General features: G+C 47.5%; 2 protein-coding genes across 2 annotated transcripts; one reads left to right on the top strand and one right to left on the bottom strand.

The window, feature by feature from the left end:
• Positions 1 to 112,848: 112,848 nt before the first annotated feature.
• Positions 112,849 to 243,859, bottom strand: LOC144138435 (uncharacterized). Its single transcript, XM_077670711.1, has 2 exons — positions 239,332 to 243,859; positions 112,849 to 113,419 (listed from the first exon to the last, which is right to left on the bottom strand). Exon 1 carries the CDS (start codon positions 243,587 to 243,589, stop codon positions 243,014 to 243,016), a length of 576 nt encoding a protein of 191 aa, XP_077526837.1. The 5' UTR covers positions 243,590 to 243,859; the 3' UTR covers positions 112,849 to 113,419; positions 239,332 to 243,013.
• LOC144138434 (glycogen synthase kinase-3 beta-like) lies at positions 114,925 to 122,076 on the top strand. The gene is made up of 3 exons (XM_077670710.1): positions 114,925 to 115,035; positions 117,517 to 117,903; positions 120,820 to 122,076. The coding sequence occupies exons 1-3, from the start codon at positions 114,925 to 114,927 to the stop codon at positions 121,519 to 121,521; spliced, it is 1,200 nt and encodes a 399-aa protein (XP_077526836.1). The 3' UTR covers positions 121,522 to 122,076.
• Positions 243,860 to 266,037: the final 22,178 nt, after the last annotated feature.

The following is a 266,037-nucleotide window of genomic DNA, read 5'->3' as shown; positions in this document are numbered from 1 at the left end:
GTTTTGCTGAAGCTCCACTCCCAGCCTTCTCACAAATCTGCTCGAGGCATAGCTGAACTTCAGCTGACCATTGCAGGGCAGCCAGTCCCAATGTCCCGCACCTGCGGGTCTCCCTGGACTGCACATAATTTTCCCGCTACATGAAACCCTGTCGCAAGTGATGCAACTTCTGCAACGCATCTCCCACCAAAGTCCAGGCCTGAAAGAACAAGATACCCCACGCATAATGCAAACTGTGCTTATTAGCCGCATTACGTACGGAACCCCATACCTAGCTCTCAAAACAACAGAAAAGGCTCGGCTCAACACCATGATTCGCCAAGCGCACAAAACTGCGCTTGGCCTCCCCCCTGCCACTGCAGCCCAAAAACTGCTTGCTTTGGGAGTTCACAAAACGTGGCAACAACTGCAAGGAGCCCATCATTCAGCTCAACTACGGACCCTGCAATTGACTCCTACAGGTCGACAAATCCTTACAGCATTAGAACACCACCCAAAACCCCCGAGGGAACAACAAAAACGCATCCCTCTAGCCCTGCGAGATTGCATCCGGGTGGCCATAATCCCTCGAAATATGCACGCCAACTACTACATTGACCGCCGGGCTTCTCGTGCTCGAGCCCTTACTGCGCGATACGGGAACGACCCCACCGCCCTATACACAGATGCTACCCCCTACTGTGGGTGCGCCGGTCATGTAGTTTGCACATACTAGCCAATGCATCAATGCCATCACTACTACCACAACCTCAATCGATGTCGCTGGAGCAATAGCCATTGACCCGGCCGCCACTTCCCGCCCTGAACCAGTTACTATCCTCACCGATTCGCAGACAGTCTGCCGAAACTACCAGATTGGCCGCATTTCATTATCAGCCTTACTCATCCTCAAAAAGTGCTCGACGACCCCTGATATCCGCATCGTCTGGGCTCCTCGCCACACCGCCATCCCCGGCAATGAAGCGGCTCATCCCGCGGCTCGCGATTTTATACGCCGAGCCATTTCCGACGGTGGCCAATGTCTACCCCTTCAAGATCAACCCCACCCACTGAGTGACTACACACAGATTCTCTCTTATTACAAGCAAACTCGCCGCAGCCTCTTACCGCCATTCTGGCGCCTCTCCCGAGGGGAAACTGCAACTTGGCGGCGGCCTCAGACGAATACCTGCAACATCCCACCCGCCTCCCCCTCATCTTCCCCACCCAACAACCTTCCCTCTGCTCTTACTGTCCCCAGCCTGGCACCCTCTACCACATCATATGGGAGTGCCAACGTAATGCAGACTTTCCCCCGCTTCCCAAACCTACCATCGATAAGTGGAGGGCTTCCCTGGCCAGCCCAGACCCGAATACCCAGCTCAAACCGGCCGCGGTGGCTCAGTGGCTAAGGCGTTGTGGTGCTGAGCACAAGGTCGCGGGTTCGATTTTCTGAGGGAGGCGAAGAGCAAAAACGCCCGTGTGTACGAGATTTAGGCGCACGTTGAAGATCCCCAGGTGGTCAAAATTAATCCGGAGCCCTCCATGGGCTCCGTGGGCACGCCTCATCGCCTGCGTTGCGTCGCCGCGTTCAACCCTACAATCAATCGATACCCAGCTCAAACTGCGGACCCGAGCATGGACGGCCAGCCGAAGTCAAGGCATCCCGGACCAGGGATGCCTTCCACGGGGCGAGGCCCACACATCAGCCTCTGCTCGATAAATAAAAATATTTATTCTCTCTCTCTCTCTGTGCGAGGTCATTATTCTGTAGACGAACATTGGAGTGACATGGACGACGCTAAACACTGACGCTCAATCTCTTTTTAGTGACTTTAAGCTGGGCAAGATGATTCATTCTAGGCTACTCTTTTATAACACTGCAGCTCTATTTTTCTATGGTGACTTTAAAACGAGCAAGATGATTTTATTATTTGGCTGATCAAGCATGTAGGTGTCATTTGCCGTTACTGTTCACTTTTCTCGTCATCTCGGGGTATTGATGTCGTTCTATTTCTTCTCTCATCTGAAGCCACTGCCGCCTGAAGTATAGAAGGCTATGCAGTTGAGAGAGGTGACCTTTTACGTAACCGTTGCACGGTACAGCTTCTCTCTCCTCCTTCTCGCTTGAAGAGATGAAATCTTTTGTTTTACTCCACACGATTGTGTGCTGGTTTCTTCCCCCTTCCAGTCTCCATACTCCGTGGTTTTGTACAGAGCGAAGTACCGAGGCATCCCAAATGACTACTCCGGTCAAAGAAGCTCGTTTACTCAGATGCACATCTGAACGAACCAGAACGTCTGGTTCGGCGTTCTCATCGGCGAAAGGAAACTGAAACACCACAAAATCATCTTTCGGTAACAATCAGCCAGCTTATGTACCGCACAAAATCTCTCCTTATCTCTGTGTTGCTCTCTCTCTCTCTCTCTCTCTCTCTCTCTCTCTCTCTCTCTCTCTCTCTCTATAATGCCCTTGCCTTCTAAGCAAGGTTTCTCTTTTTACCGAGACCCCCGACCTTTCCCTAGCCGGGCCGTGTTCTCCAGGGACAGATCACGATCCGCAAGCCGGGGCGGGCGGCCGGAAATGCGTCTGGGAAGCGGAAACGCTTGATGGTCGAGCGCCCCGAACTTCCGCTTGTGCGGCGAGTCCCTCCTTCTTCCCCCTCGGGACGCCTTGGGGGAAAGAAATCAGGATAAAGACACAAAACGCGAAGAGGGTCGGATCCTCCGGCTAGGCCCAGACGGCTTCTTGACCTTCTTTCTGCCTCACAATCTTTGCCCAAAGCCATATCTATGTCTCTGCGGACGCGGCCTGCACTAAGTCGTGCTCGGATGCGTTTGCATTCGCCGCTGCTGAAAACGACACTGCAAACCGTAGCGCCCTTCCACGTATCGCTGTGAAAACGGAAGAAAGGAAGAAGTAAGAAGAAACAAAGACCAGTAAGCTAAATGACTCCTGGCGTATTCTCAACTTGCGGTTGTAAAAACTTCAGGGTCCATAGTTAAAAAACACCCAGAAACATACTATTTTTACAACAGGGAAAAAAAGGTTCCATATCATAAAAGAGCTTGCATGGGGCTTTTTTGTTATTGAGAATGGGTTTCTTTTCGGCGCCAGATTCTAGGCCAACCGAGCGAACTGACGCTTTTGCATTGCAACATCGGGGTTTAACTGCATACTGTGCGAGACATCATCAGAGACCTGTTTTGTTTATTTTAGGACATTGCAAGGCTGCGGAACCTTGATAGAGAGTAAAAAAATAAAGGAAGCTTACACTAACACGTAAGACTTGAATGTAGCGATGCTGTACGCAACCTACACCACCATCACGACCGTTTAAGCCTACGATTGCAGCCAATTTGCTTCTTCTTCGCTGCCGGAACGACCTTTACTCCATCATTGTTGCTACTGGTATTAGCTTCCTTCACTTTTTTGGAAGTGATAATCCCTAGACATAACGTTGGAGGTGCGCATGCTATGACGTGTCTTTCTCGTTCCAAGCAAGTGTTACCACGATTACGGCGAACACGGCAGTTTTTTTTTTTTTTGCTAATCTTGGCCAATCTCGCTTGACAAACGTGCGCCTGGGATGCTGGGTGGTCACCGCGAGGCAGGCACACAGGACCACTCGGCATTTTCTTGTTTTTTTTTCAACTGCCGGGTGGTCGCCGCAATCTTGGCCAATCTCCCTAAGTTGGTATGCTTGGCTTGACAAAGGTGCACCGGGGATGCTGGTCGGTGGTCCGAAGCACGCACGCACGAACGCTAGGCATTTTCTTGGTTTTGTTAACGGCCAGGTGGTCGCCGCGAGGCCCGAGCTCGCGTGCGGGAGCTCAGAAACTTTTTGGTATTTTTTAACTGCGGACACGAAAAATTACGGTTTGCTAAAGAGCTTCGCTCTTGAAAGAAGTATACTGCCGGAAAAAAACTAGCACTCGCATAACGTTGTAACGGTTAAGCGACTCTTGCAGGGATCGGACACGCGTAAATTGCTGCCTGGCACTGGCAGTGCTCGACAGTGCGCACTCCAACAGACTCTATCGAGTCTTTGTCATGATTCCTGAAAACCGCATATGCCAGGAATTGGAAAATTGATTCCACGCCTCCCAGAGAACGAAAAGGCATGTGGACGCGCCACGTACAAAACGTAACTAAGGTAAAACCCAACTGTTTTACGAAAAAGAGAAACAAGGGGTAAAGCGAATACACTTGGCTTGTCCAAAAGGCATTGATAGAGTGCGCGCTTTAAGTAACATGCAAGAAAAGAGCTGTTCGCGTATTATGGACTTGAAGTGTTCTTCACTTTCATAACGCAGCTTCACGGCGCAACGCAGGCATTGCTGAGGGTGCGCTGATGCGGTGCAAAAAAGTGGCACAGGAAAAAAAAAAAAAAAAAAACTAGCCCAGCGTCACTGACTTAACGTCGCGAACGCTGATGTGAAAGGGATCCTGCAACACTATTTTTCGACTTTTTTTTTAAATCTTAAATGCTTGCAGAACGTAGTCACCCAAAACACCCAGCACTTAGATATAGGGGGTCGCAAAGTAGCTCAGTCAAAAATTGCTCCTCTATGCCCATCAGATAAACTGTAAACTCGCTCAAAAGATTTTTCTCTCTTTCCCGGCCTTGACGTTCTTCGACGACCGGAATTACGTCACTAAGGCCATGTAGCGGCTGTTGGCCGGTATTCGTTCAGTTGGAGCAATGAACGCTTTTCGTTAGCAACTTAAAAAAAAGCCACAAAAACAAAGCAGAAATGGAAGGCGTATCTGGTGCGACGAGCAAATCACGCAGTGCCGCTCCGTGCTAGCGATAACTATAGCTTTCGCAGTGGTTCCAGACGCGAAGGAAAGAGTAAAAGCGATTATCGAAAGTGTTGCAGGGTCCCTTTAACAGCCACGCTGCCTGGCGTTCGCTGATGGTGAGGCTAAGCTTCATATAACTTCTCAAAGCAAGCAGATTGATTCTCGTTCGCGCCAATTTATTTTTGCCGTGTTACACTGCTCTCGCAATCTACAGGAACCTTTTGTTGCATTTGAACACTGCCACGAGGGGGCATCCCTGGGGGTTTTCGTTTTTTCACTGTGTATTTTTATGTTTGCTATGGCTAAAATTAGGCAGCCATGCATTTTTAACTAAAAGAACAATGTAAGCATCACTTATGTATGGACGTCTTGCCTTAAATATGCTTAGTGTTTTATTTTTTTTGATGAACAATGTTGTAAAGTATAAATATTGCCACCAGACTTATTAGTTTAGAAAAACTGTGCCTAGATAAGCGTCTCGTTTAAGCATTCTTTCAACTTTCTGCATGCGTGCTTGACGTTTGCTGTCCTCTTCGCCAGACTATGCCCTGTTATCGCTGCGACCGCGTTACCACATTTCGTCCCATGAAAGCCTCTACAAAAACAGTTTCACAGTTAAAAAAAATTCCGCCATCTCCACGAGAGGCGAAGCAAAAAATTCCCCGCATTTCCCCGAGGGGAAGAATGTGAAAGTGCGAATGCACGAGTTGAATTTGCGCGGTTCGGTAATGTTCGCGAAAGAGAGATCACACACCACACACACAACTACAAAGAAAGAAAGATGCATTTATTCACAGACACCTATTTGTGTTGTCGTTGTACTTGATTGCTAGAGCGGATCTCAGCTTTGAAATTTCGTGTCAGTACTCCTTTAAGCGGGTGCATTAGCCCTTCTCACGCCCGATTCCTGGCCAATCCCCCACGTGGGTATGTGCCATGTCAGCGGCCAGGCAGCGCGCGCCCATCTCCCCCCGTTGCCAAGGAAGACGAGGAGATTCCTGGCCAATCCCCCACGTGGGTATGCTATGCGGACATCGCCGGTGGACGCAGGTTCAGGGTCGCTTAAGAAGTGCATTCGCACTTAAAATGCTTATCGGTAACCCCGAGAAACATTCGCCCGCACACCATATGAAGACTCGACACGTCAAACTTTCCACCGCTTCGTTGACTAGTCCGTCGACGACGTCGATGTTTGTGGTGGTTATGTAGGGGTTGTTTTGAACGATGAGAATCTCCATAGGTAAGTTGGCGAATTCGGCGTGTGATATTTTAGCCACCTTGGCCGTCGCCTTCTGCAGAGCGTCTTGTGTCGCGTACCGCCGGCACGTGTCGTGAGCTCGCAGGCGACGAACGACAACCTCTTCTTCTTCCTCTTCTCCTTGTTGGGTAGCAACGAACGCGTTGCACGTGGCCGTGCAACGCGTTGCACGCGTTGCACGGCCAATCTTTGGTTGGCCAATCCCTAGAGGGATCCTGCCACAATCATCATTAATGTGCCGTGCCGTATACAGCAGCAACGAGGGACGGGACAGGGCCCGAGCAAGAGGAGCTTCGCCCCTAAAATGAATACAACTGTTTGAGTTGCAAGTTTGAGGGCAGCGGATGAGGCTGTGGTCAGCCTTGAAGCTTGGCTCTGCGATGGACCCACAACGCCCGGAGCGTGTTCGAAAAATCTCCTGTCATAGCAGGAATCTGAGATGTCTTTGAATGGTAAACAGTCTCTCCACGAGCAAACGTAGTGCTAACGACTAGTGTGAGCTGTTGCTGAGCTTCGCGTTCTTCACTCCAAGCTTCTCAGGGTGCATTTTTTGCCAGTTACGCGCAAGTAGGATCTTCACAAGCCCCGTTTTCCACAACTTGAGTCCATAATCTAATTAGCGCAACCACGCAGCATTCAGTGCTACGTTGTCGTGAACGCGTCGACCTGTTTAGATCAACGTCTAACAATAGTCCGTTTGTGAAAATATTGTGGTTGATTCCTCTTTCACGGGAATCGGTAAAACACGAAAGTGAAAGGTGCTTTCACAGGAGCTGTTGAATGTTAAAGGAACCGCCATCATGTGCGAAGGGTTCGCAAGCCTGACCCCACCAGACGAAGTGACGCCGACACGCAACAAACAAAAAAATAACCTGTTATTCCGGGACAACAAAACCAAAAATGACGTGCACAGAAACAGCAGCTTGAAACGCATAATAGTCATGGGAACAACGCGACAACGGAGGGTGCCCCAATTCACGCCCGTCCCCCGCACACGAAGGCGCTGGCATCGAGGCGCCAACGGTCGGCGCTCATTAGCGTCATGATGCGCTACTTCGCTTCGCCTCTCCTAGACGGCATCACCATCTAAATGAGTCATAGGGAAGGACATAAGTCGCGTTCGTAGATCTGCTCCCGTCTCTGTTCATAGCGCAGTAGGCAGGGCGCCACGTACCTCCCGTTGTGGCGAGAAGCTCGTGGGCTCGAATCCTGGCGCCGCCGCGTCAATGACACTTTTTCTGGCGGCGTCACTTCCGTGAGGGATATTACGTCAGTGCGATCTTTGTATACCCGGGCATAAAACAGTTTAGTGTTAAAATTAATGAAGTAATGCCTGGCAGCATATGCCTTGATCAGTCATCCCCATATGCTTAAAGGAGCCCTGGAGGCAGAATACGGCTTTGTTCAGTGTAAAAGAACTGTTCTTCGGTAACGCACTCAGCGTTATTCCAGCCGAGAAACAGGTTTTTTAACCGAAAAAACGCCAGAAATAGTAAAAAGCTTCCAAATTTCCCGCCACAGTGACGTAATAGGGGCATGAGTGACGTATTATGGTCAAGTACTCATGCATTTTTTCAGTGCGTCAACTACGTATTAGCATTCAAGTGATACGATCACAGTGAACTAGAGCCCTTACTACAATCCCCCAGTCATTATTTTTGGAGGTGGCTTAGATCGACGGCTTCTGAGCACACAAACAAGCTTCTGTGACGTCATAGAGCCGGGAAGTGACTGTGAGGCTGTGACGCCGGGAAGTGACTGTGACGCCGGGAAGTGACTGTAAAGCAGCCACTCCTTCATGCGTTTTCTACAATGCCTCGATTATTTGTTTCCAGTCTGCAAAATAATTGGTATAATTCTAATCAGTTCACCAAACGTGTATTTTTTTCTTCACGACCCCTTTTAACTGTTCAGGGCCTGCCCAGCACACGAATTCGGTGAGTTTGATCAATCAATCAATCAATCAATCAATCAATCAATCAATCAATCAATCAATCAATCAATCAATCAATCAATCAATCAATCAATCAATCAATCAATCAAGCGATGCCTGTAAACAAGAAAACATTACGCTCGCGTTCGCACTGTACGCACAGGACATCGCTCCTTTGCGAGCGAGAACAGAAATCAATTCAGCCGTTTTGTGTTGCTGAATCGCGTCCCCCAAGGCGGAAGTGACTGGTTGCTATGGCGACAGGAATAACGGTGCACGCCACGCGCACAGTCTTGTTTCAGATATGCGGTGTAAACCTGCTACGAGCAGGGGCGGTATTCTCGTAACTGTCCCTTTCGAAAACGTCCGTTTTGAGTCTCTTTCAACGTGACGCACTTCTGGTTAAGCAGTGCGCGTTGGCAGTAGGTTTGTTGCGCTTGCGTTACGCCACTTCCGGTTATTTGTTTTTAGCCAATCAGGGCTCGCCAAAAGGGACACTTTTGAAAGGGACGCAAAAGGGACAAAACTCGAGAATACCGCCCCAGGTTCGAGCGCCATCCCGGTGTCGCACTCTTTACCCTGTGAACACCGTGTACCCAGAGCGGAGAAGCACGTTGGTTCTAAGATACTTATAGGCATGTTGTGGTCTGCAGAGGCCGCTGAAGTTTGAGCAGGGTAGCACAGTTATCAGGCGTCTTAGCTGGAGCAACGTTTTACCCAATTATGGTCTCCACCTGCATTGACGTAAAGTAATTTAGTAACGACTGCTGCATTTCTGTGAAGTTTTAGGGGGAACTTAAGTCCTCCAAATGCGCATTTTTTTAACATAATGTTCAATATATTCCACGCCTAAGTCGAATTTGATGTTGCAGCTAAGCGTGTGGACGACTGTACTACCCAACGCTATACGCTAACATCTAAACCGGCTAACGCCGAGAGTCTGGCAGACTGCCCCATGATCAGCGCTCTGAATGGCAGGGTTACTTAGCGAGTCCACGTAAAAAAAAAGCTCACACTAACGCGTAAGACTTGAAGGTAGCCAAGCTGTACGCAACCTACACGGCTATCATGAAGGTTTATATCCCCGATTGCAGCCGATTTGCTTCTTCTTCGCTACCGCAACGACCTTCACTCCATCATTGTTGCTATAAGTGTGAGCTTTCATTTTTTTAAGTGATAATCATTGGACATCACCTTGGAGGGGCGTACGCTATTACGTGTCTTACTCGTTCTGAGCAAGTGTTCCCACGACTACTGCGGACGCTGGAGTCTTTCTTGTTCCCAGCAAGTGTTGTCACGATTACGGCCAACTCTGGAGTTTCTTTTTTTTTTTGCCAGTCTTGGCCAATCTCCCTAAGTGGGTATGCTTGGCTCGACCAACGTGCGCCGGGGACGCTGGGCGGTCGTCGCGAGGCACACACACATGAGCGCTAGGCATTTTCTTGGTTTTGTTAACTGCCGGGCGGTCGCAGCGAGTCCCGCGCTCATGTGGGCGCGCTCGGCGCTTTCTTGGTATTTCTAACTGCGGACACGAAAAGTTACGACTTACTAAACAGCTTCTCTGTTGAAATTACGCTGTGATGGATGCATACCTTTCTCCTTTCCCTTTCTTGTGCGGCATGATTGGCCTCCTTCAAGAGCTGTATTCAAGTGTTTATTGTCTTTGTGTTTTGAAATAAAAAAGGGAGGAAATGTTGTCGCCTATTTTGATATGATGACGTCATCAAGGTCGCCTTGCGTGGATGTTGATGACTGTCTCTTATTATCTAGGGCAGTGTGCTGATGTCCACGTTCTTTCATATCGACGGAAGACGGCAGTGACGAACGTTTGATGTATACCACCCAGCTAAGGACGCCTCAATCCACCGGGATGTCTGAATTGGCGCTGCTGTTCCCGAGGCAAACTTGAGTGGAGGAGGTTTTCGCGGGCTGAGATAGGTGAGAGCGGTAAATTTGCGGCGCAAGTACGTAGCTTGCGCATGAAGTCACCATATCACTATTCGGTGCAGGACTCCCAGTTTTCTCAGCGCTGCCCGTGGTTAGTAATGTAAATTTTCATGAAATATTGAGGGACGTGAAAGATTTAGTCATGTTTTTTTTTTCAGAAAAATATGGCAAATTGAAAAAAGACAATTCTGCGCCGATCTATAAAAAAATTGACATACTTCTAACGGTGAAAACCTTAGATGTCCCGCGAAAAGTGACCAGAGTTGCTGGCGACACCACGAATGAAAGCAAATTGCGGCCGCTGTAAAAAGCAAGCAAGTAAGGAAAATATGCACAGAAACTCACTTAGGTTCAAATGGTATTTGAACCCGGGTCGCCAAGAGCCGCAGTTAAGCGGGGTAATTACATCCCTAGCCCTGTACCATGCCAGGATGGAACAAGAATTATCCGGATGCCTGCCGCATGACAGGTGAACGCAACAGCACCGCAAACACGATGCAGCAGTGAAGAAGACTTCGATAATCGCTGGCTTTTGCCTTCAAATAACTAAAGAGACTTAAGTTCCCGATAAATATTTCTGTAAACACTAAAAAAGAATCACAGAAGTCCAACCAGAGCTTCCGCTCTCAACTTCTGCGGACGGTTTCACGTCAAGGCATCGATTTCAGACAGCGTTTCCCTCAATGAAGATTGGTGGCATCACAACGAATTTCTCGGAGAAACTCGTTTTTTTTTAAATATTATCCTGGTTGAAAAAAAAACAAGAAAAGCTTTTCCATTAGGCTTTTTTGTTTGTTTTTTTTCAACCGCTCACATCTGTACGCGAGATCAGAGCACCATATAACGTCACACATAGCGAAGGCAGTTTTGCAACATGACAGCTACGGTGACGTCACTGCTAGTTTTGCCACTTATGGCCGATAGAGGAATGAGAAGCCGGTGAAAGAAAAGTGACGCCCCTCCGTCTAACCACAATGATGGTTGAAACGCTCGGCTTTCTCCTAAGCGGTTCGTCCGCTGTCATTGGGGTCGCAGGGGTTCACGGAGTTTTCGTGACGCGACGGTCGCCATCAGTAAGACTAAGAAAGCTTCGCTTTAAATTCAAACTGCTTTTACCCTGTCGAAATGGCGCAATAGGATAGACATTGGCTTCGTAACATGAGGGACCCAGCTTGAATTCCGACCATGGGAAGCGTTTTTTTCTTGAGGCGCTTGATGTGACTTCGCTTATCATCATCATCGTTTTGTGAAACCTATTGTGTAAAGTTGACTTTCCTGCAGCGCGTTTTTGTGACGGACGGTCGCCGTCAGTGAGGCATAGAAAGGTTTGCTTTAAAAAGTTTCCCGTAAGGCTGAACCATTATAAAATGTAATGCTGGTAGAGAAAATTGTGAAGTTGGTGTTGTGACCGCGTGCGTCTGATGCTTCGTTGGGTGAAGTGTGCATAACATCGTCGTGAGCTTCAACCGTCCGCCTCTCATTTGTAGTGCTACGTGAAATACAACTCAAAGAAATAACATCATACCTCCAACTTAAGAAATAGAGTTCTTCCCGCCGCGGAGTGGCGTTTTTTTTTCATATTGTATTACATGCTTACACACTTCTCTTGCGGAACCCGATAATCGCGCGTTTTAGGTTAAAACACTCTTCGCTCCTAAATAAAGCAATTATTCGAATTCCCAAGCTCTTCCGTGTACCCTATTATAGAACGCACCGAAGCACTGACTACGCGGTCCTGAAGCTCCATTAATGAAAGTTTATAGTAGAATTTCCCACACTTAATTGTTAAAGTGCTTGCTTGAGTGCGCTCTAACGAGGTTAAGGGCGATGTTAAAGCCCTCTAATAGGACACCTTAGCGCTTTTAAGGATTTGAGGGCGGGGCGAGCCACCGCGCGGAAATCCCAACTTAAGTTTCAGCCTTTCCGCCGTTGTACACTTCTTGGCGGTACTCGAGTGCTTGTGTACAGATTTTTAAAAGCAGCTTCTATGCCTGCGCTGCGCTCAAAGCGAACCTGACTCGTTTTATGTCGGGAATTATAAAACGCGCGTGATCACGCGGTTGCTTGCCAGAGCCCTGCGCCGTACGGTCACGTCACTGTCACCTAGGCGGTTTTTATCGCGTAACATTAGTCGCCCCGATACGCAGAAAAGTCGGCGGCGTTGGTAGAGTGAACCGTAAGCAAAAGATGCAATAGCGCCACCCTTTGGCGCCCGCTCAAACGCTCCGCGATTGTGAGGCGCTCCCCCAAGAGATGACGCGCCAGATGTAGCGGAAAGTTTTCACCGCTCGCGCGTGCCGCTAGGGGGTTCGACGGCGTCAGCGCTACGGTGTAAGGTGCCGTAGCGCGCGCTCACTTTTAAATGCAGAGCATTTCAGTAACTCACGATGTCACCCGCGTTGACGTCCGTAGACGTAGTCCGCACCCCTCCCCCTACACTATATAAAAAAATACTATCCGGCGCCTGGTTTCGATCCCTCGACCCTACGGGCGGAACGCAATATACATGGTGCTCTACCCACTGCGCCACAAAGCCGACACAGAATGGGAGGCTACGAATGCGCGTTATATCCTTGACTCATCCAAACTACGTCAAGAAGCTGCTGATACAACGCATTCACTACCACCAACTCCCCAAACACTAAACGTTAACGCAATACATCCACCCCCTATGCGACGCATTTACTCGAGTCCCCCTCGCGGGGAGATGGGCCCAATTTTTGATTAGCGCGTGATGGATGCACTTCAATCTATGCCGAGAGCACTACAGTGTGTTCTCCTTCTCCGGGTATGATAACGCTATCGGATTCAAAGGCGTCCTCCAACCCTCTGCAAGCTAGAGACGAAAGAGTGATACAACGCCACAAAGCCGTTTCTTGTTTTCGCTTTCATTGCATGCGGAGTCGAAAGTCTGAAGCAAGTCCCAACCGTTTCTCGTCTTCAGTGAGACTGCAAATGATGCGCAATCTTTCGCTCTTCCGACAGCGTACAGCAGATGACCGTGCAGCAAGTACTTTAGTTTTATCCCTATGGCTTTCACGAACAAACCACGGCTGCGTCGACCAACACAAAAAACCTCGCGGGAGTAAACTGCTGGGAAAGCCCGACGTCGTTTTTATTTATTTTTCACGTTTATGTACGGCCCCGTTTCGTTGTAGGACACTCGTACCAATAGAGTTATTTTTTTTTTTTTTGCGCACGAGAGGTGCTTGACAGGTGAAGTTTGCGGAGCTTTCGGCAGAGTGCGTGTCGCCGCGTAGAGTAAATATTTGTACAGGTCCCATCATGTTTGTTTGCTGCCCGACAGCAAATTCATGTCTGACGCCAGCGAGACTACATTTGCTACGCGTGTGGGTGTCAGCCATGCGCGGGGAAGGAAGTTGCGCAGCTATTAGCGGTCGATTTACCCGCTCGCTCTTGTCGAGTGTTTGTGCAGCAGGCGAATAACGTGGCCACCTCAGGTTTCAGTGTCATGTAAGACGCCAAAGGGCACCTCATAAACCTCTGGGAATAAAATAGTGTACCCAATGCAAGAGCGGCCTTTTTGTACTGCGAAGCAGTCTACCCCCTCCCCAACCCCCTTTCCGGTGAAGCCGCTTTAATGGGAGCCGCTCTGGGGCTCCTCGTCGCCGCCACCGACGCCCGTTTGACGAGTTGTGCAATCGTCTGACAACAGCGGTAGCACCGTTATCAGATTATTGCGGAGAATACACAGAAGCGCGAAATGGCGTACAAACGATCGAAAGCTGCCTTTGCCGCCTCGATATCCGCCTCGCCGGTTTAGATGCCAATCTCTCCCGCTTGCAGAGAAATTGAAACGCCGGCGTGAGCCCATAATTCCTCAGATTGAACGGCTTTAAGATTAACATTTTCGCAGATGTGTTTCACGCCTAAGCATGCGCCCATTTCTGGTTGCTGGTTTATGCGTGCACGGGTTGGTGGTGGAAGGAGGGGGGCGTGCACGCAGAGCCGGCCTTCATTCTGCTACCGATGACATTCTCGTTCTGCTGGCGGGAAATTTAAACGGGCAAGTCTCATGGCTCAATGCGCCCTGTCAGCTGTCCTCCGTAGTCGAGCGGTTTGGGTCTGGGTTAGTGTGTGACACAGACAGTAAGGTGTCTACGAAGGTGGAGTGAAACAGACAGCTCCATATTTGTCCGCAAGACTAAAGCTCGGGTCCTTCCAAGTTTCATTCAACTAATTTGCTAGGAAGTATCCTCAATCGCAAATTACAGCCAAACGTGTTTTATTTCGTGCACTCCGTTCAGCTTGGCAGGCCATCCTACTTCACAGATCGGAAAGGCACTATATTTTTATCATATGCCGTATTTTTGAATTGGTGATTTTTCTGTGAATTTGCCATCTGGCAAGAAAGTGCTTCTTGAGTGGCAATGAGTTGTGTCGCGTGCTTCCTACCATCTACTGGAACCTCTTGTTTCTCTTGAATTTGGACCACTGAAACGAGGGGGCGCTGCGAACGCTTTTTTTTTTTTTTTTGAGGTCAAAACCTGTTTTAACGCATGTTTCTTTATTTGCTACCGCAACAAATGAAGTAGCCGTGTATTTTTTTATTAAAAGAACACTGCTAATATCACTTATGTATTGATGTCTTGCCTTAAATATGCGTAATCTTTTCTTTTTGTTCAACAATGTTGGCAGGCGAAAATGTTGCCACCAGATTTAGTAGTTCAGAAATGTTTTGCCTATATAAACGTCTCTTTCAAGAATTCATTTAACTTGCTGCACGTCTCTTTGGCGCTTGCTCTCCTCTCGCTATGCTCTTCCTTCTCCACGTTACTACACCCGCGTTTTTACGCCTGGCCCTATGAAAGAAAGCGTCGACCAAGGACAGCTTCGCTGTTAAAAACTATAGTCTCTAGTGCCTAATTTTCATGACCTCCTGATTTTTTCGTTCATTTGTTCCTCGAGGAAATCGGAACATTCTTCATTGTCACATCGAGAGCAGACATCGAAGCCTGATTTATCTACCCAGTCGTACGTCACAACAGGAACACCGCAAAAACCTAACAAGACTTCCTGTCTTACGACAAAAAAAAACTTTGTTGTGATAACGGAAGTCCTGTTGTTACGACAAAGCCATCTGTTGTTACGACACGCATTTCCGTCGTAACGACAAAGTCAATTTTCTCAACGACAAACATTTCTGTAATCACAACATAACTGCCATTTACGCTACTCTTCACAATGCGCAGTAACATTGAAGCCATGCGAAACTACTGATGGAACATCAGGATCCCGACAAGACAGGAATTCGGCACGACGGAACACCAAATCAAGACAGGAATACGACACACGACAGAACATCAGAATCACGACACGACTAGAATACGACAAGACGACAGTACGACACGCGAAAATACTACAAAACTACAGAAAGTTTTTTGTCGTCATTTTCTACTGGGTATTACCAGAGAAGGACTCTGGTATTACGTAGCTTGCGGAATCAAACAGTTGTCGGCAGCCACTATGTGTCATAAGCCACAGTTAAGCGTCCTTGTACACTCATTCCCTCTCCCCTGGGCTCAATAACTGGGGGGGGGGGGGGGGAGCAGAGGTACACTCTCTCTCCTCACCTCTCTTTTGCGTACACAACTAGAAACGTGCATTTGACCTTTCGCGACGTCTAATAGCATCGGTTCTAAAGGCAACGTGCTTTGTAGGAAGGGGGGGGGGGGTTCGTTTATTAGAAAAAGTGTTTAAGATCTATCGGTACCATTGTGAAAATTAAATCTTGATTACTGCCGCACTAGAAGAAAAAGTTCGAAAGCGGTTGGAATTAGATGTTTGTTACCTTACGTCTGTCGGAAACTGCCGGGAACAAATCCGTGCTCCGTGTTCTGCTGTGGTTCATTTGTATGCAGTTTTTCCTGCATTTAGCTTTTTGACGCTGGCCTTTTAAAAACTTGCACTGGTGGGCTGTTTTAGATGGTACCAGTTTGCTTTTTTGCCTCGTCGTACTACCAACGCTGAATAGTCACTCGTTAAAAATTAAGTCACTCGTTAAGAACTAACGAGAACTGTCACAAAAAATGCCAACAAAAAGGAATTTAAAAAAACAAGGCCAATATTTTTCTTCCCATATCAAGCTTGAATTGCACCTTCTTTATTGTAAATTGAACGATTGGTATAGCGTACGTGTAGCTAGTGGTAGGGTTTAAGGAATTCGCGTATGAAATAAATGACGTAGTCGCACTAAATTCGAGCTAAGGTACACCAGCAAGAAAACGCGTCTTGGAACCAGAGCGCCTCGGAAACGCCGACAGGCTCCGAGTCCACCTGCGGGAACGACAAATGGACGAACAAGGATTTCGCGATGCAGTAAGAACACCGGCAACGCGAAGCAAACTGTTCAAAGACTTCCGAGCGCCTACGACTGCCACCTCGTCACGGTGCTCGGTTAGAATTCCAAACGTTCTGATTTCTTTCGCTTTTCGACGCAAGCGAAGCAAGAAGCACATTTTCGACGCGGGAAAGAACAAATACAGGACGGACGAAGAACCGGGTTCGAGAGTAAAGCCAGAAGGAGCGGGGAAGCGCCGCGCTTGAAATTGGAAACAAGCAAACGACATTTCCGTAGCAGACGACGCGCGCATCGCCGGTCGTCTGCTACGGTGACCCGTTCTCCAGCGCAAATTTTGTGCAGTTGAGTTGCAGCAAACCAGGTGCGCCGCTGGCTTCATTTTTTTTTTCGTCTGATTCATAAGCTAGACGCGCCTCTATCCGGTTCACTTCCTCTGGTTTTCCGGAGAACAAACTCTCGCATATGACTAGCTTCGCGCCCGCGCTAGAAGATTAAAGACTGCGATACGGAGGCCGCGCAGACGACAAAAGAGCGAAGCAGCCGTAGATGTAAGAAAAAGCAAGTGGGTGACATCAAAGAGACACTGATACCAATGTTGATATTGATGCGACTTCAAAAGAGCACTCCTAGCACACCTACAAAAAAAAAAAAAAAAGGAAAGCTGTGAAGCGCGACCGGTGGAACCGCGCTGAAGATCAGAGACGGAACAGCCCGGAATGGAGGAGCGCCAGGTAAGGAGAGGGGAAAAAAAAACACTAACCTAGATGGTGGGGAGGAGGAAGTTGTGCGGGGAAAGGGCGATGTAGGGCACGCTTCTTGATTCTTTCGCGGCGCTCTATCGATTGTTTGCACAGGGCTCGCCCAGCGCGGCGCTCTCCGTGTTCTGTCTTGTTGCTTTCATATTTCGGCTGCGGAGTGTTTGCGAAAAAAGGGTTAGGGTACAGAAAAACTGGGAGCAGAAAATGACGCTCTTGTTGTAGTCGCATACCGCCATTTTTTTTTATTCCTCCTCCCCTCCCTGTTTCGGAACAGACCACTGGCTTTCCTCTTGCTGCATCCATCTATTCTTTACTCTGAAGGGGAAGCTTTACCTGAGTGGCTTTGCGAGGGAGACACGTATGGAGAGATGCTCGGGTGGTTGGACCTCCCTCTAGCGGAAATCACGGGAACCAAACAAGCGATCGAAAAAGCCCCGACGCCAATAAAAAGCCTGGGCGGAGGAACAAATTCCCCCATCAGGATGAAATGAAAACGAAAAGCTTTCGACCTGATGTCCCACTTTTTGTGTTAGTAATAGCATTCCTTCGAACCCCGTCTGCCCGTGACTGCGATTCTTTTTTTTGTGTGTGTGTGCAGTGCAATCATTTTGATTAGTCTGTTTTATTTCTTGGTCCGCTAGGACAACTTGTCGTTCTTTTTTATCTTATCGTCAATGGCCGTTTAAATGACGTTCACAAAGAAAAAAGCCCAACACGTATGAACAGAACTATTTGCACGCACTTGACAAGAAGGTGTCGTTGCAGATGTGCGGTGTAGGTGCAGAGGTGTAGGCGTCGAGATGTAGCTGCAGGTTTTTTTTTTACATTCCGTTAAACTTCCCAGCAATTCAAGCTCTATTTTTTTATGTTGACTTTTCTACAGTTTATGCATGGCGAAATGTATTTTCGATCTCTTGTCAATCTATGTACGCTGCATAAACTACGCAGACTCATAGCGCTCTGCATTACAGCGCGAAAAGTCAATTCATTACAGTTGTGGCAGCATCATTATCTCAGCTATTGAAAGTGCAACGTAGAATCAGCGAACGAACAAATGAATGAATGAATGAATGAATGAATGAATGAATGAATGAATGAACGAATGAATGAATGAATGTGTTTTTTTTTTTCAGATAGGACAGCTCGAACGCCTGATGTGGAGGTCCAAACTTCCTACCACTCACACTAAGGAGTGCCACAGTAATTCACACCAAGGGCCATCACTGTCACGCCTTCTGAGGAAAGTACTACGCGAGCAAGAGCTCGCCTAGTGCTATCAGCCCACCGTTGAGTCACATTCCCTAGAACGAGACGAAGGTTTCCCCAGTAACCTTTTTACGTGTTTTCAGTATTAAAGGAGCCATGAAGACAAAATACAAGTTAGGTGCATTGAGAAAGCTTTTTTTTGTCCCGATAACAATCAGGCAAATTGTATTGCGAACTTTAAATAAATCTTCGAGATACTAAAGAAGGCGTGTGAAGCAGTCGCAATTCCCCAGCCACTATCCGGCGATTTTTCTCTGACGTCACCGAATCTTGTTTGTGCGATTGGACGTCGCCGACCTACGTCACCGCCAAGAAATATGAGTGGGCGATTCCACTGATTCCACTAGGCCTCTAGTTTCATTCGGTCGTACCACCTGAATGCTTACATAGATTTAACGCTCTGATGCTTTTCATTTTTTAAAGTGCTGGTCCGTACCACGTAACTCCTGCCCACATTACGTCACTGCTGCGCAAAATTTGAGAACTCTCCGATAATTCTCACGTTTTAGGGGCGAAGCCCCTTAGGGGCTGGGGCTTTCGGCGTCTCATGTCGTCGTCGTAAGCGTCGTCTCATGTAGTCACGGTACCTAGAACACCGGGACACTCGTTTACGCCTCGCGCTGGATAGCTTCGTGCTTCCAAGACACGAGACTTTTACAGCAAAGCTATATACCTGTGCCCGCAACGGTTTTATCTCCGTTGGCAAAAACGCCAAGGCGCCAAGAATACACTTATATACACGGCATGCTTCGCCCCTCCCCAGGTTTCACGTTAGTGGAGATGGGCCGGGACCTTTTTCGGTTACAAAAAAAGTGTGTTGTGGCTGAAATGAAGCTCAGCGAGTTGCAAAAGGCCGGTTATTTTCAAAGCGAACGAATCTGCATTTTGTCTTCATGGTTCCTTCAAAGGCCAGAATGGCTCGAATCCCCGGTCCTCGGCTTCCCTAACGCGGCCTCGCCGCACGGCGGGCCTCGCGCGCTAAGCGCTGAATCGCGTGCGTAGGGCCCACCGGGTTAAGGCCGCAGCGGCACCTGGCCCATCCTTCCAAGTTCCATTCATCTCCGGCCAAACCCCGCTAATCACGCGTAGCACTGAGTAGAGAGAGGGGCGAAGTCCGATTTCGCTGAACCATCGCCGGAGCGCACCGGGGGCGGCCATGATAAATGGGGGCCGGTCGCCTGGGATATCGTAGCACTGGGAACCACGTGGTTCTGTCCTTCCAGACCGACGGGAAAGCAATATGCGGAGGAGCGAATGGGGCGAAACCATCGGAATGACCTTCATTCGCTCATTATCCTCCCCGAAATTCCCACCTGGCAATGAGTGTCTTTCGACGAGTGAGAAGTGTTAGATGAATTGGTTGGTTCCTTTTGGGATCCGCAGCACTGCCTGTTGCGGCGCCTATCCTTCGGGCCGATATTCTTTTTTTCTCCCTTCTAAGCCTTCGGGAGTACTTAATGTTTTCTTCGGGGGACGGACGTTTCTAAAACTTTGGTCCAATCCATCATTTATTGCCTGACAAGGGAGGAATTTTGTAGTTATTATACGAGAATTTTCGTATCAAAATGTAAAGATTCCCTCGTGTAGGTATGCCGGAAAAAATCATAAGCACTGGAGTCGTTTGAGCTCGTTGGGTCACGCCTCGTGAGAGGCCCATTTCTACACCTTTTAGCCCTGTGGGCATTTTTCTGGTTTTATCCCAAATTTCGAATTAACGAAACAGTTTTCCTGAACGCGTTCACTGGCTTCCACAACGAATGAAATCTTTCTTTTTTAGCTTAGTGAGTAGCTACCAATTTCTCAAAGGGACAGACAACTGAAATTACTCGACGTATTTTCTCTAGCTTACGTGAAAGTCGGCAAAAATACTTAAAGAATACCTAATTTCTACACAGGAAACATTTTACTCTAGCACTAAATGTCGCAAAAACAAAAAGCGGCAACATCCGGTGCCTGTACTAATTGCCATTACACATAGGCGCATCACATGGCATGAAAACGTCGTAGCCGGCTCAGATTTTAGCAAATCACATTAAAGCTTATAAATGCAATTATTTGTACTAGTTGCTATCGTTACCTTGGTGATAACATACATTCCTGGTCGAATAAATCTTTTACCGCTGTCTCGGTGTTCAAACGCAAGCGCGTACGTCTAACAAACGTCTATTGTACGTCTAAAGTACGTTTACTCTACGTCTAAAGTATCTCGAACGTGTTATCCGAACAGAATGCTCGTTTGAGCTCAAATTTCGCACGAAGACATTGCAAATGCAGTCGTAATAGATGCGCCGTGTTGAAGTAATAAATATTTCCATACTTGTGCACTGGTAAATCAAGTTTCTCGAGCGATAGCACGATTTTCGCTCTGAGAGCGCGCAGTGAACGCGCGCACAATTGCACCGCAAGCCAAAACGCAGACGCTGGTCGGCGCAGTCGGCGCAGCAGGCGCGAACGGGACAGTGAACTTGGTTGCAGCCAGCGCATCCTTGTATTATTTTCCGATGGCGCGCACCCTCACATTTAAAGCGAAAGCTTTCTTCGTGCGACCGATGCCCTCCTGTGAAAGAACAAGTGCATTTCCCCATAGACCGGTTGGTCTACCTAAAAGTTCTGATAAGAGCTCTGGACTCACGGCGCATGCGTGAAGCCGGGCTCCCATTATGTCAACACGGTTACTTGAAAATCGCGAAAAAGGGATGGTTCTAGATAATACAGTATACATACATCGATGACGAAGGAGTACAACAGTATACAGCTTTATCCCATAAACCGCTAATCGGTATACATTTAGATCGTGCGCCGCAGAGTTTACTTAGTGAGCGAAAAATCTTCGCATATGGGGTCGTTCTTCTTCGATTTGGGTTGATCGATTGGACGCACTGTTAGCGGAGGTTGTGACGCAGTTCGGATGGGAGAAAGGTTTAGCGCTCCTCTCAACTTTGTTTGAGAAGAGGTGGTAATGTTTTTTTCCTCATCCCCCTTTTCGCACCCGTCCCCTTGCAACGAACGAGCGATTAGGCGCCTTAACTGCGCAACCACACGAGGCGTTGATTTGACGTTGGATGAGCTTGGAGGTCAGGTTGACGCCAGGAGGAACGAGCCGTTTTCAGTTTTGTATGTGCAGTAGCAGACCGTTCGCTCTAAGTGAAACGCTTGCAGAAGATTCTGGTTTTGATTGATTGATTGATTGATTGATTGATTGATTGATTGATTGATTGATTGATTGATTGATTGATTGATTGATTGATTGATTGATTGATTGATTGATTGATTGATTGATTGATTGTAGGCTTTAACGCGACGACGCCACGCCGGCGATGACGCACGCCGTAGTGGAGGGCTCCGGATTAATTTTGACCACCTGGGGATCTTTAACGTGTGTCGAAATACCGAACACACGGCCGTTTTTGCTTTTCGCCTTCATCAAAAAAGCGGGCTCCGCGAAGGTTGCGATTTTGGAGCAAAAACTTTGATTGGGTATTCTTATCTGGAGCAACCTATCATCACTTTTTGTGGGAAGAAAAATATTCGTAATGGCGTAGGGCTCCGCTGGCGCTTTCTGCACTCATGTCTGCGAGAGCTCGTGGCATCCCGCCGGGCTCGCTTTTTGCAGCCACTCAACTGAGAGAGACCGGGACATGACAGGAGAGAGGAGAATTTTCCTCCGTGGCAGGCCTCGGTTGAATCGCTTCTGACAGTGACGGATGCTTGGACTGAACTCGAGCATCGAACTGTTGTCGCTAAGCACGTATTTACCAAGTTTAGAATCGGTGGCGTGCAAAGTTTAGACGCAGTGGTAACCCGAATTTCGGGTATGTATTTTTTTAGAGCCCCCTACTACCATCACAAATTTTACGACGTCTTGACAAAATAGCTGCAATAGAGAGACGGGGAGAAATTTCCCCGAGGGGGAGAATGTGAAAGTGCGAATGCACGGTTGTCGGCCCGCTTGCGGCGCTTGCGCTCGGCCCCCGCAGCCCACCGCCTCGCCGCCTTCTCTTCCATCTCTTCCATCGGGTTTGTAGTATCACGTGTACACCACGCAGTTATCAAGCCGCTATAACGCCGCTGAGTCGCCAACGCACGCCGCTGACGACGTAGTTTGAATGCGTTAAAGATATAAGGCGCGTCAACACTGATATCACCGTCGCGTCCGTGGCTTGATCGGTAGAGCGTCGCGCTGCGGCCGCAAAGTCCTCGGATCGAAACCTGGCGCCGGATGCTGTTTCTTTATAGAGGAGCACTGCGGACGCCGACGCCGCCGCCGGCGGTGGATGGTTTGGGGTCGCTTATAAAGTGTATTCACACTTAAAACTGTAGAAAACAGCGTTGTAGTTATATGTGGGCGCCCACTTAAAGCGTTGCAAAAGTCAACACGTCTACTTTTAATGTTGTCTTCCGTCCTAGCTTTTAATTATGTCTGTACCCGTTTACTGTAGTACTCTCTCTGGCTTTCTTATCTCTCACTGGTGCATTTCATCTCTGTCAATGTCTGTTAGGTTCGAAAGACACACAGCTGCCTGGATTGCCCCCTCATTGTACTCCCTTCGACCACGCGGAGGAGACCGGGGGACGGAAGAGTGAGTCGTCAGAGAGTTATAGCCATACCTCGGCAAAGTTGACGCGGCTCACTCAAACTCACTCACATTTTTTTTTCGAATGACCACTCACTCAAACTCAGACTCAATGCTGAACAGCAGACCTGCGCTCACTCAAACTCAAACTCACAGTGAGCGCAAAGCTCAGAACTCACTCGGACTCAAAACTCAAAATGTACTCAGAACTCAAGACGTGCTCAAACTCAAAATGTACTATAACTCAAAATGGGCTCAGTACTCAAATTGTACTCAAACTCAAAATGTATTCAAAACTCAAAATGTACTCAGTACTCAAAATGTACTCAGAACTCAAAATGTACTCAAACTCAAAATGTACTCAGTACTCAAAATGTACTCAAAACTCAAAATGTACTGAGAACTCAAAATGTACTCAAACTCAAAATGTACTCAGTACTCAAAATGTACTCAAAACTCAAAATGTACTGAGAACTCAAAATGTACTCAAACTCAAAATGTACTCAAAATTTAAAATGGACTCAGAACTCACTCGGTCTCAGGCGTACTCAAACTCACTCAAGCTCAAGCTCACCATGCTACACTAGCCTCGCGCTCACTGAGACTCAAACTCACGCGTGAGTTTGAGTCCAAATGAGTCTGAGTAAGTGGACTCATGAATGACTCCGCCGACCTCTGGTTATAGCAGAGCGGAGAACCGGTTCCGGTACGGTACCCAGTAGGTGACCGGCGCTACTGCGCATGCGCAGAGGTGAAAAAACTGGCTGTGTGCATGCGCAGGCGTACCTGGTACCGTACCGGTACTGGTTTTCAGTTCTGCTATAACTCTCTCTCCGACGGAACATACGATGGCAATTGCACCACACTGGCGGATTGCTCCCGGTTTGGGAGGTACCCGCGCAGCCGCTCCGTGGACATTTGATTCTCTCAGGGAATAAACAACCCGGCGTAGCCAAACTTCCAGTGTATGGGCGTGTGTTACGGCGCATCTGCCGGTGGCGTGATCACCGCACCACCTTGGCAAAGAGCTGTTGTGTTTGTTGTAGGGGTGTCGTGGAAGCCGATGTGGGCCTCCAGATTACGAAGAGAAGAGCCACGGACCGCAGGCGACGAATGATCGCCTTGAGAGAGGCGGTTTTGCGTCGGATAATTGGCCGAAGGAAATACGGCGCAGACATTTTGACTGCAGCCAATCGGGAGTTCGAGGGAGGGAAATTGCTGTTCTTTCATTATGCTGCAAAGACTCCTTTGTGTTAAGAAGGTCTATAAAACCTCGTTTAAATAGGTTGTAACAAGAGGAAGAGAGGCAATAGACGTTCTCTAATCTCAGATGTCGCAGTTGTCGTATCCTCAAAGTGCCAGCAGATCATAGAGTCCATGGTCGATCCCCACGTTAGCAGCATCCAACTGCTCCACCAGCAAGGAGAACAAGAAAGAAGAGGGGAGAATACGACTGTGTGTATCTTTTTCTTTCTTTCTATTCGCGCGCGTTTTTATTTTTTGCCTTCAGCAGAGAAACGGACGCCGTGGCCGGGATCAAACCTGCGTCCTTGAGCACGGCTGCAAATAACCTTCGCCACCAGGGAGAAAAGAAAAGGTTCTCTCCTCCATGTTCGCCACTGAGCCACCGCCTCAAGTCCCAATTAGGCTGTGTTGCTACATTTAGTACTCCTGTCAAAGACCTTGCCGCCGTCAACGTATGCCGTCTATTGGGTATGTTGCTGCTCCGAAAATAGCAACATGTATTCTGCGTTTGTTTCCTTATGTTTTTAACGCCTATCCGCCTGTCTGTCTGTCTGTCTGTCTGTCTGTCTGTCTGTCTGTCTGTCTGTCTGTCTGTCTGTCTGTCTGTCTGTATCTCCATCAGTCCATCCATCCGTCCGTCCGTCTGTCTGTCTGTCTGTCTGTCTGTCTGTCTGTCTGTCTGATTCTCCTGTCGTACACAGTGTTAAAGTATCCATCTCCTTGATCAGAGATTTACACTCCCGCGAGGGCGCCGTTCTCACTCGACGAATCTGTCCCCATCTCTCCCGCTGTCGTGTAGATAAACCTCCCGTAGTCCCTACTGCCTCCAGATGACCAATTCTTCTCCGCCGTCATTCTTGGAAGAAGCTGACATGGGCGCCGCTTGGGAAAGGCGCTGGCGCGACAGTTATTAATGCGTTCCCCTGCTTCGTCGGCACAACACGAGAAGGACGGGAGTGATGAAGTTATCTTTCTGTCGGTGTATCTCTTGTCTGGACTCGGCTGTCATCACGGAGAGAGGACGCGGCGTTCACCGGCCGCCCTGCGCGTTATAGAGCTACACGAGGGAGCGCCAGCGTGTACTTGCCGCTTAAGTGCGTCGCGCCGCCTACTTATGTCAGCCGTGTGCAAGCCGGAGCCCCTTAGCAAGTGCGCGAACACGCCAGACCGCAATTTCGGTGGATTTATAGACTCGGGAGAGAAATGTCTGTCGCCGCTTTGTTGGCGAGGCTGCGTGGTTTATTCGCACGCAAGGGAATTTTCAGCAGAGACAAAGTGAAGCTGAATTTGAATTTCTAAACAGCGGGTCAAGGAGAGGCGCTTTCGTCGAGCAGTGGGCTCAAATGTGATTATGATGTTAATGATGATGACGATGATGTCGATGATGGTGAAGAAGAAGAAGAAGAAGAAGAAGGAGAAGATAGAGACTGAAATTATTGCGGTTTTTGTTTGGCATCAAATGAATGCATGACGATCTCCAATTCTGTGAATACAATGAATAGAATGGTTGGAACTCTCTGCATTCTCAGGGTATAACTGAACGACAAGCACTGTAGTGTAGTCTAGCAAGCACGCATCATAAAAATGAAATTATTCCACGAACTGAACAGAGTCAATAGCGTAAGATGACACTCTTATACAGGGACCGAATGAAGCTAAAATGAAACTTTTAGAAATATGAATATTAAATATGCCTCAAGCAATTTCAAATATGGTTCTTCCCGAGAGAAATAAAACAACCAAATCTATAATCAGACGCCAGTGTGAAGACGTCAAAAAAAATGACTTCCTTGAAATTATCAAAAGCACACGTGTAGGCATTCGATGCTTTGGAGTGGGAGAGTTGAAGACGACGGTGAACTTCGCAGCCTGACTGCTCGCCCGTTCGGCTGTGTTCTTCTGCTTCCTTCGCCTACGGTGTGCTGGTGTTGACGGTCACCTCTCGCTACTGCCGATTTTAGCCTCGCGCTTTGGAACGACTCGCGCTAGTGAACGCTTCTCAAGGAGCTGTATCACGGCTTTCGGTGAAGATCCCGACTTTTTCGTACAAAGGCCGTTCTCACATTAAAGGGACACTGCAACACTTTTTTCAACTTCTCGTAAAATCTTAAATGCTTGCAGAACGTGGTCAGCCAACACACCCAGTACTCAGATTAGGGGGTCGCAATGTACCTGAGCCAAAAATTACTGCTCTATGCCCATCAGATAACTTGGAAACTCACTCAAAAGATTTTTCTCTTTTTCCCGGTATTGACGTTCTTCAACGGACCGAATTGTGTCACTGAGGCCATGTAGCGGCTGTTGGTCGGTTTTCCTACAGTTGCAGCAATGAACGCTTTTCGATAGCAACTTTAAAAATAAAGCCACAAAAACAAAGCAGAAACGAAGGCGTATCTGGTGCGACGAGCAAATCGCGCAGTGCCACTCCGTGTTGGCGATAACTGTAGCTTTCGCAGTGATTCCAGACGTGAAGGAAAGAGTGAAAGCGTTTAGCGAACGTGTTGCAGGGTCCCTTTAAAACTGCGTGGCAGAGCTTGTAATGCGAGCTGTTGAAATACGTAGGTGTATCGCGCAGGGAGCGCGAACGTAGTGCTTCATGAGAGCTAGTCGTTAAGCCCGTACAAATGTTGAGCTTACACTGCGGTTGCCAAATCTGAACCTGAAAACAAAGGCAGGAAAAAAGAGCACTGAAATCGTTCGCCCAACCAAACTGTGTAGTTGTTACCTTCTCGACCTTATTTCGTACTCGTTTTGTCACCCGTCGCTCCCCGATATTAAGCACGACACAAATGATTTCGGCAGAGGAGGCGAAAAAGGGGGAGAGGGAGGATGAAGCCTTGGGATATCGGAACAGAAGCAATCGACCTTCTCCAGTCCGCAGCGTCCCCACGTGTTCTCGCCGTTGCCGCTTTTCTGCTCGATCAATCTCCACCCCGCGGGCAGAAAAGCGCGACCTCGTGCCAAGTGCCGATAGCAACGCTCTCCGGCCAACGCTAGTCAATGCGCTAATCAATGGCCTCGCGCTCGAGAACTCACTTGTGGTGCGCTTGGACTGCCCGCGGATTCGTGTCGTACACCGGTTGGTTTGTTGACGCCGAAATACGCCGCGCGTGTGCAACAGACACCACTATGATAGCAGCATTCCCTGAACCCGCACGAAGCAAAAATAAGGAAACCGCGCTCGGACAATTACAAAAGAGAAAATTAGTACAGTAAACCCGAATGCGTTTATTTTAACAGCCGAGCTTCTTAAGCTTGAGCTGTGTCCGTGGGGATCGTTAACAGATAACCACCATCGGCGAAGCGGAGAGGGGAAATATGCTAGGCCAGGAATTGTGAGGGGAAGTGGCGAGAAGGTGTTGGGAGTGAGTGCCTAAAGAAAAAATTTAGGGACGCTTGCACTCACGTGCAAGGCTTGGATGGAGAAGCTGTTTTATGTGAGCATTGCCCGACACAAAGCTACGTTTTAGTATCATTGTTTACTTGCATAGTTGCGGTGCTAGTAATCGTCGTCACGTGCATCGAAGAGTTCGTAGTCTTCTTCGCGGCGAGTGGTGGATGCAGAGTCATCCTAAGCGTTGTGGACTTCCACCAACTTAACTGACGAAGCTTGCGCTACGTCGCGCAAGGCTTGAACGATAGGGAAGGTGCAGGATTCCTTTCTACGTGACCACTGAAGGACACCTCAGCACACATTTGTACAAGTTTGAAATTGTTCATTTATAGGTTCTGTCATTGCTTTTCACCGTTCTAGTAGTAGTAATCGTCATTTGCATCGACATCGTCGATGTCATTTGCATCGACATCGACATCCCAAGCTTTACATGCGCGGTAGTGCTTGAGGGCAGCGCTGGAGTACGCACCCACCAGCGCTCGGCATTTTCTCGCTCCTTGTGGTTTTTGCCAGTTTTTTGATACTGAAGCCACTGTGCATGCCGGGAACGATCGGTGGTCACCGCAAGGCACGCGCTCACGATGATGATGATTGATTGTAGGGTTTAACGCGCCGACGCAACGCAGGCCATGAGGCGCGCCGTAGTGGAGGGCTCCGGATTAATTTTGACCACCTGGGGATCTTTAACGTGCGCCGAAATCTCGTACACACGGGCGTTTTTGCTTTTCGCCTCCATCAGAAAAGCGGCCGCCGCGGCCGAGAATCAAACCCGCGACCTCGTGCTCAGCAGCGCAACGCCTTAGCCACTGAGCCACCGCGGCGGGTACGCGCTCACGAGCACTCCGCATTTTCTTTGTGTTTTTTCCTGCAACACCGAACTTACGGCTTGTACAACGGCTCCGTTTTTAAGGTGGCGGGGAACAACAACAGGTGAAGCCGATTGGAAAGAAAAAAAAACGCTTCGACATCGACATCTCTATCATCTGGACACCAGGCCACACCGGCCTTGCAGGGAATGAGGCGGCCCACGCCGTAGCCCGCGACCTCCTCAACCGGGCACTCCCAACAGCAAGGCCAGGAAGAACCGGACAAGCCCCACCTGTCCCACAGGCACTGACCCCACTCGACCTCACATACAGTTCCATTCTCTCTCATTACTCAAACACAAGACGGATATACCCACCTCCTCATCACACTCTTTCCAACCATCAAGCGTATATCTACCGGCGACTGCAAACCGAGACATACTACAACCACACCATCCTGTCCCACATCTCCCCATCTCTGTTCCCCAAAATTGCCCACGGTGTGACATCCCCCTCTCAACTTACCACCTAGTATACTCCTGTCCCCACCACCCTCACCCCATCTCATCCCCATCCCCTGAGCAGTGGGAGTCTGCGCTGACCAGCTCGGCGCCGGAGCGTCAACTCGCGCTGGTGCAACGAGCCACGGATGCAGCGCAGGCCCGCGGCCTCCTGGACGAAGGAGGCTGACCACACCCCTTTCCCTACCCCTTGAGCTCAGTAAAGAACGTTTTTCACCACCACCACCACCCATTGTAGGCATCGAACCTGGGTCCCTCACGTTATGAAACCAGCGTGTAGCCGATTGCGCAATCATATCATTCGGCGAGCTCAGCATTTCATTTAGGGTCGTAGCGTGGGCGTCGGCTTTGGACTTTAAGTAAGTTGAAGTAGACTTTCGCTTCGGAGCTTGGCAGTTTGGATTTTGGACTTTAGGAGGGTATATTTCGGACTTGGATTTAACTCAGTTTGAATGGAGAAGCTGCGTAGAAAACCGGGCTAGTTGGTACAGATTCATATTTCCAGCGCACAAATAACGGGACAAAGGGGAGGATAACACTGCACAAGTGCTGAGAGCTAGTCCAGTCAGCGCTTGTCCAGTGCTATCCTCCCCTTTGTCCCGTTATATGTGCGCTGTGAAGACGAACGGAGAAAGCCTCGCTTTTTAACCATCTTCCTTTTAAGAAAGACGCAGACCTAAGAAAACCCAAGTTACAGCTGGTTAAGACCACGAACTCCGCTGTTTTCTTAGTCTTGGGATCTCAGCTGCGAAGGTGGCCAATTTTTTCCCCACACAGCACACTCCTCAATGCAAAGTTCGCGTGCAACTGCGTACACTTCCAACATATAATTCTGGAATGCGCAAGCAACCCAACCCTACCACCCCTCTCCATCCGTTCTTTTCATGATCTGTCGATCATCTGTCGAGCGGAGAACCAGATCATTCTGGTCACCCGGGCGATAGACGGCTAGGGTAGCACATCGAGTCCCGGACTAGGGTTCGACTCCCACCACCACCCCCATTAAAATCTTCCGCTCTGTCTCTTCGCTCTTTCTTCTTTCATTTTCCAGGAGTGAAAGGCCACGGGTGCAATTAAACCCAGTAGGAACGAAAGTAGGCACTGTCGGTAAAACGCTTGCCTATAACACAGCTTTCGTAATTCCGGCCTTATCTTGCCTCGCCCGAGCGGGATTTGAAGAAAACTACTGCGTCGTTCTTAAGTTTAACCCCACCCCTTTTGTAAAAGGGGTGGGCTTGGAAAATGTTTGTAAAAAATATGTTTGTAAAATATATGTTTCGGCAGTTTCCAGACGTAACTAGTTGAAGTTGAAATCGCTGTTATAGACGAACGTTTTACCACCGACTGTTCTTGGAAGCTCTCGACAGCTATCGCTAAACTGCCTGCGCTACTTCCGCCCTAGTCGTCACCTCTGTAGTTTCTATTGTAGTTTTCCGGCAAGGCAAGCGGAAATTGCTAATGAAGAGTCTTGACGCTGAAGCGTCGGAAACCACTGACTCAGCAACACCTCGCGGCAGCTCATTCTCTGGAAGTAACGCCAAACGATAAAACATCTGTTTAAACAACGCTAGGTGACCTTTAGGGATCCCACATGGTGGTTCATTTATTCGCGAGCCGAACACCATGGAGCGAATCATAGACGGAACGTAGCCGTTGTGCGTCGTGTATAAAATTCTTCGGACTACAACTTCCTTGGACACTGATTCCACATAATGGAGTTCTTCTTAACGCTTAACATAATATGCGTTCGTTGCCCTGAAGAAGCGGCTGTCCTATTACCACGTCAAACAACAGGGATCGAAGCATTGCGAAAAAAAAAACATTATAAAAGTGCCCCCACCCCCTTCACTTCCTAGTCGAACTGGCGACACAAAATTACATCCCCAACAGCCTAGCCCTGCGGAAGTGAGAGAGGAAGTGCGACCCGCTAGCGCCTTTCTCACGCTACCTAAAATGCATTCACTTTAGGAAGAACCCTGGCAGTCACAAAATTGCCCGAAAGTTCCAGTGGGCGGTAAAAATTTATTGTTATAGCCCCACCCTTCCCCACCACCTCCTGTCCACCAGATTCTGGTGCCTTATGTGCGCAAGCTCATCAATGTGGGTGGAATGGCGGATACGGAGGCGTAAATCTCTTCCTCCTCCTAACACTCTCTCCTCCTCTATTTCTTTTCTTACGTCAGCTGCACTTGCTCAATACTTGGTATCCTGAGAGATTGCGGGGGTAGGCACCATGTAAACTCTTTGTTCGTAGTTTCTCTTAAAGCATTACAAAATCACGCATCTCCACGAAGTGAATCATGACGAGTGTTCGAAGCACTGGGGATCGTTCTTACCGTAAACACCCGTGGGAGTGCTTACTGCTGCTAAAATGATTTCCAATCCAATCCAATCCAATACAATACAATTCAATTTGATCCAATCCAATCCAATCCAATCCAATCCGAATCCAAATCCCATCCAATCTAATCCAATTCTCCTCGCGCATGTGCTGCACGGTTCTCCAGAAGCTCTCTCTCTCTCTCTCTCTCTCTCTCTCTCTCTCTCTCTCTCTCTCTCTCTCTCTCTCTCTCTCTCTCTCTCTCTCTCTCTCTAACCTTTTGTGAACCTTTTCTCACATTTGTTTCGATTTACACGGTGCTGGGCCGTGAGCACGGACGCCGGACGCCGGACAAGCCTCTGCCTTAAGCTGCTTTGCCCCTAAAATCAGCCGCTTTCATCCAGATCGTTATATCATCCGCGTACAAGGCATCCCTTTTTCACCGCCACTTTTCCGCTCGCCAAACTTATGCGCGTCCCTTGCGTGGACACGCCGCATATGTCTTCGGAACTGCCGCCAGCCGATGCCAGGGAAAACACGAGGCTGTCGGCCATGAAATATGCTTTCCCGTGGCTTTTTCGCTCTGGGTCCTTGTTTTCCGTGTAGTTTGTCATTGCGTTTTACCGTGCGCTTATTGCGCTTTGTAAACACTCGAGAGACTTTTGGGAACAATGTCACGTGCGACGAAAAAATTGTATGATTGTTATATTTTGTCACGGAGTGTGCTGGATGGGTAATGTGCAACATACACCGGATCGGGGTTGTTGGCCTTGCGTTTTTTGCGAGTGCCAGCGAACGGCATGTTTATTTGAATGTGACGGCAGCTTTCCCGGCTTACTAGCGTAGCTAGCTCATAAAGAATTGATCCACCAATCCATTCATGCGTTCATCCATCCATCCATCCATCCATCCATCCATCCATCCATCCATCCATCCATCCGTCCATCCATCCATCCGTCCGTCCGTCCGTCCGTCCGTCCGTCCGTCCCTCCGTCCCTCCGTCCATCCATCCATCCATCCATCCATCCATCCATCCATCCATCCATCCATCCGTCCGTCCGTCCGTCCCTCCGTCCATCCATCCATCCATCCATCCATCCATCCATCCATCCATCCATCCATCCATCCATCTATGCGGCCATCCGTCCATGAATGCGTCAGTCCGTACATCCGAACGTGAATATGTCTGTCTGTCTGTCTGTCTGATATAAGAAACCTATATATCTAGTTTGACAATGTAATCCTATTTTCATGGCCTAAAACAAAGGAACTCTTGCCTGTTTCTTCATATTTCAATTGTCTGCAAATTCGATATCCGGCAGCAGAGCCTTATGTTCTGAGGACCCATCGTCTTTCGCAATTACGCCTTCCTGAGGTGGTAACGGCGGGAGCAGAGGAGCCGTTATTTCTCTCTCTCTCTCTCTCTCTCTCTCTCTCTCTCTCTCTCTCTCTCTCTCTCTCTCTCTCTCTCTCTCCCTCTCTCTCCCTCTCTCTCTCTCTCTCTCTCTCTCTCTCTCTCTCTCTCCCTGTAGTGCTCACCCTAACCATTAATCGCTTCGCTGAAAAGAATGGTAAAGGAATCGATCAGCACGCAGCTTTCGTTACAAGTACGCGCTGCTTCTTTTACACATTGCCTGATTTCCTCGGTATGATTGATTTCCTCAGTACGAAAAGCAAAGATCGGGCACCAGAGCGGCTATAAATTGCCGGGATGTGACCTTTGCGGCCTCGGAGCAGCAGAAGATTGCATCTCGTCGTTGGAAAGGAGGCAAAGATGCCTTGTTTTAATGCAAGCTGGAAAAAGATAGCATGTGCTCTAAGCTCTTTTCCCCTATCATTCGTTACTTTCACAGACACAGTGCTTATCTTATTTATCTCATTATTTTTACCCTATGCTTGTCTTACTTATCCTATTTATCTTATTAAAAGACAAGTGTCTTATAAGACATTTATCTTCTTTTCCAGGTATGAAAGCATTGATTCGGTGGGCCCCGTATGTGTCTCCGCTGTTCGATGAAATCTTCGAACACCGCTACTGTGTCATGACCGCGGTACGCATTGTTTAGCTTTGGGGAACATATTCGGGAGCGGCTTTTGTTTATTTTACTTAAACATACTCTCGCTTGCTGCCGGAAATTATTGTGTAAAGACCTAATTATGTTGTGGCTGTTGTAAATTATGATGTAGGCTGATGACGACTGTGATGCTAGTTTTCCTGAGAGGCTTCTCTTTTTACGGCGTCAACAACAGACACCCCACTCGTTGAAGGTCATGGTGGTACGCAGAAAAATCCGGGCCATCTCCACTAACATGAAACCTGGGGAGGGGCGAAGCATCCAGTGTATAAGTGTATTCAAAGATTGTAAGTTTGTCTCTTGCCACACGACGCGCGCTTATTGGACGCCGGAGAAGCGCCAGTGGGAGGAACAATCGCGCGCTTGCTGAGGCGGTGGCGCCCTCGCTTACACTGAATTGGATTTAAACAATTAAATGAGGCAGACTGCCTGTAAGTTGTTTTCGTGTCACACGCCCCAGTACGCTAAGGAGTATGCTTTAGGGAAGAAAACCCGGCGTTTGAAACCAATGTTGAGAGGGAATTTAACAAATTAATGTTTTTAATGCCGATAAATCCTGATTATACCTCTATTTTAAATATTCTTAACGTGAAATGTTAAGCCTAAGCATCCGCGCCCACTCGATGGTTGCTGCAGTTCCTTGGGGTAGGTGGGGCCTGCACAAGTCAGTCTGCTTCAATGCCAAGTGCACGTGTCTACAAGCAAGACGTATGCGAAGTTAATGAAATTGCCGCATCAGCATAGCGGCCGCTTATAGCATTCAAACGGGAACCGACCTTAGTACACAGGCAGGTCTTGAACACACCATACTGTAATCCCTGAACACCTGAAATTTCTGTGTGACGCATTGTAAATTTCAAAGCCTGCATGAAAATTTTGTTTGTTTGATTCTGATTATTATATGGAGCTTGATTCCGTTATGAGGCTTCTCTCTGGGAGAAGTTTCTATTCCGCTAATAACTTATCTAATGCTAATTCGGGTATTTAAATTGTGCATGTCTGCTTGCAAATTTTTGTTGAGTCGCTATGTATACATCTTTAAGAGGAAATCTAACTTATACGATGACACCAGGGCAGTGCGTGAAAAGCTTATAATTGTACGAAGCTGCCAGGAAACGGTATCGACCTCCTAAATGTCAGGCCATATATTGCTTATGCCTGGCGCCACGGATACCGAAAAACTTCGATGCAACGCTGCACCGAATTTCTTTATTTTGAAAAAAAAAAATCTTCTGAGCTAAAACATTATCAATATCATCGGTTGCGTGCGCATAGGCGTCGGAGAGATTGCATGCCGGACCGCCCATGAAGCTCGAAATCTTCATAGGCAAAAAATCCCACGACACCACCGCTCTCACGTGGAATCAGTCGCTGTCTCGACGCTGCTCGGCCACCACCAGTTCACCGGTGAAGGAAAAACAGAAAGAAAAACCGCGCCGTACGGTTTTTGTGTGCGCGGGGCGCGGCTCCGAAGCCAGGTAAACTGAGACGGCACACTCCTCGGCATCAGCAGGTATACAACAGCCAAGAAAACGCGAGCAAAATACTCCAAGAAGTACGCCACTGAGAGGAGGGTGAAGGAGCGGGAGAGAGTTGGGAGTAGAAGCGTTTATGCAGCAGCACGCCGAGCGTTATCGACCAGTGCGGGAAATCAATCCAAATCGATCCGAAGTCGGCTGCAGTGGTGGCGCGAAATTCGCGAAACGCGCCGCCACCGCCGTCGCCTGCGAAACGCCAGCGCCGCTGAACACCCCGCCGCAGGGAGAAGACGTCTTTACAGGTACGCCGTGAGGTTTAGGGAAGGGACGTCGGTGTACGGCTCGTATGATTGGGCAGAAATATGTGACGTCACAGTGCTCAGTCGGAATCAGCCTATCACGTGGTTAGAAGAGCCCGGCCACCTTGCTTCTCAGTGCCTGCGCACTGTTGCGCTGCCTGTCTCCTCCCTCTCCTCTACCAACTGCCTCCTCTCTCCTCGCAAGTTCTTTTTCCTCCTCCTCTCCACATCGTCGGCGCATGGCAGGAGCGGAATCGCAGGCTCATCGGGGCAGCCTCATCAGACCGCAGAAACCCAAAACTCGACCCTGAACGCGTGCGCAGGTATCCGGGTTGTGTTGCGAGAGCGCGGGCGGGACCCCGGGGCCGGTTAGGTAAGGTTGGATTGGGTTTCGAAAGCTCTTTTGCACCGCTTAATTGCTTCCTAGCTTCTGCTTTGCAACGGAAGATACAAATTCCGCGGCTTACGAAAGGGCCGACGACGTTGAGGGACGAACATGGCGCTGAAGTTTGCCCTTCGGTACATTTTATTGTCCTGACTTTCTTCAACGTATCTGTCTTCGAGTTAAGTAGGGTTAAGGTGGGGCAAGGTAGACGAGGTCCCGTTAAGCTATGCTGTAAACTGAGTTCGCTTGTGGCATATGTATTTTCAGCATTTGGTAGCGACCTGGTTAAGTAAGTTAGGTAGTTGTAATACTTGGTATGGGTTCATGGTACGACTACAGCGCGAAAGACAGGACAGCAAAAGATACACAGGAAGAGCGCTGAAGAAGCGCTTGTCCTGCTATCTTACTTTTGTGTCCTATCTTTTGCGCTGTAAATTTACCGTGGTCCTGGTTACGGCTAGATACTAGATGCCCACAAGCGGTGGTGCAATTTTAGTATGGCAGAAACTGAAAACGTTCTCTTATGAATTAATATTTAGTTGAGCCCGGAACTTTTCGAGGCGTTGAAATTATTTTACAATAAAACACAATTTCACCGTCCAATTTTTTCTGGCCGGAGATTTGTAACCGAAAAGCGGTAGGCCAACAATCATGTTTTGACTGATAAATTCAGGGCTGCGAAAAAAAAATTCTGTGCGAGCTGACCAGCTGCTTGGTAGAGACGCAGGTACACCTCGTGTCTCGGGCTAGCGCGGCTGCCACGACTGGCGGCTATCCGGACAAGGAAAGCCACCCACAACAGCATCTTCCGTTCCAATAAACGTCTCTCTCCTCCTCTTACCCATGTTACACTTCACATCATGTTTTTGCATATTTCTGTACGCTAACATGTCTGGGCATGTCCTTGGTACCAAATGAATGTGCGTCAACACTGTTGGCCATACACTTTATTTTTTTCGCGAGCGCTATACGTTTTATGGCTGTTTCCAAAATACTGCTGCCCACAGGCCGTGTCACCCAAAACAACCAGAACAACCTCAGGAGTACGCTGTTTCTGGTTTTATTTAGCGTGTTAATGCAGCGGATTAAAAAAAGCCCGATCTGCCTTCCTAAATAAGGTTAGCTTCCCCATAAAGACCCTTCTTGAGGTGGGACACGCTTTACAGAAGAATTTGAAAGTTGCTGAAATTTGGGCTTGCTGTGAAGTTTTTCCAACACTTTATTCTACTTCTGATGTGGAATCGTGTCGCTTGGTTCTCTTCCCGAATAACCTGAACAATTTGCCGAGATGAGGCACGGCCGCTCGACGGAAAGTTCCTTTTCATTGGGCGTCTGTGGAAGTGGTATCACGTTCGTACTTCTCAATCAGTTTCCACTTGTCTGCAACCTCGTCCCCCACAAAAGCCAGGATGGTGACGAGAAATGTGACAAAGCTTCCCCCTGCGACGAACCTGACTGCGTCAGTGTGTAGCTTTGAAAGCAGAGAGGCCAGGGACATTGTTCTCGCATTGTGCGCCTCACTGACGGAAACAGCGCTACGCCAAGCTGGGTCAGTGTTGTCTAAGCTTCAGAGACGCCGCCTTTCGATGTCGAAAGGCATCCTGGGTAGTACACAAATGCCTTTCCGTAGATTCAAGCTATGAAAAGTCTTGTAAATTTGCTCCTAGAGTTTTGGGGAAAAAATGACAGGCGGTTTCACTCCACCAACCACGGAATATTGCTCGAAGGCAGCATACATCCCTGCGTCTAAGGCGTCGCACAAAACACCCCGGCGGGCATGTACAAAGTTTCAGAACATGAGGAGGATTCAGAACAGGAGCACAGATTTGCTAACGTCACCTTCCTGTTGCTTCTGCTCTAATAAATTGATGAACTCGGTCGTTGATTATTTAATTAGGTTGCTAATGATTTCTTGATTGATTGATTGATTGATTGATTGATTGATTGATTGATTGATTGATTGATTGATTGATTGATTGATTGATTGATTGATTGATTGATTGATTGATTGATTGATTGATTGATTGATTGATTGATTGATTTATCAATCGATCACTGAGATTGTTTTACTGACTGAAATTATTGAGTTGAGCAGCCCTTGTGTAAAGCGTTGTGGGCATGTGTCACCGTATGCGAGCTTGATACCAGTTTCAGAAGTAATCTGCCCTTGTGTGCCCTAGACCTGAAAGACGTATGGGAGATGAAGGCGCCGTCATCCCCTTTCATTTGCGTCTTTTCCTTTTTCTCTGCGTTACTACGACTAAGGGCCTTGGCATGATTGATGTAAAATGGACGTGGGAAGAAGTTGTTCCGAATGGGCCTGCATTTAATTTCGGAAGGTTGCTTTTATGCGATCTACTTTTTTTAAGAAGCACCCTTCGGATGTTGAACGTTCTCCTATGTTTAAGTGTGGGGCATTTTAGGGGTCCGGCTTGCCATCGTGACTCGTCCGGTGTCACGGTATCTAGCCACTGCAGTGACGGCGTGACGCACCCAAGCAGAGGCTTCGAAAAGTTCACCGCTTCCCCTGGTCAGGATCGAGCCTGTGCTTTTCGCGTTACGAAGATGATGACTATTCCATTTCGCCGCCGAGCCACACGTTACGCAAATGCAAAGTTTTGGGGGGGTGATCCTTGCGCTGCTCCGTTGCCACGGAGGCTGCCGTTGCCGGGTCGCAAATAAGTACGCTATACTGTAAAATAGGGAAATGTCCCGAATTAACGCATCAATTACCCCAAATAATTGAAAACTCACTCCAGTATCTCTTTAAAGGCCTTTTCAGGGGCTGCGGCTGCCTCTCTTGACTATTTTCGGCACCAACTGATACTGAATACGTAAACTAGTTACTGAAACTGATACTGCAACTAGTCAAGAGAGGGCGTCACAGCCTTTTTGGCGAATCACTGCTTCGCACTGCGACAGCTTTCATGACGAGTGGAACTGCGTTAGTTTTTTTTAGGGGCGAAGCACCTTAAGGCCGAGGCTCTTCCGGCGTCTGGCACGTGCTGCGCATGCGCGAGGAGCATTGGATTGAATTGGATTGAAATGGATTAAATTTAAGTAAATTGGACTGGATTGGATTGGATTGGATTGGAAATTGTTGTAGCAGCAGTAAGCACTCTCACGGGTGATTTACGGTCATGATTCATGATCCACTCGTCATGATTCACTTCGTGGAGATGCGTGAATTTTTTTTTTCCTCAGCCGTCACCACATGGCTGCGAAGAAATTCTGTGAGTCACAACAAAGTTTATTAGAATTGTAGACCTCCCACCGACAACGACATTACAGCCCCCGCCGTGATCATCTTCGGATACAGAGGCGCATTCCCGGCGTTATGCTTTACCTGTGAGGGGCGAAAACTGCTCGGTCACCTGCGTTCGGGAGCGGCATTCACCAACACCTATTCGCACCTAATCAACTGATTGACGGCTGCTTCTTACGTCTGGCATGCCTCAGAACCTATGTACCAAATCTTGGGTGATTGCATCGGTTTTTCTATGGCGACGGGCCGGCATCTGCTGCTGTCGGCAAATTGGTCGCCCGTCTATTTACGGAACAGGCCATCTTACGTGACTGGCCACGTTCTTTGAGCCCCGGAAAGTTGACGAAACCACTTCTTCGCTCGTTCAGGACATTCGGCAGGTGCAGGCAGCGGTAGTAGCATGTTTCGTGTGGATAACTTCATGTGTGCACCTGTAACTGATTTTTATTATTTTGATGATTCATATATTTTTACTTCCACTAGACGTAGCTATCTTTTTCCGCTGTTACTTCCTTTTGACGGCAAAGCAAATACGATTGGGGAGGGGGGCTTATGGTTCAGCATCACACCCATTTTGTAGTTTCTTTGTCCTTTGCTGTCTCGCTTCCTCAGTACCTATTCGATTTGCCTAACTCCCCCTTCATTCCAAATGGTCCTCTATGTTCTTTCCTTTATTACTTTATTATTCACCTATTTTCTCCTGTTACCAACATTCATTCTTTCTCTTTTCTTTCCTTCATTCATTCGCTCTTTCGTTCCTGCCTTTACTCCCTGCTTTCTTTATTTTTGTTTCTTTTCGCTTCTTCACTTTTTTTTTCACTTTTTTGCCTCTAGATTTTGTTTCATTGGTCTTTCATTCTTCCTTGCTTTATTATGTCCTCCTTTTTATTTTCTTTCTCTCTTCGCGTTTCTTACTGTAAGTAGAATTTTATCAGCATGAACCTAGCATAACAACATGATTGAATTGATGCCATTATGTCAATTGAAGCGTCGGTGCCTCCGTAGAACCACAATAAGCAGCCTTTATTTGCCGCGTCATGACATTCCGGAGATAGGGTGTTCCTAATCGTACAAGAATTGTAGGTACTTTACGCCACTATCCAAAAATATCGTCGAGCCGCATTTCATTAACAAAATAGGCGACCATTTTCATTTCGAACCTACGGAAGGACCATCCAGTAGAACGGCCCTGCCTTGTCAAGCACTGCGAGATCGAGTTTAAACGCAGTGTAAACGTCTCGTAAGCGAATGACCCAGAAACTTCAAATTTCGAAGTTTGCCGCGTCCGAGCAAAATGAGTGCCATATCCGAGGACAAAACTGGCTCGCCAGCGTCAAACGACAAACTGCTCTATTTTCTCCACCACGAGAAAATATATCGCCCGAGACAATATTTTCAGTGCCAGCAGCCCGCGTCGCTGGCAGCGGGCGAAACTGACCAAGAACCGACCGCGTCAAAACCGTGGATGTCCTTCAAGAGCGGAATGAGAGACAATGATCAAAATCGAACAAATAGTAAAAAACAGAGGAGGACTGAGTCGAAATCCGGGGGCATTGTTATTGCAATTTTCTCGGTCGGCCGCTCTCCCTGATAAGATCAACGGGGGTCTCAACAGAGAGGGGAGTTGGCGGCGGGAGGCCCTTCATTCAAGCACTCACTCCGTCCGTCGTCTCGGTAGGAAATTCTCCAGCCGTCCAGCGTCGGCCACCCACCATCCCAATCTGGCTAAAACGTAATTTTGAATTCTGAAGCGGTCTCCCCGCCGCGTTTCTGAAACCGCTCGGCAGACTTGAGCCGGAAGCTGCGGCACGGATTGGCTGCGGTCTTTGGATTGGCTGCCGTCGGTTTCCTATGGTCGGGGAAAACTTTCTCCTCCGTGATTATTTCCAACGCTTCCAGTGCTATGGTTCTGGCTTGCCCGAAGAGAGGCCCTTCTTTGCCAAGGCCGAAAAAACAGTAGAATCGGCGCTTCCGGCAGCCATTTGTTCTGGGTAATGAACAACTTGTGCGAACTTCGGAAGACATGAAAGAAATAAATTAGGCGCCACAATAAAAAAAGTATGTCCTTGACGTGCTGTGCGTGTGGAGTTGAGGTAAAGGTATAAGAACAAATGTCAGCTGCGCCTGTTGAGACTAGGGATAAGATTCGAGCGCCACCGAGACGACAGACCAATGTTTTTGGTCTGTGGAAGTCATTGTTTCTATGTTCCTGGCTTTACCCAATTACATTAAAAGAATTGGAGCGAACATAACGCCATGACAACAAAATTCAACTGTTGCTTGCTTTTGTTTGCCTGAGGAGGACTGGCCCAAGCATTGGTATCATTTTTTTTCTTCATTCTAGGCAAGACACCTTTACTTACAATACACATTTTAAACCATTTTGACTAGTATTACAGTGGCAAAGGCGCCCCAGAACCAACCTCCGTCAATTACGTAGTACCGTGGTGGACGACCGGCTTGCAGGAGAGTTGCCTCCGTTTCGAACGACGAAGAGCCGAGAGAAAAACTTGACTGGTTTAATACATGCGAAAAAATAACAGCGGTGATACAGGAAGGAGCCCGCTGGCGTGCGTACAGAATGACTACGGCAGAGCGACGACCCCAACAAAAGCCCGACGGTGATGTTTATGAACTTATAACCAGAGTGCCAAGAGTTAAAACAAGTTTGCGCACGGCAATAAAAGTATAAACACGCAAAAATACCCTCCACAGGTCACGTGATACGTTCGCAGAAGCTGGTGTACGCTGTGCTGTAGAGAGGAGGGAAAGAGGAGATCAACGGTCGGCCGACGGTTGGACAGACAGGCCTAAACACGCCGTTGCTAGAAGTGGATTCTGTCGGTTCCTGCAGCTGTCGCGACGATGTCCGTGACCATAGGCGGCCGAGGCGCGTGCCAGCCAGTCTTTGGCTTGTCGAGACTTGTTCCCAGCGCGGAATGAGCTGGCTTCACCGCAATAGAGAGCTGCACCGCAGTGCACCAAACTTTTCTCACGCGCGCACAGGGTAGTGGTTCGCTGAATCGTAACACTATCCTCGGTTACAACTTAAAGGAGCCATGAAGAGAAAATGCAAGTTGGTTTTATTCGAAAGATTTCGTGTTTTATACTGCCCCCAGCGCTTGTCCGGATACAAACGGTGCTTTATTCACTGAGAAATTAAACAATTTAGATTAAAATTTTGATTTTTCCGCTCAATCGTGCGTTTTCGTGGTCCCAAATGACATCACAGGAACCGACCGCTCTGCAGCCTAGAGTACCTTCATTCACGCATCCGCCGTACAGGGTAGAGACACGTATACGCTGGCGCCGCCATTTTCGGTTGCTCGCTCGCCGCCGAAGCAAGTCATTGTGTCAAAACCGCGCTAAAATTATCGCCACAACGCGGTTTACTGAAGAAGTTTGAATCATATTGTCTGTTTCGCGTTGCTAGGTCTCGTGGGAAACGAAAAGAATAACGCGTTGAGCCCGTTGGCCCAATTGCGGCGGCACGGGACCGTTCTAAGGTTGTCTCCACCCTGTACAGCGGTGTTGGTTTGTTCCCGCGTTTCTTTACGTTCCGTAACCTAGATGGCGCCACCATACCGTGGCAAGCGTTTGGTTTGTTTTTGCCCGCATTTAAACCTGGCTTGTTTTTGTTCTGGGAGAAAATATTCGTTCCCTGAAACAGCGCTCGCGCGACAAATGTGGTCACGTAAGACACCGTTGCTTGCGTCAATCGGCCAGTGTCGTCTGAGACAACCCCAAGCCGCGTAGTGCTGTGCAGCTAAACCAAGCATGCTGTGCACAGTACGAACAGCAGAACGCATCAGTACTTCTATGTTTACATGTGCTTTCGTAACTTCCACTGTTTGTCCCATCATTCTTATTGCTTTGTAAAGAATGTGCCCTAAATGTAAGCGCAAATCGCTCGTTCGTCTAGTTTGTAAGCTCTACCTAATTTGCGTCTGCTTCTGCCAGCCTCCGCCAATCGCAGAGCTTAGCTCATGGGACATCATAGGTTCTGAAAAGGGAAATGAGCTGGTGGGTCGCATGACCATTCCCGTTTTTCCAAATTATGTAGCTTATTTGAGCGAAGTTTACGTTAAAAGTGGTGTCAGTATGATTCTAACGAGACAATCTTTTGAATGAACCAAACTTGTGTTTTCTCTTCATGGCTCCTTTAAGAACGGCAACAAAAGTTGCCGCTGTGCCTCATCACCGCGGCCGGATGTTACTCCGCGCGGCGCAAGTAGTGCGTTACTGGAAGTATTTTGAACATTGCACGAGCCGTTTCAGTGATTTTTGGACTTAATATGCTTATAAACTACTGCAGCGACAACAAACGAATTACGTGAGAAAAGGCAGACGACATCATGTATTCATAGCAATCTCCTTTCAAAACGCGCGCGCCCGTTGACATCCGGGTCCGTCGCTTGGGCGGAGTGATACCGTACACGAGCTATTGCCGTTTTTAACTTGTTCCCGGGTATAGGTAAAACATAGTAGGCGAACTAAGAATGCGATATTGTGGCGCGGGTCCGCGAGCTTTCAAAGATTGTTCAGTCTCCTTTCAATCCCCAAGAACAACTAGTCTCGCAACTGCTGAGGCTTCACTGCACTTCTGGGCATTGACGACATAGTTCATAACATCATCGAATAGATGTGTTGTTGCAACCCGAAGTGACGCCCGTATCAGCCAAAATACCAATAATGGCAACGCTACTGGTGGCGTGCTTCATTCATTACAAAACTTGCACCTGCTCCTTCCCCTTCTCTCATCACGGGCATTTTTGGAGCCGGCTAACATGCGTGTAGGTTGTGCAGATAGCGTGGTCTATTCATGTGCACTACCCGTAAGGTCACGTGGCTGGCAGGACCACGTATATTACGGGGATACAAACGGGCTCTTTATGGTTTCGTAACTATATGCGTTGTTTGCTTGTAGTTATCTTTTATTACAAAAAGTTCAGTTTTTTTAATCTTCCAGGATGAAATCTCGCAAGTCACCGAGACGCATATGGCACGCTGCAAGTGGGTGCATGTTTTTCATGGTTTTTAAAGCGAGCAGTTCTTAAACAAATACGCCCATACCCTCCGTGCAGTTGATTAACCAGCGGAACGGTGACGTCCGGCGGGTGTTTCACGTATGACGCGTGGCCTACCCATCTCGAAGTAACCTGCAGCCAGTGTTTGCAGCAGGTTACTTCGGCAAACAGTGGCCGAACTCTGGCAAAACAGGCAAACACTGGCAATCACTGGTTACTTCGGCAAACACTGGCACGCTGCAGCTGGCTCGGGGCGTCGTGTGGGGCGACCTGGAGGACCACACCCTGGTATACACGGATGGTTCCGTGTGGAAGCAGCAGGGTTCGGCCATGGCGCCGGCAGTGCTGGGGGAGGCCACCAGGGAGGCCCGGCTGCACTACGCCGCATTATCCGCCACGGCCGAAATGGTGGGCGTAAGCCTTGGCCTGGACCTTCTACTGGAGCTGGAGCCGCCCCCGAGCGCTGCGCTCTTCTGCTGTGTGATTCTCGAGTGGCCCTACTCCGCATCCAGGAGGGCGACCCGCGCTCCCTCCTGGTGCTGGCCGTGCGACACAAGGTGGCACGGCTGGCCCAGCGGGGGACTCGCCTTCGGCAGCAGTGGGTGCCAGGCCGCATTGGGCTGGAGGGCAACGAGAGGGCATACGAACTGGCCACCGACGCCCACGAGCTGCCCCCTTCGCCCACGGCAGCCCACGCAGCTGTGGATGACACCCGCCTGCTGATACAGCGACATGTACGGGCCCAGCATCCGGACCCGAGGTTGGCCGCTGGAGAGGCCCCACCACCCGTCCGGGCCACACGGATGCCGAGACATCAACGCTCGGCTGTCCTGCGCCTACGCGTGGGGTGCGTGTGGACAGCCGAGCGAAAACACCGCCTAGCACTCATCAATGACCCGTCGTGCCAGCACTGCCGGGCGGCTGTCCAGACCCTGCCACATCTGGTCCTGGAGTGCCCCCAGTTTGTGGCAGGGAGGACCGAACTGTTGGCCGCCTTCGGGGGAGGGGCTCGGCCCCTCGAAGAATGTCTGTGTCCGCCAGGCAGTGCCAGAGAGCGGGACGGAGTCCATGAGGCCCGGGGGTCCTACCTGGATGCCTCAGGACTCATCCCGGCTCTCCGCTTTCTCCCAACATAAACTAAGCGGTGTGTGTGTGGGTGCTTCGTTTTTTTTTATTGCGTTTTTTTTGTCTTCGTGTTTTAGTGTTTACCTTGCATATATTGTACATATATGCCCTGTTAGACCTGTATATTTGTATATATGTAACCTCTCTTTCTCTCTATCCTCCCTTCCCTGTACAACTGTTTTCCCCATTCCCCACACCCCCCACACCAGCAGGCGTTCCGGTGTCCACCCTTAGGTTAGACAAACTACGCCTGCTGGTGGCCTTTCCTTTCGTTGTTTACAATAAATTCAATCATTCATTCATTCTGCGCTCTGCTGCGGTAAACCGAGCACAATTTTGCCCCCTTACTTTTAACTCCTCTCTAACCCAGTTTTTTCGCCCATGCGCTTGGGGTTGCGCAGGATGAGCGTTCTGCATTCACGGGGTCGCTGGATTTTTTCTCCTAGCCATATAAAGCTTTACTTTAATGGTTCGTGGTAAGGGACCTACAAACATCGCTGGTTAAAAGCGTAAACGCGGGCTTGTTACAAAATGCGGAGAGCATGCGCGCTCAGCAGCTGGCTAGGATGAGCGGCGTGGCGTCAAGCTCACGGAAACACTGCCGCTCACGTTGGATCGTGGAGATGAGGGTTGTGCTAGGTTCAGGTGGCGAGCTGACAGGGGGTGGTTCGGCGTTAGAAACCGCGTACACAGATGTCGTTGGTTTGCAGCAGCGTGTACTCCTCAAATTACGCCGCGCCTTTAATTGGGTTTTCGACCAGCTTGGACATGTGTAGCTTTAGTGTTGCTGACCACTCGCGATCCGCATTTACGTGGTGAGTAACCTATTTTGGGGGTTTTAAACTGGATTTTTTTATGGGAGAATGCTACACGGAGACATTTTTTCGCTGTACTGAAATTCGTGCTGACGGTCGCATTATTTCTCCGGACTCTTTACGCCGATAAGAACGATATTGAGATGGGCTTCAAACACAGCTTTCCCTTTAAATCCAAGACTGAGCACTGTCTGCATGTATTAAATTGGTGTAGCTTTCTCAATGCATACGTGGGAAATATAGGTTGTAAAGAACGACCTATTTTTAAGATACGTCAAGAAGCTGTACCCTAACAACCCTTGGCGCGATAAGGAAGTTATTTTATCGCTGTTGTCAGGAAGTTGCTGATATCAAGAAGTTGCTTATTTTCCCACTTACGTGACGGCACTTAATCTGCCCGCCTGACATATTCAAGGTTGTGTTTCTTAGCCATTTTATTCGATTAGCCTTAATTCCAAGGGTTTTTCATCGAAGGACAAGCCAAGGGATACGGCATGAGACATAACAAAATAATTCGTCTCGCCAAACAAAAAATACAAGTAACAAATTTTATGCACTTCAAAAAGTACCTGTGCCTGGCATCTTTTTCTTGCGTAAGAACAACTCTGTTGCCATGGCGTCTTTCTGGTTACTACAAAGAGGATCAGACATCATGGAACGCGGCGTGCTCCGGCAATTATTCGTTACGCAAGACGTCGGAGGAAAAATAAGTCCTCCCTGACATAAACGTAAAACTTCATGACAAAAAAAAAAAAAAAGAGGAGTGCTTCAGAGTACTTAGGTCGCGAGCGATGCAGGGGACTCTTGCGAAGTTACGTTCGTGCTCCTCTTGAGCACATCGAGCAATGGCGTCCAAGCCGCCCAATGAGCTGTGCCTCGCGGAAAAGCGCGGGAAGCAGCATTTTTCCCGCGGTAATCTTTTGGGCGGGAAATGTGCTTCTCTGACCGAGCTTGAATAATCCTCATATTTTTGCGCAGCGAAACGCTGCTCTTCGAAGAGCCGTACTTTCTGATACAGTAATTTGTTACAAAAGCACGGACAAGAAAAAGAAAGCGAACGCGAATTCATCTTCAATACCAGCGCGGAAGCGCCAAAGCTGATTTACATCGGATACGCGGATGCGGCAGATCAAAAGAGAAGCGTGGCTGAGATGTGGCTGCGCGAGAGGTTGGCATTCAGTAGATGAACTGAATTTGCCGAGAGGCGATGACCCGGTGACCCCGATATTTTTTATTCGTGTAGGCAAACTGCGCCAGTTCGGATCGCAAGAATATTAAATCAACATGGAATAGAAATAAGGATGGCATGGTCGAGTCAGCATCGTCGGTTTGAAATACTGACTGGCTCTTGACAACAAGTAGAGAGAACGTTCATAAGGCCGTTAAGCGTACTTTCTCATAGCGAGGCCTCGGGTGCGCTGTAACGAGTACAGTCGAACATCGTTATAACGAAGCAGTGTCGGGGAAGTAAATTAGCTCGTTATATACGATATTCGTTGTAACAGTAGGGGCAAAAATTGGCTTTAAGAAATCGGCAGTTTGGCTAGTAAAAAAAAATAGCAGTGGCTTAGCTTGGCTATGCCAGGATATACGTAGCGTGAGCTAAGGTTCAGCTGGTTATTCTTAGGTTTCCTGGTTGTCTAGGATTAACTGATTATCATGCTTACTGCTGCTAAAACGATTTACAATTCAATACAATCTAATCCAATTTAATCCGATCCGATCCAATCCAGTCGCGGTGGCGGCGGCTCCGGCGCGCCAGCTGTGCGCCGTGAGGCGTCACTGCTCCTCGCGCATGCGCAGCACGGCTCTCCAGGAGCCGCGCGAAACTGCTCAACCTCGGCCAGTGTAGCCACGCTACAAAAATCTTAGATACAAAAGCACCATATGCTATGCTTCGAACCCCCATAAACAAGATAATCCTTACCTGTCTCCTTGTGGCATTTCAAACTAGATGGACCAGATCACGGGAATATGAAATTACCCCAGAACATAGTCTGTTTGAAAAGCAGGCGTGCGTTCATATTTATTTTGATTAGGATGTGATCTTCGTCAGTTAACTTTTCACAGCACCGATCAGGATGAAGTTTTCCACACTGACTACACACGAAATGGCCTTTTTTTCTGCCGCAGTTTTGAACGTCGGGAATTTTTCCAAGTAGCTTATCAGCCTTTCTCAAATAATTCATTGTTATAGCCGATATCACACGCAGCTCTGGCGATTTCGGTTTCGTGATAAAAAGAATAAGTGTCACTGAAATAAAGCGTGGACAACCAAAGTGCGTATTAAGTTCACTACAGCCGATAATTTGCTATATCAGTGTTTGTTATCACGAGATTCAACTGTATTCAAAACTGTCGTTGGCTAATATATTTGCGAACTTAAAAACAATGTACTTCATTTGCTGTGATGCTGGAAGTGGCTGCTTTCAATTTTTCTTGCCAAAAGGCACTAAACTTGTTTTCGTGGGCACTTGACGAGTTTCCTTTTTTTTTTTTTTTGCTTTTAAACAAAATGAACTGACCGCGTATACCTTATAAACGCAGCACTCGGAGTATAAAACAATAATTATTGAGCATCTTAATTGATTGATTGTGGGGTTTAACGCGCCGACGCAACGCAGGCGATGAGGCGCGCCGTAGTGGAGGGCTCCGGATTAATTTTGACCACCTGGGGATCTTTAACGTGCGCCGAAATCTCGTACACACGGGCGTTTTTGCTTTTCGCCTCCATCAGAAAAGCGGCCGCCGCGGCCGGGAAACGAACCCGCGACCTCGTGCTCAGCAGCGCAACGCCTTAGCCACTGAGCCACCGCGGCGGGTTATTGAGCATCTTAATCTGGTCGGTTTTTGTACATTATCTTGTATTGAAAACATAAAAATCTTGGAAAGCACTTCAACTCACCCACTCATAGCGGGGCTTGCCAACTTGCGGCTGCCGGCCAAATGACCTGTAAGTGAAGAAAACAGCACTTTAGATAGGTTTACTGCTAATTTGTTTGAATTTGTTGATATCCTAGGATATCCTAGCAAAAAAAGTAAACACACATGACGCAACCATTTCATAAAAGGCGAAAGGGCAGGAATATGCTGAAGCCTAGCACATCACAAAAGCAGGTGAAAGAGACAATAGCCAAACATCAATCAACCTCACGCCGTCAGAGATAGCGTTCCTTGGTAATTCATTAGAAAAAAATGAACGAAGCTCACACTACGCGTAAGACTTGAAGGTAGCGAAGCTGTACACAACCTTGACGCTTCGCTGTCGAAACGACCTTTACTCCGCCGTTGTTGCTATAAGCGTACGCTTCCTTCATTTTTTAAAGACGATAGTCTTTCTTGGGCTACTTAAACCCAAAAATTTTGGTCTGTCTGTCTGTCTGCCTGTCTGTCCGTCTGTAACTCGATAACAGCGACCCGGTCAAAGTAAAATGCTTACTGCGCAATAGTCTTATATGCTCACAGCCAAATATAAACGTCTAAGCCCGCTTTATATGTTCGTACTTGTCCACTTTTTTGAAAAAGAACAAGGCATTACGCAAATATAAGACAGGAAATTAGTACGCAAGGAATATTTACAGTGTTCCTTTATTAAAAAAATCGTGGATGCTTGGTTTTTCCATAGCAAATGATATTCTACATCTACTGCAGAAAACCGCTGCCTCCTGGCGGCATATGAAAAATCACGCGGCAACAGCAACGAAAGGTTCCACTAGCAAGGTTCCACGTTCTGATTGGAACGCACGTGGAGCACGGCCACGCGGTTCTATAAACTTTGAAGTCGGCCGCCTCGATTCACGCGCGTCTCCGCCGTACTGCAGCGCTGGCATTGGAACGCGGTAGCAGTGGAACGCGGTAAATTCAAATCGCCTTGAGCAAACCTTTAGTGTGGTTACTTTGGAATGAGCGCGACGGAACAGGAACAGCATGAGAGGTGAGCGGGAAAGCAAAGGGGGCATTTCCTTGGTAAATGTCTACAAAGACTGTCGTCTTTTGACGAATTTGCAACGAAAGGAGCAGATACGCGGCCAATTTTTTTTTTTTTTGAAGTGGTAATCATTGCACATCACGTTGGAGGGGCGTACGCAATGACATGTATTTCTAGTCTCGAGAAAATGTTGCCACGATTACAGCGAACGCAGGAGTCTTTGTCGTTCCGACCAAGTGCTGCCACGATTACGGCAAACGCTGAAGTTTTTCTTTTTCTTTTTTTACCATCTCGGCCAATCTCTTTAAATGGGTGTGCTCGGCTTATCCCTGGTATTTTTTTTTATCTGCGTCCGCAGGGCTGCCAACTCGAGGGAGAATTTCCTTATCTAGGGGAATTGGGTCGTCTTTAGGGAAAAAAGAAAATGTATCAGCATCTAGGAAATTTTTTGCGTTTACGTTGTTTTATGCATTCAGTCGTGTAATAGTGCTCTTTGTTAATTATAACATTAATTACTTTTATATACCTACGAAGCGCAATGAAGCGCAGATATCTATTTCACCTAAATGTGCATCCATCAAAGCTATCGCTCCTACGGCATTGTTTGTAAGTTGAAAAGAACATAACTGATGAATTTTATTAACTTGCTCGCTCAAATACCTCATGCACTGCACATCGTCTGTACTCGATCCTATTATTCATCTTATTTATGTGCTTCTGTTGTATTACAAGTGCACTCTTTCGTAGTGCGGGATTTTTGTGTCAAATGTTGTGTATTGCGATATTTCCCCTTTATTGTGACAAATACCCACATAAAAGAACCTTGCGGTCCAGTGTACTTCGATAATCGTAATGGGCGCTGTACGTGCGGCAGTATTAGGATCCCGTTTGCAGGCGCTCGCGCTATCACTCTCATGAGGCTGCCTCAACAAGCGATTGGGACGAGTGGTTGCGGATCCCCGTACGGACCGTTCTTCGCGTCGCTCGCAAAAGACGCTCCATGTGGTTACCGCTAAACGCTTTATCTGAGAGACAACGTCTAATAACCGCATTCAGCAAAAATCTAGGGAAATCTAGGGAATTTCTTCATCCGAGATAGGGCAAAAGTGGCTTCACGGGTTGGCAGCACTGTGCGTCCGATTCTCGCCCGCGGTGGCCGCTTTTATGATGGAGGCGAAAAGCAAGAACGCCCGTGTGTACGAGATTTCGGCGCACGTTAAAGATCCCCAGGTTGTCAAAATTAATCCGGAGGCCTCCACTACGGCGCGCTTCATCGCCTGCGTTGCGTCGGCGCGTTAAACCCAAAATCAATCAATCAAATCAAATCAATTTTTAACTGCAGACACACAAAAATTACGATTTGCTAAATATCTTCGCTGTTTTTAGCAGTTTTAGCAGCTCTACGTCCCGTCCTTCATGTGTTCATTTTCCTTGGCACTTCGCGGGCTTTTTTCAAGCATGAACATTCACCAAATCGCCCAGCTGCCTCTTCTTACGAGGTGGTCAATATTATTTGACAGCGCTACGCTCCACAGGCGCCCTATTTAGGTAGGCTAAGCGGCAGGAGTAATACGCCGTTGCTCCAGCTAGATCTTTACCTAATCTCGCATATAAATAACCGAAAAATATCCTAGCAAAGCCACCGAACGATGAAACGCACGTGGTTAAGAAGATTCGCAAACGTTGCTGAAATGCACGACGCTGCTACCGACTCAGGCCGCGTTGCACGTAAGTTCTTCCCGTTACAAGTTTCGCGGTGGCCGCCAGGCATTGCTGCAACCGCTCGGTTGGCTGACCGCTTTCAGCGCGCGCAACTACCATGACCGACGTTTAATTAGCGCTCGCCAAGACGCCGCTAACCAAAACCAGTGCCTCGCCTCCCCGTGCCCAGTGTCGAGCGAAGGACAAAAAAAAAAAAAAAAAAAAAAAACAGCCGGCATAGATGGAGAACCCTGCTGTGATGGATAGTTAGCGTAGCGCGCGTGCGCGAAGAAAAGCAAAACTCGCGAGTCGTCTCAGCCAAAATGAAGCGTGTCCTTCTGCGGCCACCACGTGAAAAACGTTGCCCCCCCCCCCCCCCCCCCGTTTTTTTTGAAGAAAGAACGAAACCCCCTCGCCGGTTGTGTTATCTCGCCGGAACACGCGTTCTGTTTCCGGAGAAGGGCGTAACCAGCATTTGAGCGGCGGTCGCGCGGGGCGCCTATTTTGTGTAAACAGGGGCGCAGAGGGAGAGTGCTGCGCCACTGGAAAGTCCTTCCGGCGGCGTTGGAAGAGTGCGCCGTCGTGTCTGCCTTCATCTATTTTGCATGACATCGACGAGTTGTTACTTTTGGATTCTTGTTTTATTTTAAAATGTCGCTGTGGTTGAAACGAATGGCCGTCGCGGTTTGCGTAGCCTCGACTCAAGCGTTTTCTTCCGGGTTTGAGAGTAACAGACGCTGTTGCTGCTGCGCTCAAAGCTTCCCATCTACACGACACGGCTATTCACGAACGATATGCCAGCGTCGCTTTTTGAGAATAGAAAGAAGGTACATAGGCGGAAATTTATTGGACGTTTTGTAAAAGTAAAAAAAAAAATGCTCAAAATGACCCGGCGGCAATACAACATACTGTTGAACGACTTCAAGCTTGCGGGGAGATAGATACAATCATTTGAGAAACAGCCGCATAACGTAGTTACGCAAATCACTGTCTGCGAATAACGAAACGCGGGCATGAAATGCTGCCTAACGTTATGTTGGATTACTTTCACCCGTGAAGGTACTTTCGAATTCAGGTGGTTGGTAAGTGTCCGGCATACATCCAAGAAAGAAATCACCTCGCAGAAAAGGTTCAGTGCCTCAACAACGCATCTATATCGTTTAAAGGTCTCCTTGGACCCTGGCTCTCTCCATCGTCCCAGAGAAAAGTGTCGGTTGCTTTATTTGACTATTTACACGGAATCGGCGTCGCAGAGACAATTTAGGAGTTTGCCTGTGAGATCGTGTGGACTTTTACGTCACCACGCAAAGCTTCGTGTTCACGTTTTCTTTTAATCTCTTCTTTTTCCCCATTTATTCTGCCTTACTTCTTTTAGGGCCTTTACTCCCTTCTCCCCATCCCCGAAGAGTAGCATGTAGGCGGGAACATGCCGGCAAACCTATCTGCTTCCATCTAATAAAGAGCTCTCTCTCTCTCTCTCTCACCGATTATTCGACCGGGCAACAGATGTTAGTGTTTAGCAAATTGCATGGCGTATCGTCTGTTTAGATTGGCTCTTTATCTGCGACTCCATCAGCGCTTATATATTCGCAATTACGTAGTCCCTGCCCTTCGCGTGGAACAATCGACCCACCCGCTACTTCAGGTGATCACCGGGCGTTAGCGAAAAGTTCTTCTCTTTCCCTTCAACTTCTATTTGCTTTATTTCTTCCCTTATTCCAGTTGTCATTTCTAGAACTTTCGGTCTCGTCTCATGAGTCTATTCTAACGTTAAGTGTTTTTGTTCTCCAAGCATTGACAATGGCAAACAAAAAATTACAAACATACGTCATAATTGGAGCAATCGATTATGTCGGCATACCTTTCGTGGAAGCGTAGTGGTGACGGCGTTTTGTAGCCCTGTAAGATGTCGCCAGTGCCATTCATAAATGCTTACTGTTACTTGATAGGAATGACAGCAAGTGAGGAGTGTGAAACGTGCGGCACACCGGAGACGATACGCCACGTTTGATGCGAGTGCCCCCGCTACTCGCATGAAAGAAAGAAGCTTTCGTCAGGGCTGAGGAACCTGGACTCTCGGCGGCCATTTTTGGAGGGAAAGATTCTATGTCACTGGCCTTCTCTGTCATCTGCTGAGAAGGCGACTAAGGAGCTATTACGCTTCCTTCGGGCGGCGAACCTAACCAGCAGAATATAGACTGAAAGACTCCAGTGACAATCACTGAATGTGGACGTTCAGTGCTTCAGCGCTGGGCATACATGTCTACTCCAACTTTTATATATTCTTTGCTTTCTCTTTTTTTGCTTATTTTTCCTTTCCCACGTGCAGGATAGGAAACTAGGTTCCAGCCAGATTAACTGTCCTGCCTTACTTCTACCTGCTTCCATCCTTCCTTCGCTGGTAGGCTCGAAAGCAGCACTTACGATGGAGGCAAAATACACGACCACACTTGTTTGCGATACTTGGAAGTACGTTAGTTCGACGCACGCTAGTCTTAGCTAAAGCGATCCGGACAGGTTACTTGTGACGCCGCGCACACTGTTCGTGCAGCTGTACCACAGGCAACACCTGAAATTTTGCATGACTAAACTTTTTCCCACAATTTTTATTTATATGTTTTTCTTCCTGGGTATATTTTTCTTCCTCTTCACCAAGCAAAGAAAGCGACGGTGTTTTTATTCTGGCGGAAACGTTTCTCGTGGTGTCAACATACAATCACTCGACGGTGTACTCTGTAAAGCGTGCATGTACGCAATGCGCGCAAGCATGAGGTGAAGCCGAACTACTTCCATAGCGCGAGACGCTGCGGTGTGAGGCAAACTTTTTTATGCGGGCCGGCGGCAACTGACATTGTACGTGCCACTATTACGACTATTGAAAATTCAAAGTGTGACAATGGCGTTCGGGAGTTGTATGAGTTGCCAGAGTGCTAGTACCGATGAGGCTTTCTGTGCTAAACGTAATGGTAGGGAGAGCCTTCGTTGAAATCATTGTAAGGTTTGTAGTAGTGGAGAAAAAATGAGTGTCTTCACTAACTATTCTCGAACCAGTAGTATTTCGTAAATTGTAACTGCTCTTAAACTCACTGACCTTGTTATAAAAAAATATTGCGGTTGTGCTTTTTAACAAATTTGACTTTACTGACAGCTCGTACCTACAACTCTGCAACAATCAACCGCAGGTTCAATGTAGGGGTTCCTAAAGGTCTCGCAAAAAGCTCCTTCAAACCATTCGTGCCCAAGACCTTCTGAAACCCCCTGCCCGCCAACATAGGCAGCACCCCGAACCTAACATAAATTAAAACAGCCTCAACATTTTTTTTTTTATAAATCGTCACCCACGCCTCTCTGTACAGTCAGCGGGCTGTTAGGGTATTTTAATAAAAAAAGCATACTTCTTTTCAAAATTAAAACAAAACTGAATCATCGTCTCTTTCCTGCGTACGCTGTTTCAGACAATTGTTTTTAAGCAAACCTTTCGTGGCGTTACCCAACTGTAATCATGGTTTTTTAGTTCATGTTGATGACCTAATTGGTTGACATTCACCCAAATAATTCAATTTTACTCGCTAGGGAAACAAATAAAATTTTTAGAAATAAAGTTTACTCAGCTTTGCGCCTGCTTCTGTGTTATTATGCACGGTAACTCCACGAAAGTGGGCGAGCCCTTATTTGAAAGCTCGTGGCCATGCTCACTTGCCAATGCTCTTTGCTACGTGACCAAAAAGGTCCCTTTCCAACAGGTCATAAAAGTGGTTCAAGTCACTCCAAAGTATTCCAACCGAAAACAAATAGCTCCTTCATGCACATGCATACGGGTGCATCAAAAATGGATTAAGTTTTTGAGGAGGACACGACGATCTCACGGAATCGATGGAACCGTGTTTCCGCTTGTGGACAGTTTATAGTAGCATAAAAACGTGCAAACTGTTGTTGGGGTGGATTACAACCGCAGATCGGTATTAGCGAAACCCAGGCATTGTAAGATTTATGCGTAGGCAAAATCGAAAGTTCTTAATAATAAAATAAACAGCACAGTTAAAGTTGCAGCAGCCTTGTCTGTTGACACAGCGGATCAGTTATAATACTTAACACTGAAAAAAATCATCCTCTAAATCTGTATCTAGACCGAAAGCATGTTAATGTAGCGGATATTGTTCAGGTTGTATCATCCAGCATACAAGGCCGGTTGGAAAATTTAACGCAGAAGAAATCTTAACGCAGCTGATCTTGCTATGTAGTGCATTCTTTATACGCCAATCAATATATATGTACGGCAGCGGGTGTTATCAGCGGCGGCTTCATATTTGTTCCACCCACATTGTCGCGAGGCTGTAAAATGTAATCGCACTACGGGAAGCTGTGCGATGTACGGCAAGTCATCGGTGCCAGGGCGCCCTAATGGCCCCAAGATTAACGACCATTTCAACACAAACGCCTTGTTAAGGGACCCATTCAATGGCGTGAAGGGCAGAACAGAGATAAATTGCCCTTCACCTTATCAACCGGAGGGCCATTATCTTGTTTTTTGAAAGGCTACACAAAATGTCTCTTAAGAGTGTGCCCTTCCCGGGGAAAGTAAATAACGGGTGGCCCAAAGAAAGGAAAAAAGGCCCAAACTAAGCAGGCTATATGTTAGAAAATACCACGAGCTTAGGGTCGCTGGTCTCTCCTTTTAAAGAAAATATCAAAAGTATCCCTTGAAGAGTAGCGATTTTGGCGGTCATCATGGCCTCGAGTGGCTTCCCCCTCACCCGTATTTTTTTTTCAGGCTGTTATTTGAGTATCTGAGATGTTTTTGCCACTGGGTGCGTGTGGGAAGTACGAGGAGAAAAATAGAAAGATAAGATTGTCTCGAAAAAGAGTAAGAAGAGCTGAGCGCGTTACTCGTTTGAGATTCCCGGCAGCAGCTGGAGGGATAGGGATGTGAGAGGCCTTGGAGTGCTCTCGTCTGCAACAACAAAGTGAGATCCTGCACTTGCTGCCTTTGCTCATTTGCATTTTGCGCCAACTTCGTTTGTGTGTCGCTCGTGTTCTTCTTTATTCCCTCAGGCTCCTCCTTCTCACACGCGTTATGCGATCGCTTCCCAGAAAACAGCGGCTGTCGGGCTGTATTACTTTCGGCTCATAAAGCGCTCTACGATGCTTGCCGTGAAGTGATCTCGAGGGTGGCAGCATCTGAGTATCGAGCGCGATAACAATGACGCCACGCTATTTTATAAACGACTCGCTCGGCGCTTCTTCTTTTAGCTGGACGAAATGAATGACTGCGAAGCTGCTTATTTGTTTGCTATCGACAAAAGGATTTCGTTAATAACCTACACACGGGTATTTCTACGGAGATTATGAATAGAAATTGCCTGCTTGCGGCAATAATTGGCGACCAAACCAAATGAGCGATATATTTCCCCTTATAGCCTGTCTTTTCGTTTGTTTAAGAAGAACAGGAGGTTCTCTCTCAGTCTCTAACTCTGGGACCTCCTGAAATCTTGTACTGGAAACATTCTCGTCTAACGCAAAATGAAAATATACATATTAAGAATTAAAAATTCAAACTCAAAAGTACTTCGAGAGGAAGGGTCAGCGGTGATTTTTCTCTGGAAGGACTTGATACGAAGATACAGTATGATTACAGGTGTTCGGCATATCAACAGATAAGCACCGACAAGTTACACATCGTTATCGCTACTGACGAAAGAGTGCGTGACCCGGCTAGTGATTCCTCAGGATGACACAGTACTCCGGTCATGAAGGTGGTCACGATTCGTCTTAAGAGGGCTTCTGTCGTGTAACTGCACCTCCCTCCCATGTGTGCTCGCCGGGATTCCTCACGCAACGTTATGAGCGGCATGATTATGACTAATTCAAAGTGTAGCGTCATTCCAATTGGGCAAGATCTTAAAGGAACAAACGAGCAGAAATCTAACTCTGCAAAATGACAGGTTACATCCTCATTATATTTATTTAGACTGGCTGAAACGACAAGTACTGGTGGCAGGGTCATAATCCCAGTCATTATCACGCAGGGCTGCTCTGTGGTCATCCACCAATTACTGGCGATTGTGGCATGATGTCGGGGATGCGTTGTGACATACGAATAACAATATTGAGAAGTTTCTGGACGATGCGAAAAATGTAAAGGCCCCATGAAACTCAGCACAGAGGCTTATCTCTCAGTCGAGAATAAAATATTCCGCCCCAGAAAGCTAGGTAAACCACTTCGTTTTCATACTGTCACAAAAAGTTGTGGCTGCACTTGAATGTCGCGCTTGTCTTTCAACTTCGTGGAGCGAAAATTTCCGGCGTTGTCCACAAACTTTTTTATCTACAAACCAACCAATTTTTATCTACAGCCAGGCGTGTATCAAGGTCGTACGGCAAGAAAAAAAAGTAACGCAGTCTCTTCTCCAACGCAGTCTACCTCAGCCGCGTATTTCGCGAGGTCTCGCCATTCCACAGTACTCACCGAGTCTAATCTCCCCCTCTCCCGCGCGTTCAGCGTAAATCTGGTTCGCGAACCGAAGCTCCACCCGTAGGCGTAATCACCTCCTCTCGGTCAGTCCGCCAAAGCCGCAGCCTACCACCGGTCGGTAATAATCCATTAGCGAACAAAAAAAAAACGAGAGAAGGAACGAAACCACCGGAAAGCTGCTACAGATAAAAGCAACCTACCCCCGGCGGCGAGGGCTCAAAGGAAAGACCACCGCTAAGCCCTGCAGGGCTTGCGGTCCCTTCCGGCTGCTATCAACTCTGACTCCTACCGCAACCTTCCATTTACATCGAGCCGACGAAGCGGGAGCCCGCGCTGGGGGCAGGAATAAAGATAAAGGCGTCGCCGAATAACCTCGTACGTCCACGCTGTTTTACTTCGGCCGCCGGACAGGGAAGAGAAAGGGAAACGGGGAGAGGGAACCCAGGGAAGGGAGTAGGCAAATGGGGAATGAGAAAACGAAGGAAGAGGTTAGGGAAACGGGGAAGGTAGGAAACGAGGGGAGAGGTTAGGGAAACGGGGAAGGAGGAACAAAGAGAGTAGAAAAAAGGGAAGGAGGGAACCCAGTGAAGAGAGTAGGGAAACGAGGCAGGAAGGAACCCAGGGAAGAGAGTACGGAGACGGGAAAGGAGGGAACCAAATGATGAGAGTACGGGGACGGGGAAGGAGGGAACCCAGGGAAGAGAGTAGGGAGGCGGGGAAGGAGGGAACCCAGAGAAGAGAGTAGTGAGATGGGGAAGGAGGGAACCCGGGGAAGAGATTAGGGAAACGGTGAAGGGGGAAACGAAGAAAGAGAGTGCGAAGACGGGGAAGGAGGGAAGCCAGGGAAGAGAGAAGGGAAACGGGAGGGAGGGAACCCAGGGAAGAGAGTAGGGAGACGGAGAACTAAACTGGGAAGGAGGGAACCGAGGCGACGGGACGTGGAACGAAAGAAAAGAACTGCCGTGGGCGGCCGAAAAACGACTGTCGCGCACCCTAATGGAACAGCCCGGAGCAAAGCGACCAACACAAACACGTGCGTGGACGCGTGGAACTCGGCGACTAAGTCACAAAGACAGAGCAAAAAAAGCAAGAAATAGCACCCGAAGGACCAGAGCGTCCGCGAAGCCGACAGCGGACGACAGCCAGAGAATGGAGAGCGAGACAGTGGAGAGGAGTAACACGACCAGTGAAGAGATAGAGAGCGTGCGACGAGCGAGAGGCTATAGTTGTAAGTCCTCCATTGCGGCGCCATCCAGCCTTGCGGGGTGGTAGCAGCAACAACGGCTGTACTGTGCATGGCCACCGCGGTAACACGACTAGACGTAGATGCGCAAAGCAGAACAAGCGCCACGACGCCTTCTCTGAATCCCCAATGACGGCATCGGATGTGGAGTATGTAAATGTTTTATGCAAGGTCCAGAGTACAGTTAAGCATTGCTATAACGATATCTGTTTATTCGTAAACTGGATTTAAAACATGTGTTTCATCGCGCCCTCTTTTAACAAAGATCGCTTATAGCAAACTCCCGAGGCGTTCGTTATAAAGAGTGCTTACTCTATGTGAGCTATTCCGGGAACAAAGTTCTGGCTTCAAGCGAAGTGTTCATAAACCCCGCTTCTAAGAAAGGTCGCTTATAGCGAAGGAAGTCCCAATTACATTGTCATACCCAGCGTTTGCTGATTGTAGAGTTTTTCGTTAACAGTGTTCTGTCTTTAGGTGAAGTGTTTCGTGCTTCCCGCTTTTAACAAATATCGCTTTTAGTGAATTTAGTTTGCTATCCTAAGGCTTTCATAATAACAAATTTTCCCTAAAAAACACGTTTTGCAAAACTTTTACGTGCTGTAACCAGACACACAACTGGCTTCGTTATAAGCGATGCTCCGTAAAACTCAGCGCATTGCAGTACGGAAAATGAAAGATTTCGAATAAAGCGATTACGTCATATAACGGGTGTTTACTGTACATACATTTAAGGATCTTTATTTTGAAATGAATCAAATCCACGGAACAGAATTTTAGAAGCAAGCAAAAATTTGTGACCGGACCTAAATGCAACGCTGTCAAAGCAACAAATATATGTTTTACATGTCAGATAGGGGAAGTTACCTTTGACAGCGTTGCATTTAGGCCCGTTACCAAATTTTTTGTTGCTTCTCAAATTCTGTTGCAGTCGATTTGACTCGCTTCGAAAACAACCTTCTCATGTGCTCGAACGGGGATCCAACGACACCAACCGCCATTTTTTTTTTCGTTAGGCCTAATTGTTCGCTTTGTCCAGAGCTTTCTTTTCCCGTGCTCGTCTCTTTCCCTGTGTTTGCACCCGACAGGCAGCCGATAGTGTGCACGCGCTCACTTATCCCGGAACTCAGATGCGTTTTCACCAAAATGGAGCCAGCGGACCATCACGATTCCTGCGCGGTGCTCCGCAGCGTCCCCTCGCTCATGTCGGCACGATCGTTGGCCGGTCCACCATTTCCTGAGCGGAAGAGGCCGAACAACAGCCCGAAATAGGTGAAACAGAACACGTAAAAATTGAGCTCCTCCGCGGCGCGTGCCGGGTGGGAGGAAGCGCCTTAAAAAAGCAGAGTGCACTGTAAACAATGAGCTCCCATGCAAGCAGGGGAGGAAGTTGCCTCGGACAGAGTGCTCGCCGCGTTGGGACCCCGGAAAGTTTACGACATCGTTCCTTGCCGAGGTTCTACGTTCGCCTCGAAGCGAAGAAAAAAAAGATGCAAAGGATGCTCGTAACCATATGGCACACGACCTGAATGACTTGATAGCGCGATTTTACGGCTCTGGGGAGGGTACCGGCAGATCTTTGACGCGCGTCGTGCAACTACCCGACCCGCGTTGTCGTCACCCTCGCTTCGAGCGCCGCCTGGTCAGCGCGCGTCGTATTACCCTAAACAGCGGAGGAGACACGTCTCTATTTTTCACGAATCTCTTCTGACACTTACGACTAAACGAATTGACTGAGAATCGTTATGCGGGGGAAAAACACTTGCGCCTTTTTTTTTCTCTCTCTTTGCGACTCCTGGACAAAGTGGGATAATAAACCCAACGATGTCACCAAGAGCAGAGCAAGCTTAAAGGTGAAGCATCATTCTCTACGATATAACAAGACGTGGTTGGGTTCTTTTTTTTAAGTGCGAAGCACTTCAGGGGAACGGGATGTCGTCCGTCCAATGTCGTTGGGCGTCACGCACCCAGGCTGACACCGACATTCTTCGAAAGAGTGCTCCAGATTCACTCGGAATAGCTGTCAATGCTAGAATTTGGGCTAGTTGGTTGGAGCAATAAAACAGTAAAAACAGCGCAGCTAGAGACCGGTCGCTAAAGAAGAAAGACGCAGGACAAGCCCTGGTCCTGTGTCTTTCTTCATTTCCGTCCTGTCTCTAGCTGCGCTGTTTTTACCATGTTTCATTAGGCGCTGCGAACAACGAGCTCTATTTCCCACCATGGACGCCGAGAAGTTGGCACGGCTCGAGCGACAGCGCTTGCTTGCTCGCGAGAGACAGCGACGATGGAGGCCCGATTTGCCTTTGCGAAAACGTGAAGCAGAAGGAAAGAGTCAACGAAGAGAGGAAAATGTCCACCGTTGCCAGGCAGCAGTCAAGGCTGAACAACAGCGAAGGAAACCGAATTCTGCGGTTAACGTTCGGGAAGCTCAAGGGAAATGATAGGGAAAGGCAAGGCAGGCACAGGAAAAGGAAAACACCACGTGTAAAAAGAAAAGCCAAACACAGGGAAAGAAAACCACAGAAAAGTAGAAGCAAAACACAAATAAACCGAAGATAAACTCAAGGCATTCACAACAGTAACTCAAGAGAAACACTGGCAAGTCACTGTTTCGCACTTCCGACAGCTTTCCCGTTGAGTGCAACTACATTCATTTGTTTTTTTTTTTTTTTTGCGTTTTACCTTGCTTTTATTGGCTCTGCGAAGGGGCGTCACACTAATAAAAGCGACGCTGGATCACTATATTTTCTCCTTTCCCGCGGAAGAGAAGAGGCTGTCATCCTCTGGTTATTGGGAAAAGGATAATAAGAATGATGAAGATGACTACTGAACGGGCGACAGAGGGACACTCTTTTGCCAAGATCCAAACATACATAGCAATCTGTTCATACCCCGTTCCTAAAGGGGGTTTGATTCCAGTTGTCGTGAGTTCTAGAAGGGTGGGCTACCATTTTCGCCGCGCTCGGCAGTTCGGAGGAAAAGTTGGTATCTGCTGCGAAAGTTCAAGAAAGAAGAAAGAACAAACGAGGCGGTGGATACGTGCCAATGGGGCTCCAGAGGAACTCCATGGCATCTAGGGTAACAACGAGCGTGTCGAGCCATACTGGTCGGGGAGAGCGTAACGTACGTGATCTCTCTTGTAGATAAAGTTTGCATGAAGGGAACAAAGACCCGGATATACTTTTCCGTCTTTTGTTACTTATGGAATCGTCGAGCCAAACCTTCACGCTCCAAAACTCTATGAGCGCGGCAATGGAGCTGAAGAACTTCCACGTTGTGACGCCTAACGACGTAATAACAAGTCGCCATCCCACGCTGCGAATGTGGCTGTCGAGCGAAGCTTAAACCACTACAATAGCTGATTGGGGAGGGTATGAAATGTTTCTCGCCGTCTAGGCGGGCTTGTCGCTCGCGCTCGGCTTCCCTGGCGACAAATGCTGGGTCCTGGTTATCCTGACGCATGCGTTGGGGGTCTTAGGCAAGAACTGCTCCATTTAGCGACACTAGACCTGCCTAGCTTTTAAACCGAATCGGCAAACTTAAGCTTTACGAGGATACCCGCCGCGGTGGCTCAGTGGCTAAGGCGTTGCGCTGCTGAGCACGAGGTCGCGGGCTCGATTCCCGCCCGTGGCGGCCGCTTTTCTGATGGAGGCGGAAAGCAAAAACGCCCGTGTGTACGAGATTTCGGCACACGTTAAAGATCCCCAGGTGGTCAAAATTAATCCGGAGCCCTCCACTACGGCGCGCCTCATCGCCTGCGTTGCGTCGGCGCGTTAAACCCCACAATCAATCAAATCACTCACTCACTCGCTCGCTCACTCACTCACTCACTCACTCACTCACTCACTCACTCACTCACTCACTCACTCACTCACTCACTCACTCACTCACTCACTCACTCACTCACTCACTCACTCACTCACTCACTCACTCACTCACTCACTCACTCACTCACTCACTCACTCACTCACTCACTCACTCTCACTCGCTCGCTCACTCACATACTCCCTCACTCACTAGCTCGCTTACTCACTCACTCACTCACTTGCTTGTCTTGCTAATATTTAGATAAGCCTGGAAGCAAATGTGTATAAGATAGCAACATCAAGCCCGAAGAAGCGTGTTCTGCCCCTAAATTTGCCCATGTGCAAGAAACAAGCTCTGTCTCTTGTATATTTTCTGCTTAATATTTAGGCACAATGTTGAAACGTAAAGCTCATTATTTCTCACGAATATTTTGCATAACCTATATGCACCCTTGTCTCATAAATTATGCAGGTAGTTCCTACTCTGCGATGATGCAGGAAACAAAGCCAAGCCAAGCCGTATGCGCGAGGCTGCTTACAAGAATCAGGGCAACCGTTTTTGCATAATCAACAAGGCTGGTTCCGCAGGACAAACACACACTACTGGCTCGCATTTAGACTATCAAAGGAGATCAACGCTAGATCAACACTGGCCGCGCGAACGAGAAACGGGATTTTCGCGTCTCCCACGCCCTGCGCACAATAGGTCGGATTTCCGCCCCTAGTTAAGCCAATAAAACCCATGCTGAGCCGGCTTGGGTCATCTGTCTTCATGGCCAACAATGTGCTGGCATGGACGGCGCGCGGGGCACGCTCTCTAGATGAAAAGACCATAAGCAGTAGAATCAGGCCTCCGCGTCAATGACAGAAGTACTCAAGAAATTATTTTCCCTTTTCTGACAGATATTTCTTGGGTGAACCGGCTCACCAACCTGAGTTGAAAAAAATTGGATTTTGAAGAAGAATGCTGACACCTCTTCTGCTGGAGCCGTGTTAATCTCTGTGTTAATGTAGCCTACCTGTCTTTGTCGTTTTCCGTTCCCGTCTGCAGCAGAGGCATCAAAGGCTGCCGTTACAACGGCAGCGCGCAAATTTCGTATCCGGCCTCTTTCACTCCTCTCATTCCTTCTAGTTTTTTTCCTTATCTTCTATCTGAGCCTTCCGTGCGGAGTACAGTTGCAACATGATCATCAATAATTCTAGCGCTTGCGCGCCTGCCCCGTACACTAAATAATTCAGGCCACTTTCATTTCATCCTTCTGTTCTTTACCTCACCAACACCAATGCGTTCAGCTCCCTGCACGCCGAGAACTTTTAGATCGAAGCGAAGAGCTTACAGCGAGCGAGTTTCTGCAATTGCAACTATTTTGATTATTCCTTTACCCTTCCTAACCAGCAGCCGCTGTCAAGATCCGTAGTCGTAAAGCCGACTCGCTTTAAAAAAACGCGATAAATCCGCCATTTGTACTAAACCTTTCCCGGCGTTTTCCAACGAAGGCCTACCCAGCTATTAAGCGCCCTGTCGCCGCTTTATCGCCTTTAAAACTTGTTGTGTAACGCCTCGAGCCAGTGAACGTGTGCGAACAGTGTTGCGTAAGCCTCTTTGTCCGGTTCGCGTCCAGGTATGATCAAACTTAGCAGACGAGCTGGTATAAAATCGAATGCAGAATGGATGAGCTAATAAGTTTTAACAAATTAAATGTATGGTTAGCTACATTAATGCGTGCTTGCGCCCTTGGAAGCGACGACTAAGGAGTCGCTTCCAACGGCGTAAGTAAGTACTTAGTAACTCATGTTATCCCAAGTATTCCAAAAAAAATTATATGGCTATTAAGCGCTAACATTTCATTTACTTTTCATCATCTACTTTACTTTTCATCATTTACTTTAAGCGCTAAGTTTCATTTACTTTTCACTATTAGTTTCATCACCGCGAAGTTGCAAACGTTACAGAATTAGTTTGCTGCGAATACATGGGCCGTCTGATGGATATTCTCTCGTTTTTTTTTCTTTTTTTATTTCTGTTATTCATTTCAGCATTTAACCCTCCCTGCATGTTCACCAATCATCTGAAGTAGTAAGCCCAGCATTATGCAGGGCTGACTAATTGTCTCTCTCTCTAAACATACTCTCTCCCAACCGACGGAGTACGTTTAAAGAAAACGGCTGCAAGTGGTGCATCCTTCTTACATTATAAAGACACTGAATTTTTTTGTTTTGTTTTTTGCGCGCAAGGGTTTCGAGGGGGCCATTTTGTTCAGTTCAAGAGGCATAGTCGATGAAAACGTGTTTTGTAAGCCTCCAATACCACCACTCGAGACCCGATTTCAACGCAAATCTGCCGTTCAGTTGCGTAAGTGTTGTTTACTGGATGCCTGCCGAGTGTACAGGAAGGGCGTTTAAAAACTGTGACAAGCACAATAACAAAACAAAATGCGCGCAGCAAAAAAAAAAGAAAGAGGTGTGAATGCATTGCCATTTGTTGCGCCTTTTACGTAAGAAAGTTGACTTTTAGTCAAACTTACCACCTTAGCCTCACCGCTAAATCCTTTAGAGTAAGGGATAGATTAGACATTTTGCTGCACCCCTCTAGACCCAATGCAGAATTTCACGCACTTGTTCATTACAACGTAAGAAAAAAGTACCTTAGTAGGGCTAGGTAGGTAGAAAAAAGTAGCGCTACCTACTACCTACTTTTTTCTACGTAGGTAGAAAAAAGTAGGGCTACCTACGCACCTAGTCAAACCAAAAATATTGCGTTCTAAATAAAGATGCAGCCGATCAGACGATAATCGAAAAACTGTTTATGCGATACGTTCTTGTTATAAAGCCTCTGATCACGGAAATAAAACGAACTTAAAACCCTAGCTTTGCAGCACCTGGCTTGATGATCCACAGTGGAATTCATTGGACGAACTCTTTCTAATGCACCATTGAAGAAAGCAGTGCTGACACTGTGTATTGTTTCGTTCCTGGCAATTATTGCGGGCTCGCGTACGATCGTTAAACACAAAATTTAAAGTTTGAGTATCCACTCCGAAGCTACACGGGCTGTAAAGCGCGTTGTAGTTGGCCGTTGCGAATTTCCTTAGGTTACGTGGAGACCTTTTCTGCCACGCCAAACTTGGTACGCTTTTATTGCTTACTACCCTTAGTTGTATGTTGTCTGTCTATACGCCTTAAATTCCTCATGAACACAGTGCATCACCTGAGAAGGCCCAGCGCTGTTGATGAACACTTAGAAATAAATAAATAAATAAATAAATAAATAAATAAAAAATAAATAACTAAATAAATAAATAAACTAATAAATAAATAAATAAATACTAAAACACAAACAAAAGTAGCAGGGCCGCTGGCTGCGACACGTTCCGTAGTGCGTGCTTCAAAAATAAGACCCAAAATAAAGAGGGTGGGCGGGGTATGCGCAGAAACATGTGCAATAGCGGAGAGTACCTTTGGTTAAACCGGTTAAACGTCAGCTTCCTGGTACCCGGTAAACTGACTTACACCCTTGAGGAGAGTTTTCCCTGTCTATCGCAAATACACTTTAATTTATAGAACACAAAAACACCGTTTTCGGGGAAGTTTCTCCGTTTATAACGCTCTCTAGAAGGGTGTTTTCTTGTGTTTTTGATACGGTGTATGGAGGGTGTTTGTTATAGGCAGTGAAAATTCCACTTAAACAGACCCTGCAATACTTCTGATAAACGCTTTCATTCTTTCCTTCGCGTCTGGAAGTACTACGAAAGATATAGTTATTTCCAGCACGGAGCTGCACAGCGTGATTTGGTGGTCGCAGCAGATACGCCTTCCGTTTCTGCTTTGCTTTTGTGGCGATATTTTTAAAGTGGCCACCGAATGTGTTCATTGCTGCAACTGAAATAAAAGCTGCCAGTAGCCGCTGCACCGCTCTAATGACGTCATTCGAGCGCTCGCAGAACGCCAAGGCATGGAAAAAGAGATAATTACCTTGAGCAAGTTATCTGATGACAATACAGCCACGATTTTCGGCTGCGGTACTTAATGACCCCCTATTCTAAGTACTGGATGTGTTAGTCGACTACGTTATGAAAGCATTCAGGATTTAAAGAAAAGTTTAAAAATGTTGCAGGGTCCCTTTAAACACGTAAATTATCTTACAGGGTTCGCTACCCTCGCCTTGCGGCGCAACAGTCTTCGGCGAACCAGTGAACTCTGCGGGGTGCAAAGCTCCCTGCGTAGTTCAATTGGGCACTCAGCGGCATTCAATAGGACAATAATTATCTCGCGTTTACAACTCATGAAGAGTGGTTAGGCGTCCTCAGACTTTTATACTTCGCCACGATCACAAGATCGTCTGGAACCTTGCCAACTCTTACCAAACGTTATCACTCACTATACGTCATCCCTCCACCAAATGTAAGGGATGAAATTTCTGCTGGCGTTCGGCGATTTGCTTCACAAGAACAGCAAATTGTTGGTGATTTTTTTAGTATAGCGCTGTAAAAACGTTCTCAATCCACGCTTTTCGTGAATGTTCTGTTTTGGTCACAGACCGTGTAGGGAACATACAACACTTCTTACTGCGAAAGATACGGTGTTTCACTCGTAATCACATCATTGGTCGAGAGAAAAACGATTGATGCTGCTATCACTAAGCGGGTTGAATCCAAATTACCTACTCCTATTACCATCATTCGCGGCTTAATTTGAAGAAAATCCCGAAACGGCAATCAGGGGTCTCGCTCTATATGCTAAAGGGCGCGGCGTAACGCGATTTAAGGTAATCGCTGCTGAACTCAGGGAATCTCCAAAGAAGTGCCACGTCTATTACGTGCTTCATTGGTTCGGGGGAATGAATTCGTCCAAGGGATTATTCGTCTCGAATTCGCGAATTGCCGCTCAACAGAACGCCCAGTGCTCCTAACATTACTTTCCCGTGGAGTTATACGGTCTTCAAGCTTCTAGAGGACCACGCAGTTACAAGAGCTGCTCATAAATGGTGCAAAATAACCTAACCTGATGGCATAATTTTACCGGCTGTCGTCTGTTAGGCTATCACAATGGAACAATTGTCTGTTTTAAGTGAATTTTGCTGAGAAACCAAATTTTCATGTGTCCGTACCACGATAAAGCACTGTTATCCAAAAAATCTCGTTATTGGCAGTTGAATTTTTTTCGCATCAGCCAATCGCGGCTTAGTTTCTCAGGTGTCACAAGACACGAGTCAGAAAATTGCTGAGCCGTCACCACCACTTCTTTTTTTTTTTTTTTTCAAATTATGTCGAACTATCTCGGGCTATGTTAATGTACTTAAAGAGCTTCTCGTGTTCCCAACGCATTCTCTGTTAAATAACACTTCAGTGGAGTTCACGACCTCGTATAAATATCTCAGCGTTAGCTTTTAGCCTGACCTGCCATGGCGCTGCCATATTAACGTCACTCGCGTCAGCATACCGAATATTCGGATTGTTAAACGTAACTTAAAGCACACGCCGTCACACTTACGTAAACTGGCGCATATTACTTCGCCCGGAACACGGAAGAAAGTGTTGCAAAGTGATTGCCCGAAGTTCAGTTTCAAAGCCCGAAACTCAGGCAAGGACAGGACCATTTCTTTTGCGACCAGTCTCGCGAGTGATGTGGAGCAGTATTTTTTGAGCCATTACCTCTAACCCGTTGTAGGAAAGTGTTGAAACCAGTTATAATCCGCTGCTTTTTCCGCGAATTAGAGAACGTATATATCTTATTATGTCTTCGGGTCATGATCATTATTAGGCATGAAGCGTAATTAGCCGTATCTGACTAATCTGAATATCGTATCTACCGTTCGGGGGCGCCTTTAGCGAACAATTGAAAACAGATTGTCTCAGTATAATGAGCCCCCACTCCGAAAAGGTTTCGTCCCGCATGTATAAGGTAGGTTTGATCAGTGATTATAATAGTTTTACATTGATTGATTGATTGATTGATTGACCGAGTGACTGACTGACTGATTCATTCATTCGTTCATTGATTGATTAATTGATAGATAGATAGATAGATAGATAGATAGATAGATAGATAGATAGATAGATAGATAGATAGATAGATAGATAGATAGATAGATAGATAGATAGATAGATAGATAGATAGATAGATAGATAGATAGATAGATAGATAGATAGATAGATAGATAGATTGATTGATTGATTGATTGATTGATTGATTGATTGATTGATTGATTGATTGACCGACCGACTGACTGATTCATTCATTCGTTCATTCATTCATTCATTCGTTCATTGATTGATTGATTGATTGATTGATCTTAAAACACAACAAGGAAATATATTTATACTTTTGATTTGAATGATTGTATGTTTTAACGCGCCGACGCAACGCAGGCGATGAGGCGCGTTGTAGTGGAGGGCTCCGGGCTAATTTTGACCACCTGGGGATATTTAACGTGCGCTGAAGTCTCGAACTCGGGGGAGTTTTTGCGTTTCGCCACCACCAGAAAAGCGGCCGCCGCAGCCGAGAATTGAATCCACGACCTCGTGCTCAGCAGCACAGCATATATTTATACTGTTCTATGATGCTATGAATCTTTTTTCTAAGAATAATTTTTTTTTGCTTCATCAAAATCCGGTTCAACTACGCGATGTAAGCGCTGCTCGTGCGCCGCCTTCAAACGAAGCCAAACTCCGTTTCTTTAATACCCGAAAGTACCCCTCATGTCGTTTTTTTCTTCCTTGCACCAAAAATCAGAAGGAGATTAAGCAACCACGAGCCTCATGTTGAAAGGTGCTTACACAGGTCGGTCGATCACGAACACCACAGTCCATCGTAAATCTGCTAAAAGAACGCTATAAATGTTCCAAACCCGCGCAAAAGGACGTCTAGCGGCATTTGCTTTGCGGCCATGGTCGGTCGTCCTTCCTTTTACAAATCCTCGCCCGTTCAGCCCTTTTTCCCCCTCACATTTGTTTTCTTTTAACGCGGATTCATGAAAGACGTGAGCAGAGGGAGCAAAAAAAAATCTCGAGGATTATGAGACTGGCCTCCGGAGGATTAGCGCGTAATCCGGGCAACCGATAATGGCAATAACACGGCTCCTTTCAGTAGCCTCCGGCGTCGAACCGGCGATGTTTTCTCTCCTTAAACCCAATTTACCGGCATGTTTACGTGCCGGGAATTAGCTGCCTGGCGCCGCTCCCATTCCCAGGATGAAAGGGGGACAATATAGGGCAAGGTTACACTCCTCCCGTGGCATTCTTGTCTGCGTTAAGCCGACTCTAAAGTGTTAAGTTAATTTCGTTTCATCCAATTTCTTCAACTCTCCTGAGCTCTGGAGGCGCGCCCTGTCAGGCTTTACATCCCGCTAAAAATAAAGATGTTTTAAGTGCGGAGCACTTTAAGGGCCCGGCTTCTCGTCGTAGTTCTTCCAGGATCGCGGTATCCAGCCATTGCAGCCACGTGGCGTCACGCACCAGAACAAAGGCTTTGAAGAAATATCGCTTCCCTTAGTCTGAATCGAACCTGGGCCCCTCACGTTACCAAGCCGATGTCAACCCCACTGCGGTACACCGGCACACGTTAATCATATGTAAAGTGCTGGGGGGGGGGGGGGGGGGGGGGTGAGGGGGATCATTGCGCTGCGCCGTTGCCACAGAGGCTGCCGTTGTTAGGCCGCAAATAAGTATATAATATCAAATGAGGGAAAATGAAGAATTAACGCATAATTACAACAAATTAATGGAAACTCAATTCAGTGTCTCTTTATAGGCCTCTTCAGGGGCTGCAGCACCCTCTCTTGACTACTTTCGGTATCAACGCCAGGCTGATACTGAAACTAGATGAGAGAGGGCACCAGAGCTTCTCTGGTAAATCACTGCTTTGCACTTGACAGCGTTCACGTTGAGGGAAACTGGTTTAATTTAGTCCTCATCCTGCTCCCGAAATTTACGCTTAAGATGTTTTATTGCAAAGAGTCCGAATCGTTCAGGGTCGCGGATACAACCGGCATAATCTCTCTAAATAGGACTCTATTAATGAGCGCATCATCGTCATCGGAGTCATCATCATCATCATCATTTCATCGGTTTCATTTTTTTCATACACCTGGTGTAGCAAGCTAGGTGGCTTTGCCAGGCTAACCTCACCATTATCATTAAAGACTATTCTCTCTTTTTTTCTCTTTATCTCTTTCTCTCTCCCTCTCTCTGTCATGTTTGTGTCTCCTGTAACCTTTAGGAGTTAGATATAGTCGTCTACAGGCGCGTCCGCATAAGTGTCACTCGCTCATGCAACTGATTTTATTCTGGAATAAAGGCCTCACTGAAATATCATAGGAAGGTAAACTCGCAGTAACAAATGTAAGGAAGGCATAGGTGGAGTAGTTTTTTTCTTTGCTTTTTAAGTGTATATCGAAAGAACTTGGAGACAATTTCTTCAATTTGCTTTGATTTTATAATCCCTGAATCTTTCACGGCATTATAGTCTAAGCTCCACAGTTTATCTTTGCGATAATAACCCCCCCCCCCTCTCCTGTTCTCTTCCTGGCAACAAGACGTCAGACAACGGGATTCGTGCGTCAGGGATGCATTCGCGTTCTGCCGACCGTCCACCTTTTTGGCATTACAGTTGCGCCAGCCGGTGAGCGTAGGTGTCGCGGAATTGCCACGTCCTGCATTTCCGCACAAAGCCGTTTTGCCAGCGGCCCACATCCTCACCAGGAGAGACGCGTGGCAAAGCACGTCACAGCCATTCTCGAATAATCAACGGACGCCTTTGTCCTCCAAATGACGCCGGTAGGGGGCGCCTCCGGACACGTGCCGTCGAAACAGCGTGGCGGACAATAAAAGTGCGAATGTCAGACATCCGGAACTATACGATCCCGACCGGGCACGACGTCGGAGATGGCGTGCATTTCACCCCCGAATCACTCTGTTGTTGACCGGCGCTATACAGTGCGCTGCCACGTCAGCGCAGGCCATTCTTGCCATCGCAATATATGTGTGTGTGTATATATATATATATATATATATATATATATATATATATATATATATATATATATATATATATACAGAAAGATAGGTCGGCAGTCTACTCGAGGATTATATATATATATATATATGTATATATCATATCGAAGGTCGTACTTTGTGACACGCGGGCGGAAGTGGCGTGCACGTTGTGTGCTACGTGGGTGCCTCCATTCATTGTGGCTCAGTTGCTCGAGGAGTCGCAAAAATAGGCCTAGAGCGATAGCGGGGAAGGGAATGTCGGAAGAGAGGGTAAGAATGAAATTTAGCAGTAAAACATCGTGCTCACAATGCCTCGGTAGCTTCGAAGAAGGTCGGAAACTACTGACGTAGATGGAAGGGCAAAGGGCTGAGGAGATGGGGATAAAAAAAAGGTGGAGGTTTTCGTTTAAGGTAGAAACAGGTGCAGCAGGTCAAAACACACGCAGCCAGCCTCTTGGGTTTGATAATTCTGGTCTGGTGGAAACAACGTAAGCGGCTCGGCTGAGCAAGGTCGTTTATTTACTCCAGAGACAAAGTGAATGTTATGAATATGCTGCGCAGGACATTTACGATTAACTTCTTTATTTTAAAAAAATAACTGCGTATATTCGAAGACAGGTGACGCCAGTGTGGCTGTTGTCGAGTCAGGTTGGGATGCTTTCATCTCATAAGGAGATCTGCCTTCCAGTTAAGGGGGGGGTAGAATCATCCGCCTCCAACTTAAGAGCGACTGTCACTCTAGCACTTCACCCCTTTCTTGTACGATACTGAGATAAGCGTAAATTCTGCCAAGAACCTGTAGATCTAACACACATAATATTCAACTGCATAATAAACGCAGTTGCGCCCCTAAACTGGTCCCCTTCCCCTGAGCAGTGGGAAATACTGCTGTCCAGCTCTCGACCTGAGGACCAGCCCCTGCTTGTGATCAGGGATACGGCAGCCAAGAGCACAAGAGCAAGCACTCTCACATTATTGTGTAATAAAGTTTTCTCTCTCTCTCTCTTCGTTATGCTTCTTGCCTCATCTTTACAACCAGGCTTGCAGGAGTGGTGGCTATCAAAGATGTGAGCATATCGGATGTGGAGCCTGCCCGATTTCGACAGTGTACAAAGCACTTTCCAGGTTCCCAATGGTCTGAATATAGAGTACGCTGAGATTGCTGTTTGTCGAAAGTTGGCTGACGAACAAGCTGGTTACCCGGTGGACGCGCATGGATTAATTACGACGATTTACGCATGTTCACACACTTCCGCTTACAAAAGCTGAGTACTCACTCCCGCAAATAAATTAGCCAAAGTTGGCGTTTGAGTATCTGGTAACATGACATTCGAGCCTTACTAGAAACATCTCGCTCAGTGCATGTGCCTCGATAGCTTTGATATAAGTTCTAAAAATGGGTAATTTCTAAAAACGGTGTATCAAGTTCTAATCAGTTGCGCCGAAATTCATCTCAAGTATAAAGGATTGATAAGCCCAATTTTAAAATGTGTGTGTGTGTGTGTGTGTGTGTGTGTGTGTGTGTTGATTGATTGATTGTAGGGTTTAACGCGCCGACGCAACGCAGGCGATGAGGCGCGCCGTAGTGGAGGGCTCCGGATTAATTTTGACCACCTGGGGATCTTTAACGTGCGCCGAAATCTCGTACACACGGGCATTTTTGCTTTTCGCCTCCATCAGAAAAGCGGCCGCCGCGGCCGGGAATCGAACCCGCGACCTCGTGCTCAGCAGCGCAACGCCTTAGCCACTGAGCCACCGCGGCGGGTGTGTGTGTGTGTGTGTGTGTGTGTGTGTGTGTGTGTGTGTGTGTGTGTGAATGGAGGGAAGAGATACCGTTAATCAGATGCACGCGGGTTAACTGTTTCTTGTTGCATAGATTAAGTACACAAAATGAGATGCGACGATGTCGTTTTTAGAACCGATAACGAACTTACACGATTATTCAGCTGTGTTAAACAAACCAGCTTACCTCTACCTTTTTATCGTATTTCAATGAGATAATGTGAATTGATAACGGCATGTCGTTCGGTTGCTGTCGCCTTATTTTTTGGCAGATAATTCTAACATACCCCACAACAAAACATTGTTGACCATAGCCAACGCTGAAGCAAGGCTAAACCAGCCGTTGCGCGCGATCCAATCTTCGTTTCCTCTAGAGCCTCAGTCAGGTATCTCTCACATCACCCGTATTGAAGCACACACTTTGCGAACGGCCATCCCATCGTTACCACAAAGAGAGAAACACACCAGCCAATGACCAGCCTGCACACCCGTCAGTTACTGCGCTCTTTCCCACCGCCGATGTCGTTGATTTCGACGCGGCTCCAGCACGGAGCCGAAGCCCACGAAAAGGCCGGTCTGAGTCAAAGCACGCGCTCTCAATCGGCATAGCCATCAGCGTCCCGCTTAAGGGACGCTCCCCCGCGGGCGAGGCCTACATCAACTCTCGCGCCGTCTAATCAATTTACTGCGGGGCCAGAGTCAATTTGTCCGTGTTTTCCGCCTCCCTCCCCGGTGGCGCGGCCAAAGGCCCAGTACGTAACACCTCCTAGATAACGAAAAAGCCTCCGGATCTCCTCTACCTAATTCGTTTTGTCAATTCACCCAATTAACAAGAATTGAAGGCTCAGAGGTGTGTCGCTTGGTCAGCAATTTGGAAGTAACAGCGGAGAGTTTGGAATTAACCCTGACAGTTACGGAATCAACAGGCTTTGTCTTTATCTAGGGGCGTTTAGGTATCTCACGAGCCACCTCCAGTCATTCGCCCGGCGGGAATGGGGTGTAATGGCGCGCGCCTTTTTGTTGATCCCCGCCGGCGGGGGACGCGCGCAAATTCTACCTGGGCGCGCGCGAGGGCTACTGCGAGACTCGGCTCGGCCCTTCGATCGTCGTCGTGGCGCGCTGCGCCGAACCGCAGCGCTGAATGCGCGCGCAGTGCTCGAGAAACGGATCCGCGCGGGGCCCGCTCAGTCATTGCGTGACCGATTGGATGACGCGTGCCGAAAGCCGCGCTGAGATGGAGCACGCGTTGGACTCGAGGGAGGAAAGATGTCTCGGGGATGGAAGATGTGGCGCCTGTTGGAGCCCGTAGGGATAACGTAGGGATGATGGCGAGATGAAACGGATGGGCGGTTTGACAGATTGAGGACAAAAAAAAAGGATGGTTAAGGCAGAGAACTGAAAAACCGTATCGGCTTGGTCAGATGAAGAAATGGGGGGAGAAACCATCTTTACTGGCCTTTTGAGACCGGGTCACTATTTTCTGTGCACACGAATCTAACCGAAGTGCTTTTTGTGGTGAAGGAGAAACGATGTAATCATATCTGTGTGAGAATTTATGTCCCGCATTTTTGGCGGAAAAAAGTAGAACACGCAATTTACGCAGTGAAATGATTTACACCCTTTTTTATCTTAACTAACACCCTTACAGCCTATCAAAAGATACACCTCTCCAAAGGGTATAATTAACGATAAAACACCTTCAATAGGGTGTATTCGTGTGCTCTTGCTAGGGTGGCAGAGTGTTATAAACGACAAAATACCCTTAACGGTGCTTTTTTATCCTAGGGTGTAAGGGTGTTAGTTATAGACAGTGATGTAGGGTGTAAATCATTTTACAGTGTATTGCTTAAGCGTGGAATGAAATTTAGGTCACTATATCTACTGTAAAATGATTTACACCCTTAAGGGTGTAGATCGCTATGTATAACTTACACCTTTCACCGTAGCATGAAAACAAAAAAACACCCTCTAGGGTGCTTTGTCGTTTGTAACACCCTTACACCCCATTAAAGCACAAGAATACATTCTTTCAAAGGGTGTTTAATCGTTAATTACACCTTTGAAAAGGGGGCTTTTTTTTGACAGGGTGTAAGGGTGTTACTTATTGATACAAAGATTGCAAATCTTTTTACAGATTACGGAGTACCTTCCTTAAACCGAATTTGCAAGGACCGGAAAACTCGGTGTCGCCTATTAGGAGCGTTATGTAACTAGAGCGAGCTTAGCTGAAAAGATTACTTAGAAAATGACCCTGGCACAATTGTTTAATTTAAGGGACTACTCCGCGTCATCGATTTTCCTGTAACGAGATTCTGATGCACCTATAAAGTCCTAAGACCTGCTGGCTTAATCAGCGAGTACTTGCCTTCACGAACACTCAATGCCTTTTCTCGCATTGAGGAGGTGGCTTTGATTATGCGCAAAAGCTTGTTCTACCCTGAAGTCTTCTTCCTGCAGGCTCTATAAATTGCAGTATAATTTGCTCTGCTTGTTATTTTCCCCACTACTTCATGCCATTAAAAATATTCTCCGTTTAATGGAGAGGTTCGACCAACTGTGCCTTAAGCTCCCACATTTTATGGGAAAATAACGTCTTTTATAGATACGTTACAATTGTAGAAATATATATCGAATAACTTTACTGCACAACTTCACAAAAAAAACTTAATATAGTAAGCAGGCAAATACAGTTTCGTGTACACAAGTAGCCGCATGCCCATAAAGATGACATCCATCCGAGCAGCTTTGCTGCTCAGGCTCAGAGGGTTACACCGCTATTTTTTACTATTTTTCTTCTGATAGCTTGATAGGAGTACCGTTCGATATTCATTGGTTTCTCTGTACTGTTCAAACGGTTGATTTAGTACACAAGAAGCCGACCATTTTCTCTATCCTGGTTGTCGAAGCGTTGCGTGGTTACATCTCGAATACGTGTGCTCCGCATCCGAGCCTGCATGTGCACCGGTCTCAGCATCACTCTCTCACATCCGCATTTTGTTCCGCCTCCTCATCACATTCTCATCACCATTTACTCCTCAACTCACTCTTTCAGGGACAAAACAAAACTCCGCCGCCTCCAATGATCGAGATAATAATCCTTACTCCGTATGTCACTTCTCTCTAAGCGGATGCTACTTTATCATAATCTCCCTCCCCATCTCGTTCACGTTGTTGAAAGATGAATACAACTCTTCAGCCTCTCCTATATAAAAAACATCTTGCACTCCTAACCCAACACCACGAATTGCTCCTAAATTTCCGCAGCCACATTGCATAAAAGAACAAGCAAAGGCTTGAAATTTTCATCATAGACTGGGCTTGGGAAAATGTGGAGGGGGTTTAGGGGAAACGCTAAATGGTACTCTCGCAACTTTATGCCCTCTATGGTCACCTCACCAAAAATATCTTAACAATATGCTTGAAGCCGTGCAGAATAGAGCAGCACGCTTTATTTCTTCCGATTATGATAATTCTCATAGCGTCACCCAAATTAAACATGATAATGACCTCCCCCTCCTTGATACACGACGTTCCATTGCACTTTTGTGCTTGTTTCACAAGTACATTTATGGTAATAGGCTGTCGCCCCTTCCTCTTGAAAGACCATTGCGCATGTCTAAACGTTTGCATAACAATCTCAGTTACTCGCGCATTTTCGGTCGTACATTAACTTTCAATAGTTCTGCGCTTCCACGTGCCATCTGTCTGTGGAACGATTTGCCCGATAATATCGTTTCCATATCAAACCATGCCTCCTTCCGCCACCATGTAACCAGTCATTTCCTAGGTTTGCTTCCTTAAATTGTTCACCCTCTTTTTGTTGCTGGCGTATTTTTGTGAATGTATTTTGTTAAGTTGTACTGTGTATGCACTGCGCCTTATAATCTATAGTTTCGCCTTGGCAGTATATTGTGTCGTGGTGTTTTTGTGCCTTGTGTTCGCAATGCAAGGTTAGCCTCACCTTGTACATATTGTGCTTACTTGCTCTCGTGTTGCTTTTACTGTTTTTTGCCTCCCCTTACGCTATGCCCCTACGGGGGCCTGTAAGGTTCTTGTAAATAAATAAATAAATAACGACGACTGCGTACTGCCAGTCTTATTATCCGGATAATAATCTTTTCTCCGCATGTCACTCCTCAGTGACCATATGCTACTATATAGTGTTCCCCTTCCCCATCAAGCTCACGTTCACGAAAGATGGATAATATTCCTCTGCTTCTCCTAGATGAGGACATCCCGCACTTTTTATAGAACACTGCCTCTCCTGGATGAAGACATCTTGCACTCCTAATAAAACATCACGAAATGCTTCTAACGTTCCCCAGCCGCAATGCTGAGAAGAAGAGGTGAAGGCTTGCCATTTTTGTCAAGGCAAATAGATTGGGCTTGGGCAAATGTGTGCGTGTAGGGGGGAAGTGGGGGACGTTGAATGGGACGGACGCTCACAACTTTATGCCCTGACTACGGCCCTAAACGGACGTAGCGACGCACGCTTCGCTTCTTTTAATGACTGCCACTTCACCGATGGCCTCTGCCGGCGTCGTTAGCGCAGCCACGCCGCCATCCGCCTCCGGGCCCCCATTAGGTCGCAAAAGACAACCTCGGGATCCTTGATGGGGACATGACGGGAGAAGGGAATGGGGGGCAAATATGCATTGGGACGTTAGAGGCGTGCTTATGGGGACGGCAGCCGTGCCGTCACTTACTCGAGCGAAGGTAAACATCATCTGGGCGTGCGAGGAACGGTGGCGGCGAGCACGAGATTCGACGCTTTGCTTGGGGAAGAGACTTGAGCACGTTTTTTTCCGCAGCATAGCTGCGCATTTTGTGCTACCTTGTTCGGCTAAGTACAGCGTCGCTTGCTCGAATCCAGGTCTGTCGTACGTTTGTTTGAAACTACTAATGAAGCTTGTGAAAAGAAAACAGGATCCTACGCACACACTGTTTTGCCGTCGTTAAACGACGTGAGTCCATCAAACTCTTCCGGAGGTATTCACTACCGAAAAGCTCATAAATCGGGTGCGGGTAGCGGGTAACATGGCGCCCAGTTGCTAACAGATACCGTATTTGCGCGATTAAAAGGATCACTTTTTTCTCTAGAGGTTGTCACAAGATTTAGGTTCGGGTTACAATCAGGCCCAAAACCAATATCAGCTGTCGATGTTGTCCGCTTTAGTTCTAATGCCAGCAGGAGCTCGATAAGAAGCTTATAATAAAGTACAAGAGATTTTTGCTGCCACGGTTGCGCGCGTCGAATAAAATGTCTTCTGCAGATACGTGGTGCCATGATTTTACATCTGCACGGTTATTCGGCGTAAAATTATTCCTCCAAATTTTCCTCTGCAAACTATCGTGCGCAGGCCTTAGAATCATGCAAGTACGGTAGATCAAAATTTGCTTGCAAAGGGTGCTCTACCGCACTATTTTACTTATTGCAGTGAAGCCTGCAGACAACACTATAGATATTGGCGAAATTATGGGACTGGTCCCGTAGCACAAAACTAATAACCCACATCGCAATGAAGTAAAAAATGAAGTAAATTAAGCTGTAAACGTTTTACAATGTAAAAATTTTAATTCTTTCTGTGGGCCTTCAAAGTATTACAGCATTGGTGGAGGTTGTTGCAAGCGGAACACTATTAACTAGCTTACGACGGTCAGCTAGTCATTAAAGACTGTTCGCTCTCTCTCTCTCTCTAGGTACTGGTTAATACCACGATAATAAAGACCTATTTTTCAGCGATGATGGAGATTACCTTCTTATTGTCGTTTCTTTTTGTTTCGCCTTTTTTTGAAAGCTCAGAAAAATTTCGTTTTTCGGATAAATTTGAATAAGATAGGATGCGTCTAGGCTGTTTTTTGGTTTTAATGAGAAACACCGAACCATGTAGAGTGTGCAAGTGATATTCATGTGAGGTTGATATGAGAGTACAGCTGTCACCTGTCATTGTATGCTACGTTTCTGCCAATTCTTTCGCAACTGGTATTAACCATGAATTCTTTTCTTCGTTCTATTATGCTCACAGGCGTCTACGCAAAGTTTGTTTCGGGAGTTTGCATAAACAACTTTTCGGCTTGATCTCATTTCCCGCGCAACGCGAGTGATGGAATACCAAAACGATTGTGCCAAACGGTAAGTGGAAGTTATGTACAGTCGTTGCCAAAAGTTTCAAGGCCATTCCCAAAGTGACTATACCACAGGGAACTCAAAATCTAAACTTCGCTCTCTCGGAAGACAAAAGTGGTCAAGCCAGATTTCTGGCGAAATCATCTTTCTTTTTTATGTTCATCAAATATTTCGTTGCCACTTAAACGTTACCTTAAGCTTGTGCCTTGAACTGTATGTGGTCCAGTAACCTTTGGCTGCTCCTGTAAATTACTGTCTACAGCAACCACGGCTATCAACAAAACCGCCAATCATGCGACACTCACAATGCGGGAAGGTGAAATCTTTGCGGTAGTTTTAAATAAATCTTCATTGCATGTAGATTTTTCGTTTCGGTTGAGGTTCCAAGCCGAAAAGGGAGCGACATTTTCATCATCGTTCAGCCTCCCCACGAAGCAAGTTCCCATCAATAAAACCCGCTCCATCGCCATTTTGCGCGCGCGATTCAAAGCCAAACAAGGAAACGACGTCGAAGTAGCGCGGAGGGGACTACGAATAACGGCACGGCATGGTCTTATCTCACACGGCCCCGCGGGCGTGATTGCTTTCAGTACGCCTAGATGTCGCTCGCGACGCCAGCGGCAATTTTTCAGCGGCATAGATTCCTCTGGTTCGTGGGGGCGGAACAGAGACCGCCGCAGGAAAATGGAGTTTTGCTTTTCCTTCTTTTGCGTAGCGTCGCCGCGAGGAGCAGAATTTGTACGAGCTTTGTTTCGGTCACCTTGTCCTACGAACGCCATAAATCTCTATTGGGGACCCGCCGATACCACAACGGAGCGGAGACAAGAAACGAGACAATATCTGCTATCGGGCGCGTGCTATTCGCTGGTTTATGTTCCGGTATCCGTTCGCGCTCTCCTCGCTCACTGCTTGACTATGCTTTTTTTTAGCTTCTAGTTTGCGCCTGCATCCGAGTGCAAAGACAGCGTAGTAAGGCACACGTTGTCGCCGCCACAGACAACGCTGCTTCACTGGATGTGAGTGTAGAGGGCGCGTCGGATGTTTGTTGTAGGAACGGGACGTCAATAAGAAAGCACCCGCACCAGGCCTATGGAGGAATGTTTTGACGTCATTCTTTTTGTGACGTCACGAACGTTGCTATTTTTGCTACTGCCAGTCCTAGTGATCACTGTGGTACCGTCGTAAAATTTGAGGAAAAAATATACTAAGAACAACCAAGTCACTTTTTCACTAATCAATGTCAAAGAGAGGATTGATTGATTGATTGATTGATTGATTGATTGATTGATTGATTGATTGATTGATTGATTGATTGCTCTATCGACTGGTTGATTGATTCATTGCTCAATCGACTAGCTGGTAGATTAATTGATTGACTGATTGATTGATTTATTGATTGATTAATCGAATGTTTGATTGACTGCTCTATCTACTGATTGATTGATTGATTGATTGATTGATTGATTGATTGATTGATTGATTGATTGATTGATTGATTGATTGATTGATTGATTGATTGATTGATTGATTGATTGATTGATTGATTAAAAATGTCGTAGTTCAGATGAAAAATGGACTCCAAATGATCCAGATGTGCTTACGGCTGTGCATAAATGTATTTTCGGGACAAAAGCTGCTCAGAGTTGTTCTGGCCAGTATTTTGAAAGAAAACACCAGGGTGCCTGATGGTACATGCGTATCCATACACAGCAGAGCATCTCATATACCAAGTGCAAACGAAGCGAAAAGTTCAAATTTATACATTTAAAATAATAGTCATCCTGTCATGGTAATAAAGAATAGAAAGGTTGTGATGTCGGTTAATGCGCCTCATTACTTAAAATCAGCCCTCAATAATTCTGTGCTTAATAAAGGACGCTTTAGTGTCCTCCCTGATGCCGTTGTACGCCAATACGTCCAGCAGGAAAGCCAACTTTCTCTGACGATGATGATGATGAATGATAGTGGGTGAAGTAAATGAAAAAAATGCTTCCCGTGGCTTGAACTGAACCTGGGTCCCTCGCGTCATGCAACCGGAGTCTATTCGACTGCTCCATTTCGATAAAATCGAAGCGAACGCAAAGCATCACGTACCAATTCGCGTCGTACACCCCAAATCCAAACGTTAGGCCTACGGAGTGCACACCAGAGAGTTTTTGGAGGTATTCTAGAAAAGGGGTGCGTAGCACCTCCCGAGTAGCACATACTCGCAGTGTGGTAATTGGCCAACTAAAGAATCCATCACGAGAAAGCTTCCCTTTCAACCATCGTCGTCGTCAGACGGAAGGGCGCATGATTTTTTATACTTTTCCGCAATCATGTGATAGTGCCTACTAAAAAACTCAAGCCGAGCACAGCCATCAACAGCCAACAACCATAAAATTTTAAAACGCCAAGAACCGAGGCAGCATTTCTTTCCGTCTCGATTAAAAGTGCCACGAAATTACTGCACCCCAAAGTTCTAACTATCAGTAAAACATGTCCACTCTTACGGGGTTTACTACGGAAATTCTGCGCGCCCAACAGACCCAGCAACTAAAAGGAATAACCCTTTATATCTTGAGTGCTCCATCGACTGCGAAATGTACAAGAACGAGCCACCAGGCATCCCCGAAAAGCGGAGAAAGTTCGCGTCTTAGAGGGCCCGCGAATCCGATCGAACGAGCTTTCTCTTTTCCACGATAACGTTTTCCATCTTCCCCCTGCGCAATAAAGTGGAATGGAGTAAAAGAACGCGCCAGAGACCGCCTAGCACCACGCAGGGGCGCATTGCCATGCATTACGTGATTCGACGCACACTAAAGGCTCGCGGAGCAGGGCTAGCGCGGGACTTTTTTTTTTTTTTTTTTTTTACCCTTGCTTGCAGGCGTCGTAGAGGAAGGAAGCTTGAACCGTCGCAAGTGGAAATATGCAGAGGCCGGCGCGTATTTTATCCCGGACAGGCGAGCCGGCATGCGGGACGTTTTTCTTCCACGCCGTCCGAAGCTTGGTGTCCCCCCCAAGAAAAAAGGAACGCAGCGTCACCGTTGGCGGCAGACAGCATTACGTTTCCCGATTCGCGTATTGATCGTTGATTACTACACTTTCTTTCGGAAGGGTTTTCTGAATAGCGAATCCATAGACGCCGCCTGGTAGGTTGTGTATGGATGCTGGAAGCGATGAAGTTTTGAGCCACTGAAGTGTTACTGGATCGGTGCTGAATTTCAGACGTGGAATGAAAATCTGAAAGGGTTAACATTACCGATATTAGAAACGGGTATTAAATTTTTTTTGCAAGAAATAATGATACATTGCTTCGGACGATTTGTATAGTGTGTGCGTGTGCGTGTGCGTGTGCGTGTGTGTGTGTGTGTGTGTGTGTGTGTGTGTGTGTGTGTGTGTGTGTGTGTGTGTGTGTGTGTGTGTGTGTGTGTGTGTGTGTGTGTGTGTGTGTGAGAGAGAGAGAGAGTGAGAGTGAGAGTGAGGGGGGGTGGGGAGGGCTTGCGTGGAGTTAACGGCGCTAGTACTCCTTTAGGGCCCGTTGATAGAAATGTCCTCGCTTACGCATTCGTAGAAGATTTCCAACAAATCATCCTTTGTTTCTTTTTTGTTCCGCCTTTTGTATTTCCCGCAAATTTAAGTCAACGAGGAAGTTTCCACGAATGCGTCGACTGCAACGGAGGCAGCTCTCGACAGGGGCGTAGTTTCCATGCCCGCCGCGGTGGCTCATTGGCAATGGCGTTGCCCTGCTGAGCCCAAGGACGCGGGTTCGATTCCCGGCTGCGGCGGCCGCTTTACTGATGGAGGCGAAAAGCACAAACGTCCGTGAGTTCGAGATTTCGGCGCACGTTGAAGATCCCGAGGTGGTAAAAATTAATCCGGAGCCCTCCCCTACGACATGCCTTATCGCCTGTTACCGTAGACGCATGAAACCCCCACAATAAATCAGGGTACCGTATTTCCCGGTGTATAAGTCGCAGTTTTTTTTTTCTGAAATTTCCGTTGGTGCGTCTTATCTACCGGTGCGACATATGTATGGAATTAATTTGGTACTCGGCAGCTGCACGTGGTCCGCGCTCGAAAAGGTGCCTGTGTGTTGCATGATGTCAGTGCACGTTAAGAGACACGGCTCTGTGGCCTAGATGAATGAATTATCTGTTAGCAAGTCGGAGGAAGAAGGCATCGATGGTTTTGCCGAAACGCCGTCTGTAAGTACATGCCATCTGTGTGTATCAATAAACCATTTTGGAGAAGTTAATACTGTCTAGACTTTGGACAGTATATGCACATGTCTAGCACTGCTTATCGGGGGATACTTTCAGAGGCGGCGGCCCCCGCAACCATGTACTTTCGCTGAACTTTTTAACGAACTGAGCCTTTACGGGTTTACCTAATTAACAAGTGCGTTTTGTTCACACTTATACACCGGTGCGACTTTTATACGTCTTGTTTTCGGAAAAACTGCCATTTTGAGGGTGGTGCGACTTAGAGACCGGGAAATACGGCAGTTTTCGTGCTCAGCCTTAGTGCGGTTTCTGAAAAATTCTAACGTTATAAGTCACGCTCGTGTGCGAGCCTCATACTACTGTTAATAGGTTGTGCCAGTTTAACAGTTCCACCCCCAAAATAAACGTTGAAACAGGCAACCCACTGTTATCAAATCACACTGCGCAATCTGCAGAGTGCTGAATATAGCACGTCAGTGTATGTGTATTGATTCTTGCTGAGATGAAAACAGGCGCGATGCAATATGTCGTGAGGTATGGGAATTATCGCTGGAGTGTGATACCTTCTAAATGTCATTCTTTGCATGGAACACAGCTAACGCAGCCCAACATAAGAACTGTTGTATAAACAAACTTGCACTCCTCGTAAAGCATGCATCTACATGTCCCTCGCCTTACTTCGAAATGGGTATTTCAACTAACCCATAAACTATTTTATACGCCGTGAGAAATGAAAATTAGAGCTGCTATGGAAATCGTCAAAGGCTGAGACCCCTTTTGTCGCACCCTTTTACGGCCGTGTCTTAGAGCCCTCATGTTTTGTCTCAATTCCTTTACTCCCCTTTTGCCTTATTTCCTTTACTCATTGCAACGCGCCTCATCGCCTTCGTTACGTCGGCGTGTTAAACCCTACAGCCAATCAAATCAATATATATATATATATATATATATATATATATATATATATATATATATATATATATATATATATATATATATATATATATATATATATATATATATATATAGACAGAAAATAAGGGTTGGCAGTCAAGAAAACCTCGGAAAGCAAAGGGGATGTTGCGGTGGGTCATAGAAAGAGATGAAGAATTTTTTGAGTCGAAAAGAAAGTGGTGAAAAAATGCCCGCCGGGTGGGATCCGAACCCACGACCTCCAGAATACCGGTCTGCTGCGATAACCACTACGCTATCGGCGGGGCTGTTTCCCCAGCACTTTCTCGGGTATTTATGTTAAGTATTTTTGTTTCCTGCACTTGGGGGTGGTAGCCAGCGCCACTCGGACTACTCGGGGTGAAGGGGACCTTCTTTTTAACCCCCGGGCCGTGACTCGAGTGTCTACGACATGTCGAGAGTGGTCGACCAGCGTTGAACCCTCTTAAGCTCCGTTTGGCACCAAGACTGCCAGAACAGAGGCCCCCGCTAAGCATATAGCGAATCAGAAAATGGGAAATGAGGGGCTCCGTGAAATAAGACAGAAAATAAGGGTTGGCAGTCAAGAAAACCTCGGAAAGCAAAGGGGAGGTTGCGGTGGGTCATAGAAAGAGATGAAGAATTTTTTTAGTCGAAACGAAAGTGGTGAAAAAATGCCCGCCGGGTGGGATCCGAACCCACGACCTCCAGAATACCTCCAGAAATATATATATATATATATATATATATATATATATAAACAAAGCTTTCCTGGACACCGGTTGAAAAATACAAAAAAAGTACCTAGTTTCCGACGGGCTTAATCACGGGTTTAATAACGGCCTATGCCTTTACGAAGGCCGGTCCCTCGGCCGAAACTTTATTAAACCCGTTCTTTTCTCACCGTGGTCGAAAACTACTTGTTTAGGTATGAACATGTGTATGTATATATATATATATATATATATCTGCAGAGAGAGAGAGAAAGAGAGAAAGAGATGCAGGCAGGAATGCAGAGCAAGCGAGCGAAGTTTTATGAGGACGTACGGAACGAAGTCGTAAATGATGACCGCCTGCGCGCGTGCGCGTGCGTCCCCAACAAACGGGCTGGGGCGCTGCTGAGAAACGGCAGGATGTTGCGCCACCGCCATCGACACCAAGGGAGGATGTGAGCGGGCAGACCCCGGTCACCAGCCAGCGCAGCTAACTCGAGGAGGAGGAGGAGGAGGAGGAGGAGAGCGATGCCAGCGACGGAGGGGTTTGGTGCGCCGGCACCTAACGCTATTATGCAGGCGAAGCCTCGCTGGAAAGCAAATCGAGTTGGCCTCGCCACGAGGAAGCAAATTGAATCGCGCCCGGGAACGTCTTGAGCTGGCTCGCTCAGGCTGCTTTTTCCTTACCTCGTTCTCGTTAATTCCGCCCTCCCCTCTTTTTTTGTTTCTTTTGCACGTTGATCCACGTTATTAAGTGCGGTTGTTGGATGCGGTTCACGCGGTTAGTGGGATACGCGATTCAAGTTCAATCAATACGCCGCAATTCCGTCATGGTTGGAGGGTTACGCACTCGAGTTTATTTTCTTCTCGAATCTAGCTCACACCCGCCGCGGTGGTTCAGTGGCTGGGGAGGTCCTCTGCAGAACCCAAGGACGTGGGTTCGATCCGAGCCGCGGCGCGGAGTTTTAAAGGCGATAGTCTCCCTTGGGCTACTAAAACTCAGAATTTTTTGTCTGTCTGTCTGTCTGTCTGCCTGTGACTCGATTCAGCCACGCGGCCAATGCGAACCTAAAGCTGAGCAATAGTGCTATATACCCACCGCCAAATCTAAACGTCCAAGCCCGGTGTCAATGTTAATATTTGTCAATAGCGTTGAACAAAAACAAGACGTTGCGCAAATATAAGGCAGAAAATCGATACATGAGTGATATTTGCGGCGGTCCTTTTTCAAAAAAAAAATTCCGCCATCTCCACGAAGTGAATGATGATGAGAGGGGCGAAGCAAAAATGCTTATGGGTAAAACCGTGAAACATTCGCCCGCACATCATATAAAGACTCGACACGTCAAGCTTTCCACCGCTCCGTTGACCAGCCCGTCGACGACGTCGATGTTTGTGGTGGTTACGTAGGGGTTGTTTTGGACGATGAGAATCTCCATGGGTAAGTTGGCGAATTCGGTGTGTGACATTTTAGGTACCTTGGCCGTCGCCTTCTGCAGAGCGTCTTGTGTCGTGTACCCCCGGTACGTGTCGTGAGCTCGCAGGCGACGAACGACAGCCTCTTTTTCTTCCTGTTCTCCTTGTTGGGTAGCAACGAACGCGTTGAACGTTTTGTCCTCTTCGGCCAATGTTGGCCAATCCCTAGGGGGATCCTGCCACAATCATTATTAATGTGCCGTGCCCTATACAGCAGCAACGAGGGACGGGACAGGGCCCGAGCAAGAGGAGCTTCGCCCCCCAAAATTCACTCCGTCGCCTGCAGTCGCCCGCGCGACTACAGCTTCTGGCAGCATAATAAGAAATCAGGCGGCCACAGTTACGAAAGGTTCTAATAGATAGGTTCCACGTTCCGCTTGGAACGCACGGGGACTACGGTAACGTGGTTATATAAACGTTGAAGTAGGGCGCATCGATTCACGCGCGTCTCCTCCGTACGCGTCAGCGCTGGCATGGAGGAGCCCGGCTTCGAGCAGTGAAACGCGGTAAATTTAAATTAACTTTAGCAAACCTCTAGCGTGTTTAGCTTGTGAGGAGCGCGGCGGAAGAGGAACAGCATGAGAGGTGAGCGGTAAAGCAAAGGGAGGCATTTACTTGGCAAATGTCGACGAAAGACGGACGTCTTTTGTCGACATTTGTCGCATCTGCTAACGCTTTTCCGTCTAAGAAACGCAATAGCTAGAAGTGAGATATTTTGGAAATTTGGGGGACGCTTACTGCACGAGCGCTATACAACAAATGGTCACCTAAGCTGCTTGAAACACTAAACTAAATAAAAGTGTAAACTGGTTATATATTATATACCTGATATTTCCCTCCGCGGCAGCGGTGGCCTTGGCCGAGTGGTCTGGAGCGCTGGACATATTATTTTACAAGTCGCAAGCTCGAATCCCCGAGGGTACATCGTTTTTTTTTTTTTTTTGTAAGTTCATTTTTTCGTTTTCGGCCGATGTTTTCTATACTGAGTTCACCATTTTTGGGCCGTAACGTTCACTGCTACGTGAACGAGTTGCAGAACGCGCGCAGACTGACACTGACGCGCTAGTGAGTTCTTGTTGTCGTGCTGTTGCCATAAGCACCGACTGTGTGCGGGCAGCGGGCACAGGCCAGAATCAGCAGACCCTTGGTATGGTGTGAACCCGCTTTTTATGAGTGAGGCAAGTTTCAAATAGTGGGGAAAAGTGCGTGGCATTTGAGCGTCTGCGGTGACGCGGAGGGCGTTCATCCACTGTGTAGGCTTCGGCTAGTGATTGCTACGATTCCAAGCCGTCCTGGGAGGCTTATCTTAGGCATTTTACAGCCGACAACATTGCAGAAGCACGGTATGACTATTACTGAGATATCGAGAATGCCCATCCAACGATGCCGTCGGATGTCAAGCATGTTGTTTTACAGAACCGAAACCGAAACTTGTTTGATTGCTAATCGTGGCCATCGTCCAATCACGGTGCACCTCCTTCCCTCGTCACAGCGTTTAGTTGGTGCGGCAGCCGCAGAACGGGCATGGTAGTTTTTCTTCTTTCGAGCTTTATAAAATAATTACCGAATTTTCAACCGGTTAAACGATGAAAAGTGTGTTAATTTGAGCCAGTCTGCGCAGTGCAATCAAAAACTGGAGCTTGAAATATTCACTTCAGTGTCCCTTTAAATGTGTGTTGAAGATAAGCATTGGAAACTACACGGGCAATTTCAGCGGGCCAATTAAAACATGAGCAATTTGAGGAGTTGTAAAGTTATTCTCCTTGAATATACTCTTTGCTTGGCGTTGCTAGGCTGAGTATGTATTGAGTCATGTCGACCGAGAAAAGAGAACAAAGGGGGAAAAAAATTATTCGGATTTCTTTTTTTCACACTGCGCTTCCTTTCATTTCAGGCCATTATTTCCTTTTGTGAAATATAAATGAGACATGTAAGTGCCAACCCCACCACAGTCAACAATTTAGTCCCGAACAATTCTCTTTAGTGGTTACCAGCCAAACACATCAAGTGCTTCATTATGGTCATCCACATAATCATCCGCGCAACGATAATAATGAGAAGGCACGTTCGGCAAGTGGGCAGTAATTCTTTCGCAATCACTACGTCATAAGGAATGCTCTGGTGCTCGTATGCTTGTATGTCGATGTATAAAGCTGGACTTAGAAGCAACAGCGCGGAGCAGCCAATTCAGACCGAATGGAGACGAAGCCCTGAGATTTGGCCCGAGTAACGCGTTTCTCAGCACGTTATTCGTCGGACTGTACACACAACCTCACTCCAAGCTGTCCAGATGTGAAGAAACGACTCTTCGTCGCATCCAAACGAATACCTTCGTCCATCCAATTCTCTTACACTACGTTTCCCAGTCAATTTCCCGTCCAATACACTTTTTGTGCCAAGAGCCTGGCACATTAGTCTACATTTTATTAGAGTGTGCGCATAATTCCGACCTCCCACCCTTTCCCCCTCCCTGAGCTGTGGGAGAACCTGATTACCAGCGACCGCCTGGACGTCCAGCAACTTCTGGCTTCGAGGGCATCAGTCGCCCGGTCATCACTTGGATTCCCGGACTAGGGAACCACTCCAACTTTATGGCTCATTAAAGTTTCGTACTACTACTACTAGTAGTAGCAGAGAAGGCACGCGTTGCAGGGGGCGGCAGAAAGTTAGATGGGCAGATGAGATCAAGAAGTTTGCGGCGATAAATTGGTCGCAGTTAGCACAAGACCGCGGAAATTGGAAATTAATGGAAGAGGCCTTTGCCCTGCAGTGGGCATAGATAGGCTGGTGATGATGATGATGACCACTACTACTACTACTACTCTACTACTACTACTACCTACTACTACTACTATTACAGTCATGTAAAAATGAAATACGAACACAAAAACAACATGACTTACAACGTGTGGGTTCGAGCTAGTTGGTAATCCATTGTACGAATTTCAAGCGCAAAACTTTTTGCGCTTGAAATTCGTACGAGAACATGAGCCAGCACGCGTAAAATTGAAAAATGCTGTTCGTAGAGGTCGAATAACGGCACGCTATTGGTATATTTGGAACGCCACATTTCCCTAAATTGTAACTAATTAAGCCCCGCGTCGATTTTACCTGCGTGGAAAGAAATCGCTCCATTTGAGTTTTCTGGTTCATATTTTCGCCACCAAGTTTCATTACTATTCAACAAAAATATGTCTTGCAACGACCATGTAAACAATCTAATTACGCGCATATCCAAAATTGTTGGAATACTAGCTAAATTTAAGTATTTTTTGCCACCTGCTGTTAAACTGCATATCTATAACTCGTTGTTCATGTCTCAACTAAATTGCTGCTTTCTTGTGTGGGGAAACACAACCAAAACAAACCTAAACCGAATGCAAGTGTTACAAAAAAAAGCAATACGACATATCGCTGGCGTAGAGCATAATGTACATACTAAAAACCTGTTCAACAAACTCAATTTGATATCAGTTCACAACCTTTATAACTTAAACCTAGCAAAATCATACCAATCTCACTTACATCATCATGACACTTTCATAACATCAATTGCGAACCTAACAGCAAAAGAATACAAATACCCAACGCGTTCACAAGAGATATGGACTGTACCATTTTCGCGTACTACCTTTGGAAACAACATATTCGACACACTTTGCCTTCCTGGTTAAACCACCTTGTCGCCAATGAGATTACCACTGAGCATGCAAACAGCGTTGTATTAAAAAAATTTTTTGTTACAGCGGAATAATTTCTAAAAACTTTGTATAATGATGCCGCAAAAACGATTTTCTCTGGAAAGATGCACTTTTGTGATGCCCGTTGCTGTCTGTAACCGGGGCTCGGACTTTGTCAAGTGAATTAATTTCACTTTTTTCCGAGCCCCCCCCGCTTGTCGGAAATAAAGTTTTATCTTTATCTTATCTTTTATTTAACTATGATTGTACTTGATAAGATGCAGAGCTCGACGGGGATTTTCGACACGCAAGAGGCGGAAATATGCCCCCTGCTGCGGCGGTCGCCTGCGGAGTCCGTCCGTCGCCTCGCATCGATCGCGTTCCGCAAAGCACGCACGGCGGAACGAAGGGCCCCCGACCAGCGGCTGTCACGGTCCGGGGTCCCTAACCTTTTTCTCCCCACCTCCGCCAGTCCTCCTCCCTCAACCCGTTCCACGGAACACGCTGTTCTGCGCCGTTGGCAAGCACGGCCCCAAACAATGCGAGATGCGTTGGGAAGGAGGCCCCGGATATGGAAGTGAAATCGAGTGGAGTTCTGGTCGCAAGGGCGACGCTAAACGTTGTTCAGCGTAGAGAAAGTTTAGTGGAAGATTGTATCAGAACGTATCTCCAACCACTGTTACTTTAAATGTTATTAGGCTGTGTCTAACGCTTCTCCAAGCCCTCCTATTGTGAATACTATTAGGCTGTGTCCAGTGCCGTGCGATGGTACTATAAGCACTCCACTAAAGCGACGTCCACCAGAATGTCGATGAATAAATGACGCGGCTGGCACTACTTCGCCTTCAACTGACGTAACGTAACGTAAACTTACCTAGCATAACCTAACAAACACAAAGCAAAATCATTTAAAACGCCGGGAACTAACCTGACCCAGAGAATTTATAATTAAAACTTAAGATGTGTAGGGACTCAGCCCCTACGCGCCCCCGCGAATGGTGATTACAGTGCAGCGAGCATGCGTCGGACAGAGATAGTGACGTCAGGGCGTCATGTGCCTGTGCGTGCGTGCGCGATAAACAGTTAGCGGACAATGGAACACGTGTGGTGCGTACCAAGCCCGGAAGATGCGCACAACGGCCACGTCAGGTATAAAGTCTGCGTTCACGGGTGCGGCAGGGAGGAGTTGGACGGAACAGCTCGGCGGCAGCAGAACCAGGATGGGGGCAGCAAGAGGCAGACAACCGGACCGATGACCCTTGGCCAGCTCGTACTTACCAGCACTTGTGGTGGGCGCACACGGAGTGGCTTGGTACCAGGACTCAGACGTTGTCGTGAGCGTAGAGCGAAGCGTTGTATTATGTTTCTGCACATTAACCGGTGCAGTATGTTTTTACAGTGTCGCGTTGTTTACATGACCGTATGTGTTGCGAGCTGCTGTTTCTACTCGTGTCATTTTTTTTTTTTTTTGCCGTCCCCGAATAAACCGGTGATTTCTGTTTCTTTCGTGTCGGCATCACTTCGTCGGGCGGGGTCAGGGTCACGAAGCCTGCGCATGGAGGAGATTCCTTCAGACGTCAAACAAATAAAAGAGGCAAGAGCCGAACTCGAACGGCCGCCCTTGGTATCAGGAAGCTAAGACGACAGCTCTACACTACAGCGGCAGACGCTGCGCCTGTGCCACCCATGCAGTCTTAAAAATTTGAGTGTCGTCGGACGGCACGGCTGTAGCGCTGAGCTGGAGTGCCGTCGGAAGGCACTCTATACACTGCGATATTATTAAGGCGAAAGCCGTAGATGCTTCACCAAACGCGAAAAGTGACCCTAGTCGTCATTGTTGCCAGTCAATACGAATGGAAGCGAAATGGCCGCTGTTGTAAAGAGAAAATAGATAAATAAAAACACACTTGGATTCGTGCGGGATTTGACCCCGGGTAGCAAAAGCAAAGTGCGCTAACCCGGCAACCTGCTAGAGTGGAACAAGAATCAGTCTGAAGCGTGCCGCGTGAAAGGTGAGCATGAGGGCTCGTGAGTAGAGCCAGTGCACGCGGTGGAGAGATCGGGGGAGCGGCCGCGTGAATGTACCTTTTTTCCAGTAGCGTAGCGCTCTTGCGGCGGCCGCCCGAACCACGCTTGGGGGTTTATAGAAGAACATGCCCCCTTTCTTTGCGCCTGTCCCCTGCGCAGTTGTGGAGTCCGTCCCAGGCGCCAGGCATGGTTTTGGTGGCAGAGAAATTTTTCGATGGCAGCCGTAACGCCTACCTGTCGGCTGCATTCAGGGCTCAGAAAACGTTGCAGCACTTCGCTGGCTCGGCGTTCGCAACTGGCTAATCCAATATGGCGTCGTTTTGTTTATATTCCCGCCCTCCCTCTTCCCAATAATGGCGGATCGGTCGCTGGGAGCGAGAGTCGCGAATGCGCAGAGCGGTACCGGAAAGAGGTCCATTGCGGCCAGTCTGCCTGCTGGGGCAATTCTCATCAAAACACGTAGGGAAAGAAGAAAGAGAGGCAAACACAACAATGCAGTAAAAATATTTTATGATGGCCACCGAATGGGGAGTCGAGGTGGCCATTATTGGCCACTGCATTATTGCATTATTGCATTATTATTTACTGTATTATTGTGTTTGCCTCTCAACAATACCCCGAACATTTTCCACATCATCTGGGCATGTTAAGCCTACTCAACTGACCGCGGCCTTGCAACGGAAGTACGCCCGAAGACTTCTGAAGAACATGTCCAACATGTCGGAAACAACCCCCAAATGTTACAGCAAATTACAGAATTCGGCCTCAAAACAGGTCTCTGTAAAGTAGTATGATGGCGGATCGTTCACCAACTCTCTAGATGAACCCCCGAACACACCCTTTGTGGCTCCTGAACGGCTCCTTTTGGATACCCCGATGACGGTCGTATTAGAGTGTCGTCGCCACTACTTCAACTGTGCATACCGTGCTAAGTGAACGCTCACAGTGCAGTGAAAAGACATTTTATGAACCATCTTCCCTACCCTTTTTTCCCATGTCCCACAACAGGGCCTATTGGCCTCCTCCTATAACAAAGTCATCCATTCCATTCCATATAATGGCCAGACTGTCTCCTTCAAAGCACGTAGGCAGACAAAGCCACCGAAGAATACTTCTCAAATGGCAGGAGTGGTTTCTGTATATCCTCGATACCATGGCATCGATTTTTTGAGAGAGGAGGGAGAAAGAAAGCACGGAAAGGCCCGGAGGTTAAACAGGTGTAGAGCCCGGTTTGCTACCAAGCACTGAGAGAGTGGGTTTCAGGGAATAAAAGAGAGGGCAGGAGAAGGGGACGAGATAGAAGTGGAAGGCGCCCTCTCTAGTCCCGTTTTGGGTACTACAGTCTTTCATGGAAATTCGTTTCGCTCAGGAAATGTGAAGGGCTTTCGTAGCCTCCTGTGAAGTCGATGGTAGAGACCGATGACCTAGGGTAGTATCTACTGTAAGTGGTCGATTGTCCAATCGGCTGAGCGCGGTGGAAAGCACGCTTCTCTCCGAAGAGTATTCGGGGCAATTCACTGGGGATATATTTTATAAGCAGCGGCTTTGCGATAACAGTGTAGTCCGGAAGCGTAAGGGGGCTACTCCTTCCGAGAACAGCTTCACCGCCATAGATATGAGGAAAAAATTAGGCCGCCTTCGCAGATGTGAAGACTGAAGAAACAGCTGAGCTGATGGTCTTCACCAGCTTTAACTTGGCTTTTCTAAGGTCTTCCCCTTTTTTTAACAGAAAGATGGTTAAAAAGCGAAGCTTTTTTCAATGCAAAGTGAGTTAATTAAAAGTACACAGTCCACCGTATTGAAGCCCAAAATCGAAACTGGCGAAGTACGAAGTCAAAGTTCGCTTTAACTCGGCCAATGTCCAAAGCCGACGCCCACGCTACGAACCTAAAGTAAATGATGTGCACCCCGTATGCCATAGCGCAATCGGATAGACCCCGGTTTCACAACGCGAGGGACTCTGGCTCGATTCCGACAACGGAAATCGCTTTTTCTTGGGGCGTACACTCCCAACACCTGCTCATGGGTTCCTTTCCCCCTTGCCACTTTCCTTCAAACTTCTTGGCCTTGCACATTTCTCCTCTCCACTTTGCCGAGCGGAATTTCCTGTTAACGATCCGCACGGACAGAAGAAAGCTTGAACGGTTCCGCTGTTAAAATGAGGGCTCATGGGGACATTCATTTGTTTGGTACAGAGAATTACATCAATTGCCCTCCCATCATTCCTTTCCCATTACCTATGCATGGTCTCCGGTATCCTTTTCTCTAGAACAAAGAATTTAATAGGAATTACGTGAAAAGCGAAGCTATTTCCGCAAGCTGATACGTGTCAAGACAGAGGAGGGATGAAAGAAGATTATAGAGACTGTAGTGTTGTGTTCGGAAGAAAAAGTCTCAGAAGTCGATGCATAACATGCGGCAACAATGCCAGTTGAAGCAATGAACTCTAGAAGCGACAGTTGGAGTTCATTAATCAAGATGACCGCGACTTTCCTTTCTTTTTGTTCTGTAAGAAGTGCCTTCAGGTTCAACTGCTCTTAAAGGGACAATGAAGATAACATCCGTTCTTTTATTTGAAAGAATAGGCCTTGGATAACTCGCTCAACTCTATTAGAGACCTGAAGGGTGGTTTGTGACTGAAAGAAAACATGACAAATCTTGACAAATTTTCAAACTTCGCGCTACGCAACGGAAGAAATGATGTCATTGGTGGGAGACCAAAACAGGGTGCGATCAGTGTGTCAACTCTACGCTAGTATTGAAGTAGAGCACTCGAAAGAGAGCGGAGGCGGTAATACCATCCACAATCCTGTTTTTAGGCGGTAGCTTTAGTCCGTGGCCAGCAATCTCGCAAGCTAGCTCATGTGACGTCACAAGAACAGTGTGCAAAAGTATTTTGAGCTTCGGTTTTCCCTTATAACTTGGTTGCTTTTAACAAGTTTGCATTAAAATTGACAAAATTGACATGATTGCTATACTGACGTAGTCGCAGATCGAATGACTCAAACGTGCATTTTTTCGTCGTGATTATTAAGAAATTTCTTTGGTTCCTTCGGCTTATTGCTGAATCCTCGAGGAAGAATTGGCCAAGAATTGCGTTCTGTTCATCAGTGCGCCCTGTTTAATAAAACACCGACGAATTCGTCTTTTGAAATGCTATTGTGAAGCTTCGTTTTGGTTACTATTCAGCGGCTTCGCCTCCTCCAAAATGAATTGGGCTTTCCTTCAACACACGTGTGCTTGCAGTGAAGCAATATTTACGGAAGTTTTTGTATCGGACGGCAGACGGCATGAAGTCCCCACGGCCTTCTACAAAAAGTTGTTGCTGCAATAAATACAAAAAACGGAGGATGCGTACACTGCCCGTCACCTCATATCTGTATTTATTAATATCTCGTCGAAAGAATGCAATCCTACGTTAAATCTCTCCATTTTTAATTACAACGTCGATTTTCTAACGTTGCAAGCTGCCGCACCGACAACTCTCATTTCTAGAAGCGTTGGATTTCTACGTAAATACGCATTTTCGTCTCCGTTTTTCAAGTGCTTTAAGGTGTCGATAGGCGTTGTAGTATGAAAAAGAATTTTTCACTTTTATGCTCGCATATATAAGAGAATATATACGTATTTTGTGGCCTTCCAAGCTTACATTGTTGCTCTCGAGCTCTCAGACCGCCAACGGGTTCACCTGACTGATAGCCAAAATAGATAAGCTGTACAAACGCATAAAAAACATAAAGCTTTCGCGTAGCCAAAAATACGCGGGAAAAAAGACCGTCACGCGTCCCATAGACGTGCGCGGCTTATCTCTCTGGCGCCGTCTTTGCTCGGCACAGCCCTTTGGCGCCCGATGAATCAGACTCGCCCGCGGAAGCGGAAAGATAACCGGAAAAATAAAATCCCGGGGCCCAGGATGGCACCGACGAGCCAGCAGTACACGAAAAAGGGAAACGGAAGTGCTCATTAAACTCGGAAATACGGGAAAACGGGGGGAGAACCCTCGACACGACTTTTATTCCGGTACGCCTGCAGAGCCACGAAAAAGGGTTAGGTTCCCCCACGAGCAGCCGCCATTCTCTGTTTATATGTTCTCTGCCGCACACGGAGCATCCTCTTTTCGGGGTACATGTTCCCTGTTGTGTCCTGTTTTGTGTGTACGTGTCTCCCTCTAATTTCTTTCGTTGCGTTCATTTCCCTTTGCTGGCGGCGCGACGCGCTGTCCCCAGTGCCTGTTGACTCTCCGCTCGAACCATGTCCAGGTAGCGCGGCTGGTAGGAACAGAAGCGCTCGCACGGGCCGCTGTCTTTCTTGGGGCTTAATTACAGCAGGCAGTGGACCCAGCGCGAAAAGGCCCTCTCGCTTGGCCCAGCGCACTCTTGGTAATGAGAAGGGTGACCCGTGTAGCCTGCTCTCTCTCTCGCTCTCGTCCCTCGGCGCTGTTGTGTGATCCTCGCGTTTTTAGTTTAATTTTTTTGTTTTGCTTTCGACCCTGTTCTGGCGTCCGCTGTACATGCGGGCTTTTTTCTTTGTCCGGTAGACGTGGCGGTTTCTCGCGGCATTCGCACAACAACGCTAGGTTTATGGGATAAAAAATCCCCTTCCCCTCTTGTTTTTTAGAAAAAAAAAAAGAAATTTCGTTTAACTGGAACAATGATTTTATTCCATTTTGTTGTTTGTTGTTTTCTCAGTTTGTTTAGTTTATTCGTTTCGGTTGCTTTGTTTGTTTCTTTGTTCGTTTCGGTTCCTTGCTCATTCGTTCGGTCGTTTGTTTGTTCGCTTGCTTGCTTGTTTGTTTGTTTGTTTGTTTGCTCGTTTGTTTGTTCGTTCGTTTGTTTGTTTGTTCGTTCGTTTGTTCGTTCGTATGTGTGTGTTCGTTCGTTCGTTTGTTTGTTTGTTTGTTTATTTGTTTGTTTGTTTGTTTGTTTTGTTTGTTTGTTTGTTTGTTTGTTTGTTTGTTTGTTTGTTTTGGAAGAGGCAGAAAGGTTTTGTGGCAGTAGTGAGTTCACCTAAGTTTCTCACTTTCTATTTGCTAACATATTTCGCGTTTTTTTCCTTACAGGTTCGTTCGGGCTGATCGACGCCTCCTTCCAAGGGGCTTCGTAAGACGCCAAGCCTCTTGTACCATCATGGAACAGAAAAAGGCGGAGCGCGCAGAGCAAGTTGTGCGGAAAAACAAAACAAACAGGTGGCGCACACAAGACTCCTGCCTTGAAGTCTGAGTGAGCTACTTCCACATCATTCCCTGCAATCAGGCGTACCGAACAGGGCGTCATTTCTGGATCGTTCCGCCTCCTGTGTGCATAGGGGCCCGGGGACGTGCAACCACACACACGCGGACACGTTAACACAACTACACGAGCACATAAATCTCAACGCATACGTAATAAGAGCTCACAATTAGTATTCTCTGTTATTCAACATGAGGTCCTACATGTGCTGGGAGTTCCCGCATCAGGCGCTTGGAATGGTTGGTCGGCGCCCAAATTTTATTTAGTTTCGTTCGAACTAATTTAATTCGTTTGCTTGTAGAACAAATCCAGAGATTTTTTTTTTCTTGGGCATATGTGATAGTCGGGGTGCGGACAGCCTGAGTAGGGTCCGACTCACAAGGACAAACAGTAATTCTACGGCAAAGTTGTCCAGTCGGTTTACCTAACAAGAATATCTTCCACCATTTCTGCAGTTGAAGAGACGGCGTCTTCACCCAGACCATGTATTCACGCTGAATCTGGTTAGTGCTCTTGTTAAATAAATCCGGAGAACGACCGTCCCAGAGAGAGCAATCCTTACAGGCCAGTCTTTCATTGTAATATGCCGGATATCAACGTCATAATTCAGTAGCGGATACAAAATATCTTTCTTAAAGTGTGGAGTTATAAGAAAGCTTTACATATATTTTCTCCTAGAGGATAGGGGTGCGGTCATTGCCCGTCAGAAACCGTACTCCACTACATTTGTCCAACCAACCTTGGATTTTTAAAGCGAAGCTTTCGTGTTCTCGCTGATGGCTTCTTAAACACCAAAACGCCGAAGTGAAAGAATAAGCGCTTCCGGTGTCCGGAATCGAACCTGAGTCCGTCGCGCTATGAAGCCGGCGTCTATCCGAATGCTGCATTTCGACATTATCGAAGCGGTTCGGAAAACTCAGACGACAACCCAAGAATCCGTCACGACAAGGCTTCGCGTTCAACAATCGTCGTTGTTTGACGGAGGGGTGCATACTTTTCTGTTCCGAAGTAACTTTTTTCAAATCGACAGAAATATATATTCGAATGACAAAACCGTTGGGTGATCCTGACAGGCTATGTCAAAACGTAAAGAAGCGGTAAAACGAACTCGTTGTTCCTCTATGGCGACTAGCTACGCCTTACATGTCATAAACAACGTTTGAGCACGTTTTGGCCAGACCCCCGTCACTGCACTACTGTTGAAGACAAGAAACTTGGAGAACTAATCAACCTGAGGGAACCTCGTGGAGAGGCGTCCTTTGAGAAAGTGCGTTGCGTAAGCCTCCAATCGAGGTCCGCCATACTTTCTCGGAGGACTAACTTTAAATGAAAGGGAACAAGATGCATACCTCTTGTGACAAGAAAACGAATGGTCGTTCGCGCGGGATGAAGTCAGAAGTGAACGGCAAGATCGAGTACAGGCTTGGCTTTTGGCTACGTCGTCGCAGCCGTTGCCGCGGATAATTTCACGCTGCTGGCAAAAAGTGCTGCAGGCAAAGTTAATCAACGGTGGCGCACGCAACGTTTCTTACGGGAGCAGTTCCTCGAGCACAGATAATTCAGCGCGACTCCTACCACACGTTGAACGTACAATTCTTTCCGCAATGTGCCGCAAAGGTGAATAACCTCCTTAGAGATCCCTTGAAGACAAAATACAACAGCGTTCATTTTGAAACACACGCCTTAAATGCTTCACTCAGCTTCATTCAAGCACCGAAAGACGCTTTTTAACCGAGAAAGGCGCCAAGAAATATTTAAAAATCCCGGGCCGTCTCCACTAACGTGAAACCTTGGGAGTGGCGAAGCATGCAGAGCATAAATGTATTCTTGGAGCCTTGGCGTTTTTGCCAACGGAGATGAAACCATTGCGGAGTGGAGGTATCCAGCTTTGCTGTGAAAGTATCGTGCCTTTGAAGCACGAAACGTTTTAGCGCGACGCGTAAACGAGTTTCCCAGAGTTTTTTTTAGTGCGCGTTACGTTCTAGCGTGAGGCGTACACGAGTATCCCCGTATTTTAGCACAGTGACTACTTGAGACGACAATTACGACGATGACAGGAGACGCCAACAGCCCCAGCCCTGAAAGGGCTTCACCCCGAGAACAATTTATTTCGCTGAATATAATACGTTGAGCCGAACTGTTGATAGACTGCTGGGTAGAGGGAGCTCAGAAAAAGGGAAGGATCTGAAGGCAAACATGTTTTCGAAGCCTAAGCATACTTCCTATGGTTTCTTGCGCTAAAACCGCATTACAGAGTAGTAAATGGAAATCATGCACGTAAAAACTTATATGCCAGTTATAACCACTTGTAATATTACGCCAATTTTTTGCAGTGTTTAAAAACTTTGTGCTCACGAGATGGGACGCTTTGCAGCTGCACGCATTCAGGATTTTACGATAGTTGGTTTCGGCTTCAAAACAAAATGTGCAACTCGACGAAACAGCCCGAAGCGGCTGACACAATGCTCGGCCGGAACTATAGATGGAGCGCCATACGAGCCGACGCAAGCCAAGACTATCCGAAGCCTCCCGCATCGATCTGTGCATTCCGTCGCCAGCTGCGAAGCGCAGCAATTCAATCCGGACAAAACGACCTTTCGCATTTCGTTTTTCATAGAGCTCGCTTCCCGCTTTAAGGTTTCTGTGATTGTTCCCAGGGTACAAAGAAGTTTTTTTTTTTTTCTTCTCGAAGACGCGCTGCAGCAAAAGATCTTTTACTTGCGGCCATACGGAGCTTAGCGGCAAGAATGTGCGTGTGCAAGTACCCTCTTTGTCGTCACTTCCGGCCACGAGGGATGAGCAAAGGGGAGCAATTTCCGCTTTAGGTCGGCGTACGTCTCCGGCTTTTATCCTCCGGCAGAAGTTTCTCATTCTTCGATTCGCTGTGAGCGTCCGCTCGGCAGCCTCGGGCAAGAGTTTACGGTAAGAATAATGAATTCATAGATTCTGGTTCCGGAGAACCGTTTTTTTTTTTTGCTATAACTATCCGCCTTTTTTATTTCAGGCTCGTAGCAATTTAGGTTTTTTTGTCTCGTATGGTATTGCAGCCTGTAAAAAAGCAGCAGAGCAAATGATGTCACGAAGGCGGATATCCATTCAGTCCCTTCGGAGGAAGATTTCAGCCATGCTGAGAAGCAGGCATTCACAACGACGCTTTGTAGAAAGTCTCCTCAGTTTTCGCGCATACAAGCCCTAGTTTTATTATCTAGTATGAACGTCTACATTGTGGGCTTTGGTTTGGTCGTTATTATCGGGTATTGCCGGAGTACTGAGACGTACAAAGATGGCGCAACCCACATAAATTGGGTCGGCAGCTCAGCGGATCGATCTTTCAGCTGAACACTAAAGACGATGACGTACTCTGATTGCTTGCTTTGCGAAGGAAACGGTATTTGAAAACCGTAAAAGGTATTAGAGGGTATGCCGATTTTGCGACAATGTGGCAGCTAGAGGTTGTTAAGCAACAACTTCTCATAACAGCCTTAATCTACACAATCTTGGTTATCAGCTACAAGCAGACTAGGACGAGAAAGGCCAATTCCGAGTAGGTCAGGCGCACGTGTTTACTTAGGCTGTCATTCCAAATCAAATAAGAGGCCAGGTTTTGGCATGAAATTCTTACAGCAGTACCCAGCCCACCTCAACATTTTATGCCTACTTGCTTTAGTGCATTCTGTACACGATTAATAAGTAGAGGGCACTTGTCAATATTACAGAACCAGCCCCTGTTCCGGAGGGGTGCTCAAAGAAGCAGATTCATCACTCCTTTGCGGTTTAGAAGTACTATTGCCGTATTTAATACGCCCTCAATTAGAGCTGCCACGATGTCCGAGAGAAATAATTCCTTGTGAATTGCAGAGTCCATCCCCAACTCGACAACACCGACGGCAAGACTGCGGGCTGTTGCAAGATAGATCTGTACAGTCATCTGCTGCCAAGAATACTGCCTAGGGGCCATACCGATACATGGCGCGCATCCAGGGAAGGAATCGGCGAAGAAAGTGCTAGCTCATTTGATTCCCTGCATGTTGTCTTGTTAAGTCGGATGGTTCTTTTCAACCTTTCAGCAATCGACGACTCTCAACTACAGACCGAGTGACAGTTTTTCTTCGAATTTGTCATCAACTGATAACAAAAAGAAAGAGAGAGAAAGAGAGAGAGAAACAATGAAAGAACGCAAAAATAATGACAGAGCTGCCAGGCGCCCTAGGGTTCAAGGATTGTCCCCAACCATTCCCTATCATCCTTTAAGTCACGTCGTCAAGTACAAAAAGGTAAGGAAATGGATACCGAAACGAGGCTGAAATCTGCCCACGATGTCCGGAAAAGAAAAACGACTTCGTGGCAGTCATAACCATATATTTTCTCTAAAGGCCAGGGCCCCTGAAGTGTTTCTAACGACACAGGGTGGCTGTTCAGCTCTAAAAGCTTACCGTGTAACTCTTGCCCCTTTTGCACATTAAGCAGACAGGTCAACAACACGTGAGTAATGTCCTCTTCCGGTCGCCCACCGAGTGCACTTGAAAGATGGCAGTATAAAAATGAACACGTGTCTGACAAAGTGCGAACTCACTATGTAGGTTATTCCTGGTGATGGTTGTTAGTGCCGGGGATATCGCGTCAACTCTGACGAAGCAGGGTTCAGCATGACTGTCCAAATTTAATTCCGTTACCCAATCCAGATTAAAATCGCAGGGGAAGGACGACGAATTTGTTAAGGCTGCTGAGAATCGTGAGACACCTTGTGAGAAAAACTTTACCATCTCTATCTAAATAAAACTTAGTGAAGCGGGAAAGCTTTCTCACACCAAAAGTGCGCCAATACCTTGCTAAAAGCGTGTCCAACGTTCACTGAAACTGCGTCCAATCGATCATCAAACCTTGAAAGTCCCAAATCGCCAACGAAGGACGAAACCATGAGACGATTTTTGCGCAATAAGTAAACGCGTCTACGAACAATCTAAATGTATACCAAAACGTGGTTTATGAGATACAGGTATACTATTGTACTCGCTCTTCATGAGTGATGCGTATATTTTCCTATCTAGAACCGTTCTTTTTTCGCGATTTTCAAGTACCAGTCTTGACACAATGGAAGGCCAGTTTCACGCATGCGCCGTGTGCCCATAAATATTATCAGGGCTTTTGGGCCGACCAGCCGGTCTATGGGGAAATGAATGCGTTTCTTCAGGGGACACCATCGGTCCTTTGAAGAAAGCTTTCGCTTCAAAAATAAGTAGCTTAAAATATACTAACGGTGAAATGAAAGACATAAAATTAAGCCTTGATTAAGCAGTGAACGCGAAACTACAGGAGCTTGCCGAGAAACGCTACCAATCCGACACACTCTCGAGGTGGCTCATCATCGCGAGGGCGGAATCTCAGGCTCCGCAGAGAACAGAGGTGTGGACTGGCGCCATTTCCGCGATGTATATGACGTCAGTAAAATCTTGGTGTATCCCGGCATAAAACACGTTCGTGTTAAAATATAAAACCCGAAAACGGACAACCCGAAGTATAACGTACTCCTTAGTACTGAAGGTTGCTTCCCCGCAAGAAGACCCTTAGTGCAGGGGTGGACCCTATGCAGGCCGCTTCTTTCGTTGTACTAACGTCACTTCCGTGACGGATATGACGCCGCTGAAATCTTTGTGTATCCCGGAATAAAACACTTTCGTGTTAAAAGAGGACTTCACTGATATTTTAGGACTTTTTAACGTAAATAAAAACGTCTTACAAAGCTTCAAAATGTTTTTTTGTGAAAGAAAACGTTATAACAAATAGTGCTGTCTAAAAAATGGTGTGTGCCGTTTATAAAAGTGGCTTCAGCAGCTGCCGTCGCTTCCCAGCGGTAGCCAAATCTGAAGCATTCAAAACGACGAGTAACGCGATGTTTTGCTTTTTGCCGCTGTTTTAGTGAACCTCATCTTCTTCAGAACTTCGTCGCCAAGTGTGCACAAAAATCGTCTTATCTCGAAGTTCAGCTACGTTTCCGCGTCGACACCCTGGTGCTGAGAGTTTCGTTGGTTTCATTTGGTGCTCATCGCGTTCGAGAGTAGGCAGAATTAAGGCGTTCGTGAAGGCGAAAGAGTTGTGCGGAACTCCTTAAACCGAAAATGACATTAGAGCTAATGGCGTTAGATTGTTGCGTGTAGCAGCGAATTTATGGCATTAAAACCTAAGGCATTAAGCACTTAATGTCATTTTTCGTGTACGTGTGGCACCGATATAAGACTGAGAGGAAACTCAGGGGGAGAAAAGTTGTACATGAATGGGTGAGCGAAAGGGTACGATGGAGGCAGCCAATGGCATGACGAGAAAGGTATACCGCGAGGATTGTGAACCTGAAGGGCCTCCTATATATCATGAGCCATAACAGAACCAGAGCACCGCCGTTGTTACTTGTGACACGCGGAGAACTACCCCGCGGTGACGGGTGGCTTACGGCAAAGCGCACTTAACAATCAATGCAGCAGCGCGGCTGCTCAACAGCGGCTAGATAGCCCGGACTCCATCGCGAACTCCATTGCGGGGATGAAAACTAATAATTATTCCCAACGTCTCATTAGCACACCCGCTAACGAGCTCACTCTAATTAGGAGAGTCTCTCGGGAAATTCAATTGACTCATCTCTGGCTTTCATTTTGCTTGTTTTATTCGCTTCCCCGCCCTCTTTCATCTGTTCTCGAAGCCACGCCGGGAGTCCGCATTTTAACGAGAAGCCGCAGAAGCGTTAATAAGACTTTAATTTGTCCTTAATTGAAGTTTCTCCTGCCCTGGTCGGGTCGAAATCGTTCGGAGGGGGGCTTTAAAAAATAAGCGACTTCTGGAGTGGCCTTTTGGTGGCACAAAAATGACGATCTGGGCTCACATGCTAATGCGCAATATTGAGGGCGCGCGAATGCCAATAAGTTTCCTCATCGCTCCACGCGCGACTCGGGAATCGTTAAATTTCTTCTCCCCGCTTCGTTCCGCCTTTGCATTACTTTTGGTGGAAGTGGCGATTACCATACGCACCGCTAGCCCTTGGTTGAGAGCACGTAAAAAGCAGAAATAACAAAGATTTTTGCAGCTTTCGTTTGGTACGCGGCAAAATACGTTTGAAAGCAATAGTGCATTAGTGTTCCTTTTTATCTCTCTTGTGGCACCCGACGATCTCTGCATTTTGTTGGGCGTTGTCCTTGGGTTCATGAGGCGTTCCGGCCAGACATCACGTTTGGTTCACATTGCTTTTTCTTCTTTTAATTTTTTAGGCAACTCGCCGACTACACGACTTTCCGACCCTAGAATGAAATGCATTCTGTGATGGCGCTCTCCTCTGACACTCTCGAGGCCAGTGTTTAATGCGAGCCACTGGCCTGTTCCTTTGGCGTTTGCGAGTCGTTTTCTTGCCTTTTCGGGGCGCAGAAAAAGATAGGCGAGAAGCCGTACTCACTCACTCACTCACTCACTCACTCACTCACTCACTCACTCACTCACTCACTCACTCACTCACTCACTCACTCACTCACTCACTCACTCACTCACTCACTCACTCACTCACTCACTCACTCACTCACTCACTCACTCACTCACTCACTCACTCGCGCTCGCACTCACCCACTCACTAACTCGCTCACTCCCTAACATTCAATCATTCCCTCACTTATTCATTCACTCACTCAACCGCTCAGTCACTCACTCAATCACTCACTCACTTCCTCGCTAACTCACTCACTCACTCACTGACTCGCACTCACTCGCTCGCTCGCTCGCTCACTCACTCACTCACTAACTCGCTCACTCCCTAACTCATTCACTGTTTCCCTCACTCACTCACTCCCTCACTCACTCAACCGTTCACTCACTGACTCACTCACTTACTCACTCACTAACTCGCTCACTCCCTAACTCATTCACTCATTCCCTTACTTACTCATTCCTTCACTCATTCGCTTACTCGCTTACTCACTGACTCGCACTTGCACTCACTCACTCACTAACTCGTTCACTCCCTAACTCACTCACTCACTCACTCACTCACTCACTCACTCACTCACTCACTCACTCACTCACTCACTCACTCACTCACTCACTCACTCACTCACTGCCATTACCGGTCATTTCTCCACACGGTTTAGACTAAAAACTTCTAGCGTACATTTCTTCATGATTGCTTTACCTTGTGTTACGTGCGGCACAGCCAGCACCTTGGCTGCAATCCACCTAGTGTAGAGGAGGATGGCTCCTCAATTTCTTTTACCCGGACAATATTTTCGCCTTGCATGAGACGCACAATTTACTGAAAAAGTAATCTAAAATAGCTCCCCCTAATTTTAGTTCTGCGTACAAAGGTTGCAGTAAAATTATTTGAATTGATTTTAGAATCCCGTTAAATCGCGAGAGACTCGAGATACCTGTGCACCACTGCCAGCAACAACTAAAGTTTGTACGTTGGAACAGAAAAAAAAATGCGTCTCTCTAAAGTGTTTCACTTGAGGCTGATATTGAAAACTTACTGTGCTCCCAAACCGTATAATTTGAGTCACTCGCCAACCGACGCCTATAAAAGGAAAACTACGACACTCGCGAGCTGTAAGTACCCGGCGAACAAGGGATACAAATAACCTTTGCCTGCGTCCCCTCCGGGGCAAATCACTGCCCATAACCATTATCTCTTCGAGATGGTGGGGCTGATGGTGCGCTTGTGTAGTTGGCGCCTCCATTAGCTATCCTTACCACCACGCTCGGGTCTGTCTTTTCCAGACCTTGCCCCGGCGCCTTTTAGACCCGTAACCCCAACTAGCCTCATATATCAACTAGTTAACAAGACTAATTTACCTTAACTTTAAGCTTTCTTCGGCAAACTCGGAGCCCACTTCTAAACTTATCGTATCTACGTTTACAGCAGATCGCGGAAGGCAACCTCGAAGGTTTCAGTGCCAGCTTGCTGGCGCAAACTTTAAAGGAACCCTGCAACACTTTTTTCGAAATTTTAAATGCTTGCCGAGCATAGTGAACCAACATATTCAGTACTTTGAATAGGGGGTCTGAATGTACCTCGGCCAAAAACTAATGCCCTATGCCCATAAGATAAATTAGAAACTTGCTCGAAAGATTTTTCTCTCTTTACCCGGTCTTGGCGTTCTTCGACCACACGAATTACGTCATTACGGCCATGTAGTGGCTTTTGGCCGGCTTTCCTTGAGTTGCAGCAATGAACGCACTCAATAGCCACTTTAAAAAGAAAGCCGCAAAAGCAAAGCAGAAATAGAAGGCGTATCTGCTGCGAGGAGAAAATCATGCAATGCCGGCCCGTTCTGGCGATAACCGTAGCTTTCGCAGTGCTTCCAGGAGCGAAGGAAAGAGTGAAAACGTTTATCAAAAGTGTTTCAGGGTCCCTTTAAAGGTACTGTAAAGACAAAATACAACTTTGGTCAATTTGAAACAACCAGCCTTTCTTAACTCACTCACCTCCACTCCACCCCCGAAAGATGTTTCGGTTAACCGAAACAACCAAAGAAATATTGAAAAAAACTTCCAAATTTCGCGCTACAGTGACGTGATATGGGCGGAAGTGACGTGAAAAGGGTCAAAACGGCATACGTAGTTATCAGTTGGGTTCTTCGATTATCATTTACGGACTCACCACGGATCTCCCGAGAAGCAAGCCGGCAATCGTTCATCGAATGAATTTCTATGGCTGCGGGAGTTCTTATGGTGACATCGTTATGGTGGCGAGAATCTTATGGTGACGCCATAAGAAACTGGCGATAAAGGGGTTGGTGAGTCGCCATTGCTTCATTTGTTTTTTCTCATTGTCTGGATTAGTTTCGGGAAGTTCGCGTTGATTGATTGATTGATTGATTGATTGATTGATTGATTGATTGATTGATTGATTGATTGATTGATTGATTGATTGATTGATTGATTGATTGATTTAACGCACCGACGCAACGCGGGCGATGAGGCGCGCCGTAGTGGAGGGCTCCGGATTAATTTTGACCACCTGGGGATCTTGCCATCTAGGTTGCCGTTATTGCTTTTCGCCTTAATTTAAAAAAAACGGCCGCCGCGGCACGGAATCCAACCCGTGTCCTAGGGCTCCGCAGCACAACGCCCCAGCCACTGAACCACCGCGGCGGGTAGTTCGCGTTAAAATTTGATATATTCTTATTGGGCCATTATCGATTTGAAGGTTGCAGGAAAAGTGGCGTTATTGTTATCAGGACAAATCAGCCCTTTTCATGACCTTAAATTGTAATTTGCCTTCATGGCTCTTTTAAGTAGGAATATTGCGCGATTCGAAAGATCAGAAGTTCAAACCAGTACGTACACACTTGTTTTCAAACTTTACGCTTTAACTAAGATGTGAGGGGTGAAACGGAAAAATAATAAAGGGATGTTAGACAGCGGGAGGAGCCACCTGGCGTCTCAGAATACAGATAAGCGTATGCAAGTACCTGAAAAACTTACGCAATAAAAACGAAACAAAACGTGCTGGCAGACATTGAGAAGAAATCGCGAAGCCCACATTGCTTCGCCTTTGACGCCTTTCTTTCTTTCTTTATACGTGTCAAAGTGGCGGCGAGATCGGGCCAGTAGTGATCGCTGTTGGTGTGCGCGCTCTTTCAGTTAAGGGTTTTTTTTTTTTTTTTTTTTTTTTTTTCGGCAGGCAGAACGGCAGTGTCGGAACGTGTCATTCTGCCGGGTGCCGGATGACAGACGTACTTCTAATAATGGAGCCCGGTGTTCACCGCGACAATTTATGGTAATGCGCTGTCAACCCGAAGCGGATAAATGAATCTAAGAGCTTTGGCGAACACAAATCAGAATCACAAGCCCGGCCCCGCCACGGAGCCGATGAAAGCGATGCAAACAGAAATGTTCGCCTTTCGCCAACTCTCCGCTTCTTTCTTATTTCTGCTTTTGTAGGGGCATTTCTTTTTTTTCTGCGGGCTCCGTTCCTGCCACGAAATATTTCGATGGAAAGAAAAAAAAAATGTCTCTGGGAAGCATCTAGAGTTTACGACATCCCGAGTTTCTTTTTTTTTTCTCTCTCTCTCTCTCTTCCAGACTTCGAAGCAAAAGGCTGCCAATGTCGAAAAGCGCCACAAGGCTTTCGACGACATTCGGGAGGAAACATTCCGGCCCTCTGCCTTTTCTTTTTTTTCTTCCAACAAATTTTTTTCGTCCAGTTTTTTTTTAGAAAGTCTCATAACCCGGCAATAATTAAATCTGTTGAGGGATGAAATCAGTACACTCGAACGCGGAGGGTGGACTAGGACATGACAAGAAGGAAACGGCGGGTGGAATACGGGAGAGTCCTTAGTTCTGCATTGGACATAAACACAGTGATGATATGATTATTATGATGACGAGGAGGAAGACAATTATAATTAGCATGATGATGCTGATGATGAATTGGTTTGCGTGAAGGGTAACAGCAGCCGTCAGCATTGTTACGCAATGACACGACGAAGCTTACACGAACCACGGTAGATGACGACGATAAGGGCTCATTATGAGTCGGTCATTTTTGTACGAGCGGGTATGGCGACGCGCCACTACGCATATCATCATCATCATCTTCGCAGCTTGTTGGGCGTGCTCGTGCTTGTCACCATCTAAATCATTTTCCTTCGCGTGGCGATATGATTGTCGCAAAACTATCGCATTACTTTCCCATTCACGAGCAGATTCAAGCTTTGATTCCCCTTTCAAGGCTGATGCGGCTGCATAAGGGTCAAGTTACGTAGTTTTTAAAGAAGTCGCCTACTAGCCACAGGCGAAAAATCTTGACTAACATTCACCTGACGTCTGCGTGGGACAATCACCTAACCCTGTTTCGACCAAATTTTCAACACAGGCACTCCCTCCCGCAATTCTGACCGCTCCACCACGGCGAATGTGCATAAACCATTCTCGGGTGCTATTCGAAACGCGCGTTGTGAATCCAATTTTAGGACCGGAGTCTCACTCTTTCAGTGTTAGGAACGGATTCAGCATAGGCCGTGTCTAGAGAGCCGCCCGACGGTATTATAAGCACTCCACTATATCGACGCCCCCCGGCGTTTTGTAACAAAATTGCTGCGGCTGGCACTACGTCGCTTTAAATAACGTAAAGCCAAGCAACCTAACCTAAACACAACATAGCACGCCCCAATGCACTCAAACGAATAATTTAAAACACCAAAACTAACCAAAGGCATAAAAATTATATTTCAATTTAAAGATAAAAAACAGCCGACGTAAAAGCCGGTCTCGAACCGCCGTCCTTGGGATCTTCTACACTACAACGACAGACGCTTTGGCCGGTGCTAGCTAAGTCTGAACTAATCGAACGTCGTCGTACTGCACTATAGACACTGCGTTCGGCACTATGCTCTACCACCACATCGGCAACGCCTATTTTTTTACGCCGCCCACCACAAGGTACAAACGCCGAAGCGTACTCGTTTCATCTTGCTGTAAATAAATAACCGCTTTGCATGGTAACGGGTGAGCAATGAAGCGCACTCAGCCAGGTGAAACGAAGAACGACTAATCCCCCTTAACCCCCCCCCCCTTGAAAAAAAAAAGTAAAATAAAATAGAACTACGAAGCTGCGGTATTGTATAACGTTCCATCCCGCTTCGTGGTTTGGGGAGCCTGCAGTTCTCTCGAAACCACTGTAGAGCCTGCAGCGGTGAAGATGCACGCGAAGAACAAACAAACGAAGCGGAGCCATCGCCGCCGCTTCCGTGATTGCGCTCATCTCTGTGCTAATTAACCCCGCCTGCTTTCGTTTCTCGTTTCGTGCCGAAAGCGCAACGCGGCGAGAAGAAGAGCCGATCAGAATCCGCCCACCGCATCGGCCGAAGGGCAACAACGGTGGAAAAGGAGGACGAAGAGGATGGAGAGCGGGGGGGATGCTCAGAGGCTGAGCCGCGCCAGCCCCTGCTCAACTGCGGCGCGGCCGCCACCGACTAGGACCCTCCCCGTACCACCACCGCTAGCCGCGCGGCAACTAACTCCCAGAGCTGCGCGCTCCCGGAGTGGGGGCTCAAATTGAGCCCGAACCACGCCACTCCGATTTCCATACGCAAATTAGCCGGTCCGTTGCCGCCGTTTCGCGGTCCGCTCGCAAAACGCCCGGCGGGATCTCCTCCAGCACTCCGCGCCTCCCGGGTCTTGATGTGCGGTCGAAGCAGTTCGCTGTTTTAAAGCAACGTTTTCTATGTCTAACTTGTAGCACTGCCGAAAAAAAAAACGCACTGCAGGAAAGCCAACTTTACACTGTTGGTGTCCACAAAAAGAACAACAATCCCACACCACATAGACAATGGGATGCAATTGCACGCATAACAGATTTCATTACGGTAGACGAATGCAGGTTAACGCCATACGGTTGATCGACGATGACGACGATGATGATGATCCAGAGGGTCAGGAGCCCTCGTCAGGCACTCAATGCCTTTAGCTCCTGCCCCGTCAGCAGGCATTGTAACACCGTCTGCTGAAAAATAGTCTTCTTCTTCTTCTTCCTCTACTTCTACCTCTTCTTCTTCTTCTTCTATGATGATAATGAAAGCATTCTCTAACAAGGGCAGAGTATGCCACGTTGATCACGCCAAACGCTTAACCAACGGGAAAGGGTAATCAACTACAACGCTGAGCTAACCCAATCAGCACACTGAGATGACCCAATCACAAATTAACAGACACATGATCATGACATCACATTTCGTTAGCCCAGCGTTGCCGTAGATTTAGACTTGGCTGACTTTGTATTTGTAGCGGAGAAAGCTCCGCATTTCAACCATCTTTCTTCCAGAAAGGAGCGTCAGTTTTTTTAACAGCACAGCTGCTTTGTCCAAGCTTTGTCCGTCCGTCGTCGCACGAAAAACGTCGAAGCTTCAAGAAAAATTGTAGTTAGGGAGGTCCCGGGAATCAACACCGGGACCTTTACGCCGTGAAACCGGCATCCTAACCCCTGTGCCGTCCCTAAAGGATCGAAGGGTACGGGGTTAGCGGCGTCGGGGAACAATAACATGTGCAGCCAATTGGGAAACAAAAAGAACTCCGATCCGATTATACCGAATTTCGCGACCCGGGCATCCGGATCCGAACCGGAAACAAGGAACCCGCTGAGGCGTCGCTTTCCGAGTGGCGGACGAAGCGGTGAATAAACGCCAAGCACGTTCGATAACGCAGTGCGCTTTTACAAGCCCTTCTTCATAAAAAAAACCGCCCTGAAAACGACACATTACCCGTGTTCAAGCTCTCGTCGAAGCAGATCCTTCGAGCACCATTGACTTGTTTCGTTTAGTACGCACTTTTTGTCGCCATTCAACAACTTTGCTTGAGCTTCTTCCAGGTTCTTCTTTCGCCGCTTTTTCTAAGCCCTTATCCCTTAAAAGAGCCGCTCCGCGCGCCACCGAATGCCATGCTCCCGTATTGATCCTTTTCGATTCACGCCGGGTGGTTTAGAGGCGGCTTGTTTGCCAGCAACCCTTATCCGCGGCTTCTCCGTCAAACGCTGCCTCGACCCCTCCTCCCCGCGCTCACCGCAAACTCCTAATGGTCTTTTAAAGAGCCCGCGCTGCGAGGCGCTCTTTCTCTTCTCTGAAGGACGCAAGCGCGGCAGGAGCAACCTTGCGCAAGCAGGAGGCAGGTTCCTTCAGGAGTAAGTCAATTAGGGGTTTTGGGCCGGAACGCAACTCGATAACAGCCTACCAGCCAACCGAAGCGTTATGGAAGCGAAGTGGATTAAAAGCACGAGAAGTAAGAACGTGAGGGACGAGTGTTGTCGTGTAGAAAATGGCGCTGCTTGAAACAGATGTTCGTAAATATGGCTGAAAAAATTGCCCTGCTTCGCTGCGAATGTCGTCGAGGGACGGTAGTCCATACCCTCCCCGAGCTGCCACGTAATACGTGCCCCTTCCTTTCCGTTTCCCTCTACCATCCCTCACAAGCTCCTCCTCCTTTCTTACCCCATCCATAATAAGGTAATAAAGGTTGGTTCAGTTCAGTTCAATCATCTGTTGGGACCTTTTGTATGTGTTGGGTTTGGAGCAGCTCGAGCCGGCATCTTTTATTTTAATGTTCGCATTTATGTCGCCGGTCTTTGACAACGTTCTTAACGCGCTGCCTTTTTTACTCTCTTTGGTATAAATCAAGTCAATAATAAAACGTACAAAAAAGGGTGGATGTTTCATTTCTGAACTTTCTGTCACTTACCATTGTTCTTCAGTAAGTCATTTTCTGTTTAATTATCTTGTTTAATTACCTTTTTACGTTTTTTTATTTTAAATCCATACATCCATTTTAAATTTTTTAATTTACCCGTTATACCTCGGTGGAACGGGAAGGGTTTCAGTTCTTGAGCCCGTTTTAATAAAGTCACAGAATCGGCTTCAAGATCCGCGGAAACTGCATTCGTGATGCGAAGTGGTCTAATGCGTCACTTTGTTGCGCAGATCAGTTGGGTATGCCTCAGCGTGGCGGCAGCGTAGCGTGACTCGCAGCACTTACGGGGGACTGGCCGAGGCTGGAAAGAACAGTCAATCAAATAAACAATGTCAGTCAATCAAAACCGATAACCCTTTTTCAATAAGTTATGCCACCAATGAGTCACCTTTAATCCAAGCTAGAGTATCGAATACCTAGAGACGGGAAATTGACAAAACAGCGAATCACGTGAATAATGTCGATCGATAAACATTAACAGACAATTTCTTTCAGTCAAATATTCCATCAATGAATCATTTTCATTCCAGACATTCTAACGAAGAGTATTTTTTCACTGACACGGACGAAGGCAAAGATCCGAACTACTAATAAACAGCGACACAGTTCGTGCACGTAGACCGAGAGAGCGCCTATGTCCCGTATGCCCTCAGCGTGGCTACACCGTAGCGTGACGCGTAGCCACTCACGGGGGATTGGCCAAGGCTCGACCGGACAATCAATCAAATAAACATGTCAATCAATCAAAACCGATAACCTCTTTTCAATGAATTATACCACCAATGAGTCACTTTTATTCCACTATAGCCAAGAGTAACGCATAGTGACGATCCGAGTCCGAATGCCGAACGTGAAGATCTCGTTCGGCATTGCAGCCGGGCGAGATCTTCACTTTCGGAGGCAATAAGAGAACGGTGTGCTCGCACTGTCTAGATCCCTCCTCTGTTCTCGTCACATCAGCAGAACTCGTGCTATCGATGACAGTGGGGGATTGACCGCTCCCCAGAGGATCCCTCGCTTGCCTCGTTCGCATCTTCTCCGGGGCCCTGTTATCTAGACCTTCCGTTCACCGTTAACTCATCCACAAGGTGTCTTCACAAACCGGTCGAAGTCAAAGCCGAAGCCGTTCGCTCTTCTTCGTCCCGTTCCCTTTTCCGCGATGTCCATCCATGGATCGTGATGATGATGATTAACTTCATTTGCTCCGAAACTAAGAAAATGAGGGCAGCGAGTGGGATATCCCAGAAACGCCCCTTTCCCTAAGACAGCGGTTTCAGTCAAAGTCGAAGCCACCAGCTCCTCTTCGTCTGGTTAACTCCTACATGAGGTCCATCCACTGATGAAGACGAAGATGATCAACAGCTTTATTTATCCCAAAATTGCGAAAGGTTCCCGAAAAGCCTGTTCCTCTTAGATGGTGGCCCTTACCCCATGAGCACAGGCGACATCCGATGAGAGTTGGAAAAGAGCTGCTGGAGACACAGCTGTAGCCAAAGCCAGAGCCAGAGCCGGGAGGCGGCGGCCTCGCGCCTAGCCCTCGCGCACCGGCGGCCGGCCGCTTGCTGCATCGCGGAAGATAGTGGTCGAAGAAAAGAAAAACAAGGACTCCTCAAAGCTTCCCGCTGTGCTCCTCTCCGGCCGGAGAAGGCGGCCTCCCGATGTATGCTGAGTGAACCCTGAGCGCTGGGCGGCCGAGGCCCGAGCGCGGCTCCCATGAGGTCCTAGGCCCGGCCAGCACTTGGTCCGGGCATCGTTCGCTGCTGGGTGCCGCCGCCTCTGCCCGCCACCACGGATTCATTCGCGGGTATGGCGAGGAAGCTCACGGCTTTCTCCACCACCGGAAATGCCCCCGCCGGCGGCGGGTACTACCACCTGCCGATCACCGACATTGTCATCACAAAGCGCGACGGACAGAAGGTGAGCCCGACCCGTCGCGGTGGCTGAGTGGCTAAGGCGTTGCGCTGCTGAGCCCGAAGTCGCGGGCTCGATTCCTGGCCGTGGCGGCCGCTTTTCTGATGGAGGCGAAAAGCAAAAACGCCCGTGTGTACGAGATTTCGGAACAAGTAAAAGATCCCCAGATGGTCAAAATTACTCCGGAGCCCTCCACTACGGCGCGCCTCATTGCCTGTGCAGCGTTGGCGCGTTAAACCCTGCAATAAATCAATCCATCAATAAGAAGGTGAGGCTGGACAGGGCTTCACGTGTGGCCTCGAAGGCACCAAGCCAGCGTTGGCTTGGGCTGAACGAAGCCTTTGAAATATAACGTAACGTCGGTGGTCCTGGGGCACGACCAAATTCCGTCACGAGTGCGAACACGCCAAGCATGGCGAACGGGCGCAGTCGAGGCACAATGCTCATGGTGCGCTAGTTCCAAGGCACACACTGACCACAGGTCTGGGACGCGCAGACTGTAGCTAATGGATAAAGTGGCTGGTTCAGTCGATCCCTATAGCAAGGTCACTAAGCGTCTACCTTCTTAAGTTGTCCGTTTCCAAGAAAACTGAGGTTGTTAATTACGTGGCGTATAGGCGTCTTCCAACGTATTTTCTTGCCCCATGGTTCTCGCCGCCGCTAAAATCACACGTTACACACTACGCCGAATGATACACCACATATACGCATTGCACGAAATGTTACTGGTTGTGGCTCCAAGGCGATGGTTTGCAGCCACACATTCTCTGTACTCGGTGAGGCCATACATGTGGTAGCGCAATTCTTGCAGAGTATGTCTCTACTTCTACTTTTATCTTGTGGACTAGAATTATGTTCGCGAATTTTCTCCTGGATCATTCCGTCTATTGTGTCAGATAAACTTTTCGCGTGAACAACACTCGCCCGAGGAGAGACGGAAGCAGTCCTTAGAGCGTACTTATGAAGTCGTGTTAAGCCATCTCCTGCGCGTTGTTCCTGATAATGAACCTATCCGATTCCCGGGTACGCCGCGAACTCGCTTCCCGACTCCGGAAATAGCAGTCATAGTGATTAATGCTTTTCAACTTCTATAAAATACCAAAGGAAAGCTCCAAAACATTCGCGACACCTTTACAGGCCTAAAATGAATTAATTTTGTTATTTTCAATAAGATGCGAAACAGGGAGAATAGTTCTTGCATACTGCTCTGTCGTTTTTTAAGGCTTCCTCCCTGGAATGATATTTCAGTTCATCTGGTGCACGAGTGAGGAATGGTATTAAAGGGTCCCCCTTCAATAAACTCTCGCACGTTAGTTGCAAAATTCCATAAAATTAAGACTACGAGCCATCGGCATTGGCTTTGACTCAATAGTTTTGGCATCTTTTCTAAGCACGAGTACGCAGATGTTCGGGTAATGGCACGATGGCCTCTCTAGTGTGAAAGCGCACGGGGCATTAAATTTACAGTCCTGGACTCACCTCGGATAGTCCGCGGATTGTCCGAGGATCCGCTACGCCATAGAATGCCTGATTGCTTCTCGGGGAGTCCGCGTTGAGTTCAAAACTGTAAATCGGAGAGCCCCACTATTTTTCTACCTCTGCCGGTTACGCGGGAAATTCGTGAAGCCCGTTTTCTAAAGCCTCACTCATGAAACCTTTTAGGGGCGAAACCCTTTGCGGGCTTGGGCTGTCGGCGTCTCATGTCGTCGTCATCTCATGTCGTCGAGTGTAATGTAGTCACGGTACTAAGACACCGGTACAATCGTTTTCCAACGCCTCGCACTAGAACGTAACGCGTACTAAATGAACACACCGGAACACTCGCTTTCCAACGCCTCGCGCTAGAACGCTTCGTGCTTCAAAGACACGGGACTTTTACAGCCAAGCTGTATACCTCTATACCCCACAGCGGTTTCATTTCCGTTGGTAAAAACGCCAAGGCGCCAAGAATACACTTATACACTGCATGCTTCGCCCCTCCCCAGGTTTCACGTCAGTGGAGATGGCCCGGGATTTTTTCAGGAAGCCTCCGTATTTTCTAACGTGGGACTTAAAAACAATGCACACCCGGCGTGTGGCTCAGTGGCTGAGGCGTTGCGAGGCTGAGCACGAGGATGCGGTTTCGATTCCCGGCCGCGGCGGCCGCTTTTTTGATGGAGGCGAAAAGCGAAAGCGCCTGTGTGTACGAGATTTTGGCGCACGCTAAAGATCCCCAGGTGGTCAAAATTGATCCGGAGCCCTCCACTACGGCGCCCTTCATCGCCTGCGTTGCGTAGGCGTGTTAAACCTACAGTGAATGAATGAATGAATGAATGAATGAATGAATGAATGAATGAATGAATGAATGAATGAATCAATCAATCAATCAATCAAACAATCAGAAACAAAGCACAAGTTTCTTTTGTTTCCCCCAATCCTAGTCCTTCACGCCTATATCCGCCATGCCTCGATACTAAGCCTCGATGTATACGGCGCACTGGCGCACAGGTCAAGACGGTCCAGGTGGTGCGCGCCGACGGACCGGACGACGAGTTGATCGAGATGTCGTACATCAGCACCAAGGTGATCGGGAAGGGCACCTTCGGCGTCGTCCAGCAGATCAAGGTCGTCGATACGGGCGAGGTGTTCGCAGTCAAGTGGGTGCGGCAGGACCGCAAGTTCAAGAACCGTGAGCTGCAGATCATTCGCTCGCTGTCCCACTGCAACGTCACGCGCCTCTGCTACTTCTTCTGCACGCTGGACAAGAACAAGGACACCGTGTACTTGAACCTGATCATGGAGTACATCCCGGAGACGGTGCACCGCGTCATCATGCACTACAGCCGGAACAAGCACACCTTCCCCCTGTTCTTCATCAAGCTCTACATGTACCAGGTACGTGCACCTTCTTCGGGCATGCGCTGAGGTTTTTTTTCCTAAAACACGCACTCCTCTAAAAAACCTGTGGGTGATTCCTCTGTCATAAGAATCGGTAAAACACGAAAGGGAAATTTTCACCGAAATCTGCAGCAGAGCATGATTTGCGGGTCGGCGGCTGTCTTGTGGGTGTGCTTGGCAAGCGGCATTCTGCTGGCGGGTCGCTCCGGCAAAGGTGTACTGGCGTCATTTCCGTGACGGATATGACGTCAGTGAAATCTTGGGGTATCCCTCCATAAAAAATTTCGTGATAAGATATAAAACCCGGAAGCGGAAAACCCTAACTATAGCGTACTCTATAAGCCTAAAGGTCGCTTCCCCGCAAGAACACCGTGTATGCGGGGGTCCACCGTTTACAGACCGCTTACTTCGTTGTACTGGCGTCACTTCCGTGACGGATATGACGTAAGCGAAATCTTCGTGAATCCCTGAATAAAACACTTTCGTGTTAAAAGGGAGTCTCCGACGCCAACTCAGGCGAAATGTGTTAGTAGTTTGTATTAAAGGGACCTTGCAACACTTTTTTCAACTTTTTTTGCAATATTAAATTCTCTCCGAACGTAGTCACCCAACGCACTCAGTTCTTAGATTAGGGGGTATCTCAGCCAAAAATTACTGCTCTATGCCCATCAGAAAACTTGGAAACTCACTCCAAAGATTTTTCTCTCTTTTCCGGTCGTGAGGCTCTTCGACAGCTCGAATTACGTCACTTAGGCCACGTAGGGGCTGTTGGCCGGTTTTCATTAAGTTTCAGCCATGAACGCTTTTCGATAGCAACTTTAGAAAAAAGAAGCCACGAAAACAAGGCAGAAATGGCAGGCGTATCTGTTGCGACGAGCAAATCCCGCAGTGCGGCTCAGGGCTGGCGATAACTATACCATTCCCAGTGGTTCCAGACGCGAAGGAAGGAGTGAAAGCGCTCATCAAAAGTGTTGCAGGGTCCCTTTAATTGTTAGAGGCTTATCTGCAGCCTCTGCACGCATTCCACACAGGTTTCCCCAGAAAGCGATACCCGAGCTGGGAGAGTTCCGCGAACAGAAATGGTGGCAGGCATAGAGTGCGTGGCGAGAAGGTTCCATAGCACGAGGCGTTCCACAGGACGACTCCTTCCATAGCGCAAACTTATTGAAACTAGGCAGAAGCGAGAGGTCGCCGTCCATGCCAGTGCACCGTATGAAGGGAGTGGAAGCAGCAGCAGGGAAATTCACCATCGCCGTCAATTCCCCCACAACACGGTAGCAGAGACGAGAAGCAGCGCAACGCGTAGGAGACAGATCGAATACATTCGAAAATGTTACGGCGGATTGTGAAACGGAAGCAAGGCATCTCGGGCGTTCAACTGGGCATCCATGCTTTCTCATTAACAAACATCAATATAAGTGCTTAGGTGCACGTGAATGTGTGCAGTTTAATGAAGCTGAAACATGTACGATTAGTTCGGAAAAGGAGGAAGAATAGACACCCAGAGAGTGGGAATGTTGTCGGTCATTAATAGTGAGTGGCGTCCGTATACTCCGGGATGCCATGACCAGCTGCGGCTAGAGTGGATCTGGATCCGACGCCAACATAGGCGAAATATGTTAGTAGTCTGCAGAACCCAGGGTACTAGTCCCAGTCTAAAATGACAACAGGAATACTGCAAAAACCGGCCTGGTGATTTCTGTCGTACGACAAAAAACTTTCTTTTTATTTCAAAAAAACCCTAAAGGCCCTCTGGGGAGGGTATTACATAGGGTAAGGGGGGTTACACTGGTGTCACTGGTTACACTTTGTTGCGACAACAGAGGTCCTGTTGTTACTACAAAGCCATCTGTTGTTACGGCACGCACTTCTGTCGTAACGACAGTCAATTTTTCTTAGAGACAAACGTTCCTGTGGTCACAACAAAACTGCCATTTACACTACTCTTCACAACAGACTATAACATTCAAACCATGTGCAACTACTGATGGAAAATCAGGATTACGACAAGACAGGTAGACGGCACAACGGAACATCAAAATAAGGATAGGAATACGAATCACAACAGAACACCAGAATCGCGTCACGACAAGAATACGACAAGACGACAGTGCGACACGCGAATATACGACAAGCTACAGAAATGTTCTTGTCATTTTCGACTGGGCTTCTATCCGCAAAGAGCAAAGTTAAGGAAATCCTGGATACAACAAATCGAGGAGGTATATGTAACGATGCCCAGTGAAACCGTGCTGTTATTTCTCTTTTTCGCGTAGGAAAAAAAAAATGCATCAACACTAACCAATCCTAGTCCCCTAACACTACACTTTCCCTGCACCCTAACGCCCGAACCCTAACATAGACATCATATGGAACGTTCGCGATGAATACTTCCGCACACGAGTTATTCATGTACAACGTGCAGTCTGTGTCAGAATTTTCTAGGCCATGCCAAAAGTGGATACGCCAAGAAATTCAAAGTAAAAGCCAACACCTGTTTTTCCTGCTGTCATAAAGTAGTATGGTTACAGTCAAAAGTCAAGCTTTTTCATTGAATTCCTTGCGGCTGAGAGCCTCTGGCGTGGCCTAGAAAATTTTGACAAAGCCTGCTCAAGACGTCGTTGCCTGTTCTGCATTGTTTAATATTAAAAGACGCTCGTATAAAACGTTTTTTTTTTTTTTCACTGGAGGAAAAAAGTACGTCAACCAATTGGAGACGTCGGCTGTCGCACGAGTCATCTGTGATTCAGAGTAAGCTTGTATATAGGTACTTGTGTTCCGCCTGTTATAAGTAGTACTACCAACAAACTACGCTGTCATAGTTTAACTTCCACAGAGGCGGCAGTGGAGCGGCAGACGACGATACAGGAATGATTTTCTGACCCTGTATAATGTGCTGCTTCCGGAGCGCAGGTTCTTCGTGGTCTGGCGTACATCCATGCCCTTGGCATTTGTCACCGGGACATCAAGCCTCAAAATCTTCTGTGCGACCCCGACAAGTGCGTCGTCAAGGTGTGTGACTTTGGCTCGGCGAAGATCCTCATCAAGGACGAGCCCAACGTGGCCTACATCTGCTCACGCTACTACCGGGCTCCCGAGCTCATCCTCGGAGCCACCGAGTACACGACCATGGTAGACGTCTGGTCCGCTGGGTGCGTACTCGCCGAGTTCTTCATCGCGAGGCCAGTCTTCCCTGGCGACAGCAACCTGGACCAGTTCTCCGAGATCATGCGTGTACTCGGCACGCCGACCGAAGAGCAGGTGCTCCTGATGAACCCTAACTGGACTGAGTGCCGGTTCCCCAAGCGGAAAGCAGTTCCGTGGGACAAGGTCCTTGATGGCAAAGGGACGCCGAAGGCCATTGACCTTCTGGCAAGACTCCTGGACTACGTCCCCACGAAGCGGATCACGTGCTTCGACGGCATGGCCCACTCCTTCTTCGACGACCTGCGCTCTCCTGGGGCAGCGTTGCCGGATGGCGGTCCCTTGCCGCAGCTGTTCAACTTCTCCAGCGAGGAACTCTCGGTGAACCCTTCCATCAACCACCTGCTCAGGCCCCATGCGGCGGGATCGTCGGGGGGCATATCCAGAAAATCGTCCTTGCCGAAGAAATAGCCCCCCATTCGACGCCGATGACGAGGACTTCCTTTAGGACTGCAAATCTGTCGGCCACGCAGCGAACGAAACGCTGCGCAGGACGACGTCTTTGTGACGGGTTCGCTCAGAGTTTCGATCAGGTGGTGCTCGTTTGGGCTTGCGGGTTTCTACGTCGCTCACTTCCCGCTACCGGCGCTTTGAGATGAAAGTATAGATGAAAGAGAAAGCATCAGTGCTTTATTGGCGGCTCTTGCACTTCTTTTGGGCACACGTAACCAGGACGCGGGGCCTGGCCGAGAAACCGCCTCCTTCTGTGTAAAGTGTGTTCTTTTCTTCGTAGCGCTCTCAGCTGGTCCGGCTTAGCGTTTTGCGGGGCGAAGTCGAGAACGTCAAGTCTATTTACATAGGGTAGGGAATCTTGTATCGCACTCCGTTTCTCTTTCTGTCTGCCGTGGTGTATTCCCAAGTATGGGGGCCAAAGTGTGGAGCTTTTAGTGCTCATTTTATTAACGGCAAAATCGCCTCAGATGCAACCAATAAGCCTATTCTGCACTGACTTGGCCGCACGGTTAACGGTTCCTCGTCCTTTGCAGTTTTGTATGCGAGAAATCCTGTGGAAAGAATTCATGCGTATAACAAGGCATGCGTTGCTGGGTGTGGGTGAAGTCATTGGCTCATCGTGGCACGCCGTCGGTCCGCTTTTCACTTAACACGAAGAAGCTGATGGTGATTGTTGGGTTTAACGCGCCGACACAACGCAGGCGATTAGGCGCGCCGTAGTGGAGGGCTCCGGAGTAATTTTGACCACCTGGGGATCTTTAACGTGCGCCGAAATCTCGTACACACGGGCGTTTTTGCTTTTCTCCTCCATCAGAAAAGCGGCCGTTGGGGCCGGGAATCGAACCCGCGACCTCGTGCTCAGCAGCGCAACGCCTTAGCCACTGAGCCACCGCGGCGGGTAACACGACGAAGCAGGTTGAGCGGTGGGATGAGGGTTAGAAATACGGGATGGTTCCTTGCGCTACACTAGCCTTCTCGCACGTCAGTTTGTCTCGTAGAGAGGTGTACCGCTGGGTAATTTGTTCTTGTTACTTGTGATTAAGCTGAGAAGTCAAATGGCAAACCAATGTTTCTGGTGGGTGGTGGGACCATGATCTTACTCACCGCACCACTCTTCCTATTAGAAGTTACCCGTGATAATGACGACAATGCCGATGTCAATAGGCGTTCCCACTTAAACACGTGTAGTCAGTGCCAAACGTAAAAAAGTTTACAAGGTGTCAACAATTTGAATTCCACATTGGCTTGTCACTCAAGTGATACCGAAATGGTTTATATAAAAGAGATGGGGACGGCGCCGTTCTCAGTCATCATCATCGTCATCATCATCATCATCACCACCACCACCACCATCCTATCTGCGCCCACTGCAGGGCAAGGGCGTCTCCCATATATCTCCAATTATTCCTGTCCTGTGCTAACTCCGCTAATTTATCCTTGCAGACTTCTTGATCTCATCTGCCCATCTGACTTTCTGCCGCCCCCTGCCACGCTGACCTTCTCTAGAGATCCCCTCTGTTGCACTTAATGACCAACGGTTATCTTGCCTTCGCATTACATGCCCTGCCCACACCCATTTCTTCTTAATTCCAACGAATATGTCCTTAACACGTGTTTTTTCCCTGACCCGCCCCGCTCTCTTCTTGTCCCTTAACGTTGCACCTATCATTGTCCGTTCCACTGCTCGCTGAGTCGTCCTCAATATAAGTTGTACACCTTCAGTGAGCCCTCAAGTTTCTGCCCCGTAGGTGAGTACTGGTAAGGTGCAGCTGCCTCACTAATGTAAATTTCGTTGTACCAGAGCGCTAAGCTCTTGCTTCTCTGAATTATTTGTGACCCAGAATTTTTGCCATGGCCTAGAAAATTTATATGAAGACCGTACGTAGAAATTTACGGAGTGCACAAAAAGTGATAAAGCTTGTAATGCTCTAGGAACAAAGAGGGGGCTAAACAGTTCCCATGTCTAAAATGCCTTGTCCAGTAAGGTATGACGTCACCACATACCAGGTAAGCTACACCAGAGAGGTGCAACCATTCCGGCTAGTTTCCCTGGCTTACAGGGAGACTTACCTCGCCATAAAACGATTGGATACCCTAATGTATTAATGTCTTATTATTTCTGTATCACTGCATTACTGTATTTCTCCCTTAGTTATTTCTGAATTCGTCCTGCTGTGGACATGAGGATGATGGTGATGATGGTGACGATGACGACGACGACGACGATGATGATGATCAAACAGTGAGAAAAATTCCTGGCTTCAGCGCTATCACGGCACGCTGCCTCTGCCCCCGAACCAGCAGGGAGGGAGGGATGAGGGAGGACCCAGTATTCTTACTCACTTCAAGTAATGAAACTCTAGCCTGCGATCGCGATGCTTTAAACCTTTCACGCCGCGCTTTCTAGCGATTTAATTTACCAGACACCGGCACCTTACTTCTATCTCTACGCGATATAATCGGATAATTATCTCATTGAAACATGATAATCCGTACCCCGTAATCCCCATTCGATTGCCGGTGGTGAGCTTCCTTTAATGTTTGCCGAGATTTGCATAAACCGGCGGCAACAACATTAGCCTCAATCTGCACCCTCGCATACGGAGGATGGAGAGGATGAGAAGGAAGAGGTTGGGTGGTTGAAGCAGGCACAAAACTAGGCGCCCGCAGTTAACGCGGCCGGCTCATTTGAGGCGAACGTTCCCGATCGCGTTTAATGAGCAGGAAAAAGGGAGCCAGCGCCACGAGGGAGAGGGGAGCGGAGCTACCGATGGGTCATTAATAAGGGATCACGGAGGAGAGAGTGAGGGATGAGGTGATGGGGAGGAGGAAAAGGATGAGGAAGAGGAGTGCTCCCTAAACTGTATCATAGAAAAACCATTAGGCAGCAATAAATGAGCCGAGCACTCAGCCGCGGAGACCCATTTACAACTGGAATGTTTCGATTTCCGGTATGAAGGAAAACGGGAGGTCGGGCGCGTATGCGGCCCGCCACATTTGTTTCTGCACGCACGGCACCGCCGGGTGGTGGCGCTGCAGTCTGGTGGCGCGGGGAGAACGGAGGCCGTAACTCATTCCGCATCTTAAAGGAAGGGAAAAACTTTTTTTTTTTCGTTCTCTCTCAAGGAGAGCTGCTTGCTTTCTAAATGCACTTCTCTGGTGCTTTTCGGGGTTGCGAAAAGGAAAAGAGAGATGGCTGGGGAGGCTTACGGAACCATATTCGCTGCCGGCGGGAGAAAAAAAATGGCGGGGCCCGCACCGAACATGATAAATGGTTCCCGTTCGCTTTTCGGCCCGTGTGCCTTCATTCCGCAACAAATCGCTCTCGGACAACAGTAACGGCTGCAAGGGTGCTCCGTCTTGTGTTGACGGCTCCGATGCTGCCTTGACTCGCCGCGCCCGCGGGGTCGGTCTCACTCGGTTGGGGAAATTCGGCCCGGAGAATTCGGCGGGAATAGGAAATACAAAAAAAAAATAAAAAACACGCGCCAGAGTGAATAACGTTTCCGGAAGACACATTTTGGTTTCAATCCGGCTTAAAGATCTCATTCAACAATTTTATATGCGATAGCATTCATAGTGAAGGTCCATGCCGTATCGCGTACCCCGAAGAGCATTTGTTTGCCCGTAACGTGATACTTATCCACGCCGCCTCCCACTCCGAAGCTCTTCCGTATTCTGGTGGCGTGAACTGAAAAGATGGTGGCGTACACAGTGGTAATACCGTCATCCTCCTTCTAATCCATTCCTCCCCCTCCGTTTGCGTTGTGCATAACACCCCTTGTCACCCTCGAAGTACCCCGGAATTCTGGAATTCAGCGACTCAAGGAGACAAACATATTAAAGACAGGTCCCTAGTATCCCAACCCCATTTTAGAGAGTGTGGAGAAAAACAAGCCAGTTTTACCAATGCCCCGCCTCGATGATGTTCAATGGCGTCAGTGGCACAGTGTTGCTTTGCTGCTATAGCTAAGTTCGGATAAATTTAGCGGGGTTAACCAGTTCCTAGGGCGTTCGCGGGCACGATCAGCTGTGACCTGACCGGGAGTAGCGGCGTAGTCGGCAAGACGCAGGACAGGGGTATAGGAAAGGCGTAGTGGGCTCCATGGGCATCCTAATATGGCGGAGCGGCTTCACAAAAACTTACATCAAGGTCTCTCGAGTGCTATTTCCTGCATGCAGCGATTTAAGAAAACATTGTTTCTGGTTAAAAGCCTAAAAGCCAACCAGAGATGACCTTGCTTCTTGCTGTTAAGCCTACGTTGATGAACTGCGTCTCTCCATGCGTCAACCGCGATAAAATTTGCAAGTCGGGAAGAAAGAGCGTGGTCACCGCAACGTGAATAATGGCACGGTTCGTTGGCGCTGACGCATGCGCACTGAGAATGATCGTTGCCCCACCAGAAAAGAAGCGACGCTGTAGGCTTATTTCAATAATCGCCGCGGACGGCGCAAATGACCGGGGCGGGGGCCGCCGTCTCACCAAATAAAATTTCCCTAGGCGCCCGCATCGAAAAGACGAGTGAAGCCGCGGACCAAGGCGTTAAGAGAGTATGGGGAGGAGGGGGAAACTACGCCATCGTATGGGCGTCCGGCAGAACAGCGTTTGCGGGAAATTGTTGCTGATGCCTCTCATTTCTGCTAGCTTTTGCGCGAGGCAGGGAGAAAGAAAAGTTGAAGAAGAAGAAAAATGGCCGCACTGTTTCGCGTGCCTCTTCAAAAACTTGCTTCGAGTGTATACGCCTCTCTAAGCGATCCCTCGAAAGCGCAAAAAAGTAACACGCAAATAACCAAAGGAGAAGAAAATGAAGAAATGAGAATCGTGACGGCTAGAGGGAATCGGGCCGGCACAGTTTTGCTCAAATGGCATGCGCCGAGAAAGGCGACTTTTTTCCCCGGGCATTCGGAACGCGTTTTCGCCGCTGTTCGCGAGCAGCGTCGTCGGATGAGCGATGGTTTTTCGCCGACGACGACATTCGCGACAAAACGCCGCGCGCGGCGGTGACCGCGCCGGAATATTGCTCCATGCCAGCAGCGCGGCTCACTTCGCGATGCCAGCGACGCAAAACAAACAAGCAAAACTTGGGCTTCTGTGCCGCCCCGCCGAACGAAAGAAATGGTTCACCGACGCTGTTGCTGTAAATACGTAATTGCATACGCCATCGAATTCTGACAACGCTGCTAAACAGCGGCTTCCAGCTGGAAAGATTGGCGAAAATGGCGTTATTTTCTGGTACCCCGAAGTGGCTGCATATGTTACATATGAGTGTGTGTATGTATGTATGTATGTATGTACGTATGTATGTATGTATGTATGTATGTATGTATGTATGTATGTATGTATGTATGTATGTATGTATGTGTGTACGTACGTACGTATGTATGTATGTATGTATGTATGCATGTATGTATGTATGTATGTATGCATGTATGTATGTATGTATGTATGTATGTATGTATGTATCTATGTATGCATGTATCAGAGTTACTAGATATATACCAGTTGCGAAACTCCCCATAGGCCCCATGTATCAAAAGCCGGTCTTTGGTTGCCCCCCTGCACTGGGGCAAGCACGGGGCAAGTTGACTAGCCTGTCGTCTGTCGGCAGTACGTCGAAGTAATGCGCAAGTGCTTGCGGCTGCTGACGTAAGTCATAAAAAGAAAAGCCGCCAAAACAAATGCAAATTTCACGTAATTAATGTATTCTAATTTAAGAATCAAGCTTTATTTTACCAAAAAAAATTGAGTAGTAGTAGTATAGCGAAGTTCAGTTTTTGTCTCCTAGGCGCCGCGCGCGTCGACTTGCCCCTCAGCTTCCATGGAGCAGGGGGGCTAGCGCCACCCGGATTCTGAAGGGGAGTTTCGCAACTGTATATATTGAGTAACTCTGTGCATGTATGTATGTATGTATGTATGTATGTATGTATGTATGTATGTATGTATGTATGTATGTATGTATGTATGTATGTATGTATGTATGTATGTATGTATGTATGTATGTATGTATGTATGTATGTATGTATGTATGTATGTATGTATGTATGTACGTATGTATGTATGTGCGTGTGTATGTATGTATAACCTCTATATTTTATAAACGCTTCAGCTCTAATTGGTATAAACTGAAGTTTATGAAAGATCTATTGCTGCATCCTAAAGGGACACTGAACGCAAGAAGCCAGTTGGTTTCAAACGGAAGTCTGACCTTCCCGTGGTCATTTTAGCGTTGATTCGGTACAGAAAGATGACTTAATTACTGACAAATCGCTAATCAAACGCCGATCAAACCTGACGCAAATTGCAGTCGCTCTTTAAGTCACGATAAACCGCAAGCAATCGAGGTAGCGGTGATGCATAGCGGAATAGAAGCAGCCCAATACAATGCTACCACGTACCGAGCGGTTCGGTCAGATTAGGCCAAATCAGTCGCGCTTTCCCGAGCTTCCACGTCCCTTTCAGCTCCGGACCGCTAGGCAACATGTTCCTTCGTGGGAGCCGTGACTGGTATTGACGCTCTGTTGAAGAAAAACATGTTTTTCTTTGGGTGCACGCCCAAAGCAATTGGTTCCACGCCCCGCGGAAATTGGCGTGGAACCAATTGCCCATGCGTACTTCACACGCTTCCTCGAAAAGGGGTATACGCCGAGCAGAAAATGTACGAGTAGCGCCATCCAGCGGCAGCCAGGAAAGACGTCGCGCCCACCAAACGATTTAAGAACGTCCGGTGCCCCTTCCGCGGTACAGCCAGTGGTGGTGGCACCTGTCTTCAAGTTTTCGCTATTTTCTACCTCTCGCTGAGCTAATCTATCGATCTAGAAAAACCTGTATTTTGACTTCAGTGTCCCTTTATTGACTGCGTGAGCATCTCGTTTCTCTCGCTCGCCCAATCCGCAAGTCTTGCTCCTGCTGTAGATCCCTCAGCACAGCGTTTCTCGCACGCCCCACACACACCTTGACAACCGTGCTTTGCGTTCTGTCTCGGTGGTCACGTCTGCTCGCTTCAGCGGGGGGGGGGGGGGGGGGGGGGGGCATTGGCTGCCCGTAGCTCTTTTCACTCTCCACCAGTATCGAATGTACGGTATCACTCCGCCAAAGCGACGGACGCGGATGTCAACGCGCGCGCGCGTTTTGAAAGGAGATTGCTATGAATGTGTGATATCCCCTGTCTTTTCTCACGTAGTTCATTTGTAGTCGGTTCAGTAGTTTATAAGCATATAAGTTCACAAAATCACGGAAATGGCTCGCACCATGTTCAAAATATTTCCAGTAACGCACTACTAGCGACGTCGGGAGCAACATCCGGCTGCGGTGATGAGGCACAGCGGCAACTTCCTTTACCGTTCTTAAGTTGTTACCCAGTATAGCAGCCGTCGGAGGAGCCTTCGCTTCCCGGGCAACTGGGCCGACAGCTGCGCGAAAGCAGCGCCACCGCTCCCAGCTCAGCCTGACGTGACCTCTCTTCTCCCCAGGTGAGCACCTGTTCCTTGTTTTCCATGGACTATGTGCCCGCGGATCGATGGTGCGAATTTCGCCGATGTTGGCCATCTATTGCTCACGCATGGTCGTAGTATAGTCACGTCGAATCCCTGTGCCAGCCTTCGAACCTTTAATCTGGCAGTTGCGCTGCAACACCGTTGCCCGTGTGGTAATTTGCTGCCCCACTACCTGAGGCTTGCAAGATTCGACCGTGCATATACCCTACGGAGAAGAGCAAGATGGGGAGCGGAGACGTTTAGATCCATCCGTTCACCATTCATCTCTCTCTCTCTCTCTCTCTCTCTCTCTCTCTCTCTCTCTCTCTCTCTCTCTCTATCTATCTATCTATCTATCTATCTATATATATATATATATATATATATATATATATATATATATATATATATATATATATATATATATATATATATATATATATATATATATATATATATATATATATATATATATATATATATATATATATATATATATATATATATATATATACATATACCTGTCTGTCTGCTGTCTGTCTGTATCGCTGTTATTACCTTTTCATTACTAGTCCCTGATGGGCGGCTGTAGATGTGATAGTACGTTACAGCCACAGCGATCGCCCTTGCGGCGCGTGGAATACGGTACAGAAGAAACGGGAGGCGCCCAGAAAATCTCCTGGGCACCTTCCGAACTATTCCCTCCTCCCGGCCTATCACGATAACTACGTACGAGCACCTGCCGGACTATCCCCCGGGCACCTCTAGGACAATCCTGGAGTCCTGCTGTTAACTAAACTGACCTCATTACGATTGATTAAAGACCTTTACATATCTCTCACTCTCTTACATTCAATTTAGATTTAGTTTATTAGTATTTGCATCATATATACATTTAACCGAAAGTGCTAAGGAGAAAATAAGAGTGAAGCCAAGACAAACTGCGAGTCGATGCCGCACCCACGACGCGCCTGCAACCATAGGTCGGCAGGCTCACTTACGAGTGCACTCGCACACACCCCACTCGCTACTTATGAATGAGTAGTGAGTGAGCCTAGCCATAGTTTTGGACTGGCGAGTGTGAGTGCGGGTGAGCGTGAGCCCCACGAGCTGTGAGTCGTGAGTGCGAGCGCCACTCGCGGCGACCTCCACTCACCACTCGCGAGTGCAAGTGCCACTGACCGTGAGCCCCGCTCACACTCGCGAGTGCACTGTTGAACTCGCGAGTCCACTGTTGCGCTTGTGCTCGCTGTTGGCCATTCGTCACAGGAGCCGCTCGCTGTGATGGTTGGTAATGGCGGGGAATTGCTTTTAGCTTCGTAATAGGTCGTCACTGAGCTCCTGCTATGGGGCACCCTAGAAATAATTATCTGGTGGAAAGTTGATTTAGGCATATGATTTGGATGGCCTTCTGACGTCGTAATGCACTAATACTGTTCGGTTTCATGACTCGTGGAGGGGCTACTGCACACACTCGCGTGTGAGGGGAGACGACGAGTGGTGAGCGCGAGCGCGACTGTGTGCGAGTGGTGACGGCGAATGGTGAGCGTGAGTGAGTGCCAGTGGTGATGACGAGTTGTGAGCGTGAGCGCGAGTGAGTGCGAGTGGTGACGACGAGCGGTGAGCGTGAGCTCAAGTGAGTGCCTGTGGTCACTTCAAGTGGTGAGCGTGAGCGCGAGTGGGTGTGAGTGGTGAAGGGCGCGTAGTGAGCGCAAGTGGGTGTGAGTGGTGAGGGCGATTGTCGAGCGTGAGTGTGAGTGAGTGCGTGCGAAAAATAAAGTTTTCTGTGCGCATGTGAGTGAGTGGCGCCCAGTTTTGCCAGGGTGTGTCTGCAACTCGCCGAAGCGACGTCACGTTGCAGCGTTGCTTCGCGCAGCCGCTCCAAGATGGCGCCAACGGGGGCTCCCCGAGCGGCGGGTGTTGCTCCGTGCCGGTCGCTTCGATCGGCAGCAGCGCGCCACTGGCAAGTCCACCCATTTCTGCTTTTTTTACTAGTTATTGCCATATTTTTCGTCCTGTATGCGAGTGTAGCGTGAGGAGAATGGTCTGGTGGGGGAGGCGAGGGAGGGGAGGGGGGTGGCGGGGCTCCGCAAAATCGATTACACTTCAGCCGGTCGCGTCCGCGGGCCAATCAATAGGCGCTCGCCGCTGGCGTCGACGGCACCATCCGCCAACAGGTGGACAGCGCTGCGGCTGCAGCTGCACGGCTTCTTCCGACGCCGCCGCTGCGACGGTCTTCTTTGTCGCGCTACCTCGCCGCTACGCGGACCGGGAGAAAAAGAAAAGATATCCTGACGTCAATCGCCTTATCGCGGCCGCGCGATTTGCTGGACGCGCGCGCGATTTCGATGTACACCACCACGGACGTACTACCTGGTCATTTTGCTGTTTCTGTGAACGGCTCCGAGCGGGTACTTGCTGTTTGTATGCCTCAACACATCGATGTCGTCGTCATGTCGTCGGCAGAATGGGGGGGAGCAGAACCTTATACCATACTTTAACTCGATTTACACTCTTTGTGTCTAGAACAGCCTAGCACAAAACAAAAAGCACCCCCTGAAAGGGCGTATTTAACACTAAAACACCCTTTCACAGGGTGTTTTATTGTATTTAAAACACCCGGTGAAAATACCCTGTGAAAGGGTGTTTTATAGTTAATTACACGCTTTCAAAGGGTGGTTTCTTGCGTTTTTACTAGAGTGTAATGGCGTTATAAACGACAATACACCTTAGAGGCTGTTTTCATTTGTTTTTTTTTTCTTCTAGGCTGTAAGGGTGTTAATTATAGACATTGATTTACACCGTTAAGGGTGTAAATCATTTTACAGTGCGGTTGAATCATCATTGTAATCATCGTGGTCGTCATTATTATCATCAACAACAACACTGATTATTATTTATTATTACGCAAGTACGCCCTTCGGCATAAACTAGATGTAGTCCAGCAGTCTCGTCTCCACAATGAAGTCGAGGAGGGGCCGGTATTGGGGACCGTGCGTCCAGCGGCAAAGGTCAGGTGGTCGTCCTGGGTGGTACCCAAGGGCCCTCATGTGACGAACTCGTGCTGCCTGGAGGCCCGAGCATGAACCCAGGAGGTGGTCCATGGTCGCTTCAGGGGCAGGGGTTTTACAGAAGAGCATGTTTCCGGGGGAACTTGCGTCCTCCATGAGGCCAACAAACACTGGCCTCGTCATTATCGTAATCATCATCATCGTGTCATCACCATAGTCATAGTCGCAATCGGCGTCGGCGCCATTTCTTAACCCTTAAAACTCTCCTGCTAGGTGTAACATAAACAGTGCACGCGTCGGAAACACTGGGTACAGGCGGTATATTAGACACAGCCTGCGTTATGCCGTTCCTGCGGGATAAAATACGAATTTCGAGAGATTCACGCACCGAACCTTTTTTGGGCGATACGTCGCGCCGTAGTGGTTGGTTCCGGGTTAATTTTGACCGTCTGCAGGGATCTTAAACGAGCGCCCAAATCCCGGAACGCGGGCGTTTTCACTTTTTGCCTCCATCGGAAAAGTGGCCAGCGCGGGCGGGATTGAACTCGCGCCCTTGTGCTCAGCGGCACAATGGCCTTGCCCCTGCGAAACCGCGGCAGCTCACATTTAGCAGTAATGAGCTTTGTTAACCAACGTATTACCTCAGTCTTTTACTGCTTTCACTCGCCACGAAATTGTGGCATCAGGTTTACTAGCGAATGGAGGCGGCCGGCGTCGAAACAATTAGCGTCTAAACAGGTCGATTCGCTGCCGCCGCCTGATGGGATCGGTGCACGCCAGGGTTGGGCCGCGCACGCCAATGCGCCCCAGCCTCGCTGCGAACGACACGTGCCGAACACGCCGTTCAACACGTGTTCACGTGCACCGATTCATTCACGTCGCACTGTAATGAACAGGCAGCCGCTTTGAGCGTTGTACGGACTAGGAGGAACTCGCGGCTGAAATAGGTTCCGTCGCCCAACCCAGCGTTTTCCCGCGTTGCAGGTGCTATGTCGTCTTGATCGTGGCGCCGCGGCGCTGAAGACGAGGGCAGCTTTAGAGGCCGGATGAACGAAGCTGCGCGTTCTTCTGAACGGCAGAGCTGCATAAGCTTGATCTTGGTCCGTTGGCGTTCGCAAAAAAATGCTAACAAAAAAAACTCCTCCGGCGCGAAGGACCTTCGCCCAGCCGCGTATACGCGGGGCCAAGCCTCGCCTCGCTATGACGTCATTGCACGCGCCGGCACCGCTCCACCTTCGAGAACACTCTGGTGGCGTCATCTCTGGCGTGTTCTTGTCCTCGCCAGTTAACGTGTGCTCGCTCTTCAAGTGGGGAGCACGGACGCCGGGCTCGCGAAGCCGGTGGTGGCTACAGCTTCTAGTGCGTGCTAACGCGGTCTCCTTCGGGAGAGATGTGCAAACGTGCGGAAAAACCGATGCGGGCTTGCCAGTCGTGGAGCACTTTCAGCGGCAAGTTCGCTGCAACAGCCGGGTCACCGACGAAGAGAGAGGGCCCAACAGATGTGTTGTTTCTCCACCCTTGCATCCCTAGTGCAAGCTGCGTCATTATTAAAGACGGTAGCCTTTCTTGGGCTACTTAAACCCAGAAATTGTGGTCTGTCTGTCTGTCTGTGACTCGATTCAGCAACCCGGCCAAAGCGAAATTGATATTGCGCAATAGTCTTATATATTCACAGCCACATCTAAACGTCTAAGCCCGGTTTATATGTTCATACTTGTCAACTTTGTTGAACAAGAACAAGGCATTACGCAAATATGAGACAGGAAATTAGTACACAAGGGATATTTACAGTGTTCCTTTGTTAAAATATTCATGGATGCTTGGTTTTTCGATAGCAAATGATATTCTACATCTACTGCTGAAAATCGCCGCCTCCTGGCGGCATATGAAAAATCACGCGGCAACAGCAACGAAAGGTTCCACTAGCTAGGTTCCACGTTCTGCTTGGAACGCACGTGGAGCACGCCCACGCGGCTCTATAAACCTTCTAGTCGGCCGCCTCCATTCATGCGCGTCTCCGCCGCACTGCAGCGCTGGCATCGAGGAACCCGGCCTGTAGCAGTGGAACGCGGCAAATTCAAATCACGTTGCGCAAACCTTTCGTGTGTTTACCTTGGAATGAGCGCGACGGTAGAGGAACAGCATGAGAGGTGAGCGGGAAAGCAAAGGGGGGCATTTCCTTGGCAAATGTCTACAAGCACTATCGTCTTTTGACGACATTTGCAACAAAAGGAGCAGATACGCCGCAATTTTTTTTTTTTTTTGTTGCATCAAATCTGCTTATCTCCAGCCTCTGTATGCAGGCCCCACAGGCTTTCTCAGAGGGCGGCACCCGAGCTGGGAGAGTTCCGCGAACAGAAATCTTGGTAGGCAGAGAGGGCGTGGCGAGAAGGCTCCATAGCAAGAGGCGTTCTAAAGCGCGAGCTTATTGAAACTAGGCAGAAGAGTGAGGTGGCCGTCCATGCGTGTACACCGTATGGAGGAAGCGGAAGCGGCAGCAGTGAAACTCATTATCGCCGTAAACTCCCCTGTTACATAGTGGCAGGGACGAGAAGCAGCGCAACGCGTAGGAGACAGATCGAAGACATTCGAAATGTTATGGCGGATTGCGAGACGGAAGCAAGGCGTCCCGGGTGTTCAACTGGGCATCTATGCTTTCTTCACCAACCATAATAAGTGCTTAGGTTCACGGGAATGTATGCAATATAATGATACCGAAACAGCTTCGCTGGGAAATCCGCGACCATACGATTGGTTCGGAGGAGGAGGAGGAGTAAACGTTCATTGCTCCCAGAGAATGGGAAGAAAAAGGAACGTGGGATGGTTGTCGCTCATCCATGATGGGAGGCGCCCCTAGTCCGGGATGCCATGACCAGCTGCGGCTCGAAGGGCCCTGGTCACGGGGCCACGCTGTTTTTCAAGCAGCAGGACCTCCCACTGCTCTGGTGACGGGGCGATGACCTCTGGTACTTCCGTGACGCCCTTTCACTCTCACCCCACACTTACAATTTTTGTAGTACCGTTGGTCAATGCCTACGTAAGTAAACAGCTGGTAATTTGCTCATATGTAACCTGATGATGATGATGATGATGATGATGAACATACCGTTAACTAACCATGCAACGAGGGTCTGCCAGTGCAAACGCCGTTACCCGTGCCCAGACTTGTTCTTACCGTAACCAAACCCGTTTATACTATTTATGGTGTGTGAAGGCGGTTTAGTTTTAATCTGGGTGCGAAACGCACTTCAATGTCTTCTACATGTTCAGTACGTTCCTCGATACGTTCTGTCTCGAAACATGACAGGCCAGTTTACAGAAAAGACACGATTGCAGAAACGCTTATATACTTCACTAAATTAATTTGGTTTGGAGAAGAGCTACTTGACTAACGCAAAGTGAGCGAAGGCACTTGTGGGCAAGTGAGTTTGAGTCTTGGCAAATGCGCCGTTTGACTTGCACAAAGCCTAGATTTTGTACCGGCGACGTTGTTGCCGCCTAATGGTGGCGTGCGCGCGATTAAATGATATAATAAATCGTTCGGTTTAAAGGAATTTGAATATGGCGGTCGTTTTGTTAGCAAAAGGGGCCACCGACGCCACAAATTTTTTATTCCAAATGTCCTGCTCATAGACCATCATTCGTTTTAAATATCAATATATTTAAAATGCTACTTGATGCTTCGTGTTGCCTGGCGCAGGTAAACCGCTCTGAGTAAGCTCAGGTCATACATAGGCTGGATGTTCTTGGTATTCGAAAAGCTCTGACGAAAAGCTATGCTCACTAGAAATTACGTGTTCAGACTCCTGCAACTTTGAAGTACGTATGTTAAATAAAGGTGTTCCACAAGGCTCTTACCGCGGGAGTGTTCGTGAAGTTTGAAAATTAATTAAACAAGCGTTCACCTGGAGCACGAACCAAAAAACCCGATGGATTGCTACTAAATTACTACTCTGGAAACACGCAGGAAAAACAAACCAACTGCTTTACTTCACAAATTTCTTTCAGGAAAAACTGCTCTAAATTAAGCAAATCTTGTCCAACCTGCTTACAAGAAAAACAAGGCACACTACTGAACACGAAGTATAGTTACTTTCCAAGAGCGGTAGGTGAATGGGATGACTTGCCACCAAATGTTGTCAATGCCAACAATTTTTCGCAAGAGTTGTAACGCTTCTTTTGTGATCTGTAGAAACCGTAGTTGTGTTGGTGCTTGCTATTTTATAGTTATTACGGTGTTATTGCATTTTATTGTGTTTTTTTCTCTTCCCTTTTATTTGTCTGTTTATTAGGTTGTGGTTTGTGCGTTTTGTGCTGTTCATTTTATTAAGTTTACGGTCTTATGTTCTCAGTGTTGACGATGACTCTATTACCTGCTTTTTTTTGTGGCATTATGTCTGCCCATTGTGCTAGCGTAGTCCACTGTGATTCTTTTTTGGATTAATACTGTTTATAATTGCTTATTTGATTCCCCTCCTGCCAGGGCCAAAGAATTGGCCTGCAGTATTCCTAAATAAATAAATAAATAAATAAATAAATAAATAAATAAATAAATAAATAAATAAATAAATAAATAAATAAATAAATAAATAAATAAATAAATAAATAAATAAATAAATAAATAAATAAATAATAACCCGTATTAACTTCTCACCTTGCAAAGGTCGCAAACATTTTGTAATGTTGCGTTAATGGCGGTAAGTTACGACTAAACATCAAAGCTAATACACCCATTGGAAAGACGTTTACAGAATACGGCATCTACTAAACTAACTGTAATAGTAAAGCGAAAACTTGCTCAGAGGGACCGAAGGCGTCCTGTCAAAACACTAATGCATTCCCCCATAGATCGATCGGCCGACCGAACAGCTCTGATAAGATCTCTGGGCACACGACACGTGCGTCAGAACGGGCTTTCATTGTGTCAAACCGGGTGCTTCAAAATCGAAAAAAAAAAAGGAACGCTTCTATATAGGACACTACGCGCATCGATCATTAAGGAGTAGTACAATAGTATACTTTTTATCGGTATACATACCGGTACACGCTTAGATCGTTCGTAGGGGCGTTTACTTATTGAGCGAAAAATCGCAGCCTGAGTTTGCTCTTCATTTGTGATTTCGGTCTCTGGAAAGATTTGACGATTACTTGTACCCACTTTTAGCCTTCGCGCTTGTCTCAACTTTTGTTTCGAAAGGATGGTGAATTTTTTAATCTTTTTTTTTACGGTAGAATGCCCGTTGACATAAAAATAACTTATTTACAAGTATAGATGGGCAACCGTATCTCGAAGGAAGTCAAGATGGAAGCGGTGGTGGGGCCCCCAGAGCCACCGCCGAATCCTGCTTTCGAAAAGCATCATTCTTATCTTTTCAGCGTGCACCTCGAAGTTTTTTTATATCAATTCTTACGACGTCCGCAACCTTCAATATTATTCAAATTCCGCGCCACAACAGGAGCGGCCCGCGCCTCCGGAGCACCTGCGTCGAGGTCTTTTCAAGCGCCAGCTACGGTGCGATTAAAAAGCAGGCGGAAACACGCAGCCCAACCGAAAAACGCAAAAATCCACACGGCACTCTGCCGCTATATATTCCTTGATTCGCAGTCTTTCCGTCCACGTGCCTCGTTTCTACCTCCTGCAACACGGAGCTGGAAGAGATATACGTGCAACTCGTAATGCCACTCTGACCTCCCCTCGCGGCGGGGGCTTCTCCGCATCACAAGCGGCACTGCGGAGAAGCCCATCTTTTTCCTTACCCACTCTCGCTCGCGTTGCGCCGCCGCAGGAACAACAAACGAATCGAAACGAGAGAAAGCGAGAAAGAAGACTGGGCTTGTCGTACGCACACCGCTGGCGCCCAGGTCGTTAAGCCCTTCTCCTCCTTCACCTCCTCGCCCTCATTTCTCCCTCTCTCCCTGCGCTGGCTTGCGAGATTCCGTGTTTCGCTGAAGAGTCGAGCGGCCGCCCGCCGTGATACCACTGCGCGTATTCAAATCAACCTGCGACTCGCGGAATTTTCAAAGCTCTCTCTCTCTCTCTCTCTCTCTCTCTCTCTCTCTCTCTCTCACGTCGTAAGCTGTAGGGGCGTCGAGGAGCGGCGCTGTGTAGCGGAATCCGGACGACCGACCGTATCGAATGGCCCTCCACGCGCTTCGGAATTGAAACTGTTTTCGAGGACGCTTCTGGCGAGAAACATCACCCGGTAGGTTTTAGCTATTCTGTGGCGTCGCAGGAATTCTTGGAATACGGACACAAGAAGAAAGTGAGACTGATAAAATGACCGCACAATGAAGCAACAAAGAACGCTGGCTGAAGAAACTGGTTATCGCCGACCAAAGGGTTAGCTAAAAAGGCTAAAAAGATGTTTCGGCTTACATACGGAAGCCTTGTTCACTGCGCGGAAAGGCGCGAAGCTCGAAGCTTTTAAGAAGTGCGTCGAAGTAATCGCCCCAGGCATCTTGCATACGAAGGCGGGACATTGCCTACAGTTTTTTTCCGTAGTTTGAATCATCGGGGACTTAAAATATCGGCGTGACAGCAATTCCCTTTCTCTGGCGATAACTGACGCTTCGTCGCAGCCTATTTTGTGTATCGTGGCTTCCACGTGTTCCGCAAGCGCATTCGACGCAATCTTGTTTTCCACGCCATTCTTGTGTTCAAGTAATCTTCTTCCGAATTTGCCGCTCTCGCCAATGTAGCAATAGTCGCAGTCGGCGCAGGGAATTTTGTACACCACCCCAGGGAACTTCTCTTTCTTGATTCCATCCTTGACAGCCACCAGCTCGTGCCTCAGCTTGCGCGCGGGGACGTGAGCGACGTGCACATCGTACGAGCGCAGAACCCTAGCCAGAGACTCGCTCACGCCCGGCACGTAAGGGATCGCCGCTCGGCTTCGGCGAGGAGGACCAGCGGGTTGTGGTGGGCGTGATGACTGTCGTAGCACGGAGTCCACGAAATGCTTGGGGTAGCCGCAATTGCCGAGTTCTCTGTGCACTTGGCGTAGATCAGCAGCTTCGTCTTCTGGCCGTGAGCAGAGGTTCTTGGCGCGTTGGGTGAGGGAAGCCACGACAGAGCGCTTATGACAGGCTGGATGAACGGAATTAAAATGGAGGTAACGTTCAGTGCGGGTTTCTTTTCGGTAAACCTTGAAGGAAAGGCGATCGCCACGACGTTCAACCAACCCGTCCAGGAAAGGAAGACGGCCTGCAGCCTCCTCCTCGACAGTGAATTGAATGGATTCCTCCATGCCGTTCATGTGTTCTGTAAAGGCAGTTAGTGAGTCCCTTTTGATGATGCAGAAACAATCGTCGATGTGCCGCAGAAAGACCTAGGGTCGTAGTTCGAATGAAGACAGTGCGCGCGTTTCCAATGCTTCCATGGTAAGGTTGGCGGTTGTCACTGAGATAGATGCGCCCATGGCTGTGCCATGGATCTGCTTGTAAATCGCCCCCCGGAAAATAAAATGAGTGTTCTCCAGGCAGAACTCCAACAGCTTCAGGAGATCTGGTTCTTCGATGGGGGTTCTTTCACCCAAACCGTCGTCATGTTGCAGGGCAGTCCGACATACCTCCACCGCCAAATCCACGGGTATGCTAATAAACAGTGACTTAACATCAAATGACACCATTATTTCGTCGTCGCCCACCGTGACGTCACGCACCTTTTGAATAAAATCTGAGGAGTTGCGTATGAAAGTAGAACCCTTTCCAACGAGTGGTGCAAACAGCCCGACAGGCGGTATAAGGGTGAACGTGTGAAGTCAACTATCGGTCGCATCGGGACGTTCGGCTTGTGGATCTTCGGGAGGCCGTAAAAAGCGGGTGCTGAGCCGTTGTGGCAGAGGAGCTTGAAGTACAGCGACTTGTGTTGGAGGGGAACCAACCGGAAAACATCAGCCAAGAGCGTTTGCAAGCCTCGTTCCACTTTGAGGGTAGGGTCCCGTTTTAGCTTCACGTACGTGCTGCCGTCCTGCAGGAGATCAGACATTTTTTCAACGTAGTCGTCGCTATTCAAGATGACGGTGACGTTTCCTTTGTCAGCGGGAAGTATTACGATGCCCATGTTACTGCGCAGGCTCTTGATCGCATCACGTTCCTCTTCAAGAAGAGGGGTCCGAGGATGCCGTGGTAGCTTGGCAAGAATGCCGACTGCGCGACTGTCCTCAACCTGTAAAATAGCCTGCTCTACCGCACAGATGAGCTTTCCTGCGTCCGGCGCAAGACTGGCGTTGGGATCTGCTGTCGCGAGAATTTTCCCGCGTCAATGTAGGTGGCGCCGTCCGAGCTGCAACATTGACGTTAGTTGTGTTTATAGTGTAAACTATTATGCTCCAAAAATTTGTGCGACCATCGCTTTTTGTGCTGATTTTTTGCTTCATTTATAGTTTTATGTGGCATATTTTATTATTAGCATTATTTCTGGCTCTACCTCTGCCCCTCCCGCCCCCCCTTACGCAATGTCATTACCCCTTAGTTTCGCATTAAATCGAAGCTTTCATTGGCTCTTCAGCCAGTTTTTGGGGTATCTGCTGCTGTTTTCCGTCATCATGCGCCGCTTGGTTTTATCTTACACCTGACAACCCTGATACGATCCCCTTGTCGCGGACGCGGGGTCCGGTAATCGACTCGCCGTGCGGTGGCGCTGGGGGTGGGGAGGGGGAGGGGTATCTTCTGGCGAAGACACTGCTGACAACGCTCGCTTCCTCGGACCTTCTCCAAACAGACGACGTGGGAAACGACTTGCACGGAGGGGAACGGCACTTTCGGGCGCACAGTTCCTGCGTGTATCGCGTTCTCTGCACTTGGAAGCTAGCTGGTGGCGTCTTGGGCAGGGGGATTGAAACTGATTGATTGATTGTAGGGTTTAACGCGCCGACGCAACGCAGGCGATGAGGCGCGCCGTAGTGGAGGGCTCCGGATTAATTTTGACCACCTGGGGATCTTTAACGTGCGCCGAAATCTCGTACACACGGGCGTTTTTGCTTGGGATTGACACTCAGGACGTTTCTCCTACTTCTTGTTTTTCCCCCACTCGCCATGGCTCACCATTCTGAATAGTCAGCAACTACGCCAAGCACAATTACACTAAATCAATGTCACACGCCCGTTCATTTCAACCACGGAATGCCACTGTGAAAACTTCGTTCTACAGTCCCCAGGGGGGCACACACCAAGCAATCAATCACACGCCGCGGGGGCTCAGTGGCTAAGGCGTTTTGCTGCTGAGCCCAAGGACGCGGGTTCGATTCCCGGCCGCGGCGGCCGCTTGTCTGGTGAAGGCGAAAAAGGGCCCATCTCCCCGCGAGGGGGACTCGATTAAATGCGTCGCATAGGGGGTGGGTGTATTGCGTTAACGTTCAGTGTTTTGGGAGTTGGTGGTAGTGAATGCGTTGTATCAGCAGCTTCTTGATGTAGTTTGAATGAGTCAAGGATATAAGGCGCGTTCGTAGCCTTTCATTCTGTGTCGGTTTTGTGGCGCAGCGGTAAGAGCACCATGTACCTCGCGTTCCGCCCACAGGTAGTGAATGCGTTGTATCAGCAGCTTCTTGACGTAGTTTGAATGAGTCAAGGATATAAGGCGCGTTCGTAGCCTTCTATTCTGTGTCGGCTTTGTGGCGCAGTGGGTAGAGCACCATGTACCTTGCGTTCCGCCCGCAGGGTCGTGGGATCGAAACCAGGCGCCGGTAAGTATTATTTTTTTTATATAGTGTAGGGGGAGGGGTGCGACCTGTTGTTGAGAGCTAGGAGGGTAGCGTGATGCGGAAGAGGAGGAGTGGGAGAGAGGGCGCACCTGGAACGGCTGTTGCGGACGCCGAGGCACGCCAACACCGACAACGCCGGGTGACATCGTGAGTTAAAGAAATGCTCTGCATTTAAAATAAAACACGCCCGTGCGTTCGAGATTTCGGCGCACGTTAAATATCCCGAGGTGGTGAAAATTAATCCGTAGTCCTCCCCTACAGTGCGTCTCATCGCCTGTGTACAGTCGGAACGTTAAACATCCACAATGAATTAATCAATCAAATCAATCAATTACAGTCCAAAGAGGGTCGGTCGACCACAAGAAGCCTGGGGCTATACTGTGAATCCTTTGTGCGTTCTGTGAAGCCCAGTAAAATGCTACGAATACAGATATTATAGCACGTACACACAATGGCTATTCGCAAATGCTGGTAAGGTACGCTGTTTTCGTACTATATCTCATGGTTGGCGCAGTTAAAGCGTGATATCAAGGCATTCATAACACACCCAAAGCGTTTGCGCGTGCATAAACCGCGTTCCTGAACTGAAAGCATCGAAGTAACTTTATAACAATTTGCAAAAATGTCGGCGTGCGTTGCGCTTATAACTGAATGCTCTTTCATGTGTCGCTTTGTGTACGTACTGTGTCGTCTCTGGCATGCACCGAGTAAACAAGAACTCCGCAAAAACCCCTCTTCGATTAATGTTAACGTGGCGCCATTACAATTCTTCCTATTTCGTGACAGGTTTCTAAAGAACTTCGGAAAAGGGGAATTTTCCCCGAAATTTTCCTCTCCTTTTTATTCCCGTTCTGCGGTCCCCTTACTCCAAGAGCGTACGGCGGGTCCTTGTACGTGGAGGGACCTGCTTTGAACATTTATCCTGTGGCGACTGGATATACGGCCGGGGCTGGAGAAAGCCGGGGCGGCCGCTGCGGCCAGCACATTATGCAAATGTCGTCCCCCAGGAGCTCGCCTTGCCGCCTCCCCCTTTCCCCCCGCCGCAGCGCACCTGTATAATTAAGCCGATTTCTACGCTTGCGGGCGTATTCATGCATAGGCAAGTGGACGCGCCCGTTCGCTACCGTCCACGTCACGAACGCTGGTCGATACGTGCCATCACAGGGGCGCAAACAGGTGACGTGCGGCTACTTTTCACGAGCGCACGGCCACGAGTACGCCCTTCCGCGCCCAAGAAGCTGATTTGGGAGTAAAGATGGCGGGTTTCGTACTCATCGCCTAGACGGTATTGATTGATTGATTGATTGATTGATTGATTGATTGATTGATTGATTGATTGATTGATTGATTGATTGATTGATTGATTGATTGATTGATTGATTGATTGATTGATTGATTGATTGATTTACCGCTTTCTTTCAGTTGCAACAAAAAGGGCATTCAATAGGCACTTAAAAAATGCCGCAAAGGCAAAGTAGAAACGGAAGGCACATCTGGTGCGACCAGCAAATCACGCAGGGCCGCTCCGGGCTGGCGTTAAGTGTAGCTTTCGCAGTACTTCCAGGTGCGAAGGAAACAGTGAAAGCGTCTATCGGCAGTGTTGCGGAGTCTCTTTAATAACAATGACGCAAATTTTCCCCCTAACTTGGAATAACAGAGAACTTTAAATTCTCTATGACATCGCTGAGTCTTCTTTCGGCGACTGGCGGCTGCCGACCAAACCCACCTCCAAGAAATATGACTGTATGATTGTAGTGGGCCTCTAGTTCCGAGTTCGTTTTCATCCTCGAATTTGAATGCTAACGTGCAGTTAGCTCACTCAAAACTGTTTTCATTACACCTCATATTACGTCACTGCTGACATCATTTGAAAGTGTTGCGGTCTTGCAGTTTTGCGAAAGTGTTGTAGTTTTTTATAATTTCCAGGTTAAAAAGCGTCGTTAGAGGCTGGGGTGAAGTTGACTGCGTTACGGAAGCTTCGTTCCCTCACATTAAAAAGAAAGATGCAAGTTCTTTTCGTCGCCCCTTTAAGGAGACGACACAGAGAGCATAGGTGTGTTGGGAAGAAGCGCGCTTTTGCACAGGCTTAGGTTAGTGCACATTCCTTTATGGCTCAGCGAACACTAAGTTCTCTTTTTCAACGATAACACAATGATATTTCCAGTAACCGGTCGTTAGACCCTCGCGCAAAAAATAAACACAGTCCACAAACAATCTCAGTAGGAAGTCGTGTAAATGCATATCGTGTCTTCACTGGTCGTATATATATTTTTTTAATGCAAAACATTTTCATATTAACGCAACGTTAAAACCCGTTTATCTAGGTATACCGCTTCATGTGGCGCCTTTTCGCCGCCCAAAACAATGAAAAAAATAATGAGCCATCGAACTCTGTGAAGCTGTATGACATGCGAAGCTTTATATTCATTCATTCATTCATTCATTCATTCATTCATTCATTCATTCATTCATTCATTCATTCATTCATTCATTCATTCATTGCCATTGGTGCCAGCGTACCCTGTTTTCCTTTTGCTACCATGGTAGGCCTATCTGCCTTACACTGTGCGGTCCGATTTTCTCTTCGCAACAACAACAAAAAAGGCTACATTTCTTCCAACGGTTATGACGAGTTAAGTGCCCGCACTAGTATTCGCGCTGTTATGGGTTCAAGCAAATCCGGCAATGCATTTACCTCCGATTATTTCCTGGCTGGCTGAACGGTTGTTACTCTTGACATCTTTGTAAGGCGATAACACAAGTCAATGGAGCAAGATGTGTTTTACTCGGATGCGCCAAAAGGAAATTTAAACGCGGGTTCTCTTCAAGCGGGGAATGAAAGAGTGGGCAACAATGCGAAAACAAAAAAAAAGGAAGGTGAAAGGTACAGAGCGTAGAGCCGTTGCCCACCATTACCGCACAAGACGCTCAATGTCTGTTATTGTCACTACAGTCTTTCGCTGTATAGTTCCAGTCATTTGTACAGGTTAGTCGTTCGCAAGAGGCAAAGAAGTACCTTTTGGTTAGATGACAGAAAGCGGCAACGTAAGGTCTTTTCCTCAAAGAACGGCCGCCGAAATTTGGGGGACCGCAAAGCCGATAGGAGCTCCTTTTTTGTCCGATGAAAGACGTAACTACTCGCATAAACGGTGCCGAATAAGCTCAGGTGGGAAAAGCGTGACTTCCTGGTACGTGGAGACGTGCGGTTAGCTCCTTCGAGTTCTTTTCCGCGCACGAACAGTTCTGAGACAAAAGGTGCAAAGAGAATTTGCATGTCGGCTACCCTAGAAGCAAAAAAAAAAAAAAACGGTGGAGTCAATGCGAATTTGATTCGGGGCCGAAACGCTAAAAAAAAAAAAGAGTGTGAGAGCGCAGGTGAACGCTGGAAACGAACCACACGAAGATTTTCGATGTCTTTAAGCCAGAGACAAGAGGAGAAACGCCACGTCGGCGAAATTTTTAAAATTAAAAATGTAACGCCGCCAGGAAAGCCTATCTTTATTGAACGCGGCCAAAGACAAGGGCCTAATTGAATTTCAAATGCGCATGGTATTCGCGCCTAATGAGCGCCGTCGTTTTACTCAACCAAGCAGCCAGCAGACATCAGTTTGAGAAGATAAAAAAGTCAGCTTCCCTTTGTAACGGTGCCAAAATTCTAACGTGCCTGGCTTCCCTCGCGGTTCCTTCGACTCGCCTTATGCATTCGCATTGACCTCCGATCACGCGAGTGCGCGCACTTGCTCTTTTAAAACTCGGTTGTAGATTAATGCGTCGTATGTCCCTATGCGGGGAGAAGGGAGTGTAAATTATTTGTCGTAGTGCACCAAATCGGCGTCCTGCCATTCTTTTTTCCGTCGCCTTCAGTAGTTTCGGCACGACTTTATAATGGGGATATCACTGGTCGTCAAGTGCGATGATAAGACGGTTTATGAGCGGTTGTCTGACAAATTATAACGCCATTATCAAACCCATGGTTTCGAGCTTTCGAGCACATGTTCCGTTTCTTGACGGAGAAAAAAAAAACAAGCTATGGGTTATTTTTCGTCTCCAACAATTCGAGGAAGGAAGGAAGGAAGGGCAGAAATAAAGAAGGAAAGAGAGAATGAAGGGAGGCCAAAAAGAAAAAAAGAAACAGAGAAAGATTGAAAAAAAGAGGGAGAGAAAGAGAAAAGAAAGGAAAAAGAAAACAGGGAAATAGAGAAAGAAAGAAAGAAAGAAAGAAAGAAAGGAATAAAGAAAGAAAGAAAGAAAGAAAGAAAGAAAGAAAGAGGAAACAAAAGTTAGAAAGAACGAAAGACAAAGAGAACGAGAGAAGGAGAAAACAAAATAGAAAGAAATAAGGGAAGAGAGAAACAAAGAAAGGGAGAAAGAGACGACAACAAAAGAAAGAAAGCAAGGGAAAAGAAAGAGAAAAAGAGAAAGAGAAGGAGAGGAAAAGAATCAAAATAAATAAAGAAAGGAAGAAAGAAAAAAGCGAGAAAGAGAAAACCAAAGAAAGAAAAAGACGAGAAAGAAATAGAGATGGAAAGAAACAGAGAAGGAAACAAGCAAAGAGTGAAAGACAGAAAGAAAGAGAAAGAGAAAACAAAACAAAGCCAAAAGAAAAGAAGGAAAGAAAGAAAGAACGAGAGAGAGAGAGAGAGAGAGAGAGAGAGAGAGAGAGAGAGAGAGAGAGAGAGAGAGAGAGAGAGAAGAGAGAAACGTCTTCCTCACCACTACGACGTATCGATGTGTGCAGTGTGTCTGTTTACGAAGTCAAGGGAGGAACACTGCTGCACGGATGGTTTCGTCAGAGCTCACGAGTCGATCTGGCCAGCACTGATTGAATGGCAGATTTCGGGCTTCACATTTGCGTGCCCGCATTCTTTATTGCTGTTTACTGTGGCCGCGGTACTTATTTCCATGCTGGGCGGAATAATATTAACCCTAGAAGAGCGTCGCGTCCGTTTTATTGCACCACACTGCGCGACAAATGGTCCATGAAGATAAAATACAGGTTTGATTCATTAAATAGACTGTTTTTTTCCGGATAATGAAGCGACAACGTTTATCGCAAACTTCAGACAAATAACCGAGATTTTCAAGAAAGCACATGAAGCAGTGCTGACTCCCCTGCCATTTCCCGGCTACTTCTACATGACGTCACGAATCGTCTTTGTACGATTGGCTGCAGCCGACCTAAGTCATTGCCGAGAAACATGTCCGGGCGATTGTAGTAAGGCCTTGAGTTCTATTTTGATTGCGTGACTTCAATGCCAACGTGCATTTCACACACTGATTACTAGTTTTCAGCGGTGGCCAATATTACGCCACTTTTGCCCATATCCCGTCAATGTGGCGCAAAACGTGGAAGTGCTCGATTATTTCCTGTGTTTGTGTTAAACACGAAAGTGTTTTATTCCAAGATACACCAAGATTTCACTGACGTCACGTCCGTCAGGGAAATGACGCCAGTACAACGAAGCAAGCGACCTGTAAAGGGTGCCCCCCTGCACACGGGGTCGTTTTGCGGGGAAGCAACCATTAGATCTAAATAGTACGTTATACTTAGTTTTTGGGTTTTATATTTTAACGCGAAAGTGTTTTATGCCGGGATACACCGAGATTTCACTTACGTCATATCCGCCACGGAAATGACGCCGTGCACATTTGCCGAAGCGACCCGCCAGCAGGACGTCGCTTGCCAAGCACACCCACAAGACAGTCACCGACCCGTAAATCCTGCTCTGCTGCAGATTTCGCTGCACATTTCACTTTCGTGTTTTACCGATTCCTATGACAGAGGAATCAACCACATTTTTGGTTAGAAAAAAAAACATCTTTTATGGCTGGGATGGATCTTAAAAGTTACGAAAAGCTAGTTCTTTTAAATTAAGCGAAGCTTTATTTTGTGGTCACGGTATCTTTAATGCAAAAGCATCAAATGTCCCATTGAGCAAAAACAAGAACTAAAATTTAATTACACACCCAAACTAAGCACCGGTCTCAAACCAAACAGCATTACGGAACTCGAATGTATAGCAAAAAAATGTCTCAGCCAAATTCTACCCGGCTATGAACTTCGAAGCACACAAACTACAGCCGCTAAAAAATACTTCGTTCCGTGAGGCGAATCGTGTAGGTTAGTCATGACGAACATCGCTAGTACTTAAACCCGAAAATTTGTCTTTTGAGGCCTGGAGCTCTCCCAAGCCATCCCGATGCACTTTCCCGTACAAATCCTCCACGTTAAAACGGTACAGAAGGAAGAAAAAGAAAAAGGTTTCGTAATCTTGCGTTTATTGTTTGCCTTTTCCAGGGGCACGCGTTAGATCCCAGCCTAAGCTAATTAGTAGTGTGCGAGTGCGAGTGTGCGTGCGTGTGCAGTGCCTTCCGGGCACTTGCGCGGGTCTCTCCGGCCCGGCTTTTCCAACGCTCTAATGAGACAGCTCGCGAAGCGAACACTGAATCTTTTACAAGTGGGAATTGTACATTTCTGTCCGGACGGAACAACTGAGTGACCGAAAGCGCGCGAAATACAAAAGAAGCGACTTAGCCTCGTGACAGTAGGGAAAAGGAATACGGAGAGGAGGGGTCGGGATAAACGTACACGACAAGAAAAGAAATGGCACTAGAATACTGGTTGAATTAGGCAGGCAGATATGTCGAGACTCGACTAGCCGCTGAAGCGCCGTATACGCTAAGAAAACGTCGTTTTTCTTTTTCTCTCTCTCTAAACCAAACCTCCGTTCCCCAGATTTTGCCACTATCTCCGCCGCTTTTATTTCAACGCCATTTCGTCGAGGTTTTCCGCTATTATAAACGTGGCTAGGGAAAACTAACCTAAACATCTCAAAATCCCGCATACCGTCTCCCCGGCTGCTTCGGGCAATATGTGTTTTTTTTTTTTTTTGCCCGCGGGATTCAAACCGTAGATATCGGGCGGTAATAAGAAACAAAGAGATGATTGCGAACACATTTGCTCCGGGAATGCGCGGAAAATGTTCCGAGCGATGTTGGAAGTCGTTTTGTTGCTCTTAGAAAATTTTTTCTTCAAAACGATTCTCTCAGTAAGATGAGCTTTGGAACGCGGCGTAAGTGCTTCGCACCGAACGAAGCGAAAAAAAAAAGTCAGTTCGCATAAATAATAAATGCGCCAAACGTGAAAAGAAATCAGAAAAAAAAGGATCACTAAAGCGCCACTCGCAAGAGCTTTCGACGAGAATATAATTCGTCGTTTTAAGGATATTGCTCTAGCTCCTCTGTGTTTTCTCCCCATGCCTGGAGGACGAAATTTCGGCTGTCGGCAACTAGATGAAAGCTGACGCTTTGGGGATCAGACTTTTTACTAAGGAGACCAGAAAGATTTGACCGTTTCTACTCAGCGGTACTTTTTTGTTTGTTTGTTTGTCGACCCTCGTGCTGAGCGTGTTTTGAATGTACCAATCAATCGCCCGGAGTGGCGGTCGCACACGTGCCTTTGGAATTAGCGCAAGCACTTTTTCTACTGAATCTTCACCGGGGAACACTTCGATAACCGTTTTTTCTTGGTACGTGGAGGAATACGAAATATTTCTCGGCGCACTTAGCGCTGATTAGGTGAGTTGAAGGTGAACGCATTATGACTTCCCGTGGCAGCATTTACCAAACACTTCTTTTATGCTACGTGGTGTTTATATCTCGTTCTTCGCTTTCGTTTCTTCATCTTCCGGTGCCAATTACTTCTGCAGGAAAACAGGCGACACATCACGCCACCAGCTTCCCCAGACATGACTGACGTGCACATGTTCTACTCACGTGCTGCCACATTCCTCGGTCAGGTAATACGACGACGTCAGCACCGCACGCACAAGGCTAAGTCTCATCCCGCCACTCGCAACGGCCTGATGTAGTGTAAATGGCAACACGTTCGGCTCCTTTAACTCCCACAAAAACTCAAACGTGCTTTTATGTACTCTTAACGACGGCCGCAATTTTCTGTACCGGACGCCATTTTCTGTACCTATTCTAAGCACTGGATGGGCTTGCTGACTGCGTTCTCAATGCATTTAGATTTTTAAAAAAAATTTGAAAAAGTGTTGCAGGGTCCTTTTAAAATTTCTGTTTTCATCTAACTTTTTCTTCCCTAATTTTTTGTTTCCTCCTTGTTCCTCTATCCTGTGTTCATCGCATCTCTCCTGTAGAAAAACTACAGGTCTCTATGTAGGGTACGTGAACCGAGTTGGGTTTCCTCAATGAAAGACAAAATGCATCATTTATCAACCTTGGTATTTCAAGTACTTAACTGGAACCATGGCTGCCCAAACATCGCTCGAGTGCGCTTGACACAGCGGCGAAACTTTAATCATTTCCGCGGTGCAGCTGTCTCTTAAAGGCCACCTCGCTGGTCTTCACTTTGGTAGCTTTAAGAACCAAGCTTATTACGGAGACCCCGCGCCAACTGCTTGCGAGAAAGACAAGTCGGTTCAAGATTTTTATAACGTCATACACCGACACTTTATGTGGCTACCCCCCCCCCCCCCCCCCCGGCATTGGCCCGTCCGTCTGCGCGTCCCGTCGGCACGAAAGATTTTGTCTCCAGTTACTCGCAAATTCTCTGTAGCTCACAATCCAATGTAGCTATGTTAAAAAAAAGTCATTCGTATTGGCCCCTATGACGACCCTATCATTAAGCCAAGTTTCACTTGTCGTAATTCGTTCTCAGTGGGATTGTAGATATGGGGGAATTCCCGTCTGCTACCAGTACACGGACTTCTAGGGGAGGCAAACGGACAGCCCCAATGTTTGTCCGCTAGATTCAAAATCGACTCCTTGCAAGTTTTATTCAACTAGTTAACGAGCAAGTGCGCTCAATTTCAATTCACAAACAACGTGTTTTCAGGGCACAGCTGTTCAGGCCGAGCCTTTTCCGTCTGTCGCATAAAAAACCTCGAAGCCTCAAGGACAAATATGATTAGCGAGGTGCCGGGAATCGGACCCTGGGCCTTTCCGCCGTGAAACCGGCAAACTAACCACTAGGCCACCCCAAAGGCCCTAGGGGTACGGGGTTGGCAGCGGCGGGGATCGATAACATGTGCAGCCAATTGGAAAGAAACAAACAAAAAACTACGCTTCGCGTGGTCGCAATCGAACCTGAGTCCCTCGCGTTATGAAACTGGCGTCTATGCGATTGAGCTATCATCGCATTCCGGGCGCACATCATTCCTTTGGGTTCGTAGCGCGGACGTTGGGTTTGAACTTGGCCGCCGGTTGTAGCCCGTGCTAACACGGTCCACTTTGGGACATATGTGAAACGATGCGGGCCTGCCAGTCATGGAGAAATTTCAGCGGTAAGTTCGGATATAAATGAGACGTGCAACATCCGGGTCTCCGACGAAGGGAGGGGGGCTGCCAGATCTGCTGTTTCCCGAGCCTTGCACCCCTAGTACAAGCTGCGCCAATTTTTTCTTTCGTGCACGGCTTGGACTGCGCCCCCCGGTCAACGCATATTGTCGCTCCAGCTTCGCTGCTTGCCCTTCTTCAAGAGTTGAAAAGTTGATAAGCCCTTTTTCTCTCGACATTCACACCAGAATAACCGGGCGACTCTGTGCGGCTTAGTTGCTTCGTCTGCTGTCAGCGCTCTGTCGTCTGCAGTACTGCTCGCCCCGCAAGTGTTCGACTGATCGTCTGCTTGTAGCAGACGACGCCGTGCCACGCAGGGAGCGCTAGCGGCTGCGCCCGTCAGCACACGCAACAATGAACAAAGGGTGCGACAAGACTCCGATCTCACCACGTGCGACAGACAGCCGCCAGGCCTCGACGTCACACGCAATCAGAAAAAAAGTATAAACCAAAATGTTCGCACACAGCCACAACGGAAAACTGTGTACGGCTTTATTAGAACTTCGTTGTTCAAAGGAACGCAGAAAGTGGGAGCTGCATTAAAACTAATTGGTCACAGTGCACGAATACACGACACAAAGCGAGAATTCGTCTTGGTCCGGGGTTTAAACCAAACGCAACCGCCAATTTGGCGTAATTAAGAGACCAGCTGAAATACTATCATTAGAATCTGGAGCCCGGATTGTAGGCGGGGCAGTTGGTACATATTTGAGCGTGAAATAATGCCAAGCGAAGCTGTAATCGAGTATATTTTTCTGTTGTCCCTTTTCTTCACTCTCGTTCACAGTCAGATCATTAGCAAACCGTGAAAGAATTATTCGTCGACTTGGAGGCGTAGGGACCGTTATTAAATCGATTGATTTCTGCTAACGCCTTCCTTTGCTCCAAAGCACAGCACGCCACACGAAGTCTGCTAAGTTCGGAGAGCCCTGGGCTACTCGCCGCCAACCGTTACATTTTGTCGTTAGTCTTAGCGCTCATTGTAACGTTAACCATCGTTAATTCAGAAGGCGGTGTAGGCTGTCTCGGTATTGTCAACATTGTGTCGGTTAAGGTTGTTTGGAGTAGATCCTGGAGTCCCTGGTGTACATTTCTATCATTCTTTCAGAAATTTTAAGCTCAATCCCAGATATCCTGTTCTACACCACCTTTTTAGGGGTGAAACCGTTAGGGGCTGGGCCAATCGGCATCTCATGTCGTCGTCGTCTTAAGCATTGTGTCATGTAGTCACGGTACTAAAACACCGGGAAACTCGTTTACGTAACCTAGATAGAATATTGATTGATTGATTGTAGGGTTTACCGCGCCGACGCAACGCAGGCTATGAGGCGCGCCGTAGTGGAGGGCTCCGGATTAATTTTGACCACCTGGGGATCTTTAACGTGCGCCGAAATCTCGTACACACGGGCGTTTCTGCTTTTCGCCTCCATCAGAAAAGCGGCCGCCGCGGCCGGGAATCGAACCCGCGACCTCGTGCTCAGCAGCGCAACGCCTTAGCCACTGAGCCACCGCGGCGGGTAACCTAGATAGAATATAACGCGTACTAAAAAAAATAGCAGTGGCTTATCTCGGCTATGCCAGGATATATGTAGCGTGAGCTAAGGTTCAGCTGGTTATTCTTAGGTTCCCTGGTTGTTTAGGATTAGCTGATTATCATGCTTACTGTTGCTAAAACGATTTCCGAACCAATCCAATCCAATCCAGTTCAGTCCAGTCCAGTCACTGCTCCTCGCGCATGGCTCCTCCCGCAGACGGCTCTCCAGGAGCCACGCGAAACAGCTATCAAGCGACTCCGGCGCAGCGTCAGACTTGGCTACTGCGCAACAAAGGCGCAGAGCTAGGCACGCGCCGGCGCCAGTGCATCTGTCACGGATATGACGTCACTCCTCTGGAATGCGCAGACCGGCGAATGTGCACTCAGTTCTCTACATACCCGTACTCCAATTGGATTGGATTTCAATCCAACACAATACAATTTACTTCCAATCCAATCCGAACCCAAATCCAAATCCAATCCAATCCAAGCCAAGTCAAGCCAATCCAAGCCAAATCAAACCAAACCAAACCAAGCCAAGCAAAGCCAAACCAAGCCGATCCGATCCGATCCGATCCAAACCAACCCAACGCTCCTCGCGCTTGCGCAGAACGGCCCTTCACGGCCCACGCGAAACTGCTCAACCTCGGTCAGTGCAGCTTACGCTTCAAAATCACGGGGACACTCACTCGTTCGCGCCTCGCGCTGGAGCGCTTCGTAACGCGTATACTGAAAAAAAAAAAAAAACACCGGGACTCTCGTTTGCGCGTCGCGCTTGAGAGCTTCGTGCTTCAAAGACAAGAAACTTTTACAACAAAGCTATATACATCTACCTCCCAACGGTTTCATCTCCGTTGGCAAAGGCGCCAAGGCGCCAAGAATACACTTATACACTGCATGCTTCGCCCTTTCCCAGGTTTCACGTTAGTGGAGATGTCCCGGGATTTTTTTTACTTTGACAAAACTGAATGAAGCAAGACGATATGCCTGAGGTAAGATTGATCAATTTAACACATTCATCGAGAATTGAAAGCATTTATTAAAAAGGGCGAAATGTTCCAGTACGTCGTATATAAAGAGTAATATAACGGTAGGTTTAGCCACCAAGGTAAGCTAAGAACTTCACGCAACATAATACACTTGTCTTGAGCGGTTAATCGGTATGAAGTTATCAGGACCGAAGTGTTTACACGAGAGTTCACCTGGTTCGTATCAACGTATTGGGCCGTGCTGTGTTGAGCAAGAGGCCATCTTTGCACAGAAGCTTGGAACTCTGTCTTCGTAAGGATAACGCAGATCGGATCGCCCGTTGTCTGGCTCTTCCGTGAGGCCCCTTTCCCATCGGTAACGCCACAGGGAGGGAGCCGAACACAAGGGAACCGAGCCTGTATCTATCACGGCCTGTCCATTCGCATCAGCGTTCCGTGCGGTGAAAGCACTTTGCAGAAAACGTGCCCGAGAAGAACAAGGAGTGCGGCTGATCGCGATGCCGATGGGAGAGACGAGCAACAAAGTTTACGACGTCCCCCCCCCCCCCCCCCTTGCGAAAAAGTAGAGCGGGAGATTCAAAAAAAGAGCGTGAGAAAGAAAGAAAGAAAAAGAGAAAGGTCAAACTCCCCCCGCTTTATTCAATTTGTCTCAGGATGGCCCAGAAATTGCTAGTGCTTTCCTAAAACCCCTCTTCGTTCCTCCTTATTATTTGTACTGCTTTTTTAGAGCGCTGGGGGTTTTAAGTTTGAAGGTTTAGACGGTTGTGTTTTAGTTACGCGGGCACTCAGCTCCGGAAGATGCTGTGGAAGACGCTGGAGGAGCGCCTGCGATGCGGGGCCTTTGTCTAAAATCTTCCCCCCACCTACGCCACCCACAAATGACCCGAAATTGATTCGGGCAGCCCAGGGGGTAGATAAAAAGCGCAGGCATCGCGGACGCTAAAAGGATTGTACCCTCCACCCCCCTCCCACGGCGGTGATTCATGGAAACCATAAAGATGCCACGAAGCGCTCACGATAAGGTCGGAGAATAGGTTTCCTGCGGCAAGCTTCCTTTTTGCTACAGCCGACGGGCTGGCTATTGTGCGGTGTCTCAGGGGTACGAAACGCACACTCTTGTATTTAGCGGCACGATGAAGTGAAAAAAAAAAAAACTAACACACACACGCACACACGCGCACAGGATGCCCCAGATAACTTGAACTAGTGTATTCTGCATTCTGCTTTGTGGCGAGTAAAATGTAGCTGTGCCACATCCGTCATGTTTTAAGCGGTTTATCAAGTAATAACCGCAGCATTCAAACCCTCTGGCACGCAGGAACAGCAAGACAGGGACGCAACTACCCCCAAGTACAGTCAAGAGGAAAAGTTTACGAACCACGAACGCAGCAATTTTGGGTTATTTCTCGCCGGCACGACATCCCGGCGTATTATGTGCGGAGTTTTACCATAATTTGGTAATTATACGACATTTTACGCGCATACTATACAGGTTGTGGACTGCTACCGGATGAGAAACAACCTTAAATTGCCATTTTCGTGGGCCATACCACAATACGATGCCACGAGACAATGAAGACAACAAGTGCCCTACCACACGACAATAAGGATAGGAAACCTGACAGTTTGTCGAAGGACTGCATTAAACTTGCTGCCGTCACGCAGTGCGAAACTGTAACCAAACCGTTTTTTTTATTTGAAGCTGCCAAATACTGGGTAACTTAGCTGTCTTCTGACCAGCCTTAGCCATCCCCTGCGTGCCTCAGGCAGGCGCTACTCACATTTGCTTTGCTTCAACTTTGAACAACCTTCAAGCATTTTGTTTTGCAGCTATTCGTCACGTCTGGAGCAATAGCCGCAATCGAAGGCTGCTTTCATTTTCCGCGCGGTCAGCTTGTGGGAAGGGGAAGGGGAGGGGGGGCTCACAAAAGCTACAGGCTAGCGCAGGTCCACGATTACGCCCGACTTAGACGCGTTGAATGGAGGGGAAGATTTTCACCACCGCGGGTACACATCCAACTGGAATTTCGGATTGAAATACTTCCATTCAGCACCGCACTCTAACCCAGCGGTTGGCTAAAAGCGTCCTGTTCTCTCCCTTACGCCTCGACGCATTTCTTAAAATCGGCGAACCATATCCGCCGCGGAGGCTTGCAGTAGAGGTCACCAAGGCTTGCTCGTCGGTGAGGTGATGTCGATACACGAAAGCGGCGATGCGACCAAATGCCACGGGGATGAAGCGTGGCGGAAAATCGAAAGAAGTCACGGGCTCCCGCGGGGTCTGCCGATCGCCGCTGTCAGCACAACGGCTCGCGTCGTGCTCCCCCTTTCCTCTTCCATCCCTGCTGCTGCTGCTCCTCCTCTTCCTCCATTCCCGCTGGACATCGTGGGGATGCTGTTCGCCGTCCTTCGAGCGTCTCGGTGTACGCGGCGGGTGTCCGGCGAGGCGTGGTGCTGCGCCCGAGCAGCTTTGCGCGCGCTGAGTGACATTTGAAGAAGGCGCTGCGAGGAACGAGTTGCCGCCCGTTCGCAGGAGTGCATTCACACTCCTTTCTTATTCGTACGAGAGCGGACATCGCGTTAGAGCTTCTATCGTGGCTCGTGAAAATGACGCGTGTTTACGGTCCTCCCCTTGTTGTACGGCCTGGTGCTTCATGTTCCGTACTTTTGAAATGTGTAGCACCATTTTTTTTAAACGGCGTTCTATGTGTGGCCTCAACTTGAAAACCTATCTGTCTGTCTGTCTGTCTGTCTGTCTGTCTGTCTGTCTGTCTGTCTGTCTGTCTGTCTGTCTGTCTGTCTGTCTGTCTGTCTGTCTGTCTGTCTGTCTGTCTGTCTGTCTGTCTGTCTGTCTGTCTGTCTGTCTGTCTGTCTGTCTGTCTGTCTGTCTGTCTGGAAAAGTATGGATGGAAGAAAGGCGCTAGGGCTTACTATCATAATACCAGACTCTTTATATTGCCGTAAACGCCCTTGTGTTCGAGATTTAGGCGCATGTTAAAGATTCCCAGGTGATCAAAATTAATCCGGAGCCCTCCACTACTGCGACCCTCATCGCCTGTGTAGCGTCGGTGCATTAAACCTCATAAGCTATCAATAACTCTTTATATTTCCCCTGAAAACATGACTTCTCAGTGATTCAAATGTATATGGTAGTGTTGCAGACTTTTAAAGGGGCTTCATGTATACTTCTCCGTATACATATATAGTGGTATACGGACGTCTAAAGGCGGTATATAATAAAAGGACCTTGGGGCACGATATGCCTTCTTGTATTGTCCTAGACAAATGTCCTCAGAGCAATGAAATTTTGCATAGCAGTCAATCCGCCCTAAACGGGCACTCCCTAAACGTGCTTCATAGGTTGGTTGATTGGTTGAATGTAGGATTTAACGCGCCGACGCCGACGCCGACGTTTTCCTGCGAGGAACGCCAGTCGACCATGGTCTTTCGGCGACATTTGCAACGAAAGGAGCGGATACGCGGCCAATTTTGTTTTATATATATAAGGCATCGCACCTGAAAAAAAAACAGTATCTTCCCAGCAAAATTTCATAGTCTGCATAGAGTTCCCACCGTAGCTTTTTAAGCCCTTCGTGGAGTTTTATTTTATTTTATTTGCCTGCTCGGGCTCCAACAACGCCGCAACCTACATATGGGCTTGAACTATTTTCTTAGTAGATGCACCTCAGCTCAATAAATTATTGTGACTGAGTTTGGCCTTCCCTGTAAAGAAAAAAAAATACATTTCGAAAACAAAGTAATCGAATACGTGCAGGTCTCCGTTACGTAACGGAAGATCGTTACGCATTTCGAGCTCCTACAGTTTGTTTTTACGCATGACGGGCCCATTTTTAAGCCTGAGGCTGCGCCGAAAACGATCGATGAAAACGCAATCCTCAAAACGCAATGCAACTGAGCGTTCGGAAACGCTTTCGGATCCACGAACGACCATTTCATGTCGAAACAAGACGCAGCATTGCCGAAAGGAAGCGCCTTCGCTGCTTTAAGGAGCACGTACCTTGCACAATTTTTGAGACATGTCACCGCAGTGACTGCAAGAATTGCTAAGCAAAAAAAAAAAAAAAAAACGCAAGCTCCCACCATTCTTGTACTACATTTCCTGTTTTTGTCTTACGAACGCAGCGATCGGTGTTAGTTCACGATGAGTGCTCGCAAACCGGAACGTTACCGCCAACATTTATACGACATGACGTTAGAGAGCATTAGAATAGTCTAGAGAAGAGTAGGTGATGACTTGAAGTGGTTGAACTGCGCGCGCATGTGCAGTGAGCTACGTTATTTTTGCGCTTAGTGTACGTTCGTGATACGCGTGCTATATATCTTCAAAATAGCGAGCGTACAGTCATAGACCAGTGAAATGCGAAGACGAAATTGTGAACCAGAACGCGCGAAATTCAAAAATACCGTTCGTGGAAGGCCAATAATGGCGCACTGTTGATAAATTTGGAAAGCCACATTCCCCAACTTTGTTTTTTAAGTGCAGAGCACTTTAGGGGCTCGCCTTGTCGCCGTAGCTCGCTTGACGAGAGCCGCACGGCGTACAATCGTAGCAGAGTCCCGTCGTTGCGTCGTCCCAAAGATTCTTCGAAAAATAAGCGGTTGATATAGTCACAACCGTTCGAAACTCGTGCACCGCTGGCGCTTGTCATACATCTCCTCGTTGTTTAGCGCAAAGAAAACTGCGGGTACATTTGAGGCAAAATATACGTAATTAACCGGCAGCGCCCGCGTACATTTAGTTAGGAATGCTCGCTCGGTTGGTTCTTGCGATAGTAAGCGAAAAAAAAGGGGGCAGTGCAACGCCGGCACGTGCGGGAGGAAAAGCAAGCACAGAAAGAACAGAACTACCGCTGGCGCAGTTTGAGGCAGAGGGCGCGCGAGCCCTGCGAAGGCGGGAAATTTGAAATCCGTTGGACAAACCTCCGTTGATTTCATCAGGAGAGGAATGAGACGGGGCGGCGAAGAGCGTGATGGGTGGTAGCTGCGAGCGGATAGCGGCGCTACAGCCAATTATGGCGAATCATTGCTCTGCACTTCCGACGGCTTTCACATTGGGTGGAACGGCTTTAATTTTTGTTAATAAAACACGCATCATTTTGACTTGTACGGAAAGAAATCGCACTATTTGTATGTTCTAGTTCCTATTTTCGGGTCCGCGTTTAATCTGTCAACAGAGAGTTTTAGCAGTCCGTCCGTTTTGTCCGGTAAGTAGTTAGCGTGTTAACCTGGACCCGTCTGGGCACTCGGCATTCGTAATGGCAGGAGATTAGTTCCGCTGGCCTGCCTTCGTCATGTCCGCGCCTCCTCGCCCTTCCGCGCACGCAGGCGCAGACGGGTCCCGGTAAACCCGGTAGCAACGTACGTGACGGAACGGACGGACTGCTAAAACTCTCTAATGACTGTACGTTGAGGCGCTTGCAGGCCGCTTTCGTGAGATCACGGAGAGCTTGACCTTGTTCAAAGGTCATCATGGCGACGGGAATAAATTAAGAACCGCAGCGCCTCCGCGTTTAGTCAGTCGATGGTTTCTGAACCTCTTAAAAAAAACCCAGCAAAACTGAAAACCATTACCGCACACGTTCCGGTGGCCACGAAAAAAATCCGTTGCCATCTCCACTAACGTGAAACTTGGGGACGGGCGAAGCAAGCAGTGTATAAGTGTATTATTGGCGCCTTTGCGTTTTTGCCAACGGAGGTGAAGCCCTTGGGGGATAGAGGTATACAGCTTTGCTGCAAAATTCTCGAGTCTTTGAAGCACGAAGCGTTCTAGCGCGAAGCGTAAACGAGTATCTCGGTGTTTTAGTATATTGTGACTACATGATACGACGGTTACGACGACGACGACATGAGACGCCGAATGGCCCGAGCCTCCAAGGGGCTTCGTCCCTAGAAAGCCGTTCAGCGCGCACGCTCAAAGGGACCGTTTGAAGCGTACACCACTTACTACGCAGATGCGTCCGCAGCGACGTATATGAAGAAACGGGTTTTATTCTCCCATTGAGGTGTGTTATTGCGCGTTAGCTGCGGTGCATAGGATTAGCCTTGCGAATGTTGTGGGCATGTGCTTAGCCCCGGTGTCCTCGTAACGCGTAAGGTAACATAAAGACGACAACATAAACTTGCACATACGATACCGCCAATTAACTTCAGCTGCTCAGCCGTGACGCAAGCAGTCGTTGTTGCTTTGAACCCCTCGGGTTTAGTAGGCATGCAGAGACAGCGGACAGGAGCACCGGTTGAAGTGTTGCAGACTGCGCACAGTGTAACACCAGTGTAACGTTGGCGCTGCACTGGCGCAAAGGTCGAGCGAAGACGGACGCCCAGCCCTCTACAGCCAGGCGGCTGTAGTGCGCGCTGGTACGGTTCGCCGTCTTTGGAAGTTCTGTGTCCCCTCCGCTTATGGCCGCCATCTTGATGAGGAGCTCTTGCTCCAATAGACTCTAAATAGACATGAGATGACGGGCGCAGCCAGGAGCACGGAAGCATAGCGATTTCGCGATGTTTTTGTTTAGAGAATTAAGTGCAAACGAAACATGGGCGTTCGCCATTATTCGTTATTGGCTTATTTTTATCCGATTCATAAACAATTGCACTCTATCACACCCGTGAAAACATTTTGCTGGCGTTAGTATATCCACTCTAATAAATTATTCTAACTTGCTTTTAAGAATTACTTGTATTTTTTTCTTCCCTTTGTCTCGTCCGCCATCGCTGTTCCGCATCGCAACCAGTGGTGGGCCTTTTACTAGGAAAAGCTCTACTACTACTACTACTACTACTACTACTACTACTACTACTACATCGTAAAATTATTTACACCTTTTGTCTATAACTGACACCATTTCACACTATCAAAAACAAAGAAAAACTACCGTTGCAAGGGTCTAATTAACGACAAAACACCATTAAAAAGGGTGTATTCTTGTGTTTTCGCTAGAATGCACGGGTAGTATAAACGGAAAAACAAGCTTAAGGGTGTTTCCGTTTTTTTTTTTTTTGTTACGGTGTAAGGGTGATAAACACCATCACTACTTTTTTAATGTGTTTGAGTGCACCGATTTTGATATCTATAAATGTTCGAAGCGTCAATTGCGTATCATGTGTGCTAAAATGTGTTAACTTTTCTATGTCTTTCATCTGCCTTTTTGTTTAACTGTTCTTTTTATACCTCTTGAAAACAACGGGTATTACATGCAACAACAAGAAGTGTCTTATTGTTAACTTTTATTTTTACCGTTTCGGTTGCCTTTATTACTGTGTGTTTTCTTTTGTCGCGATGCTGCTTTTGAGCGAAAAGGGGCTGCGGCCTCGTCAAGCTGTCTATGACAGCTTTTCCCTGCGGTTCTTTTTTCTGTATCTGTGTTAATGTATCTGTAGCTGTGATTATGAAACAGAAATAAGGTTTCATTACGGGCGCAAATCATTCTACGGTGTGCTGCAGCGGCTGCTACTACTACTACTACTACTACTACTACTACTACTACTACTACTACTACTACTACTGCTACTACTACTACTACTACTGCTGCTGCTGCTACTGCTACTGCTACTACTACTCTTAAGTCCAGTTTCATCTACCTGTACTTCTCGGTGTCTGCCTTTCAATATAACTATCTTGCTCGCTCGCTTCCTCTTTCTATCTACCGCTCCTTTTCTCCGGTTTTCTATCCATCTCATTTGTGGCGTGTCTTGAAGATCGATTCTTTCGTTCACAGTTTCCCTTCCACCTATCACGACGCTTCGCGACGACAGCAAGTGGACCCACGCAAAGGCCTACCTACGAATGCTCCAGAATGAGCGATATCAGGGCGGCTGCAAGCGACAGCGCGCATGGGTGACGCCCTGTCCGTCGCCGGCCGCCGTCGGTTCCGGCCTGTGGACTCTGTCAACACCCCTCGCACCTAAAGAAGGCCTGCGCACCACTGTACGTGCCAATTCTCCCTTTTATTTTGTTTCATCGATCAATTTAAAATTAAAGCCTGAATTAATAACGTTGTGTTCTTCTTCTGGTAATTAGGAACGTGTTATTAATCGCCTTCTCTTCACTTAGAAGGCTGTCTTGCCTAGGGGGTGTTGACTCGGTTTGAACCTCGAGGTCCGCCACCGGCTGAGAGTGGGGGGCGTGTCCGCGCGGGCTCCGATCACCCGGGGCCCGGCCGGCCGAACGCTCGATGGCCATCGATCAAAGCTCGTCGATGCACGCTGAGAACATCGGGTCAGTTCGCACTCACTGGGGTGGCCCCACACAGTACTTACACGTCGGCGACATGCGTCTACTGCGAACGCTTCAAGGTAGAAAACGAAACGGACAAAAATGCTTACAGGAAGCGCGTGTAGCCGCCGACGTGCTGCGCGTCAATGGTGCAGTTTCAGTGCTGGCCTACCCTGTTCCCGCAAGCTCAGCAGGCTTTGGTGGCAGTAGCTAGCGGAAGTAAGAAAGTCAAGGTTTGACGAGATTTCGTCTGGTCGGGTAAGAGGTTCATGGTTAAAAAACTTATGGTCAGCAGTGAATAAGGCTCCCATGTGGAAGCCGAAATGTCTTTCTTGCCTTTTAATTAAGTGCAGAGCACTTTAGGGGCTCGCCTTGTCGTCGTAGCTCACTCGCTGGACCCAAGTTGAACCCCATGTCGTTCCGTCGTAGCGGCTGTCGTCGCAGCGTCCCACAGAGGCTTCGAAAGTCAAGCGGCGGCTTATATAGTCATAAGCGTTCGAAACTCCTGAACCGCTGGCGCTTGTCATACATCTCCCCGTTGTTTAGCGCAAAGAAAACTGCAGGAACGTTTGAGGCAAAATAGACGTAATTAACCGGCAGCGCCCCCGTCTATTTAGTCAGGAACACTCGTTGGGTCGGTTTTTACGATGGTGGTGGTGGTGAAAACGTTTTATTGAGCTGGAACGGAGTTAGTTGAGCCGTTCCTCTCTTGCGGGGGGTGTCCTCAGTCCAGGAGGCCCTGGGCACGTGCGGCCAGTTGCGCCCGGGATATCAGTAAGCGAAAAAAAGGGTCACTGTAACGCCAGCACGAGGGGGAGGAAAAGCGGGCCCGAAAAGGGTGGCGAGTTGGGCGAGTTGGTGTACTTGCATCTTGCGGAACAGCGCGAACTAACAGGGACACAATAAGAAAGAAGTGGACAGCGCTAGTCCTGTCCACTTCTTTCTTATTGTGTCCCTGTTAGTTCGCGCTGTTGCATAAGAATCCCGAAAAGAACAGAACTCTCGCTGGCGCTGTTTCCGGCAGGGGGCGCGCGAGCACCGCGAAGGCGGGAAATTTGAATTGCATTGGGTGGTAGCAGCGAGCGGATAACGGCGCTACAGCCCATTATGGCGAGTCACTTTCCCTTCCCTTCCGACAGCTTTCATATTGAGTGGAACGGCTTTAATTTTTTAATAAACCTTTGTCAGTGACCACAAATTAAATTTAAACTATGAAGAAGTAATAGAGTATCCGGTTGGTCGGAATTACCGGTTGCTTCTGTTTAGATAGAGGACAAAAGTGAGAACGCCCGTGTGTTAAGATTTCTGCGCCAGTTGAAGATCCACGGGGGCAGAAATTAATCTGGAGCGCGTCACTACCGCGCCAGTCATAGCCCAGGCGCAGCATCGGCGCGTAGAACCCAAAATTTCATATTTAAAAAAAAATCGAATTCCCATCGAACTCACAGAATTCGACATCACATATGCGCCCAACTCTGCCATACCGAAATCGGACATTTGCGATTGCTGTTTATATCGAACACCCCTGGCATAGCCATTGAATGAATGAATGAATGAATGAATGAATAGCCCAAGCGCAGCATCGGCGCGTAGAACCCAAAATTTCACTTTTTTTTTAATTTGAATTCCCATCGACCTCACAAAATTCGAGAATGAATGAATGAATGAATGAATGAATGAATTTATTCAGAAGGGAGAGGTCGAACGCCTCATAATCGTTAAGATATTTTGCATCCATGGTGAGATTCGTATATGCGGTTATGCGGCCCATTTGAAATTCCTTTCATTTTAGAGAATTAACTCTAGGTCACACGTGCGTCCAACACTGCTATACCGAACTTGGGCATTTCCGGTTACTGTTTCTGACGAACAGCCCAAACATCGCCCCTGAAACGGTATACATAGTGCACTTCGTATACCGAGCTATCGATTATAAGAAACATTTCCCACGCGATCACTTTTGATGTATTCCGGATCAATAGTAAAGTGTGTGCAACATTATGGGCTGATAGAAACACGTGGAGTACTGGCTAGTACCGTAACATTGCGGTGTTGTAAGAAATACGCACAGGAAACCTGCAAAAAATGTGAAGGTGTACTGTTAGGCATTTGCACATTTTCCCCCGACAGATAGACGCCAGATCTGAATTTGAAAAAAAAATTATTTTTGTTGACTTGATTTAGCGTTTACGCCTAATATTCCGGTAGCCAAGCTCTAAATTGATTTACACCCATTTTGTCTATAACTAGACCCTTACACCTACCAAAAAACACAAAGAAAAACATCCTTTGAAGGGGTGTAGTTAAAGATGAAACAACTTTTAATAGGGTGCATTCTTATGTTTTTGCCAGGATGTAAGGGTGTTTACTTTTCTTTCTGCTAAGGTGTAAGGGTGTTAGTTGTAGGCAGTGATTACGCTCTTAAAAGTGTAAATCTTTTTTACAGGGCAGGAACTCTGTCATAACGACTTCGATGTAGCGCCACAGTACTCCTATGTTTACGCAATGAGTGCCTGCGTGGGCGACCAAGCGCCATTCGAGTAGCTCGAAGGAACTGTGTCCCCTATATACCCTTGGACGCAAACAGCGCAAGTGTACGGGATTTTCGTCCACATAGCCCCAGGTCGTGTAACCTAACATCCAGGTTACCACCACGAGACGCCTGGTTCGTCCGAGGGGTGACGTCAGACCAGGAAAACTTGAATTTGAATTTGCCGCGCCAAGAAGTGATTTGCAAGAGGAGCAGATCTGAGTCCTCGGTGTGCGCATGCGTGCAGGCCCCATGTCCTCGCGGAGACTGCGCTGACTGAAGCAGCAGAAAATGAATCGCTTGCGTGCTGTAAAATGTAGAGGGTTTTCGGTTTATGCGCTTCTGAACTAATGTTATCCTGCAAAGATAGTTAGTGCAGCCTTTCGAGTAAGCACTTCGGAAGAAATCGGTACAGCGAGTCAGTGATAGGTACTAATAGCTTTGCGGGAGCCATTTATGGAGTCGCGTTTGCTCTTAGTCAAAATTAAAATACGAACGTTATCGCAAATAGTGTTTTCTAAGATTTAGGACCATAAGAACCTCTAGTCTCGTCTCTCACTGACAATTTCTATATGTTTCACAGCTCCAATAACCAACTCGCCCACATGCAAGTATATCTAGGTGAGGCAGTGAAGTTGTGATGTAGTTTCGACTCGGCCTTTGCGATGACATGGATGTGACGTTCTGTAATAAGTTTGAAGTTTTCTACTGACTCTACCGATTCCGTCGCACCCCCGGAATCAGCGTATGCTAATGCTATTTTTTTTTATAGTCGCCTTACTTGTCGTGTTCAAGATATTTGACACATACTGCGGCAGTTCATTGCTTTGCGCGCCGTTGCTATCTCATCTCTGGTAACGGGCGGAACCCGCCCGATATCAGTAATCGCAAAACCTGTCTGTGCGTCAGGGTCAGAAGCGTAGAGTTTGGCTCAAATTTCCTCGGCTATTTTTCGTATATCATCTGTATTGCTTGTTGTTTTGCCATTCTCATCTCGGAGTGCATCCACCAGAATTTTTCCAACAGCGAGTTTCCTCCTAGTCACTTTCAAACTACGAAATAAACTTCCGAATAATACACTTTTAAATAAAGACGAAAAAATCAAAGGTTATGCTGAATAAGCATGCCAAGAAACGTGGCTTTGAGGTAGGTAAGAAAGTTTCGAAAAAAGTAAGGGATTATGTCTATCAGAAGAGTTTTCAGAATAGTTTTCAGTCTATCAGAAGAGAAAAACGCTTGTGTTTATCTCGTCTCTGTTTTGTCTCGTTTATCGCGCCGCCGCCTACTCTCAAGGATAATGTCTATCTTGGGCAAGTCATAAGTGCGGATGCCGATCATAAAAAAGGAAACTATCCGCAAAATAAGGATAAAATGTGCTGATTTTGGTAGGGATTACTAGTACGCTTCCTGACTAGTAAGCTCCCTGACTAGTAAGCTTCCTCTGTCATTCATAAAGCTGGTATATAACCAATTCGTTCTTCCAGTAATGACGTGCGTAGCAGAAACTTGGGGTCTCCCTAAGAGATTTGAAAGGAAACTTAGGTCAGCCCAAAGGGGTATGAAAACAAGAATGGGAGAGGTCATGCTTAGCGATAAGAAAACAGCTGCGTAGATTAGGGAACAGACTCGCGTGGAAGACATTCTAGCCCCAAATAAGCGAAGGAAATTAGCTTGGGCGGGTCACGTAATATGTACGACGGACAACAGGGAGGCTATCCTTTAACGGGGTGTCTACCAATAGACCGTAAACGCAATAGGGGTCGGCCAAGCACTCGATGGAAAAATTAACTAGAAAAATATGGTGGGAAAGAATGGACTCAACTACCACTCGATAGGCGTGGCTGGAGATATTTGAGAGAGGCCTTTGTCCTGCAGTGGACACAGCGAGGATGATGATGATGACTGCTGCAGCTAGTTTCTTCGTCTACTCTCGTCACGTACCCGCCGTGGTGGCTCAGTGGCTAAGGCGTTGCGCTGCTGAGCACGAGGTCGCGGGTTCGATTCCCGGCCGCGGCGGCCGCTTTTCTGATGGAGGCGAAGAGCAAAAACGCCCGTGTGTACGAGATTTCGGCGCACGTTAAAGACCCCCAGGTGTTCAAAATTAATCCGGAGCCCTCCACTACGGCGCGCCTCATCGCCTGCGTTGCCTCGGCGCGTTAAACCCTACAATCAATCAATCAATTACTCTCGTCACGTCTTGCCTCGTCGTATCTTACCGGTCGTTCTAAACCCGACGTGAGTTCGTCTTTTAAAAGGACGCGAAACACTGCTTCTTTCACCAACCATCTCTGCCTGCTTGCTTCCGTAACTCCCGATCGCCACATTTTGGAAGATTTCTCGACAACCGCTATTCCGCACTACAAATTGCCTAAAAGATCCCCAAGGTCGTTTCACCTACAATATGTACCCTAATCTTGTCCTTGTTGAAAGAGTGATTCCGGAGCTGTCTTTTTTCATTACTCCTGGCTTCCGGGTACAAGAAGAGCATCTACGATAAGAAGACAAAGCCGGCCCTGATCGAATCGGCTAAAGGAAGCGATACTAGCAAACAAGGGAAAACGGAGAGGGAAGTAAGTAGAGGAACAAGTATCGGCGACGGGTCGAAATGAAATGATCAGCGAGCGAGACGCCATCCTTGCGCTTAGTGCGCGACTAGTAGTTCGTCTGATTGAGGAAGACCCTTGCGAGGCAAAAAAACTAAGGCAAAACTAAAATGCGTAGGGCTAACGGCGAGCGCTGATATCCCCCTCCCCATGACAGCTCGCTCGGGACGAAGACTCGATCGAAGCGGTCGTAATTGCAGCGCTGAAGACGACCACGCTCCGGGAGAACCCGTGGATCGTAGATGCTGCTGCTGCTGCTCACAGGAACGCCCTCTAGACAACAAGGCCCTGTGTCGCCATATACTTGTACAGCGTCCTTCAACTGGGAGCAGCCTTTTAGGGGCGAAGCCCCTTGGGGGCTCGGGCTGTCGGCGTCTCATATCGTCGTCGCCTCATGTAGTCGTAGTATCATGCACACTCTTAATCTGGTTCCATGTAGGTTCCCGTTAAAAAGAGTGGTCCATCCACATATTTTATGTGGATCTGAACGACAATATAACTGCAACGAGGCATATAGGTGGATCTTATCTGGAACCGTCAACTTGTTTTCTTTATGTTTGTGGTTTGTATCTGGAACCGAAAAAAATGGGGTGATGCGCTGTCGGTGGTTCCGGTTACTGTTCCACTCATGTTCAAGTAAACGTTTGTGGAGAGTGCGTTTGTATATTTTTTGCTCGTGTCTTGTTCCACATAACTCGTGCACGGCATGTCACGGTACTAAAACACCGGGACACTTGTTTTCCAACGCCTCGCGCTTGAACGTAACGCGTACTAAAAGAACACACCCGGACACTCGTTTTCCAACGCCTCGCACTGGAACGTCTCATTTCCTTGGGAAAAAACGCGTACTAAAGGAACACACTGGGTCACTCGTTTTCCAACGCCTCGAGCTAGAACGTTTGATCTCGGTGGTACTAAAAGAACACACCGGGACACTTGTTCTCGAACGCCTCGCGCTAGAACGCTTCATGCTTCGAAGACACGAGACTTTTACAGCAAAAGCTGTATAACTCTGCCTCCCAACGATTTCATCTCCGTGGGCAAAAAAGCCAAGGCGCCAAGAATACATTTATACACTCCACGCTTCACTCCTCCTCAGATTTCACGTTAGTGGAGATGGTCAGGGATTTTTTGTATCATTCATCTGTGCCAACACCGCTTGAATTGGCGCTGCTAGCTAACAAAGTTGTGTGTCACCATCAACTTTTCCAGTTTTCTTTTCCTGGGCTGTAGAATTCTTGATCTACACTCGAAATTTTTGATTTGCACCCTTAGCGGTGTAAATCTCTGTCTAAAGATAACACCCTTACACCATAGAAAAATACAAAACACCCTTTAGGTTGTCTTGTCGTTTATAACATGCTTACACCCTAGCAGAAACGCAAGAATACAGCCTTTCAAAGGATGGTTTCTCTTTAATTACAGCCTTCCAAGGGGTGTTTATGTTTTGTGATGGAGTGTAAGGGCGTTAGTTGTACACAAAAAGTGTGTAAATCATTTCACAGTGCAGCAACTTTATCTGCGTTCTTCTCCTGCAGTGTAAAATGCTTTACATCCTTAAAGAAGGCTGTAAATCACTGTCTATAGCCAACGCCGTTACACCGTAGCAAAAACCACAAGAAAACACCCTTGCACACTACCGAAAACGTGAACACACAATTTTAAAAAGCCGTTTTGTCGTTAATTACACCCTTCCAAAAGGTTTTTTTTTTATTTTTTGGTGTAAGGGTGTTATAGACAAAAAGGGTGTAAATCTGTTTACAGTGTGTACGCCGCCCTTTTATCTCTAGCTGTTCTACGCCAAATCATCTCGCTCAGTCAACAGAGCAATCTAATTGCGCATGCGCAACAGAGTTGAGAACATGTCAATAACTTCTAAAGGCCTAAACAACCAAAATATATGAATGTCGTGTTAGTTGTCCGACTGGCTGGTTCGACGCTGCTGCCCCAACTCCGCCGCTCTTTTTCACACAACACGTTCCTGGTTGGAACGATTAAACAAAGAACGTCTCGGTATATAGAGATCCTCGGGATCTTCTAACTGCGCATGCCCAGCACAATTCAGGACATGTCAGTAAGTTCTAAAGGCTTAAACAATAAAAATGTCTGAATGTCGCTTTAACTAGTTGCCCTGATGTCTAATTTGCCGCTACAGGTTCGACCCCAACGCGAACTTCTCGACTCGGCGTTCCTCATTGGTGGGATTCAAAAAACGTCACTGTAAAGGTCCTCGAGGAGCCAATGGCGGGAAGCACGGAAAGAACAGTGAAAGGGCTTTTATTCTTCGAGCCGACGTTGCTTCGAGACGCTTGCCAAGCCTCCTAGAAACGCGCATCTCTTCTCCGCCTCCGTTGCCCGTCCCTTATTTTCGGCATCTGTCGATTGGTATCGTGAGCCAAACGTTGGCGTGGTGGCACTTTGCGTTGCTGGCGCAGCCAGCGCAGGCGGTCGTTTTCTTGTCCTTTCGTTTTCGGTCGGGGTAGCGGAGACGGTTGCCAACACGGCCCGACTGAGTAGGTTGAAGCTGTTCTTGCCTGTTGCTCGTCCCAGCGCTGATTTAATTAACTAATGAGGAATTATCTTCGACGGTGGCTGTTCCTAAGTGGTGACGTATTGCCGAGTGCACCAACAACAAAGCAGGAAGACTAGCGGAAGAGACGTTTCTGGGAAACGTTTTAGTGGTTGTTTGCTTGCAAGTTCTAGAGACCTTTTTTTTTTTTCGAGGGTGCAACACAGCGTCAACGATGGGCTGTGACACACGGGTGCAATAAAGGCTCGTAAAGAAGCCATGGCGCCGGAAGTCATTAGTTCAGTAGGAAAAGAAGAGCGCGAGGGCAGTTAGATTAAGGGGTGTAACGAAGCCCCAAACGGGAAGGCCTGTAAAGGCAGTAATCAATAAAAGTGGTATAGCGGCCAAATTTGGGATGGGTATTTTTCAACAAAGTTGCCTTAACGCAAGTGTTCGTGAATAAAGATCTCATAATGAATATCGATAATACAATGGTGCAGTGGAACTGCCAAACCTAGGTTGTTATGTGGAAGACAAGCGTTGGAGTATGTCAAAAGTGCCCGCTATAACGGCTGCCTTTAATGCGTGTATGTTGGAATAAGGGTGAAAGATTAAATGTCTACGACATCCAGGGAACCCATGACATCACCGACGTGATGATAATGATGAAAGTTTCCAGAATCATCATCATGCGAGGAGCTCAAGACGTTAATAGGAGAGAACGATGAGAAACACGTCAACGACCATCGTGACTATTCTTCATGAATACGACGAAAGTAAAAAGTTCCCATACCGCCATCGGCGTAGTTTTCACGGTAAAAAGGCACCCCGATGTCACGACTACAACTCCTCCATTAAAGGAATAATACGGTATTTACATGTTATTGCAGGCCGCTTGTCCGCTCGTCGCAATTCACCTTCACCCTTCTTTACTACCAACTCCTGAAATGACTATGCTGTCCTTGCGGAAATAAAGTTTCAACATTATAGTTCAGACGAAACGCATAATTAAAACTGGTTGTGTGATGAAACCTGACAGTAGCAAAAATGTGTAAAAAATGCCGTTACGGAGAGACCTCACACAGATGGACCCACGGAAATTCTTAACGGAAGTAGGTAACGGATGTTGCGCAACTGAAGATCGGAGGGGAAGGAACGGAGCAAAAGCGCCGTAATATCCCAGCAACCCTTCCACAATGGTTTCTTTTCTACCTTCATCTAAAAACCATTCTATGTGTGACGAACGTCGATAGCGTTGGGCGAGCACGCTTCAACTGCTTTTTTTATCAGAGCCAGAGTTCAGGTTTAAAGTTAGTCTCAACTTAGTCGTCCCAAAAGGCTAAAGGTCAGATCGGGAGGGCGGCATGCGGATATCCGCTGCAAAAATACGTCACGTGAGTGCGTCACTTCCCGTTTTTGTGCTTGCAATACACAACGGACTGCTTTCAGCAGCGCACTGTAAGACAAAGATCCCTGCGTAGGTCTTTCTCTCTCTCTCTCTCTCTCTCTCTCTCTCTCTCTCTCTCTCTCTCTCGCTCTATCTCCTCTGTCTCTCTCTATCTTTCTCTATCTCATCTGGCTCTATCTCTCTCTTTCTCTCTTTACCTCTCGCTCTCAATCTGTACCCCTTGTGATATATATATATATATATATATATATATATATATATATATATATATATATATATATATATATAGATACGGGACGAGGGACTCGGTAAAGATACATATCAAGGTTGCAGTCGTCATTGCCAGTGCTATTCGGCTTTTTTCGAAATATTTAATAGGGCCGAATGACGTGTGCTTGTCACGTTTCTTTGATACATTGATAAATAAGCGAAAATATAAGTCGAGAAAAAATCCGCCGTTTTTTCTGGGAGCGGGACTCGAACCCACATCTCCGCATAACCGGTGCGGTGCGTTCGCCATTACGCTATCCCGCAGCGGCTTCTCTCTCGACTTTAAAGCGGGGGTTTATATTTACAAGAGCTCTGAGGCCGGTCAACTAGCGCCGCCCCTCGACTACCGCGGAAGACGTAGAACGTCTTCTTTCCCAGCGGCCGCCACGTAGACCGTGGTCGGAGGTCGGGGTTAGCAATTGGCATATCCGAACTGCTGGAGCCAGTGCCTCGTAATGCATGTAGCAGAACAGAAAGATACGGGACGAGGGACTCGGTAAAGATACATATCAAGGTTGCAGTCGTCATTGCCAGTGCTATTCGGCTTTTTTCGAAATATTTAATAGGGCCGAATGACATGTGCTTGTCACGTTTCTTTGATACATTGATAAATAAGCGAAAATATAAGTCGAGAAAAAATCCGCCGTTTTTTCCGGGAGCGGGACTCGAACCCACATCTCCGCATAACCGGTGCGGTGCGTTCGAGAAAAAATCCGCCGTTTTTTCCGGGAGCGGGACTCGAACCCACATCTCCGCATAACCGGTGCGGTACGTTCGTAATGGCGAACGCACCGCACCGGTTATGCGGAGATGTGGGTTCGAGTCCCGCTCCCGGAAAAAACGGCGGATTTTTTCTCGACTTATATTTTCGCTTTTTTATCAATGTATCAAAGAAACGTGACAAGCACACGTCATTCGGCCCTATTAAATATTTCGAAAAAAGCCGAATAGCACTGGCAATGACGACTGCAACCTTGATATGTATCTTTACCGAGTCCCTCGTCCCGTATCTTTCTGTTCTGCTACATGCATTACGAGGCACTGGCTCCAGCAGTTCGGATATGCCAATTGCTAACCCCGACCTCCGACCACGGTCTACGTGGCGGCCGCTGGGAAAGAAGACGTTCTACGTCTCCCGCGGTAGTCGAGGGGCGGCGCTAGTTGACCGGCCTCAGAGCTCTTGTAAATATAAACCCCCGCTTTAAAGTCGAGAGAGAAGCCGCTGCGGGATAGCGTAATGGCGAACGCACCGCACCGGTTATGCGGAGATGTGGGTTCGAGTCCCGCTCCCGGAAAAAACGGCGAATTTTTTCTCGACTTATATTTTCGCTTATTTATCAATGTATCAAAGAAACGTGACAAGCACACGTCATTCGGCCCTATTAAATATTTCGAAAAAAGCCGAATAGCACTGGCAATGACGACTGCAACCTTGATATATATATATATATATATATGTGTGTGTGTGTGTGTGTGTGTGTGTGTGTGTAGCGTAGTGGTTATCGCACCAGACCGGTATTCTGGATGTCGTGGGTTCGGATCCCACCCAGCGGGCATTTTTTCACCACTTTCTTTTCGACTAAAAAAATTCTTCATCTCTTTCTATGACCCACCACAACCTTCCCTTTGCTTTCCGAGGTTTTCTTGACTGCCAACCCTGATTTTCTATATATATATATATATATATATATATATATATATATATATATATATATATATATGTGTGTGTGTGTGTGTGTGTGTGTGTGTTTCTCCCTCCCCATGCGCCTTAAGGGACCATAATTCAAAATACCGCTTTGTTTTATGCGAAAAGACATACGCTTCAGTGCCTCTTTCATCTCCATTCCAGCCACGAAAGACGTTTTTTAACCAAAGATAACGGAAAAAGTTTGGAAAAAAATTCAAGTTTTGCGCTACAGTGACGTGTTATGGGCAGGAGTGACGTCATATGGGCCAGCACTACAAACATAACATTTCAGTGTGTTAACTGCACGTTAACATTCAAGTGATGCGGTGAAACGGAACTATAGAAGCCCCACTGCGATCTTCCAGTCATGTCTCTTAGCGATTGTTCAGGTTGGCGGCTGCCAATCGCACAAACAAGATTCTGTGACGTCATAAAAAAGTTCCCTGAAAGGGACTAGGGAGTCGCCATTGCTTCAGGCATTTTCTGTTATATCTCCACTATTTGTTCGAAGTTTGCGATATAAGTGGTATCATCGTTATCGGGGCAACGCAGACTTTCTAATAAACCAAACCTGTATTTTCTCTACAAGGCCCCTTTAAATGCGACTCTTTGTTCCTGCTCCTGCCCCCAGAGGACAACGCTTCAATGAACCAAAAGTTTTCTATCTTGGATTTTAGCCTTCAATCGTTCAATCACAAAACAGACGCGCGTGCTCATCTTCGTCCCTCTATAACAAATACGGAGGAATACCATAATACAAAAGTCAGTCAAACATAATTACCGCTTAAATATAACCCAAATTCCACTACTATTTGTTTTCGTTGCCAGGCTTTTTTCGAATAGCGTTTATTTTGCCACAGGGCATCGTCAGCTAAACGCACTCTCGTTAATTGAAACTACGGTTCGAAGGGCAGATTCTGTTGTTCCGTTCATGGCCCCTCTTAATGCGATTACATTTAGTTAGTTATAAGGCACAGGCATCCTGGCATTAACAAAATTAATTGAAGATGCACTGGCGGATTTTCGCCCGATGCGCACGCCTTGCAGAAGCCGGCAACACGGCATTTCTCGCACACCCCTCGCGCGCCGAGACAACCGTGCCTTAAGGTCTAACCGTCTAATGGGGAGACACGTTTGCTCGCTTTAGTAACAGCATTGGCCGCATATCGCTCCTTTTTAGGGGCAAAGTCCCTCAGGGGCTGGTGCTGTTGGCGTCTCCTGTCGTCGTCGTCGTAGCCATCGTCTCATGTAGTCTGACAACTCCGCGGCTCGGACTTGAGCTGCCGAATAAAGTTTGTTCTCTCTCTCTCTCTCTCCCTCTCTCTCTCTCTCTCTCTCTCTCTCTCTCTCTCTCTCTTTCGTGTAGTCACGGTACTAAAACACCGGAAAACTCCTTTACGCCTCGCGCTAGAACGTAACGCGTACTAAAAAAAAAAAAAACACCGGTACAGTCGTTTACGCCTCGCGCTAGAGAGCTTCGTGATGCAACGACAAGAGACTTTTACAGCAAAGCTGTATACCTGCCCCTCCCAACGGTTTCATCTCCCTTGGCAAAAACGCCAAGGCGCCAAGAATACACTTATACGCAGCATGCTTCGCCCCTCGCCAGGTTTCACGTGAGTGGAGATGGCCCGGGATTTTTTTTCATTATAACGAGGAATTACTGTCTTTTTCTGAGTTCGTTGTAAAAAGAACCGGATAGAGGCCTCACTTCAACAGACCAAAAGCTCATGACGAATGGTCTTAGCGTTTCCACGTAGCTAGGAACCTCCGTATGCCAGAAATATCTTGCGTTTGCGTATGCATGATTTCAGAGGTAGTGTTTAAAAATGCGCTATGAAAGCGAGCCCTCTTAACGGGTAGGGACCGACAAAAAATGCCGTCAGAACACAATTCTTCCTTGTAGCGGTGAAAGGATTACCCAAGAAATTTCTAGCGACAAAATGGAACCCTTTGACCTTTAAATAAAAAAGCTAGCGTACTCTTCCAAAAACAGGTGGCACTAAGCGTCGAAATAAAGATAAAATAAACAGTGGGACCGGACGGCGCGCAAATAAGTTACATAACGACAAATCCCATGTATTATGTAAGAGCTTAAAACCTGGGGATTAAGTAGAGGCAAAGAAAAATTGCCACCGGCCTAAACGGTGCAAATAAGAAACAAAAAATCGCTCCGCAACACTTGGATACATGTGTTGTTCGGCTCTTGCTCTGGCGCGCGCACAAAATCTTGTTCGATTATTCTATGTCAACGCGGTAGGCCTTCTCGGCTAGTGGCTGTTCGCAAATATTTCGCATGTGACGCGTCGCACTTCCTACGTGTTAGCATGCGTGCGCCCTCAATATGAACAAGCGCGCGCGCGTAAGCTCAAACGCTGTTCAAAACTTGTAGGCCATAGAAACGTCAAAAGTCACGTCATTGAACACTGGTTCTTGTCCCAATCGTGCATTACGGGCTACCAAAGCTCTGATAGAGTACCTAAAACACACAGGTCTAGACCAGTCACTGTGAATAACTCGCCGTTTCTGTGCGCATCAATTTCTTGAACATCATCGCCATCATCTTCATCACGTCATCAACTGGAGTAGCAAGTTAGGGATTTTAGCCCAGCTGACATCGCCAGACTTCATTAAAGATCTCTCTCTCTCTCTCTCTCTCTCTCTCTCTCTCTCTCTATAACACGCGTGCATGTATACGCGTTGCCGTATAAATTGCTTCACATTTTGATTACGTAGACAAATATCTGCCTGATCTAGTGACCTCGCGAGGTGAACACAAAGACCGAAAAAACAATAAGAAAAAGTTGCTTCTGAACTTGCGAACTCACAACGATATGTCTTACGCAGCGCCCTAAGATAAGATTAGAACGAAAGGAGCAGATACGAGGCCATTTTTTTTTTGTAGCTGCACTGCCCAGTTTAACGCATGTAATGAATTTTTACAATATTATTGCGAATTTTCGATCCCTAGTCGTTTGTAGTTTCGGGCAGAGGAGAAGACGCCATTGGTTGTTCGTGGCCGCCGCACCCACCACCTCAATGACGTCACACTAATTGCAAAGCGTCTTCACGTTGCGTTCACTTTGAAACAACTAGCCGTTAGTAACTCACTCAGCTTCATTCCAGCTACGATGAATGTTTTTCAACCTCAAAAAAGTAAGAAATATTGAACAACTTTCAAATTTCGCGCTACGGTAACCTATTATAAGCAGCAGTGACGTAACCTGGGCCAGTGACGAAAAAAGGTGAAAACATCAGTAATTTCAAATTTCGCGCTACGGTAACCTATTATAAGCAGCAGTGACGTAACCTGGGCCAGTGACGAAAAAAGGTGAAAACATCAGTAATTTCAAATTTCGCGCTACGGTAACCTATTATAAGCAGCAGTGACGTAACCTTGGCCACTGACGTTATATGGTGAAATTGTGGCTGTCAAGGTGCTAGCTGAACGTTAGCAATTAAGCGATACGAACAAACGAAACTCCAAACTACCAAACGAATAAATCCCTGGAAAGTCGCTGGGTGTCGCCGCTGCTTCGCCCGTTTTCTTAAATATATTGCGATTATTTGTTCGAAGTTTGCGATCATATCTGTATTGTTGTCGGGCCAAAGAAAATTTTTTAATGAACCAAGGTTGGGTTTTGTTTTCATGTCCCTGTTAAAGACCTATTTTCGGCCGCTTCATAGTCATTATACAATTATCCTATTTTCCGTTTCACGCAGAGCTTGTAGTCGGTAAACACGGTTAGCAATCGGTTAAATTTAGCCCCGCGAGCTAACGAGTGTGTCGTCATCGCCGACGTCAGCGAATCGGTGGGGAGAGTACGGTGCAAGAGAAATGGCGGCACGTTTGAATCGCTTTTTTTTTTTTTTTGCTGAAATGCGTGTGTTTAAATGACCGTAAACACAGAAACTGCGGAGTACGCATTTTAAACTTTAATCGTCTGAGGTAAATAAACAATGTGCACAACTCCCTCCATTGTCCACTTCAACAAAGCGGGCCTTTGCCCTGTTTTTGAGCATCGCGCGCTTTCTTAGAGTGCCGTGATGGAGTGTCAAACACTTGAAAAAAGGTCATGGACGTTGTAGAGGGGACAAAAACATCGACTACAAAAGAAAGCAAAGCCCTAATAAGCCGGTCACCATTTGTTAGGGGTCGAAGTTGTCTGATAGTCTGGTTAAGAGAAAAAGACGTCACCAGGCGACAACCGTAATTGGACCGTACTAACCAATCGGTAGGCTTAGGGTAAGCTATAAGGCCTTCCTTATTGATGGGAGACGCGGAGTCCCTCTACAACTTCGGCTGTAGCCAACACCTTCCAGGTAAACAGAGTGCCACAGCACTTAATATTACCCAGATTAGCAACGAGTTTTGGCTTTTCTTTTAGGCTAATGGTTAAGTACCGTGACCATGCTAAGCTGAAAACTGCCGATTACGGCACGAAAAAGCAGAGGCCAGAAGTGGCGATGCCGGAGGCCTTCCAATTATCTAGGAGGTGTTGCCGATGCTCGGGCCCGCCTGTGTAAACACGTCCGGCGACGGCGGGCTCTTCTGGGTCCCAGATTAAACCCCACCGCGAAGGAAACGGCCACGAAAGCCCAGCGACCCGGACTGTTTTTCCATTCGGCATCTGCGCAGAGGCGGGCCTTCGAAAAGCACGCCGATGCCTAGAGTTTCCCCCCTCTTTCTCGCTTCGGACTCCCCCTCTCTCCCCTCCTTAACTCTGCAACCCGCGAGCCCTGGGCTTCACGCCCGCGCGGAGCTCTGGCGTCCGGTTTTTTTCTTTTTTAAACTTTTTTTTTTTTTTTTGCCGGACGGCCCCGCTCTTCCTTTGTTTTCGATGAGAGTCGTTGCTGCTCTGCGCGGCGGCGTTTTCGCGAAACGCTTGCGGCACGCACATTCCTAGGGCGCGCCGACGTAGCCACGTTTTCCTCTTCCTCTTCACTCTCTCTTTCTCGTGGAAGAGAGAGAGAGAGAGAGAGAAAGGACGTGAAATACGGGCTTATTTTGCGCGCTCCACGTTCGCGCTGCCATTAAGTATGCATGTATGACGGCCGGGCGCATCTCGCTACGCGTTCGCGGATGCGGTCCGGATCCGAAGCCTTCGCGGGCCTGTTTCAACGTCGCGCTAGTCACTGTGCGTGCATGTGTGCGTGTGTCGTCCTTTTTCTCTTCAGTCACACGAGAAATGGATGACGACGACGACGACAATGATGATGGTGATGCATTACGGACGTGGCGTACTGACGGACGGACAATGTTTGGTTGGAATCCGGCACGCCTTATAGTGTCGAACAGAAAAAGTAATGGACGATCTGTTGCACACCCGTTATTGGTCCGTAAAAACGGATATGCCCTTTTGTCAATGCAGTGACACAAGGCCAAACACTCGCTAGGCCACGCAGCGGCGCATGCGCGCACATGCAAACCACGTCCTCCATGATCAGCCCCGTCGCTGCGTCGTTGCTGACCCCGGAGGACTTGTGCGTACATACGCGCGCGAAAGTACCTGAGCGCAGAGCCCCGCTCAAGAGCTCTGTCGCGCTCCCTCCCCCACTGAGCATGCTCAGCGTATTCTGACATCACCCGTCCTCTTTTTTTTTTTTTTTCTGCCAGGTTACACAGATTCTTACGGTACGAGCCTTTTATGCTTACGCTTAAAATTTGTTTGGCCTTACATCCAGCTGAGTGATATGATTAGACTCGTCGGAAACGGGGTGCGGGTCTGGATATCGCTATTCATAAAATGGAGGGGGGATTTAAAGGGGCGTTTAAAGGCCACCATTAAGGAATCACGTATCCGGTTTTTATTAGAATGGCGCAAGCATTTGATGAGAGAAATCAGCAGCCTCAATTCTATTCCTGCGTCGAAGGGCGTTCTCTTCAGCGAAGATCACAAACACTAGAGGCATTTTTTTTTACCTGAGCTGCACTGCTGTAAGCAGGGCAGCATATGTTCATTTTTTGTACTAATTGATATCTCTCGAGTAGCACTTTGCACTGGTCTGCACGACACTGCACTAACCTGCACCAGTTCAGGTAAAAAATGCCCCTACTGAGTACCTGTCAAACTTCCACCTACACGACGTCAGCCGTGACGTCACTGGCGAGGAACCGAAACTGAGTAATCAGCGTATTTACTCTGTGCTAACAGCGTCCCGACGAAATGAAACCAGGAATACCAGTACGATGGCCTGACCGTCTTTATAGACGGTAACTGAATTTTCGGCGGCCGCCCAATCACATAAACTAGTCCCAGTGACGTCATCGGGGCCCTGCGAAAGTATGGTTGGCGAGTTGCTACTCTTACAACTCTGCTCTTTGCTATCTGGCAAAATTGTTTGGAGTTTGTGTTAAAATTTGACTGTTTATCGGGTCAGTCCTTCGAATGAATCAGACTTGTAATTCGCCGTAATGTCCCCTTTCAATGTTTTGGAATCGAACAGTTTCAGCTCTGCCCATTCTCTGCTAATATCGCAGATATCTCGCATAGGGATTTATTGACCTCCTCCGGTTGCCTAAGGCCTTGCGCAAAGAACTGCTCGCTCCCTCCAGCGCAAGACTTATTGCGTCACGCGTCAGAAGAACTAGGGCCTCGTTGTTTTAAGTACACATCCCTGCCGTCTAAGAGACGATATCGATCGACATGTCTTGCTTCGCTCGGGAGAAATGAACGATAGAAAGAAGACGGGAAAAATAAACGTGGAAGGACGATGCAGAGACGCGGCAGGATGCGGGAGGGTGAAACGCAACCATGCACCGCTGCCTTTATGGGGATGTGTGGCCGGCGTATGAAGCGCGCCCCGGTTCCTATGAAACAAGATCGCCGCTCCGGCAACAACAATAACAACAGCAAGAACTAAAAGAACAGCTTGCACCGGTCTCGCGGGGTGAACAAGACCCGCTGTCAGCGACCACCAACTCCGGTCGGCTGGGTCGCTCACTACGCATGTCGCCGCCTGTCGCGACTGCCTGCGCCTCTTCTTCTTCCTTTGCTCCCCATCCTCATCCTTTTATTTCATCCCTTGTACTTTCGCTTTTCCTCTGCTAGCGTATTACGGGGACGTCGAGAAGGAAGGCCGTCCAAGACATGGCCGCTCGACACAAAACGCGCGCCAAAGCGGGAGGGAGATAGTCCGGCGATGAGGTCGGCTCGAGCAATGCCCGCGGGAAAAATAAAAAAAAGCGTTGGAGAAAGCGAAAGGCCCTGGAGCACACCCGTTCAGTGGTGGGTTATGATCCGTCTCCGTAGACAGACACTAAGCAAAGGCCACGACGCCAAGCCATCAACCGTATGAAAGTCGAGCGACGGCGCCTGTTTATGTTAGCAATATCATACGGGGGGAAACGTTCGTGCGGGTGTCCTGCTAATGGCTGAAATAACTGACTAATAAGACGAGGCATTTAATGAGGGGTGGAGCTAAAGTTCTCAAGGCCTTTTCGATGGTGACGTGCGATAACCTGACCCTGTACGCCTCGCTTCACGGATTTGCTTCGGGCCTCTACGCCGAGGTTACGGCCCCTTGCGAGACCGCATCACTACGTGGTTTGTAACGGTAACATTGCGCCGCAGTGAAAAATTGTCCTGCTTTAAAAAATAGTGAACCCCAGAAAGGTGTTTTTCTTGAGAGAGCCAACCTTACCATCCATTCCTAAATAAAATTGCGAGAAGTGCAAAATCTTTCTCACATTAAAACTGCGCCAAAACCTTCGCTAAATGTGCGTCCAATCGATCGTCAACCCTTCAAAAACCCAAATTTCAAGCGAAGGATGAAAACATACGTCGATATTTCCGCTAAGTAAACACATCTACGAACGATCCAAATGCAACCGAAACGTGGTTTCTGAGATAAAGGTATTCTATTGTACTGCTTCTTCATAATTTTTGCGTGTATTGTCTTATCTATAATAACCGTTCATTTCTCGCGATATTTAAGTAACCGTTTTGATGCAATAGAAGGCCGGTTTCAGGCCCACGCCGTGTGTCCAAAGATCTTATCAAAGCTTTTTGGTCGGCCAACCGGTCTATAGAGAAATGCATTTTTTTTTAAAGGACGCCATCAGTACCACTAAGAAAGCTTTCTCTTTAGAAGAAACAGAGAGGAGCAAGGTACGGCCTTGTCGGCCGGAAGTTGTGGGTTGGGCTGTTTTCTTAAGCGCAACGGGTGTCTGGGAGGAAAACAGAACTCTTCCATCGCGGCGCCTCCCTTTCCATTTCCCGGCTACCGTCTCTGCTCAGCTCGGCAAGTTTGACGAATCGACTGGCGCTGGGAGTGTATCGAGACGTAATCAGGCGCGCAGCCTTCTTATGCCAGGCGTCTTCGAGCGGAAGTAAAAGCGGCCTCGAACGGTCCGCGCAAACGCGGAGAAGCGGTAGCGGAGTAGAGGAAACCACGCACTCGCGTGGCCACAACAGCGCGCGGGAATCGGAGGCTCACCCGAAACGATTGATGAGAAATCTTTAGCCGGGAGAAGAGATATGGCGCTACGCGTTTGTTCATCATTTCTCCTCGAGGAGAACGTGGAACGTGGGTAGAAGGGTAGGGTCCGGCCGCCCCAAACAACACGCGAGTTTGCACATATACAACTGAAACTTCCTTTCTATCTACCTTTTTACATTTCTTTCCTTCTTTAGTTTTTTTTTTCTTTCTTTCGTTCTGCGTTCCATTTCTTTATCTCTCCCTTTGGGTTATTCTTTTCTAATCGACAGCTGTCGGTTGGGTATTACCCGGGCTTCGTTCGCTACGCTCCCCCGTCCGCGAGAAAAACGATTACGCTAAGACCTGTAAAGAGGGTTTCACTGCATGCATATACGTAATGCGTGAAAACGAAATTCTTGAACAAGAACGTGATGACACTCAATGTAAGCGGAAAAACGAGCCATACTTGAGCGTTCCGACACAAAAGCTCACCGGCGGTGTTGTCTGCAGAGTGAAGTCACCGATAATACATACCCAGGACGCAATTTCCCAGGTAGCTGAGCGTAAACGAAAACAAGCTCTATAGTAGCATAACTTGATTTATATTAATTTTTAGAAGTGTTTATCTGTTTCTGTGGGCCCCATGTGCCAGCTTTGTACGCAAACTCACTTAGCGTTTGTTCGTTCATTCATTGAAACTTCGTAATTCCCCTGTTTCCTTACCCAGAAGGGAATCTACATTTATGTTTTGTTCTTTATTAGTGACCATCATTCGAGGAGCAACGAGTTCAGCTAACAAGCCACCGAGCTGGACGGGAAAAGCTCAACTTCAACCGTCTCTCACGCGTTGTCCCTAAAACGTCCTCTAATGGTCCCAGAGAGAGGAAAAGTTGTAATGGCGGAGCGGACCTAGGTTAAGATCGAAGGAACGGAGGGAGGTAGGAGGGGGAAGGGACGCTTACTCTGAAAGTCGGAACGAAGCTCACAGATGTATCCCAGTCTATTCCTTTCCTATTGAACATATAGGGCTTAATGATGTACCCCCATAACCATTGGCGTAACCCGAAATATTTTTCGAAGAGTGTTATACGCCGCCTGCAAAAAAACGCCAAAAAATACCCTGCTCTCCAAAATCATTTCATCTTAATTGAGCTATCTAATTTTATTATTTTTGTTTTTATATATCACTTTCCAGTCCGGAGTGTAAACAGCGTGTACGACAAAAATGCCAAAAATGAGGAGGAGATTGAGGGGATCAACCCCTCAGAAAACTTCCGGGGTGTTCTGACACAGAAATGCTCCCCTGCCCTGCAAAGAACCCTGCACCACTTTTTTCAACTTTTCTTGAAATCTTGAATGCTTGCACAACGAAGTCACTCAACACACCCAGTACTTGGAATAAAAGTCGCAAAGTACCTCAGCCAAAACAAATAACTTGGAAACTCGCTCCAAAGATTTTTCTCTCTTTCCCGGTCTTGACGTTCTTCGACGGCCCGAATTACGTCACTGAAGTCATGCAGCGGCGGTTGGCCAGTTTTCTTGCAGTTTCAGCAATGAACGCTTTTCGATAGCAACTTTAAAAATAAAGCCACAAAAGCAAAGGAGAAACGCAAGGCGTTTCCGGTGCGACGAGCAAATCACGCAGTGCCGCTCCGTGCTGGCGATAACTATAGCTTTCGCAGTGCTTTCAGACGCAAAGAAAACGGTTAAAGGGACCCTGCAACACTTTCGATAATCGCTTTTACTCTTTCCTACGCGTCTGGAACCACTGCGAAAGCTATAGTTATCGCCGGCACAGAGCGGCACTGCGTGATTCGCTCGTCGCACCAGATACGCCTTCCATTTCTGCTTTGTTTTTGTGGCTTTTTTTTAAGTTGCTATCGAAAAGAATTCATTGCTGCAAGTGAAAGAAAACCTGCCAACAGCCAGTACATGGCCTTAGTGACGTAATTCGAGCCGTCGAAGAACGTCAAGACCGGAAAAGAACGGAAAATCTTTTGAGCGAGTTTCCAAGTTATCTGACGGACATAAAGCAGTAATTTTTGGCTGAGGTACTTTGCGACCCCTTAATCTAAGTACTGTGTGTGCTGGGTGACTATGTTAAGATTTCAAAAAAAGTTGAAAGAAGTGTTGCAGGGTCCCTTCAAAGCGTTTATCGAAAGTGTCGCAGGGTCCCTTGAACAATCCTTTACCATCCCCGACACGAAACACATCCCGAATTGATTTCCCTCTTCCAAACCACCAATCACCTTCCAGCGGCAATCGGCTCTCCTGGGCGAATCACTCCTGCCGCGCGGCCCTCCGTGTTGGGCCAAGGTACCAGCCATCAACCGCTGCCGCCCCCTCATCCGACAGCTGAGACGTGCCGGCTTGCGAGCCTTCATTATATCGGCGCGCTGCTTCCGTCAGCCCTGTGCGGGGCGTGCGGGCGCGCAGGTTGCGCTGCTGGGCCCCTCCGAAGCGTCTGGACTTTGATTGTTTTTCGGACGCCCGTGTCCGCTTTTGTGGCGGCCGGATGACGGAGCGCTATTCCTGGCGTTCGCTCCCCGGCACCGTCGCCGCACGGGACCAGGCAGCAGCTGCTTGCCCAGCGCCTTCGCCTAAGCCGCCACTGCTGAAACGTTGCGTCCAGAGCGCGCGCGCGCCGGAGCAGCACGCGTTCTCGCACGTCACCTTCCCGTCGGCCGCAGCGGACAGCGCTATCTCCCTATCAAATGTCTTCTCTCCTGTCAAGTGTCTCGGGTCGGTTTCGTTCAGTAGAGCTTAGCTTGGTTTCGTTTCAGCTTACACTTCCTTACGCATATACGTGTAGCTTGTATACTTAGCTTAGCTTACTTACACCTGTCTTCCCGCCCGTCCCCTCCCCTCGAATTTCTTTATTTAACTTTGCTTCGTTTAGTTTAGTAGAGGTTAATTTGATATATTTTGGTTTTGTTTAGCTTATTTTTACTTGACTTAGCTTACTTGTACTAGTCTTCCATCCCATACCCTCTTCCAAAATTTCTTTAATTTAGTTTCGCTTCGTTTAGTTTAGTAGAGATATGTTTGGTTTTGTTGCAGCTTACACTTCCTTACACATATACCTGTAGCTTATACTTGGCTTAGCTTACTTAAACCTGTCTTTCCGACCGTCCGCTCCGCTCGAATTTTTTTTATTTAGCTTTGCTTCGTTTCGTTTAGTAGAGGTTAGCTTGGTTTATTTTAGTTTTGTTTCAGCTTATTTTTACTTGAGTTAGCTTACTTATACGTGAACTCCACCCGTCCCCTCCTCTCGCATTTCTTGAGTTTAGATTTGCTTCGTTTAGTTTAGTAGAAAGCTTAGCTTGGTTTTGTTTCAGCTTACACTTCTTCACACATACACTTATAGCTTATACTTGAATTATCTTAGCTTACTTGTACCTTTATTCCTGCCCATCCCGTCCCCTAAGATTTCTTTACTTCCTTTTTGCTTCGTTTAGTTTAGTAGAGGTTAGCTTTGTTTATTTTAGTTTTGTTTCAGCTTATTTTTACTTTACTGAGCTTGCTTATACTTATCTTCCCGCCCTTACCTTCTCCTCTCGAATTTCTTGAGTTTATTTCAGCTTAGATTTTGTGTGGCTTGGTTTTGCTAGATTTTATCTGCGCTTGATTTAGCTGAACTGAGCTTACTTCGCGTTAGAGCAGCTTGCTTAAGTTTAGCTTAGATTTATTTGGCTAAGTTTAGGGAAGTTTCTTTCTTCCTGACCATCCCCTTCTCTCAAATCTGTTCAATTTCCTTTCGTTTCGTTCAGTCTAGCAGCACTTAGCTTAGTATCGCTTAGCTTTACTTTGCTCTAGCTTATTATTACTTGGCTTAGCTCAGCTCCACTTGCACTAATTTCTTATAGCGTAGTTCTCTCTATTTTAGCTTAGCTCCGTTTAGTTAAGCTTACTGTTTAGATTTAGTTAATGGGTGCTTTTCTCGACGTGAAATTTTTAATCAATTCACCATCTTGACCAGTATCTTTCTTTCCTTTCGATTGTGTTCCCGTACTGTCCCGGGCTTTTGCTATTCACATTTTCACGTCTTACATCTGGGGTGTCACCTCCAGCTTAGCTTAGCTTAGTCTAGTTCTGCTTTCGCTTGCGTTATCTTTACTTGGATTAGCTTTGTTTCGCTTAGTTTAGTATTTCTCAGCTCAGTTCAGCTTACATTAGTTTAATTCAAATTAGTTTACGGTTCTCCCTCCACGTTACTCATTTTGTAAGTGTCTCTAGCATGTCGTTTTAGAAAGCCAGACAATCAGACGAAATAGTTGACGCTACCTTTAGCTTATTACTGCCGCATATCGCTAAATGCGCGGGCTGGGGTTTTATTTCGAATAGGCCACTCGGCAGCGACGTTGACAGATCAAAGTATCGGTTAAATCCCCATTTGGTGGAAGACGAATATACGATTAATAACAGAAATTTGTTAAATAACGTCCCGACATTGGTTTCAAACCCCAGGTTTTCTCCTCTAAAGCATACTTCTTAGAATGCTCGACGTGTGACATTAAGTCAACTTAAGGCCACTCCGTCTCATTTAATCGCTTAAATCCAGTAAAACACAACAGAGGGCGCCACCGCCTCAGAAAGCGCGTGATTGCTCCTCCCTCCCGCGCCCAATCAGAGCGCGCCATGTAACAAGAGAGAGACTTAAAATCTTTGAATATACTTATGCACTGCATGCTTCACCCCTCCCCAGGTTTCACGTTAGTAAATATGGCCCGGGATTTTTATCTGTCTGTCTGTCTGCCTGTCTGTCTGTCTGTCTGTCTGTCTGTCTGTCCATGCCCGTGTCTGCCTGCCTGTCTGTCTCTCCTTCCGTTCGTCCCGTGATTCAGCCGCCCCGTGAAGAAGCCGGTTGTCACACCCGCCGAAACACCGACCTCCCCCGTTAGTCCCTTGGCGAAGAAAAATACACAGAAGTGAAAAGCGGCAAGACGAGCGAAGGAAACTTTTAAGTTCGAAGCCGTCTGGGGCTGAGACGTCGTCTTAGAAAAAAAACGGCGGCCACAAGCGCCCCATCGCTCAGACTATTGACTTCTCCGCGTCGAGACGGTAAAGGCCGGCTATGTAGCGACCTGGTTCAATTGGATTAAAAGCGTGGTTCCCCAGTTGTGACTAAATTGGATTAGGGGGCTACGGACGAGACCGACCGGACGGAGGGGCGGTCTGCCCGGAGCTAACCGTGACGCGTAGGCAACAAGACGGGACGCGGCCGTCACCTCCCACCCCAAAAGGCCTCCCAATCGGCGTCATCGGACATTTAGATAAATTACGGATTTTTGTTCCTCCCCATCAGACTCTGCTCAAAGAAGCGTCATCAAAGAACAATTGACCTGTCTATCATTTTTAGGAAAACAAGCAAAAGTGTAAATTTCAAGTACTGGCCAGGCCTTTGTATATGTAGGCGTTTCCTGGCCAAGCGAGAGATTCCCCGGGGATAACTGCCTTGTTGCGAGCCTCGAAAGAAGCCAGCACTTTTCCCGGGACGCTGTCCGCACTCTCCCATAGTGCGGGATTCTTGTGTGGCAACTTGCGTCGAACATAATCGCGTTCGAAAGAAACTGCGGCGCAGTTCCTAAAGCGCTGTTCTCGTGATACAGCCGTTTAAGCGCAATGTTAAGGGCGCTTGAGTGGCAGTGTTGTTTGGCGAAGACAAGATGCTGTTGTTTCGGCTCTCCAGTTTCTTTTAGGGGCGAAGCCCCTTAGGGGCCGGGGTTTTTGGCGTCTCCTGTTGTCGTCGTCGTCGCAATCGTCGTCTCGTGTAGTCACGGTACCAAAACACCGGGACACTCGTTTACGCCTCGTGCAAGAGAGCTTCGTGCTTCAAAGACAAGAGACTTTTACAGCAAAGCTCTAAACGTCTACCCCCCCAACGGTTTTATATCCGTTGGCAAAAACGCCAAGGCGTCAAGAATACACTTTTACACTGCATGCTTCGCCCCTCCCCAGGTTTAACGTTAGTGGAGATGGCCCAGGATTTTTTTTTCTTGTCGTTCTACACGTTTCAATGACTCCACGCGAATAAAAGCAGAAGAATAATATGACTAGTATAGGTTTATTTTAACGAGCCTCAATTCCAGTCGAGGCATCTTTGATTCACACTAATGAGGGTTTACGGGTGAGTAGAACAAAAATTTACCATTCCTTCTTAAAGAAAGCTGATAGAAGCGCGAAAGCTAAAAGCGTGCCCAACCTTCGCTGAAAGTGCGTTCAAGTGATCGTCAAACCTTCAATGAGCCAAATCGCAAATGAAAAACGAACCCATACGACGATTGTTCGCGCACTAAGTAAATGCATCTATATACGAACAATCTAAATAGATACCGATACGTGGTTTATGAGATAACTGTATACTATCATACTCCTGCTTCATGATCGGTGCATGTATTGTCTTATCTAGAAGCGTTTCTTTTTCGCAATTTTCAAGTAACCATTTTGACACAGTGAAAGCCCCGTTACACGCACGCACCTTATGATCCAAACCCATTCCCTCCCCACTCGATCAATTCTCACCCACATATCGCCATCCCTCTTTCCCACTCCCGCTTCTCCCCACTGCGGGGACTACGAAGACACCCCCCACGCCATCTGGCACTGCCCGGCCCTGCTTCCTCTTTCCCTAACCAACCCCCCGACTCCTGGCTGTCTGCCTTCGCGCGCTCGGACGCCCAGTCCCAGTGCGCCCTGGTCGACAGGGCTAGGGCCTATAAAGCTGCGCTTCCGCGGCTCCACCGTCCGTACTAAGCCTGGCCAGGAATAAAACGTCTCTCTCTCTCTCTCTCTCTCTCTCTCTCTCTCTCTCTCTCTCTCTCTCTCTCTCTCTCTCTCTCTCTCTCTCTCTCTCTCTCTCTCTCTCTCTCTCTCTCTCTCTCTCTCTCTCCCCAGAGATCTTATCAGAGCTATTGGGTCGACAAACCGGTCTGCGGGGAAATGCACTAATTTTTTGGCCGGACGACATCGGTTCTACTTAGGAAGCTTTCGCTTTAAAAATGCCTCTTCCATTTTACAACTCGCACAAGCGATGACCCGACGCTCGAGGAGCCGGACGATGGATGATACAGGCGGAGGCTGCGGTGCGAACGTGGCGCCACCACCGGTTCAGTACTCGGGTTGTTCCCGTCTCCGCTCCCGCTCTGCAATTCTCCGTTCTTCTATCGCTCTGTGTTTGCCATAGAGTTTCATACTAATATGTACTAGAGGGAAATCTGTCGCTGCAGTCACGGGCCGCCGTGGTCGGCGCCATTGCCGCTAGTGACGTTCCTCGCCTACTTGGCTTAGCTAGCCATATGGCTTCTTTTTTGTCTCGAAGCCAAAATGGCCATTAGTGCCGAGTGCGACGCCTGCGAGGTTGAAGAGACAATCGAACACGTGATTTGTCGTTGCCCGCAGTATTAATCAGAAAGACGTGTTTTGGCCGCCGAGCAGAACCGATTGGACAATCAGCCGTTCACAGTAGAGACTATTCTATAGGACACCGACCCCTACAATCGACTTCGCAGAAAACAACAAAAGCCTTTTTGCGTTTTATGAAAGACACAGGCTTAGCTGAAAGACTATAGTGCCCGCAAAGGGACTAAAGTGTGTGCGCGGCCCTGCTCCTTTCCCCTCTTTTAAGTGCGAATGCACTTTATAAGCGACCCCAAACCTTCCACCGCCGGCGGCGGCGGCGGCGTCCGCAGTCCTCCTCTCCCTAGCAACGGCGTGGAGCGGAGAGGAGCGTCGGTAGCAACGGCGCGGTGACGTCACTTCACCACGTGACCGCGCTCGCTCCGCCTCCTCGCCGTGGCTGCGCGGGTGCGCGCCGCTCCCCGCACCGCTCCTCGCGCCGTGACGTCATGGTATGACGTCACAGCGCGCCTCCTCTCCCCAGCAGCTGCCGCGCGCCTCTCTCTCCACCGTGACGTCACACTCTCTCCTCTCCCCCTCGCTCGGCTGCAGCTGCCGTGCGCCGCTGTCCCTCTCCCCTTGCGCTCGCCTCCTCTCTCAGCCACCTGGCTCGGCGCGCTCGGCGCGGCGTACCCCCCTATATATGCAGCGATAAACTGCCAGACCTCCGTGGGTCGGCTCGCGCGCGCTCACGGGCGAATGCCAACGGATTTTAACTTTACTCCCCCTCATAGCATCACCCCGTGCATTCGCACTTAACCATGTTCACCCTCGGGAAAATGCTTGGGAGTTTTTTCCCTGCCCTTTCTCTCATCCCCTGCACACCCCTTCCCCATTGTCAAGTAGCAATCCGGGTTCTATGCGTGGATAACGGCTCGGCCTTTCCGTTTGCTTTTCTCTCTTTCTTGAAGAAAAAATCAACAAGAAGGGTAACATTTTCTTTCTTGTGCATCGTGCTTGGAGCTTCTACATAATCACTGACAAATTAATCTTTTTGGAGATCCAATTTGATAATAACAAAACAAATTTGATGAACCTTGTACAGTAATATTGTTGCTTTTTTGGCAGCCAGAGCCAACTTTTCAGCCTGTTTACAAGCCGTGCCAAGGACAAGTGCAACGTGCCTGCCCGGAACATCAGGGAACGCTCGCCGAAGCGCGGCTCCTCTAGACAGTGGCGCCAGATTTCCCCCTATAATTCATACCACAAGCTGCAAGCAGCACTGCGGAGGCTACATTGTTGTCAATAGAGCGCCTACTGATGGCACCTAACTTGCCGTGAAGGTGGTTTTGAAAGCACCCTTCAGTCTCCCCTCTCGGCAGGTGGAACCGCAAGGCCCCGGCGTCTATTCTCCCTTTTCTTCGCGGTGAGTTAGGCGCCCTCAGTGGGCGCTCGATTGACAACAATGTAGCCTCCGCAGTGCTGCATGCATCTTGTGGTATGGATATATTACTCTAAAACTCTATGGTGTTTGTGGATCAATGGCGCAAAATTTCGCCGACATGCCGTATCTATTGCTCAGGCAATAAAATGTAAACAGGGCCACGCCCGCTTTTGCCCAAAGCGCCTAGCGGTGAACATGGCCACTAGCGGCAGTGGTGTGGTGATTGTTGCTCAGGCCCCGCCACCAACGCAGCTCATGCGGGCAGCACGGACAAATCGGGGCAGCTTCGCTCCTCCTGTTTTTGTCGCTCAAACGTAGACCGTAACCGGATAGGGGCGGTTTTCCCCACCCGAACGTTATAACAGAGTCTGGTTATAGTTATTTGTGCAGCTCTACCTGAGAGCACGAGGTGGCGTCGTTTTCTTTGCATTTTTTTTACCGTGCTTTGCGTCGCTCGAGGGCACATCTTCAAGTTTTGTTGCGTCTTTATGACACCTCTCTTCAGCGCTGTTTGTATCCTAGTTTGTTTCCTTAGTTTTTTTGTAAAACGACTACAATATTCATTTTTATTTAGAATAACGTTGGCACTCTTGGTCATATACTTATGTTTTGCCGCAAATACTCATCAGGTTTCATTTCCGGTGAAAAAGCGTGGCATGCGTGAGCTAACCTCTTATGGCTAATAGTTTGCCAAATACGTGCCTATACTACTGTCACCCGTTTCCTTAAATTAGGGTGCACTGTCGGAAGATATGGGGAGTCGACTCAAGAGAGCCAACAAACCCCACCGAATCCACAGGGCACAGGTGACAAAGGGGGTGGCCGTCTGATGTGCGGCTTTCGCCGACCAGAGCGGCAAGAATGAGCAAGAGCCCTGAACGGAAAATAGCACAAAGACTTATATTTAGACAGGCAAGTTACAAACACAAGCACGAGGTAACGGATTGATAATGACCGACAACTTAGATGGAATTCGAATACAAGAAACAGTCCTAAATTAGACAAAATGATACAAACAGGAGCGCTAACAAATGAAGATGACGAATCGGAGCAGTTAACTAAAAGAAAATGAACAGTTCGATGCATATGAGAGACAGAGTCCCAGCATATTCACCGACCGGGCCGGACGATGCACCGCTGTCGGAGGCGAGTCGGCTACCTGGGAAGCGTGGCTTCGCTGTAGGCCAGGCCGTCCGAGACGATCACGGTCATTCGAGGCCCGGGAGCACGTTGGAGTCCTCCAGGGCGCGGGTCGCCGATGGTGTGATGTACAAACTGGCAGGTGCAGTTGTCAATCACGACGTCCAAACGTAGCTGGTTTGCTTAGGCGCGGCTTCTCTTTTTATAGGCGCGCCGGTGCGGAGAGGGAGAGCACAACACACAACGCGCCCGCCGCCGTCAGCGAATAACTTCACTCTTCTCCCTTCTAGAATCATCGACGCTCTTAAGCCCTGGCAAGGCCACGCGCACCTCCTCGAAAGTACTGGAAGCTTCGACGAAACCGGAGCGGCGGAGGTTTTGTTTTTGTTGTTTTCTCGCCGGTGAGCCGGCTACCGTCTATTCGTTCGAGAAAGCTCCATATTGTCTCGGGGCGAATGGAACCGAACTGAATGAATCGAACGACTGCAAGAAGAATTAGGCGCTGTACAAATGAAATGAAAAATTTATAAGGTACTTTTAGACGTCGTACGCTCGAGTTTGTGACAACTACACAACGTGTTCATGGTCTTGGTTGAAGCGGAAATGCTTTTTGAAACGGTCTACGGTCCCTTGGGACTTGAAAAGGCTTCAGGAAAGCAACTTCGAACAGCAAAAATATGTTTCGCAAATAAAACGCGGAACGCACTTCCATCTCTCGATGTTCTTTCTGGGGAACTAAAGGCTAGGCTTAAGTTGAACCGGGAACAAAGTTAGCTTGCTGCAAGCCGTCAGAAATTTTTAAAAGGGCGTTCCTGATTTTAAAGTATTTTTTCGGGTTTTCTACACACACTGGAGTTCTTTGCACCGTTTCTTGAATATAATAGATAGGCTGGAAGCTTGTTAAAGAGACACTGATGTGATTGGCCGTACTCTTCTAGCTTTCAGCTGCATTGCTTAGTTTAACCTGTGTAACGCTCTATTTGGCAATTCAGTTAAAGCCTGGAGTTTAAACAGGTGGATCGGTCGCCCGATGATCGAAGAGATGATCGCTGAAAGGATGACTCGCTGGCTCGTTGGCTGACGGCTCGTAGCCGACGTCGGTCTACTCCAAGCAACTTACAAGATGTGCAATATGTACACTTTATTTACACTACGTATTTACAACTCTCAAGGTTCATGATCGCATACAAGAGGTCGGGCAAGGCCCGCGTTGAGCGCGGATCGCCGCTCTCTCGTCTCTCCCCTCTCTCTTTTCCCCAAAACATCGAACTCCTCGGTTTCACCACCAAAACCCCGCCCAAAAAGGGACGTCACAATTTCAGAGTGAGGATGGCTTATTCATTAACCCAGCCTAGGCCATTGCTTTGCCACAGTGACAAACCAAACTAGGTGGCTACAATGTGGTCACGTGACCCATTTCCCTCACTCCCGTAGAGAAACCCAGAGTGTACCGCAAAACACAAATATAACACAAATGAAACCCAAGCAGCTAAAAGCAAACCAAGCGCCGGCCATCCGCACTCGGGCGGCTCTTCTTAAAGTATTGTCCATACCGTGCGCGCCTATAATTGTGCCCCGTGCCGCCAAAATTCCTTTCCTTTGTAAACACGTCAAGCTGATAACAAAGCCTGGTCGCCTACCCATTGACGCGTCCCAGCCGCCGAGTCGCCAGGACCAGAAGTGGAGCGAATGGAAACTTGCCCAGTAGCTGTGTAACTCTGGCTGACAGACGTCTGGTGCCCTCTTCCTACCTTTGACCCCTTGACTGACTTTCGGGTCCCGCCCGCTTCGGGCTTTCTCACGGCGGTAATCGCGGTCGCTAGATGTCAATAATTCCCCGCCGCCGCTCTTCCAGACGAACGAAAGGAAATCCTCCTTCAAATGCAAACATCGCTTTTAACTTTTTGCACTGACCAACGCATCGGTATACGTCCTCTCTTGACCCGCTCGTCGGGTGAACACAATAGCGTGGCGAACAAAAAGAAGCTTCAGCGGCCTCTACTCACGCCCCTCGCGCCCAAGTCATCTCGGCTGGCGTGAAAACAAAGACAATACAGGTAAACACGCTATACCCAATCTAAGATACCTAGTTGACGGGTGGTATAGGTGCCCGAAAGTAACACCTGGAGTTGTTCATCACGTGTAACGCTCGTCATGCACGAAGTGTAACACCCTACCCGACTACTGCAATGACGTAAAACTGGCTCACAACGTGTTTTTATGCTGTCGCAGTCTTGCAAACTTCCTTTCTCTGCGATTTATTTCTTTGTAACCCTTTAGTGTTTGTTTTTGTTTTTCACGGAAAGTTTGGGGTCGGTTGAACGTGTTCGAAATTCGGTCATCTCCAAGCAACGTACCTGTCAGCATGTCGTGACTGACGACGCCATGAAATCGGCGTAGAGGATGGTGCCGGGGAAGCCATCTTTTAACGCTATTTTTTCCGATACGATGTGCTTAATATATTCTGAGCGAAGTCAGAACAAACTACACGTTTCGAACTTTAGGGTCATAAAGAAATTAGCAGGGTTCATAGCAGGCTATAACACAAGAGGCGGATAATGATAATGATGATGATGATGACGACAAGGATGACGAAGAAGGAGAAAAAGAAGTAGCTGAATATTATGATGATGATATAACAGTGATAAGAATAGCAACTGTTCACGCTGCCTTCAAGCCAATGCTAAGCTACAAGCTAACGTAGCAATCTCTCAGATGCTAACCGGTTGTTTTTCGTCGAAGAGAGAATGAAAAATAGGAAATTTTACTGTTTTTGAATAAATGATTGATTGATGGTACCCCTTCCTTCGCAACAAAAAATCAATTCCAAAATAGCTGAACTGACCTCTTGTTTCAATTGATTGATTGATTGATTGATTGATTGATTGATTGATTGATTGATTGATTGATTGATTGTACCCCCTCGCAACATAAATTCAGTCCCAGAAATCCTGAATTGACCTCTTGTTCTGTTCAACAACGATGCTTAATGGCGTCTCTGAGCTTAGTCAGATCTGAGAGCAAGTGCCCCTCTTTGCTTATCACAGCCCGAATCATCATCATCATCATCATCATCATCATCATCCTGATTTTCGCTGAAATAAATAGCCACGTACTTTTCACACCGCTCTCATCCTTCGTCGTTCTAGCCCAAGAATTTTTGTGCCACTACCAATAAAGTTTCTGTACCGTACCGTACCCCTCGTCACACCTCTGACGCCTTCGTGAATAGGTAACGCAGCAGGCATTTTGCGGTAGCAAATCGAAGCGACCCGCAGCGGCAGCTACGGCCCATCGCGTGACGTTACGCTGTCGACGGCCACGCCCTCTCATCTCTCGCACCGTTGGTGTCCGCGCGGCTCCCTGATTACACGTCCCGTTGCATTGGAAGGGGGGGGGGGGGGGTCTGTACGAAGGAGAAGCCCCCCCCACGGGCCGGGTATCGAGGAGGACGATGACGGGCCAGCGCTTAACGACCGGGCTGCACGCTTCCTCGACCCAATCTTCTCCCCTCAAGGGTGCCGCGCGACGAGGCGAGGTACATCTTTTATTGACACGCTGCCCCTCTCCCTTGACTGCACGCGTCACCGAGCACGTAAAACAGTGGCTCGGGGCACACGCGATTCGTTGCTCGTTCGCCACGCAGTGCGACTGATGCGCGCAGCGAACGAATGGATGGAGCCTTGCCCTGGGAGAAGCAGGAAACGTTTAATTGACTTCGTATTGACTTTCTGTTGATTTCTATTACCTAGTTATGATAAGCGGCTTGACATGCTATTTAACGCTTCTTACAACTGATGCTTACAGGGACCCTGCAACACCTTCGATAAACACTTTTCCTCTTTCCGTCGTGGCTGGAAGCATGAGGAAAGCTGTAGTTATCGCCAGCATGGAGCAACACTGCGTGATTGGCTCGTCGCAGAAGATACGCCTTCCGTTACCGCTCTGCTTTCGGGGCTATCTATTAAGTGCAGAGCACTTTAGGGCCTCGCCTTGTCGTCTTAGCTCGCTCCCTGGACCCAAGCAGAGCCACACGGCGTTCCATCGTAGCGGCTGTCGTTTCGGCGTAACCCAGAAGCCTCGAAAGCCAAGCGGTTTATGTAGTCATAAGCGTTCGAAACTCATGAACCGCTGGCGCTTGTCATACGTCTCCCCGTTGTTTAGCGCAAAGAAAACTGTAGGTACATTTGAGGCAAAACATACGTAATTAACCGGCAGCGCCCACGTTTATTTAGTTATGATCGTTTCGTTGCGTTGGCGCTTACGATAGTAAGCGTAAAAAAAGTGGCCGTGCAACGCCGACACGTGCGGGAGGAAAAACAAGCACAAAAAGAACAGAACTCCCGCTGGCGCAGTTTCAGGCAGGGGGCGCAGGAGCACTGCGAAGGCGGGAAATTTGAATTGCATTGGGTGGTAGCAGTAAGCGGAAAACGGCGCAACAGGCAATTATGGCGAATCACTGCTCTGCACTTCCGAAAGCGTTCCCATTAGATGGAACGGCTTTAATTTTATATTTAAAGTGGCTATCGTATGCGTTCGTTGCTGCAACCGAAGAAAAGCCGGCCAATAGCCGTGACACCGCTTTATGACGTCATTCGAACGCTCGAAGAACGCCAAGACTGAGAAAGTGAGAAAATTATTTTGAGCAGGTTTCAAAGTTATCTGATGGACATAGAGCAGTGATTTTGGGCTAAATTAGTTTGTGGTCCCTCATTCTAAGTACTGCATACGTTTGTCGAGTACGTTCTGAAAGCATTTCGATTTAGATAAAAGTTGAAAAAAAAGTGTTGCAGGGTCTTTTTAACAAAAGATAGTCGATATTTTCCTAACCTAATTGATACAGGGAACAGAAGCAGAAAAAGACCACTAACTAGATGGAGGGATGAAATCAGAGAATTCGGAGGCAAAAAAATGAACTACGGGCTCGCCCGACAAAAACGGCTGCAGGAACTTTCTTGACTCGAGGCCAAGCGTCGCGAAATAACATATATAATCTTATAATGTTATATAACTCATGAGTGTGATAACATTCGATTGGAGGCGTAACGGCTGGGGCCTGTTGACAAGTAGATAAATATGCACTTATATAGCAGCGAGTACAGAAGCTTGTCACAGCACACGCATGCTCAAGCACGCAATTTTTCGAAAGGAAGGTGGATGGGTGGAAGAGGAGGAGGAGGAAGGGAGGAAGGAAGGAGATGATTGCGTCTTAATGCTATCGCATCACCAAGCGCCAAACCGCGATCACCATCAAGCACCACGCGTAACACGCGCGTCATCTTTCTTCGGGGGAAATAAGCTCGTCAACTCTTCCCCACGACGTATCCCGCTAGAGGCCCCCTGAAACATCTTCGAGCGGCCACCGGAAGACGGCGCGCTGTACAAATGAGCATTAATTGCACAAAGCGGAGCCGAGGGTATGGCGTGATTACCCGAGGCGGGTGCGCCGTCGTCTCCCAACACGCGCACTCCATCACCGAGCAGGTCTGCGGACGACAACGGTTGCCGAGCTCCGGCCCGGCGGCGGATCGATGACAGGGACGCAACTCGGCCCCGCAGGTGCCATTTTTAAAGCCAAGCCAAGACGAGCCGCGGCGGCGCCGCGCTACTGCCACTTTGAATAGCGCTGCTGCGCGGGCGCCGTTAATCGAGCAGTTCGTGGACCGCAAAGCGATTACTCGCGAGCAAGCCCCGCGGAGCGGCCGTCTGGATTTGCGTGCGCGCTTTTTAGACGTCACGAAGCTTCCGCGCAGAGCTAATGGCCGGCACGCGAACCACGCGAGGGGGCTTCTCCTTTAGCCTCTAAGCAAAGCGGGAAGCTAGCTTTACAGGAGGTGCTCAATAAGCGGTAATGAATGATGTTTGTCAATTTTGTGGGTCCTTCCGTTAAAAAGGCATCTCGCGGTTTTGCTGGTCCCACTTTTTAAGGCTCGGCTCCTAACAGTAGAGCTATTTAATCTCTTAGTTCCGCCGTATAGCGTTACCAGAAAAAAAGTACGGGGAAAAATACCGAGTGCACGTGAGTGTGCGCCTCGTGAGCAGCGCCAGGCGTCCTCCTGGCTTGCGCGTGGGCTTGCGCAACGTGAGGAACTACTAAAATAGTAAAAAAAAAAATACCGAGCGAATGTGAGCATGCGCTTGCCTCGTGAGGAGCGCCCGGCGTCGGCAAGCTTGACGTTCGAGAACACTCTGGCCAGCATTTCTGGCGGGATCTCTCGCGTGCTCTTCTACACGCCAGTTCACGTGCGTTCGCACCTGAAGTGGGGAGCACAGACACCGAGTTCGCAGTACAGACGACGCCGAGTTCACGAAGCCGGTAGCCGTGGGTTCTAGCGCGTCCTAACGCGGTCCACTTTGGGAGACACGTGAAAGGCTGCGGACAAAACGATCCGGGCCTGCCAGTCATGGAGAACTTTCAGCGCCAAGTTCGGAAACCCATGTGAGGTGCAACAGTGGGGTTCCCTACGAAGCGAGATGGGCCGCCAGCTCTGCCGTTTCTCCAGCCTTGCACCACTAGCGCAAGGCTAGTGGTGCAAGGCTGGAGAATATATATATATATATATATATATATATATATATATATATATATATATGGGGGGGAGGAAGAAGGGGGGGCTTTGAATTGTTACCGAACAAACTGCCTCATCCCCACAAGTGGTTGGTTTCATTTCAGCTTCGATTTCGGTTAAATTTTTCCCGTTTTTGTGTGCTCCTGTGTCCCCGTACCGTGCGACCTCGGCCAACTGCCACCCTTTCGAGGCCAAATTTAGACGGAACCGACCCTTCAATCTGGCAACGTATAGCTTCGATGCCTAATACGTGGGGAATCAGCGACAGTGCGTGTAAAAGCCAACTTTCATGTGCCTTCTTTGGGGAGTACACCGCAACGTGGGTTGGTGACTCACGCGTACTGTTATTTTAAAGATTAGTCAAACAAAGCATGCTTCCTGAGTTAACTGTGGTCATTAATATCGTATGGACTACCTTTGGCGTCGTGCCCAGCGGAGTTTCGCGATGCCTTCAAGCGATTACTGTGTGTCCCTCACAAGTTCCGTCCTTCCGTTAGGAACCCATGGCTTACGCCATTACGCTGTGCCTTAGCTTTGACGTAGTAAACTAAAGATAAGGCAGAAGCTTATCACGTTTATGTTGGCTGATCTGAAACGTGTTCAGAACAATATCTTTAAAGAAAAATTCACTGCCTTCGCGGCAACGTCGCGTTGGGTAAACCATTCATTTCGCAGACAATAACCCAGCTGAACGTTTCCTGTCAGAGAATAGCAATTAACTCCCAATGCGACCGTGCCCAAAATAAGCAGAGGTGATGAGAAAACCTTTTCTACTTTGGAATTGGAGATATTTATGGTGAGGGATGTGCCACGCCTGATGACCAGATGCTATTATTAGGGTCGAAGCCCCTTAGGGGCTCGGACTCTCGGCATCTTCTGTCGTCGTCATCGTCGTCGCCTCGTGTAGTTGCGGAACTAAAACACCGGGACACTCGTTTTCCAAAGCCTCGCGCTAGAAAGTAAAGCCAACTAAAAGAACGTACCCGGGCGCTCGTTTTCCAACGCCTCCGGCTAGAAGGCTCCGTGCTTCAAATACACGAGATTTTTACAGCAAAGCTGCATACCTGTATCCCCAAATGGTTTCATCTCCGTGAGAAAAAACGCCAAAGTCGCCAAAAATACGCTTACACACTGCATGCTTCGCCCCTCCCCAAGTTTCACTTAGTGGAGATGGCCCGGGATTGTTTGCACAGAACCACTAGAAGCAATCACTCGTCAGCACGTCCAGCCTGTTCGCTGGCTGGGCATGCCTTTCGAGGGAAACGAATACACCTTTAAATGGCAAAACTAACCTGGTCATCATCTGTATTCTTTTTTTGCTAGATTCAGAATGCGTCGTCGTGGCATACCTAAGATCAGAACATCCTCAGTTCCAGCCCCTCCCAAGTTCCCGTGCTTGAAAAAAAAAATACCATCTCTTCCTAAAGAAGTTAAGATAAACGCGAACGCAACAAGTGCGCCCAACTTTCGCTAAAATGGCGACCAATCGATCGACAAACCTTCAAAGACCCAAATCGCAAACGAAGAAAAACCCCATGCGACAATTTTTTCGCGCACTATGTAAACGCATCTACGAACAATCTAAATGTATACCGATACGTGGTTTATGAGATAAAGGTATGCTATTGTACTTCTTCTCCATGATCAATTCGTGTATTGTAGTCTTATCTAGAACCGTCCCTTTTTGCGATTTTCAAATAACCGTTTTGGCACAATGGAAGCCCGTGTTCGCGCGCGCGCTGTGTGTCCAGAGATCTTATCGGAGCTTTTCGGTCGACCAACCGGTCTACGGGGATATGCATTTGTTTTTTGACAGGACGCCATCGGTCTCACTAAGAAAGATCGCGCTTTTCAAAAAATGCAATGCACTGGACGGTTTCTTGGCAACATCTTACGCTGGATACCCCATACGTTTAATTTAATTCCCCTCCACTTAGAGAAAAAAAGCAAAAACATCTTTCTGATGGTGGTTATTGCTCGGAGGATTTGTAGCATATCTTGGCTGCTTCGCCTTGATGGTATTCACTCTGAGCGATAGTTTATCTGCATGGATTGAAATATAGCTGCATGACCACGACAAGCACTATCACAAGCACCAGTTTCGTTACTAAATTCTTTTGGTGTGGGCTGCAGGCAGCATAAGCATATTCTAAAACAGGGCACGCAAAAGGTGTATATGCAAGCACCTTGACGTCTTTCGTATCCTTTTGCTATTTAGCACGTAACAAAGGAAGTTTTTTGTAAGAGGCACATCGCACTTTCTCAACGTGAGCAGACAATTTGTGGTCGTTCGTAATAAACGCACCCAAATATTTAAATGCGTACATCTGCGGTGCGCGTAGTGGGGCACAATGTTGTACCTAAATGGTAGAACGTTCTTCTGGTTAGTTATATTATTAATATTGTGTTTTTTAGAGCAATTTATTTCAATTTCCCACTTATCGTGCCATGTTTGAAAATCCTGAAGGCAATTATTATTAGATTTTAGCCATTCGTGCACCTCATTGGGGCATAGATAAAACAGTCGTTGGCAGACAGTTTGACTTTTACCGGGGGCTAACAGCATCCTCAACACATCCTTTATGCCCACCAAAAACAGCAATTGGCTCAACATCGACCCCTGTGGGATACCAGAATAAACATAGACTCAAACCCATCAATTCGCACCAAGTGTTTGCGTTTCGTTAAGCATGCCTCAATCCACTTAAATAATAATTACCAATGAACTCGTCCTTTAAGATATCGTGTAATATTCTTCATGTGTTCTACTTTCCGGTGTCCCTGTCTCTCACTGTTTTACGTAAATAATCTGCCACACGCCGAAACAAAATACTTCAAAACTGTTTCAAGCGTTATTACTTCGAGCCGCTCTTCCACACCACCACAAAAAATGCGTGAAAAAGAAATGGACGAATTACCTTAATTTAAAAAAGAGGTGAAAAGAAAAACTGTTCCAGTCGGGTTTGTCGTTGGCGCCGCCGCGCTCCACGTAAACGAAAGTGCACGCGCGTTTGAGAGCTGTCTCCTCCGTAATTGTTTCTAACTGCTCAACGGCACCCGAGAGAGCGCTTTGCAGTCGCAGGCCCTGAACAACACAACGCAAGAGAAAAAAATTCTCTTGTAAAAGGTCATGGCAACGTGCAGCTACAATGCGAGTTGTATTTGGTTCGGGTGAAGCATTTAAACTTGTTACCTTTTCTTGTCTCGTAGAAAAAAGTAAAAGCATTTGTCAGAAGTGTTGCAGAGCCCCTATAAAAAGTGGTTTTTGCTTATGAGTGCGAAACGTGCGGTACGCCGGAGTTGATACGCCACGTTTTATGCGAGTGCCCACGCTACTCGCCTGAAAGAAAGAAGCTGTCGTCAGCACTCAAGAATGGAGACTCTCGGCGGCCATTTTCGGAGGAGAAGATTCTGTGTCACTGGCCTTCCCGGTCATCCGCCCAGAAGGCGACTAAGGAACTCTTACGCTTTCTACGGGCGACGAGCTTGAACTTGGAGCTTGAATTGGGCTTGAATGAGCTTGAATGAGCTTGAACGAGCTTGAACTACGAGCGACGAGCTTGAGCCTTCATTGGCAATCAGTGAACTTGAACGTTTAGTGCTTCAGCGCTGGGCGTACGTGCCTGCTCCAATTTTTATTCGTTCTTTCCTTTCTCTTTTTTTGTCTATGTACCCTTCCCCACGTGCAGGATAGCAAACTATGCTCTAGCCAGGTTAACTTCCCTGCCTCTTCTACATCCTTCCTTCCTTCCTTCCATACTTGTCGGAAGCGGTGATGCAAATTAATTGGTCCAAATTCAAATACTATTACACAATAGTCAAAAATAGTTGTAGAAGTAAACCTTCGGAATGTACAATGCACAGTGCTGTTATTTATATGGTATGCAGAAATTTCTGTGCGCTCTAATTATCCCGTAGCTCTCTATTACGGCGCTCCTCATAGCCCAGGTCGACCTTTCGGGGCGTAAACACCGCCATCTAAACTTGCCGTTTTAATCTGTACACGGTACAACTCACAGATGCGCGTTATAACCGTAGTAATAGAAATACAGGGTACAATAAATCAAACAATTAACGTGCGAATAGCGGGAAAAGGCACGATGTTAAACTTTTCGGAGGCCATTGTGGGAATGATATATTTAATTATAAAAAGGCTGCTTTCGATCTGCAAGTTGGAATCTCATGCATCGAACAAGGACTAGGGAATTTTCTAGGGATCCTTACTTCTTCCCGCCTGCTTTGGCGACTGAAACACAATAATAGAGTCCTTTCTATCGTCTATTTTTTCTTATAACCACTAAGATGGTGGTTGCGTTGGGCTTTGAGCAAGCCAATCCACAATACACCCCAATACCGAACGCTCGAGTCCCGAGAGTTTCAACCAACTACGTGCCTTTCCAACAGGCGGTTTACTCGTCGAATTCTGCTCACGTGTCGTCAGACAGTCCACCTACTAGGACGTGCCGTAACGCAATAACGCGGCTCACACGGGCAGCGCTGCGCACTTGTCCCAATGGGCTGTTCTACCGGCGTGGCTCGAAGTGAAACAAGCCGGCCTGCGCCTTCTCTCGCCCTTTTATGATGACGTCATGCGCAAGGGTAAGTACACACTCTGAACGACGACTACGGGATCGTTGAAGGCATGGGAAACCAGGGTACCTAACAAAGAGTAAGTGAAGAGACTTTGAAACTTGCTTTGAAGCTGCCAAATATACGCTTAGATTCAGGAATATGCATTTTAAAGAGGATAGCTTTTTTAGGCGGCCTAAATGCGAAAATGTCTGTCTGTCTGTCTGTCTGTCTGTCTGTCTGCCAAACATCGAGGTTCTTTACAGAAAAACAACATTTCATTCCAACAAGCTACCGTCTGCGTCCTGCTAGTTTATTTGTACGCACTGTCGTTTCGGCCACGGCTGCTCGCTAGCCTTTGCCGCACCAGGCGTCACTTTTAGATGACAAAGTAGAAGTTGAAAGAGTTTCTCCACTTCAAACCACCGTTTTTTTTTTTTTTACTTCGGAATAAACTTTCCATACTCAAACTCCACCCAGACGGGAACACGCGAAAGACAACATTCCCGACGCGCATAAATTCGAAGCAGAGTGTCTCGACGCGGTACGGGGTGCTCCCTGCGCGTCTTCGACCTCGCCGCAACGGCCGCACGTGCGAACGCTCAGTCGGGACCCCTTCACCCGTCAGTCATCCGAGACAGGGCGCTCGGGGCTTAGAAGTAAACACAGCGGCGGAAGGGTCGCGATACCATCGGAACAACCCAGAAACACGCGTGGCGCTTTGCCAGCGCCTTCGAGGCTAGAAAGCCCCGCCGTGCGATACGGTGTCGTCACACGTGCGACGGATAGCAGACCATACGTTTGTCCTTGTAGCAGAAGGATTGTTCTTTCAAACTGGTTGACGAGCTTAGGCGGTAGGGAGGTTGGAACAATGCGGCGATGGTATTCAGGCATTCTGTTGCCAAGGTGTTGTTACACGGCCTCTGCGCACGCCATTCAAATCTGGCGGCAGAGGAGTTGGAGGTAGAAACAAACAAACAAACAAACAAAAACGAACGTTGAAGGAGAACGTTCGGAAAAGAAGCTAAGGGCGAAATCTGTCACGTCGGCTGCGTGAGGGCGTTTGGGGGGGGGGGGGGGGGCGGATGAAGGGGGGCGCAGTTTTTGGCAGCGAGCCCCACGTTCCATAACCACCCATGCAACGGCCCGTTCCTGCAAGACTGCGTTGCGTGTTGCCATCTTTCACCGCACCTTGGTCGCCCCTGCATTTCCTCGTCCTCCGGATGATTATTTGAATGCACCCGCGCTGCCTCTGCAGCTTTTTTTTTTTTTAACTTCTTTGGCTTGGCTTGGATTGGATTGTCTACTTTTCATCGATTGCAGCAATGCTGGAATCAGGGCCGAATTTATTCTGGCAGTCTTAGCTTTCGTCGGTATTTTTTCTTGTTTTCGATAGTCCCGAGTAGAAAACGCTCGAAATGAAGTCTGCGAGGAGACGCTAAAGATGTAAAAATGAACGCAAGAAATGTGCGAGTAGGGTGCCAGCATCTACATAAATTAAACATACGGCAACAGTACAGACAAAAAAAAAATTGGCCGCGTATCTGCTCCCTTCGTTGCAAATGTCGACGAAAGACGGCAGTCTTTGCCAAGTAAATGTCTCCCTTCGCTTTCCCACTCACCTTTCATGCCGTTCCTCTCCTATCGCATTCCTTCCAAGGTAAACACGCTAGAGGTTTGCTCAAGTCAATTTAAATTTAACGCGTTCCACTGCACCAGGGCGGGTGCCTCGATGCCAGCGCTGCTGTGCGGCGGAGACGCGCGTGAATCGAGGCGCCCTACTTTAACGTTTATAAAACCACGGTGCCCTTCTCCAAGTGCGTTCCAAGCGGATCGTGGAACCTATCTGGTTGAACGTTTCGTAACTGTTGCCGTTCGATTTCTTGAAGTGCCGCCAGAAGCAATTATGCGCGGGTGACAGCAGGCAATGGAGTGATTTTTTTTCTTCTGCAATGGACGTAGAATTCGCCATCAGAAAAATCAAGCATCCATAAATTTTTTATAAAGGAAAACGGCAAATATCTCTGATGTATTGTTTTTTTGCCTTATATTTGCGTAATGTATTGCTCTTGTTCAACAATGTTTAGAAGTCTGAACATTTCCACGGGGCTTCGACGTTTAGATTTGGCTGGGAGTATATAAACCTATTGTGCATCTTCTGTTTCACTTTGGCCAGCTGGTAAAATCGAGTCGCAGACAGACAAACAGACAGACAGACAGACAGCCCAAAATTTCTGCGTTTAAGTAGCCCAAGAAAGAATATATTGTCTTTAAAAGAGTACCCCTCTAAAATTCGGGACCAGTGCTCCATGTCGTGTCGGTTTGGTTCTATAGCCGAAAAGCACAGCGATAAACGCCCCCTTTAGATATCTTTATCGCTGTGTCTAAAGGTACGTCGGACGTACCCGCAGCATTTCTTAAAGATACGTCGGACGTACCCGCAAAATTTTTTAAAGATACGTCGGACGTACCCGCAAGATTTCTTAAAGATACGTCGGACGTACCCGCAAGATTTTTTAAAGATACCTCGGACGTATCCGGAAAAACTTTTTTTTAGTACGTCGGTGTATTCGGTTTCACTCGGCCCAAACATGCAGCATACGTTCAGCGTTTTCTCGTGTCGACGTCGCGTCACCAGAAATGCATGGCGACGCGAGCTGAAACTCGAGCGACGCCGATGTCTACGCTCGCCGGATAGCGGCGTCGACGCAGCGCGAGAGAGCATCGGAAAGCGAGCGGCAGCGTCCGTCTTCGCGTGGTTTGGGGTCGTTCCTTTCAGCAGAAAACAATCAATTTCTTTTTAACTTGAGGTAATCGGTTGCCTTGAGACAAATTGCAAACTATTTCTGTTCGCAAGCGCTCATCCATTTGTGGCTTGTTCGGCTTTCATCAGGGAGATCGGGGATCTGCGATAGCTTTGTGTGAGTTAAGTGAGGGAGCTCTGGTTACATCGCATCCAGTATTAGCATAATGTGGCTTGTCAGCAAGATCGGTGCGTGACGAGCAAGCGTTATCAACGCCAGAATTCTGGCGTATTCCATTCCATTCGTAGCTCCCGTGGCTTGCGCAGGGGAGACCGGGGATGTGTGATAGCTTTTTTTGACTCAAATAAGGGAGCTGTGGTTACATCGCTTGTAGCACTAGCATTATTGTCCTCGGCTCCAAGAGTGGTGCGCAAGAAGCAAGCGTTACCACTGCTCAAATCTCTCAAATACGACCAAAAGAAAGCACACCCGACACTATTCGTGGGTAGCCTCAGTTGGTACACCGAATTCTTCACACCTCCTCGTCTGCTCCCGTGGTCGAGCGGTTGAGAGCCGGGCTTCTGTTTGGAATGTCCATGGTGCGAATCCTAGCAAAACAGTTTTTTTTTTTTTTTGCGGCGAGGGTTTGATCAGTTTTTTTACAGGGTACAGACAGGGTGCCAGAGTACCCTGCCTTTCAACCTACAAATGACGTTCGACGGTAACCTCACTATCAAGGCAGCGCTGAAATTTGTTTTGCTTACAACTTGAATTCATGAACGTGCAGTCGGTACGCAACATAAAGGTTAAATCAAGTAGCAAGTGAAGCAGTTGTGCGAGGTGCGTCTTCGTTTATCATTCTATCTTATTTTGTTCTGATTTGACCGTGATGGCTCGAGATACATTTCGCAGCATTTCAATATTTGCCCGCCAACATACTTAGCAATAAATAAAGACGCCAAGGGATTTTTTTTTTTTTTGCTAAAGCTAAAGTCTTGACAATTGCAGTTCAAGAAGCGATAATAACTGCTCATAAACGACTTCAACAGGATGGCATACGTGTCCAGCAACGCCCGCCGACGCAGCGACTGGCGCGTGACTTCGCCGGTCTCCTGCGGGCCCGCGCGTTGACGTCGAACGACGCCGACGCTCGCGCGACGCGTGATTTCGCGTCGGATGTGGTTAGGGCTTTAAACAGAAACATATGAGGGAAAACAAAAGAAAGATACTCGCGTCGCACATGATTTTGTTTCCCTCTTGCGAGAACCCGTAGTGGGCCGCATTCGATCTTTGACCTCAGCGAAGGCTCTAACCGCCCCTTCAAATAAGGTCCAACTAGAGAACACGAGGAAAAAAATACATTCTGCGTCAGGTTAGGCATCGTTAGATTCTTGCTTATATACATCAAACGCGTGATGGTTTTGCCGTCGATGGTTCGAGATAACCACGATAGTTTCGAGAAACGCCGCTTTCGAGCCACTCTGGGCCCTGTACGTCCGACGTATCTTTAAGAAATCTTGCGGGTACGTCCGACGTATCTTTAAGAAATTTTGCGGGTACGTCCGACGTATCTTTAAGAAATATTGCGGGTACGTCCGACGTATCTTTATACACAGCGTATTTTTATAGCAGCCGCTTTCCCACCGCACTTCGGTGAACATGGCAAAACAAGCTTTAAAGGAAGGAGGCCCAACGGAGTTCACGGTGGGAGGGATTCTCGCGATAATTTGTCGTACATAAACTCTTATTTAGGACACTTCACACTTTGCAAGTTCCTTTATTCAGAGCATGCATGCTTACGATAGATAGCTCTAAATGGTGTTCACAGCTGTAAAAGCGATGTTCCGAGTACAGACTTCTAACATTGCGTGTTCTTGGGGGTGGTTCAATCAGCGCCAAAAATAAAATGAAGGTGTCCCAAACAAGCATCTTGGTACTGACTTCCCCCCAGGAATTTTCGAATATTAGGTTGATAAAAAGAAATTACGCCGCCGTTCTGTATATCTATATATCTTGATTCCTACAGTGAATTTTTACAAGCGCGTTGACAGATATGTTGGGGTTTTGCATTAAGATTTCCAGCTTTCGGGCAGCCGTACTTCATTTTTTCCCTTATCGTCCAGTTTAAGCTAACGTAGCGTGAAGTTCACTACAGCTAAAGAAGCGGATGCCATAACACGAGCCAGTTTTTCTAGGTAAATTATAGTATATCACCTATTCTCCTTCAAACTAAGCAAAGAAAACGAGCATTTTTTTGTTTCTTTGTTGATGTGCTACCCTTCGCCACGACCTACAAAACCAAAAAAATAAAACGTTTTAAATACAGTTTTCTTACGCCGTATGTGAGCCCTAAGGACCCTTCGCGTTAGACGTAGCCAGGTTTTCAAAACGACTCTTTACGAGACTCTGCCGCGAGTCTTCTTCGCACAACTTACCTTCTACCAAAATTAAAATCAAAATCATCCACATCCACAGAACAAAAAGAAGGAGGGGAAACGAAATCTTAATTGTACGTCATCCAGTTCCTCGATGAATAAACCGCGGAAATTCAAATGCGAGTCACCTCAAGCATTACTTAATCCGGCTATGTATGTATGCGCCAGCTCCCGAAAAAGAAGAACAAACGGAAGAACTGCTAGCTTATCTAAATGAAAAGGCGGAATTTCATTTCACACTTCCCTGCGTTCATGCAAACACTCTCGCTTCTTTACCTGCGTTCCACGGTACGTTTAGTTAGCCTACTAGTTAAGCCCGTTAGCATGCGTTCGTCCCATGCTTAGCTTGCGACAAAAATAAGTTCACCCTTGCGCAAGTCCCGCCAACGACAACGCTACACGGTCGACAACGCTCCACAGGTTTAGCTGGCGAAGGCGCGAGAAATCGCGGCGTGCGCTCAGCGTCTTGGCTGCAGGCGCTATGCAAATGTCCAGCGTTCGAGGTGGCGCGAGTATTGAGCGGGGAGAGAGCAGCCATTTATTGCCTTCTTAGCAGGTTCAAAACAGAGAGTGTCGGTTGTCAAGGGCCATATGTGTGCACGGCCGCAGTGCTAACTCCCCCGCGGGCGCTTTTGGCGACTGCCGCATACAGACGCTTTCATTGTTTGCGCCTTGATTTTGCACGTTCCGGACTGGGACGCGCATGCGCAGTAAGTTCACCCTGTCGACTGCGCCAACTAAAGGATGAAGTGGGCCGTTCTTACAACAACGAACCTGAAAGGTCTATTTAAGGGGTGAATAGCGTATGTAAAAGACTACAGACACGAAGGATGCTATTCACCTATTAAAGGGGCCATGCAGACAAAACAGAAGCTCGGTTAGTTCGGAAGCTTGCCTCGTTAGAATCATACTAACACCCCTTTTAACGTAAACTTCGCTCAAATAAGCTATATTATTGGAAAAAAGGGAACGGCCATGTGACCCACGAGCTCATTTCCCGCAACAGAACCTACGATGTCATATGCCCAGCTCTGTAATTGGCTGAGCTCTGCAAAAGCAAACGCAAATTAGGCAGGGCTCATAAGCTCGCCAAACGAGCTATTTGCGCATAAATGTAGAGCACATTCTTTTTATATCAGAAAGAATGGTGGGGTAAACAGTGGAAGTTACAAAAGTACACATAAACATAGAAGTACGGATGCGTACTGCTGTTGGTACTGCGCGCACTATGCTTGTTTTTCGTCTCAGACGACACTGGCCGATTGGCGCAAGCGACGGTGTCTTACGTGACCATATTTGTCGAGCGAACACCGTGTTTCACGAAACGATTATTAAAGACGATAGTCTTTCTTGGGCTACTTTAACCCAGAAATTTTGGTCTGTCTGTATGTCTGTCTGTCTGTCCGTCTGTCTGTCTGTGACAAGATTCAGCCACCCGGCCAAAGCAAAACAATGCCTGCGCAATAGTCTTATATAGTCACAGGTAAATCTACCCGTCTATGTCCGGTGTAATGTTCATATTTGTCAACATTGTTGAAGAAGAACAAGACATTACGCAAATATGAGACAAAAAAATCAATACAGAAGGGATATTTGCAGTGTTCTTTTATAAAAATTCAAACATGCTTGACTTTTGCGAAATTAAATACTTCATCAACTGCAGAAAAAGAATGCACTCCGCCGTCACCTGCTGTCGCCCGCGCCACTATAGCTTCTGGTGCCATTTTAAGAAATCATCCGGCAACAGTTACGCAAGGTTCCACTAGATAGTTTCCACGTTCTGCTTGCAACGCACGTGGAGTAGGGAAACGCGGTTCTATAAACATTGAAGTAGGGTGCCTCGATTAACGCGCGTCTTCGCCGTACGGCAGCGTTCGCATCGAGACACCCGGTTTGGAGCAGTGGAACGCGGGAAATTTAAAATCATTTAAGCAAACATTTGGCATCATTACCTTGGGAGGAGCGCGACGCAAGAGGAACAACATGATAGGTGATCGGTAAAGCACATCTACTTCGGAAAAGCCGATAAAGACTATCGTCTTTTGACGGCATTTGCAACGAAAGGAGCAGATACGCGGCCAATTTTTTTCTTCCGTAACAAAAACAAGGCAGATGCAAATACGGCCAAAAACGAAGCAAAGGCAGGAAACGGACCGGCACAGTATGATGTCGCCTTCTAGGAGGACTGACGGTAAACAACGCTCCGCGGTGGGCTGCAGAGCCTAATGGCACACTAGGGTTCGCTTGAAGACCTGTTCTTGTGACGCCATTGCAGACGTCACAAAAACACGCGAGTTGGCGGGAGAATTAAATTTTTAACTTAAATTGGTTAATTTCACAGGGAATAAAGCATCGCTTGCTTCCGGACAAGCGCGGGAGGCACTATAAAACACAAAATCTTTCGAATAAAACAAACTTGTATTTTGTCTGCATGGCCCCTTCAAGTATATACCGATTTGTGTGTACGGTCGCTGTGTGCACTGCACCGCCGGTGCTTATGGTGACTGCCGCATAAAACGTTTTCATTGTTTACGCCTTGATTTGGCATGTTTCGGACCGGGGTTAGCATTCGTAGTAAGGTGATCCTGTCGTCTGCACCAACTGAACGATAAAATGGCCGTTTTTCGAACAACGAAATGGGAAATGTCTATTTAACGGGTAAATAGCGCAGCCAAGGATGGAAAGTAGGAGGCTAATCACCTCCTAAATAGGTTATACGAACTAGCCTTTCAACAACAAACTTTGAAAAGATCGATAGGCTACTATTGCTAGGGCTTGAGTCGACAGGTGCGGTAAGTTCTTAATTGTTTTCGCCGGCGCAGGTGTCTTTGTTTGACATTGGCATGGTTTAAAAAGCGTAAGTTAGGTATAGCGTTATGAATACGAAAGAATACGATGCATCTTGCCACTCTTAGTGATCTAGAACTACGAAGAAAGAGAAAAAATTCAGTGCCCCTCCGCTCTGTGAAGAAGGATGACCAGCAAAACTGTGGTGTTTAACGATGGCGTGGTCTTAGGCTAATTGTCACATAATTTGTTTCCGGATAGTCTCGGTAAAACAACAGTTATAGCCGTTTCCTGTAACCGTCATCATCATCACCACCAGCTTATCTACGCCCACTGCAGGTAGGCTGGTGATGATGATGATGATACTACCATACTCCCTCCGTAAATGGCCATGTATTTACCGTGGACAGTAATTCTGTTATGTTCGTGAAACTGGGTGTAACGGTATAGTAGTCTTAGCAGCTAATTGTAATATAATTTGTTTCCAGATACTTTAGATAACATAAGAGTTAGAGCCCTTCTCTGTAATCAATCTGCCTTCGTAGACGGCCATGCTTGCCTGCGCAACCCAATATGTGGAGAAGCCAACTTACCGATACCCTAAAGTAGGCTTCACCTCGAAACACTGATGCATTGCCAGGAATACAGTTTTTTTAGGGGCAATATAAGCCATCTTACATCAAAATATGAAGCCCGTGGGCAATTTTTTATTCGTTTGTGAATATTTCGCCATGCGCCGAAGATGTGGCGCACAGTTTTACGATCCCGTGTATTTAGGTGGGCGCCGCTAGGCGGCGCTACGCTCGCGTGCGACTCTTGTCTACATCGCTCTGTTGCCGGAGGTAATTTGCTGGATCCTAGCCATAGAGAGCTTCGCTGTAAAAGTACTGACGGCAGTCTGAGTACTCTAATGTGACTAAAAAGAGCTGCAGTTGTTCTGAGTAGTTTTGCGTATTGACGACGACGACGATGACGACGATGATTATAATGATGGTGTGGTGGTGGTGGTGGCGGTGGTGATTACGACGATGACGACGACGACGACGACGACGACGACGACGACGACGACGACGACGATGATGATGATGATGATGATGATGAGGAGGAGGAGGAGGAGGAGGAGGAGGTGGAGGAGGAGGAGGAGGAGGAGGAGGAGGAGGAGGAGGAGGAGGAGGAGGAGGAGGAGGAGGATCTTAAACTGCGAAAAAAAGTTGCAAAAAATAACGGCGCAAAAAAACACTACGAGCTGAATAAAACCGCTGTAATTGACTCTGGTAAATTCCACCTTGTTGAAAAGGACCAGTGCGAATCCTCAAAAATCGCCAATTAAAAAAGGAAGACGTATTATGGTTACTCGTCGCGATCTCTCTTATCTCGAATGTGCTGCTTTACCGGAGACGGAACTGGCAAACATTCGTTATTTGTATTTCCCACGGGCTGCCCGTATACAACCGCAGGCGCAAAGAAACTTAGCTTGGTGGGATATCATTAAAACTAAACCCTGTACTGCGATGGGCAAGGTTTTTCGTCGTAAAAATGCGAATCTGGAAGCGATCGAATTTGTTGTTTTACAATCGGTTGTCGACTAATTACGCCTGCTACACAAACTCAAAACACAGCCCCCAGAAAAACGCAACTGTTCAAAAAGCCGGGGCGTTCGTTAAAAACCGTGGTTCGATACACCCCCAGGAGGTGTTTGTGGATTGTTTCTTTTTTACGTGTAAATATGTAATTCAGTTTTACGGCGTCATTAAATATATCAGACCCCCTAATTGCTTGGCAAACGGGCATGCTCGCGTAAAATACGAACTGGCGGAAAATACTGTTTGTATCAAGGAAGTCAGCTTGCGCTGCTGATTTTTAAAACTCGCAGGGAAAATTTTATTGGAGCTCGTCAAGAAAGCAAAGAGAGGAAACAAAAGTGAACTTCGGGGTGCGAGACGGAAATGACTCAAATCGACTTCCAGGCCGCTTTCTTCCGGAAGGGTTTGTTGGCCCGTCGCTTCACCAGCTTTTGAACCACCGTCACGAACCTTCCTGATAACCGAAACGGGAAATTTTATTGACAACGATGGTTGGTTCTTGTTTTCTGTCAACCTGCTTTTTTCTTTCAATGGAGCTAATCAGCGTTTTAAGGTCCCTTCATACTAGAAAGAACGAAATGGCCTAGTAAGCAGTAAAAAATATCGTCTAACTCTTTTACTTGCTGGTGAAAGATAATAGGGGATGAAAGATTAAAAACGCTCTGGAAGCTAACATCAGTAATCGGATTTACGTGAAGACTACACACACAGGCCTTCAATAATTACACGAGTTTACAGACAGGGCTAGAAGTATTGCCGTAGGCTATGAAATCTCGCTACTCCGATAGCACGGTGATGATTACGATGATGCTGGTATACTGTTCCTACTGATGACGATGATGATAATAGCTATATAATGAAAACGCTTAGTTGGCTTGTTGCAAATCTTCATAATTTGTCGATAATATAAATGAAAAAACTACCGCCTCCCCTCGCGGGAACCCCTGTGAAGATGCGGCGCATAGGGGGTTCACGTTGCAGCGTTGGGCAGCGGAGGAACGGCGCTGGAACGATGGAGCGGAGCGGCGCAGGCACCGCGTTTTTTTAGCGCGCATAGCGGTGAGGGGACGCGCCGGCGCCAGTGCGTCTGCCGCGGCTATGACGCAACACAATCCAACACAATCCACTTTAATCCAATCAAAATACAATCCAAGCCAAGCCAAGCCAAGCCAATCGAATCCAATCCAATGCCCCTCGCGAGAGAGTGTTCGCTATCGGAGAGGAGAGGGGGTGAGCGGAGGGGAGCGAAGCTGGCGCGGCGAGGAGGAAGGGGGAGGGTCTGGACGCCGACGACGACGACGCCGGATGCAGGGACAAGGCGGGTAAATGAGATGCGGTCGCATCTATCTGTTTGTTCCTGTCCGGCTTTATCATCGCCAATATTATCATAATCATAATTTTGGATCTCCTATGCCTCTTCGAATGGTCTGTGCCTGCCCTTACCCTTCATCAGTCGGACTCATCTTCGGCAGTGTTGTTAACAAGTGACCCGGTCGAAGTTTGTGGCGCGGCAGTAGAAGCGGCAATTTCTCAACACTGACAAACACCAAAATGGTCACCGTAGCTGACTTGCCTGCTCCAGTGACGATACTCAGCGAAGGTGTCGGGGGAGGGGGGGCCGCCCCTGTCTCACTCCCTTTCAATAATATAATTTGTTTGAAGTCTTCGGTAAGATTTGTGTCACTGTTAGCAGGACAAAGCTCTATCATTGGTAACATTGTTAACAGGACGAACTCAAATTGTATTTTGTCGCCACTGCCCCCTTAACCTTGACCCCTGCTCCGTTCTCAGGAGTCACGGACTCGTGTCTAAGCGAACGCCGACGTCGCTACATTATTCGCTCAATAGAGCATTCAAACGCCTTCGCATTGGCAGAATGTAGTGTAAACGAATAGAATCTGAGTTCGATGTCGAACAGATTTCTTGAGCGACGATGAGCGATCCGCGGGACGTGGGTTTCGAGCGCGTCGACGTGCTTCTAGAAATGGGAGTGCAATCGGCACGCGTGTTCATTTTAGGTGCGGAGTACCTTAGGACCACAAATGTCCGTCCGCGTTCATGCGCTTAGCATTTAAAATCGCAAAAAATCACGCAGGCACCGGCAGGATTCGATCATGTGTTTGGTAGACCAGACAGGAGTTAGTGTCAGCCGTCTTACCCATTGGGCTACTACCGTTTTTTTTTTCTTTATTACCTTATTGGGCTACTACCGTGAGCTAGTACCCGATCGTCAAACGGCTTACTCCCTCGCGTGTAACGGTGCGGAGTACCTCAAAACCTCCCAATGTCCGTCCGCGTCTATCCGTGCGCACACCACCATCAAGCGAAAATCAAGCGAAATTCGATTTGAGCCGTGAGTTGCAGTTTCGTTTAGGGAATAATCAAGGTGCAACTCACGGCTCAAATCGAATGACGCTAGGGGCGCGAATCGGGTGTCACTCGGGGCGCAACTTGGATGTCACTTCGAGTCTCCTCACTCCGCACCCTCGCCATCATCCACGGAGATGCTGCCATTTTTTCTTCGGCTGTCTCGGTGCCTGCACGTGCAAGCGGATTGCGGGCAGCACGTGCAGTAGGTGTACGCTCAAGGGGGTTTTCTTAGGGAAACTCCAGCTGAACTATCCCCTCCCTCTTTCACTCTTTCACTCACCCTAGGCGTCATTTCTGCAAAGGAAGACAGACAGACAGACAGACAGACAGACAGACAGACAGACAGACAGACAGAAGTAAAGAAAGGAAGCAAGGCAGACATACAGAAAGAAAGAAAGAAAGAAAGACAGAAAGGAAGAAAGAGAGAGAGAGAGAGAGAGAGAGAGAGAGAGAGAAAGAGAGAGAGAAAGAAAGAAAAGAGAAAAGAAAGAAAGGAAGAAAGGAATAAAGAAAGAAAGAAAGAAAGAAAGAAAGAAAGAAAGAAAGAAAGGAAAAGAAGGAAAGGCAGAAAGTCAGAAAAAAGGGAAGAAATAAATAAAGACAGAAAGAGAAAGACAGAATTACAGACAGACAGACAGACAGACAGACAGACAGACAGACAGACAGACAGACAGACAGAAGTAAAGAAAGGAAGCAAGGCAGACATACAGAAAGAAAGAAAGAAAGAAAGAAAGAAAGAAAGAAAGAAAGAGAAAGAAAGAAAGAAAGAAAGAAAAAAGAAAGAAAGAAAGAAAGAAAGGGAAAAGAAAGAAAGGAAGGAAGAAAGGAAGAAAGAAAAAGAAATAAAGAAAGGCAGAAAAGAAAAAAGGGAAGAAATAAATAAAGACAGAAAGAGAAAGAGAGAGCGAGAGCTGAGCACGAGGTCGCGGGTTCGATTCCCGGCCGCGGCGGTCGCTTTTCTGATGGAGGCGAAAAGCAAAAACGCCCGTGTGTTCGAGATTTCGGCGCTCGTTAAAGATCCCCAGGTGGTCAAAATGAATCCGGAGCCCTCCACTACGGCGCGCCTCATCGCCAGCGTTGCGTCGGCGCGTTAAACCCTACAATCAATCAAGAAAGAGAAAGACATAATTACAGACAGACAGACAGACAGACAGACAGAAAGAAAGAAAGAAAGAAAGGAAGCAAGAAAGAAAGAAAGAAAGAAAGAAAGAAAGAAAGAAAGAAAGAAAGAAAGAAAGAAAGAAACGAACACCGTAGGCGCCAATTGCAGCGCAACATGCTGAAACTAGCTGGTCGATGAGTGCGACTATGTTTAGTGAAACGCAGCCCGTGCACATAGCACCGGCGCGTGCAACGCTTCGATTGCTCATGCTGACGTCAGCAGTGTGATGACGTCCGCCTCTCGGCGGCGCTTGGCACGACTCGCAGATAACAGGCCCGTAGCTTGGCACCGCCTCTCCCTACGGTGTTTACACCCCGGAACCGGCTTGTTTGCACTTGCGTGACCTTTTTAACCCTGGAACATTTGAGACAGCGAAAAGATTTTCCCGTTAATCATACTCTTGTGACACCTAGCGGGGGCTTTCTCACCTAGGTGGTGTTACTGAGAGAGCTGTGGCAAATCAAGTGTGCCGGCAGGGATGAAAGCCACGGCAGGCGGTTCTTACACAAGGCGCAGTGCAGTGCGCAATGCATTGACGGAGCGACGGCAACCGAGCTCAACGTCAAGAAGAAAGAATTTCGCGAATCAATGGTCTCCTGCTTCGTACACGGCTCATGCTACCTGTCTCGCCTACGTTGGCGACTGTTCCCCAGACGCCTTCCCGCTGGAGAATATGCCTTTTTTTTCCGCGAGGAAGCTGCCGATTCATTATGTATGGCAGCGGCGAACGTGTCCTTCAGCCGGAAAAGGAACCAAGCGTATGCAGTGGCAGAATGATTAAACGCCGCGTTTTATACGAACGTGGACAAACGCCTCACAGATGTCGCCCTCAATCGATAATCAACCCGGGCTCATCCAGTATTCTACGCACTGAAATTATAATGACCCAACGGTAACGACCGTCTCTAGTCATAGAATGCAACGCCACAACTCGTTTTTCCTTGTCATTTACAGCAAACTGCGCGTATAATAGACCGAACATGAGCAAAAATCCCGCGCCATCCCCAGTAACGTGAAACCTGGTGAGGGGCGGAGCATGCAGTGTATAGGTAAGTGTATTCTTGACGTTTTTGCCAGCGGAGATGAAACCATTGAGGGTAGAGGTTTACAGCTTTGCTGCAAAAGTCTTGTGTCTTTGAAGCACGAAGCTCTCTCGAGGGCGAGGCGTAAACGACTGTCCCGGTGTATTTTTAGTACGCGTTGCGTTCTAGCGCGAGGCGTAAACGAGTTTCCCGGTGTTTTAGTACCGTGACTACATGAGACGAACGACGATTACGACGACGACGACAGGAGACGCCAACACCCCCAGCCCCTAAGGGGATTCGCTCCTAAAAATTGTGGGACAATTTACCGGTGAACATTTAAGAGGGCATGAGCACCTCATCCCTTTACCTCGGGAGCTTAAAGGAGCCATGAAGACAAAAACAGCTTTGTCCCAATAACAAGCATACCAATTTTATCGCAAACATCGAACAAATGATGGAGATACTAAAGAAAATATGTGGAGCAGTGGCGACTCCCTCGCCAGTTTCCGGCAACTTTTTTATGACGTCACAAAATCTTGCTTGTGCGATTGACGGCCGCCGAACTAACTCGTCGCTAAGACACATGTCTGGACATGAGTCCCGTTTGATTACACCACTTGAATGCAAACAGGCATTCAACACACTGAAAGTTAGGCTTTAGTGCTCTCCTATATGACGTCACTCCTGCCTATAGCGCGTCACTGCAGCGCGAAATTTGAAAGTTGGTCAATATATCTTGCGTTTTTCGGTTACGAAAAGGTCCTTCGTGACTCCAATGAAGCTGAGCGAGGTACTAAAGCTTAAGTTCTTTCAAGTTACACAAAGTTGCATTTGATCTTCATGGCCCCTTTAAGGCTCGGCCACATATGTACGCATTGCTCTGACCTTACAAGCCCGCAATGAGGCGTTTCTCGCACGCTCCTCCCACCATCCCAACCGCGCTTTGCGCTTTAAGCGGCGGTCAGGTTTGCTCGCTTTAGCCGCGCGGTTGGCTGCCTTTCAATCCTTTTGTTGAGCACCAGAATCGACCTTTCGTCACCGTAGTTCCGCTTCCACCTTCTGGAGACGTACAAAACAAAAAAATACTAAAGTACTTGACCGTTACTTCAAAGAAGTTCTTCCGTGTTTGTATTCAAGATAAAACCTTCACGCATGCAAAATTTGACGTTACTGCAACAGTTCCACACAAGGTTCCTGAACGAAACCGCTGAATTCGTTCCTCCTGGTTTTGAAATATCCCGCGCTTAATCCGTCAGGCACTGGCGACGAGAGTGCGGGAAAGAGGGATGATCGCCGAGCGTAGCTTTCGAGCATCCCGTCGTCTCGCACCGCCAAGAAACACGAGCCCACCATTGTTTGCGCTGACGGATGGCGCTAGGCGACGAAGAGAGCGCAGCGACGCTTGCGCGGCACCCGCCAATTGCTCAACGTCCCGACAAACGACGCGTGGAACTCCAGCTTTCCCGTGAGCCTCTGGCGTCACTTTTTCGCGGTATCTGCACCGGCAGGTGGCGCCTCTGCTCCGCAGACTGTGCAGTAGGCGTGTGAGTTGAGGAAATTACAGGCACGAGATAGTTTGGTACGTGTGCAGTTTCATACTATACTCAGGTGCAACTTAAGAACGGCAACGATGACGAGGATGATTGCTATTGGTTTCCCCTTTGTAGCGGGGTGATGACATGTCATCTTACCAAAAAGGACTAATATACCCATGTTTTATACTCTTGATTTATAATAGCGCTGCTTAGGGCAGGGAAAACAACTTATTAGGCACAAAATACTCTTTTTTTTCTGTTACAGCTGGTAACTGTCCTAGGCAATATTCCCCTCTCTGCTTTTCGTCCACCAGCATTCTGATCTTCTTTTCGTCCCCTCGACAGCCTTGAAGTTAACTTCCTCTGTGATACCGTTCAATCCTAGGGTTTCTGGAAGCCCAATATTCCCTTCATGTAGATTTGGATGGATACCCTCACATTCTAACACTATGTGCCGCACAGTTTCTGTTTCTTTTCCGCAGACCCCGCATACCCCATCATTTTGTGAATACTTCCCCACAAAGCTCTTAGTTCGCAGGCAACCTGCTCTGGCCTCAAAAAGCAAAGCAATGTCCTGGGAATTGTCGTAGAAATGTTCCATTCTGGTGTTCAATTTCTCAGCCCTGTACATCTCTAACGACGTTTTAGCCTCCATTTTTACTCTCCATTTATTCATTTCAATCTCTCTTGCCTTTTTTAGTTACCTTGGCTGTTTTGGATTCTCCATTGTTCTTTCCGTATTTCATCGCTAGCCTTCTAGTCTTTTTTTAACCACTGCGTGTCCACGCTTTTCAAGTGTAGATACCTAAAAACCTTAGCTGCCCACCTTCGTTAATCCATCGCTCTGAACCTCATCTCAAAACATATTTTACTCTGTGTTTCTCGAACTACAAACGACGCCCAGCCCATATCTCCCTGTACTGCTTCGTTAGTTGTTTTTCCATGCGCGCCTAACGCCAAACGGCCTACCGTTCTCTGGTTCACTCCAAGGCCTGATATACCGGCAACGGAAGTTGCCGCTGAGCCTCATCACCGCAGCCGGATGTTACTCCTCGCGGCGCAAGTACTGTGTTGCTGGGGACATTTTGAACATGGCAAGAGCTGTTTTCGTGATTTTTTAGACTTCATATTCTAAGTAACTGCTGCAGCGACGACAAACAAACTACGCGAGAAAAGGCAGACGATATCACGCATTCGTAGCATCCTTCCAAAACGCGCGCGCCCGTTGACATCCGGGTTCGTCGCTTAGTCGGAGTGATACCGTACACGAGCTATCGCGTTCTTAACTTGTTCCCGAGTATAATGTACAGAAGGGAACCTGTCGGTGCAATCACATGCCGTCGTAGGCGCCGCTGTAGCGCTATACTGGGGTACAAGTTAAAAACTGCAATAGCTCATGTAGTGTACCACTCCGCCCAAGCGACGGACCCGGATGTCAGCGTGCGTTTTGAAACGAGACTGCGCTTAATGCGTAACATCGTCTTCTCTTTCACAGCTAGTTTTTTTTTTGAAGTCGCTGCAGGAATTTTAAAAGCAGATTAAGTGCGGGAAATCACGGTAACGCCTCGTGTCATGTTCAAAATACTCGCAGTAAGGCACTCTTTTGCGCTGCGCGGAGTAACAGCCGGCTGCGGGGATGAGGCGCAGCGGCAACTTCCGTTGTTCTGAAGTTGTACCCGAGCATAGAAGAGTTGTTTTCTTACTTGGCTTGGCTTGCCACATGGCTTCGTTTCGCTCAAGAAGCCCAAATCAACAAAAAAGGGCAACATTTATTTTATTGCTAGTCTTGCATAAAGCTCTTAAAAAATCCCCAGAACATCTCTTGGAACTCTCTTGGAAAAACATCTCTTGGAACTCAATTTTCCTAATTATAACCAGCTTTAAGTAATCATTTACGATAATATATCTTTTTGTAGCCACAGGCAACTTTTCAGCCTGCTTATGAGCCAGGCCAAGTAACGATGGAACGCTTCTCTGTGGCACATGACGGCACGCTCGCTGAAGCGAAGTATGAAACTATGCCTGGCGTCCCCTTGTGGCGGTATCTCTACCGGCACGCGGTGGCTCGGCTCTGCAGGCTGTGCAGCAGGTGTGCGTAGGAGAAAAAAAAAAAACGTGTGCAAGGAGGGACTTCGGTACGTAGGGTCAAGGTTACGCAGCTCATTATAGAGTTTCAGGCTAATATATGCTAAACTCGAGTAGAAGTCAAGAACGGCAGCGGAAGTTGCCGCGGTGCCTCGTCACTGCAGCCGGATGTTACACCGCGCGGCGAAAGTAGTGGGTTATTGGGAATATTTTGAACATGGCACGAGCTGTTCCCGTGATTTTGTTTACTTAATATGCTTATATAAACGGCAGCAGCGACTACAGAAAAATTACGTGAGAAAAGGCAGACAATATCACGCATTCATAGCATTCTCCGCTCGAAACGCACGCGCCTGTTGACATTCGGGTCAGTCGCTTAGGCGGAGTGATACCGTGCTTGAGCTATTACAGAGTTTTAGCAGTCCGTCCGTTCCGTTGCTTACGTTGTTACCGGGTTGACCGGGACCCGTCTGCGCCTGCGCGCGCAGAAGGGCGAGGAGGCGCGTATATAGCGAAGGCAGGACGGTGGAACTAATCCCCCTACCTCGACGAATGCACAAGTGCTGCAGACGGGTCCCGGTCAACCCGGTAACTCCGCACACGACGGAACGGACGGACTGCTGAAACTCTCTATTGTCGTTCTTAATTTGTTCCAGAGTATAGAGGGAAATGTGGTGCCATTGTCTATAGGTGAGCCCACTTCAGCGAGCGCTCCGTCATGTCCCGGGCAGGAACGTTCCACTTGTCCTTGGTATGGCTCATGAACAGGCTGAAAAGTTGCCTTTGGCTTCAAGAAAACGACAATATAATTGCAAATGATTATTTAAAGCTTTCTAATCATAATAAAAATGGAGCTTCGAGAGATTTATCAACAATGGAGCTTCGATTGATTTTGGCTTCAAGAGCGAGAAGGATCCATGTGGCTAGCCAAGCCAAGCCAATTGCCATGGCGAATAGCGGTGCCCATGACTGCACGCGGTTGACTGCAGGCGGTTGCAGGGACGGATTTCCCTTTATTATATTTAATTTAATATGAAACTCAACGGTAGAAGGCGCACGCGCGCTACGGAGTAACCGGGAAGAGTATTAATCGACCACTTTAGGGGAAATATTCCCAAGGTGGAGTATGCATCCACGACGGAATATTCGACACACGCCCGAATTAAAGCCGTACGGCTACAAATGAAAGCTTCAGAGCTTTTACAGAAACTTGCAAAAGTCCTGGTTCATGATTCGAACCGGGGAACACAACCTAAATAAGGCAGTCGCTCTACCAAGTCTTCCCGGTCAGCCTCCTGGCACGTGAGTGCGCGAAACACTCTCTCAAAACGACGTGTACTCTTCCAAACCTGTGGTTGTGGCATTTAAAACGACGTTATCGTGACCTCGCCTCCGCAACATATTCCCGGAAGCGTTTTTCGAAGGAACTTACGCAAATACTGGCTTCGAGCTCCATCAACCTTTTACGTAGTCGTCAAAACATTTCTAGCATTTAAACGTTTCTTTATTTTTCGGATTTTTTCTGGGTATTCCCCGACACGTGTTACGCACAAACATAATGCGGTACGTGGAAATAGCAAAAAACACAATCAATAGGAATAAAATTGGTCCTAAAGTATCATATATGCGGAGGAAAATGTCACCGGCTAGTCACGGGGCTGAAAAATCCTTAAATGTTTACGGCTTTGACAGAGCGGTGTGAGTGTACGCGGTCTGGCTGTCAGTTAAATCAACACTGCCGCTGCGTCAGATTTGCTTTGTTTACGATAGAAAAAGAAGGCACCGAAGAGCGTTGAACAATTTATTCCTGGGAGCAGCGGGAGACGAGGCAAACTTTCCCGCGCAAAATGGGAAAGCACAAACGCGCCAATCGCGTGACGAGGCGCCACGCGCATGGTAACAACCTCAAGGTTAACATTCGTCGTTACGATTCTCTTGTGAACGAGAGAGCCGTAGCGCTCTCGAAACGTCATTTGCATATTTTGACTTTGGTCAGTGACCAGCAAACGATTTCAAGCATGTTTCCTGACCAGACGGTATGCCGTAAAACCCTCGACTACAACACTGTGCAAACTCAAATTTGGAGTTCAACACGACGGAGCAAAATTTGGCTTGTGACGCGAAGTGCAGCGACAAACACATGGCAGAATTTTGATATTGTGGGTTATTGGCGTGCATTAAAAAAAACGGGGTCGTGAGTGCTTCTGCACGTCGCTTTTGTCCTAAATACTGCAACCACTACGACGGGCTGTTGAAACGGCAATTTTTGGTACGTATAATATTTGAAATATCTAAGCCAACTGAATACCAACAGCCGTCGCGGATGCCAACGCTATCTTAATCTCAAGATTAACGTTCCTTAACTTTTTAACCAAGTATTCTGTTGGAATACATGCAGAAGCCCTCCTACGCCAAGATGATTATAATTCCTGGCATTAGATGTGACGGCTATAGATACAACGCGACAAAACAATCATCACAGCCGCTAATAATATGTCGGAATCGCTAGGATAATAGCAAGGATAAGATGTTTTCGCCCAGCGGGAAGTAAATATTACAATGATGGCCGTGGCAGTGACCGTGATTGCCAAGCACCAACCGCATTGCGACCATCGCTGATGCCGACGCTGCGTTTTGATCCTAGGGTTAACCTACTTGAACTTCTCAGCTTCAAATTCTTCGTCTCCGCAGTCAGGAGCATTTCTGTTATTGTTCTGCTTTTCTTCGCCAATGAGAAATGATTGATCGCACAAAGTGTCGCGAAACACAACAAAAAATTGAGCGTCGTGGAGGCGGGTGAGATACAGCTGCCGAGGGTTACCGAGGTCACGGAAGCCGGCGAACGCTCCGAAGTCGCATGCAGCTGTTGTGAGAGTCGCGCGCTCTGTCGCAACTCCGTTGCATATCAGGCTCATGAGCGCCGTTGTTCTGCCTTGACTCTGCCATGAACCCGTTCACCCTGGCAATGCATATTCATTTACGTACTTTAACGTCACAAAGAACTGAATATTTTCGTGGAATCGAAATATATTACCTCTCGCCGGATGCTTTGTGCAAGCGGGAGAACTCGGCTTGGAAAGGTCACCGAGTTCGCACAAGCTGGCGGAGCTCCGAAGTTCCATTCGAACGCGCTCGCGTATTGTAAGGGGCTCGCGCTTATGTTTGACAGTGCTTGCTTGATATGGTTGGTTTGAATTTTAAAGACGATAGTCTTTCTTGGGCTACTTAAACCCAGAAATTTTGATCTGTCTGTATGTCTGTCTGTCTGTCTGTCTGTAACTCGATTCAGCCACCCGGCCAAAGTAAAATTGCTATTGCGCAATAGTCTTATATACTCACAGCCAAATGAATGTAAACGTCTAAGCCCGGTTTATACGTTCATACTTGTCAACTTTGTTGAACAAAAACAAGACATTACGCAAATATAAGACAGGAAATTAGTGCACAAGGGATATTTACAGTGTTCCTTTATTAAAAAATTCATTGATGCTTGGTTTTTCGATAACAAATGATATTCTACATCTACTGCAGAAAACCGCCTCCTCCTGGCGGCATATGAAAACTCACGCGGCAACAGCAACGAAAGGTTCAACTAGCTAGGTTTCACGTTCTGCTTGGAACGCACGTGGAGCACGGCCACGCGGTTCTATAAACCTTGTAGTTGGCCGCCTCCATTCACGCGCGTCCCCGCCATACTGCAGCGCTGGTATCAAGGAACCCGGCCTGTAGCAGTGGAACGTGGTAAATTCAAATCGCCTTGCGCAAACCTTTAGTGTGTTTACCTTGGGATGAACGCGACGGTACAGGAACAGCATGAGAGGTGAGCGGGAAAGCAAAGGGGGCCATTTCCTTGGCAAATGTCTACAATGACTATCGTCTTTTGACGACATTTGCGACGAAAGGAGCAGATACGCAGCCAATTTTTTGTAGCGTAAGCTACACTGGCCGAAGTAGAGCAGTTTCACGTGGCCTCTGAAGGGTCGTGCTGCGCAAGCGCGAGGAGCATTGGATTGGATTTGGATTAGATTGGATTAAATTGAGTTGTAATCCAATTCAATTGGAGTACGGGTGTGTACAGAATCGGGCGTGCAGATTCGCCGCTCTGCGCATTCCAGGGGAGTGACGTCATAGCCGCGGCAGACACAGTGGCGCCGGCGCGTGCCCAGCTGTGCGCCTCCTTTGCGCAGTAGCAAAGTCCACCGGAGCCGTTTGATAGCTGTTTCGCGTGGCTCCTGGAGAGGTGTGCTGCGCATGCGCGAGGAGCAGTAACTGGACTGGAGTGAACTGGATTGAATTGCTGAACCTTAGCTCACGCTACGTTTATCCTGGCACAGCGGAGCTAAGCCACTGCTAATTTTTTTTTTTTAAAGCGAAGCTTTCAATGTCTCACCGATGACGACGTTGCTACAAAACGCACTGCACAAAAGCCAATTGTCTCTAACGATGATGGTGATTTTGGGTGAAGTGAAAATGGTTGAAACGCGACGCTTTCTGTGGTCGAAAGCCAGTGTATTCAAAGTCCAAAGTCAAAGTCCAAAGTCCGAACCGTTACGTCCAAAACGCGTAGCAGGAAAGCCAACTTACACAATGGGTTTCCACGAAGACTCATCGAGCGTCTCAATGGAGAAAAACGCTCTCCGTGGTCGAATTCGAAATGGATCACTCGCGCTATGAAGCCGTCGTCTATCCTACTGCGGCATTCCGGCGTGATCGACGAAGTTTGGATTTTCGGACTTTGCCTCGGCTTGCATGATAGAAAGGGTGGCGTTTTAACCGTCTTTCTCTTCAGAGAGGGGCTTTTATTTTTTACCCTGAAGCTGTCTCGCGCTAGGTTCTGAGAGGAATTGCGTGCATCGGAGGCGTCGACAAACAATTGCACGCGCCCGCACCACAGTTAGTTTAAAATGCTACGTAGCTCTCAATATGAACTACGTCTCTTAGAAACAATTCCACTGAAATTTGTTGCTAAGAATACTTTATCATTACGTTGAGTTTCATTCAGGTGTGTTATTCTTTTTTTTTTTTCGCGTTGTTTACTTTTCAATTACTTTCAGTGTTTACATTAACGATTCTCTTTTCAATTTTTGTCCGGACACTGCTGGCAGCATTATCTTGTTTTTACTTTCTTTTTTTTCAACGTTTCTTGTTTGTCTTATTCCTGCTGTAACCCTAATCTCTAATATTCACCACTCATCAATGTAGTCACTCCCCATCCGGTGTAGCAAGCCTTGTCCCTAGCAGGGCTGACCTCACCAGTTCACATTAAAGAACCTTCTCTCTCTCTCTCATAATTATTATTTCGCAGGGAATTCCCGTCTTTTTCGCAGCGAATCCCCCTGAATTCATTAGTTCGCAGTTAAAACGTTACAGAATTGCCATGTACAGTCAATAAGCGACCGTCTACGGAGCAAGTATGCATGTTACAGAAAATGGTTGGAACTATTGTTTCATCGAAACTACCCCCAAACAAATTCAATGATAAGTTATCTAGAATACATTCTAAGGGAGGTATGTGCATGTGTCCTTATTCAATCAATATAGTGTCACCATACGTAACTCAATATTGTTAATAACCCATGGAGCTCGGCCGGCCTTCCATCTCCACAGTAGTGGAAGTGCTCTACTATTTTGTTCTTTTTTTTTTCCACAAATAATACAGGCTACCCGGCGTTCGCAGGGAACCTTCTACATTAAGTAAATCACAATTGATAGGCATGCTAAAATGATCTACACAGAAGATCGAAGTAAAACCAAAAAAATCCAGAAACTCCCAGTAGGGAATAGTCGGATAAATGCTTAAGGTGCTCTGAGCGGTTTTCTAGTCGGCTTCACTGCTATACGCGGGCGCATTGCTGAGAAGACATTTTTTTCGGTGCCATGTAAGTAAGCAGCCTCCCTCGCGACTTTTCTTAAATACCTCCATAAAACCCCTTGCATCCCTATGGAGCATATATGTGTCCCTATAGAGCATACGGAGGAAGACCGCAAGGTGTAAGCGCCGTACCCACCTAATTAATCACCTGTTTGATTCAAACTATGTAAATCCAAGCTGTTCTTCTTATTAACCTTAGTAAGCCAATATTTCTCAGTGCTAGCTTGAACATAGAGTATTCTTTCTATAGTCGATCGCGTGAATTTAAGAGGCAATGCTGACTGCTACTGGTCTGGATACAAGTTGATTTATGTTTACCTGCGTAAAAGACCTTGTCAATGTCATGGGTGACCTGATTTGCACGTTCAAACAAAATGAGAACATTACCGAAAATTGGCGTGCGGTGATATTCACAGCACTGGTCGGCAATACGAGGGGGGTTTAATAAAGCCCACCTCGTATTGCCGACCACTATTAATAGGATATAAAGAATACATTATATCATATTAATGCTAACGCGTCAATCGTGTGCTCAGACAGCCGCCAGATTGGACGGTATAGTAGCTTCCATATCTGAAGGGGATACGATGAACGACCCGTATACATGGAATGCATTTTATGGCATGTTTGACGTCACAACCTTTGTGCAACTGGCCGGCTCAAGGACAAGTTATCGGTTGAATGGTTCCGCAAATCGGGCTAGTCTTATCACGGCCTGACATTATTGCTGCCATTTTGCTTGAACACAAGAATCACCTGCATCGCGAGGTTGTCGAAGTCTTTTACATAGCTAGACAGCTTGTATTAGTCATTCACAAGTCTCAATTAACGCAATAAAAAGTGTCATTTTGGACGCGAAGTGGCCGCCACTAGCAAACCCGGGCTTGCAGGCATTGTTGACCTTTTTGTAGTTTTGTGTGATATTTGCGTGTTTTACGATGAACGCGGGTTCTTTTTTCAGCGCTTCTATCGTGTCCTTTATTTTGCTCTGTCGACGTCCTGTTGCGCCGTTTTCTCCAATCATGGCCTTTAAAGAGACCCTGGAACACGTTTTTCAGCTCTTTTCTAAATTTTAAATGCTTCCATAACGTACTCAACAAACACATCCAGTATATAAAATAGGGGGCCACAAACTACCTAAGGCAAAAATTGCTCAAGAGATTTGGCTCTCTTTCCCGGTCTTGGAGTTCTTCGGACGCTCGAAGGATGTCAGCAGAGCGTTGTAGCGGCTATTGGCCGGCTTTTTTTTTTTTTTCAGTTGCAGCAATGCACCTATTAGGGGCGAATCCCCTGATGGGCTCGGTCTGTTGGCGTCTCCTGTCGTCGTTGTAAGTATAGTTTCACGTAGTCACGGTACTGAAACACCAGGACACTCGTTTACGCCTCGCGCTAGAACGCTTCGTGCTTCTAAGACACGAGACCTTTACAGCAAAGCTGTATACCTCTACCCCAACGGTCCCATCTCCGTGGGCAAAAACGCCATGGCGCCAAGAATACCTTATACACTGCTTGCTTCGCCCCTCTCCAGGTTTCACATTAGTGGAGATGGCCCGGAATTTTTTTTTTCGGAAGGCACTTTAAAAAAATCGCCATGAAAGCAAAGCAGAAACGGGAGGGGGATCTTCTGCGACGAGGAAATCACGCAGTGTCGCTCCGTGCTGGCTATCACTATAGCTTCCACAGTGCTTCCAGACGTGAATAAAAGAATGAAGGTGTTTATCGGAAGAGTTGCAGAGTTTCTTTAATGTCCTTTCTTGTGTGCGCATTGGCGTAACTCTATGTATCTCGTCCTTGGCAGGCTAAACGTCCCGATTTCGCGAGTGGTTATGTAAAGGTGCTTATCTAAGATGCCATTCATCGTTATCTCTCTTCCCACCTGACGTTTTGCGATTGGAGGGCTTAGACAAGTTTTTGTTTTGGCATTTAATATCGCTTAATCGGGAACCGACGCCGTGGTACTATCAGCATGCCAATGCCGTACCCAATTCTTAATGATTTTTCTTCAAAACTGTTTTGCTTTCCCTTCAACTTCGAAATTTAGTAACTTCGAGGCACTTTAGAACCTCCTGTACTAAATCGCGGGAAGCTTATGAGTGAACGAAGCGGGCGCCGGATAGCCATGCAGATTGATGTAAATACAATGATACAATGACATCGAGTTACACGAAAATAATATAAACAAATATAATTATTCTTTGATAGCAGCAGCCATTTGTAGTTTTTTCTTGATGCTAACCTCGAGCAAATACAAATTTAAATATACTGACACCTAGAATTAACATGCATTTAACTATGGGGAGTCAACAGCACTGAGAAAGGTTAAGGTGTCCTAGTTATTTCTGAGTTAAAATAGTAAACTCTATAAAATCATCGCTTTTGAGACGCACCATTCAACCATCCCATGCTTACTATCACACTCGAAAACAAGTATAGATATGAAGCAATATATAAACAGAAACATAACCCTATAGCCAATAAAAAAATGGAAAAGGGGCATTTTATTTTTAACACATTAGTTACACTCTCCGGAATTTTTTCGCAAAGTAGCAAAGCAACTACACTCTTCTGGACTGGTTGCAAGTTAATTTATTTCCTTATGGTGGGGGTAATTACTGTAATGTATTACACTTTCTAAACGGGTAACGAACGAGATAACGATTAACAGTGTTGAGAAATGATTGGGATACCAACAACCGCGTAGCAGCGCTCTTGCACTGCACTCGTTGAAAGATCTGGAGCACAGGGATCAAAATAAAGGCAAAACATAAAGGAACAGATAAGTTCGAGTAGAGAAAAAGATGGAATAAAGAACATCTCTAGAGCCGTACTAAAAAGAGAAGGGCGTTATCGAAAAGAAAAACCACTATGATAAACCAATGTGCAGAAACTTGCTGTTTTTGACTGTAGAACGCGTTACTTGAAACCGGGCGCGCTTGTAAGATAGTTTAACCAAACATGATCGCCGTGTGTGTTTTTTTGAAAAAAAAAATAACCTATTCGGCAGGCTTTGTTAAAATGTGGTGGTCCGTCCAAATCTGAGGAAGGACAACGTCCGCCTTTTTCAAGGCCAAGTTCATAGCTAGTAAACCAGGAAACAATTTTAAAGGTGACTGAAATGGACGTTAGGTATACTGCCGAAGCAAGATGAGAAATGCAGACTGCTGCCACGTGTTACAAAAAAAAAAGATTTCGTTAAGCCTGCATTTGACAGCAGGGCTAAAATTACATGTATAAGTTATTCAGATTTTACTACGAGACAGCACAGAATGTTCTACTGGTGCGACATTTCCAGTAAAATTAACGTAATTGCTTTCACATAGCGTGCGAGCTCTGTCACGAGGAGCTCTGTTCTGAGGCAAAAAAAAAAAACGAGATTTCATTGAATTTAATAAAGTATGGGTACGAGCTAGCTGGTATTCCATGATAAGAATTTCAAGCGGCAAATTAGTCAGACGAAGGACGCAAAAAACAGAAACGTGAACGACAGAGAGAAGCGCATATGCGCTTCTCTCTGTCGTTCGCGTCTTTCGTCTAAATATTTTTAGGGTTTGAAAGTCTTTCCATTGGACAGTTAGGTGTTGCTCAACATTCGAAACCTAATCAATAGCGCGAACAAAATAAGCAGTTCCGTTTTTTCGGTTCTACCCGATCAAATCTAACGACTAGTAGCGGTCAGCTCCTTTTACGAAACAGCTCTTAGCAAGCATAACTTGATCCATTGAAATCGGCACTAACTGTTTGCTTATTCCTTTTTTTTTTTTTTGCGAAGAATGCCTTCTGAACAGTCCCATTTTTCTTTTGTTCCAACGAACGCCTTCAGTTTAAACGAGAGCCTGCTCCTCTCTCGGTAAGTGACGGCTCGACGCAGGCGCAGGTGCCGCCACGCTGCTGAAGGTCAGGGCACGAGACGTCTTGGCGCCTCATCGAACAACACCTCGCAGACAGCGAAGGAGCTACCACAAGGCGTCGCCAAACCACGACCGGCAATAAGATGTTCGTTTATTTTTACCGGAGATAAAGAAATGGCTTGGTTAACATTTATACCTTCCAAGTATTGACAGTTCCCGAGGAAAGAGAAAGAGCTGCGGCCCCCAGAAGGTTATCTCACAGGCCTTACAAATGTCAAGGGGGTGTTGCGAAATTAATGAGCCAACTCGGGACGCTCTCTGCGAGCTTGTAAATGCCAAGGCACCGTGGAGGTCAAAAGCCATCAGTGTTGGAAACCTCGGCACGAAGGAACTGACATTCCACGCATTGTATGAAAACACACTGTCGCCCAGTTGCAGTCCCGGGAGGACAATGTGTAGGCGTTGAGTGAATATTGTGCGCGTGATGGGAGTATATTCTACTGCACTATTAAGTGCAGAGCCCCTTAGGGGTTCGACTTGTCGTCGTAGCTTGCTGTAACGGTCGATGTCAAACGACTACCGGAATCAGGCGGGGCTGCGAGATAACGGACCCAAGTAGGGCCGGTGTTCCCTCATAGGGCGTCCCGCAGAGGCTTCTAAAACCAAGTGGTTTAAATAGTCATAAGCGTTCGAAAACTCGTGAACCGATGGCGCTTGTCATACATCTTCCCGTTGTTTAGAGCAAGGAATACTGCAGGTACATTTGAGGCAAAATTTACGTGATTAATCGGCGGCACCCACGTTCATTTAGTTCGGAACGCTAGTTGGGTTGGTTTTTACGAGAGCAAGCGAAAAAAATGTGGCAGTGCAACGCCGGCATGTGCGGGAGGAAAAGCATGCGCAAAAAGAACAGAACTCCCGCCTGCGCTGTTTCAGGCAGGGGGTGCGCGGGCACTACGGAGGCGGGAAACTTGAATTTCTTTGGGTGGAAGCAGTGGGCGGGTAACGGCGCTACAGCCCATTATGGCGAAGCACTTTCTCTGCTTTTCCGTCAGCTTCCACGTTGAGTGGAACAGCTTTATTTTTTTTTTCGAATCGTTCAGTGCTGTTTGGGGAACAAAAGCTACAAATATTTCATCCGCGCTATTGCACGTCCGCTGAAGCAGTACTGATTCATTACAAGAAGGTGCATTTGATGACCAGTGCGAGTACAGGCGTAAGTTCATGTACGCGTGTACTCGCGAGTTCGTGTACTCTCGACTTGTGAGCAGCTCGATACGCTTCAATCTGTAAATTACACGCTCAAAGCCCAGTCGAAAATGACAAGAAAAGTTTATGTAGTTAGTCGTATTTTCGCGTGTCGTACTGTCGTCGTGTCGTATTCTTGTCGTGTCGGGATTCTGATCGATGTTCTGTCGTGTGTCGTATTCCTGTAACCATTTTGATGTTCCGTCGGGCCGAATTCCTGTCTTGTCGTGATCCTGATGTTCCATCAGTAGTTGCACATTGTTTGAATGTTATTGCCCATTGTGGAAGGTAGCGTAAGTGGCAGGTATGTTGGGACTACAGGAATGTTTGTCGTTGAGAAAATTGACTTCGTCGTTACGACAGAAATGTGTCTCGTAACAACAGATGGCTTTGTCGTAACAACAGGACTTCTGTTGTGACAACAAAGATTTTTGTCGTACGACAGGGATTCTTGTTGGGTTTCTGCGGTATTCCTGTTGTTATTTTACACTGGGAGTCGACCTTGGCCGACACTTAAAGAAATCGCCGCACGTTCACTTCACCACAACTTCCACAAACAACCAATGAGAGCGACTACATGGGCTAATTTTGTGAATGACCTGCTCCAGCTTGCGATTACAGTATAAAAAAATCACGCCATATCCACGGAATGAACGATGATAAGTGGGGCGAAGCTCGAGAGGGGGAGATCATCGGTAACCGTAACTCTCCCGTGAAAGTTCGCCCATTACATCATTAAGAAAGACGTAAGACTGTGTGCGTACATTGTACAAATCAACTTTTAATTTCGGAGTCAATGCTCCCAGGCTGAGACCTGGTGAAAGACCCCGCGCCATCGAGGACTACCCCGCACCTCCACCACAATTTGTCACGTAGGATGGGACACAACGGTAAAGAAAGAACTTTTATTTAGGGCGAACTTGTGCCCGAACAAGACGAGAGGAAACGAGCAAAGGTCCTTGCGTCTCGTTCGATCTCCGAGAACGACTGCCTGCGTTCGTGGCGTGATCTCTTGCGTGATCTCCCCCTCGCAGTGCACGTGCGCTCGCGCCTCCGTTGGTGAACACAGACAAGCTCGCGCTCCCGGTGCCGAGTTTACGCTGCCGGTTGCAGCCGGTTCTTGCGCGTGCAACGCGGCCCACTTTGCGGCATCTCCGAAAGCATGCGGCGGTCACGTACCACGAGACACAAGGGATGGACAGACCATGACTTAAAGGAGTACTGACACGAAATTTCAAAGCTGAGATAACTATGTAAAACGCTTCCTTTTTATCAGGAGATATCTCCCAGCAAGTTTCAACAGCAACCGTTCAGCGAAACATATTTAAAATCCATTTTAATCTTCGCCCGCACGAGAGAGCCCAGAGCGGGCCGACGTGACATCATCTGCTACGTGCCCCAAACTGCCGACGTCGGGGCTCCCGTGACGAAGCCGACGCGCTGGCTGTGGTTGGCGCGCGCTGCTCGGGCGTGTGTACACGTCATGGTTTTGGGACTGACGTGATGCTGCCCGGGCCTGTGGGGACGGCGAAGACCTCGGCCGGTCTGGGCGCGCGCGTGCGCTCGCTCGCGCGCGCTTCCAGAGAGGTAGCGATACGGCAAGAATGGTGACGCCATGTCATACATGCTGTCATGGCGGCCGCTCGGCGTTTTTTTGTCGAAACCGAAACTGGCACGAATAAACGACGCTGTAAATGAATGTTTACGCTGCGCTCGACCGTCTAATCTGTCATTCTATGATTAGTGGGCTGGTAGGCACGCATAGCAGCGAAAAAAACGTAACATAAAAATTTCGTGTCAGTACTCCTTTAAGGAGCTTCGCCCCTAAAAAGAGTCTGCTTCGACAACAGCGCAAGGCGTGCATCTGCGCTGTTGTGCCAGGGCAGGTTGTATTTTTTAAGCCAGTCTCACGCTTGGCGTTGTCGTTCGCCAAATTCACACATTTGGTCAGGTTTATTAGGGGCGAAGCCCCACAGGGGCTGGGGCTGTTGGCGCCTCCTGTCGTCGTCGTCATCATCGTAATCGTCGTCTCATGCAGTCACGCTAATAAAACACCGGGACACTCGTTTACGCCTCGCGCTAGAGAGCTTCGTGCTTCAAAGAAGCGAGACTTTTACAGCAACGCTGTGTACCTCTACCCCAAATGGTTTCATCTCCGTTAGCAAAAACGCCAAGGTGCCAAGAATACACGTATGTACTGCATGCTTCGCCCCTCCCCAGGTTTCACGTTAGTGGAAATGACCCGGGATTTTTTAAATCCAAACTCACGCTTGGCCTTGTCGTTCTCCAAATTAGCAAATTTGATCAGGCTCATTGGTCATCGTGTACCACTGTGGTGAAGCCCATCTGCCGCGACTTCTTAAAGTGCACAGTCAACATGTAGGATATATGTTAAACACAGCGAGCCGGTCAAAAGTCGACACTGCATGAACTCGCGCGTAGGAACTTGTGACTACATCTGTACTTGTGAGTACGTACTCTTTAGCATATGTACTCGCAAGTTTCTACTTTCAGTTGGAGTACTCACTGAGCGGTGTTCCAATCCCTAAATGCGTTCCATTTCTAAATGTTCCATTTAAATGAGTTCCTAAATGTGTTCCAATCCCTAAATTACAGTCGACCTCAGGCACCAGCGCATCACAGTGGTTTGATGAAGAGCGGCGCTCATACATCCCCAGCCGCCTTCCTCGACACGTATTGAGCGGCGCAACGCACTCGTTATATACAGCGCGGCGAGCTTAACAAAACAAAAACATCTGGCCATTAAGCCCTACCGTAATTTACGCGCTAGCGATTTGCATGCAAGGAACGAGGGCATAGAACCATTAGGTTTCGCAGGAGGAAGTGCGGTATTTCGACACCCAACAACCGTCCGCCTACGCCCCTACAAAGCGACACAATGTCTGCCTTCGACACTAGCATGCCAGGTTTGGGCGAAAAAAGTTCCGGACAGCTTTCGCTACGTTTCTAATAGACAGCTTTCGCTACGTTACTACCAGTCCGATTGCTACCCTAAACCCACTTGAGTGCAAGGAAATGAAAATAAATTGTGATCCCTGAATTGAACCAACGATACATTCAACTCGAAGGCATTTTTTTCTCGGGCAACTCGTTTGCTGGCTTGTTTCCCATATTACACCGCGACTAAACTTTCTACTGACGTAACACAAACTTGGGATTGTTTATCCATGACTAAACGAAAACAGTGCAGAAGACGTGGACGCAAGGAGAAATGAGAAAGACGTGGTGCAGACAAAGAGGAATTCGACAGACCTGCCCCGCGTTTGCGTAATTTCTTCTTGTATCCACGCCTTTCACGCAGTCCTTGTACTGGCGCCACCTTTTACCAGCGGGCTGTAGGGACAACGTTGCAACTGGTTTATTCGATAGGCGAAGCTGTAACATTTCGATTCCAGCGGAGCTAAACATCCCAACGATAAGATGGCTGCACGCCCTGTGCAGAAAAGTTTAAAAGGGGAACTACCAGGCGTACAGATATTAAACTTCTCTCGGTGGTAGTTCAAGATGTCTGCGTTTCGTAGTCGGGTCCTTTGTCTTGGAATCTTTCCAACCCATTCCACTCAATGAAACTTGCCAGGACACCACTTTCTCTTGATTCCTTTCATCCCACAAAGGCTCGTGGAGCTGCTTGCGTAAGCCCGTTCCGGAAAGAAAAAGGTTTATAGCCCAAAGTGGGCGTGCGAAAACACGCACTGTTTGCCTAATGCTCTCACATGATTTCGCAAGTGACGTTCGCACCGCCAAGCCGATACTTGTACTTGAACCACCGAGGCCACTGGAATGTAGCCATCGCTATCTACTTCCACTATATCATTTTAGGCTGCTAATCGTTTTCGCATGCTATACGAGAGTCAAAATCTAAGACCAACATTTGACTGCATAGTCTTGAAGGGCAGGGGGATATATTTACTGTACTGTCGATGACCAATGGAAGAAGCTTGGCAACAGGTCGGGCACGGAGCTCCACAAGGCAATGTACTGGGTCCATTTCTTTTTAGCATTGTGTTTCTGAGCAAACTCTCACGTCGCGTTTTCTGCAGTACTACTCGCTTTGTGTCGGCGATACATGCGTATGAATTCTAAGCACAAGCGCCAAAGTCGTTCAGAGTGGCCGCAGCAAGGACTGTACGTGATCGGAGAACCTAACGGGGTATGCGTTACCGGAGCCTACAAAGATAGCTTGGCTCGTATTTTTAAAGGAAGCAATTTAAATTCTTCCGAGTTTAAGCTTCACCACACAGCATCGCATTTGTATTTCTGGAGAATTTATTTGTGAGCTTTGAACGAGAAATACGATTCGCATGACCACCGAAAGCGGCCTTTCTGGAACAAGAAATCAACGACGCAATCGATATTCTCCCGCGGACCTGCCGGTTGGAGATTGAATGCTGCATCTTCTATCGTGTCTAAGCACAGCACGATTTTGTGAGGGGTCTAGCAGCCTGTTCCACACACGTTTCTTAGTGAGATAATCTTATCCAAAAGCCTTCCCGTATGATGTTACTCAGATGAAGACTGGTCCTCCAGTCGAAACGTCAGTAAACCACTGTTTTTGTTTTTAATCGTGAGTCAACCATTTTCTCATATATATATATATATATATATATATATATATATATACAGATATATGTGGGTGCGGTCCCCACTCAGAACGCGTGTTTTTCTTCACTTTGTCTCTGCTTTCGACTGTATATACAGTCGAACACGGATATATCAAACTTCAAGGGGTTACTCTGAAGAAAGGAAGTCCTCTTCCTGAAACATCAGTAAACTTTTATTTTATTTGTAGTGTTTTTCTCGCGTGTCTTTGACTTTGCTTACCTTATATATATATATATATATATATATATATATATATATATCCAGACCTCTTCATTTTTTCCTGATCGGCACCCCTCACTTCTTTCACAACACTATTATACACCAGTTCTGCGGAACTTGTGCTCCGTACAGCCAGTGTCGGACTAACGAGAGCAGAAGTACAGCGATCTTGACAGCCGCGCCATGTGCGACGCTGTACCGGGGCCGCAACGATCGAGCTCGCAACAATAGCCACTTTCACCGGATCCCAGGAAGCTTACAACGCTCGCTACAACGTTACCCCGCGGACGCAGTACAATTTTCTTCAGCTTTCGCAATTATAGTCTGCATGCACGGCCCGTAATTGCATTATCTCAACAAGCGCAGAGAAAATTCCGTTAGGCCGCGGGGTGCTTTGTTTGCTGAATGTATAAACTTCTGTTTTTTTTTTTTTTTTTTCCTCACGCAGCGGGAGCAGCACTTCATTCTTCTCCGCTGTGTGCATGAGAATTGCCCGAGCAAAACTTTCCGGCGAAATGAGTACAGATTGCTGTTGTGTAGATTCAATGTTTAACGACCTAGGCAACCGTGAAATATGTTTAAGTACCCACTGCGTTTGTGTGTGTGCGCGCGTGTGCGTGCCCGCGCGTGTGTGTGTGTGAGAGAGAGAGAGAGAGAGAGAGAGAGAAAGAGAGAGTTGCAAGTTAAATGCGAGTACATTTCCCTGCCTAGTATTAAAAATGCACACTGCGCATGCGCAACGCGCTGCTTCGTTCTACGTTTCCTTTTGTTCATCGATTATGTTTCGCACATTTTTCTAGTCCCCGTGGCAGTCATTTACTTGCGCATCTTTTCTTTTTTTCGCGTTTTGTATTCCTTTGCGATTCTACAGCTGCCCTGGTGTAATTCATTTCGTCGCATTTAACAAAGGCCGACAAACTAACTGCTTTGAAACGTACAACTTTGTATTATAACTTGTCGCTAAGCGCCTCCTTTTTACTGTTTCGATCATATCCCTGTGCACAACAGTTCTTAATGTGGAAATCCTGTCTCTTTTCATGCTAAACGTTTACTGATGCTGTGTATTTCGCCCCACCACTTACGCCCTAGTACAACGTTTCCCCACAATGTTCTCCGAGTTCGAACCAGCCACGTACAGCCTTGGTGACAAATTCAGCGGGCTTGTCAATAAAAGACAAATTTGAAATCTCGATAAACCATCGTAACTGCTAAAACGTGGCGGGAATCTGGCAGAAATAATTATCACAGCCTTTTCGCAATATATGATTTTTTAATTCCGTTTTGTTAGGCCTCGGTGCTGGCTCTTTTTACTGAAGTGATAAGTTCAGTGCTCAGTAAAATTTTGAACGACGCTGTATAATTTAAACGCCTACAAAAAATCTGCCCTGACCGAACGTAATTCTTTATTCTAATTTCAAGCTTAAGTGCATTGTACATCGTTTTTGTGCTTATTCGCGAAGTTAATTCTTCATCTTCCTCAGCACCTCACTATCATTCATAATACTATACAATGTAAATGGCATCAATTGATCGTTATAGGCATTTATTAGCTGCATAGGTTGGCTGCTATTTTGTGACGTAGTGAACAAACATCACAAAATCATAACTAGCCTTTCACACATAATAAAGAAACCATGACGTGTCCCCACGCAGCGTGCAAGCAGGACCACAAACAGAACCACAGGCTCCGCTCAAACACAGCACCTAAAAGCACGGACAACCACCGGAAAAGGGGATTTAATTGTATCCATTTACAAGTATGGATTTACTTGTATTGACTTGGCACATGAAATAATGAGCCATCTTCTTGTGGCTACACGCATGTTTCCTCTTCTGATGATTACGTTTTAACGCGGGTTACTGCAACGAGGGTTACTGCAAACTAGGGTTACTGCTCACCCGCAACGTCATTATAAAGTTAGTACATAGAGTCTTTCCTTGGGCACAGGTTTAAAAGCTAGAGTCGTGCACACCATTTTAGGAGATTGTTCCTTTCTTGAACAATGATAACATCCTGGTATGTTCGGACAGCTACACTGCTCAGTAGAGCTCATTACTTGGGTCATATTACCGACTAGCACAGTTCATTGATACAATGGCTGCCCCTATGACTAAGAAGGTGAAAAGGTCTATAGTTGGCGTAACAATAAGTATGGCGGCAGCTCCACCGCACCGTGCGTTGCTTTTGGCATTTTTTATTTCTATTGTTTTTTTTTTGCCGTCCGAAGTGCCTGTAGATGTATGCCATGTTTGTAAACAAAAAGAAAGACTGTACTGCTTCCGAAAAGAGTGTACAGTTGTTGAGGCACCGATAAAGAGAAGTCATTCGTTGTCAAGCTGCACATCATAGCATCGGTATTATGTCACTTTTGTTTCGTAGTGCTTTGTTTTTGTTACAACATTTGTGTTTAACATTCTATGCTGTTTGGTATTTCCTACGGTCACCAACGCCGCTACCGACGCCAGCGCCACCAAGTTTTTGTGCCGTACCGCTGCGAAGCAGGTCTACAGCGACGTACGCCGACGAGACGCAAATTTGACTTGTGCTTAAGAAGTGCCAAACGCTGTTAATCTAACCTAATCGGCCTAAGGAGATAAATTGTATTAGGCACACGGGGAATAATTTAGAAAAAGCGTAGAATAAGGTGTCCTTAGTTTTTATGACAGCTCTAATGCAGCATTTTAATCACGATGCCAGTGTTAGTTCTTTTTTCGTTGTAGCTATAAAAAGGCCTGATTTGCATGTTCCATAGATTGCGATTTTAAAGAACATTATTTATAGATCATACGCATGCTTTGGCCTGGATGTAGACCAACCAATGCCAAAACATTACGTTTAGTTCCTTGTCAAACTTTTAGCCTAATGTATGCACCGGGTTACATTTTGGCGCGCGTACCAACCATGGTCGGTCGCGATAAGGTGAATGTTTAGTATCGTCTGCATTCTTGAGTTTTACAAACCATACTCGGGTGCAACTTAAGAACGGCGACGGAAGTTGCCCCCGCGCCTCATTACCAGGGCGAGCTATTCCTCCGCCCGACGGCAAAGAGTGCGTTACAGCGAGCATCTTGAAGGTGGCCTTGGCTGTTCCCGGAATTTTACGGGCTTAATCTGAGTAAAAACTACTGCAGCGACGACAAACTGCATGAGGAAAAACAGTTTCCGTTCAAAAACGCGTGCTCGTTGACATCCGGGCCCCTCACTACGGCGGAGTGATACACTAAATGAACTATTTGACGCTTCAAAACCTTGCAATTGATTGCCAACTAGCTCGAACCCACACGCTGTTGAGCTATTGCCGTTCTTAACTTGCACCCGAGTTACAAAGACACCGCTAATCCCGAAAAAAAAACTCAGTAACAAAATGTATTGCAAATATCAGCGCCCTCCGGCATTCATTGGTCAATGTCGCGCGCTGCAGCTAGAGTAGCGAAAAGGGGCTCACCTGAACGCAATGCGACACCTTGCGCCGGTCCGGCCTGCCGGCTGGGTTGGACCTCGGCGGGGTTGTCGACACGGGAGCGGCACCGCCATCAATAATCCTCCGCGAGACACACAGCAGCCGACCGAAGCATAATCCCAGGCACCGCGCACCACGGCACACGAGAAGAGCAGTGACAACGAGAATATATCAAACGCGCTGCACCCGTCTATGCGGGAGTCCGTGTTATAAGCGGTTGCCCGGACACTGGACGGCGGATCGCGATCACGTGCGGTTGGTTACCTAGCCCAACCGCAAGGAAGAAAAAAGGAAGATCGCATGAGTGGCTAAAGCGAGGCTTAACGAGGGTTCTTCCTGGCCCGGACGTGCTGGCTTCGGAGGCTTACACTTCGAAGTGGCGAGTATGCCGGGTGGCTTTGTGGCTACACTTTTAAACGAAGGGAAGACACAATTTGAAAGGAGTGGAGGTGGTGGTGGTGGCGATGAAACGACGTAAAAAGAATGACGCAAAAAACATGGTGTAAGCCTAAAGCTGCTGTTGCTTTTTCCATAGAGTGCGAAGCTAAGGAATGAGGCTTATACAACTGTCACACGGGCACTTTTCAATCGCGGTCGAGTCGATCCGGATCGAGCTAAATCCGGATCGGGCTTCTGCTACACGCCGGTTTCAATCGCTGTCGAGCCTGATACCGCTCGAACTCAATCCTGTTTCCCCAAGCGCGATTGAGGTTTCCAAGCGTGATCGGACGAAAGCGACGATACTGTCGTCGCCGCTGAGTGATGTCATAGAAGGTGACAGCTTCAACCAACGCCACAAATTGTATCAAATAACTTGGCTCAAATAAGCGTGCGATAACATAAGCGTGCGGAAGTTGCCAAATACATTTTGGCGCCATCTGGCGCACGTGAGTGCAACCGGTGGAACTTCTCAATCGGGATTGAAACGTGCCGTGTAGCAGCGACGGTGCTTCGAGCGCGCTCAAAAAGTCAATCGCGCTTTGTTCTAATCCGGAATGAAAGTGCCCGTGTGACAGGGGTATTAGCTCCTTATCAGATTGCAAGCAAGGCGTACAACGCACCATGACTTCTTCATGGTTTACGACATTATTACCTCAAATTTTAATTGGATCTCATTATTCGGGAGGCCCAGTAATTGTTTGATTACGTCAGTGTCGTAGGGCGATTATATTAGAAATGGGAATACTTAGAGCTTCAGGCAGGCTAAACTAGGTTGCTCTCGTGAATATGCGGATAAAGCGTATAAATAAGATGCAATGTGCCGTATTGAACAGTTCTAAAGTGAGCATATAAATATGGTCTAGAAGTCACAAACAGCGAGAATTCTTTCCAAGTGAATCAAACCTATAGCTGACCTATAGCTACATGACCTATCGCATGACCTATAGCTACAACACTAAAGTGATGATTGATTGATTGATTGATTGATTGTGGGGTTTAACGCGCCGACGCAACGCAGGCGATGAGGCGCGCCGTAGTGGAGGGCTCCGGATTAATTTGACCACCTGGGGATCTTTATCGTGCGCCGAAATCTCGTACACACGGGCGTTTTTGCTTTTCGCCTCCATCAGAAAAGCGGCCGCCGCCAACACTAAAGTGCGCTAATAGCCCCTCCTACATACCAGGCCAAAGTCTGAGTGTCCGTGAACCATAATTCAGGATTTTGCGTGTTCTGACTAACATTTAAGTACACCTTCCACTCGTTCACGACCGCACTCACGCGCTGAAACCGAATTTCGTGTTTGTCGCCGATCATTTCACACAACATTTCTCTACTCTTATCCCATCCAGCGATAAGCAGGCTCTCCATAAAGCGTGAACACTGCAAAGATATTACATCATCATAACATTTGGAAACGGAAACATCATCGCCCAACCGTCTGGCGACCAACCCGAAATATGTACTACACTCTAAAGGAACGAGCAGGAATTGCTGGCTGGCCAGGCCAAAGGGAACGCTCTTGCGACATAAAAGCCGCGGCGAAAGGATTCTTTCGCTAAATCTGATTTGCAGAATTGCCTTTTCTGTGTGTTTTCTTTGTCTATCCTCTGAGGTCAAAAATTGAAAGCGCGGAATCCGGAGGAAAGACGCGGTGAAATATACGCGTGCCAGCGTCGAAAAGCATCCGTTGCTTCCTTTCTAAATGATTGTAGCCTTGTGTGACCGGTCTCTCTTTCGTGCAAGTAGATAAGATTTTTCTCGTTTTTTAGCAGTGGGGCACTCCGCCGAATGCAATGGAAACGTCTGGAACCGAGCTTCAGGGATGCAACGGCTAAAAGAAGTTCCATAAACGTCTAATGGATAAATGCATGCATGGCAAGGCGCCGGTTGGTTTTCCCAGAAACATTCCTTGTTCAAAATGCAATGACTGGGACGCGAGGACCGAACGATGAACTGGTAGTCCTTTCGGCGAAGTGATTTGCAAAATCATCGGACCAAGGTTGGCAATCACGTAGATGGGGTTTAAAAAAAATTCGGCGGTGAAAAAAAGAACTGAAAATGCAAACATTGGTGTCGTGGGATGAAGCAATTAGTACTCTTCCGGAATTAAAGCGACATCCTTTTTTGAGAACAATTTTGCATTTTTGAGGAAAGGGGGCGGCGGAAACTATGCAAATAAACAAATCATACAAAAATACAAATTTTAAAAATAACGACAGCAAAAGTGTAAATTAATTACAAGATATTTGTTAAGTAGTCTAACATTGCCTTGAGGTAGGATGCGCGGAAAAAACTTCTGGATATTCATCACGTATTGGCCTGCTTATTCCGCCTTCATGATTACCCTTAGTCCTCGTGACTAACGTTACAAAGCGTTTAAGATCTCGTCCATAATACGATTCGGCCATCAAACGTCACACCTGCCGTTTCTACATTGGCCACACCCAAACCACGGGAGGTTAAAAATCGCTAGTTGCCCTGCCGCGTCATTTAGTCCTCAAAAATGCACATTTATTTTAATTCCGACGACGATGTTTCCAACTGCTTCGCGACACGCTTGAGCTAACTAAAGCAAGGCGTGCGCGAATTGTGACTCATAGTTTTCAAGGACTGCTCCCAGCATCCCCGACGCTCGCTCCGACAGTCGCTCTGCGAAGAGTTGACGCAGCCGCGCGGCGCCGCCAGATTTGTCATTGATGGCGGGGAAGAGGCTTGAGCAGATGGGACCTCACTGTGGGATTCCGCGCTACGTGGCAGAGAAAGTCGATGAGAGCCAGTTAAATGCACAAGCTGGATAGCACCACGAAAAGGAACGCACCAACAGGTGGTCGTGTACAGAACCGCTTGTACACGCTCGTGTACAGAATCGCGTACAGAATCTTAGGTAGCAGAACCGCTTAGTACCGCAATTTTTGCAACCAGTTACTAACCTCGATGCGTACTAAATAAACACGCTTTTAGCGCACCGTCTTTCGTCAACACGGCAAAGAAATTCATGAGGCACAGCACGGACAGCGCAAACCTGGTCCTATCGAGTTGACCATTGGGTTATTAGAGATGTAGCGAGCGGAAAGTTAACCGTGTTTTACGGATGTAACGTCTTGACAATATCCAATGCGTTGGTCTGTTCTGCAATTCCCGCGTGCAACGGGTACAGCCCAACACCGGGAGAAAAGTATGATGGCGGCGGGGCATCAGAGATCGAATGTGCTCAGAGAAAAGGATTCATGCCTGCCTCGCGTACCCAACCAACGAACATGTAGGCTTTGACGAAAGATGGGACATTACTGCCGCAAACATGTAAGAGCGCACTGAATGACATATCGTGCCGCGACCACCACCACCACCACCACCAGCAGCACCACCTGTTAGGGCACGTCCGCTGTGCACCTCCAGGAAGGCTCCCATTGATCGTCGAGCCCCGGGGCGCGGGTTGGTCGGTTCACCGCACGAAGCCAGCACGTCCGAGTCCCGGTGGGTGGGGGGAAGGGAAGGCGGAACACTGGGTGGATCGACGTGGCTCAGCAGACAAGGATATGGGTTGGCCACCAAGCGCAGACACCATGACCGGGGTGCCCTGTCCTGGCGGAAGTAGTACAGGGCCACGGGTACAAATCCCGGGTAGGGCAGGTCCACGCCGGACGATATCACGGCGGCGCCGGCTTCGTCTTCTTCCTCCGTCGACGAAGACGCCGTGGACGCCGTGGACGAGCGCGTCTCCGACGACGAACCCGGCGAAGGAACGCGCGGCGGGACGACGTCATGGTGCAGCTCAGCGGCGGCGGTCTCATCGGCGCGCATCACGCAGGCCTCCCGAGCTGCTTCCAGCTGAGCCGACGGCCATCACACCACATCCGACGACGCCGCCGCGCCCGGCGGCGCCCCCCGTTCGCAGCGACCCCCCAGACCCCAGCGGGCCGCCCCCCCGAAACTTTGTCCCGCCGCCGTGAACCACTGTTTGCCGCTACGAGTGCCGGCTGCTTGCTGCTTCGGCGGCGAGGAGCCTTCGCCTGCGGGAGTCCCAGCATCGACTGGGAACCCGCGGCCGGCCTAGTTCGCGCGGCGACCGCTCGGGGCCCGCGGCGCTCGCGGCGCCAGACCGCGGCGAACATCTTGCGGAGCGCTCTGTCCCTAGGCGCGTCCCTAGCTTCGCTACACCGCCGCTGCCAGCCGCGTTCAGAGCGTCTTCGAGGGGCGGGCTTTTGCACCTTTGAATTCCAGCGTAGACAATGGTGTGCTGCGCCGAGAAAGCGGATTCTCGGGCGCAGATGCGCGTGTGTGTACTTAGCGCACATAAATGAGCTAACTTTTCTTCTTAAAGCTGTCAGCTTCTCAGAAATCGAATGCCTACAGGATTTCTGCTTTTTTGTCTAAAGACCTATGAAAAAAGGCAAGCTGACATTTTTCCTGTAGTGGCATTGACACGCGATGGTCTCAGCTTCATGCTCAAAATGCCGCATATGCTTCTAAAAGAACTGTTAGAAACTTAACAATAGTAGAAATACGTTAATTGCTGCAAATGTCAATATGTTTTGGCTCTACAAATACAAAACGCTCATTTTCTAGGCTAGGTCTTTTAACGCTAGATCTTCTATCCTATGCGCGACATGCGCGGCTATACTTTTGCTGTTTCTTGAGAACTCGAATAGTTTGTGCGCTTCACTAGCTCCTGAACTTATGCATATCACTGTAGGTCAGGCGAGGCTGCACATACTAAACTGATAATACATCGCCATTGAAGTGGCGCATGATATACATTTATTAGGAAAATAAAATCTGCAAAAACCGAAAGCACAGTAAGACGACGGAGGATCTGGGCGTCACATTGTTTAAAATGCATACCAAAACTTGCAAGGCAGAAAAACAGTGCAGAGAAACACTACTACTCTGTATTTTTCAATAAAAAAAGGTACAGAATAACTTAAAGCTTCTATAATACGTCTACTTAATTTAACTACAGAAATTAAATACAGAATAGGTTCCTTCGAAAGACGGATATGACTGGATGACGCACACACCAATTTTAACATATATTTTAAAAATTAAGCTGCATAGTAAGGAAAACACTAGAAGGAGATTAGAGAGAGACGACAAAAACGCACGAAACAAACCAATTTTCCTCTACTTCCCCTGGTTGTCGCGTGATCGAGACTAATTTGTATAACTGGCGGCCTCCGGCACAATATACCGCTTACAAACATGATTGCACAATTGTAATGGCGCTTCTGGTTACGTTTAATTAAGCTGTTTGAATGCTAGCGGGCAATTAAAGTACCGATTGGTCTGTTTCGGTACTTTGCAAATTAAGTCACCGCAGGCGATGTGTCGCGGAAAATGTTAAACTTTGTCAATGCCTGTTGTATATATATATTTTTTTTCAAAATTGGGGACGGAATAGAGTGTAGCCATTCGTCGTCGCCTTTTTCTTCTTCTTACTTATGACTAGAGACCGGAACTTTAGGGGTAAAAAAAATCAAAGTTTTAGGCGCCTATAATAGGCACTGAAAAGTACCATGTAGGTAAATATAGGTACCAAATACTATCGTCGAGACACCTGTAGGCTCAATTAGAATTTACTTCAGCAGCTTATTTTACGGCAAATTTTTGACTTGCAGTAAAAACGGGCAACAAGTTCTGTCGTGGGGGAAAGTTATTTTATTTTCGTCGGGAAAATAAGCCACACAGGAGTTGCTATTTCAACAAATTTAGGTGAAATGCGGGGGAATTCGACAACACAAGAAAGCATTAAAAGCCACGAGGAACCAGACCCATCTCAATGATTTACTGCTTGATGTTTTCTCCTTTCAGTCGATAATTCGGTGCGAAAAAACAGCGCTCGATGTCCAGTGAAGTTGGGGGAGCGTGCTTGTATTTCGAGAGGCTCCTTGACCTGATTCCATTTAGAATTTCGGGATGGTTGCTGCTCAGAACCTTCGGCAGGTCTGTTAGCACAGGGAATCAAGAAATTTTATGTCAGACAGAATGCCAGGGCGTCAGACAGGAATAACTATCAGTAATCAGTTCTTCCCTAATGGCGGCGTACCTGTTCCACACCTTGGAACTAAGATCAGCATTCCGAGTCAGAGTGGCGCCCAAGCTCCTAGCTGCGGAAGTGCTTTCCGCTAAGAGTGAAATTAGCACACAAATGTGCCAAGTCACGTTAAATGGCAGCGTGGTGTACATAAGTTGGGCTGCGGCGTTTTTGTCGACTGCAAAGCTGTTAATAACACCGGCGAGTGTTTTTGTATAGTAGTTTTCCTCCCGTATCCGAATTTTTTAAGGGAGTAACAACGGGCTGTGGTGAAAAGGGGGGCACAATCGGTAACTGCTGCTTCAAGGCACAACTGCGGCTCGAAGAAATATCCTAACTGCAGGTATTATTCGTTGACAGGGCAGAATGACCTCTTCAGCTCTTTACAACACCGCTAAATCCCATGGATAGTGCAGGAAAGTGCCATAGTTCCGTACAAATTATGGGGATATTCTGTTCTGTAGAGATAGATGACTAGCAAAGCTTGCGGGAAAAGCACCATTCAGCAACTATGCACTATATACCAATTAGCAATATTAGACAGCACGGAACATTATTTGCAACCAATTCCCTTATTGCTAGGTTTCCGAATGCCCTTAAAGGTCCCCCAGCACAGCAAATCACGGCTGTCACGACTAGAGTACTCGAAGAGGGCCGAGATGCTCGTTCCTATAAGCTCCGTTTCTCGTTGCTTCTTCGTCCTGCAGGAGTTGCATCTGGCCGTCCGGTGGTGTACTCGTGATCGGCGGATGACTCAGCACGTGTCTGTGGAGTCACCGTGTGTGACAATAGTTTTTGCCGTAGGTACGCGGACACAGTGCGTATGAAGAACATAGAACAAAACAGCTGGTGTGGACAGGGGGGACGTCGGTGAGGTTGGCTGCGGTGTCACGGCGTATACGGGCCTCTGGGGGCTCGGCCGATGTGGCGAGGTCAAGGTGGCGGCGGCTCGAGGGCGGTTTGCGTTACTCGGAGTGTTTAGCACGGCACGAGGTGCGAAAAACACCCAGTCGCACGCTTCTTAAGTGAGAACAGTCTTTGCAGACCATCTACTCGAAAAACCAAGAAAGGCATATGTAACGCAAAAAAAGGCAATTTTAAGCGCTGAAAAGCCCATATAGGCCCATATAGTCAAAATAGGCACTTATCGGCACAATAAACTATCGCTTAAAATGATCCCTTTCCCTTAGTTCATGCTTATATGTTAACAGGCTTGATACGGACTAAAGGAAAAAAGTAGGCATTGTGCCTAAAGTTTCGGTGTCTACTTATCACTATGGCATGAAGGTTTTAAAGCGAAGCTTTTAACCTCTGACTGATAGTATTCGTACGCGAAAAGGCACTGCAGAAAGGCCAACGTAATGATGATCGTAGGTGAACTGTAGAAAAATTAAAACGATTCCCTGCGACGCTTGGCGATAGCTTCGTTAGACCCCTTCGCTGCAGGTTGATGTACGACAGAGGGAGGAGCGACGCACGCTTGAGACGGCGCGACGCATTAGACCTGACATCATGTTCTCAGGTGAACGTCGACAGCCGTTACACACAGCTTGACCTCAGATAAGAATGACGTTGGCATGCAGAGCCGCAAGACGTTAGGCCGCAGGACGTTGCTTAACGTGGTATTTTGTGGTTTAACACCTTGAACCGGCACCCACTCGAAAAAGTAGTCACTGTGTGCCAAGCAGCAGGTAGCGACTCACGCTGTAGACCCTAAACCCAAACGTTGGGCCTACGAAGTCCATACCTGAGAGTTACTGCCGCTATTCTAGATAAGTGCTGCATACCTTCACAGTAGAACGTATGCACATTTTGGGATTCGTCAGCGACGGAATCCAGATTCGCGTTAAACCATAGTCGTCGTATAGACGGAGAGAGAGAGAGAGAGAGAGAGAGAGAGAGAGAGAGAGAGAGAGAGAGAGAGAGAGAGAGAGAGAGAGAGAGAGAGAGAGAGAGAGAGAGAGAGAGGAAAGATATAAAAATCTGGTTCGCTGATGGTGACTTATCCTTTCGTGCCGGGTTGGGGGTTGTATTCTTCAGGGGTTCTTCTGCTCCATGGGCTGGAGCCATTTTTCGTGCCTCGGGTCTTGGGGATGAGCTCCACTAGGGATAGTTGAGAGGGTAAACTAGGACTTAAGACTGCAGTCTCCCACTGTTGTGAGTCTTTAATAAAGTTGCCGGGATGTATCAGAGGGCATTATGTGTGTGATCGTGTGCCAGCCTCCGCAGGCATGCCACGTGGGGCTGTATACGTATGGATATACCTTACTGTAAAGCGCTGGCTTGGGTAGGGTTTTGGTCCTGATCTGTCTAAGGGCGCTTGCTTGCAATGTGTCGCGTTAGCAAGTGGTGTGGGTGGGGAAAAGTGCGTCTGGTGTTTATGTAGTGTTCCAGTATTGCCCCCTATTCGTGTATTGGTTCGGGTACCCGCGTTTCATCCGGGATGCAGGTCTAGTGTGCCAGTTGGCAGACCTGCTAGTGGGTGAGCTCGTTCCATTCGAGTTCAGAGTGCGCAGGCATTCAGATGAGTTTGATGGTAGCTCTTGTTTCTTGTGATCGACTTTTCGAGGATTGTGTTGGGCCTCTTGTGCAGTTTCTGATGGCCGCTTGTGAGTCGGACACGATTGTCGCTTCTGTTCCGCTGTTGGTGAGGTGGGCTAGGGGCAGGGAGATGGCTGTTTCTTCTACCGCTACCATGGAGTCGGTTCGTAAGCTGCAGGAAACTTGGGAGTCCCCCGGGAAGTTGATTGCCGTGGCGCAGTGCATTCGTTCGTCAATGTCGATAAGAGACGCGTCTGCTTACGATACGTGCAGGTCGTTTTTCAGCTGTTTTAAGATGTTTCGTTATGGCTTTCCTTCTGTCCGCGTCCTTTATTGCGTGCATGGGGGCAGGTCCATCTCCTCTCGTCACTCTTGGTGGCAGGTCATGCCCATCCGCTCGAGGAGGCGCCTGCCTGCGTTGCTCTTAGACAGTCTGCAGAGCTGTGCCATCCTGTGGGCCTCTATGAGTTGGTCTATCGTGTTACGTACTCCCATTTCCATGAGGCGGTGCGTGTGTGTATGTGTGTGTGTGGGGGGGGGGTAGTTCTAGAACCCCAGGGCTTCACTGTAAACCCTCCTGATGAGGGCAGTTCAGTTTGTCCTCGAGTTTTCCGAGTGGTAGAAAGGGTGTTGGGTTTACTATCGGGGTGATTACGAAAGCTTGGATTAGGCGTATCATGTTCTGTTCAGACAGTTCCCGCTGTCCATTCGCTATCCTTGATATCATGCGCCCTATTTGGAACGCGTGTTTCTCCAGCTGTTGCAGCGTTCGGGTGTTGAGGACGTTGGCTTGCACGTGCCGACCCGGTATCCGGATAGTGTCCACCCCGGTTTGGGTGTGCCCGACAATGATGCCAGTTGTATGGATTGGTTTTCCGGAATCTTTCGTTTCCCGGTGTAGATCAGTAGGAGTTCTAATTTCTGTGGAGAGCACGCGAGGCTGATGCTTCCTGCGTGTCTCCGCGATTTCGATCGCCTTCTGGAGGGCTTCTTGGATATCCCCGTCGTTGCCTCCCGTATTTCAGTTCGCGGTGTCGCCTGCGTAGAGGCTGTGGCGCATGCCGGGGATCTGTTCAAGTTGGGAGGGTAATTCTCCCGTTGCCACGTTAAGAAAGGCGACATGATGGAACCTTTGGGGGCTTCTCTGCCTACCAGCTTACGGGGTCTGGCTTGAGGTCTCCGATGCATAGTTGCGTCATTCTGTTAGTGAGGAAGATCCTGACGTAGGCGAACGCTCTGCCACCCACTTCCATCCTTGAGAGTCCTTCTAGGATGGCGGAGTGTTCCACCTTGTCGAAGGCCCTGGTGAGATCCAGTCCCAGTATTGTTCTTGTGTTCTAGAAGTGTGCCCCTCTTTTTTTATGACGTCGTGTTGTAGCTAGAGGAGAACTTTCTTCGGAAGCCGAACATGGTGTCTGGGAAGAGGTGGTGGTCTTCTTCCACGTTGTTTTGCAGTCGGTTCAGGACCATGAGTTCGAATAGTTTTCCTAGACAGGACGTTAGGGATATCGGTCTGAGGTTTTCGAGTTTCAGAGGCATGCCGGGTTTGGGAATGAGGGTCGTGCCGGAAGTTTTCCAGTTTTGGAGCAACTTTCCGTCCCTCCAGCATCTATTGCGGAAAGCTCCTAAGGTTGCGAATCAATCATTGTGTTCGTTATTCTATCCGGTCGGGGGGCTGACCAGGCTCGGACTTGTCCCATTACTTGCCTGGTTTCTGCCTCCCGTAATGGTATGTCCAGGGAGGCGTTGGTTGCACCAGCATAGGGGATGTCCTGGCTGGGCGTTGACGCCTGTTCGTATTTGCTTTGTAAGGCGTCCATCAGGTCTGTTTGGGTACCTTCTGCAGCTTTGAGAGTTCTTGTCTTTGATGTGTTCTGGTTTTGGTGTCGTCAAGTAGGCTTCGTAGAATGTTCCACGTTCTTGTGGTGCTTATTGACCTGTTCATTTGGTTCAGGTCTTGTGCCACTGGTGTTTCGTGAGCCTGTTTGCGTGATTTTGTATTTCACGTTGCACTTGTATGGGTGCGTGATGTTTTCCTCATATGGGAGGTGCCAACCAGGCTGACCAAATCTGGTTCTTTTGTACCCGGTATTTTTATTCGACCTTATGTCTTATCTTTTCTTGCCGCATGGCAAAAATGCGAATTAAAAAAAAATCTGGTTCTGGTGAGGGTGTGCTGTTTCGCCCCCATATGGCGTTACTGGTACGATTCTACCTGTCTAGTCGTAGCCTCATTTTCAAACCTTTGTTTCCTTCAAATAAAAAAGACTGTCTGTTGGGTGAACGGAACCTTTTAAGCAAAAAAAGCGCATTTCTATCCGTTCGAACAACACAGCTACAGTTAACGCTAGAAAAAAGTTATGTCTTTTGTAAAAGGGAGCTGCACCGTTTAATCCATTCCCCATTAACCCGAAAAGCGCACTCATTACCGCTCCAAGCGAGAAACGGGGGCGCTTAACCACAGCGGTTTTTAATTAGATTCGGAAGACAAATAGGTGCGTAAATTAATGAAATTGCTAAAGCCGTCTGCTGTTGCCGTGGTTCCGTAGCAACATATGGGACCTTGTGCAGCTTTCTAATTGGAAACGGGCTTAAAAAACCGTTACGCTTGAATTCAAAGGAACCAAACCAAATCAGGCAGCATGGCTTAACGTGTACCAAAACTGCTTTGGAAATTCGGTCTAGGGGCCACTGAATTTTCTTTCTGACCTTCCGTAGAGCATTCCATTTTTTCTGCTGTCACTGGCAGTCGCGTTACTCCTTTCCACATGTGAAACGGTAATCGTGTGGGATTACTCAGACGAGTACGTCCTCAGCCACTTTCCTCGGACACAACTAAATGAGTCAAAGCCCTTTTTCAAAAGAAAAAAATGGTGAATGATCCAGCGTGGCCCTTCGGGGAGCGCTCTTCTTCCGCTCGCCCGCTCGCATTACAAGATCGCACCTGGAGCAGATCGGTGGCGTCATCCAGCGGTAGCCAAGCAAGCGCTACGTACATTCGGCCATCCTGCATTACCGACCGTTGCAACGTTAAAAATCCAAAGTTCCAAAGTCCACTTCAACTCAGCCAAAGCCCAAAGTCAATGCCTAACCCCGCACCACTAAAGTCCAAAACCAAAATTCCAACCTTGCTTAGAAAATCTATTTCATTATCATCATTATCGTCACCCCTAACCGTGTGGACTGCCAAACTATACTTGCGTATTAAGAGAAGTCCGTTAGATGAGCGAAGACGCCCCATTGTTATGTTATGTGGTATATTGTCACGTAGCCAAGGACGACGCAGATTTCTTCAAGGAAAAAAAATGTTTATTGGAGCGAACTCGCGCTCCCCTGAGAACTCAAGGAGTAAACAAGCGGTAAAGGAGCAGTCAACAAAGTGACGCTGTCATGCTCGTGTCGGCGAATCGAGGGCCCCGCATTCGCCCTGCGAGAATTTATCTTTCCGCAAGCTTTTGAAGTTTCCCGAATACGTGTGAGTGTCAGCAGCAGAGATGGAAATGTAAATTTATGACTCATTCAATCAGATATATATATATATATATATATATATATATATATATATATATATATATATATATATATTTTTTCTCTCTCTCTCTCTCTCTCTCTCTCTCTCTCTCTCTCTCTCTCTCTCTTCCACAATTGCACCATCGGCTCACACAGATGCTGCTCGGCGCGAACAGATATCTGGTTTCGAACGCGCAGTGAAGTGCCTCTGGCGTTGGCAACAGGCAACCGGGAAAACTGACCTTGAGAGAGAGAGAGAAAGAGGGAGAGAGAGAGAGAGAGGGCGCTTTATTGAAAAAAATTGGCCGCGTATCTGCTTCTGTCGTTGTAAATGTCGTCAAAAGACGATAGTCGTTGTCGACTTTTGCCAAGTAAATGCTTCCCTTCGCTTTACCGCTCACCTCTCATGTTGTTCCTCTTGCGTCGCGCTCCTCCCAAGGTAAAGACGCCAAAAGTTTGCTTAAATCATTTTAAATTTCCCGCGTTCCACTGCTCCAAACCGGGTGTCTTGATGCCAACGCTGTTTTACGGCGGAGACGCGCGTGAATCGAGGCGCCTTACTTCAACGTTTATAGAACCGCGCTTCCCTACTCCACGTGAGTTGCAAGCAGAACGTGGAACCTATCTAGTGGAACCTTTCGTAACTGTTGCCAGTTGATTCCTTAAAATGCCGCAAGAAGCTATAGTGGCGAGGGCGACAGCAGGCGACAGCGAAGTGAATTTTTTTTCTGGACTTGATGAAGTATTTAATTTCGCATAAGTCAAGCATGTATGATTTTTTATAAAGGAACACTGCAAATATCACTTCTGTACTAATTTGTCGTCTTATAATTGCGTAGTGTCTTGCTCTTCTTCAACAATGTTGACAAATATGAACATTACACCGGACTTAGACGGGTAGATTTAGCTCTGATTATATAAGACTATTGCGCAGGCAATGTTTTTCTTTGGCCGGGTGGCTGAATCGAGTCACAGACAGACAGACAGACCAAAATTTCTGGGTTTAAGGAGCCCAAGACAGAATATCGTCTTTAAAAGCAGAGAATTTTACCGGCGTTTGCAATCGCCCACATGCCTCTCGGCTAAAGGTCGGGGATGTAGGAAAAACAGGCCCTAGAAAGAGGTGGGCAGAAAAAAAGGAAAAAGAAAACACTGGCGTGGCTTCACGTGCTTGACGGACTATTTTTCAGATTGTGTCGCAGAATTCACAATTTTAAAATGTGACCAATGTCCTTCAAATAAGAAAACAAACTTCTTAGAGCCTGACGCTTCTTTGAGGGGCAATTGCGTGGTCCTAGGATAGTCTTCACAGTTACGGGCCCTTGACATAGGCGTTAAACATCTTCAACAAAAAAATGGGAACTCAGTGCCAAGTACACCACACATTCTAATAAAATATGCTCAATGGTTTCTACAGAAGTGCAGGCTGACCATGAACCACTTTTCGTTTGTACTCCGCAGCTGCCAGAGGCGGCGCCTGCATCAAGATGTGACCTTGCCGTAGCCTGAAGGTCATATTTATGCAACAAGGCGTTTTTAGTTTGAAGCCGGAATGATAGAGCTATCGCATGAAAAATTTGAGCTGGAAAGAAAACTACGAAAATTTGGGACTGAATACGAATTGAGCCCAGGACTATCGGAATGCTAATCGAACACGCAAACCCGGCACCACTGCACGCGGTGTACCGTGTTTTCACGATTCTAACGCGCAACCTTTTTTGCTAAATGTAGGCTTCGAATTACTGCGCACCTTGCAAACGGGCTCAACCCCGAAAGTAGTTTCAAAGAGGCCAGCAGAAATTGGCAAGAAAAGAAAGTCTTTCCCAATTCTAACTTATTCCAATCAATAACAATCTGCCAACACCACGGGAGAAAGCTTCCTGTAGCCATCCGTCAATGGGCATAATTTTGCTAGCTGTTGGACTTATTTGTGCTGCTGCAATCAGCAGTTACGGCTCTGATAAGGCAGCACTTTGAAGAGTCCATCAAGCCCAAGGCAATTCCACTTGTCTGCAGCGACGTGAACACAGCAGGATCATGCACATTAGCCGTTCCGGTTACACATAAGTGCTCAACTGATGCAAGCAAAGCAGATCTTCTAATGTTCCCCGCACACGTTTTAGGGTCAGCAGGAGATGGACATGCAAATTTATGAAGCATAAATAACTTTTGTGGCCACGTTTGCGTGCGTCAAATAAAATTTCTTTTGCCAGGTACATGGTGTGATGTCTTATAATCTGCGAGGTAGAATCATAGTCAAACCTTTTTGGAATTTTCCCCTGTAGACTTATCTGCGTGTGAGGCTGTTAGGAAAGGCTCCCTTGGACACAACACAGCATTTCCTCAGCATACAAGGACTTAGCAACCCTGGTTGAGTACATTTAGTAAAAACATCCCAATGATTATACAATCACACTATCGGCTTCCAGGCATTCGATAGGCGTGTCTGCAGATCTTTGGGAGAGGCATTCGTCCTGCACTGGACATAACCAGGCTTTTGATAAAGACTTACCTGCGTGTTACAATCGGAGGCGCATTACAATTGTGCAAATACGGTAACCTCCGCTTCGTTGTATCCTCCGGGTGAGGCGTTAGCAGCTATGAGGACAAGCAGCACCAGAGGCTGTCGAAGAGGAATTGTGTCGCTGCCACAAGTTTTCCCTCGCGCCACTAATACGCATATACGTTCTCTAAAATCTACCATATACGCAGATGATACGACCTTGATTATTTACCACTGCGACAAGTTAATCAACCAAGGAAGTGAAATTTTGCTTAAATTAACGAAATGGCTTTATGTAATGGCTTATTTATGAATTCTAAAAAAAAACTAAAGCAGCCATCTTCTGTGAAAATCGCAAGCAAGTCAGTGCCAGCCAGAAAGTATACGTGAATGGTTCTCCAGTTTATATCCTAAAGAGCTTTGAAACATTACGTGCGATATTTTCCCACACTTTACAATACCATATTCCTTGCGATTATGCTATATATAAACTGTCGGGAGGCGTGGTTTTTTGTACCGTAATCGCGACCTTCTGCAAGGTGACACGCACTGGTCACCTAAGGTCGCGTATTTCCTAAGGTGCCACGCGTGCCACCTAAGGTCGTGAATTTCTGGAACCTTCGATTTCAGTCAACCTAAAGAACAAGCAGGATTCCGTAAAGGCTATGCAACAATGGACCATATTCACACGATCAGTCAGGTGATAGAGAAGTGCGCTGAGTATACTGAACCCCTATATGTAGCCTTCATAGATTATGAGAAAGCTTTTGACTCGGTCGAAACCTCAGCAGTCATTCAGGCATTACGGAACCAGGGGTTAGAATACTAGAGGATATCTACAATGGGTCCACAGCTACCATCATCCTCCATAACGAGAGCAGTAAAATACATATAAGGAAGGGCGTCTCAGACAAGGAGACACAATCTCGCCAATGTTATTCACAGTATGTTTACAAGAAGAGAGAGAGAGAGAGAGAGAGAGAGAGAGAGAGAGAGAGAGAGAGAGAGAGAGAGAGAGAGAGAGAGAGAGAGAGAGAGAGAGAGAGACTCTTTAATGTGGGCTGGAGAGGTCAGCTCTGCTAGCGGCAGTGCTTGCTACGCCAGATGGGGATGATTACAATGCAGTGAGGTGAATGTGAGGGATCGGGAAAGATCGGGAACGTTCTGAATACAAGAAGTATTCAGAACGTTGGATTGGGAACAGGTGGGAGTGAGGGTTAATGGAGAATACCTCAGTAACTTCAGATTTGCTGATGACGTTGCCTTGCTAAGTAACCCGGGGGACGAATTGCAAAACATGCTTTCCGCACTGGACAAACAGAGTAGAACCGTGGGCCTGAAAATTAATATGCAGAAAACCAAAGTAATGATTAATAACCTCGGGAGAGCACAGCGGTTTGAGATAGGTGGCGAGGCAGTGGAAGTGGTAAGCGAATATATCTACTTAGGCCAAGTTGTGACCCCGGATCCCAACCATGAGGCCGAGATAATTAGAAGGATAAGAATGGGGTGGAGTGCGTACGGCAGACATTCTCAGATAATGAATGGCAGCCTACCATTGTCCCTGAAGAAGAAAGTGTATGACAGCTGCATCTTAACGGTACTCACGTACGGTGCAGAAACGTTGAGGCTCACTAAGAGTGTTCAACATAAATTGAGAACGACTCAGCGAGCAATGGAACGCAAGGTGATAGGTGTAACATAAGAGAAAAGAAGAGAGCGGAGTGAGTCAGGGAGCAAACGCGTGTCAAGGACATATTAGTAGAAATTAAGAAGAAGAAATGGACGTGGGCAGGGCATGTAATGCGAAGGCAAGATAACCGTTGGTCATTAAGGGTAATAGAGTGGATCCCTCGAGCAGGCAAGCGTTGCAGGGGGCGGCAGAAAGTTAGATCGGCAGATTAGATCAAGAAGTTTGCGGGGATAAATTGGTCGCAGTTAGCACAGGACTTGGATAATTGGAGATTAATGGTAGAGGCCTTTGCCCTGCAGTGGGCGTAGATAGGCTGCTGCTGCTGATGATGATAAATCGCGACCTACTTCCAGTTGGAACCGGGCTTATCATATGCCACTCTGTATTTCTTTCTTATATACAGTACCGTTTTCTTGTGTTGGGCATGAAAACGCAAACAAATATTGCCAGGTTGGCTAGACTGCAAGATAAAATAATTAGAATAAACGCTAATGTTCCACCGGATTATGCACTAGATCCGTTAATGAATCATTTTTATTTAATTCGTATAGGCAATCTTTACACCTACGGTTTGCCTTGAACATGAAAAGAAAGCGGAATTTCATGCAATTATTCACACTCAGTAATTTGGACATTAATAAGCGTTAATCGGCCAGATTTAGGAGAAATCTCCAAGGTATAGTAAGTTTTTATGAAGGAATATTTAACATCCACCTCAGTACAGCCATACGGCTACAAAGGCAAGCTGTACAGCTTTCTCCGAAACTTCGCAGTTGAAGAAAAATTCGCCCGTGTGGCTACATTGAGATGGATGTCAAATTTTTAATAAGCCTCTATATGAAACACGTCGGGCGGAGTATTGGAAGATGAGTCTAAGCAAAGTTAATTACGGAGATAAAATGTTACCAACAGAAATTCCGAAAATTTTGAATGACTTCCACGAATAGGCCAAAGATTCGCTATGGAAATCTACGAATTGTTTGTGTAAATGTCATGGTTGTCATTGTCTTTTTGTGCGTGTGAAATCTTGAGTTCTCCCGATTTTCTTTTATTGTTTATTTCTTTTGTCTGAAGTCGTCGCTTGCCTTACTGCGTGCAATTGTGCGGTCTTTTTTAAGGTGCCTAACGATTATGTTGGCTAATTACATAATTCTCGTACTGTTGTACCACGATGTGTTATTATTTTGGGATTTTTCTTGTGCAATTGTTTAGGGAGGTTTCTAACGTAGTATTATGCAATGCTTTTGACCCCTTGACCGAATGTTACCTGTGAAGCAGGCAAAATCCTTGACAGTTTGCTCTCGCACATTCTTAACGTTCATCTGTTCCTGTATGCTGTCCTCGTAAGAAGGGTGTTAGGGCGGCTCAAGCTGCCAAGAGAAGCTTTTTTCTTTCGCCCCCTGATGTCTTGCTGGGAACTTGAAATTATGTCTATTATTATTGTGATAGTTTTCCCGCGGTTCTGCTTAACCAACTGATAGTTGCCTATTTTTAAACTATTTCCTGTGATTTGTTCGGCTTATCGTTTGCCTCTATACTCTTGCCATTTTTTTTTTGCGTTTTTCTGTCAAACTTTTTTGCTCTGCTGTTTGTGTGGTCTTTACAACAAGCAGAGCCACAAAAGCGTCTTTTTTTTTTGCCTGTACCCACCTTTCACTCCGCCTGTGTTTTATTTATGTCATTTTCACTACTTGAATTTGTCTTGTCTTGTCGCTTGCTTCTTTCTTGCAATATGTTTCTTGTATCTTGTTTTTATGTAACTATCCGTGCGCCAGCACTTACGCCTTTGGCTGTTCCTAGGCAAGTAAATAAACATGATTGATTGATTGATTGATTGATTGATTGATTGATTGATTGATTGATTGATTGATTGATTGATTATTTTGGAGGAGGATTTTATCGTTTACAGCATTCTGCACCTCGATCGATTCCTTCAAATGAATTAACTCTGATTATTATTTTAAAGCTTCAAATGAATTAAATCTGATTATTATTTTAAAGCGAAGTTTACTATGCCCCACTGATGGCGTCGCAAAGCGGTAACGTACTGCAGGAAAGCCAACTTTACACAATGAGTTTTACAAAACGATGATGATGATCAGCGAAGGCACATCAAGCGCGTCAAAAAAAACGCTTAATGTGGTCATATTCGAACCGGGTCCCTCATGTTATGAAGCGGACATCTATCCAATTGCGCCATTCGGACATGGTCTAAGCAGTTTGGATTTTGGACTTTCACTCACGTTGCAAGGCAGAAAGATTCGCGTTTCAACCATCTTTCTCTCAAGAAAAGGGCGTTGATTTTAAAGCAAAGCTTTCTACCTCTACCAGCCAACGGTTTTGTCGTGGCGGGCGCCCCAAGACACTCCCAACGAGGCCAAATAAAACTGCTGGCATCGCCAGGGATCCAACCTGGACCTGAAAAGAAGCGGGGCGAGAGCCCGTCGTCTTCGCGACTAAGCTACGGCCACACGTGGAAACAGGGGAGACAGACGCTGGTTTTGATTCAGAGACTATGGAGGGGAAGGGCGCTTTTTTTTAGGCGACACATGAAACAAGAGTGAGGGGGAGGCAGAGATGATTCAGCAGCCCCGCGTGCCGCCCACCTCCTTACCCTTAGAAAGACGTCCCTCTTCATTTTATTTCTGCCGACGCACGGCCGGCCGGCCGTGGTCAGCGCTGCTGCCTTCGGGACGCCGCCCCCGCAAATCCCAGGTAACGGCTGCCAGAATCTCTGGCTTCACTCTTTGTAGAGTCCCGTGTGTGAATTCAAGTGACGTCGCATCGGCAATTGTTGTGGGTGTCGTTTACAGCTTTGCGTTCCAACCACCCTCAAAGCGTGTATTGGAGACAATTTTTATTACTATTTCTGGTGGGTATCGCAACACCTCCGCAAGGAAACCCCCTGTCACCGCTTGCACTTGCGATAATGCAGCTGTTGACAACGCCGGAGCTATACTCTGTTACAACTCAAGAACGGCACCACCTCATGTAGTGTATCACTCCGCCAAAGCGCCGGACCCGTGACGTCAGTGCGCGCTCGTTTTGTAAGGGGTTCGCTATGAATGCGTGATATCGTCTGCCTTGTCTCACGCAGTTTGTTTGTCGTCACTGGAGTCGTTTATAAGCATATTAAGTCCAAGAAATAACGGGAGCGGCTCACGCCATGTTCAAGATATTCCCAGTAACGCCCTACTTGCGCCGCGCGGAGATACATCCGTCTACGGTGATCAGGCACAGCGGCAACTTCCGGTGCCGTTCTTAAGTTGTCACCGAGTATAGTGGCTCGCGTATGTTCCTTTTGACGTCGGGCTGGCGCTGACCTGCTTGATGTAGTCTTTTTCTGGAAAACAACACGTCTAACGCCAATGTGACCTCCGGAGACATTGCATTTCTAGAGGTTCACGATGGAGTCACTAGGCCAACGTTTAATTTATTTTACAAAAATAAAAAAAGATGGTTAAAAGTGCGAAGCTGACATGCCCGAATGGCGCGATTGGCTACACGTCAGAATTATAACTCGAGCGACCCAGGTTCAATTCTGACACCGAGAAACGTTTTTTTTTTAAGACGATAGTCTTTCTTGGGCTACTTAAACCCAGAAATTTTGATCTGTCTGTATGTCTGTCCGTCTGTCTGTCTGTGACTCGATTCAGCCACCCGGCCAAAGCAAAACAATGCCTGCGCAATAGTCTTATATAGTCACAGCTAAATCTACCCGGCTTGGTCCGATGTAATGTTCATACTTGTCAACATTGTTGAAGAAGAACAAGACATTACGCAAATATGAGACAACAAATCAATACAGAAGTGATATTTGCAGTGTTCTTTTATAAAAATTCAAACATGCTTGACTTTTGCGAAATTAAATACTTGAGCAACTGCAGAAAAAGAATTCACTCTGCCGCCGCCTGCTGTCGCCCGCGCCACTATAGCTTCTGGCGCCATTTTAAGAAATCAACCGGCAACAGTTACGCAAGGTTCCACTAGATAGGTTTCACGTTCTGCTTGCAACGCACGTGGAGTAGGGAAACGCGGTTCTATAAACGTTGAAGTAGGGTGCCTCGATTAACGCGCGTCTTCGCCGTATGGCAGCGTTCGCATCGAGACACCCGGTTTGGAGCAGTGGAACGCGGGAAATTTAAAATGATTTAAGCAAACAATTGGCGTCTTTACCTTGGGAGGAGCGCGACGCAAGAGGAACAACATGAGAGGTGAGCGGTAAAGCGAAGGGAGGCATTTACTTCGCAAAAGCCGATAGACTATCGTCTTTTGACGTCATTTGCAACGAAGGGAGCAGATACGCGGCCAATATTTTTCTTGAGGTGCTTGATGTGCCTTCGCTTATCATCATTATCATCGTTTTGTGAAACCCATTGGGTAAAGTTGGCTTTTCTGCAGAGTGTTCTAGAGTGGCATAGAAAGCTTCGCGTTAAAAAGAATAAAAAAGGTCAGGCGGGAACTTAGCAATTTTCGTGGGTTGAGAATGTTTGATTGATTGTACGGTTTAAGGCACCGAAGCAACGCAGGCGATGAGGCGCGCCGTAGTGGAAGGCTCTAGATTAACTTTAACCACCTGGGCGTATTTAACGTGTGCCGAAATCTCGTACACACGAACGTTTTTGCTTTTCTCCTCCATCAGGAAAGCGGCCGCCGGGGCCGGGAATCGAACCTGCGTCCTCGTGCTCAGCAGCACAACGCCTTAGCCACTGAACCACCGCGGCTTTTTTTTTTATTACCGTTTTTCAAAACACACATCAAGTCAAGGGTAGATTAAAAACCGTCTGCCATGCTTTGGCTGACGGAAAAACTTAAAATAAACATCAAAAGTACACAGTTCTTCCAAAACTGGCAGCCATTCCTGGTCAGGGTCTTGTAGCTTGTGGATCTCGTACAGCATGGTTATACTTTGTGCAAAGTACTTGCTCACAGTGAGCGCTTCAGGATCAGCATGGCGTACGGCCATCCTCGACCTCCAAATGGCATGCAGGCCTAGGGCCATGATAAGATCGTACGGCACACTGCTATCACCTTGTACAGACAGAAACCGTATACCATCTGGTGAAACGGGCAGGTCTTTCTTTAAAGTCCTTTGCAAGACATCCCAGAAAAAAATGGCGTCCCAGCACTCCGTGAAAACATGCTCAACTGTTTCTGGCTTTCCACATAATGTGCAATTTGTTGGCCAGGGAACAAACAAACCTTTTTCTTCCATCCAAGTTTTAACAGGGAGGGTGTTGGTGTGCAACTTAAAGAAAAATGTTTTCACGGACGCTGGGACAGCCATTTTCTTTACCCGAGATAAAACATCCTGACCAAGAACAGAGCTGTATAACGATCGATACAGGGGTACCGGGAATAGCATTTCTTTCAAATTCTTGGTGAGCGTCCTCCTCGATACGGTTGTTAGGTATTCGAGGGAAAACCGCACAGAAAGAAACTTGACCGAATCCACTACCTCCTTCACTGAACCACCGCGGCGGGTGGGTTCCGAATGCGAAAGAGCGAATTCCCAGTGGACCACCTGGCTGCGGGGCCTTGTCTTCACCTTGCGTTGTCGAAGGTCTTGGCAATCTTGTCGCGTGGGACCCTTTGCTTTGCGATCCGCCTCAAACGCTTTCGAATTTATTTATTTATTTATTTATTCATAGAAACCTTACAGGCCCTACTGGAGGGCATGGAGTAAGGGGGGCGTGTGAAAACGTATAACAATACAAAGCATAAATTGAAGACCGGAACATCGTAACAACAAAATTTAAATGCATTACAGTCGAATCCACTTATAACGATACCGCTTATAACAATATATCGGATATAACGATGAACAACGATTGCACCGTCCAATTTTGTATGCTTTCTATGGTAAAATAACCCGCTTATTACGATGCTCCCGAGCCGCGATATCGGATATAGCGATTGAATCCGCTTACCGCGCGCGCCGAAAATGCGAAAATGCGTCACGAGGAGGAAGCAGGCGAGGAGGAAGCGATCCCAGGGGAGGCCACGGAAGCACCCGACGATGAAGGGGTGCCACAGTTATGGTCGGCGCTTCACGAAGACGCGTCGGGTCTCGGCGATTTTCTCCATGCCGACAATGGTGTGGAAACGTCCGAGTGCCTCAGTGACGAGGCGATCGTTGCGAGTGTGCGTGGTGCAGCGGACAGCGGTGAGAGCGACGACGACGACGACGCGGCTGCGCAGACTACCCAGGTACCGTCATCGCACGAGGCCCAACGAATGATACAGTCCCTACGGGACTTCATTTTCGCGAAGGACCTCCCGCTCAGCTATGGGGAGCAATTAGATGCTCTCGAAAAAGATGTGCGTCAGCTTCGCGTGAAGCAGTCAAAGCTGACTGACTATGGCTTTCCTGCAAACGAGTAGTTTCACTACCTCACTTGCATGCTAATAAAATGTTTTGATCTCTCTTGTGGCTTTTTTTTCTCGACCCGCTTATAACGATTATCGGTTATAACGATGGGGTTTTCTTGGCACTTGGATATTGTTATAAGTGGACTAGACTGTATACATATTTTGCAAGAACAAGGCGATCACTTTTTCACCGTACATGAACACTTGTGGCCTACAATTTGTGAGAGAAAAAAAACGCACACATACACAACATACACGAAAATCCTGGTAATGGGTGTTACACAAAATATTTTAACAGCATTAAATTGTATAATGCAGGAGTAGCTGACGGCGAAATGTTTCGGGGTTAGATATGGTGGCAATGTTATCAGGCAGATCATTCCAAAGGCGGATGACACGAGGCAGTGCGGATGAATTAAATGCATTGGTTTTACCGTATATGCGCATGAAACTGGACTGATTATGCAATCTGCGTAAAAAACAATGAGGTATTTGAAGTGGTAGCCGGGTTCGTTTATGGGTGAAAATATATTTGTGGAAAAGGCGCAAAGCAGCAATATTACGGCGACTGTCTAATGGAGGAAGTTGCAGGTCTAGTTTTATTTGTGTTACGTTGGAATTGATAGTGTAGTTACGTGATATTAACCGGGCTGCTCTATTCTGTACCATTTCTATCATATTTATTACGTAATTCTGGTGAGGCGACCAGATTGGCGAGGCGAATTCTAATTGTGGCAGGATGAATGTTTGAAAAGCGAGTTTACGAATGTTAGTAGGTGAATTTCGCAAGTTGCGACGTAGATAACCCAGCGAACGCGATGCTTTGGCGCATAAAGACGTGATATGAGGGACCCATGAAAGATCGGCTGAAAGAAGAACACCAAGGTACTTGTACGAAGAGGTTGTACGAAGAATGTCTCCGATCTGTCTCCTGCGCGTTGCGCCGCCGCTCGTTCCTGCAGCCGTGTACGTAACCGGAGTGTTGACGACGATGGTAAATTTCGCTGCACGTGTATTCGCTCGTTTGCTCTCTCCAACTACGATGTACTGGCTTGGACGACCACCTTTCGCTATATACTGCCGAGTTAAAGGGACTCTGCAACACTTCTGAAAAACGCTTTCACTCTTTCCTTCGCGTCTGAAAGCATAGCGAAAGGTGTAGTTTTCGCCAGCACGGAGCGGCACTACCTGATTTGCTTGTCGCAGCAGATACGCCTTCCGTTACTGTTTTGCTTTTGTGGCATTTTTTTAAGTGGTTATGGAAGCGTTCATTACTGCAACTAAAGAAAAGCCGGTCCACAGCTGCACCGCTGTAGTAACGTAATTTCAGCACTTGAAGAACGCCAGGACCGGGAAAGAGAGAAAACTTTTTGAGCAAGTTTCTAGGTGACCCGACGGGCACAGATGAGTAATTTTTGGCTGAGGTACTTTTGACCTCTATATATACTCGATGCGTTTGTTGGCCACGTTCTGAAGGGATTTTGAATTTACAAAAAAAGGTAAAAAAAGTGTTGCTGTGTCCTTGTTAAAGTTCGTGGTGTGGAACGGCTCGTGATTTGTAATGCTTCTAAAGGAACCACCTGTGTGTACTACTGCAAGATTTAGTTTCCTTGTCTGTGCAAGCCCGGTATTTCCTGTGACCGTGCACCTATCCCCACCTACTACTTCGCTTAGAACACTACTCTTATTCATTTATGCCATTCCTAAGGAATCCCTACTGTTCTGCGTCATACTGCTAGGGGTAGAATCGTGGGTTTTGAACGAAGGGTTCTAGCAACCGCCAAGAGCATTTTCCTCAATACGCGTGATTTTTTATAGTAAAATGTTCTCTTGGCTCGTTTCTACTCGTACCTTTCGTAAGAAAAAGGGTGATTTGATATCTTTAAGCCCGGTTTAGACTTGGGGCGGGGCTTTTCAACCCATTTAATTAATCTTCTGCATCTCACCGGAAGCGCCGGGTTTGTACCTGTCTTAGAATAAAATATCGCCTCATAACTGCGAGTTTAAGCTCGCGCATTCGAATGTCTTGTGCTATAAACCGCTTCCGAAGAAGCCCTTTCTGTTACGTACGCGGAAGCAGGCAACCGGCTTCTTGGCTAAACAAGCCATTTAAAGGGACCCTGCAACACTTTTGATAAACGCTTTCGCCCTTTCCTTTGCGTCTGGAAGCACTGCGAAAGCTACAGTTATCGCCAGCAAGGAGAGGCACTGCGTTATTTGCTTGTCGCACCAGATACGCCTTCGGTTTCGGCTTTCTTTTTTTTTTTTTGCTTTATTTTTAAGGTGAAGTCTCCTGCCACGCGCGTGGCACACGCCACGCCCCCCCCCCCCCCTTCCCCCCCCGCAACGGCTGCTGCCACGCAGAAGTGACGTCAAGCTAAAGTAATCACTTGACTTCCTGTGACGTCACAAAACAAACGTCATATTTACGTCATTTGATCATGCGCTTTTTGTGTTAACGACGACGGCAGCCGGGTGTTCACGTCTTGTGTCCCGATGTTCTCCGCCCGTGGTTCGAATGGCAGGCCTGACGCATCGTTACGTCCTTATCTCCCTGTACAGCGGCTGCCTCGCGGCGCTTTTTTCTTGTTGGGAGGTGTGCTTGTAATTATTTAGATTGGGTATTTTTTGTGAACTTGCTGTTGCACGTCTTGGTAAGCCTAACGCATTTTTTTCTGCACGCTGCTTCGCCCCGCTTTTTACATGCTCCTAGAACTGTAATGTTGTCGTTTAATATTTTCTAAGCTTCACGTTGTCTTGCAGTTCGCGTGCTATCGGCTTTACGCACCTGCATTCGTTGTCGACTTGTGCATCGCTTCTTCCATGCCAAGCCTTGGGTTCTAATTCTGGAGTGGTGGCTCAATTATAAAACGTGGCGATCAGTATTTTCCATCGCGTCGCGCCGTGGCTAACGAGGTAGCTGTCTTTGATGACATGCCAACGCGAGCGACGTAGTGTCAGCGTGTGCACGAATCGAGTGTCGTCAGGTAGCGCATGGCATCATCGAACGCAATCCGACCTCGCATGTAGCTTTTGCAATTTTTCCCCCGGGGCAATAGTACTATCGCCGAGAAATGTATCCTGACTGTTCCGCAGAAACGATCTGTGCACGCAGCGCTGCAGAATCCGTGCAGGGAGCGCAGCTTCACTTCCGTGGGTGGAGCCCAACTGCCCGTCCAAAGATATATCTACTCAAGATACCACTGGAACCATTCGCTGACTGGCTGGCTTCTTGTGCAAGGAGGCTCAAGCTCCAACTGTGCAAGCATGGGAGAAGTGCAGCCGATAAGATCGCCGTGTGAGCCAAGTTTGGAACTTCTGCTAATAGTCCTTTAAAAGTGTGGTGTGCATAAGGTTAACAAGTGACAGTTCAGTTATTGTTCATCTATGCTCAGATTTGTTTCTTAGAGCACCATTGTGCTTTCAACTTGGAAAGTCCTAATGAAATGATAGGCAAGGCTTAAACTTACTGCTTGGCTTTTATTTCCCTTTCCTTTGCTCCAGTACCTTTTGCCTCCTCTAACCTGGTTAGGCAACAAAACTTCCTCCTGCATCTGCTTCGAGTATGTATTTTGATAGGCTCGTTCCTTGTTTACTCT

The sequence above is a fragment of the Haemaphysalis longicornis genome, unplaced genomic scaffold, assembly GCF_048455015.1.
Source record: "Haemaphysalis longicornis isolate Haplotype H1 unplaced genomic scaffold, Haemaphysalis longicornis Haplotype H1 scaffold_5, whole genome shotgun sequence".
Classification (NCBI taxonomy): domain Eukaryota; kingdom Metazoa; phylum Arthropoda; class Arachnida; order Ixodida; family Ixodidae; genus Haemaphysalis; species Haemaphysalis longicornis.
This window is presented reverse-complemented; position numbering and strand designations above follow the sequence as displayed.

Coding starts and splice junctions, on each gene's coding strand:
- LOC144138434 (XM_077670710.1), top strand. CDS start 114,925: ATGGCGAGGAAGCTCACGGCTTTCTCCACCACCGGAAATGCCCCCGCC. Junction 115,036..117,516: donor CAAAGCGCGACGGACAGAAG/GTGAGCCCGACC, acceptor ACTGGCGCACAG/GTCAAGACGGTCCAGGTGGT. Junction 117,904..120,819: donor TCAAGCTCTACATGTACCAG/GTACGTGCACCT, acceptor TCCGGAGCGCAG/GTTCTTCGTGGTCTGGCGTA.
- LOC144138435 (XM_077670711.1), bottom strand. CDS start 243,589: ATGCGCGCCGATGAGACCGCCGCCGCTGAGCTGCACCATGACGTCGTC.